Below are 288,358 nucleotides of genomic sequence, written 5' to 3' on the forward strand. Positions count from 1 at the left end.
CGTGCTGTAATTACTGTGCATTAATGAGCATGTAGACATGCCACCTCATGCCTTCTTACTTTGATTATCTCTATTGTAACTTTAAATGCTATATTGGGGGCTTGTTTTGCTGAAGCTCCTCTTGATGCCATGCAAAAAGAAAGAAGAAACCTCTCCAGAACTGAAGTGCTATTTGAGAATTTAATGCTGCCTCAGCTATTATGGAGGCAGACTAGATAAACAAAAAGGTATCCTCTTAATTTTAAATTGCAACAAGGGAGATTTAGGTTGGATATCAGGAAAAGTTTAATAGTTGTAAGGATAGCTAACAGCTGGAATAATGTACCTTAGGAGATTGTGGATTCTCCACTCTGCTGGAGGCTTTTAAGATCAGATTAACTGAATGTCGATGGGGTATAGTTGATTCCTTGGAGAAGGAAGATGGACTACATCGGGGTGTCAAACTTATCAGACCCTACAGTAGTAGCACAGAACTGGGTCACAGGCCAGATGAGTAGCACAGGGCCAGTCCATAGGCTGGATCCAGGCTGTAAGCAAGCCCCATGAGCCATATGCAGCATGCAGGGCTGGTCCAGCGTGGGCGCCATGTGTCACATGCAGCATACATTGGATTTGGCCCTGCATGCCGCATGCAGCATACATCAGATCCAGCCCCATATGCTGTGTGCAGTGAATGGAGCTGGTTCAGTATGTACCAAATATGGGATGCAAGTCCACGCTGAGACCCATGGGTAGCACTATGGGCCGCTGCTAGGATTCTGTGGGCCAGTTGTGGCCCAGGGGCTATGTCTTTGACACCCCTATACTAGATGACTTCTTGAGGTTCCTTCCAGTCCTTTCTATGATTGTGGACTTATAATCTATGAATCTATGGCTAATATGACATGACCTGATACATTATATGATACTGCTATTGCCATATTATAAAATATAAAAATATTAACTTTTCAGATTAAAGTTTTGTTTCAAAACAAATTTTCAGTTCACTGTTATTTTTCAGTAAGGCTGCACTTTCTGATGGAAAACATCCAGCAACAATTTTACAGACCAGACATAGCGCAAAGCTCTACCTGCTCTATCAGAATATGAAGTATCTACCATCAACCATAACACTGTTAGCTTGCTCAAAGAGTACTTGGTGGAATTTTCTGGTCCCTACATGGATTTTACCACACTGGTAGGCAGCCTGACACACTGAGCAACATTTCTATTCTGTGTAATTGGGTGATGGTGGGGGACCCCCAGAACAATTTCCCTGGCTCAGAGTTTTCTCATTTAGAACAAGAGTACCGGATGGTGTATACTTTTCTACAACATTCTCAGAAGCTCCGAAGAAGTGGTACAGAAGAACCCTTAGGGCACATCTATACATTGCTCTATGGTGATGTAGCGATGCACTACAGCACCGTACAGCGTGCTATGATGATGTAGTAATCATGCGGATCTACACATGATTGGCAGCTATGTTGCTGTAGCAGCACATTCCCCCATTTTAGTGCACTGCTACGGTAACATAGCAACAATATTCAACTCTGTGCCATGCACTGAGCAGTATGGGTGGTTACTGTACTTTCATACTTCCAAAAGGAAGTACTAAAGCAACGCACTGTATGGTGATGTGTAGACACGCCCTTAGATGCCTAAAATGGGACTACGGGGACTGAGATTACAGAAACCCTCCTTTTGATTAAAGGTTAGTGTCATTTAAAGCAACAAGGATTAGCTAGACACCCCTTTCTAAGCAAAGAAAAGAAGGAAATAAAGGTGTAAAAAAGAACACCAACACAAATGATCTTCTATCAGTAATATTAATGCAATTGTAACTGTGTGTTCGTTTAGTGCTGCCTTTTACTATTATCCAATATTATTTTGCCTTCATTTTATGATTTTTAGACATATCTAAAGAGCTTCTATATTTTTCTGTGCTTCTCTACCTATCTCAAACAGTCGCCCTGAGGCATAACTAACAGCTTCTTTTCAAGAACTTTTTTTTTGCACAAACTTCCTTCTATGCAACAGAGATAATCAGAAGTATGGAGTTATTGTCAGGACTAACGAGTGACTAAAAAGGCTAGGACTCTTCAGTCTGGACAAGAGAAGGTTGAGGGGGACTATGACAGAAGTCTATAAAATCATGAAGGGCATCAATAAACTAGATGAGGAACTGTAATTCACTAAATCATATACAAAAACTAAGGAGGCTCCCATTGAAATAACCAGGAGCCAAGTTTAAAACAAAGAAGTAGTACTTTTTTAATATAGCACATAGTCAGCTTTTGGAAATTGTTGTCATAGGAGGTTGAAGCAGCAGATAGCATAACCAAGTTCAAAAACGAATTTTATTAGACAAAGTTAAGAAGGACAGGTCCACTGGGAACTATTGTACAGAACTGAACCAAGGATATGTCAGGTAAATGTCCTCTGACATCCTTAAACCAATGATGGTTGATACGAGGCAGAGTATGACAGGGGTGGATTACTCTGGGGATGCCCTGTTCATATACTCTCTCTCCAAAGCATCTTCTCCTTGTCATTGTCAAAGATGGGAATTTGGAATAGATGGACCATTGATTTGACTTATGTTCTTACATAACTTACCTACACAAGGACTCATATTTTGGTTGCAAATGTTGTGTTTCTGTGAGAGAAATCCAGCTCTCAGTCACCCAGTGCTTTAGCACTATTCTTCATTCATCTCATGTCTGTCTGTTGCACCTTTTATACATGGAAAAATGGCAATAGTTTCAGTTATATTATTAGTTAAACTGGTGAAGTGTGTGTGTGTGGGTGTGTGTGTGTGTGGGGGGGGCCTTTCTTATATGGGTTTAAAACTGTCAATATCAATTTAGCTTCTGCATGTGAAGGTAGATTTGCAAAACTGAACTGAGACAAGCCAAGGTTATCCTGTTATGCATGGGACACACACAACTGCAGCAGTATATCCAAATTCAGAGGCCTATCAATGCAGCTGGGCACCCAGGGAAGTGGGATGCATAGTGGCAGCAGCAACTTCCAGCTGTTGCCATGCCACTAGTATGATCACATGGTCATGGTAGATTTTATTGTTATGCCCCTCCTTCCTCCCCCCTCCAATATCAGCACTTGGGGTTCCTACTCTGGTTGCCCTGCCCTGGTTATGCTACCATTTAAACTAGTTTAAATAATTAATTTAGTTACAATTTTCAGTGATAAGCATCTAGTTCAACAAATAAATAACTTGTTTTCCTTGTTTTTTTCATATATATATTATTTTTAAAAAGCAAAAGTAAGCAGATATAATCCTTGGTTATAAATTGTATTACAAAAGCTCATTCAGGCAATGTAACCAATCAAACAAGGTAGATATTTGGTGACCTCTAGTGGCCATGTGGAACTTCTCTTCCTGTTCAATTTGCTCAAGTGTCTCGCAGGTGGATTATTTGAGACAACCACTGCTAATGACTGTTTTATGCTTTTCTACTGAAAAGAGAATACTGAATAAGGTACATAAATCCTGAAACTTCTGTATTCCATTGGTACAGGTTAATCTGTGATATCAGACATGCTTTATATTAGAAGTGCAGGGCCAAGTATGTCTAACAAGTTTTTCACTCGAAAGTATTGGACCTGCCCTGCTATGTTCAATTAAACATTTCTTTGGTATAAGCTAAAAGATACCTATAGTGTTACTTGACTTCAAGAGAGGACAAGAATTTGTCCTATTTCCTCTGATTCTGGTAGTATCATCCCATATGCTCCACAGACCTTCAGAAATGGAAGTAGTTTATACCACTTCTGACTGATTATTATAGCTGCCAGTGGTGTAACTGAGAATGGGTGACCAAAGCAGCAGCCCTGGGTGCCACTTTCAGTAGGGGGCACAAAAGCAGCCATCGTTACAGTGGCAGCTAACTGCACCACCACAATCAGAATGGCTACCCTGCATGTGGAGCTGCCATACTACAGTGTGGGAATAAGCTGATTAGCTTTACTAGGAGGCAGAGGTAAGTAACTTGGGTGTCATGGCTTATGAATGCAGCTCCCTCTTGACCCCAATGCAATACAGCTGCTCTCCCACAGCACTAGGCTGCATCATACTGAGCAAAATGCAGGATGACCCAGTGGTGGGGTTTACCTAAAAGCCCCATGCAAAGATTCAGTGTCAAGCAGTATCTGCTTCAGGTTCTTTTTACTAGGCAACCATGTTAATACCAGCCACAAAATAAACAGTCAGTGCCATAGGTGTTATATGCAATCAGGCCCTGTGCAGCTGACTGTTTTGCAATGCCCTAACATTGGCCTTGAGGAGGATTCTGCCTAGCATTGATCAGGAACCAATTTTTCAAATTTGGGATGAAAATCCTGTTTTATGGAGTCTTTGGGGGACCTGGGACACCCCCTTGAAATTTGGGTCTGCCCCAAAAATCCAGGCCTTAGGACAGGGGCACTGTGGGACAGTTGCTGGTGCACAGTGGTTACTGATATAGGCAGTGCAGCATCCACAAAGACATTTTGCTAGTTGAACAGGGCTGCTGCAAGAGCAGTGGTTCTCAACCTTTTTTGTACCAGGGCCCATTTGTAAACCTTGATAGCCAGTCCCGACACAGTAAATAGTTTATGTAGAAAACAGCTGCCTGGCTCTGCTGGTGCTGCTCACACCCAGTCCACCGCCTCCCACACCCTGCAGGTGCCCCTCACTCCCGACCTGCTGCCCCCGACCCCCATTTCCCAGCACACCCAGAAGGCACCCTGCCAGCCTGCAGGGCAAAACCCACAGTTTTCTCTTTTACAAGAGAATCCATTTTAGAAGTTTGTTGATCCATTTTTTTTAAAAGTTTGTTCGTGACCCTTTCATATATTCTTGAGACCCACTTTTGGGTTGTGACACATGTGTTAACAAATGCTGCAAGAGAAGACTTCTATAATTTCCAGGGACAGCTTACCTTGACTGACAGAAAGTCAGGGTTTTACTGGCAGAACTCAAACAAGTGTGGATGCACGCATGGCTGTGCTGACAAAAGGCAAAACGTGTTGATCTAGACCAGGCTTCCTGTTTCCTGAAGCAGAGCTTAAAAGACCAGCAGAAGCAACCATATGATCATGACTTAACATTGGTGGAGCTAAACTCCCATTAGCAACAATGGAGAAGTGTTTTTTAAAATGCCCATAGCTTAGACTGGAGAAAAAACAAATGTGTAACACGCACTTCTTTGCCAGGGAAACCCAGCTTGGAGGAAAATGAATGCGCAACGTGCACTTTGCCAGGAAATCCCAGTTTTGCTGCACTGGAGACGTAATTTGGTCATCGGTAGAAAGACTGAAAATTATAATATTGGCATCATTCGAACACGCTCCATCCGCTTTTGTTCTTGCTGCACTAGTTGTTTTCTTTTTCCCCTGCCTAGCCTGGGGAAGTTCGAACACATGCAGATGAGCCAACAGGAGCACAAACAGCAAACTAAATAAATATATCCATCAAAATGAAGTACTGTGGTGCATGACTGCCGCTTTTAATAATGCCTGGCAACTCGAATTCTGGCTTCCTTTTTTTTTTTTTAAACCTCATGCACACCGGTAGTATTCCAGTCTCCAACTTCGTTACCTATGTGGTAGATAAAATGGACAAATGGGACCGGTCTACGCAGCACACGTTAAAACAATGACCAACTCAGAACACTAGCGCAGGGCACAGTAGCCAGGTCGGGGCACGGGCACGTGTAGAGGTGCCCAGAGGGTCCTTGAAGACGACGGGGCAGACTCGGGTGTCCCTGCGCAGGCACCAGGGCGGCTCTCCGGGGGAATTCCAAGGCCTTCCCCAGCGCCGCCTGCGAGCGCCGGAGGACGCCTCACACGCCACCACCCTAGCGGGGCCGCGGGAACTTTACGGCGCTAACCGCGTGGGCCACGCCGCTGACAGGGGCTGCAAGGCGGCGCCAAATAGCAGGCGGGGATTGGCCGCGGCGGGGAGGGGCGAGGCAGGGATTGGCCTAAGTGAGGCAGGGCGGGGCTCGCCGACCATTGGCCGGGGGCTCGGCGGCGATTGGCCACGGCGGGGCGGGGCTCGGCGACGATTGGCCACGGCGGGGCTGCGATAGGCCGCGGCGGGGAGGGACTCGATGGTGATTGGCTGCGACGGGGCGGGACTCGCCAGCGATTGGCCGCGGCGACAGTCTGGCCCCCGGCTCGGCGCAGGCGGGGAAGCCATCGGGCCCCGGCGCTGGTGCCGCCGCTGCCGTATCCTGCCCGGGGCCGCTGGCAGTGCAGGCCTCGCGGCCCAGCTTGGCGCGGTGAGGCGGGGCTGGGCGGGGCGCGCAGGACTGGGAGGGGAGGCGGCGGCAGGCGGGGCCGGTGCATCCTCCACTCCACCGGGACCTGCTGCGGGTTGCGGAGAGTCCGGGAAAACGCGGGTGGGAATTGAGCGGGGGCCGCTGGGCAGGTGGCGGCACAAGCAGCGGGGTCTCAGGTTGCAGCAAGGGAGGGCTAGGCTGGATACTAGGAAAGGTTTCTCAGGAGGAGGGTGGGGAAGCAGTGGAGGGGACCATGGCATCGCCATCCTTGGAGGGCGTTAAGACCCGGCGAGAGGAAGCCTTGGCCAGGATGGCGTAGCTGGGGACGGCCCTGCTTTGGCTAGATAGAGTGTTTTTCACCCCATCGGTCACAACCCAAAAGTGCGTTGCAAGGAGATAACGAAAGGATGGAGGATTAATGCATTAGTTTAAAAAATGGATTAATAGACTTTAAAAATGGATTTTCCTTTAAAGGAGAAAAAGGTAGGAAGCTGTGGGGCTCCCCCTGGGGCTGGCAGAGCTCCAGCCTGCGAGGGGCTCCCTCTGCCCCATGCCCTGCAGGCAGGGGAAAGCTGGTCAGGACCTGCTGCCAATGTTTAGAAATGGGTTCTGGTATAAAAAGGTTGGGAACTGCTGCCCTAGGTGACCTGCTGAGGCCCCTGCCAACCCTCGTTTTCTGTGATTCTGCAAAACCCAGGCAGGTTGTTAGGAACAGATGCTGACTTGTTCCCTCACGTGAGAAGCGGCCCTCTGGAACGGGTAAGACAAGTAGCGTCCTTGAGGTTTTCATGTTGCTGTCGGCACATCACGCAGGTGCTAGGATTCAAGCACTTGCCGACGTGTTTTGCGACTATGTCAGCTATCCTTGGAGGGGGATCCCTGTTTGCATCCATTGTTGGCCTGGGTGGAGCTGCAGTTGTTCTGTGGGGATCTTCATGTTTCGCAGCACAACAAAAGTCTGTTGGTTCCTCTGATGGGGAAATAGGCTGTGCTTCTGCTGAGAAACCATGAAACTGACTCACTCCTGTCAATTTCTAGACAGATATTAGAGGAATAAGTTGTTCACAGAGGGGGAAAAAAAAAAGTAGTAGTAGTACAAAGCATCAATGACATATGAACAGCTGGGCCCAGGTGGTTCTGGATGAATTAGTAGGCATGCTTAAATCAGTTTAAGACATAACTGCTCTACAGGACTATGAATGAGCATATTACATGAAGCGGAGGATACATTACATTAGACTTGTCAGGCTGATCATTTTCATGATTGCAAAACTTGCACCAATCTCCCCTCCCCCCCAAAAATCTTACTGGTGTCTTGTGTTTGTGTTGTGCCAGGGTTGATCGCACCACAGCTGCCAGCAGCTGGACCAGCATGGGACCGGGTGCGATATAGCACGCTGAGTAGCTGTCCCACCTGCCTGCCACAGTGAGCCGTTGCCACTGTGCTGCATTAGGAAAGTCAGGGGCAGCTCCCCTGGGCCAAGCGCCGTCCCCCACCTGTGCGACCGGCATAGACACCTCCTAGCGGCAACGTGGCAACAGCACCTCATTGTGGCAGGCAGGTGAGACAGCTACTCAGTGCACTGCATCATGCTCTGTCCTGTGTGGGCCTGATGTCTGTGGTGCCAGGACTGTGCAGCACCAACAAAAAGTAGGGTGAAGGGGTGGGAAATGGTTACTGGGGGAGTCAGTGGGTGGCGGAGGAGTCTCCTCTGCTGCATGGCCTAGCCCAGCCCCAGCTGTGGCAGAGCAGAGCAGCGTGGGGCCGGCAGGCTGGATAGGATCAATTGGCGGACCAGATATTGTCTGCAGACTGTGTTTGCACACCCCTGTTTTAGATTTTGGTTTATAGGGGATGGTGTGGGGTAGGAATAATCCTGCCTTGGACAGAGGGTGGGACTAGATGACCTTTGGAGGTTCCTTCCAGCCCTATTCCTCTATGGTTCTATGAATTATAGGACAGTGCTTCCTATGAGCCTGGTGGATGGTGATCTGGAGACTGGTGTTCCTGTTGTGTACTTCCTTTTTAAGTGTGACCTTGTACTGGGAAAATATTCTGGCTTGTCAGTTGTGAAAGCTGAATCTCTTAGCCACAGGAAGGATCAGTGGGAAGAGAATGTGGGTATGTGATGTCTTGGCCTTCAGGATCATGACCTGCTAGCCTTTGTAGTCACATGACATAGTCACTATATGCATACACTTTGAGCATATAGGAATAACTTAATAAGAGTTGTAGCTTGTTTTCCATTGCAATTATTTTCTATTTATCCTCCTACCTGTGCCGTCTACAATTTCCTCTGCATGTGCATGTGTGTGTGAGACTGTCATAATCTTCTGCTTGAAATTTCTGCTTTACTTCTTGTTGACTGGGGGAGACATTTTTTTAGATATGCCACGAGGTAGCTAGTGTGCTCTTTGGTTTAAACAATGACAGCAAATGACCTTTGAGCTTAACAACTCTGAGAGTCTTTCTTTACAAAGAAGCTATGTCTGTGTAGCATTTGCATGCTCAGTAGGAAAGCTGCTTAGATCTGGGCCTTTACTTTTAATCTGTTGGTAGAAAGAGCTAAGCCTATCTTCCCTCTAATTTTGGAGTCTCCATTACTATTTTAACAACTTGCACCCCTAAGTACTTTAATCAGGCTCTTAGCTTAGGACATTTTAATGAACTATATGGTCAAATAATGACTATAGAGACTGTTATTTTGAATTAGTCTAGGTGACTGTCTGGTTTAATATCCTCTCTTTGAACTGCTTAATCTATTTTAAGGTTCCCTAATAATTCATTCAGAGCTGCTATGGCCCAGCTGTTTACACCTCATTAATGCTTCTTACTTTTTTTTACTGTGAATAATTTATTCTGCTAATATCAGCCTTGAAATTAACAGGCCCGAAGCAGTTTCACAGTTTCCAACAGAACAGCACTGACAGCAGCTGAGATGGGTTGGAAGGATTAACTGCCCACTGCACACATTGGGGAACTTTCTGATTGTTGGACGACTCTACTGTATGCGGGTTAGGTTGTGTTCATTCAAATGAATCATCCTTTTTAGCTCTCACCAAATTCTAGGCCTTGATGTCATGTGGTTAAATAAGGCATTTAAAAATCGGTAAACCTATTTTTTATATAATGGCATTAAGTTTGGAGTATTTTCTGTTCTATCCTTCATCCATCCTAACCTTTTGTTGTCTTTTAATATTGTTAGCATTGGCTTTTAATCCATCATCCATCCACAGGGCCACCAGTGTCTTCCCCGAGTGTGTGCAGTTAACTTAGGAAGCAAGCAGTGTAAACGACACTGTGTTATAAATACAAAGATTTGTGACCAGAAAGGAATAATAAAAAAAAAGTTATGCCTAACTTAATATAAGCAATGGTCATGAAGTACATAGCACTGTCAGTGCCATAGTATTGACTGCCTTCACAAGAGTTCCTCAGTTTAAAGGCTTGTAGTAGTCAGCTTGTTTCAGGACTGCTATTAGGAGTCTTGAAGATGTGGGAGGAGAGCAACCCCAAAGTGGCCAGTTTCTGTCATTTTTCAAGGCTTCTAATAGCGGTTTTGTGACGGCTGCTTCCTCTTTGCCATTTCTGGTGTTGGTTAGTGTGCAGCTACTAAGAGAACAAATACATCACAAAGTAGGGAGTGAAACTCTAAAGTCCTCTGCATTGAAGTGAGTTATGCATGTAACTGATAGCATATGTTTGTTTTTAGTGACAACAGTAGACAAAAGAATAGGCATTGGCATTGTATTATGCAGCTAAGTGAACAATATATTTAAATAGTATGCATGTGAGAGGAGTATGTTATAGTTCAAATTATTCTTTCTAACTATTCAGCTATCCAAGGACCCTTCCATCCTATAAAGAAAAATATCTAAAACAATATGTAGTGGAATTTCTCATGATCAAAGTCTGGGAATTCAAGGTTTTTCTTCTCTTCTCTACATAAGCAGTTGACAGTGCTTTTGTAGGAGCAGGCCAGAATAGCCCAGGTTGGATCCTAGACAGATTGGCTCTGGGACTTGGCTGTTGCCACTACTTCCTCCTGCTATCTGGCATGGGAAAGTTCCCTGCTACCTAACTTCAGTGCAGTACAGCGTAGCTGAATAGCCTGCCACTGAGGCCCCTTGCTACTGAATGCCACCAAAGCCCCAGGTCTACTAGCCGATCCAGTGGCCAGATCTGGCCCATGGGCCACAGGTTGCTGATCCTGGTCTACATAAGTGTGTCATAATCCGTTAAGAAAGATAAGCAAGATAAATATGATAGGTACCCACAGACCTGAAGAAGTACACTTTGAACCCAAAATCTTGTTTAAAAACTCTCTCCACTTTATAGTTGGTACAATATCACCAGAAAAACTTTCTTGCATGTTTCCTGGACCATCACAGCTACAACAGCACTAACCATACCACATTAAATAAGTTTACAAGTAACACTGTATTATAAAGTCAGTAATTGAAACAGTAGAATTAAAAGGGTGGTGGGAGTTGTATCTAAAGCAGGGATTCAGCCATCTTTTCATAAGAGGATACTCATCTCTACGGTTGTGTTAGGATCCTGAATTGTTGTTGTCTCATGCTTAATCTTAGGTATGTACTACTACGCGTATTAATAGAAAGGATTACTGTGCTCTAGTTGGGCCTTCAAATCAGTGTTGCTGTTTTTCATTTAATTTGCCCTGCCATTAATCCATCTATTTCTCATGTAACACATGGAGTGAGGGTAGAAAGTTGCAAAGAAACTTCTTATGTAACCATTTTTTACTCATTTTGTCACTTTTTTTTTTCCTTTTCTAGCACGAACAAATTATTTTGCATCATGGCGACAGATTCTATGGAGATTGATGATGCTTTATATAGGTAAGAATATTATGAAAGCTATTTCCTGTAGATGGACACCCTCTAGGTTGAGACATGTTTGTGTACACATTGCTGAAGTGTTAATACCAGCATCTGAAAAAGGCATTTGCTCTCTACCAGCTGGAGTGAAGAGAACTTTGCTATTGTGTTCTTCCACTTCACCATTTAAAGGAATAAAACATTTCAGAAGTACTGTACACATTGTGATTCCACTTTCCATTAAAACAGTCTGAAAATTTCTGACTTTTATATTGGAAGTGGCTGAACTATATAAATAGGGGGTCAACAGCATACAGCTCATGGACTGCATCTGGCCTGCAGAGCCTTTGGATCTGCCAGGTGCAGCTGTGACTCCAGGGGCACTTGGCGGAAAGGGGTCTGCCTGTGCTGTGCTGTGGTACAGTTGGCAGCCAAAGGCTTCGGTGGAGGGGGAGCTCTTCCTGCACTGTTGCAGTCAGGCACTGGGGTCTTTGGCCCAGAGGGAGCTCTCTTTGCACTATGCTGAAGTCGCATGGCAGGAAGAAGTGGGGGAGGCAGCTGAGTCTCACCTACCCTCCTGCCTCAGGCCCAAAGCTGGGACTTCCTGGTCCTCCACCAAAAAACATTGCCAACCTTTGGTATAAATAAATATCTGTGTGCAGATGATCATTTAGTTCATAAGTACTTGTGAAATCAATAAACAGTATTTGACCAGATAAAGAATTGGCCATATACTGAAAAGTGCCAAACTAACTAAACAGTGCTTGGGAAAGTCATTATATTACATGTTATGTTTGGCCAACCAGTTTAATTGCATCCTTCAGTTCTGGTGTTCTTACACTTTCTTTTCTTTCCTGATTTTGATTTGTTGTTGCTTTTGCATTTCCTCTTTAACTTTTTCTTCCGTTTCATCTTTCCTCATTTTTCTTTCTTTACTATGTTGTACAAACTACCTCCTTCGTTAGGTCTCTCTCTAATTCTTCCCCTCTAAATCCCTCTATACAATGGCTTTTGTTCAGCCTTTTTTCTTATTAATATTTTCTTCTCCATGATTTTACAAGATTCCTTATAACCATAACCATTAAATATAGCCACCTTAACTTGAAACTGAAGATTTTGAAAGTGGAAGGTGACATCCAGATGAGAATCTGTTCTTAACACCCTCCCACCCATGTCTACCCCTATAGTCACTATGCCCTTTCTAGAATGCTATCCCAGGATTGTTTGTGGACTTCATGTGGTGAGAATTTGAAGCTTCCCAACCCACTGAGGCTTCTCTGCCTCTAGTAAAAGTGTTTCTTCAGTCTTCAGGGTTACAGGGTGTGCTCCTCTGTAACAGAGATGAGGTTCTGCCTTGAGAGGGTCAGACCCTCAGCATGATCCTGCGGGTATCTTTTGAATGTTATGCCCACAAAAATTTAGCCAAGCCTGTTTGTCATCACGAAAGGTAAGTCTTCCTTATTCACAGCATGGAAAGACAAAGATTCACTTTGAACTCATTTCAGATTTGCTGATAGCACCATCACAAAACTATAGAAATTATCAGCTTCCTGCTTTGTGATTGCACACTTTATTATAATTGAATTTAAATATCTTTCTTTTGTGTTAAATTTCCTTTCATAGTATTTGTCGGCAATGTGGTGAGATTTTTATACTCATGCAGAGTTTGATCTTGAGACTTGAATTTTCACTGTGTTATCTGTAACTGATTTTCTGTCCAGCAATACAAGATGCGTCCCATGTTGAAACATAGTACTTCTGGAAACAGTGAAACGGGTAGAAAAGTTCCTTATTAATTAAAAACTTTTTTTCCACAATGTCATATGAACCAAAATCAGTATTTTAAATTATTTTCAATTTTAGAGGCATATACTGTATGCATTTGATACACTTACACTTAATTTTTTCTTGTGATTTGTGTGTGTGTGTTTGTTTATTTATTTATTTATTTATTTTTGCAGGCATTCCAAATAGTCCAGTATTGGGGGACATTTTAATCCCTATAAAACTGATATTCTTAGAAGTATATCAAGCAACCAGGCTTGTTTCTCTCAATTACTGAATTTTTTAAAAAGTCCTCAGTTGAATGGAATTCCAAATGGCTTACATACGTGTACTTCGAGGTGAAATCAGATGACAAGAAACTCTAGAGAACAGAGTATCTTTCAAAGTTCTGCACTTGAATATACTGAGGTGCTTTGACTTTTGATCTGAGTATTTCTGGTAAAGAAGAAATTCCTGGTTTGGAGCATGTTGTGCCCCAAAGGTTGAGTTCGTAAAATCCTGGGTGTATCTACACGTTCATTAATGTGCCATAATAACAGGTACAAAATACACCATAATCAGTGCCACTGAGCATTAGTGCAAGTGAATGCTTTTTTTGTGACGCTTAATGCTTATTAGGCTAATCTACTGCGCATTAGCACAGTTTTTGTCAGCCACGCTAATGCTCAGTAGAATTAGTCTAATGGGCATTAAGTGTCTCATGTATACATGCCCTAAGTAGGTCTTGAAATTGTAACATAAGAGAAATGAGTGGTGATCTACCCTAAAAATTATGGAGGTCCATAATCTTTGTGTATCACAGATTTGTTTTCCATTAAAAATTTTCTGAGTTTGCAAATAAAAGATGTCCATTGGGGTTAGTTTCACGAACTTGCCTCAGTTTCTGAAATTAAAATGGGCTTTTTTCCCCATCTTGCATTTATTGCTGTCATCGAGTTCTGAAAGCCCATTTATATACCAAATTACTTTACAGTCATGGTTTTTCAAAATGTCTTCATTGCCCTGGGCAAACCCTTCAATGGCTAATGGAATTGCAAGTGCATCAACAATGATATAACTTAGTTTTGCAGAACTTATTATTGCTGATGATTGGAGACAGAAAGGAAATGGCTTGGCTGTCAGAACCCAGGCTGTGTGGGGGTTGAAAATTTATTAGGGAAAATCGATTTATGTTTTAGAACCTTTGGGTGTACCTCACTTTAATATAGGAATTCTATTTATTCATTGTTTTTAATATACATTTTTCTTGTATATAGTCGACAGAGATACGTCCTTGGAGACTCTGCAATGCAGAAGATGGCCCGATCTAATGTGTTCCTGAGTGGTATGGGTGGCCTTGGTGTGGAGATTGGTAAGTTTAGGTAACTTTTATTTAAACAAAAAGCATCAATTATTTGTGTGTACCCTTCAGGAGTACTTTTACAGATATATCCTAAAATCTACTACACTTAAAATTTCATGTACCTCCTGAACAGTTATGTGTACAGCTGAATCATACTGTTAAATCAGAGTAAATAGGTTTGCGGCTCTCATTTTTTCTAGGTGTGTGTGGTTTAAAATGTCTTACAAATGTATCTTTGTCTTTGTCATTAAATAAATTGTTCAAAATTATTGGGTGATATTTCTTTTGAACTTGCTGTGCAGGAGGTCCAGCTAAATTATCATAACAGACCCTTCTAATGTTATCCTTGTGCAGTTAAATGAACTGAAAACTATAAGCTTGTATCTTTACCCTATAAGTGACACAAAGTAGCTGGAATTTGGCCATAACTGGCCAACTGAGAATTCATTAGAGGATCTGTTAATTGGTTAAAAAGCTCCTGTTGCATTGAAATATCTATAGGAGAGCTGAATTGTCTTTTTCTTTAAAGTTATCAAGAAAATGTAATTGATGTGAACTGTGAATCTTTTATGAACATAAAATGAACAATCAATTTCATTATTGTCCAAATTACTTTACTTTAGTTACTTATTACTGTAGAAGAATATTATAAACATTGTTCTCTCTCTCTTTCTTGCAGCTAAGAATGTAGTTCTAGCTGGTATAAAGGTATGTAAATGATTGTGAAAGAAATCTATAGTAATTTCTAATAAAAGGGTCTTTTGAAAAGTACTCTGGAATGTGCCATTTAATTGTTTTATTACCAAAGGATCAGGTATCCATGTTTTTTGCCATGGTGACATTTGATAAAGTAAATTATATGCTGATCTTAGGGTTTCTGATTTTTATTCTGATCAGTGTATCCTCTGTCTATGCTGTGATTGAAATAGGTACCTTGTTCTAATCTTGTTTAAAGTGAATTATTCTTTGTTCATGCTTTTTCATTAAAAAAAGAAAAAAAAGAAGATACCTTTGCCTTTTTGTAAAAGCCAGTTTCTTGACAGCAATACCAGTCACACTTAAGGGCAACACAACAAAACCAGCTTTAGTTTTTCTGAATGTTGTCTTAATTATGCAGAATAACAGTGAAGGGAGCACATTTCTTGGCCTGGTAACTCTCAGGGAACCCGTAAGAAGTTTCTTGTGGGTTAGAGAGGGAATATATTTTTCAGTCAAAAATATTGCTGTTATCCTTTTTTAAGCCTCTAAAGAGTAACTAAGAATAAGGCTATACTCCCAGGAAGCATTATTATGTTATATGCTGAGCAAAATACCTATTGTTTCTCTAACTGTTTTTTTTTTCCAGCAACAGTGGGAAACAGTAAAGTTGAATGCAGTAGATTACTACTGTACATTTTGCATCTTTATGTAGTGCCTTCAGGTTTGCTGCAGTAGTAGTGCTTCAGAATCTCAGGATTAAACTTGATATGTACACTTGAATGTGCTATGCATGTATGCACTAATTTCAAATAATACTTTAACTTTTTTTTTTTTTTTTTTTAACTGACCTTTCCCTCTTGATCTCATCTGAAGGCTCTTACGGTTCATGACACCAAGCAGTGCAAAATATGGGATTTGGGAAGCAATTTTTTCATTCATGAAGATGATATTCTCAATCTAAGGAACAGGTTAATACATTTTTTTTAGACATATCCAAGCAATGACCCATCCTTAACTAATGCATAACTATGTTGACTTTGTCATTTGGCTATGAAGCATCTTATGCAGTTTCGTTCTGTGGACATCACTGCCTTTAAATGCAGTGCCCATTTGTCAAGGAGGAGTGCATTAAAGTGACTGAAATGTGTTTGGGCTGTCTGTCTAATTTGTGTGTGTGTGGATACGTGGAAACATATTGCTAGTTATAGGTAGTGAATGTTTTTTTCCAAAATCTGCTAGTTATGGAAACAGGGAAATGCATTTCTTTTCCAACTGCAAGTCTGGCTAAATAAAGCCAGTGGACAGCTTAGTTGTGGTCTCCTAACTCTGAAACGTATTTAGGAGAGCAATAGTCATGCTGTAAATCTTGCTGTCAGGTTAATGGCATGCGAATCTTCAGGGTATGTATTGTAGAACACTTTTAAGTATGAAAAAGCACAGGAAGTTGATTGGCTGTGATCATTGTAAAAGAAAGTGTAAGAAACAAAGGGCCCTGGTAATTAGTGCACACTGTAATTAGCTATATAAATAATATATATTAAAGGATGCAAATCTGAAAATCATTTCAGAGCTGAGGCGGCACTTCCTCACATCGCAGAACTCAACCCATATGTCCATGTTGTGTCATCAACTGCAACACTTGATGAGACCACAGACCTATCTTTCTTAAAACAGTATCAGGTATGTAATACTTATTTAATGTGGCTGTGTAACTTTCTACTTTCCCAGAGTAAGCAACATTTTGGGGGAAGGACTTTTTTTGACTAGATGATAACATTAGAAGGTTTTATGAACTTTAAAACCAGACAAATGGATCTAATTCCTGAACTAAAACATTTTAATGGGCATCTTGCAATGTTGAAAGTCCATGTCCTTATTTTTGTGCTCCTTTCATTGAAATGAAAGGTATCAGTAAATCATTAAATGGCAGATTGTCTCGTGATTTAAATTCAGAGACAGAAAATGAACTGGCCCTTGCTGTGTTATAAATCTTTTCTAACAGGCTGGAAAAACAGGAATGAAAAACTATACCTATATGCTGCATGGCCAAATTAATGTTGCAGTAGAAACAGTACCCTAAATTTTTTAGCATATGTTTGCATACTGATAGCGTACTTGCAGTTTAGATATGCCCAGCACTCGAAGTGTCTACAAGTCTTTTGCGTACAAGCATTCCAATGTATACATACCTTATTAAAGGTGCTAGGCCAAAATCACTTTCATTTCTCAATGTTGGGACTTTCTTTAACTTACTGATTGTGCTAATGTACCTTCGTGCCTCTAATGTTTTCTCTTTTAGAAAGACAGTAACTACGACTAATAGCTTTTTAAATAGTCTGAGGCAGGATTTGAACTTTATCAGGCTTGTGAGTAATGGGTCATGTAAATAGAATGACTCCTCACTTATAGCTGTTGTTCTCCTGGAATGATTTTGTAAGACAGTTAAAATGAGAGAAGCAAATCTCTTCAGATTGGGTGCGGCTGCATGAGACACTTAATGTGCAGTAGACTAATTCTACTGCACATTAGCACATCACTTCAAAAACCATGCTTATGCGCAATAGAATTAATTTGCTCTGCATTAAACATCACAAAAAAGTTTGCCTTTGCTACTGTGAATTAGCATAGCTATTGAGCCTTGATTATAGTATCTCATATTAGAAGTACTAAACTTAATGTGCAGTAGCGAAGGTATATTAATGAGTGAGTAGACATACCCATTGATTGCTAAATCTGCACAACAGAGACGTGCTTTTCTGGTCAGTGTGTGAAAAACCTTAGAATTTATCAATGCTGAATTTAGCTAATGTTGATAGCTTCTGACATCAACATCTAGACCTCATTGCTTGCACCTTTCTGTCAACAGTGCATCATACTGACTGAGATGAGGCTGTCACTGCAAAGGAAGATTAATGATTTTTGCCATAGTCAACACCCACCTATTAAGGTAATTTCAAATAGTGACCATTGAATTAATCGGGCCAGATCATCTTGTATTGATCCACATGTAGAGGATTCTTTCAGTGCCTCTTGCACTATCTCTGCAGCAACTTGCCTTTCCCAGTCATCACTCTACTGTTATACTGTTGGCTCTTGGGGGGGGGATGCTGCTTTTTATAGTACCATTTCCTGGCCTGCTCTTGGATTTCTGTGCAAATTTATATAAAAGGGAATTAGAACACTTCTTGGTACCTTCCATAGCTCAATGAAAAATTGCTTCTAAAGAAGACAGGCCAGATTCATAACGTATGTGATGGGGTGAGTTTAATTCAAAGAGAATATGGGGAGAGCATATTCAAGGGATGAAAAGCACTCTTTCTATTGTTTCTCCATTGGGTTAATACCGTCCCTAGTTCTATTTATAGATGTTACGTTAGACAAATTGATGGAGGGCCAGATTCTATCACTATATAAATGGATACAATGTCTGGTTGCTTCACTTCAAGCTGCAAATCTACATCAAAGAACAAAATTTGCACCTTAATTAGCTGTGTAGGTAGTATTTTGGAATGCTAAGAGATTACTTCTGTTTGGTTACCTGGTAATCCTGTTCATTTGTACTTTCTTTTGTAGTTTGTCAGTGCGGATGTCTATGGAATATGTTCACGTTTGTTTTGCGATTTTGGTGATGAATTTGAAGTGCTGGATACAACGGGAGAGGAACCAAAGGAAATTTTCATTTCAAACATAACACAGGTAAGGGGTGCATATTATTACACTGTTATGAGACAATTTATTTTGTGTTATTGGGAGAGTGAACCAGAGCTTGGTGTTCTACGGTGTCAGTGTTAGTGTCTCAGCTGATAACTCCAAAATTGCAAGAAATGTTCCTTGAACATCAGGGGTAGGACCTTTTGATATTTGTAAGGAGAAAACTGAAGGCAAATTGAGGCCTATACCTTTATTCATAGACCAAGAAAGATCCACCTCTTCTTTTAATTATCTGTCATCAGTGCTTGTAAACTGAAAAACCTGTTGCTAACTTCCAACATAGCCATACCCTCAGTTCAGTTTTGCTCCTCTCATTGTAGTTTAATATTTTGACACCCAGCATGAGTTATCTCCCAGACTGACAGAAGTGAGACTTTATTTGCAGTGAGGTATGCAAGGCTCTTGGCATGTGGAACTGTGGGAGGGAGTTTGCTGGGAGTCTCAGAAATACAAGAGCATAGGGGGTGGTATATAGAATAAGGCATGGGTTCCCAAAGTTTTTATGCCATAGCCTGGCAAACCACAGCCCAGCAGTCACAGGTGACAGCAACCTGTATTTCTGGCCAGAAGATGGGTAAGGATACCCTCACCCCCTGGGTGGGGGGCAAACCCTGCACTGCTTTGGGCCCTGCACAAGGAGCTGCAGCCTCTCTGCCTGCCTTTGGGGGGGCTGTGGTTTGCAGTCCGCAGCCACTTCCGGTCTGGCAGCCGACTGTGCTGCAGACTGGCAGCTGACCCGTTGTGGTCTGGCACCAGGCCGTGGCCTGGGGATTGAGAACCCCTGGAATAGGGGAAAAGAAAGGAGCATCTGGCATAAGAACTGTGCCAGTGGAAGTTAGGAAGTAGGATGGTATGCAGTACACTGGAGGCACAAATTGGAAAAATGTACCTTGAACAGTCATCTCTCACCCTTCCTTCCCTGCCCCTCCCCATGCAGCCTTCTTGAGTGTAGGCACAGGAAGAGCAGAGGGCCAGGCAGTGTCATGGAGCACAAGGCTTCCTGGGAACCTTAGTTCTCTAGACAGCCAGTGGAGTTTCCTGCTGCTGGAGAGAGGTTTTTACCCCATTTTGTTGTTGCCAAAGTCCATGTCCAACGGGCAAAAAAAATGCTAACTTTAGCAGCAAAAAGTGGGGGTCAGTTCAGCCCCCAGCAGTAGGAAACTCCACTGCTGCTCTAAAAAAGTTTCCCAGAATGCTTTGCACTGTATGACACCCATTGCCTATGCTGGCTGCTTCCTGCAGATGGAAGGTAGTAGCAGAAGAAGGCAAGGCAGCAGTGATGTAGACTGTAGTGAGTAGCTCTGGGGTGAGGGTCTCCTTTCCCTCTGTCCTTCTGGCGTTTCTCCCCTTAGGCGTTACTTGGGCCACATGCTCTGCTTGCCCACCCCACTTTATACTAGTGTTAAACTACATGCAATTACAGCAGTTCCCCAGAACAATATAGATATATAACATGATGGATCCAGCTTTCCAGAAGCTTACAAGCTAAACTGAACTTGAGGAAAGAGTTTTAATATATAAGCAGAATGATAATTTGGCAGCATCAGGTTCACAATTCCTTTTCCTTTTTTTATGGGTTTTTTTTCCCCTAACCATCTTGGATTGATATTTTGTTTTAATTTGATCTGACTTCTCAAATTCTAACTAGACTTAAGCTAGGAGGAGATATGCTTTCAGTTTTCATATAAACTTCATATGGGAAATCAGTCATGTGTAGGATAATATAAAGGGTTGGGATTTGGGAGGGTGTATATCCATGTACCACATGAATCTCTCTTGTGGATATACCCCTCTAAACATCATAAGCCTGGGAATATGGATGGGAGGAAAAGGAGAGTGACAAGGAGCTTAGTCTAGACTAATGGTTCTCAAATGAGTTGCTGCAAGACAGGCAGCCAAGTGAAACTGCCCAACAAGTAATGCAGTTGCACATGTGTACTCCTCCTGCTGTTCTCTGATAGCCCTAAAGCAGGCAAGAGAGTAAGCCTGTGTTGTAGCCCTTCCAGGTCCATACCCCCTACCACTCCCAACTTCTCCCAGAGACCTGTCCTGCACACTTCTTTTGGGGAGACATTATGCAGGGTTGGACTGGGAAGAGCTGCACCATGAGTCAGCTCTCCTGCCTACTCCAGGGTTATTGGAGAACACCAACGCCAGAGAAGCATGGGAGCATGCCACAGCATGTCATGGGCTGGCTGTGCAGCAGGCACAAAGTTATACGTGATGGCAGTGGCACCTGGTTGAGAGCTACTGAGGTGAGTTGAGGCAAGTAGTGATTCGCAACTGGGAGTGCTGCCACATTAATAAAAATTAATAAGGATGCCCTTACTGTAAAGGTTGAGAACCACTGGTCTAAACAAAGCTATGTGCATGTGAATAGCACATTTTATTTCATCTGGATAGAGGGCTCTGATACTTACTGAGGGTGGAACTAGATCTTCATTTCTCCTTAATACCGTATCTACAAACATTTATTTAAACAATTTATGTAGTTTAACATACTCCTTGAAAATGTATTGTGTTAGAAAATGATGAATGGTACAATTTGCTGACTAGATAACTTTACCTGAAATTTCCATCCAAATGCAGTTTAACACAAACAGCAATTCAGTCAATGCAAAAGAAAAACAATATAAAGCATCTTCAGATTATTTACATAGGAGCAAAGGGCTCATCTTGGGTCATGAAGTTCCATCTTCTTCTCTTCCATAAGGTGGCATCATCTTTCACAAACTTGCCAAGTTATAGCTTAAACCTACTGCTCCTGCTCCTATTGGGAGGCTGTTTCAGAACATCATATTTCTCATGATTAGAAACTTGCTTCTAATTTTAAGTCTGTCGCTAATGAAAATATTAAACAGGATACGTCCCCAGATTCTTAAGGAACTCCAATAATGACCTCCCAATACTACACCTTTTAGCACTACCTGTTTCTTTTACCTTTAGCCAGTTCTTTACCTGCCTTAGAGTCCATCTTCCCACGTGATAATACATCAGCTGCTTTACTGAAGTCCAGATAACTATATTGCATTCCCTTCATCTAGAAATTCAGTTATTGTCAAAGATGGATACCAGAATAGTCTGACAAGATCTACTTTTAGTAAATCCACGCTGAATTTTGTCCCATTTTCATTTACGTCCACATCTCTAAGCATTCTTTCAAATTTTATCTGAAGTGTTCTTACTATTGAAGTCAGACTAACTGTCCAACAGTTGCCTGGGTAACTGTTTCACCATAAATATAGGAACACTACATTTGCTGTTTCTCCAATCGTATGATGCCAGCTTGATAGATTAATTACAATTCCTTGCTGTCATACTGTGATTTCATATGTCAACTCTTTCTGAATTCCAGGATAGACATTATCTAATCTCCTGACCTGAGTGCTTCAAGCTCTCAACTTTCAACATTCTCATCCTTATTGAAAAATGAGGCCAAGTATTCATTTAATTTTTTGATGCACCTAGGGTACAGACAGAAGTAACAGTTGAACTGTTTTAGATGGCCAGTGATATAACCATACATGCCCTTTGAAAGGTGCCAAACACCACTGAAGTGCTCCAATATAGTGTCTCAGAGGTACTATTTTGAAAGGTTTCATTTTTTGTTATTTGTGCATTGATACAGGGTACCCATAGATCTTCTATTATCCCCAGGTGGTTTCCCCCCACATACACCCCTTCTCCATGGGGGATAGAGGGTGGACAACTTGCCAGGTATCAGGCTACTCGATCACTGCTGGATTCCCTGCCATGCCTAGATCATTTCTTACGTCTGCTGCCAGATCCAGGCTTACCCTCTCTGAAGTCCTAGAGGCTCCCATTGCTAGTAGAGCAGGGCTGTCCAACCCGAAACCCCTCTTTATGTCCCCTCCACTGAAAGGGGGAGAGGAGAGTTTTGGAGCTGGAGAGTTGGGATTCTAGTAGACCCTTGCTTACTTCTTCCCTCTACCTTCCTCTCCCTGTGGGGATAGTAGAGCTGCAGGAAGGTCCAACACAGCTTGATTTCTGGCAGTTTTTTACTTTAGCCTTATGCTTTATGATCCCAAATACATGGTTTCTTTGCTGATTGACCTCTTTTGTGTTCCTTGAAGACTTTGTTGCTTATCTGCAGTACCCTTTTTGAGGTAGTTATTCTTACCTCTTTAGCATTGTTGTGAGAGTGTTGTGCCGGCAGTGCTTGAACTTTTGCTCACAGTTTGTTATAGCTGTTAGTGTTGATACTTTTAAGGGTTGCGCTCTACTGGGAAACGCCCATACACATTCATTGTGTCTGTGATAAACTTTGCCTTTTTTTGGCACTTAAGTGTATATTACAGAATCATTTTGTACATTGCTCCATCATTCACTGCTCAGGTTAATACTTTGACTTTCAAACTGTATTGTCTACTGTTTTGTTTCATTTGTACATGCATATCTTGCAACTATCCAGCAGTGTCTTCTCTGGGTGAAGTGTAAGCATTTTTGTGAACATGTTAAAAGGGAAAAAAATGTATGTGTATGACCTAATAACCTTTTTTAACTACAGAATCTCTGAAACTTGCTGCTTGTGACTACAAGGCCACCCAAAGCTGCTTTTTTTTTTTTTTGAATTTGGTACTATGTGCTGTTACCAGCTGATAACTCGGGTTGTTAGCTAGTCAACGGCCATTGCCTGCACTAGGAGTAGCCAACCCATGACACAGTGTCACTAGTGGTATGAAGAGCTGCTATGTGGCATACAAGCTCTTGGTGCTTAGTAGAGGGAGATACTGGAATTGAGGCAGGAGGTACCAGCCTTAAGTTGCATGGAGTGGTACTGAAATGGGCTGGATGGTGCTGGGAGTGCAGGTGTTGGGTGTCACTGCCAAGAGCCAGGTAAACCCTTCCCTGGCCCTGTAGCCAATGCTGGATTCAAGGCTTTGGATCGTTGCTCACCATATAAAACCGTGACGGCTGTGGGATCAGGAAAAGGTTAACTTGGCTCTTAGCAGTAACACCTCTCTTGCAGCAGCCTCCTGGCCCCACTCTGTTCTGCACAGCCAAAGGCTTGAGCCCCACTGTCTCCTTTCTGGCATCCCTAGCTGTAAACTTGGTCAGGTATGGTGCTTTCAATGGGCACAACAGCCAAAAAGGTTGGGGGACGAGACTTATGCCACCTCCCAAGAGAGACTAAATTAGCTGTCATGAAAAGGTGTATTTAATACTCTAAACTAACATATCAATTATCTTTTAAACACAGAGGTTTTTTTTTAAATTTATGACTCAAAATACAAATTTATGACATTTCATTTCAAGACAGTTATCATTTAATAGTATATTTTATATGAATGTATTTAATTGACGGCCAAGTAAAATAATGAAGTTATTCTAAAGAATAGAGTATTAGTTATGGATTATAATAATCTAAATTTTTATCGCCTGGGGATGATTCTTCTGATTGTTATTATTTTTATTTTACTAATTACTGATTCTCTTTGCATTTTGATAGTGAGTGTTTATTTACCCAGAAATACCAGAATTTATTGTAAATATTCCCAAATAGGATGTTTTTATAGACTGTTTCAGTAATGCTGATCTACACTATAGGGGATTATATTCTAAAATGCTAAAAGACTGGAAAGAGTAGTCTGGAAAGGTGTAGCTGTGGGGTAAGAGAAACTGAAAGTAATACCAGCGTTCACTCCATTGTAAAAAGACTAAAGTGGATTTGTAAATAACGTAACACATGACAAAATATCGTCACGTGTATATACACTTATAAAGTTTGAATTAACTTAAGAATTAAGGGTGGGTTTTTCTCCCTGATGTTGCATATAATTAAAACATAGTTGAACCTAAGTTTAAACAGAGCTTATTTGCTAAAGCAATACTGTATTTGCATATATCGTAGCTTGTCCTTCACATGTTTATCACTTTGAACTTAAAACACTTTAAAAATATGTTTGGATTTCAAAAGTCTTGATTTCCCTGCCCCCAATTTAAAAAATAGTGTGCTGGGAACTGACTTAATGGAATATTTTATGGGGAGGAGGGTGAGAATGGAGGGGGATGAAGAATTATAAGCTTCATAAGGACGTGGCAGGAAAAGGAGACAGTGCCCAAGAATTTTCTTCAAATGAAGAATTGATTGAATCCCGTTTGTTGGAAATGAATTTTCTGATAGTACTTTCATTCTGTCTGGTGCTTTAGAATTTTCTGTTTGTTAGTGTCTTTTAGAGAAGTGTCTTACTTCAGAGAGGTAGCAGTAAAATAGTTGGCATCTCTCTGGGTGACATATAGTGACATCCAGAACATGCAAACATGCTTCCCAGGACCTACATCATGCTGAGGAGTTGTGAGCATGTAGGACAGGATGCTCAGGGCTGCTTCAAGATCTGTACTGCAAATGTGCAGCCCCTGAATGTGTAGGACTGACATGGGTGTGTGAGGTTCCTTCGTCAGCAGCATGTCTAGTCTCTCTTGGGAGGTGGCATAAGTCTCGCCCTCCACCAAATTACTGAGAGACTTAAGCTGCATAAACATATTCAAATAATCTGGAAGAATTCTCCCAGGTTTGCTCTCCTGGTAGAAAAACTAACCCAGAGCTGTGTGCACCGACATTTGAATGCTGAGGCCCTGTGCAGCAGTGAGGGGGATAGGAGTGCTTGCACAGGTATATAGAGCAGTGAGGGAAGGGGACAGTATCCACACATCAAGCAGCTCTGTGGTTCATGGCTCACCTGCTGTGACCCATGCAAAATGCAGCCCCCGCTTGTATGGCTCCTGGGATGAGTGGCCCCCAGGGACTTAAATGTTGAACAGTCCTGCTTTAGGACTTTCTCCCTTATCTTTTGCATGAAGCAACAAACTACCTTGCTCTGAGTCAACAGAAACTACTTAACTCTTTCTACAGTAGTACCAGCATCTGTTAACTTAGGAATCGTGGTATGGGCATTTGAGGCCCATCACCTAACAGAATCACACACCAAACCAGGAGTCAAACTCAGAGATCTAATAAGAGGAAACAAAACAGAAGCAAATGGGAGGGAGAGGGAGCCAGGAGCCAAGTACTTCAGTCTTTACTGTCTGGACAGAGTACTTCAGACTAGGCCTAGCCTTTTAAGGCTGGAGTGGGCAGGGCTTATCTGTGGCTTCAGGGATTGGCCCCCACTAGAACTAGCTGGGGCCAGGGCACTGATCCGGGCTTGTTGCAGGTGACATCTGTTTCCGTGCAGCCTCAGTGCATGAATTGCCCTGATCCTCTGATTTAGATTGTCTATGCTCAGAGCTCTGATCTGGCCACATTGCACTTAGAAACAAGATGATTTTCTAGTATCTGCTGACACAGTCTTAACTTTAGCAAAGGATTCAGTTATTGTACTAAGGACAGTGCTTAAGGAATAATCTTGTGATTTGTTTTAAAACTCTGGTGAATTTAAGGATAACAGTCCAAATATACCAGACAGCAAAGTGTTAGACTAGTCTATCAGACCCATATTAAAATCCAATCTTTTTAATACACATAAGCCCCTTGTTTTTAATTTTGGCATGCTTGTTGAATGAAGTGCTCCTTTTTGACCTCACTGTATCTAACCGTAGTAAGCCATTCTTGTATAGATGTGCTAGGATGGTTGTAGTTACAACAAGCAAGAAGCACGCAAATCTGATTTAAAGGAAATTTCTTCCTTGCTAACTCTGTTGTTAATATTGATCTTTAGTCAAATCCTGGTATAGTTACCTGCCTTGAAAACCATCCTCACAAGCTTGAAACTGGACAGTTCTTAACTTTCCGGGAAGTTAATGGAATGTCATGTTTAAATGGATCCACACGTCAAATAACAGGTAAGCCTTGTGTCTTTTGGTTTACTTGTTTATATATAAACTAATAAAACATGTTCTTTTGGCCCTTTTGCTCATTTCAATACTGCTGTGATCATAGCAGAAAGAACTTTGGTATGTGAATTCAGTACTGATTTGCAGCAGTGGTTTTGCTTGCAGAGGTCTGAGGCATGAGGTGAAGCATGGGAGGATTTCTGATGAGGAAAGTTTGAACACTGTGGAAACCACTTGGTATGGGACCATTCACACTATTTGGGCATATAGTGTTTTTAGAACTGAGCTTTTGATATCACTCAAGCACTTGTATCTCTGCTGAATTTATCTGTCACAGCATATTTGGCAAGGTTGCCAAGTGTCAGTAAATTTTACTGACTGTCAGGGGGAAAAAACCAGGCTAAAAATGGCCCAGGAAGCACAAAAGGAGGAGATGTTCCAGATAAGAGTTTTCCTAAGGGGGTGGCATTGCATTATATCATCTATCCCAGTTTTCTCAGTTTCTGCAAAATCCACATAATCACAGCTTGGGTGTGTCCCTAGTGACAGGGTGAGGCAGGCTATCCCTGTGAGTCTCCCCAAGGGCAGGGATCTTGACTGCACAATTTTATAGCAGTAGGGGACTGCTTTTGTGCTTTCCTCCTAGCTTTAAAGTTGTTGGGGGTGGGAGGGGAAGCAGAGAGAAAAGAGGTAGCTGATCTCCCAGATATATTTTCCCTGCTATAGCAGTGGGAGAGGGACAAATGTCAGGGAAACCTCCAATAATTAGATTATAAATATGTATAAATTTGTTATAATTTTCTATTTTCCATATAGAGAATCTAATCCATAGGGGGTGGTCTTATAATCAGGGTATAACTATGATATGGTATGTCAATAAAAAATGTCAGTAAAGAAGTTTGCTGTTGGTGAATAAAAGAAAAAATTGTAGAAAATAGATTTTTCATTTAAAAAAAAATGTTGTGTCAGCATCCCTAATACGCGGTCACATTACCCCATAAGAATATTAAAGGAATTATCAAGGTCAATCTTAAATTCTACAGAGAAATGTAAGGTTGATGACTTCAGTTTGGTGCCCCCATTGTGTCAAATGATTTCAAGTCTGTGCTTTAGATCTTTTTTTTATGGGACCTCCAAATGATAGTGCTTCACTTATGGTGACATCTGCCTGTGTTTAATCTCATCATATAAACATTTTCTATGAGATATTTTATTCAAATCTTAGGGGGCATCTACACATTTAATTAATGTGCTTTAGGTAATGCGCATTAAATCTGGTGTCTCAGGGCACCTATACACAACTGCAGAGGCTGCTCCAATGTGCTGGAATTCTAGTGCATCATAGCAGACCTGATTAATCGAGTCTGCTGAAGCATGGCAATTACCGAGCTCAGCAGCCTCCTGCATCTCCCTGTGCTTAAAAATGGTGGCAGGGGTGCTTGATAAAATGCATTGAACGAGATGTAGTTCAAGTGCCCCCCGCCACCATTTTTAATCATGGGGATGCTGATACAGGATTACTTTAATTAGTGTCACTTTAATTAGAGCTGCTCTAATTAAAGCACTGCACTCCACCCCCTCACCCCTAGAGCACATGTAAAAGTGCCCTCCATTGTGAGATACTAGAAAAATATGCATTAGCCTATTTTATTGTACATTAGCTAAAGAGCATGGAATTTTGTAATGCTTTAATTCGCATTAAAAAAACTAAAGCGCATTAAAATGTACATGTAGACGTGCCCTTACTGTACAGTCTGTAAGGTAAGGTCTGTGGATCCAGAGCATTGACTTCTGGTTTCTCTTTCCCCAACTTCCACTTATGTTCAAGTCTCACCTGATGCTCAGCCTTTTGGTTTTCAGTTTATGCCCCAATGCTTATCCCTAACAATAGTACTTGATTAAATGATGATATAACGACTGGGGGGAGGACATGCCTTAAAATGTTCCTGCTTGTTTCGTCAAGTCATTCTCCTGTGATGCTGAGCCTCTGTGATTGTATAAAAATCCATGGATATTGATTGTGCTTGATTGTATTACTCTCTAGCTGGTTAGGATACCTCGTACATTCATATTATGCAAAACCTAAGTAAAGCTAAGGGTATAAATTTCCTTTTCATTATAAAAAGATATGACAATGCAGAACTGACAATGCAAGTGCATATACACATGCTACACTTCGCCTGCAAAGTGGTAGTGTATTTCTGGGTAGTAGCATAAAGCAGGGGTGGTTCAACCCCTGGCCCGAAGGCCATATCCAGCTTCCAGAGCCATGCCACCTGGCCCACTGGGAGCTCTACAGGCTGGGAAATGGCAGGGAGGCAGTGGAAGCTGGATCCAGCCCCACCTGAACCACTGCTGCATAGCAAGATCAGGGCCAGGCCCATCCCCTGCCTGTCTGGATTGCTGGGCTGATCCCTGTCTCCATCCTGCCCCCACCCGGCACATCATGCTGCTACCTGCCACCCCTCCCCCTGTGCCTGGATTGGTACTGTGCTGCCCCTGCCCCACCCCACCTGGGCAACCAGCTCAAGCCCCCACTGTGCCAGCCCCAGTTCCAGCCACTGGGCAAAAGGTTGTGCACTACTACCTAAAGTATTAGTTTTAAAACAATCTGATACCTGTGGAAATGGGTAAACTACACTTATTATTGTAGTAGGACTGAATTACAGAAATTATACTTTTAAAAGCAGCAGTGAGGGTACACTATTTGTAGAAGATAAGTACCTTTCAGAGAAATAGAATTGCATCGGAGCTTAAGCTGTTTATTATGTCATTGTCACTCAGATAACATATATCTCTTTCTCTCTTCAGTGGTCTCACCTTATTCTTTCAGCATTGGGAATACTTCAGATATGGAGCCTTACTTACATGGAGGCATAGCTGTTCAAGTAAAGACGCCCAAAACTTTTTACTTTGTAAGTGTTCACATGATACAATATACTTCTTTTCAGTTTAAAATGTTTTTAAGAGGCAGAATTATTTCATAGTTTGTAGGGTCAGAAGGGACCTGAGCAGATCATCAAGTCCGACCCCCTGCCATGGCAGGAAAGAGTACTGGGGTCAAACAGCCCCAGCGAGGTGTTCTCCTGGAAGTTGGTTCCAGATCCTAGCCGCCCTGACCGTGAAGTAGCGCCTCCTGATATCTAGCCTAAATCTAACCTCTGCCAGCTCATGACTATTATTTCTTGTCACTCCTGGGAGTGCTCGGGGGAACAGGGACTCCCCCAACGCCTGCTGGTCCCCTCTGACTAGTTTGTAAATGGCCAGTAGATTCCCCCTCAGCCTTCTCTTGTGGGGGCTGAACAGGTTCAGGTCCCTTAACCTCTCCTCACAGGGCCTGCCCTTCTGTCACTGATCATGCGAGTGGCCCTCCTCTGGACCCTCTCCATGTTATCCACATCCCTCTTGAAGTGCAGCGCCCAGAACTGGACACAGTACTCCAGCTGTGGCCTGACCAGTGCCGCATAGAGGGGGAGGATCACCTCCTTGGACCTGTTTGAGATGCATCTGTGGATGCATGACAAGGTGCGGCTGGCCTTCCTGACTGCGTCCCCACACTTCCGACCCATGTTCATTTTGGCATCAATAATGACTCCAAGTTCCTTTTCTGCCTCTGTACTGATGAGAAGGGAGTTCCCCAGCCTGTAGGTATGGTGCTGGTTCTTCCTCCTCAGGTGCATCACCTTGCACTTGTCAGTGTTGAATCTCATCCTGTTCTCATCTGCCAACCCCTGTAACCTGTCTAGGTCTGACTGCAGCCTATTCCTTCTTTCTAGCATGCCCACTTTCCCCCACATCTTAGTGTTGTCTGCGAATTTGAACAAGGTGCATTTTACCCCCTCATCCAAGTCACTGATGAAGATTTTTGAACAGTGGAGGACCGAGCCTTGGGGGACCCCACTACCTACATCCCTCCAGGTCGAATAAGACCCGTCCACCACCACTTTCTGGGTGTGGCCCTCCAGCCAGTTAGTAACCCATTTGACTGTGTAGGTGTCGACACCACAGTCCCCTAGTTTTTTAATGAGAATGGGGTGAGAGACAATGACAATGAGAGCTCGAGCAGTTAAGTATAGGGATGTATAAGTAGTGTGGATAGACTGACTCTACTATTTTTCTGAGTTTACAGAATTAACAATTGCAGTAGATTTAATTGTGGGGATTACTGCCCTCTTAAACATGCAGCCTTGGTCCATCAGACTAGTATGTCTGAATGTTTGATAGACTTCCTTTGAAGTCTGCTTCAAGGGAATATTGTAGAAATATCTTGGTTAGGAAGCCTGAAAATTATATTGTGCTTTTAATGTCATATAGAGGAGGAACAAGATGGTGGTATCAAATCTGTACATGTGAACAGGTATAGCAGATCTACAGTGAGGCACTATTTGAATCATTTTAGGACCAAATTATTAACCTACATCTTTAGACCTCTTTAGAGGTGAAAGCACGCTATCCCACCGTACCTTCCAGTTTTCTTTTACATTATTTCTGTAGTCTACAGCAGAATATAGATACATGGTCTTAATTGCTGTTACTGTTGTAACTGACTCCTTCGGTAGTTGGGATCTTGCAGCTAGATAGTGTGGTAGGGTAGTGTGGTTTCTTGTCTCTGAAGACCTGCTCTTGTCTTACTTTTTTTAAAAGTATTGTTCCCATAGGATTCCAAAAGATCTAACAAAAATCTGCAAAATCTAATTTCTTATGGACAACTAGAAATGGCATCTGGTTTGGTAGGAGAAGAATACAACTGTACTCAGTGATAAAAGAAGCCTTGTGTTTGTAATCGTTTTGTAAGTGCACAAATGGCTGTTTGTAAAATATTTAGTAACTGCAATCATTTGGTTGTTGCTGAAATTGTTTTAGCTAGTTGACTATGAAACTGGTAAAAAATTCAGGTCTTAAGAAAAAAAACTTTGAGAAGAACCTTTACCTCCAACTAGAAAATAGTAATACAGTGTCATTTCTATAACAAGGTAATAGAAAAAGGTTGGCGGGGGAAAAAAAGGGAATCTGCAGTTTTTAATCCCTCAGTTGTGGGGTAATAACATTAGTTACCACTGTTAGCTATGAATGAGGTGGGAGAAAATTACATGATAGAGCAGGCTGTGTTCATAACTTGATGTATTATATTTTGATCAGATCTTTCTTTCAGGATCGGTTGGAGAAGCAGTTAACAAATCCAACTTGCCTTGTTGCAGACTTTAGCAAACCTGAGGTAAATGGCACACTGCTCCTTTTGGTTTCTTTAGAAACTAGATTTCTCATAATTTGAGGGTGGAAAGCTTCATAGATCATAACTTTTTTTTTTTTCCTAAATGGCATATAGTAAGTATGCTTTGAAGTATACAGTTGGGGAGGGAGGTTCAGACCACTAGAAAAAGGAGTGAACGAGTAGGAATGGAATTGAAACTAAATAGGAAAGTGTCAAGCTTTTCAAGTTTTTTTTTGATTACACATAACAGATCAGTGCCTCTTTTTTTTTTTTTTAACCTCCTTAACAGGCACCTTTGCAGATACATGCTGCCATGCTTGCCTTGAACCAGTTCCGGGAAAATTTTGGACGCATACCAAACACTGGGTAATGCTATTTTAGTGGTATTGTGTTTAACAAACTCTTGACAGTCTTTAATAAACCTAGTTAATCCTCTGATGCTTAACATATTTAATATTCAGTGTGAAATAATTACTGAATTGGTTTGTTGTTGGTTAGGCACCTCATGTTTTTCACCTCTAGGTCATTTCAGATCTCAGCTAATTTAGTAATGATAAAAAATAATTATCTACTGGCTGTTCACAAGCATTTATTTTGGTATGTTGTTTGGTTTTGGCACATGGTGCATTCTCCAAAGCCACCCCAGTCATGACTGTCTCACTTCCTAGCAGAGAATGTATCAAATGACTTCTCCCCAGAAGCATTCCCTTCCCATCTTGATGGTTTGACATTGAGGCTCTTGTGTGGATAAATCAAGGATGTCCATCTACAAATTTGACTAACAGTAAAATCACACAGGGTTATGAATAGCTTTCAGCAGCTTAAAGTCTGATATGCCTGTGTTGTTTCAGAATAGTTAAAGCATTATTTGTGCCTTGAATGCATAAATACCAGTATTAACCTTCTGTGTTAGTGTGGCCAATAGACACCAGTTTCCAAACTAAAACTTAAATCCTAACAGTAAAAGCATTGAAAACACACTATTAAATGGGAGACATTTCAAGTTCTCTTAGGTTTTTTTTTTTCTTCAAGTGGGTTACAGCAGTGGTTCTCAAACTTTTTTGTACCAGGACCTATTTGTAAACACCATCCAGTGTTCCTCATTCCTGACCCACTGCCCTCTACTCCCAGCCTCACTGTGTGGGGCAGGGGGTGGGTGTGTGGGGCATGGGGGGGGCCCCCAAACAGCCCCTTTCAGGCTGGAACTCTGACAGCCTGCAAGGGAAAAGCCACAGTTTCTCAAGTTTAAAGCTTGTTTGTGACCCTTTCATATATTCTTGCAACCCACTTTTGGGTCATGACCCTCAGGTTGAGAAATGCTGTGTTACAGAGTTGTCCTGTGGCATTTAATATTTTAGAAATTCATGCTATGAATGCAAAATGATCTTGATTTTTGTCTTGGGCTCTAGATGCCTGCAAGATGCTGAAGAGATGTTGAAAATAGCAGCATCCATAAGTGAAACGCTGGAAAGCAAAGTGAGTAGTTCTCAAGTAGCTAATGGTTGCTCTGCACTGTTGCATTGGCAGTTACAACGTAAATACAGTTAATCCAGTAGGCATTATTATAGTGTGTGATACATTTTTACACTTTGTCCCTGTTCTAGTTGTTGACCCTTTCTTTTACCCTTTGGGTTGTTTTGATGTATCAGTTGCTAGTATAAAAGCGATGTGCATAGGTTACTTCTGGAGCTGTTCTCTGAAGCTCATTACACAGCTGCAGTTTTAGTAATTTAATCATACGTGTAAGGCAGTAATGGCTGTGAGGAATTGTTATCCAATCATTTTGGTGTAATTTTCATCTTAAAACACTGGGCCAGATTCTTAGCTGCTGAACATGGGTGTAGCTCAGGGATTGGTAGTTATTTGGGCTGGAGGGCCACTTAAGGAGTTTTGGTGAGTTGTAGGGGCGTAGGGGGTGCTGATCTGGCCTCCACCCCCTGTCATGGATGTTTACATTGCCTACTGGGGTGGTGCAAGTTGATCGTATCCAGCCTCGTCTGCCCTGCACCCATTGCTGGGGGTCCTGGACAGAATGGGCAGGCTTCTGGATGGAGTGGACAGACATACCCACATATCACTATAAGTGTAGCACTATTTAGGTGTTCCATAACAAAGATCTGAAAAATAGACTTGAAATCATTTAGGGCAGTGGGGGCACCCAATCGAAGTAATTAACTTCATGTTTCTCCATAGAATTTAAGATTACCCTGTAAGTTTGTTAAAGGAATTTCCTAGGTCAATGCGACCATGTATCAGGGTTGCCAACCCAAGACATTTTTCTCAAATGATAAATCTATAAACTTTTATTTTTTCTTTTTTGTCTTTTATTTATTTTACGAACAGCAAACTTCTGTACTGACATGTTTTTACTGACATACCATATTTACTTGACTAGAAAACAACCCTGATTTATAAGATGACCCCTCCTGTAATTGGATTCTCTTTATAGAACATTTATAAATTTGTTATAATTTTCCAGCCATAGAATGTACCTGTTGCAGGTTTGCTTTGAATTTGTCCCCTTCCCACTGCTACAGCAGGGAAAATATATCTGGGGGGTCAGGTAGCTCTTTGGTCTCTGCTTCCCCCAACTTCAAAGCTAGGAGGAAAGCACAAAAGCAGTCCCCCACTGCCATAAAATTGTGCAGTTGAAATCCCAGCTCTTGGGGTGGCTCACAGGTTTCCATGGAGACCATGCTGGGACCCCCAGGCGCAGGCAGGGAGCAGCATCTGGGAGTGGATCACAGCTCTGCTCTGCTCTGCACAGCTCCGCAATCCCAGCCCTGCCTGTCCCACTCCTGGATGCTGCTCCCTACCTGCCTGCTGCCCCCTCCCATCCACCCAGCTGAGCACACTCAGCCTGCAGCAGTTCAGGGCTCATCTCCATGGAGACCCTGCCCACCAACTCCATCTGCCTGCCCCTGCACTGGGTGCGGTACCTGGGCAGTGGGACTGGGACCAGTGCGGCGGCAGAGATGCTGGCAATGGCAGTTGGAGTGTGAGGGAGAGAGTTGCTGCCTTAGGGGCGCTGCCATGGAAAGTCAAGTCTGGCTGCCATGCTACCGACGCACCACTCAGCCCCGTGGACTACACATCCCAGCATACCCAAGAGCTATGTACGGGGATATGGCATATGGGGTGGGCTGCGCTCCACACCAGGTACCACCTCCGTACCTGGGGCAGTGGGACTGGCTGCATGCGCCATGGCCCAGGTTGCCCCCTGCATCTGGGTTGGAGCAAAAGATGAAAAAAACCCAGAGACCCAAAGTTAACATATCCCCTTCTTGTTGTCTATCTGTGTCTTTGTCTCTCCATTTTTATACTTCTCAGTTTAATAGAAGTGTTGTAGCCACACTTACACTAACCTCCTAAAACAAGGAAAAACACAACTTCTAGTTAAAGCATTGCTGCTTTTTTAGTCTCTGAACATACGAGCTAAATATGCTGGACTCTTAATGGTAAGAAGTCTTTGTTTTAGAGGACTGGAGGGTTGCCAATGTGACTCCTATATTTATAAACAGTTCTAGAGGGGAGACAGGGAATTAACGGGCCATTAAGCCTGACTTCTGCTCCCGGAAGGCTAGGAAAAATGATAATAAAATAATTGGTCAGCTCATGAATGAACATGACTTGTTGGGGAGGAATCAACATAGCTTTGTCAAAGGGAAATCGGGTTCCTTGAGGGTGTGAATAAGCAGGTGGATCAGGGTGATCAAGTTGACATAATGTATTTGGACTTCCAAAAAGCCTTTGTCCAGGTTTCCCATCAGAGGCTTTTAATGAAGTTAGGTAGTCATGGGATTACAGGGAATATTCACTCGTGGATTAGAAATCGGTTCCAAGATAGAAAGAAAAGAGTGAGTATAAATGGTCAGTTTTCAGGATGGAAAGAAATAAACTGGCACAGTCTCCCAAGCTCTTTTTAAGTTTGACTTCGGATTAATTTATAAAGCTTTTCTTTTTCATTGTGGCTTGTTTTTCAGCCTCAGGTGAATGAGAACCTAGTGCAGTGGCTCTCTAGGACTGCTCAGGGACTCCTTGCTCCCCTTGCTGCAACAGTGGGCGGCATTGCTAGCCAAGAAGTCTTGAAAGCAGTAACAGGAAAGTTTTCTCCTTTGCAGCAGTGGGTAGGTCATTCCTTATCATAATATTAATTTTATAAATGTGTGGCAGTGGGTACAGTGGAGAGCATCTGCATGAGCAGGGAAGCCAAACCATATTTTTAAGGCTGTAAATGTCTTTTGTTAGGCTGTGGTGATCTCCTTGTCTCTGTTAAATGGTACAGTTAAATTGGTCTTAATTAAATTGGCAGTAGTTATGAACTTGGAGTCACTTAGGAGGTTAAACTTGTCAGTTTCCATACTCCAAAACAGAAGACAAGCATAGATCATTGTGTCTAGATGCAAAGGTATAACATGTTATCTATGTCAGAGCTTTCCAGTTCATGGCCAGTGTGCTGCATGTGACACCAAGGGGTTAACCTGCAGTCCTCAGGCTCCCAGCCCAGGCACTGCTTCCCTCATAATTCACCTGCTGCCACTGCTGGTCTCCACACTTCCCCCTACCTTCACCAGCTTCTGCGCGCCCCAGCCGCTGGGGGTGTGGTGGTCTAGCATGGCCCACAGGGCTACAGGAATCTGTGGCTAGGGTGCTTGGGAGACCCAGGGCTGCTAGCATGGTGCAACTGGGGGAGTGCCACATGGTGCGGCATGTAGCTTGGGATGCATTCAGGCCCTGCGGTTTTGTGCCTAAAGGGGTTGCAGACACTGGCCACTCAGAAGTTAGGTATCCTTGCTGTATATTATCACATTTATAATAGGGCTCAGCGTCTTTCAGATTTACTTGTCCTAGTTCTTGATTTATGTGCAGTATATTAAAAATGTGAGTTCATAATTGTCTTTCTTTAACAAAAATTATATTTTGATGAATGTGAAATCTTTAAACTTGCATGCCTTTTTGGCTTTCCCCTATAGCTGTACATTGATGCATTAGATATTGTAACATCTCTAGACAAGATCAGCAGATGTGAAGAATTCATCCCAAGGTAAAGCTGAAATACTTGAATGGCCTAGACATACCGCATGTTATATACTGGTGTCAACAAGGAGCAGATACAGGATGTATAGCCCTATACCAGTATAACTTACATAGTAAAATTGAAGTGAAAACAGTATTAAACTACACTGGTGTAACTTGTGTGTCTGCAGTTATCCTAGGATAACAGTTTATTTAATGAAAGTGAACTATTACCTGATCTACCCCCATCTATAAGGCTGTTTGCTGCATAGCAACTCTGGGACACAAAGTCATTTGTCTCCTGGGGTACTTCACATATTGATGTATGTTTATATCAGTTTTTGTAATGTCATATGCCAAGGCACTAATTTCATTCAGCGCAGTCATCTGTGAATCACATGCAGGCATTCAATCCCAGTTAAAGATTTTGACTCTGTAATAATTCAAAATAACCTGTTTTAAAAAAAAGTGCATTTTATCTGTTAGTGGAAATATTTCTGAGGTGAGAATGCTATTAACTTGGGAAAGGAATGCGTTTCTGGGGACTTTAAAGTGAGACATCTTTTAGCTGATGTGAAAGCTCAAGACATTCTGCTTATCTTATATATTTAGTGTCATGGTTGCCAATTATAGCTGCACTTCCTTTATTTTTGTTTTCAAATGCCTGGACAGGGGTGATAGGTATGATGCCTTGAGGGCTTGCATTGGAGACTCCCTGTGCAAAAAGCTGCATAATTTGAACATTTTCTTGGTAAGTATAGCCTCTGAAAAGTTTTATGTCCTCAGATGAGCCAGATTGCATTTACTCACATTAACAGTGAGCAGGGAACAGAGCATATTTCCCACATTGTAGTTGGACCCCATTATAGCACACCAATAACTGAAGCACTTTTTGCAAACTGCTTGATATAAGCTGTTCTCTGAACCTGCAAGTAGCTCTGTACAGTGGGTCTTGCCCATACAGGGTTCCCTGAGGACCAGAATCTGAACAAAGATTAAAAAAAATAAATAAATGTTTTGTCTTTTATGGCTTTGTTTAAGTTCTGTCTTATTGTGTTTCATAACATGCCATATTTTCTTGAATTGAAGATGAGGTTTATTTCCTCATTTAACATGGTGGGGGGTGGTCCATCTTGGATTTGCATATGAGGTGGGGGAGGCAGGCAGTTGTTATTCACTCTAGCTGTGTATCACTTGCCTGCCCCCTGCTCCCCTGCAGCCTCTACTCCTGGACCCTGCTCCCTGCCACCTGTCTGCCTCAACTTCTATCCCTGCCACTTAGATACCATGCTTTGGGCTGGAACTGTATACAGAGTAGCTCTGGTATGGCCACATAGCAACAGAGGGGATGCAGAAGCTGCAGGTGGAACGATTGCCATGAGGCAAAAGATTGCAGTGAGAGGCAGAGAGTCTATGGGGGACCAGCCAGGTAGTGTGTGGGGAGGGGCAGAAGCTGCAGAGGGCAGGCAGGGCAGTGGCTATAGGGGAGATACAGAGACTAAGGGGAGTGGGGGAGGGCAGAAGCTGTGGCAGGGGTGCAGGCACCATGGAAGGGGCAGGTGCCAACGGGCACAGAGGTTGCATACTTTTCTGTGCCTCACTCCTTGTGATCACACTTGAGGAAGAATGCCTTGCATTTGGAAGCTTGTCTAACTCTATCCCAGCAGCGTAATTGGTCCAATAAAAGATATTAACCTAAGAAATCCTTGCCACTCACAAAGAGATCTTCGTAAATTAGACCTTGTTATATTCCCTCCCAAAGTTTTGATAGAATATTTTTGAGTACAGATTTTGATTAACTTAGTCTATAGTTACTCCAGAAAGTTATCTAACCAGACTTAAATGGACAAACCATTTTAATAGAATCTGTACAATGTCCACAGTGTAGAACAGCTTCAAACATAATTTTCTCTGCTTTGTAGTTTGGCAAAGCATCCAACCCTCTGAGTACCCAGAGTAGCCGGTAGAAACTAGTTTACAGGATGTCATTTAATTCCATGATCTGTAATTAGATAAGTCTAATCAAAAAGGATGTCTGGCATCCCACTCAGTGGCTAGGTTTGGCTTCACTTGTATATTTTGCAGGATTAAGTGCCTGCAATGTCAGTGGCCTTCTGCTGGAAACATCCTCCCTTTGGTACCTGAGAATTTCATCCTTTGTGTGCCTGATCAGGGCATTCTTTCTGAATGATATTTACTGTGCTGGGAAATGTAATGGACTATTTAAGGGGAAAAGAAATCTGAATGTTTGAAGCTTGTCTGGCAGTTCCTGTAGCTAACAATCCTTTTATCCAAAATCCCTGCTTATTTAAAATAATCACCAATTTCTGTTGCTTAAATCGCTTTCAATTTTCCTTAGGTTGGCTGTGGAGCAATTGGTTGCGAAATGTTAAAAAATTTTGCACTTCTTGGTGTTGGCACTGGGCAAGAGAAAGGCATGGTAAGTCTTATGCACTCAGTGACTAGCCATTGCTTATTTAAACAATAACGTAAGACAGTGCTACGGTATATTGTCAATATGATGTGTTTTGAAAGTGGTGAGATGAATATGGTGAAGCATTTTTTTTTCCTGAAAAGGGGATTGTTGACTTCAAAAAGTATTTAAGTACCTGCTTCCATATACAAAGTTATTTCACTGCATAGTTTTAGTCTTACTAGTCTATAAAAAGCATTATCTTATTTTTGTATCAGTTTTTTGGAAGAGGGAGAGAAACTGAGAAATGTGCTTTGTCATCCAGACTGCATACACATGTGCAGTATTCTTAAAATACTCTGCAGAATACAAGATCTGTCTATGCCAATGTAGATCATTGGCAATAGTCATAACCCTGACAGATGGCAACAGGGTGGGGTTATTTTAATACCGTACTGGAAGATCTCTCATAGCATTTACAAAGAGAGTAGAGCTGTACAGCACATTTAATGTATAACTTCAGCTGTGCTTCTGCTCTTCTTTCTCTAGGTCACAATTACAGATCCAGACTTAATAGAAAAGTCCAACCTGAACAGGCAGTTTCTTTTCCGACCCCACCACATACAGGTAAGCATTCTCTGTGTCATAGTGTCTCTTGAGCAGCATGTGTTGCTGCATTTATTCACTGTGAGAATTTATCGTGGGATGTAGGTAGCTCTGTGCAGAGCCTTTTGGTATGTCTGTTTGATGCAAAGCAGCATTGCTGGTGCACCCTGCCCTCTTCCAGGCTGGGAGTGATGTAGCTGTGTAAGGATAAGGCGCACATGCTCCAGTACAGAGCTCTATTCTTGTTAAAATTTAAGCTGAGCTTCTTGCTGTGTGTACAGTGCCCCGTGGTCACAGTAGTAGTGATGCTACTAACTCAAGAGCTAGGAGGGTGGAAGGATGGATTCTACCAACCATTTTAAGTTAGAATTAACTTTTATTTATACCTAAGTTATAGCCAGCTTTACATTTGTATCGATATCAAATAATACTGATATAACTTATAATCTATATGCTTTTGTAGTGATTATACTAGTTGTAAAACAGTTGCAACTAACTCTTTTTCACTGAGGGTCAAAGTTAGAAAGCTACAAGAACATGCAGCTGTACCACTTGCTTTATGATAGCTGATGTACTCATCAGCCATCTCCCCATCTTCTTGGATGGGTGGGAGGGCAGAAAGGGATATGGTCTGGCTCTAAACCAGCTGTGCAGTGCAGTGAGGAAGAGCCATGGCTTGGCCCTGCAGGAAGAGCAGGGCATGGCCTAGTTCTGGGTGGGGGGGGGCAGGGCAGCACAGCCTGGCTTCAACCTGCCCACATGGAAGGAAGGGTGCATGTCTTGGCTCCTATCTGGCCATGCAGGAGGAGGGTTATGGCCCAGCTCCGACCAGTCCCACATGCAGGACTTTGAAATTTTGGTAGGGGGGAGGGGTGGCTGTACTGCCACTGCTTCCCTGATGCCAGATTTCCCAAAAAACTCGTGGGGAGCCTTGTGAGCTGAATTCCAAGGATCTGTGGGCTGCACATGGCCCATGGGCCAAAAATTTGAGCACCCCTGTCCAAGGGTCAAAAAATGGGCAAACTCCATTCCTGTCATACTTTACAAATGCTTCCCCAGCCTACTGATACTAAACCAAGCCAGGTACTAAAAGGAAATCTGGCAAGACCTAAGCTGAATGAATAAGATGAAGGTGAAAGGCCCTTAACTTTTAAGTAGATAAAAGGAAATTTAAAACCCCAGTCCTTCACTTTCAGTCTTATCATATTTGTACATTTTTACATGCGAATCTTTTTTTCACCCAAAGAAAGCATTATCTTATTAATGCTGGAGATACTCCTGTAACCCAGATCCATGTACCTTGTTCATATCTCATTTTCACAATGAATATTGGACTAATTATCTGCTCTTTTAACTTGATTAGAAACCTAAAAGCTCTACCGCAGCAGCAGCAACATTGAACATCAACCCCCAGGTGAAAATAGATCCTCAGCTTAACAAAGTATGTCCAGCCACTGAGACTGTTTACGGTGATGAATTCTATACCAAGCAAGATATAATTGTCACAGCACTGGACAATGTTGAGGCAAGGAGATATATTGACAGGTAAGTTTTTGGAAGGGGAATTAGATGTAATTTGATAGGAGTATCCTAGATACTCTTTCATACCTTGAAGCTATAACCTGCATTATGATCTCTCCCTTAGTTTAAAAAAACAAACCCAAAAAACCCTCCAGGCTGGTTAAACTGCATTGACAATACATAACAGGGCAGTCCTAAAACAGTGTTTCTGGCAGGGATAAGAGTCACCATCTAGAAGGAAAAAGGTACCACAGAGAATGAGCAAATAGTGAGGGTCTTTAAGAGGAGGCTGGATGAACACCTCTCCAGGGTTGTTTGACCCCAGTACTCTTTCCTGCCATGGCAGGGGGTCGGAATTGATGATCTGCTCAGGTCCCTTCCGACCCTACCAACTATAAAACCAACTATGAAACTATGAATTAGTAAAGTATTTTGTAATACCATGGCTTGTCGGCACAGGGGACTTAATTGTAAAGTGTTAGTTTAAGTGAAAGATCTATTTCAGAAGAATATCTTTTGATGCTCTTATTCCAGAGTATAACTGCCTTAAGCTTAAGGCACTCTCTATTTCAGCAGAAGTAAGTAGTACACTTTAAACTCACTGGCTGTGTCCCCACAAGCAAGAATGTGTGCTTTGCGGTGCCTTTGAGGCACCACAGAACACACAAGGCTCATGTGAATAGGTTCTCTGTACTGTATACTTGCAGTGTAGAGGCAAAATTAGATACCAAGAACTCCTGGTATCAAAAAAGTGGGGAGTGTGTGGGCAGGGTGGCACACATGGCTGTAGCGTGTGCTGCCCAAAACCAGATTGCTGCTGCTCCAGCCCCAGGAGGACCCCAGGTAAAGCTGCTGGGACCATCCCAGAGTGTGTGTGCAGGGGCATGTGCATATATGCCCCTGCTAATTGTCCCCAGTGAAATGAATGAGTGTGCTCTTGGGGACTCACCCACTCTGTCTATATACAAATTAAGTTCCCCATGTGGGGAACCTGTTTGCAGTTATTAAATCTGACTAGAGACCAGTCAAGTTGGGACAGTTTCAGCCACTTCATTCATAATGTTATATAAACATAGGAGTTGTATATAAGTTTACTACAATTCCCTTTGATTCCCTGCCCCCTCCCTTTTTTCTTGAAAACTGCCTAGAAAATACGTATTCAAAGCATTGTAGGCACAGGGGGACTAGGTGTTGTAAGAATTGCAAGCACCGGGGACTTGCTGGTGTAACGTGAGGCCAGGTGACAGTCTAGCTGTACTGACACAAACTCCTAGCATAAAAAGCAATAAGCTGTGACCTGTATTAGTGTAATTTATATTCATTTTGAAGCAGGGGTAAGCTTACTCTTGTGTGAATAACAATAGATTGTATCTTTGCACCAAGAACTAAAATCCTAGATGTAGGCTAGGTCCAGGTCAAGATGGGAGCTTATTTAAGTGGCATTGCTTATAATGGTAAACCTAAGCAAGGCTTTCTGGATATCTGTGACGTAACTGGAATGTAATGGAAACAGTCAGACAGGATGATTTGAAGTGAACATACATTTTCGAGATTGATTGCAGTGGGGTTTTGTTTTGGTTTTTTTATAGCACACTTCTGGTCAAAAAATGGCATTGAGAAGCGTTACCTCTGTCATGACTTAGCATAAAACTTGTCTGTTTATACCTGGTTTATAGCCACTCACACTTCAGCAACGTATTTAAGGCAGTGTTGCAATCAATTCAATCTAAGAACTTTCAGAAGCAATGCCTTCTTAAAGTTCAAATCCTTTTAAAGTTCAAGGGAGTCCATAAAGATTGCCAAAAAGATAAGTAAGAGCTAAAAGTGTAAAATGCCTTTGTGGAAAAAAAGAGACATGAAGACACTGTTAAAGTGTACACACATTTTTGGGGGGAATGGGCTCTACTCTGGAGGATCCAACCCAAAACAGCCTGTTAACTTAAGCTACTGGAGGAAAGCCAAAGTGGCAAGATGTGCATGAATGCAAAACCATTTGGAGAGTTGCTCAAAGAAGAGATCTAGAAAAGATCAAAGGTTTTAACACTGTTAGAGGTGTGACAGTGAACCATGTGATTATATTATAATGCAGTCCTCCAGGTACTGACTAGGTGAAATAAGGTTCTTATCTGCCAGCTCTCCTCATTTGATCTTTTGAGCTTCTGCATATTATTGTAAACCCTCCAGCTGCTTCCTACGTCATTTATATTGATTTTCAGCTTCTCCTTTTGAGTTCTGAACATTGGAGAGGGCCTCGCTGACAACAGACTTCTCAAATATCTTTCATGTTTTTCCTCTCTAGTCGTTGTGTAGCAAACCTGCGCCCTCTGTTAGACTCTGGAACTATGGGAACTAAAGGACACACAGAAGTTATTTTGCCTCATCTGACAGAGTCCTACAACAGCCACGTAAGTTGTCCATTTATAAATATTACTTTCATTTAGTGGTTGAGCTCTTGTCCTTCATTTATAATGCAGTGTATCTATTTAAAATAGAAATTATCTGTTTGACTCTGTCCTGTTGCTGGGAAAATAGACTGTATTAGAGGTCCAGAGGAATCAGATCTTTTAGTAGTCCAGATAAATATAAAAAAAAGCTGGTATATTTTTGTGAGGGATTATTTTGGAATTGCCTTCCATTATTTATATCATTTACGCAGGAGAAACAAATTGTTGGCAGCTGCTCAATTGAAAGGGGAAAAGTGATGTTTCTGTTAAATTTGGTTTGCTCTAATGGTACTGTCTGGGGTTCAGTTTTACTCTGTGACTCCCATTGTCTTGCCTTTTGAGTTCCAAGTTGCAGTTAAGGCTGTGTTGAAATGCTGTATCATTTGTGCTTTGAGGAAATAAATCCAGGGTCATGAATTACATTTTGTTCTTTGTCAATCTAATTTTTTTTTTAAGTGACCTGTCAGAACTTAAAATAGTACAGTAATCTTCGATCCTATTGCAGTAATAATTAAATGTACCTGTCCTTACATATAGCTTTTTTTTTTTCTAATTTAGCGAGATCCACCAGAAGAAGAAATACCTTTTTGCACTTTAAAATCTTTCCCAGCTGCCATTGAGCACACAATACAGTGGGCAAGAGACAAGGTAAGTGCACTGGCTGCCTGCATACAAATACATTTTACATTTAGAAGGAGAAATTAAACCTTGCAAAACAGTCTTTTGCTCAGCTTCTTATTTGTTGTCTTGTTTTTCAGTTTGAAAGTGCATTTTCCCATAAGCCTTCCTTGTTTAACAAATTTTGGCAAACTTATCCATCTGCAGAAAATGTCTTACAGGTAAGAATAAATGCCATAATAAAATAAGGAGTTTAAACTAGTCTGTGGCTTAACAGAATTTAATTCAAACTTTGGGATAATGTAACCTTCTTCCAGGGGAGTCTAGCTATTTACTGGTTGATTTATATTGGCTACAAAGTAAGTTTTGTTATTGTCTGTTTTCCTAATGAGCGGTAACATCAAAAACATCTCTGTCATTTCTTAACTTGACATTGGAACTGAACTAACTATCCAAATTTAAGTTAGTCTTTTTGTGTGGAATGCTTTTTTGGGCTGTTAGGCACCTCTGTATATGTGAGCGGGAACCTTGAGTCTCTGTTAGCCGTTTGCTGAAGTGCAAGACAGCAGAAGATGAGCTGTACTAATAGCCAGTAGACTATGGGAAGGAGGAAGAAAGGAAGGAATAAGGATCCACATGTTCTCTTCTGTGTATTAAGTACATGTTGTTCATGACCACTAAAACTGATGAAGCTTGAAATTAGAAAAAAAAATAGACCCTGGGCAAACAAATATCTTCCAAATTAACCTGGTAATGAAAGGTAAATAATATTTCATCAGGTGGATCTGCATCTATCCTTTCTTAGTAATATTACCTAAGTTGAATTTGCTGTCTGATAAAAGAGTTAGAAAGAATGCTAACAAATTGCTCGTCAAGAATGATGGGGAAAGATGGGCCGGCGGGGACGGAGCTGTGCATGTGACCCCACCCCACCTCTTGGTTCAGGTCTGCCCATGCCTCCTCTTTTGGTTTGGGTCCGACCCCACTCCCCCCTCCCACCCCATTCAGGTTCAGCCTTGCTATGATGGAGGGATTCCTGCCTTTCATCAGCTGGCCCCGCCGCTTGTGAAGCTTTTTCCCTATTTATTTATTTATTATTGAATTTCATTTTAATTTTTTTGCCACTGGAGGTGGGCCAAGGGAACCGACACACCAAAGGTTTGCGGAAGACGTGGGCCCGACAGAGTGGCTCCCACCTTTCCTCAGCTGGCCCTACCACTTTTCAAGCATTCATGCCATTTAAAAAAAAAACTATTTTATTGGTTTTTTCCCCTCTGTAGAGGTGGGGTAGAGGGAGCCGCCTCACTGTGGGCTGCAGGAAGAGGCGGCGCTAGTGGAGGAGCTCCTATTTTTTTAACTCTGCTGGCCCTGGCGCACAGCCAATCAGCACGTGCAGATGCACAGACTAAGCCTTTTATTATGTTAAAATTGTCCATTCTATTAATTATATTAAGAATATTTTCTTAATCCTCTTTTGTGTTTAGAGAATAAAGTCGGGGGAGAGTTTAGAAGGCTGTTTTCAAGTTATTAAATACCTCAGTCGTAGACCCCGAAATTGGTCTCAATGTGTGGAGCTAGCAAGAATAAAATTTGAGAAATATTTTAACCATAAGGTGAGTATGTAAAACCTGTTTATAGGATGGTTAAAAGTATATTTTTGTGAGATAATAAAACTGCAAAACATGTCACCTTTGGCTGCCTGTCACTTGCTCCAGAAATACTAAACATTTTGTTTTATTGCCACAAATGGTTTCCCCCCAAACACCCCATGATCTCTTCACAAGCTTCAATTTTAAATTAATCTTGCATTAAATGAGGTGTTATAATCTGCTTGTGGGAACTGAGAGTTGGAATAAACTGCTACATTTATTGTATCGAGAGAACAGCCAGGGACAGGATTTTATGTAATATTATTTTTGCGCCTTTTTTTCCTAGATGGATACTATGATTGCACAGAGACAAGCTTGCCATTATCCAAGATTTAATTTTGGTGAAGAGTTTTGTCTCAAGAGACTTGTTTTTAAGCCAAGTTTGCTATTTTCTAACTTGTGTTGATATGCTTTTTTCCTCAAATGTATGGCAGAAGCCATGGCTAAAACACAGCTGCTGAGTTTTCAACTTTGAAAGTGTGTCCCACAGTGTTGTTAAATTGTATACACAACTTATTTTTGTATTTTTTTTTAAAGGAAAAAGATGTCTAACGTAAAAATCTTATGCAGGAAATTCTTTGCTAGGAATGTCTCTTATTGAACGACATGTCTTTCTTATGTACAACCTGGGAGATGACATACAAAGTTGACACCTGTGTGTTTTTGTTTTGAATGAATGTGTGTCATTCTGTTGCTGGAAAGAGCACTTTGACTGCTTTAGCCCTACTGAGCAGCTGAGGTGGAGCTCCCCGCACAACTATGGATATATTTTCATAACTGTTGGGAGAGTTTCAGACCAAGACTCCAGAGCACTAAAATAACATTTGTTTTTGTTTCATTAATATATTAGTGCTGACTTGTGTATAGTGAAGCATTAATGATACTATGATGTTCCTCTTTAGGCTCTTCAGCTACTACATTCTTTTCCCCTTGATACACGATTAAAAGATGGAAGTAAGTATAAAGAGTTGTTGCATTATTTTGTGAGTTTATGGAGTAAGTCATGGAGAAAAACAGGAAGATGTTTTTCTTGCTGGGGTCACTTGATCCCAGCTGACTTCCTGCCAGAGGGGGTGGGGTGTGGCTGGACTCAATGATCTTGTGAAGTCCCTTCCAGGCCCTAATGTCTATGAAATCTATGAAAGTCGTTGTATTACTGTGTTTATTAATTGCTTAGATTTTTACTTAAAATCTTTTTACTTAACAGGTTTATTTTGGCAGTCACCGAAAAGGCCACCATTTCCAACAAAGTTTGAATTTAATGATCCTCTGTAAGTACTGTATCCGATTCTTTGTACACACATTGAAGGACAAACCCTGAATGATGAATTTGTGTGGATAGAGAACTTGTCCAACGGTAGTAAAATGCCTAGGAGACTTCCTTCTACCTCAGATCGAAGCATTAGGTTTTGTAGAAGGCCCCACTCTTCTTTTCCTTCACAGAAAATTCAGTATAATTGTGGCTTAATCTAAATTTTGCAAATGATTGAACGGAAGGACTTAATGCATAAGCAGTATTTTAAAACACTGACCGTGCATCTACACAAGTTGTTTACTATGGAGTAGAGTAATTCCACAGTAAACGTCTCGCATCTACATGTGCAGCCCTCTTAGGCTTCAGGGAGCTAAGTAACTCCGCAGCAGGGTAGTGCTTGTAAATACAGTTACTATCCTACTGCAAAGTTTTTTGGTTTTGTTTTTTTTTACTACACAGCAGTGCACATATAGATGCTGGAGGGGTTGGCTGGGGCATGAGGGTGCTTCAGTGCAGGGGCTGCCTGCTGGCTAGCTCCATGCTGAAGCAACCTCGTGCACCAGCAGCTCCTGCGCAGCATGTTGAGCCAGGTCAGAGCAACCCCAGGCTGGCAGTCTGACCCTCCCCCAGATCTGTACTCTTGGGATAAGTCCTCCCTAGTCTTTGAAAACTCAATCTATTAGTAATATAAGGCATTACCTTGAATGTTATTTTTAATTGTGAAGAAAAGATTAAATCTGGTATTGTAAAGATGTGAATATTTCAGGCTATCTCAGGTTTTTCATGAGTCCTCTGTGGGCTATCACTTAAGAGAAAAAGAGAATTCTAAAATTTAAAAGGCTCGTCAATAGCATGCATCTTACAGGCCACAGACAGAAACTTTATTTTCATGTAGCCTGTCCCAGTGGGTCCCTGTCTTGACTTGTGTTACAGTGTATAGTAGAAATACAATGTTTTTTACACAATAATTTATATTTTCTGCTACAAAGCCAATTATTTTCTTTTCAACAGACACTACACTTTCATAATAAGTGCAGCAAAACTCTTTGCAACAATATACTGTATCCCTTTCACAGAAAAGGTAAGCCATGCCATGGGGGGATGCTTTCTACCAATTAGAGCTATAAAGAGAATTTTAGATGCACTTCAGTACTTGCCATGTATTCAAGTGCCACTGCTTCCATTCAGTATTCAGTGATAAAATGTTGTGAAAAAACAGAATTTTAAAATTATTTTTAGCCTTCACTGTGATTGTCCAGTACTATAATCCCTGCTCTTCCTCAGCATTTATTTTTAAGAAACTGTTTTGTTTTAATTCCTCAGACTTACCCTTATTCATTCTTGAAGAGGAGAAAGAAAATAACCAGAAACCTTTCAGAAATATTCAGCCAGTTCTCTAGCCCCCCTTCTCTCTTCTTAACCTAATTTCTCCATAGTATTGAATCCTTTTGATTTCATATCTAAAGCCCTAGTTTACTATGCTTGTCCTTTCTGGCCAACACACTGCCTGTACTATCCGGCTTATCTGCTGTCTGTACCAAAATACCTGTGCTTCTGGTTTTTTTGGTGCCTTGCCTGCTTCTTTCCATTTCCAGTTCATTTTTATTCTCAGATCTTCTGACAGTAGCTACCGTGGCTGCTTCTTGAATCTAGGTGGAATATACTCTGGGCACGTCTACATGAGATGTATACTGCAGAGCTGCCTAATTAGCTCAGCAGTAAAGTCTCAGCATCTACACGTGTAGCCCTATTTGCTGTAAGAAACTTATAAACACTGCCAGATGTTTGTACTTGTAAATAGAAGTTGTATCCTACGGCGGCATTATTTAGTGTGCTGTAATGCACATGTCGACACTACTGGGCTGGCTGGAGCATGAGGGTGCTTCAGTGTACGGGCTGCCTGCTGGCTAGGCGCACACTAGAGCATTCTTGTGCCCAACCAGCCCCTCCACAACATGTTGAGCCAGGTCGGAGCAGGCCTGAGTTGGCAGGCTGACCCCCTGGGTCCTCTGCCAGCTGAGGCTGCTCCGACCCAGTTCAACAGAATGCCAGTCCTAGGTGCGCATTGAAAAGAGGCACCCAGGAGCAACAAACTCTGGTGTGAACTGCACTGGAGTTTGTTGCATTGTACTCATACTGTGTGTAGATATGCCCACTGTTGTGTCAATTTCTCTGTTCATGTGGTGCTTAGAAAAAAGAGGTAGCAGGGATTTTAACATGAATGATTAATGTTTTTGGTTTAACTGCATATCTCCAGCTGCAAGAAAATGTCACAGAGAAGATAATTTATGCTTACTACCATTGCCTGTTTGTAACTTGTATAGATGGTGATCTGTATATATAGTTCTTGCATTTTATACTATAAATTAAATAATTTTACATTTTTATTTGTAAGATTGCCAGTGTGAAATCTCACTGCATCCCCCAGCCTGATGGGTTTCTTGAAATCTAAGATTGCTTAGTGCCTCCCATAATATTAATGATGCTGTCAGTGAAATGTTAAATAAAAGTATGTGGGTATTTTCAGTTCATTTTTTTCCTTTACTTGATTTGTTTGTATTGGTAGTAGATATAGGACTGTCTGCTTTTTATTGCAAAAATAACCTGAAGTTACTTTTTCTTTTGCTTTTCTTTAAAAAAAAAAAAAACAAACCAAATCAAGGACCTGTCAGAAGAAAGTATTTTGAACATAACTTCAGAAGTAAAGATACCAGAGTTCAGGCCTTCAAACAAAGTAGGTAGAATATTTAAATGTGCTCTTAAGTTTAGAGAAATAATCCGTTTTCAGATCTTGTTTTACTCGGTACCCCACTCCACTTCTTCCTGACCTGTTGGTTACTGATCAGCCACTGTATGACCTCCTAGTCAGTGTGTGGTTTGTGTACCATGTTTCCCATCCCCCTCACCCCCCGCCCAGGGTTCTATTTTTGAGATCTTGCATTTAAACATCTGAGCATTGTCAAGTCAAAATAAAGCTGACAGTGTTCTGAACTCATACAAATTAATGGTTTCTTTTTTAAATGATAAACAAAAAATTGATCTTTAAACTTGCAAGGATTTTTACAGCTATACAGCCAAGTTTATTTTAATACTCATAAGTAGTGATTAATAAAGCTGTTACCTTCTTATATAGTTTTCCTTTAATATTAAACTTTCCGAAACCATCTGTATCCATAGTAACTACTAGGGCATTTTAATAAATAAGTCAGAGATTGAATAGTATAGTAAATGCTCTGAGTCAGATTATTTTCAAATTGGGCAAGAAAATGAATATATACTATATCTCTCTTAAATACCTTCCCTCCCCTCACCACAAAAAAACAATAGATCTTTTTTTTAAATATGAAGCAGTAAACTATCTTAGTTATAACTTTTTTTAACTGTTGAGATTTTTTTTAAATCCTTGACATACGTAGTATTGTTGCATTGTTAAAGTACTTGGTAATGTTTGACACAGATGCATGTAAGTCTCTATGTTCTCCTTCATTGGCTGAGCAGACCAGATGAGTGAAATGGAGGCTGGATCAGACCTTGGGGTCCTGTGCTGCTCCCTCCCTACTATGCGTGCTGGGATTGGGCCTTGGGGGCCTGGTACTGCCCCTTCTCACCCTCTGCACACTGGAATTGGGTCCCTGGGGGCAGTACAGCTCCCTTCCTCTCCCCTCACACTGGAATTGTGTCAAAGGATCCTGGCACCGTCCCTCCCCATCAGTCTCCCACACCCGGATTGGACCCTGGGGCTTGCCTCACCACTGCCTATCCTGGCTTGCTGGGATCAGGTGCCAGATCCAGTGTGCAGGGCCTAGGGCTCCCTGCGGTTTTGGAGACTTGGCAGCAGGGGAGTGGTACCAGAGCTTCCCTACCACCAAATATCTGGACCCATGGGAGTCCTATAGGCTGGATGACAGCGTCATGGCCTGTATCTAGCCCACAGGCTGGAGGTTGAACACACCTGGCCTACACAGTTTCATTGTTAGGATTTGGTCTCCAGTGCTATGGACTCATGAACAATTTACTAGGAGGCAAGCTAGGGTGTAAGCTTACAATGTGAGAGCTCCTGTGCAAAAACTTCCAGCATAAACACTCTCTTACCTTGTAATGGAGGCAACTTACTCCTCAGTGAAAGTGAATACAACAGAGTAGCTGATGTTGAGTTCCTGCCCTAACTTAATTCATGATAACTTGTCTGCATTGTCCGTATCCCTGCTTACTGCAGGGTTGTCAGTTTATCCTTAACGGTGAAAAAAGTAGCTGCTTTTTATATGATGTGGTCATAATGCAAGGCAAATGCTAAATCCAGTATATTTGGGTAAATCTCATTCTTGTGCTGAAGAAAATAAAACATGATTTATATGTTCAATTACTGCATATATTTACAGGTTGTGGAGACAGATGAAACTGCACGGAAACCAGATCATAATCCAGTAAGCAGTGAGGATGAAAGGAATGCTATTTTCCAGCTGGAAAATGCCATACTAGCTAACGAAGCTTTGAAAAGTGAGTAATGTCCTTTATAATTTACTTCACCATTTGTGTCGCCTTACCTCGGGGCGGGGGGGGGGGGGGCGCGGCAGGAAATTTGGGCAGTTTTGCTGAGCTGTTGCAGGCCAGAATCACAGGCCAGGGTCATGGGGCAGAGACATCATGGGACCAGGGCCCAGGGCAGAGCCACAATCTGCTACCTGCACACCCCTGCATTGGGCACCAGTTCCACAGGGAGGGGCGTGCAGGGAGCATATCATGCCTCTTCCCTGGCCCCGCACTGCAACCAACTAAGATGTTGGACCTAGCCCCGGATGCAGCTCCCTGCCCGCAGGGCCATGCAGACGGGATCATGGCTCTCCTCTGGTTCTGCACTGTCACTGCCCCAAGATCCCAGGGTCTCCTCAGTCACAGCTGCCTGTCACTCCTGGATGCCACTCACCTGCAGCCCCATCCCAGTCCCATGCAGCCAGGTACCCTGCATGCATGGATCCTACCCCTGATGGTGGAAGTGGGCCGAACAAGCCAGGGTGCCCAGCCAGCAGGGCCAGGCCCAGCTGTGGGAGCCAGAAGGATCTGCTATTGCTGGGGCTGCTGGGAAATGGAGTCTGACTGCCATACTGCCCTAGCCCCACTGCATACCTGGGGTCAGTGAGACCAGCCACTCTACTCGCCTTGCACCTGGACCGGGCGAGACCAAGAGCTGCTTTGCAGGCCAGACAAAATGCCTTGGCAGGCCATATACCTTAACTGGTGCTGTAGCACAGCATAATACAATGTAAGATCTTGTTTGCAGAAAGTACTCTGGTGCTTCACCAGCTATTTGCATCTGCATAGAGTCCTGAAACTTATTTTTTATGTATAACATTAATTAAAATGGGTGTCTATCCCTAAATGGCTTTTAAAATATAAAAATCCCAGAATTATTTTAAAGAATTCCCTAAGAAGCAAACAAATAAGTCTGTGGATTTTCCATTGCAGCTAATGAATAAGTTCTTTAAAGCAAGGGTTCTCAACCTGGGGATGGGGAGAGGCAGAGTAGGGAACAGAAATGTTAGGGCCTTTACATTTTCCTGTAGGGCCTGGCTAGAACCCAGCTGCATTAAAGGCAGTCCTGGTATTTAGAAAGCTGAGAATCACTTCTGTAAATTTCTTAATGGGAGCTCTGTTATAGTAATTGCTCTCATAGTAAAATGCCACATAATTCCTCTTTAATGTATTTCAAATGTCCTTATAATTTTTATTCTTAAAAAGAAAGTGTAAATCTAGGCTCAGTGAATTATTACAAATATTTTTGCAAGGTGGATCCATGAAGGGTGGATTTGCAGGGTGGAGAAGAATGCTCAGAAAATTCTTTTTTTGATGAAGGGCAATAAAATGCTTAATCTCGTTAATAATAAGTAAGTAACCCAGGTTAGTAAACCTAGTTACTAACTCTGCTGGCTGGTTCTCTTTAGCTCAGAAAGACAAATTTAAAAAAAAAAAATTTGCACCAGGACCTAGTACTCCCTAAAGTGAAATATTTTAAACAAAATGGACCAGAACATCAGTAAATGAATTGGGTCTTCCTTGTCTTATTGATAAACAATAAGTGGTTCATATCATGGACAGATGACTTGCAAATGAAGCCACTTTCCTTTGAAAAAGATGATGATGATAATGGGCATATAGACTTCATAACAGCAGCATCTAACCTACGAGCCAAGATGTACAACATCGAACCAGCAGATCGGCTCAAAACAAAGCGCATTGCTGGAAAGATTATTCCTGCCATTGCAACTGCTACAGCTGCAGTGTCTGGCTTGGTGAGTAAGTTTGCATATTGAGGAGACCTTTATTTTACAAGACCACATGTGACTTGAGAAATGCATATTCCATTTTGGGCCTGTTTCGGCCTAAACATGGTATTATTTGAGGAGTGGTTAATTAAGTGCAGCCCTGACTAGTATCATTAACCCCTAAACTGGGTTAAATCTACAGTAACATCTTGAGTCTGTGGTACTCATTACCAGAATATTTTTGTTTTGGAAAATGTTTTCATGGTCTAACTTTATAATTGGAAGAGATGCTAGACAATCTTTTGGGCATGCATTTCTCTTTCTTGGGCTTGAGAATTTGGAACATGATACAGTATTTGATGTTTAGCAGTATGGGAATCCAGAATTGTAATCTGTAACCCAGTTTGTCTTGCTATTAAAATTGGATTAGCAAGTAGGAAAAAATATTAAACATAGTTTATGCTTTTTAAAAAGTTGTAATTTGTTGTTAAATATTAAAGTTAAGTTGCACTGTTTGGTATGCTAGTGAGAGTCATTAGTGTTTTCCCTTATTTTCACATTAACTCCTCACTCTTTTTAATCTGGGTGAAGCATTCCCTTCCTAAGCAGGGGGGCAGGCTCTGCTGTATTATTCGTTATTCTGTGCACAGATACCTGTAGTAATATTTTTCTCAACGTAATGTCTTTTTCGCTGCTGTTGTTTAGCTGGCATGCCATTAACAGGAACAGAAATGTGATAAGCTAGTAGTAGTAACAGCAACAAGCTGGACTGATATAAATCATTGATCTTAATTGGCTTTTTTTTTTTGTAATTCAATGAATTTCTAAAGAAAGATGTATTCTCGTTGGTTAATATAACCATTAAAACACACAGCTTTACAGCCCAACAGAGTCTTTTGATTAGATCTGGTACATATTTTTACAATGTAGGAAGAATCGCTATAGCAGTATATATTTACTTAAGCAATTAGCTCAGTATTTCAGGTTCTTTAGTTTTATGTATTCACCATGTTAGAAAATGGTAATGTCTATTTTATGAGTCCCTTTCAGTTCAAGCCATTAATATTCCTGGGTAGGATTGGGGGCCTTAAAACCTCGGGGGTGCCTGCCTGGCTTCCCCTACTTACTCAGATGTGTCCCCAGAGATTCCTAGTTGTCCTACTGACTGAGCTATGCAGCTCCCTAATGCTGACCTAAGCCTAATGGAAATTCTATAATTGAGTTGGTACTACTGACTGTGCCAAATATTATGTGCCAGCTTTGTTATAAGTAATACTTTACACTCTGTCAAGTAACCTAGTCATCTTGTGTACCCTAGGTTGCACTGGAATTGATCAAAATTGTGGGTGGTCATCCATTTGAAGCATACAAGAATTGCTTTTTTAACTTAGCCATTCCAATAATAGTGTTCACAGAAACTGCTGAAGTAAGAAAAACAGAAATAAGGTAAGGAACACAACGATGAAAGCCTGTGTTCTAAAACAAGGGGAAGCAACCTATGGCCCATGGGTTGGACCTGGCCACAGAACCTTTGGAACCATCAGCAAATGCTCTTCTCGTGCTGCGGCAGGGGACAAGGGCAGTAGTGGGTGGGTCAGTCCGGCTTGCAGCTGGAAAAAATTGCTTACCCTTGTTCTAGAAAGTTGTTGATTAGTGTTGGGGTATTTGGTATAATGTTACATCAAGAGCTAAAGACATACAGTTAATGTGCATGGGTTCTATCTCGGTCCTGGGTCCACATATTATCTTCCTAGAACAACATAATGAAACCACATTGGTCCCTGTAGCGTTCCTAGCAATTAGGGCTGTATGAAGCTTCAGTCTCCGATTCGATTCAACATGTTTCCTGTTTTGGGCAGTCCTCAGCCAGCTCTGGGCTGCAAATGCAGACTTCCCTGCACAGCTGAAGGCTGGCTGTGAACTTTCATGGATCTGCACTTTTGCAGTATGAAATACATGCAGTTGCTGTTTCACTGTCCCTAAGTCTTACTTGCTTTATGATTTAGATTTAGGAGCCCTTATAGGACCAAGGAATCCCTGTGCAGGGTGCTGTATGCACACTGTGAGAGATGGTACATGAGACAAAGGTGGAAAGGGAAATTGAGACCAGGAGGGGGCAGTGATTTCGCTCAAGGCTAAGCAACAGGTTAATAGGAGAGCTGATGACATTTTCAGCATTGGGGTAGGAAGAAGTCATTGAATTCACACTTCCAGAATGGAAGGACAAACAAACTGTGATTGCTGGCTTTCTTTTAAAACAGAAATGAGATATCGTTTACAATCTGGGACCGGTGGACTATTTATGGGAAAGAAGACTTTACTCTCCTGGACTTCATAAATGCTGTCAGAGTAAGACTTTGCCTATTGTAATGGTTTAATACAGGGCATAGGTGTAGGGCGGACATGGCTTGTGTTTCTTCAAGTGTGTGTCAAATTCCTGTTGAAGCCAAAATAATCACAGGTTTTAAGTGCACAGTACTATCGTCATCTGATCATGTGCACAGAGTTCATTTGAAATTTGTCTTGCTATTTAAATTATAGAAAAAATCATATGAAATCTCCAGTAAAATGTTACGTGGGTTTCATGAAAATGATTTTTTCTCTGGGATCTGTTTCCTTTGAAGAAATAGTTGCTTCTAAGTAAAGGACCTGTGTTTGTGTAGAACATTTTGTTAAAATGCCTGTGTTTTGTAAACTATAGGAGAAATACGGAATTGAACCAACAATGGTTGTACAGGGCGTCAAAATGCTGTATGTTCCAGTGATGCCTGGTCACATCAAAAGACTAAAGCTGACGTAAGTATCAGTAAATAGTAAAACTAAACTTGGAATCCAGGGAATATGAATTGATACCATTAAGAATGCTCTTAGATATTTTGCTGATGAGCATGTTAGGAATACATAAGGCTTCGTTCTATAGTTCCATTCCCTTAAGGGACTTTCAGAAATGCACAATTTCTGTTTACAAGTGTGATTAATTTTGTAGAACTTTCATTGGAGTGGGGAAGGAGGGAGACCTGTGACGTTGTCTAAACAACAAGAATGAGAGAGAGAGATTCAGGGGATATCTGACGGGAAGTAATTGGGAACAGATGTGCTGTCCAGTTCCACTAGAAATGAAACTGGGTGACCCAATGCAAGCTGGAATTGCCCCAAAAAGAGTGGACATAATTAAAATATTAAGTTTGTCCATGTGAGAGAGCTTATGCGTCATTTCAGTAAAAAGTTAGGGATACTGGGGTTGAAACATGGGATTTTCAAAAGTACATGAGTAAACAAAGAGCCTAGCTGACTTGAGTTCCTTAGTGACTTGTTGAAAATCTTATCTCCTTCAGTAGTTGATGCTCTCTTTTGACAGCTTTTCATGTTGATTAGGAATGTAAAAAAAAAACAAACTATCTTTCTTTCTTACTGAAGAAAGTGGAAAGGAAGCTGAAAGTGGCAGTCAAGCTGCCTTTTTGATAAGCACTTGCCAATTTGTACACTGACACTCCAGTATGACCACTAGTTTGGTTTAGTTTGAATGTTACTTTGACAGCCAGTTCCATGCAACAAGCTTCTCCCTGATCTGACTTAATACTTGCCTCCATTATAAAGCATTTTGAAATCTTCAAATGAAAAGTGCCATTGAAGGTTTAGGTGCTCATATTAGTTGGTGTAGCTGATGTAACTTCATGAGCTGTAGTGAAGTTAAATATGTAGCAGGTTGTCTGACTCTACAGCTTCAAGAAAATGTAATAATTTTTTGCAACTCCAGCCAGTTGTGTGATAAAGGAATATGGCCTGCAACAGTGCGTTTGAAATAAGCATCCATTAAATGTGATGCAGTGGTGGCTGAATTTGACTGTGTAAGCCAAACTGTTCTACTATAAGGCAAAGAAGGTTTAGCACAGTCTGCCATGAAGTTGATTGCCGGCAAGACTGTTCAAGTTTGCCTTGTCACTGAGCTGCCACAATGGTTTTTTGCTCTGTACCACAATAAACCATCCAAAATTGCACTTACTTCAAGGTAATGAATAAATCCCAGCCTTCTTTTACCACCATTACCCAGTTTCCAAATCTGTGGACATGGTAGGCCCAAACTGTGACAGTATTATTTCCTGCAAGTGGACATTGTACACTTTTGTATGCATTGGAGCAGAGCTCCCATGACACCTAGGTGCAGAGAACTAGAGAAACAGACATTGTAAGTAGACTTTGAAGGCTCTGAGAATAGACTGTTGAATTTGCTTGCATGTGGCGGAGAGAAGCTGGCCAAAATCATGACTCCATGTGACCCTTGGGTGCTATTTTTACCCCTTTGGTATGGGTAGCATCTGTTGCATGAATTTCACATGTCCTTCTCAAAGATGGGGAGGGGAGAGAATTGTGTTTATCCTTAGTCTCCCAGCCCTGAACAAAACTGCTTGTATGAGGAAGGAGGGTTTGACCGTTATGACGAAGTACTTCCTCTGCTTTTTATCTTGTATGGTTGCTGTTAAGCAACATATAATAGCTTAAAGCCTGAGTGGTCTGACAACAAAAGCATTAACTGAAATGAGGCCTTCTGCAACTCCAGAACAACTTTGGTATACCTGATTAACAGAAGGCTCATTCTTTTCTAACCAAGTCACTGATGCATTGGACTTTGTGGTAATAATTTGCTTTAGTTCAGGATAGCTCAGCATTTGGCTCCTTGCTTTTCTTTCAGTATTTATTAAGCGGCTTTTCCTTCCTTTGTAGGATGCAAAAGCTTGTGAAACCATCAGCTGATAAAAAGTATGTGGATCTCACAGTATCATTTGCTCCAGAAACAGATGGTGATGAAGACTTACCAGGCCCACCAGTTAGATACTATTTTACCCATGAAAACAATTGATGATAGCTCTGCTAACATCACTCCAGGACCGTTTGCTTTGAAAGGAGTGTGCTAGGATCAGCTATTTTTTTTTTTTTTTTTTAACAAAATGGTACTACGTATTTCTTTTGGTGAAGCCTTAATTGAAACAGAAATAGTGGAAACCGGTGAACTGCACTGAAGAGCTCTAAGAAACTGGATTTATATTTCACTTGTCCCTGTTCCCCTCATATGTGTTCATTGCTAAGCAGGGTTGGTAGCTTTCTGAAATGGAATGTCATGTATAATCCTTACTGCAAAGAAGAGATTTGTGTTAATTTATGAGGGTGGAGGTATGTGAGGGGCTGCCCTAGTAAGCCTTATAGATTATGCTATATGCAAGGTAAGTATTAAAGAGGGGATGGTGCATGAATTGGGGAAATTGCCATCCTACAATACTTCACATTCAAAAGCATCTTAAAGTCCTTTTCTCTCGGGACTTTCTTCTGAAGTTGGGATTCCAGCCACATCGTTGAACCTCTAGGCCAAATTCATCCCAGGTGCAACTGCCATTAAAACAAAATGAACTTCCCCATTTATGCTGTTGTTGTTCTTGTGAAAACATAAGGGAACAACCAGTCAACTGCTATGAAATTGTCCTGGCTTTTTTTGAAGTCAAACAAGCTATGGCGACTGAGTGTCTACAATGCGATCATACTCTGCTATACTGCAGTATAAGCGAAGTTGAGCTTTACTGGAGAACGGTGCCATTAATCTCCAACAAAAAGCTCTTCTGCCTGAAGAAGGGGCAGGTGAAGCTGTGGCTACCTTTTTTTTTCCCCTAACACCTCCTCATTAGAGTGCACTGTAGCAAACCATGACTTTCTGAATGGGTTAGGGCAGGGAGGCACTATATGTACTTCACACCAAATGTCTTGGATTCTAAATTCTTTTTTTTTGGTGCCATGCCTCTGTAGGGAAACTTTGTCATACAACAGTCTACAACACAACTCTAACAGACTATTGAATTTATATTAGCTTCAGCCTTTGCATAGATATCTAAAGTATGGCAGACCCATCTAATTCAGTAGAAATAATTAGGGAAGTAGTTTTAGCTATGGCAGTAGCTAAGAGGTGAAATACAGAAACAGCCATGACATTCTTTCTCAGCATCTGCATACCAAATGTTGTATTTTAAGATTTTTTTCCAATTATGGAGAACTAATACAAGTGACGTGGGAACAAAAATGTAACCAACAGCTTTTTTAACAGCTTACATCTGCTACAAGTGATGTAAAACTTGTTCCCCACTCTCTAATCAAATGTCAATAAATGATTCCTTCTGGTAAGCATTAGAGATGCATAACCTGCCACCTGAAATACTGGAGAATAATCCTTGTTCTTTTTTCCTCTTCCCTGCAATTTGTATATTCTAGAAAAAAATCATCAGGACTTTGGGCATTTAAACACCAAAGATATGTTGAATCTAAAAGCTGGAATCCACACCATTTACTCCAATATTTGGGAATTCATCTTAAATGTAGTCTTTCTTTTGGAAGCTGTACATATTTTTTTACAATCAACATAGCTTAAAGATATAATTTTATAGTTTTGGTTTAACAACCGGCTGGATTATTTAATTTGTTTGGGGGTTTTTTGTTGTTTTTTTTTTTTACAACTTAAAATTGTGAAAGGCAAAAAAAAAAGATATAGAAATGGGAAGGTGTACAATTAACAGAAGGCATAAACAGACAGAATATTTGGTTCTAAATAATGAGTGAAATGTGTTTGCAGAGAAGTATGAATCCCAGATACAATATTTAATTGATATAGGGATAGTTTTTATTTAAATGTTTGGGACAAAATGCAAAGAGCTGTGATCTCTAAAAGTCAGGAGCTAGGAAACAATAACATGAGATTTGAGTGACAAACTCTTGTTTATGTACTTGGTGTGAAAGCAGTCTGGTATATTAGTTGAATGTGGATATTGCACAGATACTTTGAGAATATGTGGTATATAGGCTACTTTTCATTTGAGTGCTTTCTCATAATTAACAGCTTTCAGGGTTAAAAGTAAATATGCAGGTGAAGAGCTTTTTGTTGATGGCTTCACACTTCCTGATAGCATTTTGTAATGGGCAGTGTTAGCACTTGAAAACAGGACTTGCTCTTGCAAGCTGTCCTTATATGGAGGCCAAAAAAAGCAAAACAGAAATAATTGCACACAGGCCTAACCAGTTTGTGTCTGCTGTTTGTTTGTGTGTTTGTCCCAAGGAAGACTGCTTACTTGGACAGATGAATTTAAAGGCATGTGTCAGCTATGCATTTTAAGTTCATTGGTATCTTGGGATTTGTCTGAGCATAGGTGGGCTTTTTATACCTAGATATCCCAAGTACTTACTCGGAGTTTCAAACAGCTCACCTGACAAAAGAGAATTTATTTTTTCTGTATTAAAAACAATGCCAAGTACTGACAAAGGGATGAATGTCATTATGAATGAAAATGCGTAGTGTGCATGTTGGGGCAGTTATTCAGCACCCAGTTTAAGTCTGGAAGTTACCCATAATTCAAAACTACTAAAAGACAGGATTTCAGTAAAAGAGTACATTCAAAGCTGGGCTAAAAAACCTTGGTTTTTAATATGCATGGCTGTAAATTGATAGATCTTGAGATCTTTAAACATCATAGTGGCTTCACACACAATTCAAGTATAGTACAAGTCAAAAAAATGCTCTTCTTAAATGAAACTTTGGTTTATAACATACTTATTGTGTCTGATAGAGCAATGGTTCTCAACCTTTTTTTGTACTGGGACCCATTTGTAAACACTGATGGTCCGTCCTGCCCCGGCCCCACAGTGTGTGGGGCAGGGGGTGAGTGGGTGGCCCAGGGGAGCCTCAAGCAGCTCCTTTCAGGCTGGAACCCTGCCAGCCTGCGAGGGAAAAGTCACGGTTTCCCATGCTTTTCTCCTTTTTAAAGGAGACTCCATTTTTAAAGTTTGCTTGTGACCCTTTCATATATTGTTGTGACCCACTTTTGGATCACGACCCATGGGTTGAGAAACACTGTGATAGAGGAATCATTTACTATAAATGCTTAGGGCACAGTGTAACATTAGAGCCTTCCCCACAGCCAATTCTATAGCAAGCCTTTTCTCTGTAAGAGTGAGTTAACTACTTTTTGCTAGAACACTTGCTCTGAATGATTTTTCTCTAAACTGTTATTCCTTGGAAATAAATGAGTGTTGGCATAAAGACAGAATTTTAAATAGTCTGACTGAAAACCCTATCTCTTCTTCAGCTAAGTCTCTCTACTGTTATGTTGAATACTCATTAGTTCTTCTGTCACTGTGGACCCTGGCACATTTGCACTAATGTGTTGTTTTTTCTACTAATTATGGGAACATAATGTACGTAAAATGTCTACACCTCACCTATACTCTGTGTAGGTCCCAACAACTGGGTGGCTCAAGTGCTATGCACAGGGCAAGTGCCTTGTCTGTGATCCCACTGTTTCTCCTTACTGGTGGAGTAGTAATGGGGAATTTTTGGGCAGGGATGATAGTAGCATAGACTAAGAGGAAAAGTACAAGGTTGGTTTTTTTTTGTGTGTGTTTGTTTTACACATTTGCATGCTAAAACTTAAGCTTTTTTTATTTTAAACAGAGTTAAACTATTTATATAAAGCTTCAAAAGCATGTTCTGTAACCATAGATGCAGTCTCTCCCTGTACCTGCAGGAAAGATTAAATAAGAGCCAATGTGGGCACTGGTCCATTTCTCACCTGATACCTTTAATCCTGCACCCTAACTACAGTAAGGGCACTGACAGAAAGCACTCTACAGCCGTGTGCTGGCAGAAGTGCATGGATGCAAAGCACTTTTAAAAAGTGTCCGATCACATGACAAATGAACCCTCACTACATGCGGGTTCAGATGAAGGCGCTCCAAAGCAGAGTGCCTTCATTAACTTCCGTTAGTGCATGCCAGGCGCCAGGCTAGACTGAAGCTCTCTTCAGAATGGGAGGGGGGATGGGAGGGAGGTAGTTCTGTCTAGGGTTTGCCTGGCCTATGCTGGAAGGGGGGAGGAGGGTGGACTGGATCCCGCCTCAAGGTGGAGGGCTCCAGTCCACCCGCCAAAACCCCAGAATGGACCCTGTCATTTCCCCCTCCTATCCTGAGACAGCACTAAAGCTGGGAGAGGAGAGGCAGGGCTATGGGAAGAGGCTGCAAACCTGCAGCTTCTCTTGCTGGATCGGCCCAAAGTGGAGTTTGATCCTCTACCCTCCAGATCCAACAGCAAACATCTGTTCGGTCAGGAGGATTGGTCTAACTCATGATGTTTTCTGGGAAGCACCATGAGTTAGACTGGGGAGCTGCATGTCTGTCAGCACCCTAAGTGACAACATGGACTATGCCACTGCTATTCACTTTAGCTTACAAACAAAATTATTGTTTTCTTAAGCAATTTGCACATTGGAAGTTACACAAACAGTAAAGAATAATAGAAGTTCTCACTTCTTTCAAGTCACAGCAACGTGCAGATAGCAATTTCAAATATTAAACTGCCTCTCTGATTTATTTCAATGGACTGGTGTTCCTCTCTGTTCTGAAATGATTAACCTTGAATGTCTTCTGTATATGCAAAGTTACTGTAATCCTATGGAAAATCAGTGTACATTTCTGTGTCCTTTGAACAGTGTTCAAAGCAGTGCCTCCATCTCTCTCTCTCTCTCTCTCTCTTCTCTGCTGAATAAGACTGACCTGGTTGCAAGGAGAAGGATGGGAATGTCTCTGATCCATTAAAGGGATACATCTACCATTCATTACTCCAGTTTCTAATCTAGAACTACTGTTGAGATTTGTTTAGACGTAGATGACGTAAAGCAGAAAGGCTGCTTTGTGGCTTTATCTCTACCTAGCTAGGAGGAATTGGCCCACTTACAGAGATGGATCTTGCTGTTGTTAAAGTGGCTTCAAGTTCCAAGCATTTACTTTGTAGCAGATACCTGAAGTAGGGAAATCTTTGCTGACTGCTTATCTTCTGGGTAGACATCAAAACATTTTGGTTCTAAGCTATCAAACTCTAAATTGACCTTAGCTGAAGACTCTTTGCTTTGCACCCTCCTGCCCCATATACTGTTGCAGCTGCTGAAGCTGAGAACCACCCCAGCCCCATTTACTAAAATTGGGAATCTAAGACTGGTAGGAAAAAACCCTTGGTGAGAGGGCCCTTTTGAGATTCACTTTGCCCACCTTGGTTTACAGTAGTCTGAACTTCTTATGCTTTTGGAGATTCTAAAGAGGTGGGGTGCTGAGAGGGGGTTCCTCCTTCCATCCTGCTTTTGAGGAAGCTGCTCCTGCTTGGGGCTGGACCCCTTGGAGATGGACTTTGCTCTGTACGAATGTGAAGGCATTCTATTTCAGATGCTGCAGTTTATTTCACCAGCTTCCAGGCTTTTATTTTTGGTGCACAGTAATCCTGGAATCAGGAGCCTGCAGCCATTTCTGAGGCTATAAAGACTTCTGTCAAATAGGTGCGTGCCACATAATGTTTTGTTCCCGACCTGCTTTTGCAGCTCTAAAAGAGCTGGCTCATGTGGTGTTTTCTGAACTCAGTCTTATTGTTTCTTTTGATCTTTCACCAAGAGGTTCTGAAAAATGAAGAAAATTGCATGTTAGCTCCAGAAAAGGGAAGGTTATCATATAAAAAGCATTCCAGTCTTAAGAGCCTCCTAGCAGAGCATTCACTTCTCCAAGCATGGCTTCTCAGGACAAACTCATCTTACTAGCCTTATTGTAGCACCTACCGACCCTGGTTGTCAGGAATCAGGGCCTCACTGAGCAAGCCACGGTTATTTCCATATTATTTTGCCATAACTTTGCCATTACTTCTGTGTTGGGCTGGTTCCAGGTCCTGTCTACTCATGGCAGTGGGAAAAGCTGGAAGAGGAGTTCAAATATTCAAGCTGCTTTGTGGGAAGAAGTGTGTCATAACTCCTAAGTGCTGCCTTTGGTTCCACTAGCAGAATTCCGAGACTAGTTTGTAATTGCCCACTTTTACTATACACCACTCTCAAAGGCACTTGCAAACCTTTGTAAATGACCTTGTTTCCTATGTCACCTCAGATGATGATTAAAGTAATTTCTAAAACTTGCATGCTTCTTGCTGTTCATTTCCTTGGAATTTCTCAAGTTTGGCTGATGAACATCACTTGAATCACTTGTTCAGCACTAATGTGTTTGTGTTCCTTGTGCTGTATGACAAGTTGCTAGATTATTTTTGTAAAATTCGGTGAGCCTGAGGTACAGGTCAAAGTTTTTTGTTTCCAATCTAGTCCAGAACTTTTTTTTTAATGTTATCATCAGCCATAAGGAGTATAAGTGCTTTATGGAGCACTTTTTAGCAAAATGTAACTATTATGGTAATTGCCCAACATCCTGAATTAGGAGTGAGGCCCTGATTTGCTAGGCCTTGTGTGAATAGGAGAATAATCCCTGTCCTGAACAACTTTATCTATCCTCTGATGGTATCTTTGAGTTACGCAGCTTTGTTAACTGCATGTGTGTTTTAACTAGAGTAGGTGGAGAAAGAATTGGGAAATTAGTTACAGTTCACTGAGTGCTTGGCCATAGTCAGGAGGCTACGTTTTAAACCATGTAGCCACTGTAAGACTTGCAGAGGGATGACAAGGAGGTTATGAGAAGGGGACTGTTCAAGTTCTTCAGGGAGCTTTCCCCAAGGATAAGGGGAGAAAGACCAAAGGTGTATTTAAGGGAAAAGTGTATTAAATGGGCACTGACAGCTGGGAATGTTGTCAGAATTACTTGATTGGTTAGGGTGGGTTGGACTAAATTATGAAGTACCTCACAAGGCAAAAACAGGAAGGTTGTATTTGAATGGAGAGCCAAGGAAGAGACTTGTAGGGGAGTATGTGGAAACTGGGCTTGTAGACAGTGAGGAAAGGTGAGATTTTAGAGAGAAGTGAAAAGAAAAGGCTTGGAAAATTAGAAATGACCTGTATGTGCAAGTCTGAGAAGGGTGAGTCAAACGTGATGCTCGCATTGCAGCTTCGCATGTAAGGAACACATTAGAGGCCTTGGTATAAGGCCTTGGAGGGCTGGACCTGATGATTTCATAAGATCCTTTCTAGCCCTAAACTTCTGTGAATCTGTGAAGTGCTCCATCCTGTACATATCCTCTACTATATAAAGAAAGGGACTATTGTTGTATAAGCCCCTTTGTCCTGATTTTAGATAGAGGGCTCCCTTTGCAGTATTAGAAAGAGCTGGGGAGAGGACTAAAAGTTTTGGGGAACAACATTCAAGAGCTTAGTTTTTGCCATGCTGAGATTAAGGGGACTGGCCCTCTATAAAGGGATTTGGAAAGATGGGGCCCAGATACTTGACTGGATGGCAGGAGATAGCTTAGTGGCATGGAGGACCAATGTTGACTTGGAGGCTGCCCTTTGCTAATCACTATGAGAATGAAAGTGGGAAAAAGTGCAATGTGGTAGCAGCTCTTGTCATACCAGAGTAACAGTCTTCAGTATTCCATCCTGTTCCTTTCCAGTAACACAGGGCTGAGCAAACCTTTGAGCCAATGTGCATTGGGTCTGAGGATGGTTCAACATCTACTGCGACTCTTACACAGGGAGCACTTGTTTGTTTCCCAAACAGGCTTTGTCTATTTGTGAATTTGCCCAGTTATAGCCATTGCTATAAACCACTTGTGCAGCTACTTGTGCTTGTATGAATCCAGCCTATATCAGCTCTGGTCCTATGAGAAGTTTTCAGAGGTGCAGCTATGATGAGTGACCAGGACAAAATCATACAGTAGATAAGGCTGCTACTAAGTCGCACCCAGATCCTGTAAAGGAATGCAACTCTTTGCGGTCATGTTGCTGTGCAGACCTAATTCAGGACAGGAAGGAAGTACTGTAGCTGGTTGAAGCTGCAACGATAAGTTTGGAGGGCAAAGATATTAATTAGAATTACACGTAGGTTATACCATAGAACGTTCTTTTGCTATAGGGTTTATAAAGACAGTAGAGAAGCAGGGGGTTATTGGAGACATGTTTGTTATGAAAAAATGGATCATATTACAATTAAAGCCAGCATCTGCTGTTCAGACTGGCTTCAGTGTTGTTGTAACCACAGCTTCCCATCATTGTGTTGGTGATCCTGTGTGCCAGACAGAGTCTGGATCACTGCAGGTCCCGTCCTTTAATACCCTGCTTTGACTCGTGAAGAAATCACTCAGACCTGTTTCAAATCATTGCACATTAAAATAGCTGCTACCTAATCTTATGAATATTTGCATCTATTTTAAAGCAATGTGCATGTAGGATTTAGTGCCTGCAGTTTCCTTTTGCTTCCCTATTACTTTAAATATACTAAAATAATGGATGTGTCCTAAATCCCTGTAGTGTTCTGGAAGACTAGGTGAGAACAATAGGACTGAAACGAAGGATGCAGACAGAAGTTATACTTTTCGTGCAATCGGCCCCCTGAAAATGCTTTACAGTCATTCCGTGATATGCACACAGCTGCAGAGCACTTTTAAAGTGTCTGATTGCATGGCAAATTAACCCTCATCAAATCAGAAGAAGGTGCTCCACTTTAGAGCACCTTAGGGAACTTGTGTTCCCTAGGGTTAATTTGTGGCATGATCAGGGCTCCTGCAGGTAGGCTCAATTTCCCCTCCCCCACCTCCCTTGTTGCTCCTAACAGGCAAACACTTGTTGGATCAGGGCAGCACTAACTGCCTAGCATGAGTTAGCAGGGGCCTGCATGTCTGTCAATGCCCCAAGTTTCCTAGCTCAGCAAGCAGTAGCACAAAGAAGGTATGGGCAAGGTCAAAAAAACAACAAACCAGGATATTATTTGCATGGACTTTAATTGCCTTGGTCAAAAATTGTGATTCCACGACCCTGGAGATGCCTTCCCAGTCTAATAGCTCCTTAAGCACTTGCAGTTCTGCTTCCAGACATCTCTAGAAGCATCCTGAGCTGTGCTCCTCCCTAAGTGGATCTGCCCTCCCTGCATCCCACCTGCCATTGGGTTTTAGAAATAAGTCAGGGCAGTACCTAACTCTCCTGAGATACCTGACATGATGGGCAGGCTCAGAGCTATGCTTAACACATCATACTGGATTGGGTACCTCAGCAAATGCAGTTGTAGCTGCTCTCTTGAAAATATGGCTAACAGAAGGGAAAGTTGCTGTTGCCTTATAACAACTTAATGGTTTGACCACATGCTTAGGAAGTGAGAGACATGGGTGAAAATCTCTCCTCGCTCTGTGGGGATACAAAAACTTGTTCCTCACCTCTGAGGAGAAGGTCCTATTCACCAAGCCAAAGGCAAGGCTGAGCGGGAGCAAACTACTTCCTCCAAAAGTTGTGCAGAAAGGAATGCAAAATTTGTGGGGCCAGAAAATGAGCAAGGAGCAGCCTGACCGTAGCCTGCTGGTTCGAGCATCTGGGTGAGAGAGAGAAGTCCTGCATTTTCGTCACTGTTTCCAGCACTGGTTTTGTGTGCATGTTACATTTAAAGGTAGTAAATAAGAAGCAGACATAATCTTTGGAGCCCAGGTCTCCCTTTCCCACGTGAGTGCCCTGACCATAAGGGCAGAAGCATGCTCCTTATTTTCTGTATGCTACCTCAATTGTGCCATTTTTGATCCAAGAGAGCAGCTCAGCTTGCTAGGCCTATGCAGTTCTTCATGTCTTTGAAGTGTGATGGAAAGAGTCAGTGACATTCATACTGGTTTCTCACTCATCACAAATGGACAGATATTACATAGGCCACCTGACGTGCTAGTCCCTTCACATGCCTAGGTCTAAACAAGAAAGCTAGAGGCAGACTATTGTGTTTCCTTCCTGACCCTGAGAGTCACTTCCCTCTCTTAACGATAGCAACTGCACTCTTGCCTCAAAATCAGTAACTAGTAAAATCTTCACAAGCATGTTTGACAATGAGAACGAATCTGTAAGGCGCGGTGCTGCCTCTACCAGCCATCCTGAGAGATCCTCTTCAGAGAACAACATAATGTTGCTTTTGAGAGAAGATTGTGCAACCTGATCAATAGAGAGAGATATTTCCTGTCATGCTACATTTGTACTGCCCCCTTATGTAATGCTTTCTTTACCAAAAGTCTTACTGGTGCTGGTCCTCAAATAAAACTTTCATGCTAAAAGAAGGCATTGTTTCCTCACCATTTGCAGATATGGATATTCCTGCAGTAAATCCAAGATGCTTCAAAGTGGTTCTGTGAATTTCACAGGATCAGGGCTTATATGCAACTTCTCTTTTTCCTTACAGACAATAGCCTGGTACATCGCTGATGGAGTGTACTTTGAAGCTAGTGCTTCTGTAGGGGGGAAGGGGGGATGGAAAAAAGAGACAAGATTTTGTATTCTTCCTTTGCCTCAAACTCGCTTTCTTTGGAACAGCCTAGTCCCACTTTTCTTTCATTTGGGTCAACTCATCAGATACAAGATTTAAGTGGGGTGAGCAAAAACAAATCTTGCTGGGTGTGGGTGTTGCTTAATGTGGTATTTAAAATCAGACAGCTTCATGGAAGACAAATATGTTAAATGCCCAGCACTAACTCTCTAGTGGGTTTTGCAGCTGCAATGCTGACATGGCTGGGCAAAGATGAAGTACATGTGCAGAAAATCAATGGTCACTTTAAGTATGCCCACATTCAACTTCACATGTTATTTTTAAACACATGCGACACACCTGCAGTGTTAGAGGCTGGGAGAGAATTGAGCTCAGGAGGCCTCTTCTCTGTCTACTGCAACCACTCACTGCAACATACTGCTTCGGTCATGGTTTTCTCTCATCAGACTTTTCTTTGCTACCCTTGCATATATGCAATTTATTATTGTAAAAGACTTCTGACGCATGGAATTTTTCTCCTTGAAACTAGCTGCTCAGCTACCATAAGACTGCTCCAAAAGAAGCAGTAGTTTATAATTAGGAATGGTCATTGGTACTAGAAATGTAATGGGTAGTCAAAAAACCAGAGCCTCTGGACAGCCCCTTACCACAAGTGTACTGTGCTGATAAAACTGAATGCTGTTCTGTAACACAGTTGCTGACCACCTCTCAGTAAGATGGTTCCAGCAGAAGCAGTCCTTATGCTCAGCAATGAATGACCTACCCGATTTGTTGTCATAGGTGTGCATGACCAATGGCTTCAGGTTCCATCGTGTTTCCTTGACAAAGTAATTAATGACATCGTGCAGGTTCTGGAACATCACCTAGGTAATTAAAAAGGCATGACGAGATTATGGCAAGCTAAGTTTTCTGAAAGAGGGCTGCAGGTAGGTACCTCAAGATGTTGCCAAGTTCCTAGAACTGCATCTACCCCAAATGCAGCAGGCTGCAGCACTTCCCATCAAAGAAATGAAAATGAGAACAATCAGGAGCACCCAAATACCTGAAGAAGCACTTTGTGGTCTTTCAGAGTGGTAGGGGTGGCATGCTGTAGGCAGAAGCTCCCACAGTGCCCAGGGAGAGTGGAGACCTCTACCCTGTGCTGCAGCCCAGTTCTGCATCTCTGAACAAGCTAGCAAGATGGGATTGCTTCCCAAATCCCTACTGCCTTTCTACAACTGCTCACTCTCTGCCTATGCAAAGTAAGACTGCTTGTAGCTCAGCCGGAAACAGGCCTGTGGTGTTCTTCAGCATCCTCACAAATTAATTAAGGCTTGTAGCTGCAATGCCAGTAAAGCAGTCTTTCTTGGGGCCCTCTGCTCCCCCACAGTCGAGCAAGGTTTACCCACAACACACAGATTTTCTAGGGAGGTTATAACAGAAGAAGCAAAATGTCTGAACCTCTCTAAGCTGGCCTGCAGCATGGTATGAATGTGGCTATGCTGCTGTGACATTAGAGGTTGTGTGTACAGAGCATCACAGTGTGTTTCAGCACAGGGCTACCTGGTACAGTGAATGAGAGGGACAGCTATACATCAGTAACACTTCTCCTGTGAGGAACAAACATTTCACCAGCCTGCTCCCAGTTAATACTGAGAAGAGGAAGTATGAGTCAATGCTCAAATCTGGTATGGTACTGGGAAGAGGAAGGAAAAGTAGAGGGTCCAATTTTATGAAGTTAGGCTATTGAAGAGCTGTGTTCTGTAGGTTGGGGTGGGATGACTAACCTCCTGGGACTTCCTCCTTTCCCATGAGCTGCTTCTGCTCGGGGTTAAACCAACTGCCACATCTGGGATCCAAAAGGAATTTTACCCCACCGTCAGATTGGTGTGGGCTGCAGGGGTGTTTGCCTTCCTATGTAGCAGAGAGGAATGGCCCCTTGGATCTCTCAAGTGTATTTCAACCATCCTTGCAATGGTGGAACACTGACAGCCTTGGGCCCCTGCTTTACCTGTGAAAATCTTGGTGTTCTTGGACAATGTGCTATGCAGTTGTGTGACAAGGTTGATTGTGTAGTTTTAGAAATGGGTTAGACAAGCAGGCAGTTGGATTAGATGACCTTCTGAGGTCCCTCCCAGTTCTACTTTTCTATCGTTCTATGATTGATTCTGTAATGGTGACATCCATGGGACCAAGGGTGGATTTTTAGCCGTGGCAACTGTGGGGATCCATTTAATGTAAGGGGGTCAAATATAGGGGCCCACGGTTGGATCTGGCCTGAAGAACTGGTTCATTCAGCTTCCCAGTAGTCTGAGGGGCTAGTGGAAGTTGACCACAGTCCTTGTGGGGTGTGGCCTGCCACAGGATTTGGGGTCCCTGGACCCAGTGCGCATGGCTCTTAGCAGTGGGGGAAGGGAGTGGGGGAGCAAGGGCTGTGTACAGCCCTCGTTTGCCCTGTTGCCCAGCCCCTGCTGTTGGCCTCAGATTACTACTGCTGCCTATTCATGCTGCTGCCTGGATGCAAACCGGCACCACTGACCACAGATCCCTGGACTCAGTACAGCTTCCATACAGCCAGCCCAGGAGGGGCCCCAGGAGTTCAGATCCAGCCTGGGGTGAGTTTGACATCCATGACTTAAACTAATCCTGACAGCCAAAAAACTAGGGCAGTGCTGCATACGAATTCCCTCCAAAGGAGTCAACTCACGCCCTTCACCCCCTGTTATTCTTTCAAAATACCTGAGGTTGAAAGGCCTAACACCCTACAGCAGGCAACCTCTTCTGCCTGTGGGCTGGAATGACTCACCTCAGCTCACAGGCAGATGAGTGAGTGCTGGGACCTGTCTGCAGGTGGCATTTCTTCCTGTGATCACAAAGGGAGAGTGGCTGCAGCCAAAGCCCCTCACCACCGAATGCTGCCAGAACCCTACATCTGGCGGCCTGTTGAATGGCTACATGGGCTGTAGGTTGCCAACCCTTGCCCTACAGTAGAAACCTGGTTTGAATGGCCACTTCGGGATCTAGCCTTTCCCTTGTAGCAAAATGGTGGGGAACTTAACTGACAAGTTCTTAAGATGGACTTTATTGTAACACAGATTAAAAAAAAAAGAGTAAAGTTGATATTAAGGCTGACAATTCTTTTACAGGAGAACTGAAGTGCTTCAGAGGTTTTAGATTTTATATGTACAGTACTAAAGTGATATTACAGCCATGATTGTCCAGGATTATGTAAGTGGCAAAGATACTTCTGGGGTGAGATTTTTACTGGACTAACCGCATGGTTGGAACAGCCAGCCAAGCTTTCAAATGCCATGAATTCTTCACCTGGTCAGACCTGATGTAGAATGCATGGCATTTGAAAGCTTGTATAACTTTATTCCAACCATGCAGTTGGTCCAATAAGAGAGATCACCTCCACCCCATCAATCCTTGCTTCTCACATTTTATATACATGGCAGTTTGTTTTGAAAATAACTTTTGGGTCATACTTTTTAATTTAATGTTAACCATCTCTGGTAGTTTTTTCCTGTTTTCAACTGTCCTTGTAAGGTATAGTAAGAAGTGAAAGTTGAAGATCTCTGGCCACATCGCTTCTTATTCTGGTACAAAGTAGTAGCTTTTTTAATTATTTTTTTTATTCTTACATTTTCATTTTTTTCCTGTTCACTGGGTCTTCAGGATTCCTGTTTTTTCTCCTGGCCTGCTTCAATTCTATTATTAAATCTTGACTCACCACTTCTACCCATGCCACTGATTTAGCAGCAGCTGCATCCCTTGCTCTCCCTCCATTTTAAAAAAAATAAAACAGATATAACTGGGCAGCTCTCCTCCTCACTGCAGTGGATGACTAACAGAGGCAGTGTTATGGCGGGTCCTGGGCAGCCACATCTGGGGGTCACCCAGGATCAAAAGAAGCAACCAACATCGGGGAGAGTGCAGAATCTAAGTATAGGGGGTCAGGAAACCAGAAGCCAAATCTGAGAACCTGAGTCACAGATCCAGAGGGTTGAGCAGTGCACAGTCAGGAGGGTAGCTTGGTCTGGTAATCAAGAGTTCAAACCAGAGTTGGATTAGGGAGCTAAAGGATCAGGCGAAACTCAGGGTTTGTGGGCAAGACAGGTCAGCTAGCTAGAGAATCTATCGAAGAGCCAGTAGAGGCACAAGTTGTGGGCAAGGCAGCATGGGTACAAAATTGAGCCTTGTTGCCCAGACACTTCCTCTTCCTGGTCATGAGTTTTTATAGGAAGGGGTAAAGGGTCAGCTGACCCAGGCTGGTCGCTCTGGTTGCAAGAAATGGGTGGGTAGCTAAGCTTAGATAGTGAGTTCTGACTACCTACATCTACCCTGGTTTTCTACCCTGGTTCTCAGCTGAAAAGGTGGCAGGCTGGGATGAGTGGCTATGCTAGATAAGTAGAGACCCCAAATTCAAGGCTGTGGCCTGATAGGCAGTAGTTTGAATGGTGTCTTCTGCTGATGACAGGGTTTCGCTTCCAGGACTGTCTTCACCATGCCCTAAATGAACACAACCCCTTTCCCCTTCTGAGGACTCTGCACAGCTGGGCCACCCTGGGGACCCTGTTATATTTCAGTTACCTCCATTGTCACCTGCCTGGAAACCTCTATAGGTTTGCTATTTATGCTTGGGGTGTAGCTTTTAAAACAAAATTGTGAATCTAAAATCTGGGCCCTGTTTCAGGCCACTTGTCAAAGGGGCATATCAAACTAGTACTGTTTAGTTTAACTGCCTTTCATATAACCTTCCTCTCTCCTTTCTGTTCTAAGTATCTATCTAAGGTTAACAGTTCCCACATCCTATTCCAGTTAATCTGGCAATACTTCATGTTGGACACCTCAGGAAAATGTAGCGTGGATTTCATAAGAGAATGAATCTGGAGGAGGTGGGTAACAAGGTGGAGTACCCTTTTAAGGTTTCTCTGGAACTCAGGATCAAACAGCCTAGGTGTAATAAAGGAGCTTCCTGCCCTGCCTTAGGCTGGGGATCTATATAAAGAGAAAAGAAGCTGGAGGGGGAATGTTTGGAAGTTCTTCTGGGTATGGCTAGTAGTAGAACTCTGCCTAATGTGGGCCCTAGAGTCTACAGTTTTGATTACTTGGATTCAAGGTCGTAAGGTAAGGGCATTATGATCTTGGATAGCTGTGCCTTCAGAAGAGTGAGGTCCCTGCTGGCTGGGATTGGTTTGGAGGAGCTCTCCAATTGGGCAGGGCTTTTTGTTTGGTTTGGTTTCCTCCTTCATCAGATGCTTTACAGGATAGCACCTTGAGCATACAGGCAGGGCTAACAGGAGTGGTGATTTTCTGCTCTGAGCAAGGAAAGATGACGAGAGCCTATCCAGACAACTAATTAACCTGCAATTGTTGTTGAAAGCCAGAAGTAATTTCTTGAGTGGTTTGTTACCTATATCCTGCAAATCTAATAGCAGCATCTAAACATTATCTTGTAATACCATTAGAATTTTGGCAGTATACCCAGCCTCATTTTGTTTGCTAATTAAAGTTGCTAAGGAGTAATGAAGAAACAGACATTTCAGAACTAGAAAGAAGAGAAGTCTGTGATGGACATAAAGTTGGATTGATTTAATTTAAGGTGTTGATTTTAGCAGATATTATTAGATTGGTACCAAGGGCTACATGGACACAACCCCTTCAGTTTTCACTGGGTTTATTTCCATTTAGTTCATGCTTATTCCTAATTGACTTAACTGAAACCAGATAAAATCAATGCCCATACATTTTTTGCCCTAAGTTAACTGAACTGGTTTTAATTCACACTTGGGTAGTTTCTAAAAGGGATTGGGCAAATTCTTGGAGAAAAGGAGCATCAGTAGCTATTGAACATGAGTTAGGAGTACAGCTTCTGAATCAGAACTTCCTGGACCTTAAATACTGAAGGCTGCAAGTGGGAGACAAACAAGGGGAAAACCCTGGTCATAGCCTTTTCATTCACAGAATCATAGAAAATGAGGGTTGGAAGGGATCTCAGGAGGTCATCTAGTCCAACCCCTTGCTCAAAGCAGACCATCCCTAACTAGATCATCTGAGCCAAACTTTGTCTGCCCAGGTCTTAAAAACCTGCAAAGACAAAGAATCCACAACCTCTCTGGATAATCTGTTCCAGTGTTTTACTACCGTCCTAGGGAAAAAGTTTTTCCTAATATCTAACCTAAACTTCCCTTGCTGCAACTTAAGACAGTTATAGTAGAGCTCTGTCATCTGCAACCACTGAGAACAGTCTAGTTCCATTATTGCTTTCTACACCCACTTTCTGCCACTGTGTGACCGAGGCCTAATTGCCACTTTATGGGGCCATTGGGCCAAAAGCCCACCAAGTGAAACTAGAACCTCCCCTCAGGAAGGGAAGCTACTGGGAAAGTGGCAACTGATTCCTTGGGGCAACTAAAAACATAACAGGGGTAGGAGTGGAGCTCAATGGTTCAAAACAAGTGCCCTGCGTGGGAGCACCAAGCAGAGTACATTGGACAATGCCCACTGGCCCTCAAATCAGTCCAAGGAGACGGTGGATACTGCCCAGTAAAACTCTGTCCAGAGGTGTGAGTGAGGGACAGGAAAGCAGCTCTGCAGTCCTTGGGAGTCCTCCTAGCCAGAGCATCCTTTCTGGTGAGATAGATGACTAATGTGGCTAGGCCCACTGGGTTTGATGTCATAGGCCTGGTGGAGCACTGTCTGAACTACCTGGTCTGCTACTTCCCCGACACCAGCAAAGGAAGCACTGCAGCCCCTTGGGTAGGGGCAGGGGTGGCTCAGGGCATGGCAAGGCGGAATGCAGGGTCTGTGCAGGGTCCCTCTTATGGTTGTTCAGGGTGTTGGGGGATGCTGCTTCAACCTCCTCTATGTCAGGACCACAGAGTGAGTCTGAGATTGTTTTTGGGAGGCACTGTAGTGGCATTGGTGCCTCCTTAGAGCCCTGGAGAAGGGGCTCTTTCCCATCAGAGCTCACCAGAGTGAGCCCCAGGGCTCCATCCTCCCCCAGATGGTCAGATGGGGATGGCTGTGCTGCCAGACCCACCCCAGGGGTGGCTGAGGCCTGTGCTTCAGCACTTGCAGTGTTGGGGGGCAGGTCAAAGTCAGTAGAATGGTGGGAGGTCTCCTCTATGGACTCCTCTCTGGGATGGCCTGGCTGTCCCGGATCTCTCTCCATGGAGTAGACCATTTATTTTCCCCAGGGGTGGGGTGTGTGGCACAGCTCAAGGGGTGACAAGGATGGTTTTCTGGTTGGCCCCCTTCTTGGGAACTGAGGTCCCCTCAGCTCGCAGAGGGCCTGAGTGCAGGAGCTGGAGTACCAAGGGTGCCATTGGTGGGGGTGCCCATCTCTTTAGTGGGGGCCTGCATTGCCCCCTATTGTTGGCGTATTCCCGGTGCAGGTGCCCTGGTGCACAGCACCAGAAGCACCTCAGGTCCCCTACTGTATGGCATATCCTGATTAGATAGAGACCCTTGGATGGGGACCCAAAGGGCCCCTTTGGTCTCTGCCCTGGCCCTGGCTGCCAGCTGGATCATTATTTGCTTGCAGAAGGAGCACACATGGAAGAGGCCCAGCACACCAGTGGGAGGGGAGTAACCAAGGAGATGAATCCTAGAAAGTTAGGGTTAAAAGAGAACTTAGGAGGTCACATCTAGTCCAACCCCCTGCTCAAAGCAGGACCATCCCCAACTAGATCATGAGCCAAGGCTTTATCTAGCTGGGTCTTAAAAACCTCCAAGGATGGAGAGTCCACAACCTCTCTGGATAATCTGTTCCAGTGTTTTACTACCCTCCTAGGGAGAAAGGTTTTTCTGATATCTAACTTGAACTTCCCTTGCCGAAACTTGAAACCATTGCTTTTTGCTCTGTCATCTGCCACCACTGAGAACAGTCTAGCTCCATCCTCTTTGGAACCACTTTTCAGGTAATTGAAGGCTGCTATTAAATCCCCTCTGTCTCAGATTCTCTAGATTAAATAAACCCACTTGCCTCAGTCTTTCCTCATAAACCGTGTCTCCCACTCATCATTTTTGTCACTCTCTGCTGTACTCTCTCCAATTTGTCCCCAGGGTCTGGAGCTGGGGCAGGACGGCCGAGACGGGAAGGTATAGGGAGACAGAGTGTAGGACTACTCTAGTCCCCAGCTCCTCCAGAGGCTCAAGGGGCTTACTCCCTACAGCAGGTCCCTTCTCCACTGCCTCCTGCATGGCAGCTTCAGTGGCAAGGAAGAAAACTCACTTGCTGTGGAATCTAGAGGCTGCCACAATCTTGGGGGCCACCAGTACCCAAGCTAGTGTGAGTCCTCTTTCTCAGGCAGCCAGCACCTCACCCTAAGCTTGCAGTTGAGGGCAGCGAAGCCTGAGATGGAAGTGTCAGCAGTGGTGCAGAGCCCAGGCTCAGGAGCTGTGGGTTTCCCTAAAGCAGCCTGGGCATAGCTGTGGCTCCCTGGCTTGGAAGCCATGTTGACAGGACAAAGGATGGACTGAGCAAGTATAATGCTCCCTAATGCAGAGCACCTGGTCCCCTCAGTGCTGGTGATTTGGCCTTGGTGGACAGACCTTTGCCCTTTTCAGCTCCAGGTGTGGAAGAGGTTCCTAAGACCTTGCCCTTGGCCTGGGTCCCTTTGTGAGGGCCTGTGATCCCATCCCAGTGGGGTTAAGCCAGGGGGAGCCCCCTTAACTTGCTGGCTCTCCCGTGGTTCATTGCCATCCCTATGTTGGGGCCTGCTGGGGTTCCATCGCCCCCCAAGGGGACTCCTACTGTGCCATGGGAGAAGGTGGGAGGGGGAGCTGTGGGCCCTCCCTCCTCTCGGCAGGGAGACTGAGGGGATCAGGAAGGCTTGGGCAGGCAACTATGGCTGCACTATGGGGTGGGGTGTGTTGTAATGGTGGGGGCTGGGGTTGGCATGTGCTGTGGCTGACCAGGGAGCTGGCATGGGTGGTAGCAGTGGAGAGACCCCACTGGTGCTGTGGGGTCCCTTTGGGTTGCATATGGCAACTCGAGAACAAGGGCAGTAGGAGCCCTCTCCAGGAGGAGGGGGACAGAGCAGCAGGCTCCATGGAGGAGGGAGCTCAGCATGCAGCTCCCGCCCAGCAGTGGGAGCCAGGGGAAGTGCTGGTGCCTATGTGACCACAGGTAACTGGGCATGATGAACCTATGGTCTGACCCAGTAAGCGGCAGTTCTTGTTTTTAAGTTCTAAATGAAACTGCTGCAATTTAAGTAGATGTTCAGGGAAGGCCAGAAAGTTCAGTTTTCAGGGTTGTCAGAGATGTTGATGTCCCTTCTTAGACAAATTCCCACCTCTTTTTTCTTCTTTTCTGTATTTTTTTAGAGAATGAACTGAAATGGGTGATGGTCCCAGTTGCTTTAAAATCACCAACAAAAAATACCCACTAACCGGTCTTTCCAGTTGAATTTTGTAACCTGTTTCCAGCTTCACCACTTTGTAGTGCTTGATGCAAGGAACCCTGAAACAAGAAGAGAGTCCATTATTAATATGCAGTCACTGAAATAAGTTGTGACTAGCTGCAGATCCCTCAATGAGAAGGCTAGCCTGAAATCTAGTGAAGACATTCATATGCTGCTGAGTTTCGACAGTACAATAGGTGTTTTCAGACTTTTTAAAGACTAGCTTCCTCTACATGTGAACAGGAAATGGCTAAAAAGGTTTTCTTGTAATTTTATTGCTATTACAGCAAAGGCTAGAAAAGCGTTCAGAAGGTAGGGTTTTCATGCACGTGTCCTACTTTTAGGAATATCAAGAATACCATCTTCTGTCTTTCTCAATTGGTGGTGGATGCTATTGATGAGAGGTTATTGATTGAAAGTACCCTTGATTGACTCAGAATCCCTGAGATTCCAGGCATTAGAAAGAGATTCCCCTTCAGTTCCCTCCTGTAAGTCACTTAATAATAATAATAATAATAATAATAAAGGTTATTATTGTTGTTATTATTATTATTATGCTCCTCTTGATTTTAGTGGGAGTTCTGAGTAGCAAGGACTGATAATAACTTAGGTCTTGGGCCTTGGTCCAACAAACCTGCTTCTTGCTTTGATATTTCATAATGAATAAAAACTATGTAGTTTTGTGTTATGGGAATGAGATTGTTTCTATTTGTCCTGGCAAAATGTCACATGCAGACCAGGATCTGAAATGTTACACCACCCATTAACAAATACAGAGTGTCGCAGTTCAGCAATCATGCTTTGTAGCTAATGCCTTGCCAGATGCAGGCTTAGCCTTGCCTTGTCAAGCGCAAGCATCTATTTGTTTGATCAAGTGATGAACACATTAGAAAGCTGCAAACAGTAAGCAGGAATCCCAGGGCTGCTTGGACACAAAGTTGAAGCACAGCCCCAAAGCCTTGCCTTTGTTGGAGGATCTGACCCTGTTAAGAATCATGAGATCTCTTCAGCTGGTTCATTAGCGCCCAAAACCAGAAGTGATTCAAATGATTTACATAGGTCTAGGGGGGCTTTTAGCATGGTTAACCATTGGGTCATTTTGAATTGTTTTAGTACTAGCATGAGTGATACTAAAATAGGTCAGGCAGCCCTCAGAATTGAACAGCATTGTTCTTCCACAAGTTTCCAGAATCAACAATTAATCAGGGTCTTGGGATAGGCAGTCAGATGGCAGTGCAACTCAAACCATTTGTAGAATCGACCGGGTATTCCAACAATTCACCACTAATTCAGAACAAGTCTTGCTATGGCCAGCTAGTGATGGCCTAAAGTATCTGCTTGAGTGGGTTCCTGATTCACTTAGGAATAGTGTCATTCTCTAGTGCAATAGTGTCCAAATTTCTGGCCCACAGGGAGTGGCACAGGGTCAGTCTGTGGGCCAGATCCCACACAGGGATGGTGCATGGTCCATGGGTGTGGCGGCACGCATTAGCTTGCCCCATGCACCGGATCCAGCTGCACAGCAGCTCAACTCCACGCACCAGATCCAGCCATACACCACCCTGACCTGTGCACAGGATGCAGTTGTGTGCCAGCCTGACACTGTGTGTTGAATGCAGTCATGTGCTGGCCCAACCCCATGTGCAAGCCTAACCTCACCCTGGCACGATCTAGAGTGCAGGGCCATGTAATCTGGCCTTCAGAGCTCCCTATTGTCCAGAAATTTGGAAGCAGGGAAGTGGCAACACTGCCACTGCTTTTCTATTGCCGAATTTCTGGACCCACAGGAAGCCGCATGAGCTTGCTGATACAGCTTTGTGGGTTCCATTTGGCCCATGGATCAGAGGTTGAGCCCCACGAGTGCAGACCCTGCTGGAAGCACAGAGTGCTTGGTAGGTAGGCCAGTGATACCTGAGATGGACATGAAGGAGTGCTCATGGGCTTCTTGGTGCAGGTGGAAAAAGAAAACTCTACAAAGAGCAACAGGACCCATTGGGAATGGTGCCTATTGGAGTCTTTTCCTTTGACTATTGGCCAAAATACTATATCTTACAAAGTGCTCCAGAATACTATTGGCCAAAATACTATACCCTACAAAGAGGGCCATTAGACACTGGACCCAAAGCCTTACTTTACTACTAATTATCATTGGTAGGGAGTCCCAAGGCTGTTCTGAACCAGACCAAAGAAGGGGTCACAGATAACTTTTCTCCACTCCTAGCTCTGTCAGGGACTTTTCCAAGCACTAGCCAGTGCCTTCCCCATGGCTCTTCTTGGATTCATGGTCTTCATGCATGGCTGCTCATCCTGGTCTGTCACCTCCTTAGTAGCACATTGGGGCAGACACAGGTGGCCAGAACCCTCCATCTGGGCCTAAGCACATGCCCATTTTCTGCCACCAATTGTCAGCCAGGGTCAGCTGATCCTTCACCCTTTCTAATATAAGCCCCTTGGGCAACAAGGCTCAACCTTGTACCTAGGCTTCTGCACCCTTGTCTTGTGGTGCTACTGGCTCTCTGACAGGTTCTCCTGATACCTGACCTGGCTTGCCCAGAGACCCTGAGTCTGGCTTGACCCTTTGGCTCTCTGACCTGACTCTTGTTTGATCTCCTGCATATCTGACCTGAAGCCTTCTGACCCCACATTCTGCCCAGACCTCTGGCTCGGTTTCATGGACTGATCTCCTGGCTTATGGATTCCTGGCTTTCCTACACTGACACTCTGCACACTCCAGACCTGGCTGCCCACAGCCCAGCATGACACCTGAAGGCCCAAGACTTTACGCTGTGGGTTTTTGTTGCTTCCTGTTTTGAAACTTGTTGAAAAGTAGCAATGGGGGGGGGAGGAAGGAAGGGAAAAGGCAGGTGTCAATTTGGGTTGTTTTTTTTTAATTGTAGCCTTGATCTCTTCTAGCTCTTTATCTTCTCTAATTTATTTTAATTTTTACATATGGATCCATATTGTGTTCTATTTTAAGGTAATTGCCTATAGCTTAAAATGTCTCAAGTTGCCATGAAAATAATGTAGGACATGTTAGGGACAAGCCAAAAGTACTTTGCCCCAGCAGCTCAGCTGTTTGATTCTTCTTTCATCCTTTCATCCCATTGATTCTCTCCTCCTCCTCCTAAAAGATAATCAAGGTGTGTCAAACCCATGTTTGTTGCTAAAACTGTTACTCCCAAGTTAGTCTGCCAGGCAGGGATGAGCTCAACATGCGATTTCCCAGGAATTCCAAATGAAGCTGTATCATGCAGCACGTGCCAGCTCAGAACTATGTAATCTTTTGTAGAGTGAACTTACTCTGTTAAATATCTGATGGAGATTGAGTAATTCTTGCTGTCACTACCAGGCCTCAGGATCAAATTCCCCAAAGAAGGATTCTTCTCTAATAATTCAATGGCTTCTTGCCGGGATACTTCATAGTAACACCTGCAGAAAAGGAGGATAGGAGACCATCATCCTGCACTGTGCAGAGCAGGGCTCCATGAGGGCTACCCTGACTCACGGGATTGTCCCTCTGTCTGTTGGCTAGGCCTGAATAACTTGTGTTAGTTGTTCAAGGCTGCTGTTTTCCTTTGTCACCACAGGACATGTTGCAAGTGAAAGCAGCATTTTTTACGGAGAAGTAGTGGTGACTGCATAACTTGCAGTACCAGTGCTTTGTTCCTTCTAGACAGTGACAAAGTAAACAGTGCTCAGGCACAATTCAGATAGGTGGCTGGATAATGAATAAGCCCATCCTACTCCCATCTGGAAAATAGTCACATACTCAAAGTGGGAAAAACAGTAAACTGAGACAACTTGAAGCATTAGAGCATCCATTGCCAGTGAATGTATTATAATTTGGCAAAATGGATGATGAACAAATGTGTGGCTTGCGGGGTGGAGGGAGTGAGGGACTCTCCCAGAAAAGCAGCTTAGGGTGAATGTATGCTTTTTCCAAAAAAATACACTGAAACAGTAATTGCAAAAATCTCTGGGTACAGCAGAGGAATCAGACTATTGCCGTACCCATCATAAGGTAAGTACAGGCTGCAATACCAGAACTCTGTATGGCAGGGCCCAAGTAATTACTGATTTGCGGGGGAAAGGAAGGGGGAGAGAGAGACCAAAATTGAAGCCCAATATTCAAACTCTGGTGACTGGAACCCAAGCATGATTCCAGAGCAGGACTTTGCAAATGATCCTATCTTTAGTGGACTAAATCTCAGACCTAATTAACCTCATGCAAAATCTGGTTTCAGACATTTGCCCATGGCCATGAAAGATCCTCTCCAACACAATACCCACATCTTATCAATAGTTGCTCTTTGGAACAGGACAAATTAGTTCCTGAAATCACAAGAGTGTGAAATTTGTATTTTCTAATATTGGCTCTACCAACCAAAGGAGACATGGACCCAACAGTCTTTGGAAGAACAAATAATACATAAAGTCCCATAATGGTCATGTTAATGTGAAATTTGGGCCACTGAATATACGATGATTATGTGATTATTTTTTGCTGACAACTATTTTTATAGGAAAATTATAGTGCTCTTTTTTTGAAAAAAGGGCTGGGGGAACTCTGAGATTCAGATTATTATAGTTTAGTTTGGACTTACTCAGGTACAGAGTTCATCATGTTAGTATAGTTTCCATTATGTGGTTTCTCGTTGCTTAGAAATGCACTAGGTAACTGTTCACTTGCTGTCCTTCTTTTCTTTTCTTTCTCCAGTACTTCATTCATCCTGGTTTGTTGGCCAGGCAGCAATGACGTGCACACTGGGACTGACAGCTATGATTTGACACAAAATAAGGTTGTAGAAGAAATGCTGTGAGTGGAACAAAGGTGCGAGTACCAACAACACCCTTTAAAGAAATACCACTGCTTTACAGAAGTCTTTTTTTCATTTGTTGGATTTAGCAGGCGAGCTCTAGCTGGCCATCTGAAATGTCTAGGGTCCAGTCCTGGCTTTGTGGTGGGGAAGGAGTGGGGAGGGTTAATCCAAGTGATTTTTGATAAGCAAATATAAATGTTTGTGCCCTGACATCCTGAGAGTGCTGAACCCTTGGGGTTCCATTCATAGACTGCCTTCACTGGGACCTGTGAAGTATGAAAGTTCACCTCTTATTCAGTCTAGGAAAGAAGCAGGTACTGCCTAAGCTAAACACTAGACAAGATAATGGCTTGTGTTTGGTTTAGGCTGTTCATGCTTCTTTCCCAGCTGTACAGTTGAGCCTATAAAAATAGTACAAAGACAGCTTTGCTTCTTGCACTTTTAATGGCTACTATACCCACAACTTTACACCCTTCTATCTAAAATCAACTTTTAAATCAGTTTTCTTACATATATTCACACAGGCATTTGTATTGGCTTAAGTTTACAACCGTCTTACATCAACATACCTTAATGCACTAGGTTGGTCACTTAACTACATTCTGCTATAAGCCAATTGTGAACACACAAACTGGTCCAAATCTGACATTAAAAAAGCAGATTTCTTCAGCAGTTTGAGGTAGGTTTCTAAGGCAGCCAGGTTTCCTTCAGACAGTGGACCAAGATAGGAACGTAAGCTCACTCTCTAACTTAATGCAAAGGTGTAGAGATGCTTCAGGCAGATAGGCAGAGGCCTTCATTGCTTATGTAGGTTGCATTCTTCCCTAGTAAGACAGACTCCATATTTGTTACAACCATCTATGCTGGCTCGGTTTGAATTGTGTTTAGCATAGACAGAAATCTTGAGGGCAGGGCTTTGTCAGTCACTCAGAAAAGTCTGATACAGTGCACTCAAAGAAAATATTGTATGGATAAATAACTTTTTTGGCATGCAGTTGGTGAATAGCTGAATAAGCTTAGAACAAAGGAACTATCAGATGCTCTTGAACTTTTATTGACACAAAGAGGGCAACAGGCATGCTGTAATGGTGCCAGAGACAACTGAGAAGCAGAAACAACCAACTGCCCTACCTTTGTGGCTGTGAGAATAAAGCCTTTCCACTCCTCCCCATTTTCATAGTCTTCTACCTGAGAAGGGGGAAAAAAAGTGACAATGTAAAAGTGCAGATCAAAACTTACTTCCAATTTCTCCAGGTCCTTCTCCATCAATCCCTTATGAAGTATGTACTTGCCAGTAGGCCTAAACAAAACCTCTCAAATGAAACCAAGTAAAACCTATCCATTGCAGGCTTCTGTACTGCAGACACTCTTATATACTGCCTTTCTGCACTGAATGTCCACAATCTGCCCTCTCTGACATCCTTCCCTGAACTCACTTCGTAACTCAAGTACAAGATACAGGATGCCATAGTGTCTACTTTCTTTTGGAATGAAGATGAAGGGAACTGCATGCAATCACTCAAATAATGTGAAGAAGGAGCCTACAGGAAAAGCAGAAACCACTGATGCCCCTTCCCTGCTGCATACCAGTGAGGCACATGGCTTCACCTGCCCCACACCCTGGGAGATGCACCAGAAGAAGAGGCAATTCATGCCATGTTATGCATACTGCAGCAGGTCTGTGCCCTGGGAACAGTGAAGCCAGCATTGATGCTGCTGTCCAACAGGTCCCTGTAGGACAGGAGAGCCTGGTTGTCCACATGGTTACAAATACAATGAAGACTTTGCTTTAGCTGTGCTCCTTTTAATTATTATGATGTGAAACTACAACCTGTTTTCCCTGGGAGAATGTGTATTTGGACACAAAGGAGAAAGAGATGGGTAGTGCTTCATTCTTGTGTTTTTCTTTAAACATCAGGCAGATTCTAAACCACCTTTCATGAAGGAAGAATTAATGCAGCCCAGTGACCAACTCTTCCCCTGGGCTACAAAAGTATTCTCCATGCTTACAAAAATCCAGGACACACAGAGTCTGAGTTCTGCACATCCAGCTCCTTAACTGGCAAACCATAAGTGCAAGAGAAAGATGAGTGTAGGTTTGGTTACAGACATGAAAGGAATGTTGTATGTACTGCTCTCCTGTACCCTTCAGAGGATGAGCAAAAGCAATTTAGACCCTGTTTTCCATCTCCCTTCTTCCCCAACCCAGCCCACCACAAGGCACCCACTGCCCTCTCCTTATTGCTTATTCCTATTTTAAAAGCAAACACCTGCAAAACCTGATTTGTTGACACCTTTTTCAGGCCCAGGACTCTGGGCATGGAGAGAGCACTGCATTCATTGCTGCACCTTGCAGCTGTTCTGAGCCTGGATAAGCAATGACACATCGAGAGCTGCAGGGTCATGTCAAGGGAGTTGATGTAGACATGTTGTTTGGCTTCAGTCCCAGTTAGTCCTCCTGATGCCCCCTCCCATTCTTCTACCTTTTACAAAATAACCAAAGGCCCATGACAAAATTTAAGCCCTTCTGGGATGATGGGGATTGGGGAAATGGAAGGGGGTGTCTACATGGCACACATTTGTGCAGAGATACCCTGTATTACCTGTGAACATGCTAGGTGTTATATGGGCAATGCAGTGCTGTGCAGGCACTCCAAACCAATGTGGCATGCACTAGATCTGAAAGCAGAATAGCTGTGTGAGTTTCTCAGCAAAGCTAGTCAGCCTGGGTGTACCACTACCCACTTGCCATGCCACTCACTCTCACCAGTTCACTGCCACTTCCCTTCTCTTGTATGCCTGTCCTTCTGATCTTCTTCACTTTAAGTGTGTGGGGGAGAGAAAGGACAGGAACGTGAGCAGTGGAGGGGGAGCAGAGTGAAGTTCCCAAGGTGGTTCTGTGTCACCCACTTGCTGTGTGATTGTAGGGCAAGTTACTTCCCTGCTCTCCCTCTGTTTCACCTACCACCATCCTCCACTTGTGGAGTGCAGGACAGGAACTGCCTCTCCATATGCATGTGTATACTGTGCTGATTACAACAGGGCCTGCTCTCAGGAGAGGCCTCTAGATGCTACTGGAATGCTAGGAAGTGAGGGAAAGGAAGGGTAGCACAAGGAAGAAGAGTCCACTGACCTGTTGTCACTGGCCAGGGATGCAGTAAGGGATAAAATGGAAGCCCATGTGTGAAAAGAGCCCCTGCACCTTCTTCTTCCATATGCCTGGGAGTCGGAAGGGAGGCCTGTAAGCCCTGCTCTCTAAAGAGGGATGAACAGCACATGAGGATGCCTTTCTAGACCAGCAGGAGGGAAGGTTTTAGTTTCTTCTCCAGACTGGGAGGCAGATTTTTTCCAGTGAAGGAGTCAGTTTTACCGAGCATCATTCAGTTTGCAGTCATAAAACCCTTCATTTTTCCATTGTTCTAACATAAACCTCTAAACTGGCTTCAGCTTGTTTGAAACAAAGCATGGGCTCTCTCAAGTGCTTCAAACAGTGTACTCAACCTTTAGACATGTCTGGCTGAGCTCTGAGTTTTGTGTAGTTCGGACCATGACTAGGAATCCTCCATATTTGTTCAGCCTGAGTAAGAGAAAACTGAAGGGTGACCTACAAATATATCAGGGGGGAACACCAAGATCTAGGGGAGAAACTCCTCAGAGAGGCACCCCTTGGGAGAATGAGGTCCTGTGGACACAAGCTAGTTGGAGGAAAATTTAGGCTAGACATAAGGAAAAACTTTTTTTCTGTAAGGGTATCTAGAACCTGGAACACACTCCCAGCAGAAGTGGTGCAGCCATCATCCTGGAGGTGTTCAGGAGGAGGCTGGACAGGCACTTCATTGAGCTTTTTTGAATCCAATCACCTCCTGCTCATGGCAAGGGACCAGACTTGATGATCTTACAGGTCCCTTCCGGTCTTTCTATTCTATGATTCCATGTTCTCATTTGTCTGCTGAAATAAAGCTACAGCACTACTTTAGGGACCAGTCAAGACACTTCCTAAAAATAGGTCCTGAATGAAGAATGGAGATATACCAATGCTTGGTATGTAGAAACAGACTTTACTCATTGTAGTAGAGCAGTGGAGCAATGAAAATAAATATTATGAAGTGAAGCAACAGCCTTAGTACTGGAGAGAATAGTACAACCTTACACTTCTCCTATGACGTTTCTCTCAGGGAAAGAGGCTCAAGGCAGGATCATCCCTGCCCAAGCCATCTCATTCAAGTGTTTGAAGCTCAGGCTAAAGTCTTGAAAACTTTCAAGGAAGGAGATTCCACAACATGCCCCAAGTAATCTGGGACTAGTCTGTTGTCTTCCTCATAGCCACTCTTCAGGTATTTGAAGACTGTTATCAAATCTCTCCATCTTCTCTTCTCCAGATGAAATAATCACAGTTCTTCAACCCTTTTCCTGTAAGTCATATTTTCTAGATTTCTAATAATTTTTTTTACCTTCTGTCAAACTTTTTCTAATTGGTTCATATCTTTCTTGAAATGTGGTGCCCTAAATGAGACAAAATACTCCAGGTGAAGTGTCACCATTGCCAAATAGAACAGGTGAATCACTTCTCAAATTGCAAGTGAAGCTCCTGTTAATAGAGCCCAAGATGCTATTGGCTTTTTTTTTTTGTCCCAAGAGCATCCTTATGGTCCACTAGAAACCCCAGGTCCTTTTCTGCAGTACTGCAGCTTAGCCTTTCATTTTTGTGCATATAATTGTTCCATTCTAAGTGCATTGTACCTATCCTTACTGATTTTTCTTTGATTAATAATAATTGACCTTATTCTCCTACTGAAGAAGGTTTTAATATGCTACATCTTTGTGGGTGTCAGTAGAGATGTTAAAGTGTGAGATCATGATCCAGTTCAGCATCTCGTTTACCTTTCATTTTATGCACTTCTGTTATATCCAAGAAAAAACAAAAATCTTCACTTCTGGTTTGTTTTTCAATTGCCTTTCCATGCAAGAAAATAAGACACACCATGTAAAATGTAGCCAGATGGAAGCTTCCACTCTTATTGGAACACAGTTTAGGTTCCGTTCTGCAGGCCTGAGTTCCTTCACACAAATTAGAATGCTTCCAAAATTCCCCTCTTGGTCCCCAAAGGGCAGTGGATAGCACTTACTTTGGAAAATATTAGCAGAAAGCAGCGGCCGGGTGATGGTGGGGTGATTGGAGCAGTCTGTCAAACACTGAAAAGGTGCACACATAACAACTTTACAATTTGACTCTGTTGACTCACCTTCATCTCTATTTCCTCATTTGACAGCGTCAAGATGAATTGGGCATAACATCTGTTTTCTGGACTAATGTTAGTTACTGAAGCCAAATTCCTTAGATCTAGTTTTTCAAAATACTAAGGGGGGGAAAAAGAATTAACACATAATTATGACATCCACTGTAAAAAACAAAACAAAACTGTAACATCAGCTGTTCCCCAAAGAAGTGACTTGACACAGAAAGGAAAAACATAGTGACAAAACAGTCTCATTTCTTAGAGAGGGCTTCTTTCAGCTTTAGGAAGCATTGTATGCAAACTGCACTTTTCCACTGTTTACTCTGTTTGCTTTAGTTTACATCACTGGAAATTTCCTACGTAAAGTGTCACAGTCTGTACATGTGCATTACTTACAGCACATTAAATTAGTCTAAGATGTCATTTGCTAGTACCAATACACATAGATACTAGAAAAACAGTGCATTAACTAATGTGCAGGAGTGCAAGTGTAGACATTGATTGGAAGCAATTTGCTCCCACTCAGCCCAGGCAGCAGGGGGTCACTGCTGCCCAGCTATGCCCCAGACTCCACAGGTGGAGGGAGATGTCCCAGCGGCAGGGCAGCTACCTCCTAGCCACATTAGGGACTGAGACCTGTCCTGATCTCTGAGAGGTGGGGAAAGCTGTCCCGGCTCAGGGAAACTGCCTCCCAGCCATGTGGAGATTGGGGCTGGCTTACCCCAGAGCCAGGACAGCTTCCCTACTTCCATGAAGATTGGGACCAACCCCTGTGGCCCCTGCCAGCCAAGGGTTGGCACCTGGGGGAGCCTGGAGCTTCCCCTGGCTGCTGCAGGGGGCAGAGCGGGGTGAGTAGCTCTGGACTGAACTGTTCCTGATGGGCACGCGTTCAGATGCATGTCTGGGAGTGCTTTAATGAGCCAGAATTTTCTGCACAGAAAGTTCAGGTCTTTAATTGTATGTGAAGATGCACCCAGAGTGTAGCAGATAAATCTACTGCATACCTATCACTCAAAGGTCATTATGCTCAAGAAGAAAATCAAGCTGGTTGCTGACCCAATGCTAGAATTCAGAACTGGTGCATTTGGCTGTGCTATTTTACTGACTCACCTTGGCAGCCAGATCAAATAGGTCCCGCTAGCTCTAGGACAGTCAAAACCTGAAAGGCGTTGTGAGGAAGGGGGAAGGGAAAAGGACAGGTGGAGAGGTGCTACAATGGAGAAACCTGAGGAACAGCTGATGCAAAAGAGAGCTCAGGTTATAATGTATGGTCTGGTCTTACAAATAAATGCATATTGTAAGCATGTTTGAGATTGCCTAATACAAAGTAATAAGCGTTTTCAGTATTGTCTAGGAATTATTACTTTCAGGACAGGGTCCAAGAACTTTAGCCTGAGGTCCCCTTACCAGATTCCCCCTACCCCTCAGGTGCTATTGCTGATGGAAGAGTTTTCCAGAAAGGCATCTAGCTGCCTGGAGGCCATTACATTACCAGTATATTAGCCACAGTGCAGAGATAATATTCTCCCCTCACCTTGCCTGTCCCCAGGTTCCCTCTACATACTTACAAGAATATTAAAGTCACAATTGAAAAAACAAAGTAAATATTAGACAGCCAGGAAATATGGGATTAAGGTGAATATACTTCCTGTATAGAGACCTAAGCAACTTCAGTTACAACCTCTATATGCAAAACAGATTACTTAATTAAATATGCCCTCTGGAATTTAAATATGAAGTTTACTTATTATGGTTGGCTTTTGAGTCCTAAGAAGATGTCTATGAAGATTCATGCATGGGCTTGCAGGGGAAAACTATGAAGGGTGAAAATTATCACTGTCATAGTCCCTCTTTTTACACATCCTGTACAGTGAAACATGTGGGAGATGTTGCAAAAATGTACAGCTGGAGGGTTTTGATTCTTCCAAGTATTTATCTGGGAACTGCTGGCTTGATACAGACTCTTGGTGGTTGTAAAACAGAGTCTTTACTGTCATGTTCATTGAACAAAGTTGTTGCTGGCAAGACTGCAGTAGTTTTGCTAACCACTGCAGTTTGAAATTTTTGATTTAAGAGCTAAGTTGTGATGTTGTTGTAAACTATGCTCTTAGGATTACCTAGAGCAATAAGCCTTTTACATCTTTCACTGAAATGAGCATAAATCAAGCATTACTTTAGTGAAGTCAAGGAGCCACAACAATATATTCTAGTCACATGGGAGAGAATAATCAGGCCCTTTAGAAAATGGTTTTAAGGAAAAAAATACATCCCTATGCACACTGCTCTGAAAAACTGTGGTGGGGCCTTCAACTGTGATTGTGAGCTTGGTTTCAAATACAGTTCAAGCAAGATAAGCTGTGTTCGTTCAGGGTATGAAATAATTATTGTTTACTGGTATTCATTTTTGATCTGCAGATATTTTGTGTTAGGAAGGCATAAACTTGGCACTGGAGTAGAATTTCTTGCTTTTCTGTCAAAGAGCCTGTACAGAAGATAAAGAGGATATACATGCTGTATGTATCATAATAATAGCATCTTTCAACCAGCATTTTCCCCCACTATTTTGAAAACCATATATTAGATTAACAGCTGTTCTCAACTGTACAGTGAAGGAGGGAATGTTTGATGTCCAGAAGGATATCTGGATAACCCCTCTGCTTTTAAGTGCTGTGAACAAGATGATCTTTAATGTCCATTAAAAATGCCCAGTGGGTCCTAATGGATTGACTACTAGATGGGCTCAGGAGATCTGGGTTCTATTCTTGCTTCTGGGCTTCGTGGGTGACCTTGAAGAAGATACTCCACCTACCTGTGCTGCAGCTCCAGATAGATCTCATCCCTAGAGCAAATGCTTAGTGTAGCCTGAATGACTGTGGTGAGGAAGAACTTTCTGTATCATTATTTTACTTCCCATGACTTCACCAGGCATTTTGGTTTCTGGGCTTGCTTCCTGCTCTCTGGGTTTCCAAAGTGTGGGAGGATGGGACTGAGAGATGCAGTTGTCACACATGTGCTTTCTTGCTTGATGAGAAATACTAACAAAATTGCTCAAACATCTTCACATTAGCCCATAGTGCTACTCACCATTGTGGTTTTCTTATCATTATAGAAGAAAAGTGTGGTTCCTCTGAGTTCTGTCCAGTGATGTTTAAATTCCTGTTGGGTATGAAGAGAGAATGTCAGTTCTGTGGAAGCTGACAAGATTATCCAGTCAAAAAGTGCCAGTGAATGAAGGACTTAAGAAAAATATCAAAACCTGGACAGTTTTATTTCAGCACAGGATAGCTCTGGAGCAGTCCAGGATCTTCTGCTGACAACGCCTCACAAGTGGAAAAGGTCTATGAAATTAGTCCTTATTCAAAGTCAGGACTTCATGTCAGCAGACCCATGGCCCCTTGCTTTATTTTTGGACAGTGTAGCTCTGCTGGCTTCAGTAGAGCTCTGCCAGTTTAAAACTGGCATAACAAAGCCATGAGCCATGTCCATTATCTTGATTTTGGTACCTGATACTGTTGATACTGGTAATCACAACACTAACAACACCTCCAGACTGCTTAGTAATTTGCTAGTATTTTCTAATGTTTTTGTTTCATAGTTAAAACAAGTGAATTCCACAAAATAAAGAAGAAACTATTAAAATATTTCATATTTTATATTGCTCACTCTAAATTATATAATGGTAGGACTCCATACTAAGGACAGAGGAGAAAAACAGGAGGTTTTGGCCCTGTAGGGCAAAGGTACATCAACAAACATGCAGAATTTCCTCTCTTGTCATCTGAAGAAAGGTTCTTTGTGCCTGAACGTTTGTTCAACATCTCTCCCAACTGCTCCAGTAAAAGATATCAACAATCCCCCTCTCCCCCCGTTTCTTGTATATTTCCTGGACTGTTATGGCTACAACAATATTTTCTCATCGAGTCAGTCTGATTTTTGTTTTTAACCAGTTAGGGAGCTGCCCCAAAATAATAATTTATTGTTTATCACATAGAAAGTATATGGGTACGTTTCTGCATTTATGCCATTATTTTCATTATAAAATTAGAACCCTTGTGTCTTCCACTATCGACTGGGACAGTGAATGATGATGAGTTGCTTTTTCTCAGATAAAACCATAACAACTAATTTCATTCAGTGTTTTAGGTAGCAAATGTCTGTCTAGACATGCTCTGAAGGCACAAACAGGCCAATGTTGTATTAAAATGTTTGTTTAAACACAGGTGGTAGTTTTGTTTCTAAGCACCTAGGTGAGGTCTGATTTATAGACAGTGTGGAGCACCCACAGGTACTTCTTGATATCAGTGGAAGATCTGGATCAAGAACTCAGGTGGCTGAACAGACGTTAAACATTGATATCCCTGCTGACATGGGCCAAAACAAAGTTAGCTGAGGGCAAACAAATGTGGAGATGGAACCCTCCGCTTCCAGTCATCCTTTTTTTTTTAACTGTCTAATCCTGAAAAGATTTATTTTGACCCTGATAGTTTGTTCACATGGGGAACATGCTGATATTAATTCCATGTCCTGACACTAAGGATATTCTGACCTTATTCTACACTCTTTCATTTAGAATGACAGTTTATGTACTTAGTATTTAGATAATGTATGATAAAGATGAGATGAGTTTTCTTGAAGTGATTGATACCTTCCTGTACATCATGATACAATTGGGGGTGATTTAGTGCTCACATCTCCCAACTACTGATAGTAATGTCACATTTTTTCAGATTGGCCTTCACAGTATCCTTGACTGTCTTTTGCTCACATCTACAGTGGTCAGCATCAGTCATTTGGGAGTATAGGACCGGTTTTAGGGGCCAGTTGTCAGGCACCCATGTAACATGTCTTGTCCATGGAGTTGGCGGTCATATAAATATAGCTTCAATGCCGGTAGAGTTTACTTGAACCAGAATACTAGTATTTGTTTTCAGAAAATCCTCTATTTCAATTGGAAGAACATCACTGATGGTAACTTTCAAACCTTTCAGGTGTTTCTGGTATGTTGTCTGGGTTTTCTACCCATACAACATCATAGGAACAATGGCAGCATTGTAAACAAGAAGTTTGGTATGGGTCCTGATGTCATAATCATTTAACATGATTTTGGAGATGTCCAAAGGTGGTACTGGTAGATTTTATCTGATGTTAAATATCATCATCTATATTTACTTTTTGGAAGAGGCAGCTACCCAGGTATGGGAAATGCTCAACATTCTCCAAAGATTCTCCTTAATTGTAAGCAGCTTCTTGGGTTGGGGTTGGTAAGGTATTTTGGTTTTCTTGAAGCAATCAGGAGTGACCTGGAGCTCTTCATTTGAGTGGGCATACACAACACAATGACTAGTATATTGAAGATCAGTAATGGAAGCGTTGGTTATTTTGGATTGGGAACATAACTAGTTAATATTAAAGAGATCCCTGTCTGTCAGTACTGGATGCTGACTTCAGATAGAAGCTTATCAGCAATGATATACAGAATAGCTGCAATAAAGAAGAAAAAAAAATGTTGATGCAATTACAAATCCTTGCTTGACTCCAGTTCTAATAATACACGACTCTGTTTCTGAGCCATTGCTTAGGACAGCTGCTGTCATGTCATCATAAAGAAATCTGGTGATGGTAACAAATTTTAACAGGCATCTTTTTGTACATCCACTGACATGCATGCTGAAGAAGGGCATAATTTGTTTAACTTTGGGACCAGCATTGTGTTACAATTTGTTGCCCATTGCTTCCATTAAAATGAACATCAGTTATCTTCATGCCACCTAAATGCAGAAACCACAGTACACAGCATCTTTCAGCCCCAATATCTACTTTAAAACATAATTGTACTCTGGATAAATGCACAAAAATGATGAAGGTGAAGCAGCTGTTAAAAAGATCCTATTAGAAACCCTGAAAATGAGAGCAGTTAGTCTATTTTAAAACCACTAATACCACAGCACTGACCATGCTGTGTATTTAATGAGTACTATTTGGATAACTTATGCATAGGCTTGTTTTTCTAAACTTAATCTGAGTGCATTGCATAGTCTTTGGGGCAAGGGCTCTATAGCAGGGAGTTTGGTGCTCCTACTATTTTAAAGGAAGGCAGGCTGCAGGAAAACCAGGCTGTATGGATCTCAGAGGCAAAACCAGCAACAGCTAAGAAGGAGGAACAGTAAGCAAGGGGGAGGAGACAGGAAAAACAAGAGAGTTAGAGAGGCTGGGGGAAAACAGTATGCCATGTAACAGCTCTACAAGAAACTGATACAATAAAGACACTGTTTATATTAAGTAGGGAGCTGTTCCTTGATTACTCATACAGGGTCACATGAAACAGCAGATAAAGCAGAGGGCAATCAGGGGAGCCACATGACCCCAAAAAAGGTGGCTTGCAGGATATAAAACCAGGGCTTGAGCTGGACAGGCAATCTAGCCCTGGAAGCCATGGAAGGAAGAGTTCCTGAGCAGGTTGCAGGGGGAATCCCCAATAAAGTATCTAAGCTGCTTGGGGAAAGACAGCTTTAGGGCTGGGGAAGCACCAGTGGTTTAGGAATTGAGACTATAGGGTGGTAGGGGTTACAGCTGTGCGAAGCTTCAGTCCCTGATTCAATTCAGCAGAGTGTCAGCCCAATTCAGTGGCCAAATTTCCGAATCCAGATCAAATCAGAGGACCCTTTAATCCCTCCAAATCAAACTGGAACCCTCCACCTTTGTGCATGGTGAGGCCACAGCTGGAGTACTGTGTCCAGTTTTGGGCTCCACAAGTTGAGGCCACAGCTGGAGTACTGTGTCCAGTTTTGGGCTCCACAAGTAAAAAAGGGTGTGGAGAAGCTTGAGAGAGTCCAGAGAAGAGCCATGCGCATGATCAGAGGTCAGGAAAACAGACCTTATGACAACAGGCTGAGAGCCATGGGGCTCTTTAGCCTGGAAAAGTATAGGCTCGGGGTGATCTGATGGCCACCTATAAGTTTATCAGGGGTGACCACCAGTATCTGGGGGAATGTTTGTTCACCAGAGCGCCCCAAGGGATGATGAGGTCAAACAGTCATAAACTACTGCGAGACCATTTCAGGCTGGACATAAGGAAGAATTTCTTTACTGTCCGAGCCCCCAAGGTCTGGAACAGCCTGCCATCAGAGGTGGTTCAAGCACCTACACTGAACACCTTCAAGAGTAAATTGGATGCTTATCTTGCTGGGATCCTATGACCCCAGCTGACTTCCTGCCCTTCGGGTGAGGGGCTGGACTCGATGATCTTTTGAGGTCCCTTCCAGCCCTAATGTCTATGAAATTTATTAAACTGATTCGGAAAGATTCAGTGATTCAGACATAGACCCAGCTTTAAATGTTTTTTCTACATACCTCTAGGTACCAGGTGGCTCATAAATGCTGTGATGCTGGGGTGCACGGAGCATCCCACAGGAGCGCGGTGCTTCCTGGGTCTGGCGGGGGGGTGCACCTGGGGTTCCCCTGCAGATGATTGCCGAGCCAGGGAAATGCACACTCCATGGCGGATCTGGAAGTGGACCGGAAATAGTTCCGGTCCACTTCTGGGTTCACTGCCGAGCACAAAGGGCTCCTGTGGTACACTCCATCCGCCCCAGCATAGCAGCATTCACGAGCTGTGCCTGCTACCTCAAGGTATGTAGAAAAAAACATTTAAAGCTGTGTTTATGTCTGAATTGCTGATTCTCTGAATCAACATCGAATCTTCAGATTTGGATTTGGCCAAATTGAATCAGGGACAGTGATCCAGATCAACCAGTAGAATCACTGCCCCCAATTTGGGCCAAATCCAAATTGAATAGGGCCTGTTACACACCCCTAGTAGAGGTCTCAACTGGCTTGGGAGGGAGTGGGGCCTAGGCCAAGGAGCAGGGCCACAGCTGAAGAGGGATGAAAGCAGGTAGGATCAGGGACCCATAGTTTGCAAGGGGTGAGAATCAGGGCCAGGGGGCCCATAGCTCATAAGGGGCAAGGTCTGTCAGAGGTAATGAGGCCTGAGCCCAGGGAGAGGTTGAGATTGTTCAAAGTACAGACGCCCAAGCCCAGGTGGGAATGGGACAGTTAAAAGCACCAGGGCTGGAGGTCCCAATATTGGTAGAGATTGTTCCATGGTTAGAGGCCCACATTGACAAGAGTTGACATGGAGAATGCAGGCCCATGCATGAGAGATTGACTTGATTGGGACTTGATTGACTTGAGTGGGGGTTACAGCTGTGAGGCTTCAGCATGGCTACAGGGGGAGATGAAGAGGCCATATAATTAGTCCTTAAGGCAATAAGCAGTAATACCTGTATTCTTGAGTATGAGCTCTTGTGAGGCAGCTTCCCTTTCTTCTAGAAGCAAAAGGACCTCAAGGCACGATAGGTGAGTTGGAGGGGAGATTGCCCAAAGAAATTTAAAGTGACAGATAGGGGTTTAGGAGGGGCTCCAGGTGCATCACAGCCACCCCTGGGATGGAACCCTGTTCAGGCTCTTTATTTTGTGTTTGCACAGCATCTCACACAATGAAGTCTTGAGACATAACTAAGGTTTTTAGGCACCACACTCTTTCAAATTAGAATTAATAGTCAACAGTGAAAGTAATAGACTCAGGCACTTCTGCAGGCTTCTTAACCTACAGTTAGCTATAGGACTGAAGAACTGACTAGACATGCTACTTCAATTGCATGCAATATTAATTTTCCTTTTTCAGATTTGGGGCATGAAGTTATTCTGACCTGAGTAATAGTTGCCACATTCCACTATAGCAGAGGTTTCATTTTAGAAATATTTAGAATCATAGAATCAATGAATCAATGAGTCAGAAGGGACCTAGACAGATCATCGAGTCCGACCCCCTGCCATGGGCAGGAAGGAGCACTGGGGGTGGCAGAGGTCATAAGACCCCAGCCAGGTGCCTTTCCAGTCTCCTCTTGAAGATCTCCAGGGAAGGTGAGAGCACCACCTCTCTGGGAAGCCTATTCCAGGCTCTGGCCACCCTTACAGTGAAGTAGTTTTTCCTAATATCTAACTTAAACCTATCCTCCCTCAGCTTGTGGCTGTTGTTCCTGGTGACTCCAAGGGGGGCCCTGGTGAACAGACTTTCCCCAAGTCCCTGCTGCTGGCCCCTGATAAAGTTGTAGACAGCCACAAGATCCCCCTCAGTCTCCTCTTGCAGAGACTGAAGAGATTCAGGTCCCTCAGCCTCTGGCCACATAGGCTATAGGGCTGGCCACATAGGCCCCCAACCATACGACTGGCCCTCCTCTGGACCTTCTCCAGGTTCTCCACGTCCCTCTTGAAGTGTGGTGCCCAGAACTGGACACAGTACTCCAGCTGCAGCCTGACCAGCACCGCATAGAGCGGGAGCAAGACCTCTCTGGACCTGTTAGTCTGATGCCCCTGTTGATGCATGACTGTGTGCGGTTGGCTCTGCCTACTGCTTCGTCACATTGGCGACTCATATTCATCCCGGAGTCAATCCTGACTCCAAGATCTCTCTCTGCCTTTGTGCTGCTGAAAGGTCAGCCCCTAACCTATAACCATAATGCTGGTTCCCTCTCCCCAGATGCAGCACCCTGCACTTGTTCTTGTTGAACTGCATCCTGTTCAGATCCGTCCACTTCTCCAACCTATCCAGGTCTGCTTGGATGTGGTCCCTGCCTGCTGGTGTATTCACTTTACCCCACAGCTTGGTGTCATCAGCGAACTTGAACAGGGTGCTCTCCACACCCTCGTCCTGGTCGCTAATGAAGATGTTGAACAGCACCGGCCCAAGGACCGAGCCCTGGGGGACTCCGCTGCCCACACCCTCCCAGGTCGACATCGACCCATCCACCACCACCCTCTGGATGCGCCCCTGGATCCAGTTTGTCATTCATGTGACCGTGCATTTGTCAATGCCGCAGTCCCTCAGCTTGCCCACCAGAATTGGGTAGGACACTGTGTCGAAGGCCTTCTGGAAGTCCAAGAAGATGACATCGACTTCCTCCTTCCCATCTAAGCTCTTTGTTACCTGGTCATAGAAAGAGACCAGGTTAGTCAGGCAGGATCGGCCGTAATGGTGTTGGTTGCGTTGAGGTGTAACTGTGTTGGTTACACCTCAACTTCACTTTCAGTGAGTGGACGAAGCAGACGGCATGAAACGTGCATCGCGGAGACCAACTGGCGGCTGCAGGAATGGTGCTTCGAGGAGAGCTTTGGCTTCCCCAGCCATGACCGGCACATCACGACAAGAGACATGCTGGGATGCGATGGGCTCCACCTTTCCCCTAAAGGTAAGCGTGTGTTCTTTTCTAGGTTGGCGGACCTCCTCCGGCGGTCTTTAAACTAGGCTTGTCGGGGGAAGGGGAAGATGAGGGCGGAGGAAACATCAGACTGCCAGACCAAACAGCACCCACAACTACTGCCCAGCCCAGACCAACAAGCGAAGCGAATAAACAGGTAAGAGATAGGGGCCAGGGTAACGCTGGGACTAGGGGGTCAGTACACACATCTACAGGAGGCCTCAGATGCCTCTACACAAATGCTCGTAGTATGGGTAACAAGCAGGAGGAACTCACCCTCCTGCTGGCTGACACCAGCCCGGACATAGTGGGGATTACGGAAACATGGTGGGACGCAATGCATGATTGGGCGGTGAATGTCAAGGGCTATAGGCTGTACAGGAGGGACAGGATAGGAAAGAGAGGTGGGGGCGTGGCACTCTATATTAAGGAGGAATACACATCCTCATCAATTAGCAAGGAGTCAGGGGAGAGGCACTCTGAAGTGCTTTGGGTTAGAGTACAAGGCAATTGAAGGGAAAGAGACTTAATGGTGGGGGTCTACTACAGACCTCCCAACCAGGGAGAAGAGCTTGACCAGGAATTCTTGGGTCAGCTCACAGAGGTAGTGAAGGCTGAAGATGTGGTAGTCATGGGGGACCTGAACTTCCCAGACATCTGCTGGGAAGAACAGTCAGCCAGGTATGAACGCGCACGTAGGTTCTTGGCCAGAGAGCAGGACCTCTATCTAACCCAGGAGGTGCACAGCCCCACCAGGGGAGACGCCTTGATGGACCTAGTGCTGGCCACAGGTGATGACCTGGTGAGGGGGCTGCGGGTGCTTGACCACCTGGGCAACAGCGATCATCGCCTGCTGGAATTCACCATCCAGCGCAAGGTGGCAAAGGCATGCAGTAAGGCAGCGGCCCTAGATTTTAGGAGGGAAAACTTAAACAAGCTAAGGAGGATAGCTGGAGAAGCGCTGAGGTCCTGGAGGGGAGGGGAGCCAGGTGTCCAAGGAGAGTGGTCGCTTCTTAAGGAGACGATCCTCCAAGCCCAAAGGAAGGTAATCCCAATGAGGATCAAAGGGAGCAGGAGAGCACACAAGCCTCTGTGGCTCACCAAAAGCATCCGGGAATGTCTCCTTGCTAAAAAGGAGGCTTACACCCAATGGAAAGAAGGGGTCATCACCAGGGAGGACTATTCTGTAGTTGCTCGGGGATGTAGGGGTGTAGTTAGGAAGGCCAAGGCAGAGATGGAACTGGGACTAGCTTCCCAGATTAAGGACAATAAGAAGTCCTTTTTTAAATACATAGGGGGTAAAAAGAAGGTCCCGGGTAATGTGGGGCCCTTGCAGGACACGTTGGGAAACTTGGTTGTCACACCAGATGGCAAAGCTAACATGTTTAACGATTTCTTTGCCTCCATCTTCCTAAGTAGGGACCAGAACAGCCACCTCCCTGCTGGGCCTGCCTGGGCCCCAGGGGAGGCACACCTGGGCCACGGGTTAGTGAGGATTTAGTTAGGGAGCGTCTGGAGGGGTTGCACGTATTCAAGTCAGCCAGTCTGGATGATCTCCACCCTAGAGTTCTAAAGGAACTGGCCGAGGTCATTGCAAGTCCCCTGGCACGGCTTTATGAGCACTCGTGGTGCTCTGGTGAGGTACCGGAGGACTGGAAGAGGGCCAACGTGGTCCTCATCTTCAAAAAAGGCAGGAAGGAAGACCCGGGAAACTATAGGCCGGTTAGTCTTACCTTGATCCTAGGCAAGCTGTTTGAGAAAATTATGCTGGCACACATCCAGGAGGGGCCAGCAGGGGACTGCATGCTTAGGGGCAACCAACACGGGTTCATCAGTGGCAGGTCCTGTCAGACCAACCTGGTGGCCTTTTACGATCAGGTCAACAGATCATTAGATGCAGGGGTAGCAGTGGATATAGTCTTCATGGACTTCCGGAAGGCTTTTGACACTGTCTCTCACCCTGTTCTCATTAAGAAACTGGGGGGCTGTGGTGTAGACACCCACACAGTCAAATGGGTCGCCAACTGGCTGGAGGGCCGCACCCAGAGGGTGGTAGTGGATGGGTTCTTCTCGACCTGGAAGGACGTGGGCAGTGGGGTTCCGCAGAGCTCGGTCCTCGGGCCCGCACTGTACAACATCTTCATCAGTGATTTCGGCGAGGGGGTAAAAAGCACCCTGTTCAAATTTGCTGATAACACCAAGATGTGGGGGGACGTGGGCACACTGGAAGGGTGCAACAGGCTACAATCAGACCTGGACAGGTTACAAGGGTGGGCAGATGAGAATAGGATGGGATTCAACACAGACAAGTGCAAAGTGATGCACCTGGGGAGGAATAACCGGCACCATACCTATAGGTTGGGGAACTCCCCTCTTGTCAGCACGGAGGTGGAAAAGGATCTTGGGGTCATCATTGACTCCAAGATGAACATGGGCCAGCAGTGTGGAGAGGCAGTTAGGAAGGCCAACCGCACCTTGTCATACATCCACAGATGCATCTCGAGCAGGTCCAAAGAGGTGATCCTCCCCCTCTATGCGGCACTGGTCAGGCCGCAGTTGGAGTACTGCGTCCAGTTCTGGGCGCCACACTTCAAGAGGGATGTTGACAGCATGGAGAGGGTCCAGAGGAGGGCCACTCGTATGATCAGGGGACAACAGGGCAGGCCCTATGAGGACAGGCTGCGGGACCTGAACCTGTTCAGCCTCCAAAAGAGAAGGCTGAGGGGGGATCTTGTGGCCGGTTATAAACTAGTCAGGGGGGATCAGCAGGCATTGGGGGAGTCACTGTTCCCCCAAGCACCGCCAGGAGTGACCAGGAATAACGGTCACAAGCTGGCAGAGGGTAGGTTTAGGTTAGATATCAGGAGGCGCTACTTCACAGTCAGGGTGGCTAGGGTCTGGAACCGGCTTCCAAGAGAGGTGGTGCAGGCTCCTACCCTGGGGTGTTTAAGAGGAGGTTAGATGAACATCTTGCTGGGGTCGTTTGACCCCAGTACTCTTTCCTGCCGTGGCAGGGGGTCAGACTAGATGATCTGCTCAGGTCCCTTCCGACCCTAGAAACTATGAAACTTCCCCTGCAGGGCTCTCACAAATGTGGCCCTTGATAATTTTTTCAAAGACAAAGGATAGAAGTGAGGCTGACTCACCTGTAGTTGCCAGGCTCTTCCTTCCTCCTCTTCTTGAAAATAGGGACCACATTGGCCCTTTTCCAGTCCTCAGGGACTTGGCCTAAGCACCAGGAGTCCTCAAACAGCCATGCCAATGGCTCCACAATGACACCAGCCAATTCCCTCAGCACCTGCGGATGAAGGTCATCCGGGCCCGCTTACTTGGACACATCTAAACCCTCCAGGTAGTCCTTAACTAGGTCTGAACTAACAGTGGGAGACTCACATCCTTCCCGGGCCTCTCTACGCTATCACCCAAGAGCGCCCCATTGTCAGCAGACAGGAACATGGAGGTAAAGAACTTGTTGAAGAGCTCTGCCTTCTCCCACACGTCCGTCACCAACTGCCCTGCCCTGCCTCATAGGGGTCCAATGTTACCCTGAGACTTCTTCTTGCTACCTATATACTTGAAGAAGGACTTTTTGTTATCCTTAATCCCAGAAGCTAATCTAAGCTCCAGTGCTGCTTTAGCCTTCCTCACCAAATCCCTACAAGCTTGGGTCAGGGAGGTATACTCCTCCTTTGTCCCTGCCCCCTGCTTCCACTGCCAGTACGCTTTTTTCTTTGCCTTCAGGCCAGCCTGGATATCCACGCTCAGCCATGAAGTTTCTTGGACCCTTTTCCCGCCTTCCTGAGCAGAGGAATTGCACCCTGCTGCACCCCAAAGATAGCCTCCTTGAGGAAGGACCACCTTTCCTGGACCCCCATACTAGCTACCCCCTGGGCCCTGAGTGCCTCCCTGACTACTGCCCTGAGCATATCGAAGTTGGCTTTCCTAAAGTCAAGCATTTGCACTCTGCTAGTTACCCTCCCCACCTTTCTCTGAATAGCAACCTGGATCATTTCATGATCACTGTCCCCTAGCCTCCCTTATGCTAGCACCTCCCCACCAGGTTGTCCTCAGAGGCTAACACCAGATCCAGTATGGCGTTTTCCCTAGTGGGGACGAGTACCTCCTGCACGAGGTGTAGGTCCTGTATGCACGTCAGGAACCTTCGTGAGTGGCTAGACCTGGCTGACTGCTCCTCCCAACTGATGTCAGGGTAATTCATATCCCCCATGACCACAACATCTTTTGCATGCAAGGCCTCCCCCAGCTGCCTAGAGAATTCCAGATCCAGCTCTTCCTCCTGATGTGGTGGCCTGTAGTAAACCCCTACCATTTAGCATTTCTTTAAGATGAAAGGTATACATATATTCCTTATATATTACTATTAAAGGTATTGAGAGAAATGCACTACTAAATATTTGGCTATTCCCATCAGGCTAGATGAAACAAGGCCATGTTTATAATACGTTTGACTGTTGCTAGCAATATACAAGCAAGATTCATAGTCTATTTTTGGTTTCTTGGAGTTCCTGTTTTCTGTAGTACCTGTTTGCTGCTGTTTACATGAATCAATGTGCTATTTTGGTCTTTTCTCGTCCACCCTAGATCTTGCTGAACCACCTACGCTATGGTTTCTCTGCATGATAACGAACTTTGTTTGAACAAATTTTTATCTGACTAAATTCTGCTGGCCACAGCCATCAGTTTGTTTAAATCTTATTTTAAAATAGTAATGAAAAAGTAGCTTTGACAAACCTGTTCACACCAGGTAGTACAACTGTTAATTGTGTTAACCAAAGCCATTTAAAAAATGGGTTTAAGATGTAGTATAGAAGGGGTAAAAGTTTATGTTGTCTCTCCTCTCCATTGTGTATACTTGTGTAAACAAATAATCTGTTGAGGCCTTTAAATATTCAAAATTTAAGTGCAAGAACTGAATGTACAACAAACTTTTTTTTAGAAACAGCTCTTAAGCAGCACCCCTGGTCCAAATCACAGATCAGCTTTAAGGAAATTTGGGGCTAAGTTAAATGGCAAACTTCCTAGCTTGACCCTGACTTTATGCACATTGGATCTGATGCTTAAAATGGTAAAGTCCTGTCTTCTCTCCTGGAGCAGAAAAAATAGCATGTTTAGGCCTGTTAACAGACAAGCAGCGCCCAAGCTCCCTGGTCGGTGTTTCACCTTCTCTGTCATGTAGAAGCACCAGTGCTTCTGTTATGTAGCATGCTATAAGTTCACTTTTTCATTGCTAAGGCTTGTTGTAATTCATGTTGTAATGTTCTGGTAATATTTTAATATGAAAGGTTTACATTTTATATATCTCATATATTATGAATTCATTTATGTGTATGTATGTCTAATGAAATGATGTTATTCAGAGAAGGGAAAAATATACTTCATACACAACCCAAACATAGTTATTAATAATTATCTTCAATCTATGATGTATCTATCCAGAGGCCTCAGAAACACACTGGTTCTTAAGTGCCAAGATTTTCAAAAACAAGGGCTTGAAATTAGCCTTCTAAGTCAGTGGCCAGCTTTCAAGAGGAGCAGAGCAAGTCATAGGGAGTAGCTGCGTTTCCCTTTGACTTCAGCAGTGCATGACATTTGTACTTCTGGCTGTCATGGATTCTGAGGTATCACATCTTCAGTAAATGTAAGTCTGGTTCCTGGAATAGCAGTAAGTTTTTCCTTTGGTCTAGGGCCATCTACAACAAAACCCAGATCTTAGTATGCTTTTTTTCTTTTTAGATTTTTTCCTTCTTTAATCCTTTCCATAGCTGTGCACTTTACATTCCAGCAGCAACCAGCAATCCCTGTCACATCTGCCAGCTACCCTACATCATTTCAATTTGGGGAAGATCAGCCAGTTGTTTTAACCAAGGCTGAAATGATACTGTGGGCAAAACCGTTGTTTCCTATGAGAAATAAAACAAATATATAGGATGAAAATGGGTAGCAGGATCTTTATGTCATCTCACTTACATATGGAAGATGGCTTCAAATATTATAAAGACCTTGGTATTGTGATATATCCCATAAATGTGCCTGCTTTAAAGGTAAAGACCTAATTCATACCCCAGAGAACATAGTCTAAAATGGTTCTATCACTGCTCCCAAAGAGGGATCAAGCTAGGTACAAGGGTGCACTAATGTGACTCTGTTTGCAGGACTGAGGTTTAAATTAAGGCGGGAATAAAGAAGGTAGAGAGGAACACAGGTGGTGCTTAATCATCTGCAGAAGCTGCATTTTTCCTAACATATACAGTCATGTCCCTGCACCTGTATACTTTGACCTGACTGTGTTAACAGCTTGTGACAGTGCTCTCTCCCCACCCCCATTATTAATCTGTCCTAAGGAAATAAAATTTTATAGGAGGCTATTCTTTAAAGGGCTATTAAGTTTACATTCTTGTCCATTTTTATTGGCAGCAAATCCTAATTCTTAAAATTTATGGACCTATCGGAGACTTCTATGGCCTTCTCTGACAGCCAAGAAAATCACATTGCAGCACTGAAAACATCAAAAAGCACAGGGAAGTCACAGGAGTTGTGCACTGAATGTCCAGAATATGAGCTACCGACTTAAGAGAGCTGCCTATAAAAAGAGACCAAATACTGAGGACCTTTGAAAAAGATCCTGTCTTTATTTCTTTAGACTAGGCAACTGAACTGATTTGTCATGTTGGAATACATTAGGATTAGCAATATTGAGAATGTACCAAGGCCATGAATTTCTTCTGACTGTAGTTTAGTAAAAAAAAATTGTAGTCTTTCCATTTTTTCTTTTATTATAGCAAAATATTTTTCTCTCATTCTCTTGAAGGGAATGATAGGGGAAACAAACAAGTTTGCTATCAGTTTGCCTTCAAAATTAAGAGAAAAATGGTTATGAAAAATGGCAGTGAAAAAGTACAAAAAAATTAAATTCTTTTACAGTCTTTTTTTTAAATGTCTCTGAAAACATTAATATTTTGTGGGGAGAGGGGGAAAAGAAAGGTTCCAGTGAAAATTAAGTTGTAACCTAAGCTACAGTGACCACTACCTTCAAATACTGAAATAGAAAAAAAAATGTGATATAAAGTAATTAGCTTGTTTAAAGACAGGGTCCTGTCAATATTTATTAATAATATGCACACACACCTACATATGTCTCTACAGGTTCATGGCCTAATTGATTATCCTGTATCCAAAAGTATTTCACTGATTTATTCTGAATTAGTCCAAAAATAAATGAGTTAACAAATATATATATTTTTAATTACTATTAAAAATACTGGCAACATATTTTACACGCTAGATTGCTGAGAACTTCAGGATTAAGATTAATATTCAGGAAAATACAGGATAAATTAGAATCATATAACCGGGTCAGATACTGTTTTTAAACCAAAAGAGCAAAATATGAACTTCTTGCCATGACCATACCTGTGAAACCAATTGATCCCCATCAACTTCCCTGGAGATGATAATCAAATGTAATGGGATGGTGCATGGAACTATTATTATGTTATGTATTGTTTGATTGGATAAATTTAAAGAATAACAATGAAGCATAAATGGAAACCCAAAATAAGCTACAGCTTGAGAAATCAACATATTTTTGTGCTCAAATTTGTTATATTGATAAAGGAGAGGAAATTCATGCCTATAAATATGGAGAATATCATGGAATATTTAACATATTAGTATCACTAAACATTCCCTAGAGTTTATGGAAGTGAGATGAAAATAAAAAAGTGTTTCAAGTATGGGAATGGAAAGTATGACATTCTGATCAATGGCAAGAGCCATTTCTGAAAATAGCAAGAGCTACTCAGGCCCCATCAGCACATGATTTTGTACTGGAGATAATGAAATCAACTGTAAACCACACTTACTTATTTCAAGGAAAGTCTGTGTGTACACATACTTATAGCCGAATAAGACTATCCTATTTTGATTTTGCTTACATTGGTGAACCACTGACTTGCATTACACTGAAATAGGATGTCCATATTCAGAAAGGGTCAACAAGAAATTTGCCATGGAAAAATTGAACATATAAATTAAAATAGCTCATGTTGTCTCAAGACAAGTTTGATTGTAGACCAGAGCTAAAGCAGAGGATTGCCTACTGTCTTCCAATACCTGTACCTAGTGACAACACACTTCTGAGGAAAAGTTTAACTGTATTTACTGCTGGACTTTTATGCCTTACCTGATGCCATGCACGCCTAATCGATAAAAACCCTTCGAAGTACAGGGGCAGAGCTGTGATCCTCTGTCTTTCATGGAAGATTCTCCGTGGGGCTGGCTTAGGGATTTCTTCAAAATCCCCCATTCTGCTTTCTGTCCCCTGAGGTGTGGATGTATTTTGTTTTTTTCTCCGTCTATTCTTGTCTGCTTGTTCTCAGTCTTGGGCAGAAGAGATCTTGCTCTGGTGTGAGTTAAAAAAGGCAGCGGTATAAAGAGGAAGTCTCAGCAGTTACTGTTAAACACATACCACAAATGCGTTTTGCACTGTAGCATATAAGTAGGAGTAAGGTTAATTGGATTAGTAGGGACTCTCCTAGAGTGTAATTTATGGCTATGCACCTTGACTTGCAAGGAAAAAACATGAAAATAATGATGATCCTGATAAGATGTGGCATCATTATTATTCTTGGGGAGTTGGCAAAGAAAGCTAACAGGTTCTGCACTTCTTACTGGTGACCTGCAAAGGAAAGGATATTATTTTACTCTTATTTCCTTTTGACTTCAAAATAAAATTCTGCTTATGGTTTCTTACAGTAAGATTATCTGTTCACTATTGTTTTTGTAGAAGATTCCCAGGAGTTAGGAAATTAGGTGGGGTTTTGGTATTATAAAAGTAATTGATAGAGGAAGGGGGTTTTTGGGTTGTTTTTTTTTGGAACTGTGTTTTGTTGTTATACACAAGTGTGAGTGAGATTTCTGGTAGAAAAGAAGTCTTTGTGGAAGATCTAAAACTTTCAAGTGACGACTGAGTGAAATACCTTTCCAAGGGTGAAATCCTGGCCTTTAGAAGTTAATGGAAAATCTGTACTAACTTCAACAGAAATATGATTTAATTCTAAATCTCTTCCCTTTCCAGGAATATTTTAGCTAAATCAAGAATAGCTAGACCCAATATTGTGATTTTTCTAAGGTAAGAAACACCAAGAAAAGTGAACTTGAAAAATCTTTTCAGGTCTTCTCCAGAGAAAAAGGGAAAATATTTTTTCTTTCATGTTATGGCTCATATCCAAGGGTATTTGGCTGCAACTTGCACACAAGTTCAACAAGACTTTACTGTATGTAAATAGGCAATTACTGTATCTCTAGCCCCTGGCAATGGGCTAATATTGTTACTGTGCATTTAGCATTCTTACTGTATATCAACAGGTTACAATGTGACCTAGCAAAGGTTTCAACCACAAATGGTGTTCTAGGTTAGCTCAAATGAGGACCCCGGTCTGCATCTAGGTGAGTGCAGCCATGTAGTGTGTGGCACCACACACCTCACATTCAGGCGTTTCCTGCACTCCTACGTTGCAGTACAGGAGGTTTCTCTGACCCAGGAAGATCACAGAGTCAAAAAAACCTCATGTAGAAAAAAAGCATGGTGGTGCACATGGCTGGAGCATGCGCTTCCCAAAACCAGAGCATGGCCTGCTAGAACCATGGTCTGGCTGCCAGCCAGGCTCCAAGCTGCAGGAGCACCATGGCTGCAGCTTCCCTGGCCCCCAGGTAAGGCTGCTGGGGCCAGCATAGTTGCTGGCCCCAGCCTCCCCTTCCCTACCTGGGGTAAGCTGCCCCGTGCTAGAGGGTATGTGGCACAGGCATTCCCTGGGGACAAGTAGCAGCTGCACAAGGTGTGCTGCTGCTGCTTGTCCCTGGGGAACCTAATGTCTATGCTTGTCTAGATGCAGCCTTGGAGTTTAAAGCATAATTTGCTAAATAATACTAGACTTGATTTACTACTGCCCTTCAGTGTATGCAGTTGTACATATCTGTACAAAACGAAGGCAAATAAGAATAGTAGCATTATAGTTACTCTGTAAGGGTGGGAATGGGTTTGCAAAGTGGAGGTCAGTGGGGAATTGGATCCCCCAATTATTACTTGCTATAAGAAAAATTCTGTGTTTAATTACTTCATAGCGCATTTTGAAATGTTAGTCTGTTCTCTCTAACTTATCTTTGCAACATTCCCATTTTGATTTTTATACTAGGGATTTAAGAAAAAACACATACCAACTCTAGCTGGTCTGCACTGTACTTCTAAAGAGCTGATAGTTAACCTTCTTCAAAATATTACCCCAATTACTCTGCCTAGTGAAAATGTAATTTTCCCTGTTTCCAAACTGAACCCCATTACTAAAAAAACTCTCATGGATTCTGGTGTTTTTATAAAATCATAAGTATGATGAAATCAAGCCAAAGCCACAATTTTTTGTTTTCCAGAAAAATATCTTTCCATTAGATGGATTTGCCTTAAAGAGATCCTTCTGTACTTTCTGGTTAGATGCTAATGTAATCTACAGGAAACCTGCCTAGGTATTGTTTATGTTCCCTGTACTGCCCTCTGCTGCTGCAGAGTGCTTGCAGATGTGAAAGGGATACAGTTTGTAGCTGTATTAGTTTACGGGCAAAAGGAATTGGGGCTCATGACAGAGGTCATATCTTTTATTAGACTAACTAGATATTTGCAAAAAAAGTCTTTATTTGCAAGCTTTCAGGCATAATCACCTTTGCTCAGGGATAGGAGAATGTAGAGATTGTAAAATTGTTCCTAGGTGGAAATGAAAATTCATACTTCATAGGAAAGCAGGTGGTGTTGGAAGATCTCCTGGTTTGTTTAGTTCATTTTGTGCAAATTAGGCTCAGACATTGGCAACGTGCACTCCCTGGTGGCAGTGCACCCCCTGCAAAAAGGTGCTGCCAACACTGCTGGTGGTGCCTGGGGGCAGTCACTGGTCACCCCCCACCTCGCCGACGACAGTAGTGTCTGCAGATGGTCTATGATTGCTGCTGCCTGCCTCCAGCCGTGTCTGCGGGTGGTCGCCAACCACGGGCCAGCACCCACCACCACCCCAACCACCGCTGCTGTGGTCACCTGTGGGAGCTTCCCACTTGCCTCCACCATGCTCCCACTGCTGACAGTGCCACCGCTGCCTGCAGGAGCTTGGTGTGCCCCGGGGCACGAGGTGTTCATGGGCTTAGAGAAAGCAGTCTATTTAGCTTGATGTTGGCTGGTGTCAAGTAGGATGTTGAATTATGTTTCCTTCTGGTTATGATATTTCATATTTCACAGGAACCTGGGGTGATGGAAACTTCTCCTGGGCAGGAAATTATCTTATGCTGAGGCAGCTTGAGCTCTGTAAATATGTAGATTTTGCTGGAACAATGGGCAGGAGCCAGGGTGTCAGCTTTCAGGTTCAGGTGGTGAATTTGCTTCCTTCTTGTAAAATTATGAAGTTTTCATTTCAAAAGAAATTATGTTTCATTCGAATACTGGACAGGAATCTGTGAGGGTGACGCTAAAGACAAGAGCTGGTAGGCATTGGTCGACAAGCAAAACTGATGACGTGATGTTACCCCAGAGGCGGCAGAGTTGGCCCCAACAGCCTTACCTGGCACTGTGCTGGGCGCACTTACCTGGGCTCCTAGGAGCCTCCCAGGGCTGCAGCAGCGGTGATCCTGCCAGGCAGAGCCTGGCTGGCAGTCTGAGTGCAGTTCCAAAAGCCTTGGTTCTGCTTTTCAGTGGTGTGTGCTGCCTGTGTGTGCACTGCTTTGTTTTGGTTTTCTTCCCATTAATTTTTTTTGACCCCTGGATATCTAGGGGTCAAAACCCCCCCAGAGAAACAAACCAAAATATGGAGTAGCACATACACACGCAGTGTGCCCTTGCAGTGCAAAGGACACCTGACTGTGAGATATGTGGTTCTGCAGACGTGTTTGTGGTGCCATATACCACACGGTTTTGTTCGACTGGATTGTGAGCATCAGGGCCAGCTACAGATGTTACACTTTTAACGGTATAAGTGATCAGAAACTGGGCTATACCCATTACAGAACGGAAGTTCAGCGCACAAAACCGGTCAATACCCGTAATACAGGGGTGGGCAATTATTTAGGGTGGAGGGCAAGCCATTGAGGGCCACATGACAGGCAGCCAGGGGCAGATAAATATTAATTTTCTACATTTTTTAGGGGCCCCGCAGGCTGGATAGAGTGGCCTGGCGGGCCACATCCAGCCTGCAGGTCACATTTTGCCCAACCCTGCCGTAACAGAAGTTCAGCACACAAAACTGGTCTATACTTGTAACAGAACAGAAGTTCAGCACGTGTAGACTGGTTTAAAAATGGCGGAACCCAGTTTAAGATTTGTCTTCCCCACTGAAAGGGCGAAATGTGTGTTCTGTTCGTGGTGTATCTAAACTACACCGCTTACAGAAAACTGTGTAACTTAGATGGATTCTGCCTCAGGCTTTCTGAATGTCTGTACCTAGCCATGGTGTCCAACTTGGCTAGAAATTAGGCTATAGTGCCCAGATCTGGGCACCTAAAAACTGAGGCCAAAGGTTTCCAGCACTACAAAAGCCTGGCTGGGTAGTAGCTCTTCATGCCCAGCGGGAGCTTTACGCGCTTTGTGGACTGGCGCTTCCTCCACCGCGCCCGCCTCAACTGCCTGCCTCTGAACAGGGCTGTGTGCTTTGGCCACTGGGACAAGAGGTGCCGAAGGTGTGGCTACGCGGCGGAGACCCTGCCCCACGTGCTGTGCAGCTTCAAGCCGCACGCCAGAGCCTGGCAGCTCCGCCAGAATGCTGTCCAGGACCGCCTGGTGAGGGCCATCCCAGCCGCGGCAGGTAAGATCTCTGTGAACCACACCGTCCCAGGCTGCGAGAGCCAGCTGTGCCCCGACGTTGTCATCACTGACCAAGAAGCCAAGAAGATCGTGATCGTGGACATCACCATCCCCTTCGAGAACCGGTGCCAAGCCTTCACCGACGCCCAGGCTCGGAAGCGGAAGAAGTACGCCCCACTGGCCGACACCCTGAGGGGCTGCGGCTTCGACGTGATGGTGGATGCGCTCATCGTGGGGATGCTCGGAGCCTGGGACCCCAGCAACGAGAGCGTCCTCCGCACCTGCCGCATCTCCCGCTGCTACGCCAAGCTGATGCGCTGCCTCGTGGTGTCTGACACCATCTGTTAGTCCCGCGACATCTACGTGGAGCACATCACGGGCCACCACCAGTACACCAACCCCACCAGATGAGCTGCCACCGGACTGGACCTGGAGGGCACCACCTGAACCCCCCCCTCCCCCCGCTTCGCTTCACTTCGAGAGGATTCTTCTGCCACGGACGACCCTGCTCCACCCGAAGAGGACCCCCACGATTGAGCCACTTCCTCCACCACTGTGGACCATTGTAACGGATTTGTATGTATCTATCTCCTTTCTCTCAGCGTGAACCCCCTCCCTCCCCTTCCCACATCCCCCCACCCCCCCTGGGGTTAGTTGGCTAACATTGTATCGCCTGTAACCCAGTCACATTCCCCTCCTCTCCCCCATCCCTCTATTGTTAGTCGCTCGCTCGGGCGTTTTATATTTCCATATCAGCTTTGTCATCTTTTTTCTGGATTCCCCGTCCAAAACATCTACTAATAAAAATGCTGAACAAAACAATTAAAAAAAAACATAGGTTGCTGAGCTGAAATACTAGTTGTTCAATCACACAAGTAAGAATCTTACACAGGGGGGTGCACTAGCTTTTTTGCTTGTTTACCCATCTGTGGGTCCTACAAACCATGGGAATGATTAGTTTAGGAGTGAGGGGGTGGCTCAGACACAGTGCTGGTCAACAACTGCTCTCTAAGAGGCCATCACTGAAATGATCTGGCACTGGCTGTAGGTCCAGGAAGCTTGGGCCTAACTTGCGGCTTCCTGCCAGTTTCCCTTTGGCGTATCTTCAAAGCAAAGGCCTGATAGATGCATGATCATGACTCAGCAGCCCAGTGCTTGGGCAGTGATACACAACGCAACACAGATGTGGGCAGACAAGCACACACAAGGGACTCACGTGGGAGCATGAGGCAATTGGCAGGCACAAACAGAACTGGTCTGCCCTCAAAACTGCCTGAGCCCCCAGCCATGGGGGCAAGCATGCCAGAGGGCAGCGTGTGAATGGGCAGGAGCAGGGGGCACTTGGCTCTAGAGGAGAGGGCTGTGTGGTGCAAGAATGCCCGTGGGGGGAGGGAGGACTGCATGTTCATTTCACAGAGGAACCCTGTGTTGGGTATTTGGGCATGGGCATGAGCAGGCCAAGGAGGTGCGAAGGGCTGGTGTGAGGGCTCAGGAGTGCAAGGGGGGGTAGGCTGGGTGCGAGCAGGCAGGCGTGCAAAAGAACATGGGGTGCACATCTCTGCAGCGGGAGCCCAAGAGCCCCTCAGGCCAAACCCCGCCTAGCTCCACAGACAATACGCGACTCTTCCTTCCTCCCCTCAGTCAGGGGGAGGGGTGGAAGAGGGACAATTCCGCGCATGCGCACCCTCCTCCTTTCTACCCTGGCGGGCAGCTAGGGAAACAGCTCTGGTGACAGGCCATTCCGTCCCCGCGCTCAGCCAATAGGTTTCCGCGCACAGTCCCCTGGCGGAGGGGCGCATGCGCAGCGGGAAAGCGCTGGGTTTTCGAACAAGCGGCGGGGCGCGGCGGTTGGGCTGTCGGCGACATGGCAGAGGCGCTGGTGAGAGCGGGAGCCGGGGCGGAGGACCCTGAGGTGGTGCCCCATTTCAACCGCCGTGGACTACGGTGGGGGCTGGGGCTTGCGGGCCCTCGCGCCTCTGAGGGGCAGTGGAACGTTGTGCTCGGGGGCCGTGACTGCAGTTGCTCGAGGGCGGCTCCGTTGGCCCTTGCGCGATGCGCCTGCTTGGGTTAAGGCCCTGAAGCGCCGCCCTGCTCCCCCTTGTCGGCCCGCTCTTACCCCTCGTGCTTCCGTGACTCCGCCCCCCCAGCCGCCTTTGCCTTCTGCCTTGCTGTGTCTGACTCCTACTGAGCATGCTGAGGCCCCGCACCCTCTGTCCCCTCTATGCTGCTGTTCCAGCCCCTCTTTAATTGTGCTCCGTGTTGCCAGGTGTACGACAACGATCGTATTTGTACGATAGTTTCAAGCCTTGTCTGATCAATGAGGAAAAGTGTTCACAATGTACAGTTATTGGTGAGGCAGCTCGTTGATGCAGCCGGTGCAAAACCCCAGTCACTCTCAGGGACCTTAACTGACTTTTGGGTTTGCTGTCAGCTGTTTCTTATGATGGCTTGCCTCAAAATACAGAAATGCTTCACCTTTGATGACCCATTTCTCACTCACTGGTGACTTAGAGTGGGTAATATAAAGGAAAAAATAAGATGAATTTGAATAATCATTTCATACTTATTTGGATATTCTTTTGGTGCACGATAGTTTTTCAGTAAATACGAAAACTGAGCTTCCAGTATGCTAACTTTATATTTAAGATCTGGCAACACTGGTTATGCTTCTGACTGCTCTCCAAGGCATTGCACCTTGCACTTGTCTGTGCTGAATGTCCTCTTGAGAGCTTCCGTCCAGTTTTCTGACCCATTGAGATTCTTTGTGATTTGAAGGCTGTCACAAAAACTTGACGCTTTGTCCTTTTCCAGCCTTCTGGGATCTTGCCTGTCTTCCATGTCTTTGCAAACATTATTTATGACAGGGCTGAGATTTCTCTGAGACAGTTTCTTCAGCAGCTTGGGAGGAATTTTGTTAGTAAGTTAATTTAAATTTATGAAAAGCTCTTTGACATGATCTTTAGTAATTGTAAGCCTCAACCCTCCTTTGTCTGTATTCATTTTGTTACCTGTCTAGTTGCTGGATGCTTGACACCCCTGTTCTAGAGGAAAGCTGGCTTACTGGATATGATTGTGCAGATGGGCACACCTACTAGTACCGCAGAAATACTGAGCTAGGAGAGTTCTATCTGTTTCAGATGAGCCTGGAAATCTTATGGACTGATATACACAGGATACAGAAGTCTAAGTTTTCTTTTTCTTTTCAAATGGTGATGTGTTTGGTAAAACAGTCTCCCTATTTTTTTTTTTTTAACAGAATCATTTAAAAAAAGATTACAGAGCAAGATTCTGCAATGGAGAAAGGTAATGTTTTTAGATTTAAAATTTTAGTGTTTAGGAACTGAATGTTTTGGAGAGTAACTTTGGTTAATATAACAGCTTCTAACTGTAACCCTTTAAATTGGTTATGGCATATGGTGCATAATGAGGTCAGATCTGGGGAGGGTTTCTGTGGTGCAGCTGCACCCTGTATCTACTGTACAGTTCACATGCTGGTGGCTCTGGTTTCCTGCGGCACTGAGTGCCTGAGACCCTGCGGAATCTGGGTGGGAATATAGCTCAGACTGGGAGGGATTGTGGTGAGGCATAGCTCAAGCTCCAAGGGAGAGAGCAGGTGTAGGAAGAGGGGATGTGCCTGCTGCTGCTGCGGTTTCTATAATGGGGACAAGGGGAGTCCAAGGGCTATTCCTGCTGCATCCCAACTGGGAGCTGTGGGGAGCAGCAGGGAGCAGCAGCTGTGTAAGAGGCTGGGCTTGGCCTGGGACAGTGGTGTTGGCAGGCAGGTCTCCTTTTTCTGTGCTGGATGGGGTGGGAGGTGCTGCTGAGTTCTGTAGGGGAAGGGGTCCTGAGATATGGGTAGAGTCTTACCTGGCTGCTGCTGATTCGGTGTGGTCTGCCCACCCTGGGAGGGCTGGGTGACGGGAGATGGGAAGCAGAGTGAGGCACTAAGAGATGGGGGCGGGGTTTCATCCATCCCTATAATGCTAGTTGTATCTTTTGTACTTTCCACCCCTCCCCAGTCCCCTTTAAAAAGCCTTAAATCTGCCCATTTAAACTCTTTAACAGAAAAATCCCACCTGACATTTTAAAACCTTTTTTCCCCCAGTGACATTCTTTGGCAGTTAACAAAGCAACTGCTTAATGTTATGTTGCTGCTGCTTCTACTGTTTAGTGTATAGACTGTATAACAATAATGGGTTAATTAAATAAAATATCAGATAATAACAATTGAAGAGTGATTGCATTAGTTACTCAAGAAAGGATTGCCAAGTTGTACAAGCAACCCTAAACTTACATTTGCTGGTTAGCTGCCAGTATCTTCTCTGCACTAACCATGACTCAAGGGTCCTGCTGATAGTCTCTCCCTTGCTCCCAGGATCTTGGAATATGTATTGCATCTGTTGGAAAGATGTGGGTGAGGGCTACATGAAGTTTTGTTGCTGGGAAATCAATGCTCAGTTCAGTAACAAATCTGCTGTAACTAAAGAGTAAGGTAGCATTGTTGCCATTTTTGCAAGATGATGAAGGTTTCTTTATTCCTTAGTCTGTGCTAGGGTCTACAGTAGAGCTGTTCAACTGGGTAATATACAGCTCGCAGGCTCATCCTGGCCACCCACACAGTGACTGGGAGCTTGTACTTTGGGGAATTGTGGGCAGTGCTGTGGCTTCTGTGATGTGTGGTCCCTGCTGGTATGGTTGCTGGACCCTGAGAGCTTAGACAGCCCTGGCCCAGAGTAACAGGCTTTCCAGTTTGTACTTTTTCATCTCCCCTTGTGCCCCTCCCATTCCGGAAAGTTGTTTCTGTCAACACCTGCTGCTTTCTTTCTTGTGGGTTGGGGGGGGAGGGGAGGAGGAAGAGGAAGGAAGGAAAGAAAGGAATGGTCTGTCTTGAAGCTGAACTCAGCATGCATGGGTCAGATGGAAATAGGAAGTAAAATACACTCCTTTTCCCATTCTCTCCTGCTTTTACTGTGGTTCATCATGTTTAGTTAGTTGTTGCTGCCTCAGGTGACTCCTCCCTTACAAATGCAGGGGTTTACCTGGATTTGTGAACAATAGTCAACCTACTGAAAAGGAAGAAAAGTTTTAGTTTAAGGTTCTTAACTGTGAATGTCAGTGAGTAGAACTGTGCTGTAGGATTATTCTTATACTCTAAATTTTGGCTTTTCAACTTTTAAATACCTGTACTAGTTAGTATTCTTTTTAAACCACAGGGTCATTAGCTCCATAATTGGAATTGTCTGTCTAGGCAGTGGAGAGATGTGCTGTCTCTCTTGCTGCAGTAAAGAGACGATGCTCTTTTGTCTGCCAAAGGTTTTCCACAGATTAGAGCACCTTACAGGTTTTTCAGGTGTCCTTTGGCTATTGTAAACCTTTACGGCATGCAGGAGCTCTCCCTCAGTCCCCTTGCTCATTGGAAGCTTTGCAGGCATGTTATTCAGCTCCTTCATATTTGCTTGTAAATTGTGCAGGAACCATTTCTTCACGTCTGGGCATTCTTTCCAATTTTCAGAAATACATTCTATTTTGTTCTGCTAAGCATCAATCTGTGTGTTTTTGCTAGATAGCAGATGTAAATGTGCATAAGCTGTCTTGGCTACCAGAAGTAGTTTAGTCTGAGTTTTGCATGAGGTGATAATTTATTTTGCTAGGAAAGGTAAATTAGATTGTTTCATTTTGTTATGTCTAGGTTGTTCCTGGTACCCAAGGTAGGCTTGGGTATCCAATGTAGATGTATCCAAAATTAATTAGGCACACAGTTGCTTGAAACTGCAAGATGGGTTTGGGAACCGTTGCTCTTGGCATTATCCAGTGAGGATTGTTATCATGCCAGAGTTCACCTTTTTACCACAAGCTATTTTATCTGTAAAGTGTAAACAAAAATGAACAACTTTCATAGAAATTTCTTTACTTCTCTTATACTCAATAATATATGGATGATTTTCTTTTGAATTTTCAACAAAATCTCATCTCCATGCAGATGACAAAGCATAGTAAGTAAAAGGTGAAAATTACAGTGTCGTGTACTTAATTTAAGTGCATAGCCTTGGGACTGAAAAAGATTATTCATTTACCTGGAACATGCACTTAATCAAACTTGATGTAAACTATGCTTATTATGTATATAGTTCTGTTGGTGCTCTGGTATAAGTACCCCAATCCTGAATTACTCCCATTATTTCTGAGGCTTGTAATAGCAGCCCTTTGAGAGCTGTTTCCTCTTCAATATGTCTGGTGTGGTTAGAGGTGGTACAAAGTGTACAAAATATACAGTTAAAGATAGTTTGCTGGAAATGGGAGTAGAGGTGGGTTACGAAGTAGACAGTGGGGCTGGAAAATACTATGCACTTGGTTTGTACAGATAACCAATATTTGCTGCAATGTAATCAATAGGTAACAAATTGGGACTGGCATTGTGTTTATACTGGGGTGGGCAAAATGGTTTATACCACCTGCAGCTGGACTCCATTTCCCAGCAGTGCAGTGGCAATGGATCTTGGGGCCGGAGTGGAGCTGTGATCTGTTGCTCACCTGCCCCTGTGACAGGTGCCAGTCCTGCAGGCAGGGGTGTACAGGCAGTTGATCTCGGCTCAGTCACGGCCCTGACCCCACAATGTCACTGCTCCAAGATCCTGGCCCTGGCTCTGGACACCTGCCCATGCAGCTCCTGGCTGGTTATAGAAATAGACTTTTTGCCTGTTGCTTTTAATCTTATGTATTTTCTTGAGTTTTGCATTGCCTTAAGGAACTTAATTTTGTAAGGCTCTGCAAGCTTGATGTAAGTGCTCAACCTTTGTGTGCTGTATGGGTGAGAGTGCATTTGTGGAAAAGGAAAACATCAGCTGGCAACTGGCTGAAGAATGCAGACAGATAAAAGACAAAAACAAGAAGAATCTGCCCCAGAACAGTGAGGGAACAACAACAGTTGGCCTTTCAGGAAATGATAACACAGCAAAAGCCCAGAGGATTGGGTGAATTGACAAGGCCATAAAAGATGGGGTGAGACACACTAATTTTGGGTCTTGTTCTGCATGTCATCCTGGAGCATCCGTTTATCTGATGAGATGAGCTAGCAGGAGCTGGGCTCCTACTTGTGATTAACTTGGCTGGGCTCTATGTTGATCCAAGTACTGATAAGACTGGTAATGTAGACCAGTGCAGAACAGAAATTCAGGTATGAAGGTGGTGTGTGTGCGCGTATGTATTAAGCACTTAATCATTAAATGCGGCACCTTGCCTTATCCTCCCTTATAAAATCTCGCTCGTGATTTGAGCAATTGGCAATTTGTGTAACACATGGAGACCCTAGGATCTTGGGGCGGTGACAGTGCAGGGCCAGGGCAGAACTGTGATGCGCTCCCTGCATGCCCCTGCCTGTGGAACCCACTCAGGGTTTATTTGAATGCTGGGCAAGAATCTGCAAGAGTGATGCCAATGACGAGCTGGTAAGATTTGATAGGTAGAGCTGATGATTTGGTGATGTTTATGGACAGAGTAGATGTGCTGAGCTACATGCTGTGATATTAAAAATAGTCCTGTCCATAAAGAGTGTCTAGTTGTAAAGTAGGTACAGCCAGCACAATGAAGATGAAATGCAGGTCTTGGACAGATGTTGAAAATACGCAGCTAACTCTTCGTTTACAGCGGCCAGAATAAAGGACTCACTACAAGCCTGTAAGTGCAGCTCTTTCTAACCTCAGTTGTGAGCACAAGGGCCAGCTACAGATGTTACACTTTTACTGGTATAAGTGATCGGAAACCAGTCTATACTTGTAATAGCACAGAAGTTTAGCACGTGTAGACTGGTTTAAAAATGGCAGAACCCAGTCTAAGATTTGTGCCTCCCACCAAAAGGGCAAATGTGTGTTCTGGTTGCTACTGATTTAAACAACATCGCTTACACAAAGCTGCGTAACTTAGATGGATTCTGCCTCGGGTTCTTTAAATGTCTGTACCAAGCCATGGTGTCCAACTTGGCTGGAAATTAGGCTCTAGTACCCAGGTCTGGGCATCTAGAAAACGAGGCCAAAGGTTTCTAGCACCACACAAACCTGGCTTTGTAGGTGCTCTTGTAGTATAAATGCTGAAGAAAAAATAATAAATACATAGGCTGCTGAGCTGAAATACCAGTTGTTCAGTCACATAAATAAGAATCTTACACAGGGGTTGCACTAGCTTTTTTACACATCCGTGGGTCCTACAAACCATGGGAATGAGTAGTTCAGGAGTGAGGGGGTGGCTCAGACACAATGTTGGTCAACAACTGCTCTGTAAGAGGTCATCACCTGAAATGATTTGGCACTGGCTGCAGGTCCAGGAAGCCTGGGCCTGATGCACGGCTTCTTGGACAGTTGCCCAGGTGGTTCCTGGCTGGTCTCCATGCAGACCCTGGGATCTTGGGGTGATGATGACAGCATGGGGCCAGAGCAGAGCCGCAATGCATTCCCTGCTTGCCCCTGCCTATGGAACCCGTGTTTGTTTCAGGGGTGTGTTGGCAGTGGATCGTGGCTTGGCTCTGGCCCAAGCCCCGCGCTGTCACTGCCCCAAGATCCTGAGGTCTACCCAGCTCTGCGCACCTGTCTTGCTTTTGGCTGTGGTCCCATCCCAGCTGCCTGGCTGCACACCTGGCTTGCCTGGGTCCTGCCCCTCTGATTGTAGGTATGGGGTAGGCGGGCTGGGATGTTTGGCAGTTGCAGTGGATTTGGTACTGGCAGCCAGAAGGAGCTGCCATTGCGGGGGCTACTGTGAAATGGGAGATGGACAGACAAAATGGGAGTCTGGTTCACTGGTTGTATTTTGCTCATCCCTGAATTATACCATTCTAGAAAACTACCACTTATGCACAGTGTGAATCAATGGAACGTATTGTGTGGAAACAGTGATGATGATATAAAATATCATGCAACAGCAGTAATACATAATTCTGATATAATAAAAGCCTTAGTCTGTCTGTCTGTAATGCACTGAGCCAACTGTGCATGCTCTGCTGAGAGGGAACATGCTGATTGGCTATGAGGGCTTGGAGCATTACAGACAGAGGGGGTGAGGGAGCCTCTGCAGGCCCTCCCACCAACAGCAGCCGGCAGGGAGGGGAGGCAGTGGGGAAGAGGGGCGGGAGGGGAGTGGGAGAGGGAATGGGAAGGGGGAGTGTCTGGTGGCAGCGCCCACCACCACTGCACCCCCCTCTCCTCCCCCCCTGCTGCCACTGCTGTCCTTGCTGCCCAGCCTTGACAACAGGTGGTAGGGAGGGGGGGCATGCTGGGTGCCACTGGCTACTGCTGCATGCAAGATTCCCCCCACTCCCCACCCTCCCCCCCATTCCTGAGAGCCAGCAGTGGCTTGGGGTGGGAGGGACACACAGGGCCAGACATGGGACAGGGCCACACGGAGCCAGATGCCGTGAGTAGGTGTGTATGGGGCCAGAGGCAGAGCAGCAGCACTGCGGGGTGCTGGGTGGCAGTGCCCCATCCCCGCTCACCTGCTCCCCCCACCAGTCATGATGGCTAATTTGCTAGTAGCTTATATAAATATATTACATATAAAACAGTCATCTTACTTGTAAATAACACTAATAGAGATATAGCATTATACTATAATAATAACAACCATAACAACTACTAATTGTAGTGGTGTGTGGTACATGCTGGATACAGATATTGAATACCTTTAGTTAATGCAGTTCTTTAAATGCATTTTTTCTTTGTTCTTTCTTGTAGTAAGCAACAGATCGACATTCTCCCAGGCCAAAATGTACTGAAAATTATACAAGATCGTTTTGAAAGTAAGCCCCTAACTCTTGTCTTTCGGTCTCTTTGAGTTGTTATTTGAAGAATAAATTATAACCCTCTCACCAGTTGCACCTAATGAAATGAGTAGTTGTATGATTATTTGGGGTTTTTTTCTGGCACTGTGTCTACATAGCGCAGACAACACAATGACTTGTTTCAAGCATGGTTCTCAACCTTTTTCAGCTTGAGGCACACCCCTTGATAGACTTCAGGCGTTTGAGGAAAATGCCAGCTCTTTGTTTTCACTTGCTTTTTGGCTTGAAAGGATCTTAAGGCACCGCAGGGTCTGGTTGGGATTCACTGGTTTAAAGCGTCTGAAAACTGCACAAATTGTTCTCTTATGCTTTATTTAATGCAGCTCTACTCTTAAGTTTAATACAGTAATTTGTAACACTTACAGTATAGCAAACTCTTTTCTGCAGCTTTTGTTTTGTGTAGTGTATGGTTTTATATTATACATCATGCAGTGGCAAGTATAATTCCTCATGAGATGCTGTAGTGTCACATATCCAAATGAATTCAGCTGTCTGAATGGCTTTCAAAGGATGCTTTGCAAAGGATTTTGGGTAACTGAAAATGTACTGTACTTAAAAGATGAAAATTATGTACTATTTATCTTGTTATATTTATAACTTTTTCTTTTTAGGTTGTGTTGATGACATTACAACATATTCTCCAAGCCTAACACATTGCTCAACCCCCATTGATATAAGCCAAAAAGAGAGTGAGGTAAGTTACAGCACAATAAGTATGCAGAAGCTCTTAATCATGTATTGAAAGTGTGTAAATGACTGCAAATAGAAGTGTTGAATTGTGATAAAATCTACTTTAAGTAACTTCAGATGAGATTAAGAGCAGAAAATACAGCTATGTGCTATAAGGATTTATATTTTAAGTCAAAATGCTTTTATTGTTGTTGTATGAAACCATTTCCTTTTCTACTTCTGTTGTTCACTAGAAAATATTGCAGAAAAGTTCAGGTTTATTGGACTTGGTGACTAAGGGCTTTACTGAAAGTCCATCTTTAGCTCCATCTCCAGTAAAAACAACTGACAGCACAGGTTAGTGCTACTACCTTTGAACTATTACACTTTTGGGGGGCAACTGTTTTGTGGGTTTCTTTGTTTGAAGCTAATTCCATTTCATACTTATGGCAGAAGAGTCACTTGCAACACTTCAGAAATCTGCAATACTTAAAGACGCTGATTCTAATGAAACAAAGGAGCGTGTGGTAGAAGAAAAAAGCTCACAGGACAATGACATTGTGGACACTAAGGATCTCGTTGCTTCTAGCAAGCAAGGTGATGTCTCAGAAGATATTGAAACCACAAGTCAAAATCCTGCTGACACTTCTGAAGATGAGGATATTGATGTGACCATGGGGTTGCCTCTTCTTTTGGAAGAAGCAAAAATGTCTCCTGTACGCTTGTAAGTAGAGCTGTTCTTTTTGGTAATTTTTATATTTGGAGAGAGAACAGTTTGTCATCCTGTATCAGATCTGACCTGAATTCCCAACTTGATTAATGTTGGCTAGTAAAATGTTTCAGGCTAGTTTAACAAAACTACTGGAGGTGGAAGGAAGTAACAATGCTTTACTTTATCCAGTAGTCTAGTGTTTTAGGTACTCTTCCCAGGATGTGGGCATGCAAGTTAAATTCTTCCTCTTCCCAAAGGGTTTAATCTTTAACTGCCATACTACAGGGGAATTTTAAGGGGTGTGCGTGTGTGTGTGTGTGTGTGTTTGCAACCCTCTCAGTAAGTTGTTTGTTTCATTTTGTAGAACTAACTAACCTTATACCCAGGGATGCAGGTTTTCCATTTTGTGTGGAAAAACACAGATTTTCCCCTTTAATGGAGAAAATAACAGACTTTCCCCTTTCAAGGAGAAACACCCAGGTTTTCCTCCTTCCACTTGCTCCTCAAGGCCAAGAGGCAAAAATAAGCTGTGATTTTTGCATCTTACTACCTGCTGCTGATTGGACAGGATGCAAAAACAGTGGCATATTTAAAACTGTAAAACTGGCCATCAGGAGTGAGCTGCGTGTGGTGGGGCTGGCAGCCCCAAGCAGCAGTAGTGGAGCGTGCGGGGAACTCCAAGACTAAAGGAGCCACGTCTCTGTGAGCTGCACCGTGTTTTAAAGCAGGCCCTACGGGGTATAGGTAAGTTCCTGGGGTGCAGGGGAAGCAGGGTTGGAGGGCCAGGGTTTGGGGGTAGAGCTCTGGCAAGCTTGAACCGGTTCTGCGCCACTGGCGGGACCCCAATGGTGCTGTATTGGCCTATCACCAGTCCCCCTCCTGTAGGGCAGGGCCCCCCAAATCCCGGGCAGGGCCCTCCCGGCCTGAGAAACCGGCGTTCCCTGACGGCAGGCCCACTGCGCATGCACGCAGTTTAAAAGGGCCCGCCAAACAGGGACAGAAAAAAAAAAAAAAAAAGGCTCAGTTAGCTTCCGGAGCAGTGAGAGACGCGCGGGTGAAGCCCGCTGCGCCCCTGCTCCCCCAAAGCCCGCCAGACACCCCCTCAACAGCCGCGGAGCCCCCTGCCGACCCCCAGCACAGCCGGAGGTAAGTGGGCTCGTGGTGGGAAGGGGTTAACTCCTTGCTCCCTGGGAGGAGGCCGCTGCCTGGAGCCGGGCCGGGTCAAGCCCCCGCCCAGGCCCCTACTTGGCCCAGCCCCCCAGGGAGCCCCGCAACCGGAGCCACGCGAACAGGCTGCGTAAACAGGCACTCGAGTTACCATGGAGTTTGCGCAGGAGAGGGCGTGGGAGGGCACGAGACCCTGCCTGCGACCCCCCAGAGTAGTCAGCCCCAGCCGCAGCCAGCCTACCAGAGGCATGACGCAGATGGGCACGTGCCGCACCCCGAGGGTCCCCTCGGGCTCTGCGGCCCCCCCATCAGGCACCTCAGAGACGGCCACCTAGACGGAGCCCAGGGTTCCGGGCTCCACGCAGACGGAGCCCCTGGCTCTTGGCTGCGGGGGCTGCCTGTCCCTTTTTCAGGCTCTGGGGCCCGGGAGCATGGCCACCTCCCCTTGCGGGGTCTGCTCCCTACTGGGGTCTCTGGCGCGCCAGCTGGAGGAGCTCCAGGCCACAGTCCAGAGACTGCGTGCCATCAGGGACTGCGAGCAGGAGATAGACTCCTACTGCCAGGCCCTTCTCCCCCAGGAGCCGCAGGGTAGAGCACCGTCTACCTCCAGGACTAAGGAGGACTCTGAGACCTCCCGCTCTGCCCAGTCAGGGGCATGGACCAAGGTGGTCAAGGGCCCTAAGGCCCGCCGCACCAAGGCCCCTCCCTTGCCGGAGCTTAGCAACAGGTTCACACCTCTTGCAGCCCCAGCAGAGCCTGCTCAGTTGCCGGCTCCCGCAGGCAGCCCAGGCTCAACCACAGCTACTGGCCCCGCTCTCCTCAAGTCAAAGCGAAAGGTGTTTGTTGTGGGGGACTCCATCCTGCGGGGCACTGAGGGGGCAATCTGCCGCCCCGACCCCTTAGCCTGGGAAGTCTGCTGCTTCCCAGGGACCCGCATCCAAGACATTGTGGAGAGGATCCCACAGCTCCTCCGGCCCACAGACCACTACCCCATGCTCCTTATTCACGTGGGCACCAATGCCACGGCTCGGAGCACCCCCAGCCAGGTCATGAGGCGCTACAGGGAGTTGGGAGCGGGGCTTAGGGGTCTGGGAGCTCAGGTGGTGTTTTCATCGATCCTCCCAGTCTCGGGCTATGGGCTGAGGAGGGAGAAGAGGATCCACGCGGTGAACCAAAGACTGCGGAGCTGGTGTCATCGGGAAGGCTTTGGCTTCCATGACCACAGCCCGCTCTTTGGCGAGAGAGGCAGCGAGCTGCTGGGAAGAGATGGCCTCCACCTCTCTCCCCTGGGGAGGAGGCTCTTCTCAGCCAGGCTGGCTGACCTGCTCCACCGGGCTTTAAACTAAGCCCGCTGGGGGATGGGGAGACTACTGTCACTGCTGGCCTGCTGAGCAACCCTTGCAAAGCCAGCAGACCAAGGCACTTAAGGGAGCCCAGCCCTGCCCCAGCCCTGGCACAATCTGTGGGCAAGGCAAGAGCCCCCAAGGGCACACTTGCCTGCCTGTACACTAATGCCAGGAACCTGGGCAACAAGCAGGAGGAGAATTATGACGTCATTGGGATAATGGAGACCTGGTGGGACTCCACCCATGACTGGACTTCGGGTATAGAGGGCTATACCCTGTACAGGAGGGATGGTGTTGACAAAAGGGGCGGGGGTGTAGCTCTCTATGTGAAGGAAAGCTACATGTCTCTGCAAGCTGATGTTGGCGACCGGCATGGACAGCTAGAGACCCTCTGGGTAAAAATTTGTGGGGAAAACGGCACAGGGGACACAACGGTGGGAGTCTACTACAGACCTCCCACTCAAAGTCCCGAGCTTGACCAGCAGTTCACCTGGGAACTGACTGAGGCTGCTTGCTCCAGGACCTTGGTTGTCATGGGTGACTTCAATTACCCGAACATCTCGTGGGAAGATCACTCAGGAAAATCTGAGCGGGCGCAAAGCTTTCTCTCGTGCGTGGATGACCTCTACCTGACTTAAGAAGTCTATGGGCCAATGAGAGGCAAAGCGCTGCTCAACCTGGTACTGGCTACGGGGGATGACCTAATCGGCGACCTAGTGATTGATGGGAAGCTGGGTGACAGCGACCACGAGCTGATCACCTTCACCATCTGCCGTAAAGCTGGCAAGTCAGTCAGCACAGAAGTCCTTGACTTCAGAAAAGCCGACTTTGACAAGCTCAAGAGGCTTGTCGGTCAGGCCCTCAGGGACCGTGACCCCAGGGAGATGGGAGTTCAAGAAGAGTGGTTGCTTCTCAAGGAAGCGATCCTCAATGCACAAGCTAAATCTATTCCAACATGGAGGAAAGGCAGCAAGAAGGCACAGCAGCCCTCCTGGCTCTCTAGGGACCTAGCGGACCTCCTGCAGCTAAAAAGGAAAGCCTACAAAGGATGGAGGATGGGATTCACCTCCAAGGAGGATTATTTTGCGCTGGTCCGGTCCTGCAGGGAGCAAACCAGGAAAGCCAAAGCTGCAACTGAACTCCAACTAGCTTCAAGCATCAAGGACAACAAAAAGTCCTTTTTCAGATATGTGGGGAGCCGGAGGAAGAGCAAGGGCAACATTGGACCCCTGCTAAACCAGATGGGGCAACTGACGCCCAGGAAAAAGCCAACCTATTAAATAGGTACTTTGCGTCAGTCTTTCATCAGTCCCATGGGATGCCCATGCCTGCTATGGGACAGGGAGATCCAGGTGATGGGGATCCCCTACCCTCCATAAATGCTGACCTCGTGAAGGAACACCTTGAGAAGCTGGATACCTTCAAGTCAGCCGGCCCTGACAATCTGCACCCCAGGGTACTCAAGGAGCTGGCGAGCGTCATAGCCCAGCCCCTGGCACGGATCTTTGAAAACTCCTGGCGCTCTGGTGTAGTGCCCGAAGACTGGAAGAAGGCCAATGTGGTGCCGATCTTCAAGAAAGGGAGGAGAGTGGATCCGGCTAACTACAGGCCCATTAGCCTGACTTCTATCCTGGGGAGGATCTTAGAAAAGTTTATTAAGGAGGCCATCTTTGATGGACTGGCCCAGGCTAACATCCTAAGGGATAGCCAGCATGGGTTTGTTGCGGGTAGGTCTTGTTTGACCAGTCTCATTTCCTTCTATGACCAGGTGACCTATCACCTGGACAAGGGAGAAGAGGTAGATGTCATATATCTTGACTTCAAAAAAGCCTTTGATCTGGTATCCCACAATCACCTCTTGGCCAAACTGCCCAGTATTGGCCTTGGCTCCACCACGATCCGCTGGCTGGGAAACTGGCTCCGTGGTCAGACCCAGAGGGTTGTAATTGATGGCAGTCACTCATCGTGGTGCCCTGTGACCAGTGGGGTCCCTCAGGGCTCTGTCCTGGGACCCATCCTGTTCAACATCTTCATTAATGATGTGGGCATTGGAGTCAGGAGTGGACTGGCCAAGTTCGCCGATGACACCAAACTTTGGGGCAAAGCATCCACGCCAGAAAATAGGCAGGTGATCCAGGCTGACCTGGACAAGCCCAGCAAATGGGCAGACGAGAACCTGAGCAACCTGTTTAACACCGAAAAGTGCAAGGTTCTCCACCTTGGGAGGAAAAACCTGCAGCGTCCTTATAGGCTCGGCAGTGCTACGTTGGATAGCACTACAGAAGAAAGAGACTTGGGGGTCATCATTGACCACAAGATGAACATGAGCCTGCAATGCGATGCTGCGGCTAGTAAAGCGACCAAAACGCTGGCTTGCATCCATAGATGCTTCTCGAGCAAATCCCGGGATGTCATTCTCCCCTTGTACTCGGCCTTGGTGAGGCTGCAGCTGGAGTACTGCATCCAGTTTTGGGCTCCACAATTCAAAAAGGATGTGGAGAAGCTTGAGAGAGTCCAGAGGAGAGCCACGCACATGATCAGAGGTCAGGAAAAAAGATCTTACGATGACAGGCTGAGAGCCACGGGACACTTTAGCCTGGAAAAGCGTAGGCTCAGGGGTGATCTGATGGCCACCTATAAGTTTATCAGGGGTGACCACCAGGATCTGGGGGAACGTCTGTTCACCAGAGTGCCCCAAGGGATGATGAGGTCGAACGGTCACAAACTCCTGCAAGACCGTTTCAGGCTGGACATAAGGAAGAATTTCTTTACTGTCCGAGCCCCCAAGGTCTGGAACAGTCTGCCATCAGAGGTGGTTCAAGCACCTACATTGAACACCTTCAAGAGTAAATTGGATGCTTATCTTGCTGGGATCCTATGACCCCAGCTGACTTCCTGCCCTTTGGGCAGGGGGCTGGACTCGATGATCTCCCAAGGTCCCTTCCAGCCCTAATGTCTATGAAATCTGCCTGGTTAATAATTGGCTATTGGTATTGGCCAAGAATATATTTATTAATGCACCCGTAGTAACAACCGTTTTGCTTCAGCTTCACTGAAGAGAGCTGGGGGGGATCCAAGCTAAGTCTCCTCCAAGATGTGCCGTGGAATTTAGGGTTGACTGTTTTGAGCTTCTCATTAAGAACTGGCTTATTCTGATGACCATTTGGTGAGGAAAATTGTGACAAAACTGACAAAAGTATCACAGCTAGAGTAGTCACATTGGACTAAAGAGAAATTTTGAAGTTGTGCTGAATACACTAATAACTATTTCTGTAGCCTTGGACAAACTATCACAAGATTGCTGGAAGTAAAGGAATGGCCTGTCTTGAACCTGAACTTGGCACGCATGTGTCAGATGGAAATAGGAAGTAAAATACACTCCTTTTCCCCTCCTCTCCTCCTTTTACTGTGGTTCATCATGTTTAGTTAGTTGCTGCTGCCTCAGGTGACTCCTCCCTTACTAATGCAGGGGCTTACCTGGATTTTTGAACAATAGTCAACCTACCGAAAAGGAAGAAAAGCTTTAGTTTAAGGTTCTTAACAGTGAATGTCAGTGAGTAGAACTGTGCTGTAGGATTATTTTTATACTCTAAATTTTGGCTTTTCAACTTTTAAGTATGTATACTAGTTAATATTCTTTTTAAACCACAGGGTCATTAGCTCCATAATTGGAATTGTCTGTCTAGGCAGTGGAGAGATGTGCTGTCTCTCTTGCTGCAGTAAAGAGACGATGCTTTTTTGTCTGCCTAATGTTTTCCACAGATTAGAGCACCTTACAGGTTTTTCAGGTGTCCTTTGGCTATTGTGTACCTTTATGGCATGCAGGAGCTCTCCCTCAGTTCCTTTGCTCACTGGAAGCTTTGTAGGCATGTTATTCATCTCCTTCATACCTCTTAAGATCATGGTGGGGGATTATAAAATATGTGATTATTAATGGCTGGTAACTTATTTGTATCAGATATATATTGTAATTCTCTAGGCTGACAGATTACCAAACTCTGACACATTATGCCCTACCAATTCAAAACGGTACAACCTGAAGTGCCACCAGCAAGTTTTTGTTACATAAAATAATTATATTAAATCTGTTAATGTGTACCACTGACAGCTTGTGTGTGTACCACAGTTTGGGAACTGTTGCTCTTGGCATTATCCAGTGAGGGTTGTTATCATGCCAGAGTTCACCTTTTTACCACAAGCTATTTTATCTGTAAAGTGTAAACAAAAATGAACACCTTTTATAGAAATTTCTTTACTTCTCTTATACTCAATAATATATGGATGATTTTCTTTTGAATTTTCAACAAAATCTCATCTCCATGCAGATGACAAAGCATAGTAAGTAAAAGGTGAAAATTACAGTGTCGTGTACTTAATTTTAAGTGTATAGCCTTGGGACTGAAAAAGATTATTCATTTACCTGGAACATGCACTTAATCAAACTTAATGTAAACTATGCTTATTATGTATATAGTTCTGTTGGTGCTCTGGTGTAAGTACCCCAATCCTGAATTACTCCCATTATTTCCGAGGCTTGTAATAGCAGCCCTTTGAGAGCTGTTCCCTCTTCAATATGTCTGGTGTGGTTAGAGGTGGTACAAAGTGTACAAAATACACAGTTAAAGATAGTTTGCTGGAAATGGGAGTAGAGGTGGGTTACGAAGTAGACAGTGGGGCTGGAAAATACTATGCACTTGGTTTGTACAGATAACCAAAATTTGCTGCAATGTAATCAATAGGTAACAAATTGTGACTGGCATTATGTTATACCAGGGGTGGGCAAAATGGTTCATATCACCTGCAGCTGGGCTCCGTTTCCCAGCAGCGCAGTGGCAGTGGATCTTGGGGCCGGAGTGGAGCTGTGATCCGTTGCTCACCTGCCCCTGTGATGGGTGCCAGTTCTGCAGGCAGTTGATCTTGGCTCAGTGGAATCAATGGAACATATTTTGTGAAAACAGTGATGATGTTATAAAATATCATGCAACAGCAGTAATACCTAATTCTGATATAATAAAAGCCTTAGTCTGTCTGTCTTTAACGCTCTGGGCCAACTGAGCATGCTCCACTGAGAGTGCACGTGCTGATTGGCTTTGAGGGCTTAGAGCATTATGGACAGAGGGGGTAAGGAAGCCTCCATGGGCCTCCCCAGCAACAGCCGGCAGGGAGCGGTAGGCAGCGGGGAAGAGGGGCAGGAAGGGAATGGGAGAGGTAATGGAAAGGGGGAGTGTCTGGTGGCAGTGCCCACCATCACCGCATCACCCTCTGCTCCCCCCCCACTGCCACCTCTGGTGCTGGCCACCCCTGCGTGCCAGCTTCCCCCTCCCCCCCTTCCCCCCTTCCTGAGAGCCAGCAGTGGCATGGTGTGCGGGGTCAGACAAGGTGGGGTGGGACGGGGCCGCATGGGGCTGGATGCAGGGAGTGGATGTGCACGGGGCCAGAGGCAGAGCAGCAGCACTGCGGGGTGCTGGGTGGCGGTGCTCCGTCTCCGCTCAGCTGCCCCCCCACCAGTCATGATGGCCAATTTGGTAGTAGTTTATATAAATATATTACATATAAAACAGTCATCTTGCTTGTAAATAACACTAATAGTGGTATAGCATTATACTATATTAATAACAACCATAACAGCTACTAATTGTAGCGGTGTGTGGTACATACTGGATACAAATATTAGTTAACCTTTAGTTAATGCAGTTCTTTAAATGCATTTTTTTTCTTGTTCTTTCTTGTAGTAAGCAACAGATCGACATTCTCCCAGGCCAAAATGTACTGAAAATTATACAAGATCGTTTTGAAAGTAAGCCCCTAACTTTTGTCTTTCAGTCTCTTTGAGTTGTTATTTGAAGAATAAATTATAACCCTCTCACCAGTTGCACCTAACGAAATGAGTAGTTGTATGATTATTTGGGGGTTTTTTTGGCACTGTGTCTACATAGCGCAGACAACACAATGATTTGTTTCAAGCATGGTTCTCAACCTTTTTCAGCTTGAGGCACACCCCTTGATAGATTTCAGGCATTTGAGGAAAATGCCAGCTCTTTGTTTTCACTTGCTTTTTGGCATGAAAGGATCTTAAGGCACCACAGGGTCTGGTTGGGATTCATTGGTTTAAAACATCTGAAAACTACACAGATTGTTCTCTTCTTATGCTTTATTTAATGCAGCTCTACTCTTAAGTTTAATACAGTAATTTGTAACTATTACAGTACAGCAAACTCTTTTCTGCAGCTTTTGTTTTGTGTGTAGTGTTATGGCTGGTATGATTTTACATTATGCATTGTGCAGTGGCAGGTATAATTCCTCATAAGATGCCGTAGTGTCACATATCCAAATGAATTCAGCTAGTCTGAATGGCCTTCAGAGAGTGCTTTGCAAAGGATTTTGGGTAACTGAAAATGTACTGTACTTAAAAGATGAAAATTATGTACTATTTATCTTGTTATATTTATAACTTTTTCTTTTTAGGTTGTGTTGATGACATTACAACATATTCTCCAAGCCTAACACATTGCTCAACCCCCATTGATATAAGCCAAAAAGAGAGTGAGGTAAGTTACAACAAAATAAGTATGCAGAAACTCTTAATCATGTATTGAAAGTGTGTAAATGACTGAAAAAAGAAGTGTTGTTGAATTGTGATAAAATCAACTTTAAGTAACTTCAGATGAGATTAGGAGCAAACTTTCAGTTGTTTTTCTACTTGTTTTCTGCTTTCCTACCAATCAGGTATATGGTTATGTTTTCCTAAGCAGATGGAGGCAGTATAATTAAGTCTTTGAAAGACGGCCCTTTGTATATAAAAGTAATTTGTCACCTCCCAGTCTTCAATTTTTTCTCTGTAGAAGGTAGAATAGTTGCATTTCTAGTTGGCTTAAAAAAAGAAAAAAAAAGCTGTGTTTAAAATCATGGAAATTGTTCCCTTTGTGATTGGTACCTATTGAGTACTCTCTGTACCAAAGGGGAAGCTGCAGTTTCTTGCTTTGTTACTGAGATTCTGTTTTTGTTTTCGTTTTCTGCTCAGAGCTTATTCTTGTGGTCACTGTATACATCTTAGCAAGCGCTTCCCTTTTTGCAGTTTACCTAGATATCTATGGTCTCTGTTGCAATCATCTCTGAATTCCACATATGTAATTAATTAGTACTTATAACACCACTGTTAAGTAGGGAAGTATTATCCCCACTAACCCCAGAGAACTGGTTGGATAGAGCAGAGTTGATAGAAAATTAAAGGGACCATTTTTTCTGTTTAAAATTTCATACCAAAGAAGGATTAATAGGGCTGGAGCCTTAGTTTTCAATACTTTGATTAAGCATAGGATGCTTTATCAGTAATGACTTTATGGTGAACTATATTTTGAATTCTGTTTTAGATGTGTACTCTGAGGGGCAATATTGCAAGTTTTGAAATCTAGCTTTGCAAATCCTGAAGTAGATTTCAGTTATTCAAAAATAAAATATTTGAATCAATTCAACCTGGTGTAGAGAAATAGGAACTTGCTCTTGGTATCCCAGAAAGTTATTGCCAGAGCTGGGACTTGAATTGTCAAACAACACAATAAATATGCAGAAACTCTTAATCATGTATTGAAAGTGTGTAAATGACTGCAAATAGAAGTGTTGAATTGTGATAAAATCTACTTTAAGTAACTTCAGATGAGATTAAGAGCAGAAAATACAGCTATGTGCTATAAGGATTTATATTTTAAGTCAAAATGCTTTTATTGTTGTTGTATGAAACCATTTCCTTTTCTACTTCTGTTGTTCACTAGAAAATATTGCAGAAAAGTTCAGGTTTATTGGACTTGGTGACTAAGGGCTTTACTGAAAGTCCATCTTTAGCTCCATCTCCAGTAAAAACAACTGACAGCACAGGTTAGTGCTACTACCTTTGAACTATTACACTTTTGGGGGGCAACTGTTTTGTGGGTTTCTTTGTTTGAAGCTAATTCCATTTCATACTTATGGCAGAAGAGTCACTTGCAACACTTCAGAAATCTGCAATACTTAAAGACGCTGATTCTAATGAAACAAAGGAGCGTGTGGTAGAAGAAAAAAGCTCACAGGACAATGACATTGTGGACACTAAGGATCTCGTTGCTTCTAGCAAGCAAGGTGATGTCTCAGAAGATATTGAAACCACAAGTCAAAATCCTGCTGACACTTCTGAAGATGAGGATATTGATGTGACCATGGGGTTGCCTCTTCTTTTGGAAGAAGCAAAAATGTCTCCTGTACGCTTGTAAGTAGAGCTGTTCTTTTTGGTAATTTTTATATTTGGAGAGAGAACAGTTTGTCATCCTGTATCAGATCTGACCTGAATTCCCAACTTGATTAATGTTGGCTAGTAAAATGTTTCAGGCTAGTTTAACAAAACTACTGGAGGTGGAAGGAAGTAACAATGCTTTACTTTATCCAGTAGTCTAGTGTTTTAGGTACTCTTCCCAGGATGTGGGCATGCAAGTTAAATTCTTCCTCTTCCCAAAGGGTTTAATCTTTAACTGCCATACTACAGGGGAATTTTAAGGGGTGTGTGTGTGTGTGTTTGCAACCCTCTCAGTAAGTTGTTTGTTTCATTTTGTAGAACTAACTAACCTTATACCCAGGGATGCAGGTTTTCCATTTTGTGTGGAAAAACTCAGATTTTTAATGGAGAAAGTAGGTTGCAGAAGGAGGTTGCAGGCTCCCCACTGTGGGTTTGGGGTCTTGCCAGCGGCAAAGTGGGGGATATGTTAGAAAGTTTCTGGTTGGCTCTTAGGTGGGTTATGGAGCAGTAGAGGCAGGGGTGGTGTGGAGTTGTTCCCCCTTCTTTGTGTTTTCAACCCCATTCCCTCCCCAGACATCACCCTAGGGCCTCCTTTAAATCATGGCACAACTTGTGGCATGGCGGTTCCTTTAATCTTGGAGTTCCCCCTGCGCACCACCCCTTCACTGATTGGTGGAGGGGCCTGCCAGCCCTGCCACCTGCCACTTGCTCCTGAAGGCCAGGAGGCCAAAATAAGCTGTGGTTTTTGCGTCCTACTATATGCTGCTGATTGAACGGGATGCAAAAACTGCAGGATATTTAAAACTGCAAAACTGACCATCAGGAGTGAGCTACATGTGGTGGGGGTGACAGCCCCAAGCAGCAGTAGTGGTGTGTGCGGGGAACTCCAAGACTAAAGGAGCCATGTCTCTCTGAGCTGCGCCATGTTTTAAAGCAGGCCTTACGGGGTATAGGTAAGTTCCTGGGGTGCAGGGGAAGCAGGGTTGGAGGGCCAGGGTTTGGGGACCATCCCTGCATCATTGGGTCCGGGGGTTGAGCTGTGGAAGCTCGAACCGGCCCTGCGGTATTGGCCTCTCTATCTGGTTAATAATTGGATATTGGTATCAGCCAAGAAAATATTTATTGGTGCTCCCCTAGTAACAACCATTTTGCTTCAGCTTCACTGAAGAGAGCTGGGGGGATCCAAGCTAAGTCTCTTCCATGATGTGTAGTGGAATTCAGTGGTTGACTGTTTTGAGCTTCTCATTAAGAACTGGCTTATTCTGATGACCATTTGGTGAGGAAAATTGTGACAAAACTGACAAAAGTATCACAGATAGAGTAGTCGACATTGGACTAAAGGGAAATTTTGAAGTTATGCTGAATACACTAAAAACTATATTTCCATAGCTTTGGACAAACTACTGCCAGATTGCCTACATATTGCCTATGCGGTTGGAATTTGGTGAGAACTTGAAGAAACTAAGCAAGTAATACCCAACAACAAAGTTAAACTGTAGGCTGTAAAGAAGAGGATGAATCAGGCGCTTACTCCACCTCATTTTTTGGCTATGTCCTTAACACAAAGTACCAAGTTATATGCCTAACTGGTGAAGAGGACAATGCTATGATAAGACATCTACTAATCACCCATCAGTCATAATAAATTTCAGTGCTAGACATGAATCATTCAACCAGGATGTGTCCTGAGGATGTTTTAAAGAAAATCACAGCTCTGCGCTGGTGGAAGTCTCTTAATAAAGCACCAGGAGCTAGAATTTGTTGAAGTGGTAAACCAGCTTTTTCCAGCAGTGGCCCATTCTGCAAGTGCAGAAAGAATATTTTCTTCATTTGGACAAGGTTCATTGAAAGCTGAGAATTAAATTTTTGGGAGTTGAAAAAGTAGGAAATCTTGTTTTTTCTTTTTCAGTCTGAATAAAGAGGAGGAGAAGGAGGATGAAATTTAGGAGCTCTAAAAATGTGAAATAAGGGGCATGAAAATTTTACTGTATCACAGCTGGTACTATTTTTTAATAAATTAGTTGTAAATGTGTACCATGTTTTGATTTAAAAAAAAAAAAAGTTTTGGCATCCAAAACATCAGAGTAGATACAAATCAATGAGTTAAAAAAATAAAAATAGATTTTTAAAATTTAAATCAGTTTATTTTGATTTAATCACATTTTTGATGTTAAGATGCTTTAAAAAACCCTATATAAAGATAATTTTAATTTAAGATTTGCTAATGCTCAGAGATATCATCATGGAATAGGGATTATAACTTCTAATTATATATTGTTTGAGATAATATATTCAAGTAACCTTTTTGAAAAGTTTTATAAATAGGTCGCAACAGGCCATGGACTATATTAGGAGCCCAATCTTGTGGGGTTCCCAGAGGCTCCTCTATAGATTAGTAAAGATTAAAGAAAACCACTCTACTCAATGCAACTCAGTCCTCAGTCTTCAAGATTCCATTAAGCATCTCCGTGATGCTTTGTTTAAGATTTCAAACTGGATTTGTGTCTCTAGAGATAACATCCTTGTTAACAGCAGTGTATGGAGATGAGAGAGAACAGATCTGATTACCTACCCTCAGTCCTATTGTCTCTCTCTACAAGTTTGTGTGCACAGAGTCAAGCCCTTACCTCTCTTTAAAAGAGCAGAGTTTCAAAAAGTTAAATGAATAGAGGTTTATTGGGGTGTGTGGTGAAATGCTGGGCTAGCGGTTCCGGCACCGCTTAGGGGAGCCGCGGGCTTTGCGGAGTTGTGTGAGCGCGCGGCTTGTGGGGCGGAATTGAGGTAGCTTTTTAGCCGCCCTCAAGGTTCGCCGAGTTGGCACAAGCAGACGACTTAGAGTAAGTTGTTAGTGTCTCTTAATCTATAGGGTGTCCGTTGGTTCACGAGGTTCCAGAGCCAGCCCTTGCGTTCCAGCAGTGGAGCTAGTCCAAAGCTAGGTGCGGCTGCCGGCTCTTTAAGTCCCAGAACTGGTCAACGGCTCATTGAGATGGAATGTTAGTAATAAAAGTTATTACAGAGTAGATATAGAGTAAAACAAAAAGATTTTATTCACTCACCTGGCCTCACCCTCTTACGAGTAAGAGGGGAGGCCGGTTGGAACGAAGATGCAGTAGATGCAAATATAGCGAGCGTAGGTATGCTGTCTAAGCTACGATGAGGGGCAGTCGAAAAGTAAGTGGAGTCTCCGATGTTTCTTCAGTTACAGTATGCTGGGTATAAAGGGGGTCTGTTGGTTCACGGGGTTCCAGAACCAGCAGCTGCTGGCTCTGTAGGCCCAGAACTGGTCAACAGCTCATGAATGGGGTCGCCTAAGGGGGTCTGTTGGTTCACGGGGTTCCAGAACCAGCCCTTGCTCTCCAGCAATGGAACTAGTCCAAAGCTAGGTGCGGCTGCCGGCTCCGTAGTCCCAGAACTGGTCAACAGCTCATGAATGGGATACACAGCGCAAAACTGTAACACGGTGAACCGTTGTCAGCTGTTAAATTTCCGAGGCCTTTGTCTTCGCTGGGGTACGCCCAGACGGGGAGGCTGAGAACCGGTCTGTGGGGTGATCGGGCCCACAGAGTTTTCCAGTTGTCTTCTCTGCTGCTTCCTGCTTCTTTGCCTCTTTTATAGATGTTCGTTGGACTGCCTCTATGACACTAACTATAATATAGGCTAAACATACAGAGATAGGATAATTTTCTTTTACATAATAGTTACTAGGCAGATTTTCTACACAAGTTTCGTTTCTGCAATACTGACACTTTTTAGATAAGAGGTAAAATTTATAGAGTACAGGTGTGGGGCCTACTGCCAGCAGAGCATAGTACCTGGCACTTGTTTAGACTAACAGTAAAACTGCAAGGCAGCAAAAAGCGGTACCAGGCACTTGCTTTGGTTAACAGCACAGGCCTCAAGGTTACATAAATGTGAAAGTGCCACACGGCAGTTATACAAAAAAGAGAAAATAATATAAAATATATGCTTTATACAAAGATACTATAAAACGGTTATATGCTAAATAATATAAAATAGTTACAGGGTGGAGTAGATCTGGGCAAGGAGAAGGAGTCTGGAGATGAATGCAAGGAGGGAGGGGCAGTAGAAACAGAAACATTTTGAGCAGAATTTTGTTGAAATTGCAAAATACTTCTGTAACAACCACTTTACTTCCTTCAGAGCAGCTGCTCTGAAGGAAGTAGAGTGAATCAAACTAAGTCTCCCACAAAACATGCGATAGAACTCAGTAGCGGACTGTTTTGAGCGATATATTGTGAACTGGCCTAATATGATGCCAATTTCTGAACAAAATTGTGACAAAATAGATGGAACTGTCATAGCCAGAGTTCTTAACATTGGGCTAAGGAGAAATGTAGAAAAATGTATATGATGACTATCCTGAAACCTACTTCCATACCCTTGAACCGAGGTTATCTCAAACAACAAGAATGCATTTTTTGTAGAAAACAATGATTAAATTGAGGCTTCCTGACCACTGATTTAAATCATGATCCATATCGATTTTATTTAAATCAAATCCACCCCTGCAAAAACATTAGTGTTTTTGTTTAATGAATCTGAAGTGCTGGTGTTATGTGTTTGTTTAATTTCAGGTTGCTATCTTAATGCAGCTTAATACAAATCTAAGCAAAATATTAATCATCTAGTGACTAAGAAATATATATTTCATCATATAACAGCATACTAAAATGTAGGCTTTCCAAAAAGGATTTTTACTGTGAAAACTATTTAGTTGTAAATCAACATATTTTAACTTAGATCAACTAATGAAAATACACCTTTCTTTACAAAGGAAAAAATACAATGAGAAAGTTGATAAAAACCAAGTTTTTAAACTGGGCTTTGGCTTGCTGATTTAATTCTTGCTTTAAATCAATTTGATTTAAATGAATCCACCCCAATCTCATCCTGGAAGGGGAGTGGGCAGTGAGAGAGAAGATGGGTTGTTCTTAGTGACTGCCCCCCACTTCCCTTCCCTTCCCTTCCCCTTTGCAATAGGAAAGAGAACTGTGGAATGCTAGAAGACTGAGACCTGTAGCATGGCTGTGCACTGAGCAGACACTTATAAGACAAGTAGACATACCAAATTTGTAATTTTACTGATTCTGTGAAATCTGGCATTGGCCATGAAATCTGGGCGATGCCTGCAAAACTTGTGGAAAAAAAGAAAAACTTGTGGAAAAGAAAATGCTGGCTGCTCAAAAGGCTGCGGGCAGTATGGCTGCTATTCCTACCCCTTACCACTGATTGGCTGTGAGGCCTGCCTGTCATGTGATCTGTCTTCAATCAGTGGTAAGGGGTAGGAGTAGCAGCCATACCCCTTAAAACTACCTTAACTTAATAGGTTAGGTTAAGCAGCCATACCCCTTAATACCTACCTAACCATACCCCTTAATTATCTACCTTAATGGTTAGGTAGGTATTAAGCAACCATACCCCTTAATACCTACCTAACTATACCCCTTAATACCTAACTTAACCTAATAGTTATGACAGTTGCCTGAGGAGTATCAGACCTGAGTTCCACACAATTGACTTACACAAAGTGAAACAGAATCAACTAAAGAATAAAAGCTTTCATCTTGGGGTATTTCTTACTGAGACAGAGAAGGGAATTAAACCTTGATTTCCAGTATCCTAAGCAAGTGCCCTGATGACTAGGCTATTGCCATTTCTTCTACTTGTAGTTTTGTGAGTTACATTTCAGTTTGTGAGAAACCTAAATGAATAATTTCAGTTCCCGTTTAACAGGGTTTTTTTTGCCAGACTTAAGAAAATCAATTATTTACACAGCCCTGTGTGTGTGCGTTTTATATGTAGTTATTTGTCAAAATATTTTTTCTTATAAAAGTATGCTATTTTGCTAACTTGTAAGTTGCGGTTCCTCCTTGTAATGGATCTGATCACTTTTTTTTAAAAGTGTGCTTCTGTTCACAGTGCATGATTTTAAATGCTTTTTTTTTTGTTTTACAGACATACAGAAATTAAAAGCTCGGAAGTATCTCAGGCAATGGAAGAAGATCAAGTTGCTCCGATGGAAAGAGTAAAATGTCTTAGTGTGCCTTCTGAACAGAAAGTAGAGAAACATTTTTCTTCAGTACTCTTAGCATCCATGCTAACAGAAACAGTTGAAAAAAGGTGTGTTAATCAAAGAATAAATAAAACAGTTTTTTAGTAGGTTAACACAAATCAAAGGGTTGTATTAACAAAAATTTAAACCTTACATTATAAATGTGTTATAAATTGGGGTGGGAATGTTGAGGCTTTCAGACCCGAATCTTTTGCATGGAGCCCTGTGATCTAAGCTATGGGTCTCAGCCCGACTGCGCGCTGCATGCAGTATATGACCATCATGTGTCACGTGGGGCTGGACCCAGAACTGTTGGTGTTATGTGAAGCTTGGGGCTAGTCTGGAGTGTGTACTGCACGTAGTGCCTGCTCTGGATCAGCTGTATGCACTGGCTCTGGGCCTGGTCCAGATCAGGCCCATGGACTGTCCCTGTGTGCCAGAGCCAGTGAGCAGGGTCCAGCACAGGCGTCACAGTCTGTGTGCAGGCAGCATGAGCCCCTGACCAGGGCTGGCACATGTGGCATGTGGTAAATGCAGCAGGATGGTGGGTTGTGCAGCCTATAGCACAGGGGGCTGATCTGGGGTGTGTAGTGCATGTGAAGCGCTGCCTGCAGGGCCGGTTTGGTGCAGGCATCCCATGCAGTATGTGGCCCTGGCTGTCTCTTCGTGAGCCCACACTGGGGGTGATGCCCACTGCATGAACTGTACGGGGCTGGTCCAGGGCATATACTGTTTGAGGCTGGCTGTGCTGAGTTGGCCCTGTGCCCTGGCTGTGGTGCTTGGGGCTGATCCATGAATAAGGTCTGGCCCACAAACTGGTTCCTCACCCCTTATCTGGCTCATGGGGTCAGATGAGTTTGACACCCCTGAATTATTCCTTTCAGTAATACAGTAGAATGCCTTAATTCTGGCAAAGGTGCTTAAACAATTAGTTAATTATTTACTTTTTTTGTAGAGTTATATTTTGACAATTATTGTTCCTCCTTGAATGTGCTAATAAAAGTAGTGCATGATAAAGCTGTAAAAGAGAAGTGTGAATAATTTTTGAGCTAGCGAATTCATATGATGTGAATTGGGATTAGGAGCTTGAAATCATCTATGAAATTTACGAGGGTCTTTTAAGAGGTAAGATGGACTGGAGCAATGAGGAAGACAAGTGGGAAGGTAGGGGACAGTTCTTGGGGTAGAATTGCTTATCAGAAAAGTTGACTTAAAGGGAAAAGAGGTTGGTTTGAGTCAGATGGGAGGTGTGCTGATGGCTTCCCAAAATGTCTGGGAAATGAGAAGACATGAATTTTGGGATACACCTAGGAAACATAGAGTATGGGCTGATATTTGAAAGGGACTGTTGGGATGGAATGATAAATATTTTAGTCACTTTTCTGAGCAGTATGCATAACATGTTTTGATACTATGAAGTCACAGGTTTCCGAGCCTAAAATTTAAGGAGTACTTCAGATTTAGTTCTAAAACTTTCATCTATGCAGGTACTTTTGTCTCTTAGTTGGGAAGAATATCAGAAGTTTAATGGATGTAAGAATATACAAGAAATGTTTACAAGTGGTAAAATATCTTGTTGCACACTTCAGTGACCTTCTTATGTAGAGTAAAATTTTGTGTAGCGGATAGTGTAAAAGATTCTGGGAAAGGCTTGTTAAAATCTTTTTTCTAGCTATATTGCCATAATATCCATAACAATACAGGTTGCAAGTTACTGTTTTTTTTTCCAGATATGATACTGTAGGTGAATAATTTAAAAAATTCTACTTTTCTTTTTCTTTTAATACTCTTTTTTTTTTTTTGTATTTTGATCCTTAGCTATTCAGTCCCGGTATTGCCACTAGCTGCTACTCCTGTGAAAGAGCTAGAGCTAGAACATGATTGTGAGTTTTTAATTGATGAATCGGGAGAAGATTCTCTTATATCCTGGTTTTCAGTACAAAGAAAGAAGAAACAAACAGGTAAATGGGATTTAGCAACTGTTGTTTCAAAAAATCAGTCCCCTGAAACAAAAAAGGTGGTTGCAAGGGACAGCAAGGAAGTCAAAGAGGTGCAGAATGAAATGAAAATGTGTGATGTTGCTGATGGAGTACAAGACCAATTACAAAATGTTTCATATACAAATGCAGACTTCTCTGTCAAAGAGGGAGATGCTCTTAAATCTGAAAGGCAAAAAAGGTTTCATGTTGGTAAGTAATTTAGAAAAACAGGTTGGGATGGAGTGCCTAACACCTAACACCCCATGCCGCTGCTGTTCTGCCTCTTGCAGCAAGTGGGGTGAGGGAGCCGCGCTGGCCTCGGCTCTCTCACCCTGTGTCCAGTCCTCAGCATGGCTTCAGAATCATGGCGGCACTCCTCCATGCTTGGAGCACTGTGATGGGCTGTTTTTATCAGCCGTTCAGAGTGCGAAAAAAGTGTTACGGCCATACAGACAGACTTAGGCATTTATGATAGAACATACACACACATACATGCATGCCCCCCCCCCAAGGTTAATGTGTAAAATTGAATTATGAAAGAAAAAATTGTCCTTCATATTTCTTTCTTGTCAGGGACCCTTCTGCCATTTCATTTGTTTCAATTCACTGTGTTGGCAAATAATTTTCCTTGAATTTAGAATGGTGGTGTTCCTGCTGCTCTTCTTAGCAAGGTTTTGACTGATTTTAGGCAGTGGGGAAATTTGAAAGGAAATTAGGAAAGTAAACCCCTCTTTTCCTCAATTTCTCAAAATAATTTTTATAGTAGGGTCAAAAGTTGTAGGCAGGTTTGGAGAGATCTGATTGAGTCTTGGAGGCAGAGTACAATGTGGTGTGGCAATGAGGGAAGTGACCGTGGCTCTTTTTCCCACTGCACCTTCTATGGGGTTTGTTGTTAAGGTATGTGTGATAACCTGCTCTCCCTTTCTTATGGGAAGAGTTGCAGTGTTCCATTCACATTTTGGGGTAAAGCAGCTAGTGCCCAGTGGAGGCAATCAGCATTTCAGGAGTAATAGAAAGTAGCCCTGCAAGATTGTGGCAAATCTATCTAGGTAGGGACTTTGGTAGGTGAACAGCTGGTTGTATACTGGCTGATAATGATCCTTTGCAAGCCTTAGGTGAAAATTGCCTGCTAAGAAAAATGTTTTATATTTATGATATTTTAATTAATGATAGAAATAACAACTATACAAATAAAACTATCTTCTTATAAAGAAAAAAGGGGTAATATGTTTGTTTTTGTACATTGACAGAAGAGACTAAAAATGATGAAAACAGAAAGAAATCTGCAAAGACCCCAAATCAGAAAAATACCACAGCTTTGAAACGGAAAGACCAAACATTTGTTGTGTCACTTGTTGAACCAAGCACAAATACAAACTACAGAACTAGAGAAGATTCATCTGGGTCTTCAGATACAGCTTCACATTCATCAGAGCAGGCTCTTTTTTCAAAAGAGAATCGTCATTTTCAAAATTATTACCAATCCATTTCAAAAAATGCTCCCCACTCATCCCACAAGAAACAAACTGATAAGCAGAAACTTTCAGAAGTTAAATCATCTAAAAAACTGGGAGATAAAAAAAACAAAGTTAGAAAGCCTGCTCAGAAACCTACTGGTAGAAGACTGACAGTGCAAGTCTCAGAGGAGAGTTCTGTAAATCAGTCTGAAGAGGAAATGAATGAAAGTGAACTTTTACAATCAGACGAGGTGGTCATTCCGTCATTGCAACAGGAATCACTTATGTCTGCATCACAAAAGTCCTTGAAGTTAAACCCTAAAAATGGGTTAAATTCATTAGGATCATTTGATGGTGTCTGTATCAAAAGCCCTGCCAAATTTCAGGAATCTCTACAGAATCTCATAGACAGTACTCCAAATGCTGGTGGTGGGAAAAGAGAATCAGCCAAGTCTCCAAGGAAGGCATCTCGTAAGAGGACTCGGAAAACAAATCAAATCGTGTGCTCAGGTCCTGAAGATACAGAAACTAGCTATGCAGCAGGCCCTGAGGACTCTTCTCTTCAAAGCATGGCACAGCAAAAATGCAGGAAGGTGGATGCATCTGTAAAAACAAAAAAAGACCAAAAAAAGAGGAATGTGCATAGGTCACAGTAAGCACTTTTTGTGTGGGGGTTTTAAAAAAAATAAGGTATGCAGCTTAATTTTCCCGGAAAAGTACGAGGCAGTATTCAAACAATTTAAAATGCACATGGCAACCTAGAACTAAATATAATATAGGTAATAAATAGCTAAGGTTAGAGGCCTAATGAAACATGAACTAAATCTGTTTTTTTCTGCAACAGGAACCTATTGCAATCTCTTGTGAAGAATTCTGTTAGTATTACAGTAGCTGATTCAGTCCAAAAGGCTTACCTTGAAGGAGATGGTTTTTAATTTTAAACTCTTCTGTCAAATTAAGCTATAGAAAAATCCCATAACTTTTATGCAGAGTATTGTCGAGAGGGAGCTCAGATTTCAGGTTATATTTGGCTGCCTCCTCTCCGCTGCTAGGTATGTTCAAAGCTTAGTGCCTGCCACCTGGTGTGGTTTTGAACTTGCTGAGTGGAAGGGAGACAGTTAACTCCACGTGTCTGGCACTGGCATACCTAAATGCCTGCCAGCCCTGCATGTGGGGCTGCACATGCTGTTTTTAAAGATCTGAGGGCACCGAGACCTTGGGATTGAGGAGAGGCTCTTCAGTTTTGGGCTCCCAGCACCCTGGGACTTCTGAAAACTGCAGTTTTCAAAAGCTTTGGGATTCCAGAAGCTTGAGATTTGGGGAACCTCTCCCCAATCCTGGGGTCCCAAGACTCTGGTGCCTTTTAAAACCAAATGTGCAGCTGCAGCCCTTTCAACTTGCATGCCTCACGTGCATTACATTTTTAAAGAGGAAATATAACTAGTTAATAATCGTCTATAATATAGCTGATGTAATGTTTGTAATTATATTTATTTTTATAGGCAATAACATTGAGAATCTTTTAGTTTGATTCTGCCAAGCTAAGTACTGTACACTTATTTGGTATTAGTATTTTTTTAAAAAACATCTAAATACTCTCTCTTTACAGGAGAGATGTATTTACTTTCAGTAAACTTTCTAACAAGTTGCATTTTTTTTTAGAAACTCTTCAGTATCTGAAGAAACAGTGCATCATCACAGGTAATTACCACTGTTGTATACAGGAATTTTAATACTTTTTGTAGCCCTAAGACCCAACAGCTGTGTTAGACGAGAACAATTTTTTTTGTTTTGTATTTGTAACAGCACTTAGCGCAATGACCATTATGGCCATGACTGGGACCCCTAAATGCTGTACTGTTACAAACAGTAATGTGGCAGATGTTTCACACTAAGATGAATGAGCTGTTATGAAGATTTTGCTTTATTTTTCTCTGAAGCTTGCTGCTCTAACCCCAGTTAAGATTTGCTCCTTTTAAATTCTGCTTGGTAAATTCCATATTTACTTAAATCCAAGATGGGGTTTTCTTCCCTGCCCCCTGCAGTCACTGGAGTGGGAGGGGGAGAGCAGACACCTTAAGTTGAGTATCAGCCTGGAGCAGGGTGTGGATCAGCTCTGGCATTTGCCTCTCAGGGAAGGGTAGAGGAAGGGGCAAGCAGGGGAGACCTGCGGTAGTTTATTTTGCCTGAATTGCAAAAAGGTTGGACTAAAACTGGGATGGACTTCAAAGGGTCATGTACAAGCACATTATAGAACTAGTATTTAACAGAGTTTACTCAAGATGTAGCAGTCTGGGATAACAAGTTCTGTGCTCCTTGGTGCAGAAATTTGCATGTCTCTTAATGTTTTTTTCTGTTTTAGATTATCTCAATGTGTTATATCAATCCATCCTAGCTCTTTCAGTCCAACATTATTACTATTACAGTTCAGGCAAAAGAGTCTACCAGGTTCATTGAGTTATCTGGAACATGCAAGGAATTCATAAAGTTCAGTGTCCTTTCTTTTTTCAAGCTTAGATGCATTCATATTCTACATCTGATTTTTTTTTTTTTTTTTTTTTCCTGCTTTTAATTCTAAGGACAGAAGTACTATTTGTTTTCTAGTTTTCCTGTCTAAGACCACAAATGTGCAACATAATGTCCACATTGTTTTGTCGCTTATGGTTTTCTTATTTTATTGACAAATATTTTAACACGTTTAGGAGGAAAAAGTGATAATATGTTACGAAATAAAACTTAGAAATTTGGTTATTAGTGGCTTTGTAAAAAAGTTATTCTTTTATGTTAATACAATTTCTGTTTTCTTTTTTTGAGTGGGCCTGTTCAGACACAGTATGTTAAATGTACTTCAAAAAATGTCAAGCCCATTGCTTGTGAATTGGACAGTTCATCTTCAGGTATGTTTTGGTAGCATTTTTCTTACGTGCATAAGAACGGAGCACAGAAAATAATAATTGTGGTACTTCTTGGTGTTTTTGCCAGCTATAGATTATATAATTTTTGGAAATACAGTAGCTTTGGGTTGGATTTGGATGTGAAGATAATGAATCTGGATGAAGCCGGGGCTTTGTGGAAAATGATGTCATGTGATCCTATAATAAATTCTCAACTGTACATGCAGAATTAAAGTTAAACTTTCTAACTTTTGAGTGTATGATGTTTATAGCATGGTTATGGTTACACAGCTTTTATGTACTTTTAAAAGTTTACTCTGACCACAGTCCAACTGTCTCTGCTTGTTTTCTTGGCTGAAATTTCAAATGTATTGAAAGGAATTATAAGTGCACATTTCAGTGAGTTTCACTGGGGCCTTTGTCTCTAAATTCAGTCAGTACTTTGAAAGTCTTTGTTTTGTTCAGGCATGTCCAAGTGGAGTTCCCCAGGCCACACGCAGGATATAAAGAGTGACTTTTCAGCCCATGGGCTCCCATCTGGTTGCTGCTTCTTCCCATCTAGTCTTTGGGATCCCCCTCCCTCTTTTAGCTACTACTTCCTGCCCCTGCCCCAGGGGTAGCATGGCAAAGCCTGTGGTGCCAAGGAAGCTGGCTGCCTTGGAATGCCAATGGTGAAGCATGGAAGCCCATTGCTAGGCAGCTGAAGATGAGGGCTTGGGTGTGTGTGCAGTGCAGCTGGAGGGTGAGGGCAATATGTACAGTGCAGTTTAGGGGGTTAGGACTTGCACTGGTATAGCCTGTGTGATCCCTTGCTGCTTACACGTTGTACAGCTCTGGTTTAGTTTGATATATTTTACAAAGAGAAGGAAGCCCCAATTGTTATATTTTTGTATTGTCTTTTTAGCTACTTTTGTGGAAAGTGACCTGACTATCAGGCGTTCATTAAGGCATAAAATAGGTAAGACAATTTAAAGAACTATATAAAATATGAATAGGTTTTCAGGCTTTCATAAATTATGGTGTTTATTTATCAGAGCTCTTGATGAAAAAAACCCACCTATTAATTTATTTATTTTATTCTATGACAGTCTTCACGTTCTCAGTGAAGCCTAAGATTTTGTTTTGCAACCATATAGAAATCCCTTAAAGAGCTTATATTTTTTTTTAAATGAAAATGTTCCACAAAATTCTAATATTATAAAAGCCGTAGTCTGTCTGTCAATAATGCTTTATTTGCACTCTGATTGGCTGATGGAAACAATCAATCAGAGTGCAGATACAGCATTAGGACAGGAGGTAGCATGGCGAAGCACCGCCATGATGGTGGGGACATAGGGGACAAAGCAGCAGGGGTGGGAGATGAGACCAGCACAGCTAGCCTTGCCTCCCCTGCCCTGCGCCCTGGAGGTGACAGCAATGGAGCAGATGGAACAGGGCCCCTCCACCTTGTTCCTTGCTCGCTCCTTGAAGGTGCCAGCAGGGGTGGGGGGCATACTGGACCTGGCCTGGCCCCCAAAATGAAGGGTATGGGGGGCCGTGTCAGGCCCCACAATGGCAGTGAGGTGAGCCCAGCGCTGGTCCCACAATGGCACTGGGGTGGGTGGGGGCCAGGTCTGGCTTTGCAGTGGAGTGGGTGAAAGGGGGAGGAGGTGACAGTGGTGGCTTGAGAAGTGGGGAACAGGGTTGGGGCCACCACGTCAAGGAGGGTGTGCCCCCGAACTCTGGGGCGAACAGGGTCAGGCCCGAAGTGATGTGGAGGGAGGGGGAACAGAGTCTGGCTCGAATTGGGGGAGGCGGGGCTGGATGCTGGGCTCTCCCTGCTGGCCTGTTGCGTGGGGGTGGGGGAAGCAGCCCTGGCCCTGAGGTGGTGGGGGGAATGAGCCTGGCCCCAGGCCTCTGTCCCACCCCTACCCCCCAGGCAGATGACAGTGGACAGGCCAGTGGCATTGCCCCCCGCCGCAGCAAGGGCAGTGCTGCTGCTCCCAGTCCCGCAACCCTGCAGGCAGTGGGCGGATGCAGTGCTGCCCTGGCTCCCCTGCTCCTTGCAGGCTATGAAAATAGAGAGGATGGGGGGTTGGGGCAAGGCCAGCACCGCTGGCTAACCGCCCCCCCCCCCCGCCAACCCTGCCAGCAGTGGAGTTGATGGGGAGGCAGTGCCACCGGATGGAGTGGGGGGGTGGCCCCAGCCCTGAAGCGGAAGTGGGGGAGAACGGTAGTGGTGGGCCTGGCCCCAAAGGTGGGGGGGGAGTGGGGCCAGATGCAGGCTGCTGGTCCTGGCTGCCCCCCACCTCCGTCATTTTTGACGGGCAGTTGGCTAGTAGAATGATTAAGATGTAAGTGGGCAGTCTATTTTTTAACCCTTGCCTTTCTGTGTTTTTAAATAATGTTTAGTTCTGGTATGTTCCAGTTGTTTTAGTTCCCTCACTTTAGTTTCGTTATTTAGAAATCTATTCTATTTTAAAACTGTTTCAAATGCCTGATGATTTGTGTTAAACAGTGCCACTTTATATTAAACTTCTCCATGCTTAAAGCTCTTATGAATCTTGCCCTCGTACCCTGCAGCCTCCGCCTTCCAGTCCCCCAGCCATGCTCTTAAGGTCCTCTATGCTAATTTTATCTCCTTTGGTGTTATAGTCCAAGGTGAATGCTAGGGTCCCAGTATATGCCCATGTCTAGTACACCATAAAAATTAAAGTTCAGTTTAGCATAGAATACATGTTTTTGGTGGTGCATGGAATTCTGTTTATGCATGGAGAGCTCTCTGTATTCTGTTGGAAGATATGTTGGATCCATGTGGGTAGGAGTGAGAGGAGCTTTAAGCCAGGGGGTGTCAACCATGGTTATGTCTACCCCTGGGGGTACTTGAGAAAGCTTTAGTGGGTACATGTGGGTGGGCGGGGATGGAACATTGCCATGCACCATCCCGTGCTGCCTCACAGGCCTGGCTGGACATGGGGGGGTGGGGCAAGCTTGCATGTGTGCGTTTGGCTGTGCACTATCCCCCCTCCCCCCACTCCGTGCCCAGCATTGTGTACTGGGACTGGGGGCCGCCAGCACAGTGCATTCCTACCAGGGATCGGTGCCACCCCCGCACTCTGCATGCTGCTGCTTGCCAACCCCTTCCTGGGGAACACTTTATTAAAAAGGGGGCTGCCGGGACTGTACTCATTAAAACAGGTTAAAAACCCCTGCTCTAAGCAAATAAGGTCTCTGTTGGTAAGGTCCCTGCTATTGAGTCTGAAGGCAGGAAAAGCCTTGGCCAGGCTCTTTATGCCAACACAAATGGTACTTTTTCACTGGTGTAGAGACTGTTGTTGGACAGATAGGATGGGATAACTGTATCTGAAAGAATGTTATTGGCAATATTTGTTTTATTTTTCTGTTTAACAAAAAGAGATGTATTTTAAGTACTAATATAGATAGGATGAATATTTTGTGTTAGAAGCAAAGCAAATTTATTAACTAAGCTATTTTCTGTTAAATGCTTCTGGTAAAAGATTGAATAATACATAAATGGTACTGAATTTGATACTCTCTAGCACTTGCTGGTGAAAACACTTGGTATGTTATTCAAATGCCTCCTTTGGTCTTGGAGTACTTGTCAGCAGGTCTCCATTTTAAATTTTAGCCAGAAAGCTGGTTGGATTAAATTTAAGGTTTAAAAAACATCCTCGTTTTGAAAGGTGAACCTTGTGTAACAATTTGGCAAAAGAGCACCTAGTTTACAAAGCAGTTGTTACTTATTCCAGTTCAACCATGGAGAAAAATATGTGTAATTCAAATGATACCCTGTAGAAATTTATAGGATGGCTTGTGGTATGAAGAATGACAGTTTTCTTGTATGCTCTTGAGTAGAACTCAAGGTTTAGAGGAGCTGATAAGAGTATCTTAAATCTTCCACTGATAACTTCTCAGTGTCTTTCCTATAAATTACAAAATATTTTAATTATTTTCAATATTTTCATATAGTAAAGCCTTCCAACACGCCCAATGTTCGCCGAACAAAAAGAACACGACTAAAACCTCTGGAATATTGGCGAGGAGAGCGTGTCAACTATATGAGTAGACCTTCAGGTATTGCCTCTTAACTCCTATGTTTGCTTGCCTTTGATTCTATACAAAAACAAATGGTTTCTAACTGAGTCATGGTTATTTTATAATTATTAAGTGTTATAAAGCAAAATATTAGTTGGTGCCAGCCCACTCAAGGCCTCAGGCAGTGACTGTCTTCTTTACCTTATTTCACTCTACTCCCCATAACCTTCACACCCATGGCAGTGTCAGAAGAAAACATTAAAGCTTTTTTATGAGGAAAAAAAAGCTGTCCTTTCTTTAGGTCTGCATGCTGTGTTCCTACCTAAAGAACAGATGAAGAACAGATGGTTTCTTTAAATCTGTATTCCTTTACACCTGCCTGGCCTTGTATAGGTGTTCTCTAGTGGCTTTATAGCACACACCCGGCACCAGTTCCAGGTGTGCCCCTGGGGCCTAGGCGCTGGGCCTCATTTGCCCCAAAGGATGCCCTGACACTCATCTGCCACGACTTGATCTTCTTTTCTTCAGTGGTGGGGTTCCTTCTCATGGGTTCCCGTGAACCAGGTGCTGTCCTTAGCGGGCATTCTTGTGGCTGTACCTCCCCTATACCCCAGCCATGCACCAGCCCTTAGCATGGCTGGATGATGGGTTGCAGGCCTGTCCCTTGATGTTGTCGCTTGTTCCCTCTCCCTGTCCATTTCTTGTCATCTCTTCACCCAGGAAGGCTGCGGGCGTGAGACCCCCCCCCCCCCGTCACGGTGCCAACTGTTCTCTCAAGGCCTAGAGGTCCACTGAGTTGCCTTGCTTCTTTCCTTTTTGACCTGAGGGGTCACCCAAAGCCTCCCTCTCTGATTTTGGGCTCTTGTGGACTCTCCAAAACAACAGCACAAAAAAAAGGGGAAAAGAAAGGAATAGTTGGGCCATGGAGGTTCAGCCTGCCCCACTCACAAGTCCAGCATCTGGTCCTCAGGATCCCTCAACACTGTCCTCCTAGGCCTGGCTACCCGGCTGAGCTGGGGAGATGCCTCTTTTAATGGAGCTGGGACCCCTCCTGTGGGTCTCCATCTGGCTTCTTGTTGGGCTGCCAACACAGCCCGTGTACAGCTCGGGGAGCAGCCTCACCTCCTGGCTCCGGCATTACTGCTCTCCCCTCCAATCCCTCTTCACCGGCTTTTAAATTAGCCGGTCGGCAGTTTTTGATTGTCATCGGCTGGCACTGCTCCCAGCCAGCAATAAAAGCAGCTGACAAACCGCATGGGCTCCATTCTTTTCTGAAAATAGTAAGTAGATAAGTAAATGTTCAGGGCTTTTTGTTTCTTTCTTCAAGCAGGTTAGCCCTGTCTCAGGTCCTGCTGCAGGAGGGTGCCCCTAGGGCCTCTGCTTGTGTCCCCCGGGACACCGTCTTTTAACTGAATGATTCTCTACTGTATGAGATATAAAAGACTAAATGGGACATTAATCGATCTGTGGTCCAATGCAAGGCTGTGTTCCTCACTACATATTATAATCATTCAGTCCCAAATTTTAAATGCTAAGGTGATGGAATTTATCTTGTCAAGGATCATTCCTGGTACTTACTAAATAACAATATGTAAGTCTCATTCTTTGAGAATTGCTATAAATTCTTTACCATTCTTGATTATTACACATTTCACAATTTTTACATTTGTATGTTGTCTTCTTTTAAGTACTACATATTTTATACAAGACCATTTATTCAAAACTTGGTTCCCTTTATTTTAATGAGGGGCAGAGCTTTTTGAAAACTTGGCTATGTGATTTAGGTGCCTAACTTTTCAAAATTCAGTCATAGTAAAGTTTGCTGGGTTGATTTGAAAGTTTTGGCTCACATGTCTTCTTTTTAATCTTACCATATGAAGCTGTCTGCCATTCTTGATTATTTTACTTGGTGTTGTCTTGAACTACTTTTGTGTTGTCTACATTTTGGGTAATAAGACACTCAGACTTGAAGAGCATCTTTCTTGGTTTGTTTTAGCAAACGTATATGGCTAGCAGAATGAGATGAAATGGATTTACACATGCTTACCAAAATTGCACTGCCCTTTTTGTCACTGTGTGAAGTTAACTTCTGTCAAATTTGGATTCTGAAATTACTCATGCAGCAGGTCACTTGCAGCCGTGGTGTTGCCCAGGTTTTCTCTGAGTTGTATGTTTTAGTTAGGGTACTGTGTATTACTTTTAATTCTTTTATCTTCAATCCATGTGAGCATTCCAAAATTAATTTTAAGTTAAAGGTTTGTGAATAAGGAAAGGGTTTACTCACATTTTAAATGATACATTTGCTTGGCTGTCCATTACCATTCATATTGCAATTATAGTCTTAAAAATGCAATCAAGTTTGTTAGTCTCTTTATAATTGCATTTTCAAGAAAGCCAGAACAGCTTTTTTGATGATTTTCGTGTCATGTACAGGGAATACTCAGAATACTTCGTTGAAATTAAGTAGGTAAAAGTGAAAGATTTATTGATGACAATTGTGTTCAGATTCTCAGCTGTGGTTAACATGGCTGTAGTAACTCATTCCAGTAAATCCTTCATGCTCTATACCAAAACATTCTCTATATTATATAGAGATATTTTTAAATCATATATCCAGGAATTCCTACTGTTAACATTCTAATTTTAAATTCTGCATGGTATGAAAAAACTATTGCATTTTTTTTTTAGCTGCTGCAAGACTACTTATTTTCTCAGCTCTTGTTCTTTATCTTTGGACCAGATAAGGGAAGCTAAATTTTAAGTGGTTTTGTTTCACTGTAAACAGAGGCTTCCAAGCGTGTTACGGAGTGGTGCAAAGTTGGTCCTACCAAACAATCCAGTGGTACACTGCACAGTGTGAAAGGGAATTTTTTGATGTCTAATCCCAAACTAAGAAATAGAAATGATTTTACTTTTGAATGGTATTTCCAGATGCACCTGTAGCTTTACAAAGGGTTGTGATTATGCTAAATTTTCTTATAAACTGCTGATTCTAAACCAGAATGCTCTGAAAACATGAATAAGTTTTTCCCCTTGATAGATATTTTAAAAATTATCTTTACATAGTAATTATCTTTATTTGATTTTTTTTCTCTTTTAGGAGGCTTTGTCATTGCTGGAGTAGTGCGTCCAGTATCACCCGAAAAAGTCAAAAGGAAGAGAAATCACCATATTCAGAAAACAAGTACAAACACCCATATGTATTCTGTTTTTTATGTCAACAATTTAAAGAATACAGTATTCAGCAGGGGTTTAAAACATGCACTGAGTTAGCTTGATATCCCTGTCAGTGTCCAAGTAGGGTGGAAACATGTAAGAAAAATGTGCTAATCAAACTCTTAACTAACATGAAAAACACAACTTTTACCTTTAGTTTGGATTGTGTCATATATATGTTGATGTTAAATTTAGTCTTTTAAAAAATGTACTAGATTATCATGGCCAATACTCAGTGTACAGAAAACTTGAACTTCATATGGTTTGAAAGGAAGGGGTAGAAGGAGGAATGCATAACGGTTTGGGAGGTCCTTAGTGCAGTTGTCAACAAAAATGAAGCATGGGTTTTTTTTCCCCCTTTACTAGCCCATCAGTTGACGTACTTTAAAGTCACCTATTAAAGTAGTTTACTTGTAGATAATGCTGCCAAGCATTTCATTAACATATACTCTAAAGGTCAGCCCAAAACATGGTGGGCAATATTTTGAAAAGCTGTATACTAGGAAAACACGTTAACATTTTTAACTAGCAGTGTTAGACACAGTTTTGTTCATAATACAGAGAAGGCCATTTCTGATTTTGCTAAATATTCTGATTTTGCTTGATATTCTTCTGAAATATTTTAGGAGGTCCATCTGCTGAAAACGTTGAGCTTAGAAAACATCTATACACATGCTCGTGGTGGGGGAGGGCACTTTAATTACAGCAGCTCTGAGGGCATGTATACACGTGATCCAGGGTGGAGTGGTGAGGGGCACTTTAGAGTGGATGAGAGCCTCTCTAATTAAAGCCCCTGCAATGCTATGTTTATTCAGAGTCCTACGCTTTAAAATGGCAGCAGGGGCGCTTTACAGCTTGTTCAAAGAACTTTACTTAAAGCCTACCCCCTGTCACCATTTTGAAACATGAATTTTGAAACATGACACTGAATGCACATGACATAGTGGCTGCTGGAGCACACTAATTAGCATGCTTCAGTGGACTTGATTAATCAAGTCTGCTCTGTCATGTATAGATGTTCAGAGTATTGATGGTCCTGGGTGGGATCTGGCACTTCTGGTGTGGAAGGAGTAGTTACCAGTTTTATGGAGAATCCAATTAAGTGTTTAGGGAGCCATTTATCCCTTAATGCATAAGGACAAGTCCAATGAGAAATGGTGTCTTCAAAGTACTGTTATTAAAGGTAATTCCCTTTTATTAGGGGAATATGTCTTTCCATATTTCTGTATATTTAAAGTCAGTGAAAAGAAGTATTTATACATTTATATTATAAAATGTCTGAGATCTAGTGATGCCGTTACAATGTCTAAACTTGGTTTAAAAATGTACTGGACGAGAATCAATTTTTTACACTTTCCTTTTTCAGAACATGATAGAGTTGAAGATTTGGATATTTCCTTGGGAGATGCTTCTAAGCCAACTGCTGTATGGGACCCAGCGGTTAATGGAGAGGTTCTTTTGGGTAGGTTGCTAAATGGAGCTGGCAAGAGTGCAGAAAATACATTATTGGGAAGGAAACTCCAATGACTTGGAGAGAGGCTGAGAAGTCAGTCTTCCTTTTTCAGGGAACAGTCTGGGGGGAGCCACAAAGACGAAGAGAAATACACGACCTATAGAATTTCTCAATAGGCCACCCAATCTAACATTTTGTAGCATGTTGCACTGAGTTGTGTGTGTGGTTTTAAGAAATATGAGAATTTACTGAATGTTAAAGTCATTACATGTGGATATTAATGTTTATCTTCTGGCAATTTTTTTTTTTCTACAGAGTGTATTAGCACTGGACATAATCATTCCTACTTCTTTAAAGATGAGTCAGTGGAAATATATAAACACCTGAATACATCTGTTTTTGCTACTGGTAAACTGATCTTGAAACCACTTAAAGAAAAGGGGTACCAGTTTATCCACATGGATAAGATAGTAAGTATGCCTGTTTGTTTAGTAGAATTGCATACTGAAAGGATTTTGTGCCTTAATTTTAACTGTTCTAAATAATATTTAATATTGGAATTTGGTCTTTATTTTGATTTTTTTCCCCCCTTATATTGTGTAAACATGCACTTGAGTAAGGAAGCTGCTTATTGGGTACTGGGATTTTAGTGTACACATACTGTATTTATTCGAATACAAGACTCAGGTTTTTTTCTTGAATCAGCATGTGGGGAGGGGAAAGCCCCTTCTCTTGCATGCAAGGAAACATCATTAAATACAGCGTCTCTTATTTAAATTGCTGCCAAAAGCAACATGTGGTCAGTAATGGAAACCAGCTATGGAGTTGTTTAAATGTGCTTCTGTATTTCATTTCAACACTTGAGCATGACCATAAAACACAAAACCCACAATGAACAAACATGCTGATGGGACCCTGCCATAAGGAGAGTTTAGTGCAGTGAATCTGAATAAAATATATGGTAGTTGCGATTGTTCTCAGTCCCCCTCAGTACCAACTCTTTTTCAAGTCTTGAAAACATTTTGACTTCCTCTTTACTCCCACAGCTGAGCTGTGCCTTTCTTTTCTATTTCCAATGATTCCTGTTTCTTCAGCAGCCTTAAAAGTCTGGCAAACATCACCAAATGGAGCCCCAAACAGTTCACCTAGAATCCCTCTTTCACCACTCTCTCTTAGCCATATGATAAATGTTGCCCTGCCCTCTGAGGTGGGATCTGGACCAGGTTGCTCTGCCTTTTCTGCATATAAATTTTTGGAGGATCCTGGAACTCGTGACAAACACCTGGTTCCAGTCATAAATGAGAGCCTAATTAGCACATGGATCCTTTGTGGGGTGTGCAGTGCTGAGCTGTGGGGTCATCATGGCTTGAAATGCTGTTGACTCTGCTGGGGCTCCACCCAGTGAATAAGCATCGTGGCTTTTGACTAATATCATGCATGCAAATTGGACAAGAAGTTGGCAAATACAGACCCTTACTCAAAATCGTAAGAAGAAGAAAGATGCAGTGGTTTGGACATGTAACAAGAAGGCCCGGCACCCTTACCAACACCATTCTGCAGGATGCTGTGGATAGATGAAGAGGAGGTGGAAGACCTAGAACAAGCTGGATCACCTGTTGGATCAAAGACTGGACAGGATTAAAACTGACTGATTGTACAAGGATTGTAAAAACAAACAAACAAACAAACAAAACACAAAAAAATCTGGGAAGAATGGAGGAAAGTTATTGCTACATCAAAGGTTTCCCAACACTTGATGCAGCCTTGGGACTGACTTGACTTAATATCATGCATAGTTTATACTATGGAGAAATAAGTTAAAAAATGATGCTCAAAAATATGTTTATACGTGTTAAAACTTGAAGCAGTTTAAAAAAAGAAAATGCATCAGTGCCTGATGAACTAAGTCTATGGTACTAGATGCAAATTACAACAGCTATGTTTATTTCAAGGTCGGTATTTTTTAAATTTGCCTCACCTTTCATGTGCTTGGGGAGAACAGGCTGTGACAGTAGGCTGGGGGGAGGAAGGGGAAGAATTTGTGGGTGCAAAGGGCAAGGAGGCCACCTGACCCTCCCCCAGATGGATTTTCCCTGTTGTAGCAGTGGGAGGGGGATAAATTCAAGGCATACCTCCAATAATTAGATTCTATACCTGGAAAGTTATAAGAGTTATAAATTTTCTATATATAGAATCTAGTTATTGGGGATGTCTTTGTATATTCAGGTCATCTTATATTCGAGTAAATACAGTAATACCAAAGACTTTGGTCTGCATTGGTATTGATGGGGGAGGAGGGAGAAGTGTGCATCCACAGGATCCAGAGCAGTTTCCCCCCATCCCCCTTGCCATTGCACTTGGGGCAGCCAAGCATCTGGGGCCTGGCCTAGCTGCCATCCCAGCCTGCGGGTGTGTGTAGGGGGCAGCTTGGCCCTCCCATGAGTCCAGGCTGCATGGGTGGGCAGCTGGGATTGAACTATTGCTCCTCCTCCCCCCTTCCTGCACAACCCAGCTGTTAGAGAGCTTCTGAAGGGTGCCCCCAGGGCTGAAAGCACCTCAGCCCAAGGTTATCCCTGTCCCCCACAGTCTTGCAGCCCCTCTAGAAGGAGGTTGGCAGCATAATGGATCTGAAATGGGGTGCCCCTCAGTTGGATGATGTTAGAGAGAGGTGCCCTGACTGGAAAAAAAAAAGTCATGAACTGTTGCACCAGTGGCTTGGAGTTGAAGCAGTAAATATGCAAGAAGCTTCATTAGGGTTTAGATTCTGGGAGGCTTTGGGTAGGGAGGATCCTTGCTCAGAACAACGGGGCTGGACCTGATCTCATGAGGTCTCTTCCAGCCCTAAACTTCTGTGAATCTGTGAAGTGCAAGGATGTACTTTGTGTACAAATGATCACTACTGCTCTGAAAGAAAAAGTATTTTGCTAACAGACTCTATGGCTTTAACTTGTAAAGGCTTTCCATGTGGTTCATGGGAGAGTTATTTTTACTTTGCACGAGACATCATATCATCTGTCTACAGGAGATTTCTTCTATGTTCCAGCAGGTAAGTACATCTTAAAAATAATTTATTGCCAAGGGACCAGGCTGAAGGGGAAATGCAAGGAACTGCATTAGAGGTGAAGGAGTAAGTGGGGGTGGGGGTGAAGAATTAGGGTAATGATTCTTTTTAATATTTTAGGTGAGGGGCCAAAACACCTTATGCCCAGGAAGTTTTAGACAAATGCTGGCTCCCATACCCTGGGTTAAGCACTTGTCCTTATCTGGGCAATTTTATTTTTCTATAGAATTTGTGAAGATCAAATATTGTGTATATAATCTGCCCCTTTAATAGACCGGAGGAATATTTTACATCTTGTCACACAAAGATTACTAGTCAAATCTTCCAGTTCCAATTGATGCTATGTGGGGAGAAGATTATTTCCCTTAAAAAACAGTTCCCCTGCCTTGGTTAGGCCTTGGCACCTGCACCTCACCTCAGCATCCAGTATGCATAGCTGTCTAAATTTTCAGTGTTTACTGCTCCCAACCATTTGTGATCCTTTAGATGTGAATAGCCTTTGTTCTTTCCTGTGGTATCATTTACCTTCTTTGCCTGGTTTCTATACAAGGGTATAGAAATATATCCATATCAAACATCATAACTTCATGCAAATATTCAAATAACAAGACTAGGCAGCCTATCTTTAGTTGCTTAGAGTCACAAAACACTGTAGCTGTGAACTTAATTCAGGGACATGTGCATTACATTCCATGAACACTTCAAATATAGTGGGTTCATTACACTTGGTCTGCACATTAACTGTTTTTTAGATAGTTCTTAATTTCTGTTCCTGCTAGCTCAAAGGTTCTCAACCACCAGGCTGCAGCCTGGTAGCAGGCCACGAAGGCTTGGCTGCTAGTCTGCAATATGCTGGTCCACAGTTGCTTCTGATCCATAGTTTGCTGGTCTGCAGTATACAAAAGGTTGGGAACTGCTGTGCTAGCTGGCAGGTCCCAAGTGGACACCTGCAGACTACTCTGATAGGTTGAGTACAGGTTTTAACCCCTTGATGTCTTAATTTTTCTTTGTGTGAAAATCACAGTTATAGTAATGCTTTTTTATGGCTGTTGAAGTATGGGATTCAACCTCTTTGCTTTCACTAAGATAAAACACCCTTCATTGCACATCTTTTTCGAGTTATTCTAAATTGATGTCAAAATAAGTAATTGCAGATACAGTTTTTTTCCTTCCAACTGCTAGTAAACATGAAACAAATTGAGACTATTTGAAGACTTGTGAGATCTGTCTAAAATTATGGATAAAATGCCACATAAATTGTCATTCTGAGAGTTCAGAATGCACATAGGACAAGTTAAATTATACTTGACAGTTTTGTTATAATATTCTAAAACAGCAAATAGTTTCAGATGAGATCTTTTTGTGCTTATAGGAAATGCATACAACATACGCAACCTCCTGAATGAAGATAGTATTCTTATTTTTACGCAGCTGAAAGGAGAAAGGTGAGCAAAATACATTTGTATATTAGCTTAGATATGTATATCTAAAATTTGTGTAGTGTCATTTTTTTACATTGAAGAACTAGGGAATAGAAGACATTTTATTGTGTCCTGCTAAACATTTACATTGGGGAAATATATTCTAGCTGAAATACCAAAAGGGGGTGCAGGAGTGGTTGCTGATAACCTCTGCTGAGTAGCTTGTTTCAGTGTTGGCCCATTTTCAAATAGGAAGAATATACCAAGTGGTGTGTCCTAGGTGTCTTGTCATGGATCTAGTTCTATTCAATATTTTCATTAGTTACTTAGATCAGGGCTATCCTGCTTTGAAGCTCCTTGGGGTTACATTTGCAGGACCTTCACGCTGCCTGGGCTGCACCAGTTACAGCTTGTGGACACCGGCTTCTCCCTCCCCAGTGCAATGTGCACTTGTGTGAATGTTGCCCCCATCTCCTGTGGCCCCAAAACCCTTCCCTAGGCATGGCCCTGGATTCACCCTCAGCTCCCTGTGCTGCCACACTGTTTTATCCCCTGGGACAAAGGCAGGAAGTGGCAGCCTGAGGAGGTGAGAGCCTGGAGAACTGTGGCTGCTGTTGTTGTTGGAGTGAGGGGAGCAGCAGCCAAGGAGCTGTGCGTTAATCCCTTGTGGGTTGTATGCAGCGCTGAGCTGCCAGTTGGATAACCCTGACTTAGATGATGGAGAGAAATGCGTAGAATTTACGGATAGCACAAAACTATATTGTACTATAATTATATACACCTATAATGTAAATTCAATTGCACTATAATTGTATGTAATGATCTGTACAAACATACAGTACAATTTCATAACAACTGTTTTTAACTATGAACAGCAGGATTTTTTTTTCTCCATTACAGTGTAGCAAATTGACTAAGTCTGTTGGACCAACCACTGTTTTTTCATGAACTTGTCCCTTGGTTCATTTTACTGAGATTGTACTGTAGGTATGTTCCTAATCCAAAAGGGGAGGCTAAGATTCACCAAAAAACCCCCAAAAGAAGACTGATCTGGCTCCCAAGTATTTTGATCCTTGAAACTGTTGAGCACCAATAACTCCTTTTGACTTCAGTTGCCATGCTCTCTATTAGTCAAGTATACATTTGAATGACTTCCACAAGATGTAAATTGAGAGCTTTAAACTCAAGTTGAAACACTGGGATTCTGAAGTAAAAGGGTAGAGATCCTGTGTATGATTTTGCATACACACAGGATTGTTGAAAAAAGATTATGACCAGGGATCCTGTTTTCTCTGTTTAAAATTGCAAGTTCTCTGATTAAAAATGCAAATTTATGATTAAAAAAATCCCAAAACCCACGTTTGTTCATGATTATATACAGTGGCATTTCATTTTATAGGTATCAATTGAATAGTGTTTTATTGACATATTTACAATTTTAGAGCACTTTGGAAGCCTACCAGTGCCTCAATCACTATAATGAAATAACTTTGAAATACCTATACATTTTGGTATGTGATTTGGGGCTTTTTAGCAGGGAAAAATCAGAGCTCCCTATACCCTCTTTGCTCACCAGGATATGAGTCCTGCTGCGTCTGTCCATCCATCCCTCTCCTTTCCCACTGCTTTGCGCCACTGAGCACCCCTGACGTGCCAGTGACCTGCCCATGCCATTGCCCTTCGCTCTCCACCCACAGCCCCCTGGGCCCTGCTGGTGCTTTTCACTCCCTACCCACAGCCCCTCACCCTCAAGGCCTTCCAGAGGGGGCCCTCAGCTGCCAGGGCTGTGGGGCCAGGGATCTAGGTCCACAGCCCCCTGTCCCCTGCAACAGCGCCTGAGCCCCAGCTGCCACATGTGGGAGGCAGCAGCTGCTGTGGTGCAGCTGAGTGCAGAGCCTGGTTCTCTCTTTCCACAGGGCAGCCCAGCAGGTGGGACCTGGCACAGCAGGGTCGCTGGTGGCTACAGCACCAAGCTTCCCCAGCCCACTCTGCCCTGCCACATTGAGCCTTGCCCGCTGGGCTGCTATGACCCCGGGGTGGGGTGGGGTGGGCAGCAGGGCTCTCCTGCTCTCCCCAGCCCCTTGCTGGCTGGAACTCTGCTAGCCTACAAGTGAAAACCTACTGTTTCTTGTGTTTTTCTCCTTTAAAGGAGAAAATCTGGGTTTTACTGTGTTTTTCTGTGGCGAATGGAAAACCCGAATCCCTGCTTATGACAATTCAGTGCATGAATACTGTATTAATTTTTAAAATCCTATCTTGAATAAGAACTCCAAAGGTTTGAAGTGTAGCATATGGCTTATGCCAGATTGTCTGTGCCTACTCCATCTCTTCCTAGAATCGTGCATGTTGTATTGTTACTAGAGGATACAGAGAATTCTCTGATTTTTTTTTTTTTTCCATGCTCTTTCAAGTTTAAAATACATTGCTTCAACAAACTAGATAATAGTAATTGGTTATGTTTGTTGGACAGTGCTTTTATATAGTAGACTTTCTGAAAAAAAGAGCATTTTACTTGTCATAGCAGATATATTAGTCCTTTTGTTATCCCAGTGTCATTGGTAATAGCGATCACAATTGTCCGCCTAACTTCCATGTCAATGCACTGTAATACATCCCAGGGGAGAGTATGTTAGCGGAGATAAAAGTTGTCAGCTCAGGCTGCCTCTGAATGTGTCTGTCTGCTGTAACAACTATATTTTCTTCTGGCAGTTCAGTTCTAGCTTTCACCGTTCCTTTTTTGAAACAGGGAAATTAGGTCTAGGTAATCCTACCTGACACATCCTATGCTGCTTGACAAATTACCTGCATTATAATTAATGAACCTTCACTTTACTGGTCACCTCTGTAGCCCTTCTCCATTCAGTAACTTTCTAACAGCTGGACTTTTTCTAAGTGTTGGAATAGAGATTTCTGAATGTGTTGGAATAGAGATTTCATTTTAATTGTTTAGAAATGTGGTCATGCTGCATGCTGAGGCCCCTCATGTTCTTATCGGCTTTTTCTTTTTTAAATCTCAGAAAAATTAGAATTTATTTGTCAGGTTGACAGAATTGAAAGTAAAATAAACCATTAAAATAAAAAAAAAAAAGGTACAGATGAAAACACAAATGCTTAGGTTAGCTCTTATCATGAACCTTTAAATATACTTGAGGGACCTCTTGTTACTGTCCCTTGTTAGGATTCCTGTCTAACACTGAAAGTTGAAATGGTCAAATACAAGCATACTTTCACAGGTATCAGTGTCCTATGGACCTTAACCAAGCATGTTGACTTTCAAGCAAAGAGTATCTCTATTAATTTTATTTAATGGGATTTACATTCCAGCAATACATTTACATGTCAGCAATCTTGGATCTGTTTTATTAACCTTAGAGGCAGTGTTCTGCCTGAATATAAAGATGTGAATGGGATGCAAGTCATTGAATTACTGGGCACGCTCTTGTCTTGTATAAGATACATTCTTATCCATTTGCCATAGATTTAAATACTAGTGTATTTTAGTTATCTGATGACATATTTAGACTCTTTCTGTATGGGTTTGATCCATTTAGTATTAGTCCTGCTTCACTGTCGTTAAGCAATTTAACTACTGTATTTACCCAAAACCAAGTTTATTCTGAATTTAAGACAGCCCATCAATTATTAGATTCTATACATGGAGACTATACATTTGTTATTTTCCCTTCATAGAATCTAATTTTTGCAGGGTTTTTTCAAATTCATGTGTAATTATCACCACTACCACCCCCGCCTCCACTGCTGCAGGGAGCAGGCAGCTGAGGAGGCAATGGACAGACAGGTGGTGAGGGAGTTGTGGAGAAGCAGAGGGTGGAGGTATCAAGCAGCCTGTCTCATGTCCCACAAACGCCTGCCCCTCAGTGCCTGCTTCCCTCTGTGCCCCTGCAACTTGCCAGGCTGGAGCAGGGACAAAACAGTGCTGGAGCTGGTGGGGGAGATGGGGAGGACAGGACAGGCAGAGCTGTGGAGAGGGGAAGATGGATGAGCGTAGAGGTTGCTGGGTTTGGCCTGGAGTTGGACCCTCACCTCCTCCCCCCATACTTGAATCCAAGATGAGCCCCCCCACCCCCACCCCATGTTAAATTAATAATTGAAAAACAAAATGCCTTGGATTCAATTAAATTCATATACCAAATTAAATGTCAGTTAGTTGTGAAAATGACTAGTTATAATTTTAGTGAAAGTGTTTGGGTATTACTTTATTACTTCATTTGGGTGGAGTTTCATTACTATGACTTTACTAGATACTTTACTATTACTATGTACTTTATTAACTATCACGATCAACATTTATTTCCAACTCATCTGAAAAATTTACAGGTAGAGGGAATAGGTGTTGCTTGTAGTATTAGTTGCTTAACACATTCTATTATTAGACTGTTTATAGTTGCTCTTTGGCAGATTTTAACAGTTTGAGTTTTTTCCCTGCCTTGCGTTGAACTACTTTTTTGAAAGTCTCAGCAAAAACATGGCTGATCTATTGCTGGGAATACAATGGTGGGGTGGGGGAGAAGTTCTATAATCTGCTTTTTGGAGCAGGAGGGTGAATTTTATGAAGGGTATTGTTCTGAGGTTAGAGGGATATCATTTTCTGTCTTGAGGAAAGGTCATCCAGTTTGTAAGTCTCAAGCCGTTATTTGATTATGTTTAGTAAGCTTGTTGTGGGCCCTATCTGAAACTCTGAATATTGGATATAGTCTCTGCCCTGTAGGGAGTTTCTTGTCAGGTTTTGCATTGTAAATTGGTAAGGCAGCACTTGCAGAATGCCTTTTGGCTTGGAGGCAGAGTTCTAGACAAAGCAAAACAGAGTTTACTAGTTGTTTCAGTTTTTCCACTAACTGTTCATAATTCCATGAATATTTTTACCTTTTTTGAATGTGTTCATGCTCACATCTTTTACATGTGAAGTACCTTTAGATCTTAAATACTTTTCCTTCCATTTTGTAGACAAACTGATAAGTTGCAGGTGGATACAATCAACTATTAATAAACTGCAGATACCTAATGTGATGCATCCTAATTCTTCACTTAGCTATACTACACCAGCTTTCAGAAAGAACATTAGTATAGTAAAATCCCTGTTTTCTGACATTCTACTAGCTGGCATACTATATTAACCAGCACTGCCACCATCCACACCCCATGCTGCTACCTGCAAGCCTCTGCACGGCTACTGCCACCCATTGCTGCCACCATCCACACCCCACGCTGCTACCTGCAAGCCTCTGGCTCTGGTATTGTTATATAACCAGCATTTTTACATCACCGGCACCTGGTATTCCCTGCTCATGCTGGATAATGGAGATTTTACAGTACGTTTGTATAGTTTTGTAATCACTAGACCTTCTTCCATCTCTACCCTACCCCTGAACCAAATGTAGATCTACTGTGGATTCTCAACATCTTTCTTCTAGGTCAGTGGCTCCTAACCTTTTTAGGCTCAAGGCATCTGTAATAGGGGGCCTTCTTGGGACTGATTTTCCTTTGGCCCGCCCACCTGTTCTGGGCTAACCACCTGCCTTCTCTCCTGCCATGCCTTGTTGTTAATTAATTAATTCATGTTAATTAAGTGGGAGGCTGCCCATGCCAGGGGGTGCTATCTTGCCCTGATGCCAGGGGTTGCTATCTGCAGCTCCGTTCCTCCCCTACACCGCAGCCCAAGCCTCACAGATGGCATTGAGATGTTACCAACATCACCGGCCCCACACTGGGCTCCAGAATCCTGCTATTTGAACCCCACCTGGATCCTTCTATTAAGGTGGCCCATTCCACCTTCATTCCAGGCTACATAGCTCCCTGAGCTGCTTCCCCCTTATGAGTGTGGTCCCCCCGGGGACCTTTGACTCTACTGGCCCTGGCCCATCTCCAGGCCAGTTGGAGCCCTAGGCCCTCAGCTTTTGGGTGTTCCTTGCAGTGGGCCACTGGCCCTTCCGGTCCCAGCCCCAGCCCCAGCTTGGACCAGTCGGGGGAATGTCAAGACAGGTTTGAATCTATGGCCCCACTCTCTCACTGGGGTCCACCTTCCAGACCCTACAAGGGGGTAACCCACCCGGTTGTGGGAGCTGGGATTAAGGTGCCCAGACCCGCCTTTCAGTAGGGTGGTACCTGGCCTGGCATTTCCTGGGGGCTCCTGCGCCACTGAGAGCCCCACCAGGCCACCCACTCCCGGCAGGGTGCAGTTTTAGGTCATGCCCAGGACCAGGAGCCTTCTGACCATCCCCTACAGCTCCTCCTTTACCTCTAGATGATACCAGCAGCCCTACAGCCAGGCGATGTTGTTGCCTTGCCTTCCAGCTCAAAATGCCCTGTTTATATGGGCAGCCCTGAATCCAGAATGGCTGCCCTCATTAGGCACCTGCCGGCTGCTGTCTTCAGGCCCTTAAAGTGGCAGGCACAAACAGTGCCCTGCCACAGCATCTCTCCATAACTTTTGTGAACTGAGTGGCACCCAGTCTCAGAAGCTAACTTGGTTATTACAGTGCTTATTTTCTTGCAGAGCGGCTGGACGAATGGCCGGGCAAGGACTCACCCTGAATCTGTGCTTGTCTCCTCACACCTGGCTTATTTCCTTACATCTCAGGGCACTCTTCATATACTCTTGTGGTGCCCCTGGGTATCCCAGCCCCCTGGATGAGAAGCTGTCCTAGGTAGCGTAGTTGTGCAAACAGTGTTGCGTCTTCCTTTAGGTGAGAGGCAGACAACAGGGTGAACATACAATGACATAAATTCATAGATTGTAAGGTTGGAAGGGACCTCGGAAGTACGTCGGGTCCAGCCCCCTCTATCAAGCAGACAAGACAACTGGGGTCAAGTGATCCCAGCAAGGTGACTGTCCAGTCTCCTTTTGAAGATGTCCAGGGTAGGCAATTGCACCACCCGTAGAGGGAACTTGTACCACAGTCTTGACACCTTAGCTGTGAAGACACTTTTCCTAATGTTGAGCCTAAAACTGTCTTCAAGGAGTCTGTGACTATGGAGTTTGTGACATGGGAGCAGGCAGGGCACAGGGAGCAAGGGACAGGGGTCTGGCCTCCTGCCCCCACTGCTGCTTTGGGGGATAAATTTAAGATACCTTCCCTCAAAAATTAAATTATTGGTTTAATGTAATTTCAGTAATGATTAGATTAGTTAAGTTCAAGTAAGATTAATGGAAAAATAAGTGCTTATAAAATCATATTTTGGAATGGTGAGATTGTTCAGGAAGGCAGGTAGAAAAAGGCTGCTTGGCTCTGTGGTACAATTCAAAGAGGCCCTTTGGAGTGACTGAACCAAACCACTATCACTTGACCTAAAGGCATGACTTGTAGCAGTAGCAGCTGCCTCTCACCTCTTTTACTCCCTCTCCTGTTGCTTATCTTCTAGGTAGCAGTTTTGGCCCTGGGGCAGTTAGGGTCAGGACCACTGCCTCTGCTGGCCTCAGCCCAGGTACGAAGAAGCAGTGGCAGGAGCTCTGGGTCCTGAGAGGCCAGAGTTGGAGGTAACAAGGGTGGGATGACAAGTGGCTGGGGGAGAGGCTGCATCGTCTCCCAGATGCTTTTCCCTAAGCCACACATTGTGAGTCTCCCTTGTGCCTTCTCCACCCACTGCACAATCTCCCCTGTGTTCCCTTTGTTGTGTGAGCCACTTTGGCCTGGGTTACGTGGCAGTGGCTCAGCTCCAACTTTGGCCCTGAGCATGGAGCCAAAACTGGAACTAAGCTGCTACCTGCTCCAGGCTGGTCCTCAAATCTAAGGTCCTGATGGTGATTGGGAGGAGGGGGGGAACTCATCTTGGATTCAAGTAAATATGGTAAGTGACAGATGTGATTTGTTTCAGTAGTGTTACCTTGTTGATCGGTAAAGGAAGGTCACACTTTTCAGCATGAGCGTTCAGCCTGTCTGCTTACAGGAACATCAGATTACTGCATTGATGTGGAAAAGCAAGCCAAATTTTAAATGGTGCAAGAGCTGAACCTGCCTTTTGTTCATCGCTGTAGCTGAAGGAAGTGAGTGAAGACACATGACAAGGTGTATCATGTAGTTAAACTAGGCCTGATTTGGGATGGGGATGCAGGAAGAAAGGGTAAGAACCGTTTGTCAGAGCGCATTAAGCATAGAGCAACTTTTTGTAAAGTAGACCTGGATTTTTGTGTCCCATAAAGGGGTGGGAAGATAAGCAGGAAGTTTTTATAAGGTGTTGGAAAGGGGAGGCGCAGATTGAGGTTATGGGACAAAAAGCTCAGTTTAGGGTGCCAGGGATTGGGAACCTATAGTCAAACTGCATAGTGTTACATATCATCTGTATTGCCACATATCATGGTGATGAAGTGACCTCTGCAACCACTCTCTCATTTGTGTGAACTTTGCTCTTGGAGGCATGGATTCATGTTGATCAGAAGACAGCCACCTCAGCATCCAAATGATGCTGAAGGTTGAGAGAGCCATACAAGGATGTACTGAGAAAAGGTTTGTCATAATTACTTTTGCAGAAAAGCTTTAGCAAAAAGGTGAGTTTTGCATTTGATTTTTGATGCTGTACGGTTCAGTTATTTCTTTTGCTGGCGAGTTCCATAATCTAGGAGCTCAGTCTAGGAACAGACACTGAAGTATGTTCAAGCTGTCCATAATTTTTTAATCAAAAGTTGTAACTCTTTGACTATTCTTCTTGCTCTTCAAATTACTGGTATATTTTTCTTTGGGCTAATACAGTTTCCTAATACTGTCAGCTGAAGCCTGTCAGCAGACATTCTTTCAAACTTTGGTTCTCTGATCATTTCTGTAAGCACTTCATTCTGTTTGTCAAGGATATATCTCAACAGTTTCTTGAGGAGAAACTTCATATATTCTGCACAGGATTTATTTTCCAAGTATAATATAGTAGGGGATTTTGCTTAGTGATTGGAGGTGACTAGGATTTATAGTTGGTTCTGCAGTTTACCAAGTCATTTAACTTATATGAATAGATCTTACACACAAAATAGGTATAATTAAGTTTCACGAGAGTATTGTGGTATTTGTTAACTCGGTGCAAACTTCTCAAAGCCATTTATTTAGTTGTGTAGTCCCTCTGTACTTCAGAGAGAGTGCTGTCATCTTAAATGGAAGATAACTGGACTGCTGGAATGTTGTCAGTATCTTCAGTGTCTTAATGGCAGAAATTTTGATTAGCTGTGTAGCGGGTTTAGTACTATTAACATCAGAATTCAGTTTTAGGTTTATTTTTATCTATATAAATGAAAACTAGAAGAGTGTATGGTTAGTCCTGAACGTTTGACTGCTTTTATTTTGCTGTATACCTTCATGTGGCACCTCCTAAGCTCCTCATTTTAACATTTACATGTATGCTCCCTGACTTCATGGATAATAATGAGAACCTCTAGGAAATTCATGAATTTGCTGTATACTCCAGAAGCCAAGAGTCTAGACAGCAGATGGTGTGGAGAATATTAGTCTTCCAGGCTAGTCAAATTTCTTTATTGCCTAAGATAAGGATGAACCACAGCTGAATAATGACTGCTATTCCATGTGAAAAGGAGGTGGCTAAGAAAACTGAATTGAAATTGAAACCTGTTTGAAGACCTAGTACCTCTGAATCACCTTATAAAGCATTTTGACAGCAATTATTGTACAATGTTTGTGGCACACCCGAAAAAAGTGAAGATGAATTGACTTTATTGTTACCCTTAAACAGCTTCATCATCTGCCAGCTAACTTCAGCTGCCTGCAAAGCACTTGGATCTTAAGTTTATCATTCCATTGGAAGAGATGGTTTGGACTGGAGACCTTGAAAGAATGAGAAGATGTAGATACTTCATTACCTGTTGGAAAAATCTTACATTTATAAACTCTATATCCAAAATGGCCTCCTCAGGATTACCTGAGTTCACATACTGCTTCTCTTGTAGAAAAGCTTTGCCAGCTGCAGATGAACATTTAGGGTGTTAGTTGCTGGAAAGAATATAATATCCCAGGAAAGAAGCTCAGTCCATGTGTCTGCTACTTCTTGGACTTGCAAAGACACGAAGGCAAGGCTGGAGATTTATCTACTACCTGGGCAAATTTATGGGGCTGGCACTGAACCCAGGACACTGCTCCAGATATTTCATGAGAGTCAGACCTAGGAGCACAGGTGCTCTACCCTGAAGTGCTCCTGCTCCAGCCAAGCAGTCAGAATATCCATAAGCAAGATAAAGAGCAGAGGAGTTCCAAAGACAGACCCCATGAGGAGCTCCTCTAGAAGAGTGTCTCCTTGACATCATCCTCTCACCTAGATTTTATGGCTCCCTGCGTTTCCTGATAAATCTCATGAGCTCCAGAGTGCTGACAGTTTTGTCGCTTAAATGGCATTCTGGAAACTGAAGACCTGCTGTGACATGGAACACCGTCTTTGCATTGTTGGACTTTGCCCTGCTAAGTAAATGACAAAACCAAGTTCCAATCTATGGATGTCAGAGTACTTTCCCCAATTTCTCCCTCCTTCTTGGATGAACAATACTGGGAAAACTTCAGGGGTTTCCACGACCACCTGAAAAGAATGGTTGTGGCCATGTGCATCTCAGTGGACGAGGAGGAGGAACTGAGCCACAAACTAATGAATATCTTGCAGACTGTTTTTGTGCACAAGGTAATGCTGCACATAAATAAGGTATTCATGGGCTGTGCTAGACTGATCTGACAAACATTTGCAGCAGCAGTTGCTGCCATAGATAAGGTTGTTTTGTTTTTGTTTTGCTTTGTTTATATTATTTATGTCCCATTCCACCAGGAAGGGCGGAGTACAGGTGGTACCGTTGTCCCCTGTGGTGACATAGGTAAATGGGAAACATCTTCCCAAGTCAGAAATACACTAAAGGATGGTCAAATAGTTTTGATTTACTGGGCTGTAAAGCATACTCTTTGTGAGCTGGCAGTTTGGCATAGCTAATTACTAAGCTTTCATCCACATACAGCTTTTGGGTCTATGACAACTGGCCTGCTTTGCACAGAAGCTATCACCAGATGTCAGTGTAGTGTTTGCTTCCCTGGTTATGGAAGGTCAGATGGATACAAGCTGATTTTTAACAAACAGCCTTAAATGCAGTGGATATTGACATTGAGTGGGAAGATGCAGTAATGCAGCATGCATCTTGGCCTCAGGGATCTGATTTTCCCACCGCAAATAGTAACTGCTGCATTTGAGGTAGTGGAATTGTTTCAAGATAGATGACATGCTTCACACTTCGAAGGACTCAAGTGACTCTCTGCTTCTTTAGGATATATTCCCACAGGCAGTATTCTAACCTTGCAAAAATGATCATACAGTTGTCCTTCCAGCAGAGATCTCCAGAGCCATTCAAAAGAGATGACCGTGGTTTCTGAAGGAAAGACAACTGACTTTGACATCCCAATCATTCCAATGCTCTTTGAGATTGTCTAGAACTAGCCCTCTGGACCTGGGCCCATTGGCACGCAGTGTTTTCCAGGAACTGCCTGGCTCAGTTCAGGCATGCAGCCTTGCATTGCCACCAGTCAGTGGATCTGGACATTATCAAGGCTGAGTACTGTAACCATGGTGTCCTCAGCTTCACACTTTGGCATACTTCAGGGGTTCTTCTCCTGAGGTCCTTCAGCAAGAAGTTCTCTCACTTGTCTTACATCTTTTCACTATCAAGGAAGAGGATTTTACATCCATTACTGGTGAATTTTGAAAAGGAAGGTGAGTTGAAAAACCTGTCTTGGACTTCAGAAAGTTCAATGCTGTTATGTGCCACTGAAATTCATGGTGGTTGTGCTTTGATGAATCCTCTTAGAAAGATGGCCAAGTGCCATGAATCCATCTATAGGATGTGTATTTCCTCTTAACCATCATACAGTTGAATAGTAAGTACTTGAGACTTGTGGTAGGTCAGAATCATTATACAACCAGTATGAGGCCTTACCTTTCCGGATCTTGACTGTCCTGAAATATTCCCCTAAGTGCATGCAGCGGCAGCAGCATATTTAAGGAGAAGCAGTGTTTGGTGTAGTCCTTCCTGGATGAATAGAAGCCTTTTCCTCAAGTCTTTGTTTTACAAATGACATCCAATAACTTGTCCTAGAATCTGGGCCTAAAAGTAAGGTTAAAAAAAAGACTCCCATGTAATTCTTGAACATTTTTGGTTTTCTTATTTCTAGAATCTAAACAACATAATCCTGCAGCTAAAATCTGTACTTCTATCACAGTGAGCATTTGTCTCATCTTGCTAGGTCATATAGCTTTGTGTACCTTTGTGGTACTTCAGATCAGACCTCATCTTTGTTGTATGATAAAGTGACTACAAGTAGTGTACACACCAAGCAAGGTCATGTTCCTACCAGTCCAAGAAAGATCCTGAGAGTACTTGCGCTTTAGCCCCTGGGTGGCAAAGAAGGGGCAGTGACAAAAGGCTTGTTACAGAGGGATAACACATAAGGATGGACTCCAAGCATACGAGTGTGGCCCTAGTATGAAGGGTAGAGGCATAACATCAATTTACAAGGCTTATTGATCTTTCTGGTAATAATTCTGGTTTGAGGCTGGTCTGGGAAAATAATGGCAGACAGCATAACAGCTGTATTTTAATTCAACGAACAAGGTGAGCCAAATCTTTACTCATGTCAGGAAGCAAACAGCTTCTGAAACTGGATTATCAGGCACCAGATATTCCTCACTGCAGGACACTCGTTCTTTCAGCAGGTAGTACAGCTTGATCAACAACTTAAGCAGTTGCTTCAAGTCATGAATAGATTAAAAATTCCAACTTTTGCAGATGTTTTCATGGAGTAGAGCTAGTCCTAAGTGGATGTCTGTAACACAGAACAACAGCTGTCCATTTCCTTGTTTTCAGGGGAAGCCCATGCTTGTAATCCTTGTCTAGTACCTTCCTCATCCAGTGGGTAGGAGCTAGAGGATTTGTTTCATGTCTCTGATCTCTCATGCCTATAGTGCTCTCTGCAAGACCAAACAACTTGGTCAAACTGATCTGAATAGCTCTACCATGGCCAAGACATTCTGGTTCTTCGGTGTCTTGTGCCTCATTCATTCAACCAAAGATTTTACCTTTTCTTATGGATCTGAAGTTGCTGTACCTCAAGCCACGTTGATTGTTGTTGAGTATAGGGTGTTCCTGGTCTTAACCTGCTTGAGGCAGTCTTAATTGACGGTAAAAGAACTGTTGAGACATAATTGCCTCACTTGTCAATTACAATGGGTAATACTGTCTGTCTTCTTGATCTGGAATATACAGCAGGACGTAGGTACTCAGACCCTAGAATAGTTTATGAGTTAAAATAGTGATCTAGCCTCAGATTTAGTCAAGTTTTACCTAATGCAGTTTTGGCATACTAGCCATTGATGCAGGACCAGGCCATGTGTTTTTCCACTCCATTATGTTAATGTTCTTGATTGGCCTAACTAAAGGGTTTCAACATGTGAAAGACCCAATTTTGCCATAGGACCGTAACCAAGATCGCCACAATCTCACTGGGTTTTTGTTCAAACCAGCAGCATCAGACTTAGAATCATAGAAATTTAGGGTTGGAAGGGACCTCAGGAGGTCATCTAGTCTAACCCACTTCTCAAAGCAGGACCATTATCAACTAGATCATTCCAGCCAGGGCTTTGTCGAGGTGGGCCTTAAAAGCCTCAAAGGATGGAGATTCCACCACTTCATGTAATCTGTTCCAGTGCTTCACCACACTCCTAGTAAGAGAGGTTTTTCCTAATATGCAACCTAAACTTCCCTTGCTTCAACTTGAGATGATTGCTCCTTGTTCTGTCATCTGCCATCACTGAGAACAGTCTAGCGCCATCTTTGTAACCACCATTCAGGTAGTTGAAGACTGCTATCAAATCCTTCCTCAGTCTTGTCTTCTCCAGACAAGAGCCCAGTTCCCTCACACACTTCTCAGAAGTTATGTGCCCCAGCCCTGTAACCATTTTGGTTCCTCTCCACCGGACTGTCTCCAATTTTTCCACATCCTTTCTGCAGTAAGGGCCCAAAACTGGATACAGTACTCCAGATGTGACCTCACCAGTGCTAAATAGAAGGGAAGAATCACTTCCCTTGACTGGTTGGCAGCACTTCTACCAATGCAGCCCAGTATGCCATCAGCCTTCTTGGCAACAAGGGCGCACTGTTGACTTGCATCCTGCTTATTGTCCACTGAAACCCCAGGTCCTTTTCTGCAGTTGGTCCCAAACCTGCAGCAGTGCATGGGTTTCTTCCATCCTAAGTGCAGGACTTTGCACTTGTCCTTGTTGAATCTCATAAAGTTTCCTTTGGCCCAATCTTCCAATTTGTGTAGGCTACTCTGAATCCTAACCCTACCCTCCAGTGTATCTAACTACTTCCCCCAGCTTGGTGTCATCCACAAACTTGCTGAGGGTGCACTCCTTCCCGTCTTTGAGATTGGTAATGAAGATATTGAACAAAACCAGCCCCAGGACTGACTCCTAGGGCACTCTACTTGATACTGGCTGCCAGCTAGATATTGAACCATTGATTTACTACCCTCTAAGCCCAAACCTCCAGCCAGCTTTCTATCCACCTTGCAGTCCATTCATCCAACCAGCCCATTCTTCCTTAACTTGTTTGCAAGAAAGTTGTGGTAGACTGTTTCAAGAGCCTTGCTAAAGTCAAGGTCTATAATGTCCACTGCTTTCTCTGCATACACAGAGCTAATCGTTTTATCATAGAAGGCAATCAGGTTGGTCGGGCATGATTTGCCTTGGTGAATTTATGCTGACTGTTCCTGATCGCTTTCTTCTCCAAGTGCTTAGAAATGGATTACTTGAGGACCTACCCCGGTGTGTAAACCACCCACCACTGTGCCCAGGTTCTCTCCTTTCCCGGCTTCCTGGGTATTGCTTAGTAACAGGGCTTCATCTCGAGCCTCTGTTACAAGCACTTTAGCCTCTTCCTTGTCATCTGTCACTAGGTTGCCTCCCCCACTCAGTAAGGGACCTAACGTTTCCCTGACCTTCCTCTTGTTGCTAATATACTTGTACCTTTTGTTTTCTTTCATGCCCTTTGCTAGCTGCAGATCCAATTGCACTTTTGCCTTTCTGATTTCATCTCCACATGCCCAAGCAATATCCTTATACTCCTCTCTAGTTATTTCTCTAAACTTCCACTTGTAAGATTTACTTTTTGTGTTTAAGCTAACTGCAGAGTTCTCTGCAAAGCCAAGCTGATCACCTGCCATATTTTTATTCTTCCTGCAGGTTGGGATGGTTTATTCCTGTGTCCTTAGTAAGGTTTCTTTAAAATACAACCAGCTGTCCTGGATTCCTTTCCCTGTCAGATTGGCCTCCCAGGGGATCCTGCCCATCAATTCTCTGCAGGAGTCAAAGTTTGCTTTTCTGAAATCCAGCATCCATACTCTGCTGCTTTCCTTTTCTCCCTTTTATCAGGATCCTGAATTTAATCATCCTGTGGTCACTGCTGCCCAAATTGCCATCCACTTTCACACTCCCCACCCTTTCTTACATGTTGCAGTCTAGTTCCTGCTGCACTTATCAATGAAGATACTTGTCCCAAATCTTTCTGAAAAGTGTTTGTGGAGTTCCACTTGAATCATCAGATTCATCTTCCCGTATTCTTACCAAAATCACACGTCTACAAGACTGAATTGTCTCTCCATGTGTTGAATGCTATAGTGGCCATGGCTTTTTAATTGCAAATGGAGAAGAGGGAGTCATGCAGCTAGCTAGGTTGTCTCCCAGACTTGGGATGTGTAGAGAGAATGAAGCCGCCTCTCTCTGGAGGCTCTTAGGTGGGTCTTCATCTGCATGAGGACATCTACTAGAGCAGTGGGGGCCAACCTTTTTTTGGCATGCATGATATATATTTCCTCAGTACCATTCCTACGTACCACTCTGATCCTCTTTGCCTGACTAATTGCTGCTCTGCTTTCTGCGTCTAGCCCTGCCCTCCTTTCCGATTTGCTGATTTGCTTTCTGTGCCCTGCCTTATCTGCTGCTGTGCTGCCTGTTCTCCGTGATTTGCCACATGCCACAAACAGAGGCTGCCTGTGCCATTTGTGGCACACATGCTGCAGGTTGGCCACCCTTGTATTAGAGTATACTCCACCAAAGCTGCTATATTAGCAGTCTTTCTACCCCAGATGTCTGCATAGTAGCCACCTAGAGTTCTCTTAGGTTTACTAGAAATCATTCTGTATCTGAAACTTCCAAGCTTTTAATATGGTCTCCTACAACATCCTTGCAGGCAAGCTAAGGAAGTATGGACTGGATGAATGGAATGTAAGGTGGATAGAAAACTGGCTGGAGCATCAGGCTCAGTGGGTAGTAATCAGTGGCTCAGTGTCTAGTTGGCAGCCAGTATCAAGTGGAGTGCCCCAGGGGTCTGACCTGGGGCCAGTTTTGTTCAGCATTTTTGTCAGTGACCTGGAAGATGGCATTGAGTGCACCCTCACTAAGGTCATGCATGACACCAAGATAGGGGAGAAGTAGATGCACTAGGGGGTAGGGCTAGGATTCAGAGTGACCTAGACAAATTGGAGGATTGAGCCAAAAGAAATTTATGAGATTCAACAAGGACAAGTGCAAAGTCCTATACTTAGGACAGAACAATGCCATGCAGGTTGTGGGCTGACTTGCTGGGCAGCAGCTTTTCAGGAAAGGACCTGGGGGGTATAGTGGATGATAAGGTGAATATGAGCCAGCAGTGTCCCCTTGTTGCTAAAAAGGCTAACAGCATTGGTAAGTGTGTTGTCAGCAGGTCAAGGGAAGTGATTATTCCCCTCTATTCAGCACCGGTGAGGCCGCATCTGGAGTACTATGCTCAGTTTTGGGCCCTTCACTACAGAAAGGATGCGGACAAATTGGAGAGAGTTCAGCAGATGTCAGCCAAAATGGTGAAGGGGCTGGGGGTTGTGACTTATGAGGATAGGCTGAGGGAACTGGGCTTATTTAGTCTGGAGAAGAGAAGACTGAGAGGGGATTTAATAACAGTCTTCAACTACCTGAGGTGGGGTTCAAAAGAGGATGGAGCTGGGCTGTTTTCAGTGATGGCAAATGACAGCAAGGAGCAACTGTCTCAAGTTGCAGCAAGGGAAGTTTAGATTAGATATTAGGAAGAATTTTCTCACCAGGAGGGTAGTAAAACACCAGATCAGGTTACCTAGAGAGGTGGTGGAATCTCCATCCTTGGAGTTTTTCAAGACCTGGCTAGACAAAGCCTTGGCTGTGATGATCTAGTTGGGGATGGTTCTGCTTTGAGCAGGGGGTTAGACTAGATGACCACCTGGGGTCCCTTCCAACCCTAATTTTCTATGATTCTGTGATTATCTTGAGAGTTAATATTAATGCCCAGTATTTTACTAATTATACTGGAAAAAGTTTTTTCTTTAGCCTCTGGTTTATGCCAAGGAAAAGGAGTCTTATTTACTAAAAAATGGAGTGTAATCTATTCTAAGCTTATAAAAATTCTCTCTATTGGATGAGAAAGGGCTGAAGGGAGAAAAATAGATGTACGTATCAAACACTTCTTGAAATTTCAGATACTTGATCTTTTTCACTGTTAGAAATATTTCTAATATATGCCAGTAGATGGAACTGTAAGCACAGATATTTGTTTAGACTAGTATCTGTATTTAAATAACAGGGTCTGTTTTTTTTTAAACTAAGAAAATTAGAATAAAAATTAAGATTAAAATCTGAGCTGAAACATGTGAACTCTAGACTTTTTGCGGGTACAACCTCAGATGGAGAAGGTTGGGCAGTACAGTCTATACTCTATACTGTTCATCTTGTTGTGCTTGTATATTACTACAGTTGCTCTGAAGATTGTCCACTCAAAGCCCTTTTTCTACACTAAGGCATAATAAAGGTAGCCAAGCTGAAACCTTTCCTGTACTTTACCTGAGTTTGCATGGGTTTGGATGATGTGCTCATGAAAAATCAGTGGCCCTGTCCTAAAATTGAGTATTCCTTACTTGTGTGTAATGTAGATGCCCAAATGCAGTTTTGCTTGTGAGGCTTAGTTCTGAACCACTACCATCTTTCTCCCTTAGTTCCAGGCCTCTTCTTAGCTATGTATGGTGAATCCAGTTGTGGTATGGAATGCAAAAATAGGGTTGTGTGGTGACTAGTTAGAATATACCTTAAGATATTCATTATTGCAGTAATGGGGCCCCTATTCCCTTGGTTTTGTGAATGTCAGTCTCTTCATATTGTTTGTACATGATATTTGGTAGTTTTATTTCTATTGTTTAAAAAGTGGTAATAAATATTAAAGAAACTAGGCAAAAGTTTCTCTAATATGAATAAAATCATAGAACTTAATGTTTAAAGACCTGTTAGAAATCCATTTCCTGTCCCTGACATTATATAACTGTTCTCGTCAGCATTCTTTGAAGTACTTTCCATAACATAGTCTAACTGTCTGTAGTTACGGTTTCTGATTATGCTGTGGAAAAAATTATCTTGAGTATTCTGAAATACTAACTTGATGGCCCATGCACAACTCATTGCAGACTGTAGCATAAGCTCATGTTTTAAAGGCTATATATAATGCTTGTCACTTGCACGATTCAACAACTTTATCTGATGTCATAATGTTTAAAACTGCCTTTTATATTTACTTGATAGTTGATAATGGTGCCTATTGAATAATGCTATATTCAGGTGATATTGGGCAAGTCTGCAGGTAGCCTTTTTTGCTTACCCATATGTCACTGGTTCAAATATACACCAGGCTAGTATTGAGCAGAATCAGTGGGTTATTTATTTATTTATTTATTTATTGTTAGTGATTTGCCCAGTGCAAGAGGGAATGATGATAGTGGCTTGCTTCTTGCCATGCACATCCATATCAAAATTCCATAACTTTGACTAACTCAGTAGAAGAATCGAGGATTGAATGTACCTGGAGACTAAAATACTCTGTTCCTGGTCGAGGTGGTGCCTCCAGACCACCAGGTTCCAATGCGGTGCCTGCAGGCACCATGGCACCCCCCTGAAGTTTATTCAGGTGCCTGTGCACGTTTTCATGATCAGTAAAAATCATTATTCCAACAAAAAAAAATATCATATTGGTGCCTGCTGCTTTTTCTTTTAAATTCAAATGTGCCTTTGGGCGTACAAATGTTGGGACCCCCTGCTCCAGACCATGAGCATGAATAAGACTGTGGCTGGACATTGTTGTGTTCTATTGTTCTGTCATAAGTTGTGCCCAGTTTTTTGCTAGAACAATGCTTTGAAGCTGTCAGATCAGCCCTTTTTAAGAAAGCTAATTGAGGGCGCTGAAAGCAAAATCCTAGTATGGTCTAATACAGGGGTCAGCAACCTATGGCCTGCCCATGTAGCTGTTGGATCCAGCCTGGGGAGCTGAAAGGATTTGGCAGCATTTTGGTGGCAGAGGGCTTTTCACATGCTGTGCAGCCAGATGGCATGGCAGCAGTAGGTCCCATCGCTGGCCCACCTCAGACCCAAGTTGGGTCATTTCAGCCCACAACTAAAAAATGTTGCTGAGCACTGATCTAACATAACTAATATGTAAAACCAACCTGATATTAATAGATGCAAATCACAGAAAACAGAAGTTCTCCAGATTACCCCCCTCCCCCTCTGCCCAAAGTTTTTTCTTAAATACATATCTGTGACTGCAGCTGAAGTTAGGTTTTTAACATTCCAGCTCACATTAAAGCACATAAAACGTCAATTTTTCAAGAAGCCTTGGCTCCTGTTGGGGACAATATTAATTGCCAGGCACTGAGCTCTTTTGAAAATGTAGTCCAAACATAATATGCATTTTGACTTGCAACTTCTAATAAGGCTATTCTTATTTGGTAAACAAAGTATTTTGAGTCTTAAATAAAATGAAAACATTCCAGAATAAGCAAGTTTCCATTCATTTGCTTATACATTCTTGTAACTTTTAAAGAAGCCGAAAACAGGAGTTGACCAAATGTGGCAAAGCACACGGTGTCAATAAGACAACATAATGCTTTAAGAGATGCCAATACAATTCCTTGTATTTTTCAAGTATACAATTGCATTAGAACAATCTGCACACAGCTTGAAATGGGCACTGTGGAAGCTGATAAGGAAAAATAGAATTAGGAGCTGTTTGCTTTCCTCATTTTCATAAGTGAGACCAGAAGAAGGCACTTTAGCACAAAGAAAATACTATTTCTTTTAGTCAAACTGTAAAGGATGTTCTGTCCATTATATACTGAATGCTGCTGTAATAAAGGCTGGTTGGTAGCAATTTTCAAAGTGGTGATTGAATGCAGTTAATAAATCTAATTATGTGTAGAATGTCACTTTTCCAATGCAGATACAGCTGTCATAATTGAATATACTCTAGTTTCTGTCTTCCTAGACTGGCACACATTCTTCAAAGCCACTCCCTCCTCCTAAATGTCAGAGTACTTTTACAGGTGTTCAGGAAATCAGCCTAAAATGCCAGGAGCTAAGTGATTCCAAATTTCAGTGAGAAATTTCTCTAGGATTTGAAAAACAAATTGATCCTTAGAGTCTGATTCTACTAAATAGAACTAAGATTTCATCATCAGTTAAGATACTTGCTGAATATACTAAATGTTAGACTTCCTGGGGCTTTATAGAAATTTCTTGCTTCCTGATGGTGGTATATTCTTTCTTATCTTATTTCTTTTTCTGCCATTAAATATTTCAAGGTATTTTCACATGATTTGGGTGGGAGGGTAGAATTAGTTTCCTTTCTTAAAAGAATGCCTAGACTAGAAAATTAGCTAGAAATAACATATTAAAAGTAAGTAAAGTTTAAAGTTAAGTACCTGAAAACTAGGAAACGTTGATTAAGCTTGGCCATGGTTTTCTGTTTCAGTTCCCTTGTGTGTTATGATACAGTCTTTAATTGCATATGACAGGTTAGTGTGTATCTATACATGTGTCTATCAAACTGCAGATTCTGTTTTGATTTGTGAATGCCATTTTAAAAAGAAACTGCTCTGTGCTTCCACTGTTGCCTTTTTGCTTTCATTTCAGGCTAGTTTGAATGGTATTAATAGAGTGCCAATCAGTCAAGGATTCTTAACTTAAAATTCACGTGTTGGCTCTCTGGCTTAGACAGAGATTATCTTGCTTCAAGCCAAGGGGTTGGACTAAATCAGTTGAGTCTGACCTTTTTGGCAGGTGTGCCATAATATGAGCAAGTCCTGCACCCTCCCTGGGTGCCATCCAGATCTGTTTCTCCTGCCTGATCTGTTACTCTGCTTTCTGTTCCATGCCCTGTGCTCCCTGCTTGATCTGCTGGTCTACTTTCCAATCCCTGCCCTATTTGCAGGTGTATTCCTTACTCCCTTTTCCAATCTGCTGCATGCAAAGTCGGCAACCCCTGAACTAGATGAACTCTTGAAGGTACTGTCTAGTCCTAGCCATCCTAGATCTGTGCAAGGACAGTAGGAAAGTGATCTAGCTGCTGTCCTAGGAAACCAATTCATTTTGGTGGATCCCTTGGCAAAGGACTGGAAGCCACTGAAAGTATGGACGCAACTACACTTGATCCGAGCCCACAAGAGGCCGATCACCTGTTTCAGAAGGGGAGATGCTCAACAGGAGCGTGCAGCACCTGTTCTGTTCTACCAGTTACCTCTGGACAAGTTGGAAATGATACAAATGTAGCATATATACCCTAACTCTAACCTTGCTTTATCCAATGCTGAAGTTGGACTAGTTTTGCTACTTGTGCATGTTTCTTGTCCACATGTAACTGTTAGAATGTAACAGCTGCTGTCTAGTTACGAGCCAGGATTCTCCCCTTCCATGGCTGTTTTGAAATGGCCCCATATGTATGTGTGTCCAAATGTAAGCGTGTCCATATCCTGAGGAGACCTGCTTCCAGGGGAGGACTAAAATCAAAGAAGGTGCTTTTACCAGCCATTTCAATTGGTGAAGACCAGAATCTGAAGGTAGGTCTACAGGAAGAGGATTCTGGATTCTGTAGAAAGATATTGATCAAGTCCACCAGACTCTTGGATTTTAGTGGGCTCTGGAGGGACGATTCTATATGCAGTGTTACTCTTTGCTTAAACTGATTTGTTTAGAAATGCTTTGCAAAATATGTGCGCCCTGGCTTCCACCGTCATACAATTCCTAAAGAAGCATACAGCAATCCAGAGGGACCATAACTTTGGGACTGTAGAAATGCACAGGAACCTACTAGGAAGCATAAGGGAGTCACCACCACTCACAGGTGTATTGTGAGGGACTTGGACTGGCTGATGGACAGTCCATCTGTATCTGACAGTAGGCTTAGACACCTAAAGCAAAGGCAGTGCCTCAAACTCTTTGAGACCCAGCAAGCCAAGAATATATATGATCTGGTTTGGTGACCCAGAGGGGTAGCCAAGAGGAGCTTTTGTAACAGCACAATCATATTCTGTTTGTTCTATGAGACTCCTGTTTTGTTCCATTTACAAAAGAGCAGTGAACCAAAGGTATCAAATGTTGTAAGAAGGTGTCTAAGGCATTGATCTTGGATCCAAGGTTCAATCCCTGTTTTTGACACAGGCCTTCTATGTGATATTGAGCAAAACTGTTGCATGTTTACACAAAAATGACCCAATTTAAAATTTCATAGCAAAGCGATTTAGTCATTTTCTAACTTGAATGCTGGAGTCTGCAACCTTAATGCTTTCTAGCATAATTTTCATATGCTATAATTAGTGTAGATTATATGCATAGATTGACTAAACAGTTATGGATCATTTTGTTTGTTTATTCAGAGTATGCAAGGAAAATCTATGTTGAAATTGCAATCTTAGTAGAGAAGGATTTAAGCAAAAATACTGTTTCAAAAGCATGTAAAATTTGTTTTGTAATAAAAGGTCAGAAACTTAAAGGATCTTAGAAAGAGTAGTCTGATGAAATACTTCTCACCAGTCAAATGATTCTCTTTTTTGGAACTGAGTAGTTAGGATTTAGAAATCATCCAAATCAGAATGGTTCATTGCTTTCAATAACTGGCAGAAAATTGAACAAGAGAAAAAGAAATTATTCTTGTGCAATATGTTTAGGCCAGTCTGGCTAGGGGTTACTTGACCCTACAAGGTATGGGGAATCCTTTATTCCTAGTGATGTTTGGTACTCAGTGCATTGCATGATCGGCCATTAAGAGGAGAGAGACTGTTTTGGGATTCAGGGAAGTTAACCTCATTCGTTGCCTTCATTGACAATCACCATCATACACCTTTGGTTCATTTTGACTTCCTGATACTTTGAAGGATCTGCTGAAATATAACACACTTGAACACTTGATGCCTAAAATGTTAGGTTTTCACTTTGAATGGAACAACAACTTTAAGACATAAAGGGGAAAGGTTAAGTTTATTCTGCCTATTATAAATGAGAATTACCTTGAAAATGTTGGGCTAGAGTCTGGTGATTGGAGAAAAAGATTTGTTTACTAAGTGGAATGAACTGCCATTGATGGTTGAAAAGGAGTTTGAACTATTCAAAAGTTTGCTTTATTATGTGGGCAGAATATCTGGTAATGCAGATTATATAAGCTGTCTCTTCTCATTTATTTCATGCTGTTGAACTCACTGGTTGATGGTTTCTTGTGCAAGCAGTAGGAAAAGTATAAACTGCCGTTCAAGACTTCAAATGTATTTAAAAAATGTAGTGATTACCAGCCATCAATGCATGACTTTACTTGAGCCAAAATGCCTTAAGTTGAACATGCCTGAAGTGGTAGGAAACAAGAAACTGAATTGGCTAAGATATTTTTCGAACCTAAGGTGCAAACATTGTCAGGAATTGTCAACTAGTTGTACAGTAAGAAGTTGTGCTAACTTCTAAAGAATGCAGAAAATGGTTTCCTTTGAGTCTTCAAATGTGTCATCAAATTAAACTTTATCCACAGAAGTGAAAGAGAAGAACACAGTCTGATTGTTCAAGTAAAATGTTTCAGTGCTATTGACATCAGAACACAGTGCTGGTGATACTTTTATATCTGTTTTGGCCTTTCTATTCCAGCTTTTTAGTAGCTTAACATCAGATTTGTTTTAAGAGCAGTGAATCCTCATATTATTAATGCCAAGTTTTTTGGGGGGGAGATTTTGCTGTAAAAGTGATGAAAAGAAAGGCCCTGAGCTTGATAAATTCATGTGCTCCCTTTATGCTAATACCTTTGCTGTAGCACAAAATGGACAATTTAAAGAAACAAAAGCTAATTACAGAAAAGTTTTGATTTGAACTTCAAATTTTATTGCTGACACGAAGGGGTTCCTCTTGGGCATAGTAGTCTGTACAGTGAAGAAACCAAGATCCCTTTCGTATATCCCAATAAGTGCCAAGTCAGCTCTGGGGCTAATTAATCAAAACAAATTTACAATTAAGCCCATGAAGAAGAAATAATTACGCAGCCTGGTAGGGAAAAGTGCTGAAGGAAGGACAAACCTGAAGAGGAAAGTATGAGGCTCTTGGTACTGGCCCATGTAGGACAATTAAGGGATAATTGCAGAGGTCATGCTGCACCCAGCAAATGCACCCTCAGTATTATTATAGCTGATTTTTTTTAATATTAGTAAATGCAAACATTTGCTTTTTGAGTAACTAAGGGTTTTGTCATGCACTTATGAAAATTCATAGCTAAGGCACAGTGGTGTTTGTGGGAATAAATTAATACCCATCTGTCATAGCTGAACAATATTTTAGCTTGTAAGTGAGGCACAGTGTATTTTAAAGGGCAGAATAGCATTGCAATTGAATGCTTGCTTTACTCTTATAATTTACTACTTGTCTTTCTCTTGCTTCGGTTTTGACTCTGAATCTCCTTGAAATTCATACCTACATCCTGGTGATGCCTTAAATAAAATAAATTAAGTGGATTATCTAATCAGAATTTAGACTAGCAATTGTATTATTCTCTCTGATTTAGTCCTCTTTCCCAATAAAATAATCAACTTGGTCATTAAATGGCCTCAGCTGCCCACACACTCCAAATACAAAATGAAGGACATGGTAAACCTGACAGAAAATGAAAAATACAACTTAATTAAATTTGTTCTAAACAATAATGTAATTTGCCCTTCTCTTTTCCTCAAAATAATAATCCAATTCTGGCCCTGTAAATTATCCACTAGAGGATCTGATTTATTGCCTCAAAATATGGAAGGGGAAGTGTTATTATTTAAATAAATGCAATGCCACAGTGCGAGGCTTAATTGTAAATCTCTTGGATTTGATCAGTCTAATTTATGTGTTGTATTCTGCTTTGCAATAATAAACGGAGGTCCTGATCCTGCAAACACTAAATAACATATCCACAGTATTATGAACATAAATAAAATAGCTCCACTGACCGAAGTGGAAGCGCTAAAGGTAACTTTGTTCGTAAACGTTCAAGGGCTTCAGATCCAGCCCAGCTCCTAGGTCATATATGGGCACTAAAAAAAAAAGAGAGACAACCAGCTCAAATACCACCACTCTTAATATATTAGTAATAATTTAGTTTTCAGAATATATTCCCAAATGATAACACCATCCCAGCGTGCCCCTTAAATATATTTATAAATACCAACACATAAAAATTTGATTAGGTGCTTGATAGAGTCCACCAGTGCTTTGCATCTTTCCACAGCATGAATTATTCCCAACTGGAACCTGCAAAGTTAATGCATCTTTACACTGTACAGAACATCAGCATCCTGTCCACCCCAGCAGAAGAATGTTAATACTCATTGTTAAGGAGGCAGCTCCCACACCCCCCATAACTAGGGGTCTTCTGAACTCGAGGCAGCTCCTGGCTGATTTTGTAGGCAGACTGCAGGCTGGGCAGCCAAATGGCAGAGTGTGTTGGGACCCCCATGTCTGTGGCTGATGGGCCCCAGTGGTGCCACCCCTTGCTGCTGATTGGCTGCAAGTGCTGTTCATCATGCCCCATCTTCCTTCATCACTGATTGGCTCTGAGGGCTGCCTGTTATGTGGCCCCACCCCTTACTGCCAATAGGTGCTGATGGGCGGGGCCTTACAACAGCCCACTAGTCAGTGGTGAGGGGCTGGGTGGCAAATACCTTGCTGTGCCAGCATCCCCACCACTCCCTCCCTCCTGCCAGAGGAAGCCAGCATTTTATATTCACTGAGTTTTCCAGGGAGCCCACCAAAAACACAGACCCCACACTTCTTTGCAGGGCCTGCCTGAAATTGCAGTTTCCATGAAAATTGCAAAATTGCAATTTTGGTAGGTCTCTACCCATAACCTGTCCTCTTTAATATTGTCTCTGAGGCAAAATTCTGTGCATAGTTAACATAGCATTTCTTATCTCTGCCTCAAGATTTGTGTCTAGTACTTTGAGAGTTGGTCAAATGGCTAAAAGAATTCCCTGATTTGGAGTTACACATAGTGGTAAAAGCATCCCGTGGTACTCCCAGTTCCTCACTGAATTCCTGGAGGAACAGAACATTTGCTTCCTAGTTCCATAGGTGTTTCAATGAAACTTCTCATATCTTGGAAGTGCACTTTGAGCCAAGGCCATTGTTTATTCGTTTTTTTTCTCCTGAAACCTTTATTGCCGGTGCAAGTGAATTTATCTCTCCTCTCTTCTGAGGTTGTGAAGATAGGATGTAGTTAAGGGTATCTGGTGGGGGACAACCACCAGCTTTGTATTTCTCTTGGCACCTCAACACACATCCCCTTCCAGCTCCTTCATACCCCTGCTGGAAGTGGCATGGCTGAGAGGATGAGGAAACTCATAATAGGAGGGCTGGATGCAGCCTTCTGAGGGCAGAAGGAGAGCTTTGGAGTTCCTGCTTTCCATGAGGAAAGCTGACTTCGCTGATATAAGGAAGTGAGGTTTTGCAAGAATGGCAGGAAAGAGAAGCCTTGTGAGTGCCTTCTCATCTGGGCGCTCACAGCTTCCTGCCCAGGGGGTTCTTTTTAGGGTGGAAAATATTATGGCTCTTGCCTTTTTTTCTTGCTCCTGTTGAAAATAAAAGTCCTAAGCCTCTTTCTGCTGTTCCCTACTTTGTTTCATAATTGGAATAGGAGCTGGTAAACAATAAACTTCAAGAGGGTATGGGAGGAGAAGGGTTACGCTGGGGAGGAGAATTGGAAATGGGCTGCATTTCGAAAGTGGGGAGGGAAGACAGCAAAACATCTGGCTGTGGAATTTTGAGAGGTTCTAGAATCAGCTTTATCCAGAAGCCATGATGAGGAGAGAGTCTGCACAAGGTAATGATCTTCTAAGAATTCCCACTCAGTTAAAGGAAGGAGCCCGAACCTTCTTGACATCTAAATCATTATTGACAAGTAAAGCATTTGACTGGTTCCCAGGCCATTGTGTCCTCTCTATATCCTCCAGGGCCCTCCCCTTGGAGCACTGTATGTTAGAGGGCTGGAACATTCTTTACAGTCTTCAAAATGGTTGTCACCTCAGAAGTTAAATTTGGGTAATGTAATTTGTTGAAGGAGTCTTAATATAACATGTTCATGTGTGTCCCACTCCTTTGTCTTAGCCTCAAGGATATGGATCATACGTAACTTTTTTCATACTTCGTTGGTTTGTACACAATCATTATACAGAATTCTATTGTTACCATTTTTTAGAAGAGCTGTTTGAAAACTTTATAAAAATAAAGAATTCCTTCATTCCAATTTAAACTCCTTTTGAAACAAAATCCTGTTTCAGGAGGAATTTAAATTGACCCTTTGTTAGCTTTTTGCAATACTTTGAATCAGTAATAGTTAGTGAAAATTTATGGTTTTCAAAATTGTATATTAAAGGAAAATGATTTTGGCCAATGAGAAATATTGCAATAACATTTTAAATGTAAAAACTTTTTTGTGAAAAATGAATTTTCACTTTTTTTTCCAAGTTTTCCTTTTATAAAAACCTTTTACAAATATTACATAGGAAAAATGACAAGCAGTTATAAACTTCTCTGAGCTATATAGTCCAAGGAAAACCTAACAGAAATTAAAGAAAAGGAGAGTTAAATTCATCTTCCTGCCCTAGGATATACCATATTATTGGAGGAAGCTTTCTGAGTTTCTTTGGGGGTCTGCACACATGGCTTCTATTTTGTATGGTACATTGCAACCCAGTGCACTGATTTGAAGAACCAAAATATCTATTACATTTTGAATTCTTATAGTTTGGTGTTAGTTCTCCTGTTGGATTCTAGATCTCAGCAGACAAAGTCCAGTAATTTTCCCCCCTCTGAGCAAAAAAGGACCTTTAAAGCATCAGCATGTTACATTAGTTGTTTTGTTGGACTCACAAATTTAATTCCCACAGACTCCTTCCAATTGTCAACTTGCTCTTTCCTACTAATTTTCAGAGCAACCTGTCTACTCAAGCAGACATTAGACTAGCTTTAAAGTTTTGTATTCTCACAACTGAGATTTACAGTTTGCCTGCCTATCCCCACTTAATTGGCTATTCTTCTAGAACTATGTGTATTAAAATATGCTTTTAGTATTGTTATAAAGATATGTATGTCTCTTAAACTGTGTTCATTTTTCAGTGCACAATGTATCCTTTTTTCAAACTTCCTATAATTTCACATCAGCAGAATAAAGTATCAAAAAAGTAACATTTACAGATAAAATACAGTATCAAGACCAGGAGTCATTTTTGTACCGCTAACTGATAGTGGGAAGTATGTAGTCTTATAGCTGTCAAAACAATGGGTTTGGTGGATTCCGTATTTCATTAGACTGATACACTCTTACTTTGCTTTTTTTTTTTTTTTTATATATAGAAGTACTGACTGTCTCACCTAAACTGAATTTCACTGTGGTATTGGGACAATACTTGCTAGTTGCCATGAATAAACTTTGTGGCAGATCTGCTTTGCTATCTAGTCACTTCAGGTTGTGGTAAGATCAGGTGGATGAGCAATAAACTTTTACTAAGTATAATCTTAGTAACTAACTTCTGCTTTTTTTTTTTTTTTTTTTTGTATTTTAGGCCAATCATAGGAGATTCCTTTTAGCCTTACCAGCAAATTGCAGATCATCTTGCACTGGATATTGTAAATAGTTCCATTATTACGTTAAAAGTGAAATTTCCTTCAGTCTTGGATATCTTGTTTCATGGATATTGGAACAGACCTGTTCACCTGTAAATTGTTAATTTGTGGAATATATAAATGGATACAATTTTTCTGGTTTTATATTAATAAATGTTAAAATTTGTGTAAATCAGTCTTAGTTTTTGTTTTTTAAGCACACTGAAAGAACGTACTTTCTGGCATTTTAAGAAAATCTAGATACTTAATGAAAACGGTCAACATCCTGCTTGTCATGGTAAAAATCTGGGTCACTTTGGTGAAACCAGTATTCTAGACTGGTTTAAAACTATTGAAATCAGTGGTAATTTGATCAATGTGGGTGCATCTACACGAGCACATCTACTGCACAGGAATTCAGGTTATTGCTCACTAACCGAAAATTACGATGCACGTCTACATGCGCATGCCCTTATTGCGCAGTAAATATGGTGACTTAAGCTGACTCGGGCATAAATTTGATACCTGCATGATGCGATTAGTTACTGCGCGGTAACACTGTAAGTGTGGACTGACTTGGGGCTAACTTTACTAGTTAGTAAGGCATTACTGTGCTTTAGCAGCTGCACATGTAGATGTCAACCTAAAAAATGCTTGCTGCGGAGTAACTGCATGTGTAAATGTGCCCTGTCTCAGTTTCTGCACAGTAAATGCACGTGTAAACATACCCTGTGTGAGCAGAATTAGGCCAGTAGTGGGCAATTTGAGAATCCTATCTTTTAGTCTTCCGGTAATTTTTGGTCTTGAGTTGAGTTATTGGAATGCAACTAGTCTTATATGCTTCATATAAAACACGCACGAGGTCCATGCTGAAATTTGAATTTGCAAACATTTTCTTGCATTTTGGAGCGAGACTGCAAATTATAGTTAAATTCCACAGCATAATCCAGAGCCTTTACTCCTGTCTCAAACTATGAAGTATCTGACTTGCATCACCTTCAGCATGCTTTCTGAAATCTAGAAGATGTTTCCTATTAGTTGGAGCTAGTGATCTCTAAGCATTACCCATTATGGCAGGTCTAAGATAGTCATCAGAATAAAATAAAATGAAAGCACCTCCCATCCCCTCAGGAAAATATGGCCCATTAGTTTTTCATTTGCTTGAAGCGTCAGTTTTTAATAATTTTCCTTTCCTTTTATCTCCTGGGAATATCAATCTGCATAGATCTATTATTAATTCTACAGCAACGAGCTCATCTTCACAGAAATCTTTACTATTGGTAGTAAAAGTCAATTCACCCCAGAAATATTTAAAATCTGAACTGGGTTGAGGTAAGCTGTGAATACTTTTTGAAACTAAAACATCTTTACAGCATTTAGTTTATACCCTGTGGGCTGGATTGAGACAGTGCTGTCTAGTGTTTAGAGACTAGGAATCTAGAGCAAAACAGACAGGAACCTTAGAGCTTTGGGAGAAAAAAAAATTGTTCCCTGAATAGGGGTAAATTCTGCTAAAAACTTATATAAAACTCACTGAGAAGGTGGAGAGGACGAAGTTTTGGAGATTGCTTTCAAACTGGTTTCCAGTTTCCTGCCATCCAAACTGCTGGGGAAAATTCCTTTTTGCATCCTATCTGTAAGAACATTGTTTAAACCCACAGTTTCAGTGCTGTAGCTGCTCAATCTCACTCCCCAAACTTCCACTGTCTTCAATGGTCAGTTGTTTAATCAATCAGGCTGTGTGTGTGTGTGTGTGGGGGGGGGGGGGCATGTTTTCTTACCTTTACTGCATCTTGCAACATGGATCACACATACATGGAGTACTGGCTCCTGGCTACAAGTATCACTGTATTTATTCACATCACATACTCCGTAGGCACTGACTTTGGTTTTTGCCCATGGGTGCTTGCAGGTGTAAAAACAAACAAGCAAGCAACCCCCCCCAACCCCCAAGAACGTTACTTAAAACTCAGCCGGCATGTCCAGACAAGCGTGGATGTACCTCCGGCCCTGTCTCAAACTCCTTTGAGACGGGGCAAGCGGCACATGCGGGAACAAAAAAATGTTGCAGCGCAGGGAGAAAATTAGGCTCCTGGGGTCTAAGAAAAAGGAAGGTTAAAAAAGCAGGGCAGGGCATGCCCTGAGGTAACCAGAGGCTGGGTCCTCCACGCAGACACTCTGGCTGCCAGAGTGTCTCTGTGGTTGGCCCCTCACCCTGATGCTGAACTGAACCTGTGGCCTACCATACAGTGCAGCATCAGGGCTCCAGTGCTGTAAGTTTGGGGTTGAGGGGGGCTGGAGGAGGGGGGAGGGGACTATATGGGGGACCCTTGCTGTCCCTGCTCTGCCCAGCCCCACCCCTCACCTACCCCCCAAGCTCCCCTGACCCCTACTCTGCCCAGCCCCCCAAGCACCCTGGATGCCACTCCAGCATCCCCATACCAACCCCCTCCTCCCCTGCGGCACTTACCAACTGCCATCTCCATCACTGCAGTCCCACCTGCACAGTACAGGGCAGAGGGACAGCCCCAGCACCCCCAGCCCAGGCCCCCCTGCCTCCCACTGCCCTGGGCTGCCTGGGGGTGCTCTGCCAGGAGACTTCAGAGCGCCCCCAGCCCCTGCTTCTAGGGTAAGTAGATGATTTTTTTTCTTTAACATGATGGTGCCTGTGGTTGGGGAGGCAGCCTTGGGAGCCTGAGGGTACAAGTGGGGGATGGGGCCTGGCAGGGCAGCCATTGGGAGGGAGTGGGGGTTGGGGCTAAATAGGGCAGTCATTGAGGGGGCTACAGCAGCTGGCGGGGATGGGGCCAGGTGGGGCAGCAATTGGGGGGCTGGGGTGGGTCATGTGGGCCTTGCGGGGGGGGGTGATATTCAGGGGCCAAAAAAACGTACAGAAAGAAGAAGCTATCATAGTGGGTTTTGAGCTGTCCCTCATGTGCACCGCTCAAAACTGGATCTTAGCCCGCTGGAGCAGGATCACTGCTGCTGCAGCCCCAGGAGGCCCCCAGGACACAAAGTAAGGCTGCTAGGCCAGCTCAGTGCTGGCCCCAGCCTCCCCTACTTCACCTGGGGTAACCCGCTACATCAGAGGGCACATAGCACAGGCATTTCCTGGGGAGAACTAGTGACAGTGCAAGGTGCACCGCTGCTAGTTGTCCCTGGGGAACCAAACACCCACATATGTGTGGACATGGCCCATGTGATTTATTTTCGCCCAATCCTCCAATTTGTCTAGGTCACTGAATCCTAGCCCTGCTCTCCATTGCATCTACTACACCCCGCGCTTGGTGTCATCCACAAACTTGCTGAGGGTGCCCTCCATCCCATCTTCCAGATCTATAATGAAGATATTGAACAAAAACGGCCCCAGGACTGACCCCTGGGGCACTCCACTTGATACCAGCTGCCAGCTAGACATTGAGCCATTGATTACCTGTTGAACCCAACAATCCAGCCAGCTTTCTATTCACCTTTATAATCTATTCATCCAACCTGTACTTCCTTAGTTTGCTTGCAAGAATACTGTGAAAGATGGTATCAAAAGCCTTGCTAAAGTCAAGATATATTCATCCAACTCATCCTCCTGGTCTGATGCTTTATAGCAGACCCCCCACCACAACATCACCCTTGTTGCTGTCCCCTCTAACCTTAACCCATAGACTTTCAACAGGCCTATCTCCAGTTTCATACTGGAGCTCTGAGCAATCATAGAACTGTTTTATATACAGCTCAACTCTGCCACCTCTTCTCCCCTCCCTGTCCTTCCTGAACAGTTTGTACCCTCCATGATAGCGCTCCAGTCATGCACACGCTTCTGCGTGTGAGAATACAGAGACTCAAAAGTTGAAATAATTTTAATTAACCTACTAATGGTACTGTGTTCTGATGAATGCGCTGAATTGCAGTTGGCTTTGTTTGGGCATTTTACAATCCTTTTGACATGGAGACTAGAATTTAAGGGGCCTTTTCCTGTTCTGTCATGGCTGAGCTAGAGAACCATGCTCCCTTCTTCTGTGTTCTCTCTGGCCCAATTAATCTTTAGTCTTTTTTGGCATCATGGCATAACTTCAAGAAGAGGAGGGCCAGGGAGATCTTCCACTTTGCCTGCTTTTATTGCTTGGTGGTCAGGCCACTCTTTAGATCAGTGGTGCTCAACCTCTGGTTTATGGAGCTGTGTCATTCAGCCCATAGGGCTCCCCACAGATTTAGAAATGTGGCTGTGAAGGAAGTGGTGGCAATTAACACTGCCACTGCCCCCCTGCCCTGCAGCCTGGATGATGCAGACCTGCATGCAGGGTCGAGGCTTCAGGTGATCTGCCATGGGTCCCAAACTAGTGCACAGGGCTGGGGCCAGGGCCACAGGCCTAATCCAGCATATTGGGCCCTGTACTGAGTGAACCCCACAGACCAATCCCAGGTTACTCATCTGGCCCATGAAACCAAAAGGTTAGACTTCTGGAGTTGTAGGCAATGTCAGTTTGAACTCGCGAAGTGGAGGGATTTGTCTCTAGGGTAGCCTATCTCCTGGGCAAGTGCATCAACCCCTAGACCAGTGGTCTCCAAACTTTTTTGATCATGCACCCCTATCAGTAAAACATTTTTGAGCACACCCCCCCAATACATGTATATAATTTATAAATAAATAAATATACATGTACTACTGTACTAATATATTATGTACAATATATACATATATATAGATAAAAAATAAATATAAATGGAAGTTCTAATATTTTCTTCCCGCACCCCAATGGATTGTCTTGTGCACGCCGTGGGGTGCGCGCACCCCACTTTGGAGACCACTGCCCTAGACTACTGCACAAAGGGTGGGACATCTCACTACCTCTTTCTCCAGAAAAAGTAGCCTTTGCTTTTCCTTTGAAAGGGAGGGGGGACTGGAGACCTGTGGCCTGTGGGAAGAGGCCAGACTGCAAACTCTAGACTGCAAAAGGTTGCCACCCCTTGGCCCAGTGGAATGCTTTTCAACCTCTTCCATATTGGATGGCTCAGCATTTTCATAGGACTGCCTCTAGTTTTAACATTGTTAGAAAAACAGTTACATCCTTTGACATCAGTCTAATCATGAGGTCTAGGTTGAGAACATTTGATTTAGTCCCCCTTCCTGTGTTACATGTACTGTAAATTTTCATGCAATAATTTCTTCACTGAGCCCTGTACTAGAGCATGTTTTTGAGAGAGGGGCCCCATTTTGATGCACAGACTCCAAATGCTGGAAGAGCCTACCACATCTTTTGATGGTCTGTTATTCTAGTAAAAAATGGGCCTCTTCCAATTTAGGGAAGCAATCTGTTCTGTCTTCTCTCTCGGTTTTATTTTGCAGCAATTAATTGTGAAACATTTTAATGCTGTGAGTTGTATTGTTTTAAAATGTCATTTAATTGTTCTACATTTCCACAGTGAATGCTATGAGACTGGTTGGTTTCTTTGCCAGTCACCAACACTGCACTCAGAAGCTCATCTTTGCACAACGTGTGGTTCTTTTGATGCCTATCAAACTTGTATGGATTTAATGAGCTGGAGAAGGGTCAGTAGAATTTTTCCCTGGCACTGCATGTTTATTAATGGGATTCCTGTTCATTGCTATGTGATATTGTTATGCCTGTTGTATTACAGATAGCAATTAGTTTTTCTTCTTTTCAGATGGAAAGGAAATATTAACTGAGCAGCGGTCTGGAGACAGCTAGCATCCTTTCCTCAGTGTCTGAGTTTAGCAGCTAAATAGGGATCTCAGAACTACTGCAGAATGTTTACTTAATTGCTTTGAGAATGCGGAGGTTGTATTTATTGATCATCCTCTCTGATGGCAGATCCAAAGGAGCCAGCAGCAGGAATGCCCAGCTTCTGTTTGTCTTCATAACAACTGTGCTAGTACTAACTAAGCGAAGCAAACACCACCAGCTTCACAAAAAAATTAAAAAAAAAAAAATTAAGTGCCTTAGGGCACAAACAGACTACCAGGCACCCCAGAGTAATTTGCATTGGCTTTGCATGCTGATGTAAGATTCACTGGACTATTTAACAGACAAATGAACAACTTAACCTGGGGTAGCTGCTAGGGGTGTGCCAAATGGGCCGTATTTGATTTGGATTCAGCCTGCATCGGGGACAGTGATTCAATTAATTGATTTAGATCACTGTCCCCAATTCGATTTGGCTGAATCCAAATCTGAAGAGCCAATGCTGATTCAGAGAATTAGCAGTTCGGCCATAGACACAGCTTTAAATGTTTTTTCTACATACCTTGAGGTGTGTGGCTCATGATTGCTGCAATGCTGGGGTACATGGAGCATCCCACGGGAGTCAGGGGGGCCCCCACGTGCTTGGCGGCAAACCTACAAGTGGGCTGGAAGTACTTCTGGTCCACTTCCAGATCCACCAGGGAGTGCACTGGGGGAGCCTCACTGCGCTCCCCCAGCTCAGCAATTGGCGCGTGCTCCCCAGTGGACTGGAAGTGGACTGGAAGTGCTTCTGGTCCACTTCTGGGTCTGCTACCGAGCACACTGGGGAGCCCCCCCTGTGCTCCTGTGGGATGTTCCATATGCCCCAGGATCTTGGCATTCACAAGCCGCCTGCTACCTTGAGGTATGTAGAAAAAACATTTAAAGCTGTGTCTATGTCTGAATCGCCGAATCTTTCCAAATCTCTCCAAATAACTTTGGAGGCCTCCAATTTGATTTGGTGAGATTAAAGGGTATCCTGATTCGATTCAGAGATTAGGCCACTAAATTGGGCTGAATCTCTGCCAAATCGAATTGGGGACTGAAGCTTTGCATAGCCCTAATAGCTGCATCCAGTGGATGATTACTTCAGAAGACTTTGCATAAGTCTGCATAAATTTGCATCTTATGGACTGATTAAATGAGAGGTATATAGAATCAGCTTTCAAGAGTCTCAGATCACTTTGTCAGATGGTGAAGAAGGACACGCGCAGAGCAGCGTATAAAATGGAGGGAGTGATCTGAATACAAATATAGGAAAGAAAGGGAGGAGGAGAATGGGGGGCAGTGTTGACAGAGGCAAACAAGCAATAAATCTATAAGGACAGAGTATTCACAAAAGCTAGTCCAGATAACAGGATAAGAATGCATTATCCCAGTTGAGACTAAACTTAATGTAATCCAGTTTGTGGATGAATTCTTGTTCTGCCATTTCCTATTCAAGCTGTTTTTTAAAGTTCTGCTACCTAAGAACAGCCACAGGGATCGTGTTCTGCCCTTTCTGGGACCAGTGTCACTTCAGCATTCATTCATTCTTACACGTAGAGATCCAATGTAGACAGCTGATGGACACTATGATGGACACTAGCAGGTGATGACGTGTACAGTGTTGCTAGAGTTGCAGGTGAACAAACCTTGGATATTATAATCCATGTTATTTGGCTCAGTCCTAATGTGATATGTGTCGATAGGGCGGCACAGCTGGCGTCTGCATCTATTGCAAGATTTTTAATAAGAGCTAAACACCAAGTGGGATTTGTTACCTTAAAACCATTAGGCATTGGAAATCAATGGGACTTGTCCTTCTCAACCAGCTCAGCCCTTTTGAAAACCTCTTAGAAAAACAGCTCTTAGGGTGGAAACAGATGTTGCCTTTCGTTGCCTTTGTGCTGCCATCCAAATTTTTCTGGCAGTGCACAGGCCCAGCAAATGGACATCCCTGCCCTTCTTGCACAACAAGTACCGATAATTTGTGGTCGAAATGAAGGCGGTATCAATTTACGCTGCTATTTTTTGGTGGACATCCATTTGCTCCAGGAGCTTGAGGGGCCCAATCTTATGCATGATTCCCAGGGGTGCAAAAGCAAACAAAGCTCTCAGGGCTTGCGGGGAGAAATCCTGTGCAGAAATTCCTGGAGTGTGTAAGACCAGACTCCTCAGGTACCAGGAGAACATGTTACCTATTGCCTTGCAGCATCAATGGTCAGACATGGGCAATGTGCATTTCATCCCATGAAGTGGATCAGCTATGCCAGGACATTGATGGTCAGGGAGGCAGGAAAAAGCTGCATAGCAGCAGACAGGACAGGAAGCAAAAGGCAGAGCAGGAGCTCAGGCAGAGTAAAGGGATCTGAGTTGGCAACGCTGTTTGAGCTCAAGCAGAGGAAAGTTGTAGTATACTTTGCAACTAGGCAACATTGATTAGGAAGCAGAGAACCTTGCCATATCCTAACCCACTTTTCAGCATGCAGAGCCATGGTTTTTCATATGTTCACACTCTTGTTTCACATCTGTCTTGTCACCCTTTGGAAGGTCTTGATTCATGGGGAAGTGGGGGGAAAGAGGGATCAAAAGGTGCTTTTGCAGGTCATAAACACTGGTAGGCTGCATGCATTTCAAATATAAAAGCTCTCAATTTATTTTTTAAAGGGTCATGAGTGACATTATTGAATGATGTGAATAGGAAGGTGGTTAAATGCAGTTTAGATGCTTCCATGACGGAAAGCCTTTGCCTTTTAACAAGCATTGCAGGTCTTCTTGAGTGACAGGCTTATTTCCCGTGTCAGATGAGCTGGATTTTCATTTGCATAAAGACTTCCTTCCACTGCTAGAGGAAAGGGGATTTAGTTTACTACAACTAATGTGCTTTGAGCAGCAGGTGCACACAGGAGAATTAATTACAGTCTAGGGATATCGTGGCTACTCCATGTCCCTGGAGAAGCCACCAGCACATGTTTATCAGGGGACCTGCAGCTCTCTGAGACAGGCTGTGGGATGATAGATAAACACAGCCAGGCTCCTTAGGCCTCTAGACAAGATTCTGGTGCTGCTCTGTGGTGTTTGGTGTTAAATGATAGAGAAGGCTTATCAAGGAGTTTTACTACCAAAGATCATGTTTACACCAAGCACCTGGCAATTCAGGATCAGTGCTTACAGCCTAATCCATCCAATACTTCTGCCTAATCCAGACTAAGAAACTCTTCAGAGAGTTCTGCCCCTTCCTCTAGGAAGCTGAGTTGTGCCCTGGGGACTGTATTATACTACAGCAGTCACATGATTGCTTTCTCTTGGGTCTCAACTCTTGCAAAAACAAGATTCAGATTTCCTTGGTAATAAACGGTTTTAACTAAATAGTTAGTAGGTATCAGCTGACATCCCTTCTCAAACTATTCAAGCTGGATATTGTAACCTCCCTGTTTCGGTGAGATCCAACTAGAATATATCGAATGCCAGGCCCAAAAGCCTGGTAGTTGGAAGAATTAAGAGCATGGCTTATTGTCCTGTATAAGCAGAGTAAAATGACTAGGTGGACACAATTATAGCTTTCCTATGGTCTCTTTCAATACTGACTCAGTCTTTTCCCTCATCCCCATTCTGATTATTGGGTAGAGCTGTGTGAAGCTTCAGTTGGTGATTTGATTTGGAGGAGATTCGGCCTAATTCGGTCCGATTTGGTGGCTGAATCTCCAAATCCGAATCGAATCAGGGGACCAATCTTTTCAGAAAAGTTTTGGAGAGCTTTGATGATTCGGGAAGTCCCCGGTGGTTGCAGCAGGGAGCTTCAGCTAACTTCGATCTGGTAAGTACTAGGGGAGGGGACCATGGGGGGACCCCTGCCAGCCCCCCCAACCCCTCCTGCTCCTCCAGCCCCACCCCACGGCTGCCCCGCCTGCTCCAGCTTCCGGTACTTAAAAAAAAAAAATGCCCAGTGCTCATTGGGTGCTTCCAGGCAAGGGGGCAATCCCTGCTGCCCCCCACACTCCATGGGCTCAGCATGAGCCCTCCAGCTCCCCCCTCACTCCCCAAGCCCTGCCACTGGTGCCCCACCCAGGCCAGCTCTAGCCCTTTAAGAAAAAAAAAGCCAAGAAAAGCCCTGGGACTCATTGCTTTTGGTGCGGCTTTGGGGGCTTGTGCAGAGTCCCCCAGATGGTGCAGGGCAGTGGGGATTTCTCCCTGCCGGCAGGAACAGTGAGTCCCAGGGTTTTTTTTTTTTTGTGAAAGGGCCAGAGTTTGCCTGGGCAGGGCACCTATGGGGGGCTCATGCAGAGCCCCCCATGCAGTGTAGGGCAGTGGGGAGCAGCGGGGATTGCCCCTCCCCCCACCTGGCAGCCCCCTGCCCCTGCTTCAGATGACTGGCTTCCCTGACTGCCTCACTCAGCCCAGGGGCGGGGTGCTGCTCCAGGCTTGCTGCGGTGGCGCTTGTTCAGGAGACGACTTGCAGATGTTGAGGAGATGACTCAGATGATCTCTTGCTTCACTGAGGGCTTAGCATTTAAGTTGACTATGTATGGAAGTAGCAGGAAACAGGATACACCATGTAAAGTAGGTAATAAGAAATATCCTACTAGTTCCACAAAATGGTGCTTTCTGTGGTGCTTTACATTAGGTTTCACTCTTGGTGGTGCTACTTCCTCTGTGTTCTCATCACCAGACATCAGAGTCTCCCCAGTGCAATGTTTCTATGAAGGGTGTAGGGCACATCATCCTTGTAGCTGTTTCTGAGGGTTGCAGGAGAGGGCTTACCACTGCACAAAGATAATTCCACTGCATGTGGTCAGCATAGCAGAACAGTAGGTAAATCCATGTGTCCTCTCTTCCATTGCCTTGGGACTGTAAGAGGGTGTCTATGGTGTAAGGCAGTGTTATCCTGAAATGCACCATGCTCATTCCCTGCATACTAGCTTTCAGCCTGGAAGCAGTTGAGATATGTTTGTGCAGTGCAGGCGACGGTAATCAAACAGTTCAGATGCATCCTAAGCAATGACTTTTCTGTCACCTACTTTACGGGTAAGTAAGGCAAAACCCTCTGCACAGCTGGAGGCTTCTTGTTTTAACTTCCTATGCAAAGATTATAAGGAGGATCAAAGTTTTAGAACAGCTAGAAACACGCAAGCAAACTTACAGGCAGCTTAAAGAATCCTGCCTTCCCTGGTAACCAGTTCTTTATGACACAGGCCCTGTGTCATTCTCAATGCCACTTTGCCCTTTGGTACTGTGCCAGAGATTTTGTTCTATTGCAGATGGTGATTGCTTGAGCAAGAATCCATTTTAGAGAGATTTCTGTCCAATAAGGCTCATTTGGTGTCACCTAGCATTGCTCAGGTCCCCTGGAAATGCTGGGCCGATGGCCTCATTCTGATTTTTTTATCCTCTTGGGGATCAGCTTCTTGATTCCTCTTTAGTGCTGTTTCTTCCTCCCTCCCTTTATTCTAACTCTTTATTCGGCTGTATATACCCATCCAAATCGGAATCAGCTGCACTGTGTACCTGCACAGAACTGGTGTGACAGCCCTCAGGGCCCTCTCTGTTCTTCTTTTAAATGTATATGTATGTTTCATAATTCTAGATACTGACTGCTGATACCAGATAAACATAAGCGTCTTTTATTATGGTGTCCTCTGAGTAGTCAGGCTGCTGGGATACCAGCCGCGAATACATTAACATTTAGAGTGCACCATTACAACGACTTTGCAGTTTGCAATACAAATATAATCAAACTTAGCAAGTCTCTGTGCAGGGGAAGTTTATTTCTCTCCTTTATGGAGGGCAGTTAGGAAGACGATTTATATAGGAACAAAGGGATCTGTAGATAGAGAATAGCATTTGATTCAATGGCTGCTCCGAATGTCAGCTGCATATATGCCTTCTCGGAGCAGGTTGTGATTTAGTTTTGTTTTGTTTTTTTTTTTTTGAAGACATGCACATTGTCTTTCTTCCCCACTCCAGTGCCTCTGGATGTCAAGGGGACTGATGAAGATGTGGCATGCTCTGTTCAGTACCCACTGAGAGTAAAAATCTCTTAGATCAGAGCAGTAGGTCTCTGGCTATGCCTGTGGATTGTCCATTTACAGCAGTGGGCAAATTCGAGCTATTAGAGATGCTGAAGACCTTTTACTTGCACATAGTCCCAGCCTTCACATGTGTGTATTTTCTCTGGAGATCAGTATATATCGTCATCCACTGTGATTTGTCAGTGATGTTTTTGAATTTCAAGATCTATCTATCCCTAGAATACCACTAGAGGTCAGCAAAATGCAAGAGAACAAGAGGAAAGGCTTATCCACAGAAAGTGTAACCTTTCTTTCCTCTTAGACCTGTTGCTCAAATTTCCATCTTGACAGTGGAAGAGCTTTGTTCTTGTTTTGGAAAGGGCTCACACTCCAGTGAAGTGTAATTCAGTTGTCAGTCCTCTCAGCCAGGTTCTCCAAGGACACAAAGTTCTGCTGAAATAAAGAATTTGATCTCCAAATTCTCTGTGAGACAAAGAACACTCCCTTCAAAATATCCATTTAGGACATGTACTTATTGTGCTCTTACGGTAATCCTGACCCATGAAAGGGGAAGGCTGTAAGCTCAATAAAATCCAAGTGGTGTTTACATTGGTGCAGCTTTTATTAGATGGCCTAAAGGAGGCTGTGCATCCTCTGCTCTCAGGAGTACATATTCCCTTGTTATGAAGGGAGGGATGGTTACTGGAGTCATGCAAAGACGATCCATAGCCTTTCCTTCATCAGACTGCCTCTTTCTCCAAAGTTGTAAGGGAATATTGGGCTCAAGGGCTGATCTTGCTGCCCTTGACTGGGCATGATGTAGCCTGGTGCTGACTTAGTTTCCCCAGGGCTCCACTGACTTGTACCTAGCCTGTCAATTGCTCTGGTTTTTGTCTGCTCTGAGCTAGGCTTGTGCACAGACTATCTGCCATGCAGCAGCCAATAATTTTGCTTTCTTGAGTTACAAATAGTGGGGAAAATCAGGTTTGTGTGTGGATCTGGATTCTTCCCCAATAGGGGAAGTATTTCACAGCTCTCTGTATATCTCTCAGTGCTGAGAAAGGCAGGGAAGGCTTTGTAGACTGGAGAGGTTCATCCTGAAAGGAAGGATTAAGCCAGTGGTTAGGATGGTAGCTTGGGAATTGGAACAATTCTCTTCCCTGCCATGAACTTCCAATGTAACCTTGGGCAAATCATTTAATCTTTCTGTTCCTCAGGTTACTGTCTACACAGTGAGGGTGGGAAAAGTGGGGGCTGGCTCTCCTCAGGAAGGAATAAGTCTGATGAACATGAAAGGTTTGAAAGTTCGCTTGCTGGCCCCACTCCCTAGAGTTTCTGTGCAGGTGAAGCATAGAGCCTCATTGCGAGATGGTAGAGGGGAATTAGCTGCTGTCCACTGGGCCTCTCAGGTGAGCTGAAGGGCTGTGTAAATTCTCCCATTGTCTTGCCATTTCTGCTGCTTTTTAGAGTTTTCCCTCTGATTCTCCTAAATTCTGGAGATACTGCTCTGACAGCAGGAAACCTGCCTCAACAGCAGCCAGAAATCTCTGCAGAGAGTATATGGTGGTTGTGGGTGTGTCTACATGGCCGACAATGGCCAAGGTGGGCACAGGCGATTGGATAGGTTTGAAGTAGTGCTGCAGTCATGGGATGGCTTGGCTGGTTGCTGGTAGTCCATGTTGAAGCCTGGGCCAGAGTCTTTTCTGTGATTGATATAGCTGTATTAGCTAGATGAAAGGGTACTCTGATACGCCAGTCCTTGCTACAACCAAACCTTTGTTTTGCTGTGCAGACATATATCCTTTGTTAGGTTAGACAGGACTCGCAGGGATGTGTTGGACTGGTGAGGCTTACCACGTCTTTAAATCATTCCCCAGGGTGTTGCCTGGAAAGGATTTCATAACCTTGGCAACTGACGTGATGTGATGTGCTGCATCTTTAAGGTGCTGAACTGTACTACTTGAAATATGTAAGCTGCTGGATTGCAACATGTATGAGGTAGGCATCTGAAAGCCATCTAATCACAGTGCGTGTTTTTCTGTAAAGTGATGCAAATTTTTTTTGTATTTGCTTCTGATCTACACTGGTGAAATATTATGGAATCTGGCTCAAGGTAGGCAAATTCATAACCTCTCCCTGGCACTTGCATGGCACTGTTGAATGGCTGCTGGGGCCGACAGGCAACAATGCTCTGTTGAACCAGGCCCTTAACTGCAGGCGCGTTACAGATGCCAGCTGATTGTGATGCAGGAAAACAGAAAAAGGAAGGAATTGCAAGGTGGGGTATGAGAGGATACTTAATATAAAAACGGACAGGATAGACCACAAGTGTTGTGTATTTGTACAGTGCCGAGTACAGTGGGGGCTCCTGCCTCTAACCAAAATGAGTAAATAATAATCCATTCTTCGGAGGATCTGAGATGCAAAGATGTTGTGTTTACTCATTCACACAGGGAGTCTGAGACAGAGATGGGGTCAGGCATGTTTCCAAGAACAGTATCCTTTTTCCTTGTTTGCAATAGCTATGATAGTAGTGGTAGACAGAGGGGAGGGGCCTGGAAAATCTTTAGTATTTCAGACCATTTTTGCATAATTGGCTTCTGAAAAAAACCACCTTTCATATATATGTATGTACACACACACATAGGTATGTTTGTGCATGCGCATGTATAGTATATGATATTGCCTAATTGTAGGTGTTCCTAGAATGGAGAATGTACGGGGAAAAAGGACCTAGTTTTACTTCTAGTCCAGGCTCTGCCACAGAGCTCCTCTGTGACCATCACTTCCTCTCTCTGTCTGCACATCTCTAGAACATGGAGATATGGAGATAGAGATATAATGATACTTTACCATCAAAGCATGGGAAAAATTCTCTACAAGGACTGTTGTGACTTACAGACATGTGAAGAGAGGTGAATAGACATGACTGAGCATATTTTTTAAATGTTTAGTGAGAGAAATATAGTGGTGCTGCTTCTCAGGGGGCTGGAGAACCAGATCTTTCAAACACATTTTTTGATCTTGTGGATTTAAAAAATAGCTGGAAAATATACTGATGGGCAAGGACTCACTTCAATTGGAGAGGTTAGGGATATTACACAATTGAGGAAAAGGCTAGGAGCAGGGCTCCTCTCTGGCCTGCTGTGCTGCTTGGCTCATTTAACTTCTCTATCCATTTGTAAAATGTGGGGGGTATTTACTGTGGAAGGCTCTTTCGAGGCAGAATGATGCTTTGAGATCCTTGGAGGAGGCTGTGTTATTTTAGAAGTGTTAATAATAGCTGTCAGTCAAAAAGCAGCTGAACAGCAGTCTGCCACCAAGGGACAGGAATATAGACAAGAGCCTAGGAATGCACTAGGGATGTATTTGGTAGCCATGTTGGTCTGAGAGGAAAAGAAATGCAAAACTCTAGCACTCTTGGTTTGGAGAATGATATTTTTTTATTAGACCAACTAAGAAATCACAAAATAATTGTAAGAATGCACCTGTAATCTCTAGTCCAGTCAAACATGAGGCATCTCTTATGTTATGTGTTAAGATGTTTGCTGGATCCTTCTACTACATACCTCTGTGGAAATGGCTATTATCCTGGAGGAAAAATCCCATTATACAGAGCTAGTGTTGCCCCAGGAGTAACCTCCTAGCCATCTGAGTTTTGACACTAAAGATTCAGGTTCCTGAATGTGGTACACGTGCACATTTAGTCTCAGACAAGAAGGGGAGAGTGTGGTATTATTACGGCCCCACAGGGTTTTATATTTAAGATTCTTGGATAGGAGTTGGGGAGCCCAGTATAGGTTTTACTAACTAGGTGAACAGCTGTATCAATGAGCAGTGTTCATTTCAAGCTGCTCTGATGAGGGAAAAATGATTAGATTAGTGCATGTAATGTTTTATTCTGAGCTTTTTATGCTGTACACAGTATCATGGATCAGCAGGACACTGCAGCCTATCAGAAATGTTTGATCTGGTCTCTTAATTTTGTTAACTGTTTCTTTTTATATTAATTTACATTTGGGTGGCTCTGTAAGAAATTATTGCAGAATTTAATAATACTAATATTAAAAAACCAATATCAGCTCTGCATATTTCCATCTGATTAGTGGCTTTCTCTTGATTAAATTATGCATTTTTAATACAAGTCCTTCATTTGTCTGTGATAACATGTGGAGACGCATCCTTCTGTGTAAAACCAGGACAAGTGTCTGCCCCACTTTGCTGCTTATGGCAGTGTATACATATTCCCCCCACCCCCCTCCCCATTTTGCAGAAATACTTTCCCGTTCACAGCATACTGTTTGCTGTAGCTTGTCTGGGAAAAAGAAAAGATCGTTGAAAACCCAGCTCCCAGCTTGCTCTAGGAAATTGATTTCATATCTGTTTCCCAGACATGACACACTTGATCCTAGAGCACAGAAAAAATGGAGTTTCATCAAAAATTAAAATTTCCCATGGGAATATGCTTTTTTCACTGAGAATTCTTTTTTATTATAAGGAATCTTGTAATAAAAAAAGATTTAATTGATTTGTGTTTTTCATTCTTGTTTGGGTTTTGACAACTGATATGGAATACATTTTCAGTTATTTCATTTAGAAATTTCTCATGAAATTTTCGTGTTAAATTTTTCACAGGAGAAAACTCTTTTGGTCAGCTGTGCTTTTTCACATTCAGAAACCCATGGCAGAAAGCAGTGATAGCTTCTAACATGTATTACAGCTTGCAGAGAGAGTGCACTGTAATAATAACCTGGGGATAAACCCCTAGGCTCTACAATTTCCTTGAACTTGTGATTTTATCCTTGGTAGTTTACTATTCTTTCTAGGACGCCGTTTCTGAGATGCCCTGAGGTTTGTAACTCATGTGTTTGGCATGAAGCTAATTATTCAGTCTAGTTTTCCTACCATCAACAACAAGCATGTTAAATAGTTGACAGAGATGTTTTCATCCCATTCACTGATTTGTCCTTTCTCATGAGAGTTGTGTTAGATATTGGAAAGATGGGGACATGTTCCACTGTGCTGAAGAGGTGAAATCCAGGCTGAAGTTAGCTCTCTCCATACCTGCTCTCTTTTGCACGCCAGATATGATGCATGTTTATTTGGCACATGTATAGCTACCATTCAGCCTTAGGCAAGCAAACAGTAAAAATAGATCCGGGACTCTTACTGATAGTACGATAATACCTAGAGGTGCTGTATATATAGGTAGCAGGAGACAACTCTTTGGGGAAGAGAATTTATTTTTTCTATAGTGGAAATTTTTTTTTAGTGTTAGGTCTTTGATTGTTAGACAGGTTCAGACTGGTCTGGGCAAACATCTGTCCCAGAACACACACATCTGTGGTTTACCCTTAGGCTCATCCTGCAGCCTAGCCAGACTAAATGGACTTTGTCAACATCTCACACGGCTTGTCTACACTATGCTCACCATGAGCCCAGGAACACCTCCCAGTGGATATACACCAAGGCCCAGAAGTTAGGCAGCTTGTGGTGACTGCCCACAGATGCTGGCGGTGGCGTCAGTGATGGGGAGGGGGGATGGCGAGCAGTAAGCGGCGACTGTCTGCAGAAGCCAGTGGCAGCGGCCAATCTCGTGGGGGGGGAGACATGCCCCCTCTGTGCCCCCCATATGCAACACCTATGCTTCTATGCAAAATTGCTTTTTGCTTTCCAGGGTGGGTTGGCCATGCCTTCTGCCTCCTCTCCTGCTTTTCTCATGGGTTTATCAAGCACCATGACCAGCTGTAACTGCTGGGTTTCTTTGGAGTGCATGGGTGACCAATGTGGTTTACACATTTTTCAGGTTGTTGAACCAAACGGAAGCTTGTGGCTCAGGCTTTGGTTGCCTAATGTAATAACTGCGGCTACTGCCCAGTTCTCACTGGAATGGTCTCTGGCAGCTCTGTTTATGTGCGCTATTTCTGGCTTTGAAACAGAATTTTTTTGCTTGTGATCTGTTTGAGGTTTCCACAGAAGCAGCAGTCAAGTTTTTTGGGCCTTTGGCATAGAAAACTCTAATTTATGCCTGTTGTTTTAATAACTGGGCAGCTTTCCCTCCCCTTCCATCCCACAGTAAGGCCGCTAATGCCAGTCAGTTTGGAATGGATAAGGGACATTGGTTCCTGTCCTATTCTTTGCTGGCACATCGCCTGGTCTGCTCTAACAATGAATTGGTGCAAGATTGCATTCAGCCCCCTCAATTAAAAGGAAATGCATACCACATGTGGGTTCTGCTCCTGGCTCCACCATTGACTTGCTGTGTGACCTTCAGCAAGCCACTTCACCTTCCTGTGGCTCAACCTTGTCTTGTTTAATTAGGTTGTTTCCATCCTGAAGATCTGAAGGTCTTTACAATGTACAGTGCCTAGCACCAGGGGACTCCGATTTAAGCAGGGCTTGGATGCTACTGTATCCATAAGATTTAAATGGTCTAGGTACTTTTATTCTTTAAACTATAGGTGTCATTTGATTCTTATGAATTAGCAGTCAGCATCCTCTAATCAGAGCTGCCTTTGTATTTGTATAGCACTTCAGTTTGCCAGTCTCCGAGCAGTTGATAAATGCGGATAAAGCCTTGTGCCTAATTGGCCTGATAACATGTCCATGAAGGCAGCTGAGTATTGTTATCTGCATATGCAGATGATGTTGTAGTCCTGTGGTGATGGTATCAGGCACTTGCCCAAGGTCACAGCTTGAGAGTCAGTGGCTGAAGCAGGAAGGCAAGTCCTGGTCCCTTGATCTAATTACTGCACTGTGATTCCTCCCCAGAGGCTCCACCCAGAACACATTTCCTGGGAACAATGAACAGCAACTCCCTTTTATTGTGGGGTGGGTGGAGGTGCTAGACTTAAAAAGAAGAAAAAAGGTTACTCAGCCTCAGTCCTCACTCTGCTGTCACAATACCTCTCAGCTTTGGCTAACAGCTGTGGTAACCGTGGATTATCCCAGCTCTTCTAGGACATAAAGTTTCATAGTTTCATAGTTTCATAGTAGCTAGAGTCGGAAGGGACCTAGGTAGATCATCTAGTCCGACCCCCTGCCTTAGCAGGAAAGAGCACCGGGGTCAGATGACCCCGGCAAGGTGCTCATCTAACTTCCTTTTAAAAATCCCCAGGCTAGGAGCCTGCACCACTTCCCCTGGAAGCTGGTTCCAGGCCCTAGCCGCCCTGACTGTGAAGTAGCGCCTCCTAATATCTAATCTAAACTTACCCTCCGCCAGTTTGTGACCGTTATTCCTGGTCACTCCTGGCAGCGCACGGGGGAACAGGGACTCCCCCAATACCTGCTGATCCCCCCTGACCAGTTTGTAGCAGGCCACAAGGTCCCCCCTTAACCTTCTCTTGTGGAGGCTAAACAGGTTCAGGTCCCGTAGCCTCTCCTCATAAGGCCTGCCCTGCTGACCCCTGATCATACGAGTGGCCCTCCTCTGAACTCTTTCCATATTGTCCACGTCCCTCTTGAAGTGTGGCGCCCAGAACTGGACGCAGTACTCCAGCTGCGGCCTGACCAGTGCCGCATAGAGGGGGAGGATCACCTCCCTGGACCTGCTCGAGATGCATCTGTGGATGCATGACAGGGTACGGTTGGCCTTCTTGACTGCCTCCCCACACTGCCGGCCCATGTTCATCGTGGAGTCAATGACGACTCCAAGATCCTTTTCCGTCTCCGTGCTGGCAAGAGGGGAGTTCCCCAACCTGTAAGTGTGGTGCCGGTTCTTCCTCCCCATGTGCAACACCTTGCACTTATCAGTGTTAAACCCCATCCTATTCTCATCCGCCCACCGTTGCAACCTGTCAAGGTCAGCTTGTAGCCTATTGCACCCTTCTAGTGCACCCACATCCCCCCACATCTTAGTGTCATCAGCAAACTTGAACAGGGTGCTTTCTACCCCGTCATCCAAGTCACTGATGAAGATGTTGAACAGTGCGGGCCCGAGGACCGAGCCCTGCGGAACCCCACTGCCCACATCCTTCCAGGTCGAGAAGAACCCATCCACTACCACCCTCTGGGTGCGGCCCTCCAACCAGTTGGCGACCCATTTGACCGTGTGGGCATCGACACCACAGTCTCCCAGCTTTTTGATGAGGACAGGGTGAGAGACAGTGTCGAAAGCCTTCCGGAAGTCCAAAAAGACTACATCCACAGCAACCCCTGCGTCTAATGATTTGGTGACCTGATCGTAAAAGGCCACCAGGTTGGTCTGACAAGACCTGCCACTGATGAACCCATGTTGGTTGCCCCTAAGCATGCATTCCCCTGCAAGGCCCTCCTGGATGTGTGCCAGGATAATTTTTTCAAAGAGCTTACCCGGGATTGAGGTCAGACTAACTGGCCTGTAATTTCCCGGGTCCTCTTTTTTTCCCTTTTTGAAGATAGGGACCACATTGGCCCTCTTCCAGTCCTCCGGCACCTCGCCAGAGCACCACGAGTGCTCATAGAGCCGCGCCAGGGGTCCCGCAATGACCTCGGCCAGTTCCTGTAGAACCCTAGGGTGAAGATCGTCCGGACCAGCAGACTTGAACATGTCCAGCCTCTCCAGAAGTACCCTAACTAACTCCTCGCTAACCCCTGGCCCAGGCGTGTCTCTCTCGGGGCCCGAGGGGGGCCCAGCAGGGAGGTGGCTGAACTGGTCCCTACTTAGGAAGACAGAGGCAAAGAAATCGTTAAATATGTTAGCTTTGTCATCTGGCGTGATGACTAAGTTGCCTATCGTGTCCTGCAGGGGCCCCACATTACCCGGGACCCTCTTTTTACCCCCTATGTATTTGAAGAAGGACTTCTGATTGTCCTTAATCCGGGAAGCTAGTCCTATCTCCAACTCTGCCTTGGCCCTCCTGACTGCCCCCCTACATCCTCGGGCGACTGTAACATAGTCCTTCTTGGTGATGACCCCATCTCTCCATTGGGTATATGCCTCCCTTTTAGCAAGGAGACATTCCCGGATGCTCTTAGTGAGCCATGGGGGTTTATGTGCCCTCCTGCTCCCTTTGACCCTTGTTGGGATTACCTCCCTTTGGGCATGGAGGATCGTCTCCTTAAGGAGCAACCACTCCCCTTCGACATCTGATTCCCTTCCCCTCTGGGTCCTCAGCGCTTCCCCAACGATCCTCCTTAGCTTGTTGAAGTCAGCCCCCCTAAAGTCTAGGGCTGTTGCCTTGCTGCAGCCCTTTGCCACCTTACGCTGGATGGTGAATTCCAGCAAGCGATGATCACTGTCTCCCAGGTGGCCCATCACCCGCAGCCCCCTCACCAGGTCATCACCCGTGGCCAGCACCAGGTCCAACAAGACGTCTCCCCTGGTGGGACTGTGCACCTCCTGGGTTAGATGGAGGTCCTGCACTCTGGCTAAGAACCGACGTGAGTGATCAGACTTGGCTGACTGCTCCTCCCAGCAGATGTCTGGGAAGTTCAGGTCCCCCATGATGACCACATCCTTAGCCCTCACTGCCTCTGTGAGCTGACCTAAGAATTCCTGGTCGAGCTCTTCTCCCTGGTTGGGAGGTCTATAGTAGACTCCCACCGTTAAGTCTCTCTACTCTAACCCAGAGCACCTCAGAGTGCCCCCCCTCCACCCCCTTGCTAATTAACGAGGAAGTATATTCCTCCTTGATGTAGAGTGCTACTCCTCCACCTTTCCTTCCTATCCTGTCCTTCCTGTATAGCCTATAGCCCTTGACACTCACCGCCCAGTCATGCGATGAGTCCCACCACGTTTCTGTGATCCCTACTATGTCAGGGCTGGTGACAGCTAGGAGGAGGGCAAGTTCCTCCTGCTTCTTCCCCATACTTCGAGCATTCATGTAGAGGCATTTGAGGCCTCCAACGGTTGTGCCCACTGACCCCCTAGTCTCAGCAATGCCCCGTCCCCCATCGCTTACCTGTTTCTCCCTTTTGACCATTGGTCTGGGCTCGCTGGCTGTTGCTGGGCCTGGTAGTTCATCGTCTCCTCCGCCCTCACCTTCCCCCTCCCCCGACGAGCCTAGTTTAAAGCCCGCCGAAGGAGGTTCACCAACCTGGAAGAGAACACACGCTTACCTTTAGGGGAAAGGTGGAGCCCATCCCATCCCAGCATGTCTCTCATCACGATGTGCCGGTCATGGCTGAGGAAGCCAAAGCCCGCCTCGAAGCACCATTCCTGTAGCCTCCAGTTGGTCTCCGCTATGCACATCTCGTGCCGTCTGCCTCGACCGCTCACTGGCAGGATGGAAGAGAAGACCGCCTGTGCGCCCATCTCCCTCAGCACGCCTCCCAGAGCATGGTAGTCCTCCATCAGGCGATCAGGGGCTCTCCTGGCCGCATCGTTAGTACCCACATGGACAAGGACCATGGGGTAATAATCGGTGGGCTGGATGATGGACTGGAGCATCCCCTTCACATCCTGAATCTTCGCTCCGGGCAGGCAGTAGACCTCATGTGCTGAGGGATCCTGGCGACAGATGGGGCCCTCCGTACCTCTCAGGATGGAGTCACCAATCACGATGACGCGACGCTTCCTCCTCTTAGGCCTCTTGACTCCCGCCGCCCGCACAGGACATTGTGTGCACAAAGTCTCCTCCCTGGAATCTTCCACTGCTCCCTCCTCCTCCAGGGCTGCCAGGACCTCATATCTGTTCTCCAGATGGACAGGAGGAACTGGTGCCGCAACATGGTTAATAGCCCTGGCGCGGGAGACCGTCTGCCACTCAGCAGTGGAGGGCTCATCCCGAGCTGCCCTCTCCTCGGTCGTACCACCCTGCAGAGAAAGAAAATACCTATCAATTTCCTCCTCTGCCTCACGGATTCCCCTCAGCCTGCTAACCTCCTCCAGGAGCTCCTGCACCCGCTCCTCCAGGGTCCTAAGGCGGATACCTACAGGACAGGTGCAGGAGTCCCCAGTCCCTGCCCCCCCAGACCTTGCCGGGCAGTTCCCGCAGGCCAGGGGGTTGGAGGACGGCAGCCCCCCCGAGGGCTCTGTCTGGGTGGAGGCCTCGGACAAGCCCCGGGAAGGCCGCGCCCCCCGGGCAGGGGCCCTGGCAGAACTCCGTGTCGACACCATCGCAGGAGTTGCTGCCCTTACTAGCAGAGCAGGGGTCAGCCTCTGGGCCCCGCCTGCTCGCCCGCCGGCGCGAACGCCGCCGCAAACGCCGGCACGCTCTTACAGACCGCGCATGTTTGCGCGCTCTGTTCGCGCGGCTCGGGAGCGCGGCTCCCTACCGGCTCGGCTAAGAGGGACCCGGGGGGCTTCCCCTCCGGATCCGGCTCAGCTGCGCCGGCCCCTCAGTCCCTCAGCCCCACTTACCTTAGGGGGATCAGCTGCTGCTGCCCCCTCAGCTGCTCCGCTCGCCGCCGCCGCTGCTACTGCTGCACTCTCCTCCGCTCCGGGTCCAGAAAGGAGGCACACGTGTGGGAAGGACACACGTGCGCCTGTGTCCCTCTTCTCCCCCCTGCTCCTGAGTTCTCTGGTTAATTTTAGCCTATGTGCACCGAGTATGTCTGTTCCAGGTTACTTTTGTCAATGGTTTGAAAAATCCACCTGTGCAGCATTTCTGATTAATTAGCTGGTGCTAATGACTTTTAGATCAAGGGTGGTTTTGTTTAGTGCCACCCCAGTGGATATGTGGCCTGGTCTGGCAATGATATCCTGAGTTCCACATGCAATGAAAGACCTATTGGAGGAAGCTTGGTATTACTGTTTCAGAGCTGTCCAAGTTCTAAGTGGCTGAAGGCACTATGCCTCTTGGACCAATCTAGCAGGGGCTGCACCAGTGGGGGCTGTGGGCCTTATGGGCCATGCTGCACTGTGCACCTGGGTACTGCTGCTGTATTGTGGTCAGGGCACCTTCTTGCTGCACTGTGCCCCTCCTCTCCCACTGCTGCTTGCAATGTCTCCCTGCTCTTTCCAAACAATGTACTCGGGTGCCCTCCTGCTGCTCCCTGTGCCTTCCTGATGCATGTGCTATCCTCTCTGCTGCTCCCTACACCCTTTGTCCACTGCACTGCATACTTAGGACACCCAACTCACCCTTATTTTCCCGACCGTGAGCTCCCCTGATGCACCACATCACTCAAGCACCCCAGGCTAGCACTCCTCTGGCACTGAAGGCGGTGCTGTGGAATCCTGGAATTCCTAGCTGCTGCTGCAGCTGGAGCAATATGGGGAATGGCGGCCAGGTGAGAGCCCAGGGGCTGCAATTTGACCCCTCACGGGCTGTCAGTTGAACAGCTCTGCAGTACCTGACATAGAGCAGATGAATTTGGAAAATCATCCCAGTTTCACTAAGCTTCAGTTTTTGTTGCATGGAGAGCGCCGTCACATTGGAAATCGCATCACCAATATTACTAGCGAGAAGCAGCACCTTGAGAATTCAGCTTTGCCTTATTTCACTACTATGGCTGTATGTCCACAGTGGGCCAGTGGAAGGACACTGGTTTGTTCCCAAAAGCCCACCAAATCATCTGTGCCACTAACATCATGCAGTAGCACCTATTATATGCTGACTGTATACTTAGAGAGAGATGGTCCTTGCCCTAAATAGACCAAGGGTGGGAAAAGAGACAAAGACCCAATGTTCCAAGCTAGAATCCACATGTCCTGATTCCCAGCTTATTTGCCTGGTCTGCCAGACCATGTTCTTTCTCAGCCTGAAAAAAACATCATTGCCTCTTCACCAATTTCAGCTTGAGCTCTGTCTCATTCCAGATTTCTTCCAGGGTTGCATAGGGTGCATGTCCCCGCTTGTCTTTGAGAAAGAGCCCAAGCTTCCATTATGATGGTCAGTTTTATTCTCTTTGAGATACCGGATGATACCTTCCACCCCTCAACATGAGTCCTCACCTCCAGATATAGGCACCTTAAATTTAAAAAAAAACAAAAAAAGATCAACTGGTTCGATCTCAAGCAGCAAAGAAAGAAAAGGTGTAGATGAAATATCCATTGAGTAGCATATACAAGCAACTTGCTGTGTGAAGCTTAACTAAGTAAACCATGAGCTCACATGTGCAGATTGCTGTTTGTCTGACAGAAAGGCCTTGCTTATGGTCAGGAATGTTCTTTGTGTCGTCCTTTAACACTTGAGGGCTGCATGTGTGTCAGGCATGAGAGAGAATCACGCATCTCTGACTGCTTTCGTGACAGGAGGGGTGCAGGGAAAAGCAGAAGCATAGGGTAGGTGGAGAATGGGTATGACTTAAAAGGAATTGACTTATGAATAATCCTTGGCAAATCAATAAGACTCTTAGCTATGCAACACCACCTCTCTGACATACTTATCCTGCCAGACAACAGCATCGAGCTGGTTTCTCCATGCTGGCTGACAGTCCCCTGACATCCTTGCTCAATGTTCTTGTCCTAGTATTTTTAAGGTCAGCACTTCTGACCTGCACTGGGTGGTCATTTGTGGCCATTTGTGTCATGATGTTGTTTCCACCCCATTTGCAAAAAACATTCTTAGAACTATCATATACTAAAACAATACCCCTAACTCCTGGCTAATTTTAAATGCAACAGGTGCTCTAAGATGGTGGCTTGCCTCATTTCTTGTTCCAAGGTTGATCCAAATGCTGACCTGCTTTTAGGAAAAGTTTTGATTTTCATTGCTTAAATATAACTCTTGGGTATCGTGGATCAGATTTTCACAAGGGTTCTGGGCCCAGGGGTTGGGCCCTGATATTCAACAGAGCTCCACTTGTGCTGAGACATCCACATTAGATGGCCTGAGTTTTTAAAAGCTGAGGACCGGTTTGGGAGATCCAGCCACTGAGACAGGATGACTGGTGGGTTCTTTTGGAAATCTGGACCTTAGTCTGTTCTCTTTTAGTCTCTTTCAGTTCGTCCATAGGCTGCCTGTACATGTGTTTGGGGGTTCCTGGAGAGCTGCTGTAATTAAAACTCCTTATGAACATGTCTATTAAGCCCCCATGTGTTTAAAAATGGCCCCGGGATGCTTTAGCTAAACCTCATTTGACAAGGTTTAGCTAAAGCATCCCCACGGCCATTTTAAAAGGCATGGAGGATCAATGGATGTGGCGATGAGGTGATGCTAGAATGTTTTAAATAGAATGCGGAGCAGACTCAATTAATTGAGTCTGCTCCGACACATTCTAATGAAAATGCGAACGAACACATGTATAGGCAGCCTTAGAGAATAACTGGTTCAGAAAGGCAAGAGCTTTTGTAGGCAATAGTTTACTTCATCAGGTAAAGGGGATGGGAACAGAGTTCTGGGTCTCCAGAGTCCCTGTCTGCCCCAAGCCAGGGACTAATAGTATCATGCTTGAAGCCTAAATTAGGTCTCTGAAGATCTCCACTCTGGTACCCTGCTCACTATATCATAGATTTCATAGACATTTGGGCTGGAAGGGACCCCGGAGGATCATCGAGTCCGGCCCCTGCTCCAGGGGCAGGAAGACAGCAGGGATCATAGGATCCCAGGAAGATAAGTATCCAAATGTGTCTTGAAGGTGTTCAGAGTGGGTGTTTAAACTGCCTCTGGCGGCAGTCTATTCCAGACCTTGGGGGGCTCGGACAGTAAAGAAGTTCTTCCTTATGTCCAGCCTGAATTGGTCACGGTGGAGTTTGTGACCATTCGATCTTGTCATCCCTTGGGGTGCTCTGGTGAACAGAGGTTCCCCCAGATCCCGATGAGCACCCCAGTAAACTTGTATGTGGCCACCAGATCACCCCTCAGTCTGCGCTTTTCTAGGCTGAAGAGTCCCATGGCTCTCAGCCTCTTATATGGTTCCATGCCATGTTGAATGGTTTAGATCATGAGTATTGAATGAAATAAAACAGATGGAGGTGCCCCAAATCCTTGAGAAAAATCCTACCCTAAAATGAGAAAAAATCCATAAGAGATTCCTGATTTAGGCTAAAACACCCCATATGGACTCAGCACAAAATGCTGCCAGTAAAATGCTAAAAAATGTTAGTTGAACATTATTAACCTTGAAATTCTAATGTCAGTACTGTGAACTCCACAGAGGCTCTAGGGAAGGGCCTGCTAACCTGCTATCTTGTTAAGCTGTTTGAAAAACAAACATTTCTTTTTCGTGGTGGGACTCCAATCAAGTAGCTTGATTGGTGTGGACTTCTCTGAAAATTTTGATGGAACTGATTTCTACTGAAGCCCTTTCAAGTAATAGAAAGCTCTTCTGGGAGATTTTTTTCAACCACATCTACTATCTTTTTCTGATTTGGTGGGGACCTTCTTACACCAGGTGATGCAGTGACTTGTATTGTCATAGACAGATTATCTTGTGTTTTGTTGCAAAAGAATCCCACCCTTGTTGTTACAGCTACATGAACTCTACTATGGTGTAGGTGACTCCCTCTTTAAAGAGACATTTAAAGTAAGATGCTTGTATTTTATCCCATGTATGTTAAACCCCTGATCCCAAATACTTGACATGGTTACTTGAAAAGCTGGAATACATTCTCAGACTGTAGAAAGCACCAAGTGAAGATGAGTCCAAATAATTCAAAATGGTTTAGTAACTATAGCTCCTCTGGAATCATGTATCTATCTTCTCTGCACATGCTCTGCTGTGTACCTGATAAAATAGAGCATTAGGGAAAAACTAGCTCAGAAACCAGCCCAAAATATGAAAGAAACAGGGACTAATCTTCACCTGTCATATGTTGTTTATAGCTCCAGAGACTTCCACAGAGTTAGGTTGATTTACTTACTTGAGGATTTGTCCTATAACAGTTGAAAAGCCTGTGAAAGGTTACCCTTATGAAAGGACAGGTAGCTATTATCATCATCTTTTTGTATGATGATAATGTTCTCAATTTACATTATTTTAGCTTAGTGAAGGGGGAAGACTAGAGGGAAATGTGTTCCCCCTTTTTGTATGTGAAACTATTGTTGTAAGAAGGATGACAATCAATTGCTCTGTGTCAACTGGGGGTAAGGCGAGAAGGCATGGGCTGAAATGACAAAAAGGGAGATATAGGTTGGATGTTAGGATGAAATTTGTAACTGAAGGGGGCTCAGCACTGGCATGGATTTTCTAGAGAGGTTGTAGAAACTTTCTTTGTCATAGGAAATTTTTAAGAGCAGGTTAAACAAACACTTGGCTGAGATGGTTTAAAAGGGGATAAGCCTGGAGCTGGATGAGATGGCCTCTGGGAGCACATCCAGACTAGCGTGGATGTATGGTATGCAGCACCGCAGACCCATCTGCAGCACCACACACTGCATATGCTGCACATGCAGATGGTTCCCACACTGCTACTTTGTAGCATGTGGTTGTTTGTTTTTTACTCTGGGAGATCCTGGAGTCAAAAAACCCCCGTGCCTAAAAAAGCAGTGCATGTGGCAGCCTCACTCGCTTCCCAAAACCAGAGCCTGGCCAGCTGTAGTCTGGCTACTGGCCAGGCTTCTTCTTGCAGGATCACTATGGCTGGAGCTCTTGGAGACCCAGGTGAGGCTGCTGGAACCAGCACAGTTGCTTGCCCCAGCCACCCCTACCCCAACCAGGGCAATGTGTCATGCACCAGACTGTGCATGACACAGACGTTACCTGGGGACAAGTAGCAGCAGCAGCACATCTTTTACCACTGCTGTTTCTCCCTGGGGAAACACATCCCCACTCATGGGGACACACTCTGGAGCTCTTCCTCCAGCTCTATTTTTCCATGATTTTAAGGGCAAAGCCCTATGTAACAAGGCACTGATCATTGTCTTCCCTGAAGAGGTGACACCAGTCAATAGAAAAAGGAGAAAATGGATGGGACGGGATGGGAAACAGCTGCATGAGAGGGTGCAGTGACTTGACCTCACGTCACATTGCTGGAGGAGCTGAGAGGTGATTAGCCATGTTAGTCTGAAATCACTCAGTCAGGGCAGTGTAGCACCTTTAGAGACTGACTAGCTGAGAGAGAGGCAAGAGCTTTTGTAGGCAACAGCCTACTTCATTAGATAAAGGAGCTGGGAACAGAGTCCCAGATCTCCAGAATCCCTGTCTGCCTCAAGCCTCCCTGGACCATGTATACAATTACTAGTAGTATTGTGCTGGAGGCCTGAATTAGGTCTCTGTGAAGATCTTTGTACTTGTTTCTCCAATAAAGAACCAGTTATGATGAAAGTGTCTTAATAGCGTCTGGTGCTGAAGTGGGGCTGGCTCTGATTACTAGCACTTTGCCAAGCCAAAAAAAAAGAAGGCATAAATAAGAGCTTTGAAATCTTACAGTAGATGAAGTTAGCAATACAAATGTGGGAGCACAAAGCTCACAGTAAGTAATAATTTCACTGATTTTTATTAGAGAGTAGATACATGGGAGCAGCAATGCATGATAAATCAACATATCTGCCTCCTTACCAGCTTTTATGATAGGCATTAACGGTAGCAACTGTCACAGAGATTATAACTGCTTTATTTCAACTGTTTCGAAAAGGCATAGTGTAATACAAGCAGGGTTTTTTTTAAAGATTATAAACGCTCCTTTTCTGCACTGAATTGATGACAAGCAATTCCTGGCAAAGTTCATATTGGAAGAAAGAAAATGTTGTAGTATTTGGGGTTTTTTTGTAGGTTTGTAACCTTCCCCTCTGCCCTTTCCAACCCTTGCTGATAGTCATTGCGGTTGCTTGCAATCTTGTTCCAGTGAAGCCGATATCAGACTTGCTTTATTGATCAGCTCTCACAGAAGTGAAACGGGGTCGAGTGCCAGCGGCTGGCATTCCACAGAAAACCCATGCGTGGCCCCTATGTAATGCTGCTGCAGTCAGGATTTGGAAGCCAAAGCCCTTTCTCAATTATGAGCCTCTCACGGGACCACTCATTGGCAATTAGTCCCTCAATTGTGTTGAAAAAGTGAAAGTGCTTGGAGAAGAATATGTGCTCTGTGCATCGGTGTTGGTTGTCAGACATTCCTAGAATAAACTGAGTTAACATGCCCTCTTTCAAATTCTTCCTTAAATTCTCCTTTGCTGTGGTACATACCAAACCTTGACAATAAATAGGTAGAGGGAAAGATCCCATGCTCTCTGAGGCCACTACTGAGCAGTAGTTATCTATTTCCTTGTGTTCCCACTGTCTGGATCCACCTATTCATGCTTGTAGTATATTTAGAGTCTGTGCTCTTTAGGGCAGCGACCATAATTTTGTTCTGTGTTTTTACGGCACCTATAAGCCAGAACTGACAATTTTCTCCTGATCTGGCCACAGAAAGCAGCTTATAGCTATGACCAAACACAAGTGCATGGCTGCAGACAGCTTAAAAAATAGCCTATTGGGTGAAAATCTGACTCCTCATTGCATTAGGGGTCAGACAAAGACTTTCAAAACAGTGTCTTTTATAACTTGCATCTGCACTGCCCATAAGCCTCCAGCTGGTTTCAGAATGGGAGGGGGAAAAGGGAGCATAGTGAGTTCGGTCTGGGGGGCGTGGTTTCAGCCCCAGCTGGAGGGTGGGGAGAGTGGATTGGAGCCACTCCTGAGTTGGGAGGGCTCCAATTTGCCCACCCCACCTGCTAGTACTGGCTGGGGAACCCCTAGTAGCAGCTCCCTCTGCTTCCTTTCCCCTCTCTGACAACTTTGCAGACTCATAGTGGCCATTGCTAGGGGAAACAGGCTTCAGACTGCAGCTACCAGCTAGTTCCCTTCCCCCCTGGAACCAGCAGTGAACTTCTGGTTGTTCCAGGGGATTGTTGTAACTCAAAATGCTTCCTGCAAAGTGCTCTGTGTTACAGCAGGGAGCCGCACTTCTGTCTGCACTAGTATCATGCCTCCTGGTCCATAAAGGAAGCTCCTGAGTATTACTGCAGTACAAACTGTAACAGCAGTGTGCATTAGCCTGCAGGAAACAGAGTGTCCACTGATCAACACATCTGCTGGATCCTTGTGACACTGTAATTGGCATTATCATATTACCCAGGCTTTCAGCAGCAGGAATGCCTGTAATGACCTGAGTAATGCCTCCCCTATAACACAGAGTTTTGGAATCCTGGTCTAGGACAATGTTAACGTGAGAATGAGCGGCTTGCTTTTTCACAGCTCTGAATTGCTTATGCTCCTGTAACACTGATCTCATAGGCAAATAATTAAATCATTCTTTCTAAGATACTGGTAGTAAGTTGGATTGATATCAACTACAGAACACACTAGACTTCACAGCATATCAATAAGTGAGGTGAAAGAGACTCAGGGCATGGTAACCATTTCCTCTAGATCAGGGCTGTCCAACTTCAGTGTGGCCAGGGCCCCATATGGTGCTGGCGTGCATCTCCTGGGCCACATACCATGGAGGCCATATGCTGTGGGGACAGGTCCTCAGTGTCCTCTACCCACTACCACAAGGCCTCTCAGGATTCCCCCCTCCTCTGCTGTGCCTGGTGGTAATGTATGCCCCTCCTTCCCTCCACTCCCAAATTCTGCCCCCCTGCCATATAAGAACGCAGCAATGGATAGCCCTCACCCTGCCATGTGGGCTACGTGGGTGGCTTTTGACTTTTCCACTCTGCTCCTGCATGGGCGGTGCCAGCAGTGCATGCCTCTCCACCCTCCCACGCCCCTCTCTGCCACTTGGTAGGGAGTGAGGCAGCTGTAGGGGCCCTGAGGCCATATGCTGACCCCTCTCAGTCCTCATGTGACCTGTGGGCAGTTGGACAGCCCTGCCCTAAATAATACTGTGGTACAGAAAACAAACATGCTCAGATTGTGTAAGCATTTGGGCATGGGAAACTAGTGCCTCTTGAGTTTGGCTGGGCACCTGCAGAAGCTGCTGGCAGTATCAGTGGTGGAGCTGGTGAGCATCTGCAGATGCTGCCAGTGGTGTTGGCGGAACTGGTGAGCTCCTGCAGATGCTATTGGTGACGGGGCACGTGCTCCCCACTCTTCCCTCCCAAATGGGTTGCCTATGCATTTGGGGGTAGGCTGACTTCCTTTAATGATGTGTGTAAGTACGCAGGAAACATATACTTGATGAGACCCAGCACAGTAGTACAAATAAATACTGTTATCAACAAAATGAAGTGACATGGTGGACAATGAGGGTTTGTTTTTTGAAACTCAGTCTTTCATAGTAGCTGAAGGGACATGAAGCCAATGGGAGCTAGGTACCTAAATACCACTGAGGATCTAGGCCCTGACTCTGACTTGAATTTCAGTCAGACCTGAATATCCAACTCTCTCGGGTGTGTTTTGGAGAAGGAGTATTTTACATCTGTGCAAATGCAGCATACACATGCTCAAAATATTATGGATGGTGCAAAACCTATTGCATATAACTATAAAACAAAAAGGATATTCTTCTTTCAACCTGCTTTTGGGACCAAGGTTACAAAGGCTGTTGGAAACCAGTTACAAAATACAGTGATATTATACCAGAGGAGAAAAGTTTCTATCTCTCATGTGCATGCACATGGGCAGATCTAGGATTTTGCAAGTGGGGAAGGGGGTAGGGGCAGGGGGAGGGTGTGCAGGTTGTTTAATGTATCATCATATATATCACAAGACATATTTTTCTCCAGTTAAAGAGAAACTAGAAGATTCACTAATATGCTAGGGGCCCAGCATTATGTTATTCAGTTGACTATCTAAGTAAAAACAAATGTAACTTTATTGGGATGTGCATTGATTTGCTATCCTATATATGAAGTTTATAAAACATAGCAAACTAGGCAAAATGTCCAAAGATATTGCTTTATTAGTCCTATAGTCATTATAGTTAAATGCACATCTCTTATTCAGTTTCCTAAAGCAAAATCTAGTTTTCTTGAGCATCTTGACAGTGCATTCAATGCTTTATTAAGGTTTTTAGCTAAAACTAAAAATAGTCTGTAGGGCTGTGAAATAGAAGAGAAATATTAGTTTACCAGTAATAGCAAAATTACAGAAGAAAGAATAACTTGATTAATGGAACATCAAGACCATTAAAAGGGAGAGAGCATTGTTATATCTGTGGAGTGAAGAAAGAAGCAGGAATCAGGTATATTATAATGAATGATGAAGTCAATTGACTCTCTCAGCACTGCTTGAATAGAAATGCTGCTGCCTTTCTCAGACGGCTGGTTTTAAAGTTTGGATGGAGGAGGAATCAAAGGTGGGTGCAACTGTACAACTGGATCCACCCTGTGCATGCAGTAATGTGTAATGAATCAAAAGGTGGGAAGGGACCTCAAGGGTCATTTAGTCCATTCCTCTATATGAATGTAGGATACTTCATTCTTAAAACATCCCTGTCAAATTCTTCTCAAGCCTCTTCTTGAAACCCTCCACTGAAGGAGGTTCCATAATTTCACTGAACAACTTGTTCAGGGATGATGCTCAAAGGCAACCAGCACGGTTTCATTAGGGGCAGGTCATGTCAGACCAACCTGATTGCCTTTTATGATCAGGTCACAAAAGCATTGGATACAGGTGTTGCCGTGGATGTAGTCTTTCTGGACTTCAGCAAGGCCTTTGACACCGTCTCCCACCCCATCCTCATTAAAAAACTAGGCAACTGTGGCATTGATGTCTACACAGTCAGATGGATTGCAGATTGGTTGAAGGGTCGTACACAGAGGGTGGTGGTGGACAGGTCATGTTTGACCTGGGGGGAAGTGGGCAGCAGAGTCCCCCAAGGCTCGGTCCTTGGGCCCACGCTGTTCAATTTCTTTATCAGAGATTTGGACGACGGGGTGAAAAGCAACCTGTTTAAATTTGCTGATGATACCAAAATTTGGGGTGAGGTGAGCACACTAGTAGGGAGGGAAAGACTGCAGCAAGACTTGGATAGGTTACAGGGGTGGGCTAACAAGAACAGGATGCGTTTCAATACTGACAAGTGCAGGGTGCTGCACTTGGGCAGTAGAAACCAGCAGCACACTTATAAGATGAGAAATTCCCTTCTTGAGAGCACGGAGGCAGAAAGGGATCTTGGAGTCATTATTGACTCCAAGATGAACATGGGCTGACAATGTGAGGTTATGGTTGGCAGGGCTAACCGGACCTTGTCATGCACCCACAGGTGCATCTCTAGCAGGGGCAAGGAGGTGATCCTCCCCCTCTGCGCAACACTGGTCAGGCCACAGCTGGAGTACTGTGCGCCCCACTTCAGGACGGATGTGGACAACATTGAGAGGGTCCAGACGAGGGCCACCCGCATGATCCGGGGACAACAGGGCAGACCCTACAATGAGAGACTGCGGGACCTGAACCTGTTCAGCCTTCACAAGAGAAGGCTGAGGGGGGACCTGGTGACCGTCTATAAACTCATTAGGGGGGACCAGAAGGGTTTGGGAGAGACACTGTTTCCCCTAGCACCCCCTGGCATAACAAGGAATAGCAGCCATAAGTTGTTGGAATGCAGGTTTAGATTAGACATCCATAAGAACTACTTCACAGTTATGGCGGCTAGGATCTGGAACTAACTTCCAAGGGAAGTGGTGCTGGCTCCTACCCTGGGGGTCTTTAAGAAGAGGCTTGATGCCTACCTGGCTGGAGCCATTTGAGCCCAGTTTTTCTCCTGCCCAGGCAGGGGGTTGGACTTGAAGATCTACAAGGTCCCTTCCGACCCTGCTTCTATGATTGTATGATTCACTCTCCTACTGTTCTTACCATTAGGAAGTCTGTCCTGAGATTTAATCTAAGTCTGCTTTGCTGCAGTTTTGCTGCAGTTTAAATCCATTGTCTTGTGTCCTGTATGGCAATGAAGAATAGTTCTTCTCCCCTTTATTTATAGCAGCCTTTCAAATACTTGAAAGCTATCGTCATCATGTCCTTTTTAAATTTCCTTTTCTCCAAACTAAATATCCCCAGTTCTCTCAACCTCTTCCCCAAGCAGCTTGAATTCCAACCCCTTAACCATCTTAGCTGCTTACCTCTGGATCCTCTTCTGTTTTTCTACTTTATTTTTACCATGAAGGGCCTAAAACTGGACACAGAGGAGTGAAATACTAAGTGATACGATTTGCAATACATTTGCAAGGTACAAGAATTTCTGGGCCAAATACCTTTCCTAGATAGTTGAGAGGTAACTTTTTATTGAACTTCAGTTACACATCTCTATATGGCATTTATATAAAATAATGTCAAAATCTCCCCCTACCCACAAACTGTTTTCCAGTCAAATTTTCCAAGAAAAATCCCCCTTGCCTTTTCTTAACACAAAAAAGAAGCATTTTTGCAAGAATTTTCAAAAGGTCTAATTCATAAGAACATGCATTCTTCTAGTCAGTACCATGTTTGATATCTACTGATGGGCCTTCTTCCAAGAATCTGTCCAACCCCCTTTTAAACTGGGGTAAGTTACAAGCCTCCACAACATCTTGTGGTAATAAGTTCCACCAGTAAATTACGCAATGTATGAAAAAGAATTTACTCTTGGTAGTTTTGAACCGGATATCCAATTGTCTCATGTTGTGTGTATGGTATTTTGAGTGATCATAAATAATAAATCTCTATTTACTTTCTCTGCACCATTTAATATTTTGTAGACTTCAATAATTTCCTTCCCTAAAGCATTTCTTTTGTACGCCAGTTTTCTCCATGCCTCTGACCATTCTTGTTACCCTTCACTATAGCTTTTCCAGTTCTTCAATATCCTTTTCAGGTTATCCTATTCATTTTGATGGAAAATGAAATTTCAGATGAAAAAAGTCCCTTTTAGCTAAGGTTCTGCTGTGAGATTTTTCTTTTGATTTAATGTATCATTTTACTTCTGGCTTTCTGGAAACAGAAACATTTCAATATTCCATTTAGGTTTTTAATTTTTTTGGTTTTCCCCTTTTCCTTTTTAAGTTTTCCTTCTCTCACCTTTGTTCCACTGAGAGAAACTGAAAAATGAGAGAGAGGATGACAAAGTGTGGAAAAACTCATTTTTCTCCAATTGGGAAATGCTGGAAAATACGAAATAAACATGGAAAACTAAACTGAAATATGTTAAGATGAAAACAAATTAAATTTGGCATAGAAATATCTATTAGAGACAGTTTTCTAAAATATAATTTTCTGCTTGGCAAATTGCAAAAATATCGGAATCAACGTTTTCCCACAGGAAGGTCTGGATTTAGATCAAAACCATATTTTCCAACTGGCTATAAACTTTCAACCTGGTCTATACAACAGTAAACAATATAGATTCTCATGAATGATGCAGCACCCCTTCCTGGCACTAATCTATCTGGTTAAGTTTTTGGCAGGTAAATTCCTTGAATGTATGACTCTTGTGAAGGGCATGGTGTTGTTTTCAGAATGGATACTGTTGGTAACTACCACATTGTAATCAGTTCATGAGAATATGTCAAGGGAGAGTCTACAAAATAATACCTGGCAGGGAGGACTGGAGCAGACATGAGGCTGTGTTCAGTTTCTAGCCATCCTGACAAATAGAAATACACCACAGGCTGACATTTGTATTAAAAATGAGCAAACAGCAGCTATAACTTGATGCACAAGCAGCTGATGCCCTGGTAAAAAAACGTGTAAGTATTAAGTCAGATAACAGCATGTAAAAGAAAGAGGGAGATATTTCATGTTGTTTTGCCTTCCTTGCAAGTTAAAAAATGGTCACCGACTGTTCTCCAAGGCTATTTGGAGTGTTTGCCATGATTGCATCCTAGTTTTGCCCTTAATTAGTCTTTTTCTCAAAAATAAGTTCTTTTAGGGGAGAGCAGATTGCTTCTATTTACTTATCCTGCTTGAGCTTTGGGCAATCTGATCAAGGCAGGCAGGTCCATCTCTCATCATCCGTGTGGCAATGCTGTACAGGCACCATCCACCTGCATATCTTATACATGTGGACTACTCCTGGTATCTGTGTCCAGCACTAGGGATTTCATGGGAACATGCTACAGCTGTTCTATCACTGCAGAGAATGGAGCTCTTTTAGAAGCTGGCTTGCAGTGAATTATAGTAAAACTTGTCTTTCCACCATGGTCCAAAGGATGGAGGTGATTTTAGTTCACTGTTGCATTGAGGTTCCCCCAGCTCTGAAAGGTCCCTGCTACTATCTGTTCTATCCAACTGCACAAACCACAGATAGATTAGATAAACTACTCCTGCTTCCAAGGCAGTTGTTTATATTGTGGCATTGGATGCTTGGAAAGTCTTTGTGAAAAATGATAGTTTGCTGAACTTGCAAAGGAAGATGCATGCATGGAAACATCTCAAGGCACGGCAGTACTACTTACATCTGCCCAAAGCCTATGGGCATGCTAGCTCCTCTGGAGCAGTAGAACTAGCCCAGTGCAATATACTTTTATGTCTTGTTGACCTAGGATGACTCCAACTTTCATGAAGTTGTGTAAGGAGCTTGCCATGACCCTCTGGGGCCACAATATTTTACCAAGGGAGCCCATGTCAATGCAGCAGTGGGTTGGTTTTCTTGTCTGAGAAAGTAATATGTTTCAAAGTCCAACTGTCAGGTGGTTGTTGGCAGACTTGCACTATAATTCTTGAGCTGTCTTACTGACCGATAGTGGGCACAAGTATTTTTGCCTGAACTAATAGTTGGCTGACAGAGAATGCCAAAATGCTGTAGGGCTGCTGAGAGCACATGTGTGCCCATAGTTCACCCTCTTGATGAAACAAAGGAGTACGTCAGCCACAAGGGGTGCTGTTCCCTGGTTCTGGAGAACTTATTGGTGTTTAGTTCAGGTTCATATATGGGAAGAACAGGAAAGGGGTCAAATGTCTGGCATTTGCTTGCTGGGAGAAGCTGGGATCTCAATCTTTCCTAATGACATCACCATCACTGGAGTGTCATGGCCCACTTGTTTTGGGGGCACCTGGCCTATCCCTCCTGCAGTGGGTGATATAAGTGTACCCTGAACACACATGTACAGATGCTGGGAAATGAGAGGTTTATTACAGGAGGTGCAGAATGGTGTTGGAGCCTGTGTCTTTGGTAGACTGAAAGCCAGCTTGAGTTGCCTTAAAAAGACTTTGGAGTCTGATGCTGCAACTATACTCATCTGATCTTGGCCTGTCATACCCTGCACTGAAGGTAAGGATTTTTGTGAGTTGTGAACCCAGGACTCTGATGGGTTTACTGAATTTGGTTCATGCAGCCAGAAAGCGTACCAACAACACTAGTGCAGGTTTAAGGGAGATAAGCACATTCAGCATGATGCTGGATGTGCTGTTAGTGTTTATGAGCAATTGATTAGGAATGCGTGTGCTGCCTTCCTGATTACACTTGATTGGGAGACTTGCTGTGTTAATTTTTTTTAAAATCTACTTTGTATGTTGTTTAATTTTCAAATTGAGAAGGAGGCCTGTGAAGATGGGACTGCTGTAATCACTTATTGGACTGCATTGGCTAAAGGCTTTTATCTTGATTTTTAGATGTCTGCTGTTTTGCCTGTTGTAATCAATTTTAATTTAAATTTCTGTGTTTATGGGTTTTGAATCACAGGGTTCCATGCAATTTTGGTTTCCGAGTGATTGGTGTTTTCTGATACTTTAATGAAATCTTTTTGCATAAATGGAACATTTATTTTGTTGCAAATACCTTGGCAACCACCAAAACTGTACAGAAGGATGAAACAAACCTCTAAAGGGGAACAACTAGGCCATTATAGCCAGTTCAACTACCTGTCATTAATTTCCAAGCACACTCTTTGACAAGGAGTGCAGTGTAAATGTAATGCAATGCAAGACCACTTATCCTTAAATGAAACCCCCAAACTATTCACACTTAATACACCTACAAGCAGCATCAGTGGTAATATAGCCAGTCATTTCCAAGGTCAATGGCTGTGGTCTCAGACCTTTTGCTTTGGAAAGGGAAGATAGGACCTTTGCAGAAGCCCCCCTCTGTAGGGTGCCTTCTGCTTAACAGGCAAAGCAAGGAGGAAGCTGACAATTGGTGGCTGCAGCACTAAGAGTTGGAGTACATAAAATGGGACAATACAACTGTAATCCATGGTAGGTGTTTTTATGGCTTAGGTGTAAACGAATAGCAATCCATCAGCACAACCCTGTCAGAGAGCAAACTTTTGCAAACAAATAGCCACACTTGGCAGGCATGAGATCCTGCATCTGTGGTGAAAACTGCAGAGATAGTACTATGAAACAGCCAGTACCCATTTATTAACTTTTTTCTTCCTTTCTGGCAGCCATTTTGGAAAGCAAGTGACTGGTAACAGCCAAGGCATAGAGAAAGAGAAGTGAGCAATGGAAAGAAATTCAAGACTTTCTATCTTTAACTGAAGATGACCCCCCTTGGAATACATAAAAGTAAGTATATTAGACATGGATCAGGAAATCCCTTCTCTCCTGCCAATACTTTTCCCCCTCCATCACTAACACTATTAAATATGGCTGACAGCATTTACCACACTGGTATTTGCTTCCTGTCCTCCATGTATCTACTTCTTTATGACCAACCTCGGTTTCCTCTCCAAAAGGCTCTTTGGTGAATCCTTCCAAGAAAGGAGTGAGTAGTATGTAGAAGGGTTGGCAGACACAGGGATGGGGAATGATGGGAATAGCAACAGAGAGGGCTCTGCACCTGAGCCTGGTGTAGTTGTAGCATAGCCAAAAGTCACTTGAAAGTGGATGGGTAGAGGAGTGGGCTGCAGCTTAGCTTGGGCACACATCCATGCCACCCCTCAAGGCCAAGCTAACAAGTTGAGGCTGTTCTTGCCCACAGATGCATAAGGACTATAAATGGAAATGATGGGGTGAAAGGCCCTCTGTATGTCCAAAAACACAGGTATAGATAAACCAGTACACTGCCCTCTCTATTCCTCTCCCAACTTCCTTTTTTTTTTTTTTTTTAATCCAGGTCCAGTGACATTCTCTTGCCAACTGCTTGATTTCAGATCCTGTCTTGCAAGATGCTGGAGGTGAGTGTTTGCATGGGGAAATACAACAATGGAAGCAAGCTATTTAAGCCAAAGTTTTGTGACATCTTTTCCTCCTCCCTTTCCTGTTTCCATGTCCTTCTCCAGAACACTAGCTGTGCCCAAGAAACAGGCCCAATATGGGTAAAGGGAAGGCACCGTCTGTTGTGGGTGCTCTCACAAAGTGATCCTAATAGTCCCCTCTGGACTTACAATCTCTGCCACTACAAACAGTGCTATTTCTCCCTACGCGTTCCATACGTTTTTCTCCACTCAAACTGCAGCAGAGGAAATTTAGACTGGAGAACTTAGGAAGAACTTTCTTACTGGGTGGATGGTCAAGCTTTGTCGTAGGCTACCTTGACAAGTTATGGAATATGCATCCCTGGGAATTTTCAAGAGCAGGGTAGACAGGCACTTGACTAGGATGGGTTGGTCAGAGATGACCCTGTCTTGAGTAGGGGGCTGGATGGGATGACCTTATGAGGTCTCTTACAGCCCTACATTCCTGTGATCCTAGGACACGGAAGTGGTAATAAGGGTACAAAAGAACAAGGAGGCAGAAGCTGAGCTTCGCAATCTAAAGTCGGGAGTAAGCATACTGAACATGTGTACTGGGCAGCCTGCAGACTGAGGGCATGATGCCTTTGATAACCAGACCAGCCACAGGTATATGTGGATGAGTCATCACAAAATCTTCAGCTGGCATAAATCAGCAAGAGTTCTCTGAGTTAAATGATTTTGCCCAAGGTCACACAGGAAGCTCCAGGAAGTTCCTGTGGTGAAACCAGGAACTGAACTCTGCTCTACTGAGTCTTAATCCAGAGGCCATCTTTTCTGCATGAAAGGCTTTGGGCAGTAACAACATGACAACTTTAAAACTGATGGTTTCTTTTGCCAAATGCTTTCATACTGACTGAGTGTTGCAGTATTTGGGAATACCCTAGTCTCTGAGTATGACCATTCCATTCTCCTAACAATAAACTGAAGGTTCATGTTGGACAGAACATCCAGGTTCCCTTAGGTGGGCTGATGACATCTGCTAGATTCCTCCCTGTACCCACAATTCTTTTCACATTGACAAAATAACTTGTGATCCTTGGGAATAATTAGGTACATAATTGCAATTTTCATGGAGTACTTACTATCCTATAGTCCTTCAGAATGATAATTGGTTCATATGGTGCTGCTGACACTATAGAATGACATCATGGATTAATTACAGCTGGGGACATTAACAGACAGGCAGCTTTGTGGGCATTGCTCTCACATGAGGTGCACAATTGCAAAGAAGCCTGACACATCTGCCAGGGCTGTCTAAAGAAACTAGCTAGGAGCTAGCCAGTTGCTTCCTCCTGTGCTTAAGAACAATTTCACAGTAATAGTTTCTAGGTTTCCTTCTCACAGTTAATGATAGCCAATTAGGACCTAAAAATTAAACAAATACTTTCCCTCAGTTTTTAGTAAGGAGAATGATGCAGAATGTGAAGGCAGAGGCAGAGTGACTAATGGGACTACATGCATCTAAATGAAAATGTGTAGCTTTCAAGGTAGAATCAAAACTTAAAGATGTTAATGCCCTGACAATTGGGGTATTGCCATTCCAAGAACAATAAAAGAACTGGAATGTGAATAGGCAAGTCTGGCAACAAGGACTTTAATAAATCTTTCCTGTGGGGTGAAACCAGACAACTGGAGAATAGCAGGCAGTGGACCTGTGTTTAAGAAGGGACAAAACAGCGATCTGGACAAACTCAGGTCCATCATTCTGACTTCAATATTAGGCAAGGCTTTGAAACCAATTTTGAATAAAAGTCTACATATGTGGAGGTAAATGGAGAATGGAATAAAAGGCATTATGAGTTTATCATAGGGTAAGTCACGGCAGACTAAGCTGATATTTCTTTTTGATAAGATAAATAATTTTGTAGATAGAAGGAAATATGGTAGATCTGGGTATGTCTGGACTTCAGTAACATTTTTGATGTGGTGTCACATAGGAAATCATTGGTTAAGCTGGAGAAGACTGCCATTAGTAAAAAAAGAATTGTAAGTGGATAAGGAACTAGTTAAAGAGATGTCAATAAATTGTGTTAAAAGGTAACTGTTTAGTTGGAGGAGAAGTACTAGTGGAGTTCCTCAAAAAAAATGGGAGTGCGCTAAATAAATGAAATTCACTAATAATGCAAGTAAGAAGGTATCATCAATACAGAAGAGGATTGAAATATATTCCAGGAAGAGCTAGGTGACCTTGAGGACTCAGGCAATAGAAATGGAATGAAATTCAACAGTACAAGGTACAAAATCAAGCTCTTAGGGTCTATGTATAAAAATTTCTGCACGAGCTCAACAGCTGGAAATGACAGAGGAGGAGAAACATTTGTGTATTTGAATTGCTCAAAGCATGGCTATGAGTCACCATCATGATACAACTGTGAAGAAGGCAAATGAAATCCTAGGATAGATCAGTTTAGATTTCCAGTGGAGATGTGGAAGTCCTGAGGTCATTGTACAGACACTAGTGAGACCTCATCTGGGATATGGTGTACAATTCTGGTCACCCATGTTCAAGAAAGCTCACACAAGAAAAGGGACAGAGCAGGGCTCCTAGAATGATATGGCGAATAGAGAGCCCATTGTATGGAGCTTGGTTTGCTAAGCCTGGCAAGAGAAAGGCTGAGAGCGGGGTAGGTTTGAGAGAAAATAGGCGTTCGATCTAAAGGATTGTGTTGAAGCAAGAAAAAATGCATGTAAACCAGCCCTGAACATGTTTCCAATCATCAGACTAGTGAGGTTTTGGAACAGCTTCCAGTTGGGGCAAAACATCTAAGTAGTTTTAAAATGAAAGCCAATATATTTTGTGGACTAGATCCATATGATCTGTATTGCTACTAGCAATATCAAGGGGCTGGACTTGATGCCTTGTCCTACTTCCCCAGCCCTCACATACATGTGCCTGCCACTCATTGGAACTAGAGGGAACTCTGAATGAGTCTGAGTAGCTGGGCCTGCTGGGGGTGGCATGCCAGGTATGATAGGGTAGGATAATCACTCAAAGGAAGCAAGGTGTAACTCTTGTCCAGGGCACATAACGATCCTTTCCACCTCTCAACTGCCTTAAACCCCCTCTCATCCCTGGCTCATGTTTTAATTAGGATAGGCTGCTTTTTCTCCTGGTTCTTACTTCAACTCTTGGGCCAGGAACCTGCAGGGATGGGCAGTTTTTTTATTTGAAGGGATTGAGGAAGGAGCTAGCCTGGGGCTGAGAGTGCATGTTAGCAAGGAACAGAAGAGGATGCTCCAGCATGGCAATGGTTCTAGCAATGGTTCAGAGAAGACTCAGTTTAGAGAATAGATGCTGGAAGAAGAGGTTGTCCAGACACTTGATGACAGTAGGGTTTGAAAACCATGTCATCTGCCTCCAGTGGTCAAAAGGTTAAAACGACTAAGCAAGTAATTTAATTCTCTGAGTGGGGGCAAGTTCTGATCACAGTATGACCTGCCACATTAGACTGGTATTTGCTTCACTTACACCTTGGAAAATAAAGTGTCTGCGTGATGGGTGTGTGAATGCGGATACAGAATACACCGGACAGGTTTCCTCATTTTACACTGATCCCCATTAGCGGCATATTTACATTCTCTGCTGAGAGTTTTGCTGAGTGGGATGGAGGCAGAGGGAGAAGGGTTGCCTTGGCATTATTTTCTTGGTTGTCAAGTTTCAGTGATTCAGAACAAGCAGCAATTTCTCTCTCTATAGCTTTAATTATGTCTGCTGTCAGAGGCATAAGCCATAGGAAAGAACAGGACAGCAACTTTATTTTAAGCTAGATAGAAAGTGGCTAAATCTCCTGAATTCCTTTCAGCTTTTGAAATGGCTTTCTTCTATCTCAGTGCTGTACTTGGGTTCTTTAAATTGTTGGAGCTAAAAGGAAATGGTACTTTTAATCTCAAAATACCTGTAAAGCTTTGGAGTGGAACGCTTCAAAGTCAACAATGTTTAAAGCACGCTTAAAGCACGTTAACGGGGCATTAACCATATAACAGTTTTATTTTTGTGTGCATAAACAATAAATGTGAACATAAAAGCCTACAAGGGGAAAGATATGAGAAAATAATCCTGTTTGGAAAAGCAAATGGTTGATTCATAAACAAGAGTGTGTCTCACCTTTTATGTAGCACCACCATAGACGGGGGATTTTCCAGCACCATATTTTTCAGGTGGAAAATCCTAATTCACTGAATTAGAAGCATTCCATACGAACATCTCTAGTTCAGCAACGTTCTGTTGGTTGGTTACCAGGCAGGTTTCTGGGCAGATGTCCTACCACTTCTTCCACTGGACTCCCAGAACCCTGGTAGGAAGCCTAGACCCCAAACCTTCCAGGATCATTTCAGAGCCAAGGAACGCGGGGCTTTCAGGTTCCTCTTCACTGGGATAGCCTAGTAGGTGGGCTGCTTTGGGCAAGTGGGCTTCTTTGGAGTCAGTGTGTCTAGGGTCTTTAAGTGTGGGATAGCTGGGGAGCCCTGACACCCTTCTTCCTCAAGCTACAGGCAGCTGGGAAGCATCAGAAGTATTTGGGAAAGGGTTGACATGAATTGTTTTTTTTACTTTTGTTTTCTAAATAAAATGTTGGCATGCCTGTTCTACTGGAAGTTCAGAAATCCCAGGCTTTGTTCCATTTTACATCTGATTTCTTTTATCTGTGATTCTTCATGGGACTCTGCAGGCCCAGCGTTGCAGTTTCCAGCCAGCTCCTTGTAGCACCTTATTCAAAGGGGTCTCGATGTGTTTTGTAGACTTAAACTCTGTCTGTGTTTAACGGACCTACTTGTCCACACAGACTGGATTAGTGCCATGGTCAGATAGTGAGCACTAACCAGCTCCTTCAGAGTAATGTGCAAGAAACCTGGTAGTCATGAGTTACAGGATAAGCTGCCCCAAGGAAGTTTTCTCGTGACTCCGATTAGTTAGGATGGCTCATTCCCTGAATCATAAAGGTTTATATCCTTCCAAAGCTCTTATGTCCTCTTATCTCATTTCACAATATTTCTCCTTGTTCTGGTATTATGAGAACATTTATTATGTATCGATCAGAGCCTGGTTGAACCTACTATGACTAAGTGTCTGTTAGCACTGCTCTGGTGTAAAGTTTTGCCTGAGCTGTGGTAGACATCTTTCCTGGTGAGTATCCCAGAATTCCTAGGGTGCTGTATTCTGGCCAGTATGTCTGTGTTGGGCAACTCTGGGGCAGCATCAATGGCTGTACGTCAACAGTGGGATGCATCCATACTGGCAATGTATTGCTATACCTAACGTAGGGTCACATTGGTTATTTTGATCACAAGCTTCTTGGGGTGGGATGGGATCTTTGTTCTATGTGTGTACAGGCTCTAGCACAGTGTGGCCCTGAACTGGGACTGGAGCTTTGGTGTAGTATCATAATGCTGCAGAAGCAAATAATGATAATTGATGCTTATTTTTGCTGGAGTCAGAATAACTGCAAACCATTTGACAGTGGCCAGGCAGTTGGTGTGTTGTAACTGCTTTGTTTTGGCCATCATAATCATTTCAGTGGTTACCTCATGCTCCTCTGTCTGTCCTTTGTGCCTGCCTATTGGCTCTCACCTTAGCTCTGGTCCTGAAGAGCTTACAGTTTATCTTGTCATTATTCACTGACACCATCATTCATATCAGGAGTAATGACCACTCTCTCTGCCAGAATTATTTTCCACTGCAGCTGACCTTCTTGAGAACAGCATGTGCTTGGATCAGGCCATCTCTGGCAAGCAAAGCACTCACAACTAGTGGATGATGTGGAAAATGTAGGCCAACTCATTCCAGTTTCCACTCAGCTCATTCATTACTTCCAGAAACTGCAATACTGTATGTGACCCAAGAAGCTTCATGGAGAACTAATTATTATTATAGCTTGAGGGATAGAGCTAGTTATAATTAATGTTGCCTAAACATTCCAGTTTTAATCCCATTTTGGATTGCTAATACTTTTCAGAAACTCTTGTACAATAGACTGAAAACTGATATCTGATTTTTTTCCTTTTTTTCTGTAAAGTGTGTGCAAATATGGCTCATCTGTCTTAAAGAGGAAAACAACCATTTTCTCCATTGTAGAACATTACTGCGACTGAGACTAGAATACTGAAATTTGACAGGGAATTACCACTGCGCATTCTGGTGATGTCATAGGAATCTGATAACACTTTTAACAATGCCAGAAGTATTTTTAACAATCATAGAAAATGAGGATTGGAAGGGACCTCAGGAGGTCATCCAGCCCAACCTCCTGCTCAAAGCAGGACCATCCCCAACTAGATCATCGCAGCCAGGGCTTTGTCTAGCTGGGTCTTGAAAACCTAAAGAGATGGAGATTCTACCACCTCTTGGGGTAACCTGTTCCAGTGTTCTTCCTAATATCTAACCTAAACTTCCCTTACTGCAACTTGAAAGTGTTACTCCTTGTTCTGTCATTTGTCACCACTGAGAACAGTCTAGCTCCATCCTCTGTTGAAGGCTGCTATTAAATCCCTTCTCAATCTTCTCTTCTCCAGACTAAGTAAGCCCAGTTCCCTCAGCCTCCCCTCAGAAGTCTTGTGCCCCAGGCCACTGACCATTTGCATTCCCCTCTGCTGCACTTTCCCCAATTTGTCCATGTCCTTTCTGAAGTGGGGAGCCCAAAACTGGACATTAGTACTCCAGATGTGGCAGCATCAGTGTCAAATAAAGGGGAAGAATCACTTCCCTCAATCTGCTGGCACTACATCTACTAATGCAGCCCAGTATGCTTTTAGCCTTCTTCACTAAAGGGCACGCTGGTTGCTCATATTCAGCTTATTGTCCACTGTAACCCCAAGCCCTTTTCTATAGAGCTGCTGATTAGCTACCTGGTCCCCTGCTTATATCAGTGCATGGCATTGTTCTGTTCTAAGTACAGGATTTTGCACTTGTCCTTATTGAACCTCATGAGATTTCTTTTGGTCCAATCCTCCAATTTGTTGAAGTCTCTCTAAATCCAAGCCCTACCTCCAGCATATCTACTACTCCCCCCAGCTTGGTGTCATCTGCAGACTTGTTGAGGGTGCACTCCAGCCCATCTTCCAGTGCCATGTTGACAGCAAAATTTGTGCCTGTGAATCTGGCTAGTTTAAGGATCCATTAATTGGAGCTGCTTTTCCCTACAGGTCTAATTTGAACATTGTCAGTGGGCAATTACTGGAACTGAGCGTTTCCATCTTTTTAATGGCAATAACATAGCTCCAGACAGTCTAACCTGATCAAACAGGTTATTAACACTCTGAAACCATTTAGAATGAGCATTTAAAACTATTCTTTTCTGAAAAAAAAAAAAGGTGGTGGGAGGTGGTAGGGAGAAGGACACTTATCCATAAACACATGTGAACTTTACCTGTGTGATGAGTTCACAGCTCATGGGGCTGAAATAGAAGATGTTGAAGACAAACTGTGACTAACTTTCAAAGAGTGCTGGAGACATTTTCCGTAAGTCCTCAGCATTGGCTCGAGTCATCTGCCACTGAAATCAGAGACTCATCTTTTTTTCTCATAGATTTGTATGGGAGCACTGAATGCTTTCTTGGGAAAATCCCAATATGTTCCTCTTTTCACAGCTGTTCTGTGGTTTTCCTGATATATACTGGAAGATGCCTATAAGAACAACATCCCTGTTGCTTTCTGGGTAGGGCTGGGAGGTGGATTGCATATTGCTAGCACCCATGATTCTGTGCAGACCTCTCTTCCCAAACTAATTTGTCTTTTCTGGCAGCAGAGAGCACTTCCTGTTAGATGGGGGACGTCTATGGAACTAGTCATGGGTGGAAGTTGAACCACGCCTACCTAACACACTAAAGGCAGACGATCATGCTTCCCTGCAAGTCATCTAACAGGATAGATTAGAATGGGGTGAGGGTTAGAAACATGATGGCTTGATAGCTTCAGTACTGCTGCCATGACAGCCCGGCTGGCTTTCTGCATGTGTGACCATGCTGCGATAGCAGCAGGGAGCAGCTGCTGTCACAGTAGGTATCCCAGGTTATAATAGCTTTCAGTTTACTGAGAACTTTGAGCTTAATGGCTCCTAGTGTAGCTACTCGAGGGTTATTTAGGAGTTGGTAGATGATCACTGCCTGGCTTTGAGGGAACAGCAAACCTCAGACTTCAAAGCCTTCATTTCAGCTTCCAGGGAAAGCTGGGATTTTGTTTGCAGGGGCACTGTGTAAACCTCATCTTGGTGTCTGTTCACAATGGCTTGCACTCTCAGGGCTCAGCTTCACAGAGTTTTATCCTAAGTGCCAGCTCCAGCAGCAGAGCTTGATTATGCCAGGGTATACCCTGGTTCTTTTGAATTTCAGCTTTAAAAATCTTTAGGCAAATCTCTGTGTTTGAAACTTCTGAGTTTCCTCCGGCTTTTCTCAGAGACACTAAGAAACAATAAGGCTGGTATCATTTCCATGGAAACTAGAAACCAGCCTAGGTTTACTCCCAAGATGCATGAGCCACAGTGGCTTTCTGACAGAGTTAGGGGTAGGAGGGTGTCTTGTAAACTGAGGGAGTAACAAAGTCTGACAGCAGGCAAATGTGGGAACTTGCTTTCCCTGAACAAAATTGCAAGCTGCTTTGGCTTTTGCCAGCAGCTACACCCATCTCAGATTTATTCAGAAGGGAGGTGGGCATCCTTGTGCCTACAACTCTAAGGAGACCTGTGTTCCCTTTCTTGTTCTGCCACAGACTTCTTGTGTGACTGTAGGCAAATTGCTCATGTCAAGATTGAAGAAAGAATTAGGAGTCCAAATTTAGGGTATGCCTTCCCTGCAGTCCTGTCCTCTGTTCTTTCTTAGATGCTGGCCATGAACTCTTCTCCCTCCCACAAGTATAGAAATCCTTCACTCAAATGTGAATGTGTTTGAATTCTGGTCACCCCATTGTGTATAGGTCCAAGCTCACTGTTGCTTTGGCTCAAGTTGATATCCTGCCTTCTTTGCAGCAAGGACATAGGTTGTATCACTGAAGACCCATTAGTCTACCCAAGCTTTCCCCTTCTACTCCATGCTCAGCAGGAGAAACAAATTTTCCCACAGCTCTGGGGGAAAGGGCCTTAGGACAGCTTGGCTCATTGCACAAAGACCCATGGAACATGTGCCCAAGATGTTTTAACAGGACCCACAAACAAGTGCATGCCACCCCCATCCTGCCCCCCGCAGGAGAATACAGGAACTCAGGTGGAGCATTGCCACTTGTTTTTTCACACCCAGCCTTGGTGAACATGGCTGCTTAGACCCAAGTGTTGAGCTCTTGGGCTAACTGTAGTGAAGACATTCTCTAAATCCACTCAAGCACAGTTCCTGGGTGCTCAGCCCACTAAAGAACTGTGGGTGGGACTTTAAAACATACCTAATGGTATTAGGTATTAGGTACCCACCTCCCATCAAAATCCCATGAATTAAGCACCTTGCTACCATTCAGCTTCTAAAATCCCTAACATCAGTTATATATTTGATGGGCCCAGCTCTAACCCATTTTGCATGAGTAAAGGAGAGATGGCTGAAGCTTGCGTGGGTCCCTCTGCTGTCAGCATGGATGGTCTTGTTTCACCAAACTGGGTTGGAAGAGATGTACTGAAAAGAGAAGATAGCAACACAGATGGAGATGGGTGCTGGTTTAGATGTTTTCCTGAATCTACTAGTTGTTTTGCACAGTCAGCTACCACCTTGGCTGTAAAGCAAGAGCTGTTAGTTAAGTCTTTGGAGACAATTGGCTACACTCACAGAAAACAACATGGTGGACTCCTGTGAAGACTTGATAGCTTGCTTAGCACTTGCTGTCCATACATGATGCTGTGTGTATGATTGTTGGTATTATGCAATTTTAGTTCAGGAATTGTTGGATGCTTTTCGTTCTTTGCCACCTTCAGGATGTCTCCCTTTTGGGGTAGCAGTATTCTACCTAAATCTGGAGTTGGGAGCCTAAATTTAGGCCCCTGCTTTTTATAAAAATGTACACATTTTGTAAAATACTTCTGGGGGGGGGAAGGGGGGCAATGTCTTTATGGGCTGTGAGCTGTTCAGCTATGAGCTTGGTGGGACCCTGAAAGTTTTTTATACACAGGCCTCAATTTGAAAAATGAGCTAGGCTTTAGTGTCCTCAGTGTGGCAGGACTTACTTAGGCCCATATAAGCCTCTATTAAATTTACTCTGCCTCTGACTTAGGTTTCACACATGCCAGCTGCTGAAGTCACCTTTGAAATGGGACTGCGCTATCTAACGCCTTGTCTACATACGGCTGCTTCCACCTCCAGAACTTCTGGGGGCAGACTGAGGCTGTTACTGCAGTGCCACCAGAGCATAGGCACACCTGTCTTACTTCTGGCAGCTCTATGCAGCCAAATCCTGCTGGATTCATACTGTGTTAAGCCAGCTGTTCGGGCAGTGTACAGAGTGCCCATACTGGGGCTCCAGTACCTGGCAGAAGGCATGGATTTATCAACTAAGTAGCGTAGAACATACAAGAGTCAGGCCTTGCAATACTGAGTGGCCACTGCAATACTTTCAGAAATATGAGTGATTGATCCTTTCTTCGACCACTTCAGTCCCTTTCCCTGAATCATTCCAGGTTACCTGGCTCTCCATGGTGGCAACCGGATCCTTGACATAATCATCTGCTCATAGCATTTACTGTTGCTTCCTGGTGCAAGGGAATTTCTGTGAAGTCCTGTCTGCACATGGGTACTGTACACAACATGGTAGTGCACAGTAGATGTGAGACCTTATCCTGTTTCCAAGGGTTACAAGGTGTAATTTGTAGCCTATTTGATCCTCCTACACATTGTAATAAAGATGATGTATGCTCCTCTGTAGACCAAACATTAGCAAGCAAAGCTGTAATCATGCCTGACTGGTGGGTAGGCCTGCTGTCCTTGTCTTCAGTCTCTCCCATTGTAATGCAGTGTTCCCCTGTCACACTGACTGATAGAGGAGTTGGGATCATAATATCAAATGCCTGTATTAAGCTATACATGCAGAACTGTTGTTTTTCTGTAGCTGGGTCTGTGCTGTGAGCAGAGAACTTCGCTACTTCAGTTCTGAATCAGGGTTATTTTGCTCAGCACAGTGAGCAGCTGGGGATAATCCTGTGACACATTCATTTTTTTTCTCTCTCAAGCTCTCCTTGAGTGTGAAGAACAATGTTTTAGTTTTTGTTGGGGGATGGGGGGAGGAAGGAAGGGAGACAAACAGCTGGTTCATTAAGCTGGTTCACTGCACAGTAGTGTCTCATATAGACGTGCTCCCTGACAAGGAAACAGTGATTTCTCCTAGTCTTTGTGGCCAGCTCCACACCAACAGTATATCGAGCAGCTAGCAATATTAAGTTAAATCAACCAGTGTAGGGTGTGCACAGTCCTGGCTGGGGCAGAGACAGTGTTGCATAGCTCAGGCATGACCTCGCCTTACTTCTCAACTGTCCCCTGGGTTAGGAATCTGGAAGCCTAGATCTGATACAGCTGCCCTCAGCAGAGTACCCCTATACCAGGACAATTCTGCATTCACCTTATAGCCCCTCTGTACTGGATAGCATAGTCCTAAAACACCGAGGATGTTGGGCCTGCATTTGTTAGCAGTGATAAACATACCTAATACCAAAATGAATTTTAAGTATTCTGGGTGGTCACTCGTTTGGCATCCAAAGAGGTACAATATGATTATAAACTAATCAATAAGCTTTCAGACATTCTGAATGTCATTGCAAATGATTAGATTACAAAGCCTGGTCTAGATTTGCCCTAGCTGTGACTCCATTGAAGATAACAGTGTTGTGCTGGGACTGGGTTTGGGCTGGTCTGCTCAGAAATCAGGTCTTTTCGGTCAATGTTTTCCTTTCTTTCCATTCCAAAGGAAGTTCATTAGCAAGAAAAGGAGTAGAATAGGAATATAATGCAAGAGTTTTAAATAGAAAGTGTGACTTGCAGTGAGGGGTGTGATCCATAACACAGTGAGGCTGATGCAGTGTCTTGCAATGTGGTTAGAAATCAGTTTATAATAGGGCTGTCCAACAGGGGGTCCATGGGCATGCTGGGCTCTCCTTGTGAAAGGGGAGAGCCCAGTGGGGGACACCCATGCAGTGACTGGACCTTGGTCTATGGCCCATGCTTTGTACAGCCCTGGAGACTATGGCACATGTAATGTGGGGGCCCCCCACTTACCAGAAGTTTGGTAGCCTGGAATTATATGTACGTTTTAGCATCTTCATTTTTAAATGCATTTTATAAAACAGTTCACTATCCTGTTTGTTCAGCCATCAATACTCTTATGTTCCTCAGCTGGGATTTTTTCAAAGGCGTCTCGGAGATTTAGGCACTCATTTCCTATTAAAAGACAATGTGATTTGTGCCTCGAAATTCCTTAAGCTAAAAAAATACCAAGCTTGTTCCACAGGCCACATCACAGGGATGGGCACTGGCTTCCACAAATCATTCCTTCTGGCATGTTCATGCCTTGGGGCAAGGGTGTCAAAGATGCAGCAAGTGGGCAAGATCTGGCCTGTAGAGCCACATCATCCAGCCTCTGGTACTGGACCAGACCCACACACAGGGCCTGGGACATGTGCTGCCTGTGGCCCCCACTCTGGGACTCATGCTGCATGTGACACCTGTGTGGGTACTCCTCTCCTCCTCTACCCCCCACCCTCCGCTGGATCCACCACTACAGTGCCTGCTCCAGCTGGTCACTCATTTGGCCTAAGGAGTTTACAGTCATTACATACAAATGCAATCAAATAATCTCAAACAGCATTGAGGGGTATCTGGTCATATCTGCAACTCATTTTGAAAGCCCATTGGGACCTGGTGAATGCTGAGTTTTCTGAAAACCTGCCCCTTAGCACCCATCTCTCACCTTGCCCTCACGGTTATTTACACCTGTGCGTTGTGCAAAGGTGCTTACATCATTTGAAAAGGAAAGCAAATAATTCATGTGGCAGTATGGTGATATTAGCATAGCACTACAGTCTCCACAGTAGTCTCAGAGAGACTGTGCTGCATTTGAATGATGGTATATGTATATATTTTTACATTAACATTGTAATCTTGGTATATAAAGTAAATTGTGTCACAGTTGCTATAGGAACCATAATTCGGTGCTTCCTAACGGTGGGCTTAAAACCTTAAATTGAATCTTGTGTTTCTGTAGATTTTTGCATCCTATTGCCCTGATTTGTGAGTTGGTGTTTTTGTTTTTCCATTCTTTTTTAGACAGAAACATTGTCCTGACACGTTGATTTAAGATACAAACATGATGCCTGCTTGTGGCTCAAAATGTTAGGATAAGATCTGCCAGCAGGGAGGACAGGTGAGGTGTTCAAAAATACTCAATAAGGAACATGATAGTAAATGGTTCTGCAATCCATTATGTGATTTTACAGTTTGTTGCATGATCCTCACCTCATTTGTAGGAGGTGAAGAGCTTTACAAATATGTTTGTGACGCTACTGAATGTGTGTTATAGTTTTCCCTTGGTGCCCTATCCCCAAGAATATAAGTCTCATAGCCCAGGGACAGAAGTTGCACATAAACCAGTTTAAGTGATCAGAAATTGGTTTAAACATGTAACAAAACGGAAGTTCACTGCACATAAACCATTTCCAAAATGGCTGAAACTTGTTTAAGATAAACCTGGTTGAATGTAGTATCAGACTTAACTGATTTACTGGGGATGGGGGCGGGGCCCTCGCCCGGGGGTGCTCCATGGGGCACGAGCTGGCAGTGCTGGGGTGGCGGAGGGTCCGAGGGGTCACCTCGCCCCGCGTTGGGCTTTCTAGTTAAGCCTAGCCAGTTAGGGAGCAGAGGGGCAGGGCCCACCCCTTTGTTGGCAAACCCTGGGGACTGCAGCTGGTAGACTTCAGCTAGTTACTTCAAGGTAAAAACTACCAGTGCCCTGTCTTCACTAGAATTTTACATCAAAATAGCCAACTTAGCATAAAAACACTCCTTTTCTTGGAGCGATGTGATAGAGTGAGTTCAAATGAGATATGTGATGATGTTTCGAGAGTTCTAAACATTATTAACAATTCACTGATGTGTGATGGGTGGAGAAAGCTTTACGTGGACCATTGTCCTGATTCCCATGTCTTGTATGGAAATGGCTAGCTAAGCTCTAACAGTGAGTCAGAGAAATGGTACACTGGAAAATATTAAACTGATTAATGTAGTTTTAGTTGCCAAAATTTCCAGTCTGGATCCCACATTGCTTCTTTGTGCGACTAGGGATTAAATGTATCAGGCTAAACTGTAGTAACTCTGATACTTAAAAGAACCATTTTAGCCATTATAAGCACAGGTCCCCACTACATTCATTGCAACTTCAATGGTGATGAATAAGGACTTCAATATATAAAGCAAACCATATAGCTCTCTTAAAATGAAGCTTTTTCTTAAACTTTTACATTAGCATCACCTGTGTTTTTATTTGGGCAGGTTTCTTAAGGAGCTTAGCTCCCACAAAGCCACGTAAGGTAAGTGTCTACATTTTCAAAAGCTCAGCACCCAGCTATCTCCTCCCCCATTGTCTTTAATGGGGATGGCTGGAAGCTGAACTTCATTGAAAATCTGGGCCTTGCTGTTGATTAATTCGCTCTATTAGCAGTCATGCCAGGAAAGCTCCTTAATAAACGTGTAATTGTACCCTTCCTTTGAAAGAGAAATCCCCATTCACTGTCCCCTTCATTACATTAATCTACCACCCCCCTGCCATCTCTGGATGACTTCAAGAAGATTATACGAGTTATTCATTTTTTGTCTGCACTTTGATAGGATTGTGAAACAGCCTTGCATTTTTTTCCCCTGTATCTGCTTTACCTTTTCTCTCTTTCATAGATCTCTTATTGAAGTGAGACAGACTTAGTAGTTTTAAGACCAAATGAGGAAAATGTTACCTGGCAGGGAACATAAATAAGAAAACAGCCCATAATCCCTGAAATCAAGATTTTTAAATCAATTCATCACTTCATTCACAGCAGGGGCCAGTTTCTGCCCCCACCACCTTTTCCCCCACTCAATTAAATTGTTCTTCATCTTTTTTTAAAGGTTCCTCTTACTGGGACAGATCCATCTAACGACTCAGGAAAGGCATCCATCATTAATGAGATATAGCACATTATTCAGTGAAAAGAGAAAGCTTGAATCTGAAAGCAAAACATCTGAGGCTCTGAGCAGGAAAGTAAGGTGCATGTCACTCTACCAGTAGGAGGTTGGGATGAGGTACTTCTGCCCAGAGCTGGAAAAGTTTTTTTCGACAAATAATTTTGTTTGCTGTAAAAATGCAGTTTCAGTTTTTCCAAAACTAGTTGCAAATTCCTACTGAATGGGGCAGAGAGTTTAGCTGAAAAGATGTGTGTGTGGCGGGGGGGGAGGTGTCAAAATTAATGTTTTAAAAAGGAAACATTTCAGTTTTTAAATTTGAAAACAACCTTTTTGATACCAAATTTGCTCTGTTTTTTGAAAAAGGGAACCAAGACCTAACATGGAATGGGGTGGAGGGAAAAAACAAAACTAGGCTTCTTGTCAGAGTGACCAAATTGTTTGGGTAACATGACATGAGAGGGAGTTTGTATCACTGAGGAAACTGATTTTTTTAAAATTTTGGGTCAACCTGCAACAGTTTTATTTTGGTGGTGGTGGTGGTGGGGAATCAATTATCTGTATGGTTTACTTCTACTCTATAATAATTCCATGCTTTCTAGCCTGTGTAGGAACAAAAAATCCCCCTGAAACTGATAGAAGATATGTGTAAACATGGACAGTAAATCTGGCTTTTAAATTGTCTGCTGCAGTGGAGGTAAGAATTGTAGTTCTTGTGTTGGGAAAGTTTCCTTTTCTTACCCATCCCTTGCACCTCTTATCCCATCTATAAAATTAAAGCCCATAGTTGGTGTGTACTTGAGTACTGGTGCCTGATTTGATACATTATAAGGCCTTTAATTGGGTGGAGAAGGTTGAAGGGTTATTTTACAACAATTATTCAATATTTGTACAATATTTGTACAACTTTGCGAACATTTTTGGGCACTGGGAATACCAGTGGCACTATACAGCCACTTTCTATCCTGAATGTTTAAGAGCCTACATAGGCAATGAGCAAGAGGGTTAAACAAGCACAGAAAGGAAGTGATGTACCCAAGGTCAAACAGCTGATCAGTGGTAGATCTAGTGCCCTATCCACTTAATTATATTTCTTGCCCTATTGAGAAGCCATAGATATGCTGGGTAGCAAAGTTGGAACTCCTGCTTCAGTTCATAGGAAAAAAATAAAAAAAAAAATCATGAAATGTTGATGCCCCAAATACCACCAAATTTCCGTTAAGGATGCTGTGGTACATTACGTCAAAATCCAAGTTCATTGGAAGTTTCCAGTTGGACTGTAACTTCATTGAGCAAAAAGTATACCATTTCCCATATGAGCATATTAATGTTCCTTAGTCTATACCTTGCTTATTTTGACTTATGAAATAATGTAAACAATTTGACTTAAGAGCTGGTTCTGAAACCAGCTTTTAAATGTAAGGCCATTGGTCCCAATCCATCAAAACAGTACAGGAGGTGAATAACTCTGTTGAGTTCAGTGAGAGTACTTGGTTGTTTAAGACTGCTGGATCAGGGACTCTGTTGGCTAATAAGAATCTTCATTCTTATTAGCTGAAATATTTTGAGGCAGAGTGTCATATGGTCCCACCCCAAGGGGGGCAATAATCCTCCCTATCAGCCTCTACTTTCTTTAGGCAATCTCCCCTTCAGCTCACCCTCACCCCCTGGGTCCCTGACCCTGGTTACTTTCATCCCTCTTCAGTTGTGGCCCTCTTCCTCAGCCTTGTCCCTTATCCCTTGGGTCCTGGCCCCACCCTGGGGATAGTTGAGACCTCCGCTGTCCCTACATTCTTAATCCCTAAACCACCAGTGCTTCCCCAGCCCTAAGGCTGATTTACCTCAAGCAGCTTAGATGCTTTATCAGAGGGTCCTCTTGTAGTTTGCTCAGGAGCTCTTCCCTCCATGGCTCCCAAGGTTAGATTGCCTGTCCATCTCAAACCCCTGGTCTTTTCTGCTGTAAGCTCAGCCCTTTTTGGGTCATGTGGATTCCTTGATTGTACTCTGTCTCACCTGCAGCCTGCCTTCCCTTAAAGTAGCAGGATCACCAAGCTCCCCGCTACACAGGGATTGCTACTATCTGTCCTGTGAAACCCCTAGAATGCAACTGAATCTGTAATATAATGGGTATTAAAATCTTGTGAAATGAAGGTTGATATCACTCCAGTTATTCTTATCTTACATTTACAAACTGTCTGCAAATACTGTTATGCTGAAAGGTGCTAACGGCTGCCATCAGCAAAGTCTGGATCTGAAGATAATTACAGACCCTGTTAAAATCAATGGATGTGCCAACCACTCTGTCAAGCTCAACAGAAAGAGCAATCAAGCCTCATTATGTAGGAAAGACAGCTGCAAACAGTGTAGGGTACTGCTGAAGGACTAGACTGTCTAGCGTATTAGCCCTGAGTCATGGCAATTCAGGGATTTCCTTGTTGCAAATGTGAGGATATTGTTTGGGGGGTGGGGAGAGAAAGAGAGTTGGGATCAGGGAGCCAGCCAAAGCCCTTGTGACCACAGCTGTGAGGGGATGGAGGGAGACAGGGCTTCTTGGGTTCAGAGTTCACTGGAGTAGCAGTTACGGGGATTTCTGAGCAAAAAAATTGCCTGCTCTTATTTGTTTGCACTATAAAACAGAACTTTGCGAACATTTTTGGGCACACAGAATATTATTGACACATCTTGCTGACTTCTCTGAATAAAGGCTAACTGCTAGGGCCAAGAAGCAGCAACACTTTAAGAATAACAATTAGAGGTAGCCCTCTTTGAGAATTTCCTAACATTGTGAATAAGCCCATCCCCATGCAGTGGTGCTGTACAATGTCCATTCAGTAGTTTAGCCAATGTGCTCCACTGTGCATGGGAGAAGGAAGACCAGATGAAGGGCAAATAAAGAAGCAGAAAGAAAAGGTCATAGAAAGAAGCATTACCCAAAAGTATTGTGTGGTAAGCACTGGTCTGATTTCTTTGGGCATGTTCTGCAGAAGTGAATCTAGGTTTAGAGGACAAAAAGAAACAGATAAGAGGACTGAAGATAGTATGGCTTTGTTTAAGAACACATGCTGGGTGTCCTTTATACAATAGAGCTCTAGATTATGTAGGCTGACAGTGTGCCTGTAATGGGGTCCCTACCCCATTATTAGAATGGGAAAGGGATCAAGCACCCTTTTCCCCTCCTGCACCCTCTTCCCTCCACCTTTTACTTTATTGCCTTTTGTGTGTTTGCTGGTGCATCCTTTCCCTGGTTGAGGTCCCTTCCCATTGGTTATGTGGTTCCCTGCTTCTCTCTTGCTTCCTTCCACTTCTTCTCTTTGTCTCTTCTGCCTGGTCCCCAGAGGCAAACTCACAGGCAGGGGAACCTGAAGCAAAAAGGCTGCTGTGTCCAGGTGCAGGGAGAACCTGATGCCCCAGGAGGAGGAATTAGAGGGGTCATATGACCCAGGGAGCCCTGTATAAGCCCAAGCCTCAGGCCAGGGCAGACAGTCTGGCTGTGGAAGCCATTGGGGATGGAACCTTTTCTAAGGGGTGTAGAGGCAGAGAGAGGGGACTCAGGAGGCAGTTCCAAGTGAAGAGCAGCTGGGAGCCTGCATAAGAAGCAAGCTAAGTACCCCAGGTGTTTTCTGTTTTGCTTTTTTTTCTGCATGGAACCCACCACCAAAGAGTGTGTGGAACCCCAGGTGAGACATTCCTTTGAATTTGGACTGGTGCTAACATTTTTGTGGCTTTCATTTTCCCATGGAGGACTGGTTGTGCTTGTAGGGGAGGTGAAGGCCACTAAAAGGGGGTGACTCGGGACACCCAGAACTTGAAATTGTGCTGAGTGGACAGTAGTTCTCAATCTGTGCTACATGTACTACCAGTGGTACACAGACAACCTGTCAGTGATATGTATTAACAGATTTATTATAATTACTTTATATGACAAAAAATTGCTGGTGGTACTTAAGGTTGTGTTGTTTTAAATTGGTGGTGCACAATCTGTCAGTTTGGGAACTGCTGGGCTAGACTATGTTCTGTGACCGAATGAAGCTGAACTTCCCTGTACTGTAAAGCTGGAGGGTTAAAAAATATTCTGTTCCCACAGGAGGTTGAGCTTGCCTGGACTGTAAGGTAGAAGGTGGCAGGGGAAAAACAGGACTCAAAGCCCCTAGCTGCCTATGTAGCAGGTATAGCGGGTGCTGGAACCTAAGGTCACAGGATGTGGTTGGAGTTTAGCTAGGAGCCTGTGGCCCTGAATAGTGGCTGCTGAGTTAGAGAGCTCAGCAAAAGTAAAATTGGGATGGGGCTGAGGAGCCTCAAACCAAATAGGGTCCACCTCTTCAAAAGCACGCCTTGCCATTTGTGCAGCCTCCTCTATTAATTTTAGCATCAAGGCATAGCAGGCAAGACCTACTGAACAGAGGAGAGACCAGACAGTGTAAGTGCTAGTAGGCCTTCAGAGGCAGGTACTTTGTAGTGGCACTCGTAAGTGGTCTACAGTGGGATAGACACCTGTGGAGATGGAAGCAGGCACTTAAGTGCTAAACAAGATGCCAGAAGAACCAGCAGATGCCCAATTTGGGATAGTATTTAATTTAAAGGAAAAATATCTCTGGTCAGAGTAAGACCCTTCCTCCCCCTGTGGCCATGATTGGATGGTGGTGTCGGATAACACTTAAGAGGGGTGGGGATAAAAGCCATCTGTAGACATAGATATATGACCCAGTGGTTAAGTAATGGACTGACATACCAGTACTGCTGGTTGTTCCCTAAATGTGAAGTTGAAAAGTGTTGATTCCATTTTTGAATTGCTTTGTGGGTGTTAAGTGGACAGTATTGTATTACTAGCAATTAGGAAACTCTTCCCCTAGAGAGGCTGCTAAAGTGTTACCTTTGCTTAATATTTGAAAAATGTAGTTGAATCAATCCAGTCCTACGTATACTACATGGTAACAAGCATCAGAAGAGGGCAGAGAGGAAGGCAGTAGAGGGCAGTGCCTTGCAATAGTAGCAGAGAATGACTGAGTCATTTTCTTCCAGCACTGCAAAAAGGAAGAGCTACTCCTTGCACTTGAGGCCTGAGCCCTCTGTTTTTAAGATAAGTTACTTTGGTGAAAGAAATGAAACTAAGGAGCTGGGATGAGCATAGGGTGACACTTCCTCCTTCCTCCTTTCCCTGTCTGTCAGTGTGACACAGTTAAATAAAATCTTGTTGCTTCTTTAGTACAGCATTCACCAAAGTGGTTGGCCTCAACTCCTAGGCTTGTATCTGCAGCACCTTGGATTCTGAGGGACTCTCCTGTTCAAGAACAAGCCAGGCCTGGATTTACTTAACTTCTAAGGTTTGACCAGATCAGGTATGTTCAGTCTAGTGTGAACTCAGTAAACCGATTACTGTAGTAACCTCAGGGGTTTTGTTCTCCTGCTATCCATGCCAGCTCATCTACCCTGGCCATGAATTGAGTGGAGGGTGAAGCAAAAGGTGTGACTAGCACCCAAAACATCTATGCTCATCAGTTTTAAGGAGGTGATAAGTAGGCAAGTATATATGCTTTCTCCAAAGTGTCAGGGACTCAAGTCCATGTAGTCAGGGCTGGGAGAAGATGTTTTCTGGTTTCACGTGGGCATCAAGTCAAAGGTCAAAGGTAGCTTAATTGTGAATTTTCTAGCTTTTGGCAATTGCCAACATCCCCATAAAAATTAATCGTGTCTGCTTTTTATTATTTATAGGTTTCCCTCACTTTATGCTGTACATGCATTCCTGAAAAATGGTGCATAACTCGAATTTGCATAAAGGGAACCCACTTTACAAGACCTTGACTGTACTGACCCCCCAGATCCATTTCTACCACTTTTACAAGACAATTTTGGTACTCGTCAACAGCTCATACAAGCACAGGGTGGTGGTGAATGTTTTCTTGATGTGAAGAGAGGGTAGTGAGGGGTTTTCAATATCAGACTCCACATCACTGGTAGGAGGTAGAGGCAGGGTAACATCCATAGGAGAATCAACAGGAACAGGGCTCTCATCGCCCTCTGACACCAGTGAGGTGGGGCTGGGGTAGCTGAGTGAGGCTTCAAGAACTGGAACATGGTGCACTGCCTTGCCAATTGTTGGGTCTGGGCATACACCTCCTTGCAGGGACCAAGGAGGGAGTTAAAACCACACCTGAACTGCAGGCTCCTGTCCAGACTAGGATCCATATCCAGGGCAAACTGAGCAAGTCTCTCAGCCTATGCAAAAAACTCTGCCATCTTCTTCATAGTCATTTCCTTGACCTCAAGGACCACCTCTTGCTCCTGCTCCTCTTCCTCATTAGTAGCTGCAATCTCTTTCAGTTTGTCAACACTTATTCCTCATTGTAAGAACTGATGATCTCCATGACGTCTGCCTCCTCAAGGTCTGAAAAGCCATCTCCTCCCATCTCCTGTCCAAGATTAATAATCTCTTGAGCAGTTGTGCACAGTTTGGGGGAGCCGTTGGAGTCCATAACACATTCCTTTCAGACTGGCTTCTAAGCACTATTTATGGTGGTGGATTTCACTTAATCCTATGAAGCCTTAATGTTGTCAGTGGCAGCCAAACATTGTATGCCTTCCACCATTCACAGATTGTTGGCTTGTTGGATCCGTCAGTATCCTCCAGCAGCTGGGAGATGCTCCTTCTTGTGTAGTAGGCCTTTAATGTTGATATCATGCCATAATCAAGAGGCTGAATTGGTGAAGTCATGTTAGGGGGAGGAAAATGATTCTCACATTGGGGTTGATAGTTTCCAGGTGTTTAGGGGGCCCAGGAGCATTGTCAAGGACAAGCAACACCTTCAACACAAGGTTAGCTTCCCTGCAGTAGTGTTCTGCCTCCATGATAAAATGTTGAGTGAACCAGTCCTAAAAAACTTAGCCTGTTACCCATGCCTTCTTGTTTGCAGCCTTGTGTACAGGCAACATGCTCCTACTCAGTCCTTTTAATGTACATGGGTTTAGGGAGTGGTAGATTATCAGTGGCTTACACTTAAAATCTCCAGCAGCATTGCTGCACAACAGAACAATCAGCCTGTCCTTTGCTGCCTTGACCCACTTGCAACCGTCTCTGCCTTGGGGATGTATGTCCTAGATAGCATCCGCTTCCAAAACAGCCCTGTCTCATCTGCATTGAAAACTTGCTTAGGATTGTATCCCTCAGTAGCTATGATTGCTTGAAGCCCCTCAGGAAACTTTGCGGCAGCTTCATGATCAGCACTTGCAGATTCCCCATCATCTTAACATTGTACCAGTTCATCCACTGAAGGAACTTGTCAAACCAGCTCTTACTAGCCATGTAGGGCTGTGTGAAATGGCACCATTTTGTTTCGACTTCCATTTTGACCTTTCAACAGGACAGTGTTTTGTTTCATGTTTTATTTTGTTTCATTTCGAAGCGCTGTTCCATTTCATTTAGTTGAAACTGTTTCGACATTTTGCCCGTAGGCTATAATGGAGAAGCACAAAACTGCCTATAACCTTGTCATTGCTTGGCAGATTTGGACAAAAACAGCCGGCATGGTAGCCCCTGCTGAGGCCACAAAGCCTGCAAAATATCAAGGAGATAGGTGCAGGGGTTTCTGGGGGAATGCACCTCAAGCTGCTGACAAGCAAAATGTGTGTCATGTGTGACTGTTAAGGCACAGCAGAGTGAAAACAGCAGGCATGGTAGCCCCTTCTGAGGCCATGAAGCCTGCCAGGTTTCAAGGAGATAGGTGCAGGGGGTTTCTGAGAAACTGTACCTCAAGCTGCTGGCAAGCAAAGTTCATGATATGTGTGACTGTGTGTTAAGGTGCAGCTGTTTTTTCCATCCCTCCCCCAGAGCACTCAGGGAAGGATCACAGTCACTGACCAGCTACACAGTTAATGCCAGAGCAGTCCTTCTCCCCTCTTCCCCCTCCCTCTCTTTAGTTTCTCTTTAGTTGCAAGCAAGCCAAGCTTCAAAACTTAAAATGTTTTGAAACTTTTGAAATGTTTTGACTGCCCCCATTTTATTTCAAGGCTGTTTTGAAGCCTTTCATTTCATTTTGATTTCGCTGTTTTGAGCTCAAAACCAGTTGAAACGAAACGCCTGGTGAAATTTTGCACAGCCCTACCATGAAGAGCTTTTCAGAGCCATCGTTGTTTTGAAGCAGGCAGCCATAAATCTGCAGGGCCTTACTCCTTATCTCAGTGGAGGAAAGATTCATCTTCCTCTGGGTTTGATCTTCCACCACACCCCCAGCATATTCTTCATCTTCTCCAACTGCGAGTTCCTTGGTCTTGTTGCTACCTGGGCACTAAGTGGTGTAGAATGGATCACAGAACCCTTTATGTTGTCAGAATTCTTTTTGATGGCACGTATGGTTGACTCACCCAGGTTGAATGCACGACCAAGTGCAGAGGGCCCCTCACCAACTTCTGCATGGTTCAGAATCTCCAGTTTTGTCTCCAGTGTTAGTGAAATTGTCTTGCACTTCATTGATGGACCAGGGAGAGGGGTAGGAGATAAGCTAGTGGGATGCTTAGAAGCCATCATGGGGATGGCAACTACAGAAACATGTGTCATAGGCAATGAGCGAGGAGCACAGATCCAGATCCATGCAGGAGACTATTTGGTGTGTGTCACTCCCACAATGCACCGCACAAAGCAGCTGACTGCAGGCTTCCACCACACCAATAACATAAGAGTGATTTTACCTTGCATATAATGAATTTTTGGTATAAAAAGGGTCATTGCATGAGAGCAAATACACACATACACAACCCCCATAAAGCGAGGGAAACCTGCATGTTTTTTTTTCTCTCTGTCTCGCTCTCACAGAAAAGGCACCCACCTTCCTTTAACAAAAGGTTACAGTGGTAATGAAAATCTCTTGGGTACATAGATACTGAGTCTGATTTTTAATGTGCATCTTATAGGCTTTTTTTTTCCTCCCTGACTTAGCTTGGGTGTAAGCGACTTTTTAAAATGCATATTCATGTGGCAAAATGAATCGTTCTGGTCCATTGGGTAGATATGCATTAAAGTAATTTTGTAATACTTTTGTAGTCAATGGACTGGAAGGGGTCAGTGCAATCATGCATTATTTCTAAATGCATATGCATGTTGATGAGATGGAAGGAAGAGACCCAGGACTTCCTCTTGCAACTAAACGAAGGGGAATCAGTTCAGTTACTGGTGGTCCATCAACATCCTGCTTACTCTTGACTAACCTCTTTGGGAGTAGTGCTAGTTGGAAAATTAACAAAGAAAGTCTACTTAAGGCAGGCACTCATGAAAAAAGATCTATGCAGAATTAGCCAGAGCACGGTAGCACTCTCTCTCATTTTCCCCACTATCTGTATGTACATCTTGTTCCTTCATCCTTGAGAGAATTCCAGCAGAAGGTAATCACGCGTCCCTCAGAAATCAAATTCAAGCAATCATAGCCTCTGCTGCAGATAATGTGGTCATCATGCATGCTTTTCCTGGGACTACTCAGAGAGCTCAACACTTTGACCATGATTGCAGAAAATCTTTGTAAACCTGGATAAAAATAAATCATGGGAGACCCCCTCCAGCCCAGAGAAATCTATTGAACAAGAAAGAGTATTTTATACATAGTACTAGCAACAGGAGTCATGTGATCGGTCATAAGAGAAAATCCTCTGACTTTTTGACATGACTGAGTTCTGGAAGAGAACTGAGCTCAGTTTAGGTTGTTCCTAAGGCTGATATGAGAACAATGGCCTTTGGCCACTCAGCTACCTCTAAGCAACAGTAACTGTGGTATAAAACTATATGGCACTGTATACGGAGAGATGTCACTTGGTTACTTTTGTAGTGAATAAGTAATATCTGACTATTTACTCAGCTGCCACCTTTCAGCTAGGACCCTTGGAGTCTTTGTCATGGCAACAATCCAGGCCTTAGCTGCTTAGTGTCACAGCACATTCGTCTACCATGTATTGGCATGTGTGTGGGTATGACTACCCACCTCCTTCTGGCAACATGGGAGTGCACTTATTTCCCTGCTATGTTTCCATTTCTGCCTGCAACTAAATTTCTGGCGTGTGAACAGCATGAACCCTTATGAAAATCCACCCATTATATCTCCATATTCAGGAGCACACAAAGGATCTGTCCTGTAGCTCCCTTTGCTTGGCTTTTCTGGTTGTCTCATTGACAAAGTCTGCCAGACCTATGCTCTTGGCCAGAGCCAAGTGACATCTTTCCATTCTGGTGTCCTCTGGGATAATGAAGAATCCAAACTGTGTGTCGTCATGAGCTTCCTTCGATTTCCAAATGCTGGCAGTCAAGGCTTTCAGGGAAACTGCTTTTGGCAGAAACGGACAGACAGGAAAACACTGGTGCCAGGGAGTTAAATGCCCATAGCTGTGCTCAATGAACAGGTGGCTGATGTCAATTATAGGCAATTAACAGTGCTTAGCGAAAGATTGCATAGTGGGTGGCCTAATGAGATTCCTCTGCTGAGGGAGAATTGCTTGCAAGCAAAGAAAAAACTTGTTCCTTGAGTCAGATGCAGCTCCTGCTGCTTTTATTACAGCTGTACCAGGTGGCTTCAGTCAAGATCAGAGTCCCATTGTGCTTGGTACCATATTGTAAGAGAGATCTCCTGCCCCCCAAATTGATTTTTGGACTAAATAGGTGAGAGGTGAAGGTGGAAAACAAGCGCACAGAGCTGAAGTGTCTGTCCAAGGTCACATGGCAGGTCAGTGGTAAAGCTGGGAAGAGGATTCAGGCCTCTTGAATCCCTATGTAATGCAGACTTGTCTGGACCAGGATTGTTCACATCTGTCTCTTCCCTCCTATAACACCCACCCTCCATGGAGACATGTGCAGCAGAGCAGTAACTCTAGCTCTCATGTTAAATGTCAGGGGATCAGGCCTTGAGGACAAGAACCAATGCCTTACTTGCAAACTAAATGTGTCCCCTCCACGCTCTTATGGATGTCCCAAAGAATAGTTGTCGCTCAAACAAAAACAGGTTCAGATGATTCTGATGTTTCCCCACAAGGCTGTTAACTGGAGCCTTCCTCAGACTTTAGCACTCAAGGACCACCATTGCAGGAACCTTTCCTTTTCATTTCTAAATAATTTCTGTCCCAGGCTTTTCCATTGAAAGAAGGGAGAGGGGAGGAAAGGAGGTTGTTCTGTAGCATTGCTTGAAAGTTAAACATTAGGTAATTTTCAGGGTAGCAGAAATCCATAGCAGGCATATTCCCTAGTGACTGAAGGTTGGAGATAATGTCCACAAATGCCAAGTTCCCCAAAGAGTGCAGCATGTTTATTATCTTAGCGATCTGTATGGTACAGAGCAGGTAGTAAATGAAGCTAATAGAGACAGAGAAGACCTATCATCATCATTTATGTTGTGTGAGCCTTAGGACTCAGCCATAGATACCAACATACTAAAACAGGCCCTCAAGCAGACTGTAACTCCAGACTGTAGTTAGGGCTCACTGTTGAACATTTGCTGTTTTGCCATGTTCACTGTGAAGCTGGAGAATGATGGAATGGAGGCCTCCATTGAGGAGGCTCAGAGATCTAACCAAGAGCTTTCCAAAGTCAAACAATGAACAGTATCCTTGAAAAAACCCTGGAAGGGCTTCGGTTTCTATGCCAGTTCTTACTGAGTTTCACTAATTTCAGATTTGAGAGGCTTCATGTGATATCAGATGGTATACTAATAATCCATATTCTATCCTTAATGCACAAATGCTCTCAAGCCAGAAAATTTCTCCTGTTTGTGGTCATTCACTGCGTACAGAGCAAATATATGCTAAATCTAGCACCTCCTTTCTCAGGTGTGCATCATAACCACTAGGCTACCTAGTCTTGTTCTTTTTTTTCTCTTTACTCCTCCAATTAATCTGGAATTATTTTCCAATCTTCAGCAGGAGACAACTGGCACTCCCCCTTTTCCCTTTTCTAACCACTGAGCTGTCATTTAAAAGTGGAGCACCACATTACATCCTTTCTAGGTCCTAACAAGGTGTCAGAATGCGGCTGTCCAACCCTGCCAAGATTGAGGCACTTCTGAGCATAGACAAAGCAGAACTGGGGCAAGTAAGGTTGAAAGTGGAGATGCCTATGGAGTTTAGGGCCCTCCCCATTTAAATGACAGCTGTGGTGTTTAGGACCCTCTCCATTTTAGATGGCAGCTAAGCTGTGCTTTTCAAGGTGGTAATTTTGGACTGAGGCTCTTTAGTTCTTTCTAAGTCCCATGTTAGGGACCCAAGTCCTTTTATGGCCCTACCCAATAAAAGCTAAAAGCGATGCAGGATGACCTCGGGTTTCCTAGGAGGGGCCCAAGTCCTACCTGTTAGACCCTGACTCCATGCAGCACCCAATGATTAGGGAGATGACGGTCCAATTGCTCATGGATCCTGGTACTCATTAGCTAGAGCAAGCAGGGAGGAAACACCAGCACACATTGCTCACAACAGCTTTATTCAGAATTGAGACAGCTTTGGGTAAGCTCCCTGCCGCGGTGCACTCAGGTGCCCTGTGCCTGAGAGCGGAGACTGCACTGGGGAGACCCCTAGTGGCAGAAAGGGGGAGGCTCGGCTGCCAGTCACCAGGGCTGCACAGGTGTTGGTTGCCAGGGCAACTGGTAAAACCAGCTGACAGGAAGAGGCAGGGCTTATCCCTTCTTAAGCCCAGGTAGGAGGCCAGGAGGGCAGTCCCTCTCCAGCAGCCATGGGAGTAGGGACTCCACTCTGACAGACAGAGGGGAGGACTCTGGTAGTGAGAGCATCCCCTGGTCGTTGCTGGGGTTGGGGAGCCCTCCTTTTCCCCCCCGCTCCCTCACTCTCTAGGAGGGGGTAGATTTTGTTTGACCGGACGGTCTAGTTTTATGTTGTAGCCTGGGGGCTTTGTTTTATGTTTACTGTTTTGACCGGAGGACCGGGTGAGGCTGTTAGGGGTTGGAAAAGGCCTCATAGGGACTCCCCAGTAGCGTGGAGGTTGCTGGTGCCTGAGAGGGTGCAGCATTTGTGGGGTGCAGTGGCCCTAACCCCAGAGCAAGGGGTGGGCAGCGAGGAGCCCCAGGGCGTGAGAAAGGGGGCAGTGAGGAGCCCTGGGAGTAAAGAGGAGGGCCAGAACATAACAGGGCCCAGGTCAAACCACATCAACTCCATCTGCGAGGCTTGGCTGCGGTGTAGAGGAGGAAAAGGAGCCGCAGGTAGCACTCCCTGTCACCGGGGTGTGGAAAAATGGGCAGCCTCCCACTGATTCTAATCAAGTAAGATCAAGGCATGGCAGGAAAGTAAGCAGGCGGTTGGCCCATTACAGGGGGGCGGAGCCACCCTGGAAAAGCTCTGATAGTGATACTCCTGTCACACTCCCTCAGACACACAGCCCATGAAACCAGGGGAGCAGCCCTGAACAATAGTTCTTTCCAACATTTATACACCTTGGTTCATATTTATTAATATTCACCCCGCCTATGTCCCTCCTTCGATTCCACCCATTTCTCCTCCCATCTCAAGCTCCGCCTCTGTTTACTTCTTGGTTCCTTAGCATGGTATTGCATATGCATTTAATTCATTTACATGCCTCTCTGCTAAAAGCGCATGCATAAGACTTTGGCCTTTATCTTCTTCCAGTCACTTGTGGTTTTTCACTGATTCTTTGTAGTTTTCTTGCTGAATTCAGCACCATTTCCAAGGCCATATTTCTGCTTTGTCTCCCGACGATAGCTGGTGGGCTGCATCCTATTTTTACCCAACACATCATGGACTTTGCACCCTATCCTTTTGTTAAGAATCTGCTTACTTAAGCATTAGTGAAGTTAATTGCTTTTAATATATCATCCAGCCTTGTGACCAGTGGCTTTTGCTGAGACACAGAAAAAAACTTTTATTCAGCTGCACATCCCACACTCCCCAAAATCCATATCATTACCCCAACGCCCCAAATCCATATAGTTACCCTAACACCACTACCCAATAAAGGCTAAAAGCGATGAAGAATCTATGCCCACTTGGCTTCCCTAGGATGTGCCCTAAGTTAGTGGTTGAAACAAGAGAAACTTTTTTTTTTCTTTTCTTTAAAGCAACCCAACTCTGTTCTCCTTGAGTTCAGTGCATATTATCAGCAGGGGATGTTTTCTGTTATCGGTGTGGTGCATGGACTTACAGAGTATATTTATCATTTTGGCGCATTGTTTTATTAATCACAGAGGGTTTGGAACAATTTGTTCCATAGCTGAAGCAGCAGCTATTACTGGAACTGGTGATGTTATGTGCAACAGCCTGCCCTTCTATGATACAGGCACAGCAATGCATCTGTGCTCCACTCTTAGCACCTACCACTGTGCTGGCAGTGCCAGGAGAATTCAGCTCCTCTCTGGGCCTGGCTTTGTCTTCATTGGGAGTGGCTGGTTGCTGATCCCTTTTACAAAATTCTGTTCCCTCTAAATAATATACTTCAAGCATGAATTGTGTGTGTGCAAGATTTCATCACTGATGCTTTTCCAACTATAATGCTTTATACATAGGTACAGATGGTCTGTGTTCTTATTTAAGAATTATGGTTCAACTATTTTTATTTTTAAATACAACCTCAAAGAGCTATATAAAGAAAATGTCAAAATTATTAACAATGGGGAAAAGTACAATTCAAAGGCATAATTGTGGGAGTGAATACAGAAGAATGTCTTCGCCATGAAAAGCTGAAATTTCATACACTGAAATAGTATTTTTATATATTTTTGAGGGGGAAGGTTCATGGACCAGATATGGTATGATAGCTCTGCCTGCTACACTTGGGGCTAGAAGGGCAAGAATAGAAGCTGCTCTTTTGACTTTACATCATCCATTGTTAGCCACTGTTTGTAGTTGTATTACAGAACAACAGGCCCCACTTGTACCAGCTGTTGCACAGACAAAGAGTTAAGAGGGCATCCCTGCTTGGAAGAGGCAGTCCAAAGTGGTGATTCTCAACCAGGGTACCATGACATTGTGTGTGGACATGATTCACAAGATAAACTTAATAGGGTTCCCCACTGTCAAAAACATTATGACCTGTTATGGTCTCTCTGAGTTCTTTGAAACAGAATACTTTCTCTTTTTTTTTTCTGTAGTCAGAAAAGCAATTGAAAACTAAGATCTGACATTTTCCAAGGGGTTCCTTGAATCTAATGAGGGGTGCCTTCAGAATGACTGGTCGAAGGGCTGGCCTCATTGTATTGCTAGGTTGAGGTATAATGCATGGCTAACTTGAGATTGCCTGTACCCTGACTCCCATCCACACATGCAAACCACTAACTTGAGTAAACTAGAGCTTTAAACTTAAGCCAGGTGACCTGTCTGTGTTTAGGAGGGTGGGTTGAAGATTGAAGGCTTCTGACAATCAAGTTGGCAATGTAGTGAGGATGCAGCAGTAACTTGGTTGTAACAGTTTATCGACTCCTAATCCATGCACCCTTCTGATGCAGTTCCTTTAGGTGCCCTGCATTTGTTTTGTAGAGTTTGCTCTCACCCCAGTTACCCTAGGTATGCAGTTTGCGTGACCTTGCTGGTGCAAGGAAGGGAAGCTTTAAATCAGGGGTGGGCAAAATGATCAATCTGGCTAGCAGCCAGACTTCATTTCCTAGCAGCCCCTACCTGTGTGGGTGGGGCCAGTTTCCATGGAGACCCCAGCAGCAGTTGTGATAGTGTGAGGCTGGGGTTTCCATAAAGACCAGCCCTAGCAGTACTGGCAGGTCCGTGGCAGGACATAGAGATGCTTTGGAGCTTGGCTGAGATGTTTCGGTATTGACAGCATGGTCCAGACCCAGGGCAGAGCAGTTGTCTGCAGCTTGCACACCCCAGGCAGCGATGTGTAGGCAGTGGATCATGGCTCTGCCCTGGCTCCTTGTAGTGGTAACAGTGTGGTCTGGAGCTGGGGCAGAGCTGCAATCTGCTCCCTGCGTGCCCCTGCCTGGGGTGTGCAGGCTGCAGATAGTGGCTCTGCCCTGGTTTTGGACCATGTGGCCCCCGCTGCAAGATGCCAGCCTGGCTCTGGAGCAGCTCCACACTCTGCCAGCAGGTGAGGTTTGGGAGGGCCATTGCCACCCCCCCCAGCAGCACCACCTCCACTGCTGCTGCCTGCCTTCCACAGGCAGAGGCAGTTGAGCCTGCTCCACTCCTGCCCACAGCACAATCCCCCACCAGGAAGAGGCTGGTGCTGCTGCTGCCTGCCAGCACTGCTGGGGCCTGTTTCCATAGAAACTGCAGCCTCATGCTATCACAGAGTGGCTGCTGCTGGGGTCTCTATGGAAACTCTTCCCAGCTGTGCAGGCAGGGTCTGTTGGCAAATGGAGTCCACTGGCAGCTGGATCTAGCCTACCAGCCGGACTTTGCTTACCCCTGCTCTAAATAGCGAAAACAGGTGAAGGATGATGCTGCCATTTCAGAGGTATGAAGCTGAGGCTAAGAGACAACCTGATCAGTCAAAGGAGCCAAATGTTTAGGATCTTCCACTAACTGTAGGACTGGAAGGTGCCTCATAGGCCATTGAGTCCAGTTCTTCATGGTTGCAGACAACCATTTTCTGAACAGTCACTGCTGGGTGCTCTGCACGTTTGAAGAGTGAGTCTTTTGGGTTGCCTAAAAGAGGATTTAACAGCCTAACTTAAGAGTTTATGCTTGAAAATCTCAGTGTAGGCAGTTTGTTGGGGATCAAAGGTCATGGGCATGCTGCAGTGATGGCAGGGTAGAAATGCCTTCCGTAGCTCAGGTACTGGTAGCCTCCAAGCAGTGACAGTATAGAGATCAGCATGAGCTAACCTCTGGAGTATTTATGCATTTTCTTTGGTGGGTTTTGCAGCCCGGGCTGAGCTCCAGTCAAACTGCTTTTGGTAGCCAAGCTACTGTAGTTAGTTTAAGGCGAGCAAGGGTTTGTCCACACCCCAGGTACAACAAAATCAGAGCAAATTCAGGGGATTGAAGCCAGATCTCCTAAGCCCTGATGCTAAGCAGCATGCATAAATCTGTCTCTTTCTCCCTAATAATTTTGTTAAGCAGGGCAAGACCCCAAGTAGCCAAATCAAGCAGTTTCATGCCATCACTTATCTGGTCCAGTAATTACACATACTAGTCACAGTATCTCAGATAAAGGCAGAGAAGGAAATAGAAAATGATTGACTAAGATCACCCAACTGTGGCAGAACCAGGGCTCAAAGCCATGGGAAGGGCACTGTTCTCTTCATTCAGCCTCACCCCTCATCAGTTCATTTGCTTCTTTGATTCCAAATTTCTGCAAGTGTTCCTTTCCCCATCTCTCAATTCCTCTTGCTGTCCATTATTGTTCACTGCTGAAGTTGGCAGCTGTGTTACTCAACATAGTGCAGGTTTTCAGCAAAACATATGTATGAAAAATGATACCCAAAACAAAGCTGCTTTGCATTAAGGACTTGCTCCATGTCACCTTACCTCTCTACACAGTAAGATTCCTGGAATCCCTCCCAAGATTGATGGCAAAACAGCTGCAGATCTGAGTTCTAAGAAATCACACAGTCGGTTCTTATTTGAAACAGGTGTGTGTGGGACATGGCAACCTTGCCTATTATCAGTTCTGGTCAGTTGGTAAGGGGCAGGGGAAAAAAGATTGTCAAGCAGTATAGGAAGACTGCAGCCGTTGTTTAGGAGAGGAATGCTGGGGTCCATTTTACGGCAGACATTACCCCAACATGGAAAGGGTTACATAGTCTGCATATAAATTGATGAGTACTCTTTCCTTCTTTATTCTCAGTTCACCCTCATTCTGGAAGGGAGAAATGAAGCTGAACAGAGGTACCAGGCACTTTGAGACAGGTTCTACATTCAGGACATGAGAATGAATTAGACATACAGTTTACCTACCTCCCACTTCAGAAGAAAGTTGAGAAAACCCTACAGTAGGCAGTGTTTTAATCAGCTGTACCCAGGGAAATTTACTTCTTAGCTCCCATTACTCAAAGACCTGTGCCATGAGGCCAGAGGATTTCTATCCCTGTCATGTCCCTAATCATTCCCAGTGCCCTGTTCTAAGCCTATATGCTTCTGCTGAGTCCTTTGATGTGGAATAACCAGATCTGTCCAGGATGTACCATTTCTGGAGCCTATTTCAATATTGTTCTCTGTCTGAGCCTTTACAAAGGCTGTGGTTAACACCCCCCCCCAATGTTGTGGGAGCTTGGTTGGGTCATTTCACTGCTCTACATTCAGTTCCCTTTCCTGCATTTTTGCCTGTCTTGCCCATTTAGACTGCAAGCTCTTCAGTGCAGAGAATCTCTCTCATCATGTGTTGGCACAACACTTGTTACAGTGGTGCCCCAATCTCACCTGGAGCATCTGAGCCATGCTGTGATATGGATGATAATAGTTATGTATCTTGCAGTCTCGTTCACAGGTCTTATTCATGGCTTCACTCAAATCCTCACCTCAAGTTAGGAAAGGGTCCCAAGTTTTCAGCCGTTCTTTGAGGGAAAATATTCAAAAGCATTATTTTAAAAGAGGCCATCAAAGCTGGTAACCCAAATGATGTACTGCTTTGTACTGAAAGGAGCCTTTTGTGTCCTGTATTTTTTTAAAGTTGTATCCAAGGCTAAATTAGCCAAAACTAATTCCAAATCCAAGAGTCCAGAACTATAAGTGTCTCTGCTACTGGCAAACTTCCTCCACCCACACCTCAGGCTTCAGATGTTTCCAAATCCTATGGCGAGCATCCTATTTGCAAGCTGTAGCCCAGAGGCTTGGGGTTCAGATGCTCCGAAGTTTTGCTTTCCCTTAGAGCCATAAGGCCCTCAGAGCAAGCAAGGGAGGAGACTCCCATTTCCATAAACTGGGCTTAAAGCTGCTACACCTTGGCATGTACTGAACCATACCAGAAGAGCAGTATTCCTGTGATGCAGTTCAGGAAAACTGCCTTCATGGACACAGGTGCATAGTATTTCCCCCACCAGGTTAAGAAGCCACTAAGCTTGTCCTGAGCTTTCAAGATGCCAAGATAAGAGCAGGGACTACACATGATCTTAGCCCATAAACAATCCTGTATTTAAACTTTGCTTTTGTTTTTATTTCATCTCTTTTTTCCAGTACCAGTCTCCTGCCTATCTGAATAGCATACACAAAGCAGGGAAGATAGATGGAGCATATAGAGTGAAAGGAAGTCATCTCCTGAGTCGCCAAAAATAAAAGCACACTGGAGCCTTCAGAAGGTCCTGCTTTTCTAATTCTTTGAGAATTCTGCTTTCTGTAGATAATAAAATTCAAAACACATGAAGCATGCTGTTAGAGTCTGCCCTGCCAGCATGGCAAATGCCACACAATCCTTGCCTCATGCTAATGAGTTCCCTGGTGTCATGGACCAGCTGAATTCTTTATCCATGTGTTGTTATTTGTTTATGGTGGCAAAGAAACTCTGGGCGGTATTGTAGGAGGGGATGTACAAATGTACAGAGACATTCAGGTTATGGTCTGATGCGCAATGGTGGGGAGGGGAAATGGGGAATGAAGAGCCTTGCCCAAGGTGACCAGCAGAATTAGCAACAGGGCTCACATTTCCTGAGTCCCAGCCCAGGGCCCCCTCCACTGGGTTATAGGGTCTCTTGTTTTTTAATTTCAACTCTGTGATTGAGCTCTCTAGACCAAGGGTCAGCACTGTTTTTGGGCAGAGTGCCAAAAACATCTGCAACCTCAGTTTGTAAGAAGTAGGTGTGCCAGGGGTAGATGGCAGGGCAGCCACAAGAGGCCTACTCCTTGTTGTGGCATCATAGCCTCAGCCTCTTTCCCGCTGTCCACCCTAAGGTGCATATGCCAAGCAAAATGTCTCCGTGTTCCACACACTAGCACCTGTGCTGGGGGCTGCCTACCCCTGCTCTAGAGAAGATGAGCTCTGCCAGTGAACTAGAGGAAGCTACAGAATGACCAGATCTTATTTGCGTGGCTGGTACCAGGGCGAACAATTTTGGCTGCTTTGGTTAAAATGCATAAATCTTGGAGGGAGGGGTAATGGGATTTTTCTCATCTGTGTTGTTTGACTAACAGGCAGCAAATCTAGGTTTAATATGCTGTTGAGTGGTTACCCTAACCTGTACCTTCATTTTGAATTACAAAGTAGTGAGATGGAAGCCAAGGAGGACAGCAGGGATTACACAAGAACAGGGAGATGAGGACTCTGTTGAAGTGCCTTGTTTCAAACCTTTTCTTATATGGTCCCTTACTAGGGTTGTGCAGCCAAAGAGACTATGGAGAGTCTTCCCTGTCCAGAAGTCCCTATAACTGAAGCTGCTTACAGCTGGCTGAGATGGCAGAGCCTCAGGGCTGTGGGTGATGCAGTAGAAGCAGTAATGAGGCACTCACTCCCTTACAGTAGTGAGGTGGCAGTAGTGAGGTGGTGGTTGTGATGTATGGGCAGACCGAACTACAGCAACACAGGCATTATAGGCAACACAGGCTTAAAATAGTGGTGCAGAGATGGCACCGCATCTAGAGGCAGCGGCATGGTGAGAAACGGAGTTGTGGCTGAAGTCAACGGCAATGAGGCATTTCTTGTGGAAGTGAGGCAGCACTCCTGGTGAGAGTCTGGAGACAGACCTGCTTGCATGCAGTCCATGGCACTGGGACTTTGCTAGGTGCAGACGACAAACTGGGAGTGCTATCACCAGAAGGCAAGAGGCGGTGGGGGTGGAGTGAGAAATCATGGAAACCTTTGCACACTGAATATTCACATGAGGATGTTAGAAAAATTATTAGAAATGCATAATGAATAGAGTGTCGTTAAAGCTGCACAGTTTGTATCTCGTACCTGATAAGAAGAAACACCACCAAGGACATCTCGCTAATTTACTATCTCTCTGTAACACTAAATCACACATACCTTCAAACTCCTCTGCCTCTACTCTTGTAAACTACGAAGGCTGTGATTTAATTGACTGTGTCCTTGGGAAAGGTGGGGGTTTGAACTTTTGGTAACCTGGAGAGCTTTCTAAGCATGCGTAATTAGCTAATGCATATATGCCTATCCGCCCCGCATACTTAAGTAGTTAATTATAATGCACATGCGACGGATGACGTGACGTCATTTCATATATGTTTGTATGAACCGGAAATGAGTTGTAAGAGTTCCTGCTTCTGCACACGTGCCCAGGAGGGAAGGGATAAAACCCAGCTGAGAGTTTTCCTCACGGGCAGAGTGTGGTCTTTTGTCTTCACTCTGACCCTATTTGCAAATATACCTTTTGTATTGCTAATAGTGTGTGTCTGAGAGTTCTTCGCCTCCCGAGAAACGAACCGCAACATTTTTGCAACAAGGAGACGGAGAAACTGAAGTAAAAAATCACTGTCCAAGATACTGTGGGGACAGGTGTTTATTCTCTCTTTGCATAAGCATCCACTTGATTTGTTGGATGCATTTTCTCAAATTCATGCTATGTTCCTTTTCCCCTCATTAGTTTTCTGTTTTGTATGCAGTTCCAGTGTTTAGGAGGGGGCAGGTATTGGTCATTGAAGGTATTTCCTATGTTTCTACCTCAAGATGGTGGAGTTGTTCATTCCAAGAGGAGCCCCTAGTTGTTTGAACCCAGCCGACACAAAAAGGCTGAAATCAGTCCAGTGCTATAGACCTGATTCACTTCCATCTCTTGCATCTTTGATGCAGGAGCAATGTACATTCAGTTTTCAAAACACAGGGTGCAAAGCAGTGGAAAATTGGGCCTGTGCATATGGGAAGGAGACTGCCTGTACAAAATACATTACCAAAGGGTTTCTGCTATAGAAATAAGACCGTCTGCCTTAAGATAAGAGGGTCAGTGGCCTGAGCTCTATATGCAGCCTCAGTGAAAGTATCACAGGAATACTGTGTCTCAGCTTTGATGTCCACTCTTCATAATGAATCATTCAAGGACTGGAAAGAGTTTTTTCTAGTGGAAACTTTCACAGCTCAGTCTGTTTAGTTTAGCAAAGGGAAGACTGAAAGGTGATTTGATCATGGTTTAAATGTGCCTGCATTTTTTTTTCTAGGAAAGGGCTCCTCACTCCAGGAGACAGTTATAACAAGACCCAGTGGCTGGAAGGTTGAAGCCAGATAAGTTCAAAGCTAAAAATAAGTGGCAGATTTTTAATAGCAAGAGAATGAACTGTTCAAACTGTTTACCCGGTAGAGGTAGGAGGGTTCTGCTGTCACCTGTCATTTTTCAATCAAAATGGGATGCTTCTTAAAAAAATAGATATGCTCTAGTTCAACTAAAAATGACTTGGCTTGATGCAGGAATGACTGGGTGAAATTCCCTAGCTGGTATTAAGATGATTAGACCTCATAATCTAGAAAGAAGCTGAGTAGTACTTTTTGGGATACACATCTGGGGAAAGTTCAAAGTTACTTTAAAATAAGTCCTCCCAACCAAAACAAAAATCCTGCATCCTGCAGCTGTCATTATCCTTACACAGCTTCTGATGGCTTGTGCTAATGATCTTAATAGTACTCATCTGATTGGAGTCCAGAGCAGCTGCCCCCTTTGTTACAGGTGCCAGAACCAAAGCCAAACTTGAGCTGGATTTAGCAAATCCAATTACCTCTGGATTATGCTCCCTTCTACTTATCATAATAACTGGTTGATAGCAGACACCCTGTTAAAGAGCTACTGGACAGCCAGAGCATTCTTATTATATGCGCTTTTAAAAAAAAATCTGTGGTTTAATTTATGTAATAGTGCTTATCAGACATGTTTTACATGTAAAGTGAAGTTCAGCTTTGATAGTGATAATGCTGAACAACTAATTTCACTGTCACTTAGATTTATTCACCCTGACAGGAATTGTATTTTAATTGTTTCCTATTTCTCAAAGATATTTCTTGATTAATTTGAGGGAGGGGCTTTGTCAGAGGCAGCAGGAAGGGAATACAGAGTACATTCTAATTAAAAAAAAAAAAAAAAGATTGGATTATCTCCCACGAAGCTATTATTAAACACAAAACCCTGTGGAAAAAAGGGGGATTCTGTCTTCTGCGGTATAACAATGTGTGTGCATATGTGTACCTTAAAATAGCGGGTCTGGATCTCAAAACCCAACTGCAGTGAGAGATTTAAGGTTGAAATGACCTTGTAATAAGGAAGAATTCTTTCATGGCAGAAAGATGCCTGAATGAGCAGACTTTTGAAATTGGAAAGCCTTCCCAATCAGTCCAAAGCAAGCATCTCATACATTTGTACAAGGACTGAAATGGCTTTGACAACCGGGAGCTCTCAGCCGGCAGGGACACAAAGTGGAGGACATCCAGGGGCAGATATTCAGGAAGGGTCCTTTTTACACCATACGTTTCATCATTGATGGCAAAGGGTATAGCGTTGGATGACGGGAAAATCCAGCTTCAGTGTGATTACTCAGATGCTTTAAGTATGCACTGGATCAAATCTTTAGGGGCAAAAATGCCCGTTTTTCATTTCTTAGACAAGCACAGCCACTTCAGCTGAGAGCAGGTACTTTGTGAGTGTTGTCAACAGAACTGCTTGCTGCGTCTGATCACTTGGGTTCCTCTGGGAGGTGTGAGGTAGAGAAGGGAACTAAAATCAGGGTGGCACCAATGTCATTGCAAACCTACTTTGGCTCTGGTACTTTGTTGTTGGTGCAGGGACACACAGGAAGGGAAGGGGCCACCTTGGCACTGAGCTTGAATTACCTTTGGTAAGATAGCAGCGAGGAAGAGCAAATCCCTGGCTCTCTACTCCAGAATTTACACAAAATTCTGTCCCTAAGATGTCTGATCCCCTGAACTCTTTTCTATTGTAGAAATTATTTTCTTGGCTATGAAAATCTTTTGAGAGACAAGGCAATGCCATTTTTCAGGGTATTTTTATTTATTTATTTTTAGGGGTAGAACTGTGCTAAGGTGAGGCTGCTAGTGAAATTTGGGGGGGGAGGGGGACAGATTTTTAAAGGTATTTAGGCACCTGAGGACACAGATCGTCATCTAAATATATTTTGAAAATCTGGGCCAATTTGCTTTGTTAAGGGTCTGTATTATTGCAAGGGGCTTGCCTGTGCAGCTGCCTCTCCAACAGCAATAAAACGCTCTCCTAATTGATGTGGGGATTTAGGAACATTCTTCAAAGTGTCTTGCATACAAAAACGCACTTTTTTAAAAACCACTAAGAGTTGAAATAAGTCTATGAGGAGTCTATGTGGAGGTATAGTGAATCTCTAGAGACCTTGGTCCTCCGGTTCTCTGACAGACCTGGAATATACTGTTTGAGGAACTTAACAGAGCAAAGGGGTCCCATGTGGGAGGTTATTCTTTAACATAGGAGTCCCTCTGTCCACATGGTGTAATGAAATCAGTGAAAGTGCTTTTGGACTAAGGTGGGGGAACAGAATTTGGCATGTGGAAACCCTTTTCCCTAACGTTTGAGTGTTTTGCAATGGATCCTTTGTATCTAGGAGACATTTCCACAGCGCTTCATCACACCCCTGGACTGTGGAACTCTGGGAAATCCCTGTCTCTTCCAAATTTGTGCCTCCATAGCTTTCCATTTTTTGTAGCCAGGCCAAGTATCCTCCCCTGTGCCTTCCAATCTAACCATTTTCTTTCATTTTCTCTATATATTCTTCTGCTCTGCAGTATCATTTATTAATTATACTATGACCCACTCTTGACCTTGGCTTGCAGGTTCAAGACCTTTCCATCCTTGAGCAGGGATTCACAATTAAATCACTGCAGTAGTTGTCCAGGCTTTCCCACTCTCTCTGCTGAGGGTGGGACATCCATTTGTATCCTGTCAGCAGTGGCTTTGCACTGAGTATTCTGGAGTTCTCATTCCCCTTCCTGGTCCTGACTTCTCAGTGCCTTTGTAAACTATGGTGCCCCATGGTGGATTTAGGATTTGGCTATTGCTTTTGAGCTGACAGCCGTGGTACCTTACTCTTGCCAGTAAAGGCCCATGCTCTTTGATCCAGGTTTAGTCCTCCAGAAGCCATCATGCAACATACATTCACACTGTATTGTCACTTGCTCTTGTGCAGGGGCAGATCCAGTACGAGGGAGGCAGCACTGTCATACCCCCATTTGGCTGTGCTGTGTATGAGCTCTCAGCATGGTGTCTGGCTGGAGCTCCTGCTGTTGCACAGCTCTGGAGCCCAGCATATGAGTGTTGCTGCTGCTCACCCCTCCTTTTCCCTGCTGCTAAATTCTGTGGGAAGGGGAAGGGAGGGAAGAGGCAAACAGTACCAACACTAACCTCTTAGGCTCTGGAGCCACACAAGTAGTGGTTCTGGCCAGACCCCACTTTAATAATCTGGTGAGCTCAGAGCTCACATAGGGCTCTGGCAGGAGCCTGTGTTTACCAGGCAGTGAGCTTGGAGCTCACCATGCCTCTGAAATATTCTTTGTCATCTGGGCTATTCATTATCTTTATAAATCATTTTAGTGGGGTAACAGTAATTTGATAGAGCAAGTCTCCAGTTTCCTTGACTGCCTAGGACTTGTAGTCCAAATGAGGTTGCTGTCCTGACCCCAGTCTGCTTTAATCAGCCTTAGTGAGGCTGCAGCTGCAGTACTGCTTCCAGTTTTGGGCCCCCCACTTCAGAAGGGATGTGAATAAGCTTGAGAGAGTTCAAAGGAGAGCCACCCACATGATTAAAGGCCAAGAAAGCAAGCCTTATGAGGAGAGGCTGAGGGAAATGGGACTCTTCAGCCTGGAGAAGAGAAGGCTTGGGGGGACTTGGTGGCAGTCTATAAGTATATAAGGGGGTGCACCAGGATCTGGAAGAACATCTGTTTACCAGGGCACCCCAAGGCACTAACAGCCACAAACTTCTGAAAGGCCGGTTTAGACTGGACATAAGGAAAAATTATTTACAATCTGAGTGTCCAGGGTCTGGAACAGACTCGCCCCAGAGGTGGTGCAAGCACCTACTCTAGATTCATTTAGAAAGCATTTGGATGCTTATCTTGCTGGGATCATTTGATCCCTGCAGACTTCCTGCCTATGGCAGGGGGGCTGGATTTGATGATCTTGCAAGGTCCCTTCCAGCCCCTAATGTCTATGAAATCTATGGTGGAGCAAAACAAAAGGGGTTTAGTGCCACCCTTTCTTTACAGGGCACTGCAGATCTGGGGTTAGACATCTCCTGGACTGCTGACTGAAGTTGTGATGGGTGTAATGGCTGCCATCTAGTATCACAGAATGGAAACTGGAGATGTCTAACTGAAATTGATCAGCATTGGTCCATTGATTTTTGGTGGAGTTACCCCTGTTTATATCAGCTGAGGGTTTGGCTCTGTCTTCTACTTCATTCTCTTCTCAGCACACGGATGAAAAATTTACTGGACTTGCATAATGCTCATATAAGCTGGCTTTATGCAGGTGAAGTGTGGAGAAGGCAAGATCTTCTCCCCACCCTGGGATGCAAATCCCTCATGGCTGCTACCCCAGCTGTAAGGCCAGCTCCTTCACATCATTTTGGAGGGGCACTGGATATCATGAAGTATGGGATGATATAGCCTTCCTCCCCCATCAAACTGGTTCCCCTGTATGCAGCAGGTGAAGAGATCCACTTTGTTCCAGGTAGAATGTACAGAGGTCTGGGTGTCTGTGGTCTCCACCTCATCAAAGGTGGGGGATTTCAATGTGTGCTGTGTTTTGCATTCATCCTTCAGGATGAATTTCACCCCATCACTAGTGTATGTTCTCCACCATTTTATCCTGACTAGGGTCAAATAACAAGCAGTGAGGTTTCCATTGGGAACCTGGTTCATATTCCTGTAGGAAATGTCAAGGAATGTTCTATGATATTTGAGCCTCCTTTTTCCCCTGTTACTCTGATGTATGCCCCCTTACATTGGACAAAAGCCAGGTTTTCCAAACCGGGAAGCATGAAGCTGGCATCTTAGTCCACAGTCAGCATAGATTCATAGAAAGTTAGGGTTGGAAGGGACCTTAGGAGGTCATCTAGTCCAACCCCCTGCTCAAAGCAGGACTATCCCCAACTAGCATGTAAATAACTAGCCTTTTTTTTTTTCAGGAGCAGGGAGCCCTTGTAGCTCCCCCTGAGGTCAAGCAACAGAAAGCCAGGCATGCTTGGTAATATGTGTGTACAAACATTCCATTTGTGGGTAAAATATATAATATATATGCATCTGGGGCCAGATCTTTACTAGCATAAATTGGCATAGTTCAATGAGAATCTCTAAAATTGCACTGATTTAGCCCCTGGCTTTTTTCTGAGTTCCTTTTGCTGGGTTTCAGCTGTCATTCAGTCAGCTCCTAGAAACATCATTATAAAGAGAAGCATGCCATTGGCTGTTTGTTTCTTATGCCTTAGATCTCTCTTCATGCCCTTGTGGCGATTTGATATTTCTGTAATTCCACTCCCTGAGACCAGGTGTTGAAACCAAGTGGAGAGATGTATGGAGACTGAGAAACAGTGTTTTTAGCAAGGGAGAGGAGAGATGTTTCAAAGGCACAAAGGGCAGGTAGGTGTCTAATTCTCTCTGAAAGTTATTGGGAGTGGGCACTCCTTTCTCCTTTGTGAAGCTGGAAGGTTTCTTCCAGAGATAATTCTATTTTTTTTTCTTTGCACCTATGTTTCAAAAAGCATTTACATACTGACAGGTGCTAGGACAAATTTTCAGAATCATTGAAATAATTCTAACCCATGAAATCATTTACTCAGATGTCTTTAACGATATAAAAAAAAGAATTAAAATACCCCTGCTAGTTTGACTGATGGAGTTAAGAGAAAACTGCCTTTAGGCACATTCAGTAAACTATCAGATCTGAGACATGCTCACAGATTTCAGAATATCTATCTGAAAAAATCCCAGTAATTGTCTAACCCAGCGTCCTTTTTATCCAGTGAATGAGCAGCAGCCACTGAAACAGCTATTCAATAGGAGCACTCTGGGTGACTTTGTCATTTCTCTGATCCATGTTCTGGGGCCTGAGAATTGAAAATTTTGCTGGAAGCAAAATGAACAAAAGTCTGATTTCCTCCCACCCCCCATTCCCTCCCCCAAGCCTGAAGCAAGTTGTGAAGAAATAGGCCAGCTTGTGCCATTGTTCCCTTTGTATTAAAACAGTAACATTGTTTGTGCTATGGTTAGAAGAAGGGCCTCACCCTTCCACTGTGCAAAGGGTATGGGTGTGAGGGGAGGCTGTAGGTATCCCACTGAAGCACAGTGTACTAAGAGTTATTCTCTTTGGGACAAATCCTGCCCCTTTGGGGTATTCTGGTGCAGTGGTCTCCAAAATGGGGTGCACGCACCCCAGGGGGTGTGCAAGACGATCCATTGGGGTGCGGGAAGAAAATATTAGAACTTCTATTTCTATTTCTGTTTATATAAATATACATATATTGGGGGTGTGTGCTCAAAATTTTTTTACTGATAGGGGTGTGCGATCAAAAAAGTTTGGAGACCACTGTTCTAGTGGATCCTGCTGAATTCACCTCTCTATTTATAGAGCTGGGATTGTTGCCCTGTGAAGCTAAATGATGGATTTCAGTTCCCCGCAGGGAACTTTTGGTATTACTCTGTCCAATCTATTTATCTCCAGAGCACTCTAACAATATAAGGGCCTTGTTACACGTTGCACACTGAGCTGCATCAAATGGTGATCAGTATTAGTGCTAGTACGAGTTTGGAGCAGTTGCACCTAAAGGCTAAAACCCTTCTCTGGCTGTCTCCCACCTGCACAGCTGTGACTTGCTACTAGAGGGCTGGTGAGAGGGGGGCCTGACTAGCAGCTACAGCTTTGAGTTGCCACTAAAAGGCTGGTGAGCCAGGACAGGTTTCTATTCCTGCTCTAGGTGGGAGGGTGCGGGGAGAGAGATTGCAGAGGGTGGTGCAGGAACATGAAGCTGGGAAGTGGAGAGTTAATGGGATAGGGGTGGGTAATGAAATGGGAGGTAGAAAGGAAATTGCTGTGTGGGAAGGGTGGTAAAATGAGGAATGTCAGCCATTGAAGGATAAAATAAAAAGCATAATTTAAAAAAAAAAGTAAACAAAGAAGAAATGAATTAAAGAAGGTCTTATATTTTAATAAATTGGAATTTGGGATTGGGTTGGGAGCAGGCCAATCATGCTTCCCAGGGTGGCTGGGAGGTGGGAGTAGTGAGAGGAGGGGCATTTCAGGGAGGTCCTCTCTGGGAAGGAGGCTTCAGTGCATGGGAACCCAATCTTTTTCTCCCCTGCACCCTCCAGACCCCACTCCTGGTTCCATCCCAGCCCTGCAACCGGGCTAGCTGGCAAGTGGTTTGCAGCTTGTTTGCACCCTGGGAGTGGAAAGTTCACACCCCAAGGGGCAGGAGAAGCAGTTGGCTTGGTAGCCCCCCAGGCAGCAGAGTTCAGAAGAAATGTGAAGAAATGTGGAACGTTTCTTCACATAAAACAGGAGGATGGGAGAGGGGACACTGCATCCTGGGATGCTGGAGGATTGCAATCTGAGTGGCTTATCTGTGGGGAGTGGCCACACATTAATGGAACACGAGATGGGTAACATGGAGCAGAGATATACCTGCCCTGCAGTGGCAGAACTATAAGTTGCCTAAAGAGTATTTAAAACTAGTTTCAGGTGGTAATGTGTGGACAATCTAGGGGTTAAGAGCTCTAGGAGCTGCCTAAAATAAATGTGCAAGGGCCTTGTTACACATTAATTACTCTGCATGCAGTAAATAGAGAGCAGAAGAACATGGAGCAAACTGGAATCCCTAGCTGCTGCTGCTCAGTTACTTACTGCAAGGAGGGTGCATCTATATGAGATGCTTTACTGCACTTTAGACTAATCTAATAGAGTAAAGCATCACTGTCTACATGCGTGCAGCAATTACTGCACAGTATATTAGTCTAACGCGCCATTTTCTAGTACTTGTAGATATAGATACTAGAAAAACAGCGCACTAACTAACGTGCTGTACTGTCCACGTAGATGCTGGCTGGAAGCAAATTGCTGCTGGTCAGCCTAGGCAGCAGGGGCCAGAGGGGGTGGGGAGAACTGTTCTGGTTCTGCTGGGCAGTTGCCTACCAGGCACGTGGAGATTGGGACCTGCCCTGATATCTATGTGGCTGGGAGGCACTTGCCCACCCAGCCAGGACAGCTTCCCCACTCCTTATCCCTCTCTTAGGACCAAGACAGTCTCCTCCGTTCAGCTGGGACAGCTCCCCCCTGTCCTCTGGAGCTCAGGGCTAAACCCCTGTGCCAGCCTGGAGCTCCCTCTGGCTGCTGCAGGAGGGCAGAGTAGGGCAGGAGCAGCCCTGGATTGGATTGTTCCTGTAGGGGTCAGTTTGTGTCTTATGGGGGCACATGTGTAGACGTGCATCAGGGAGTGCTTTAATGAGCCTGAACTTTCTGTGCAGAAAATTCAGGCACATTAATTGCATGTGTAGAGGTGCCCGGAAATATTTTTTTTTCTTCATTCTGCCTTTTGAAGCAAGTTGCATCTCTTATTCTGGGTTACGTTGGGTGTGAGAAAATGTTAGGACTCTTGCATCAGGAGGCCTTGTTGCACTGTAATTTTGGGCAGCTGCTGGAGCTCTTAACCCCTGGATTTGTCTGTACATTAACACCTGAGACTAGTTTTAAGCCCTTGTTAGGTGGCTCAAGGTTATGCCACTCCAGGGCAGGATTATCTGATCCAGGTTACTTGGTTCATGTTACATGAAGGTGTAGCCACTCTAAGCTACACTTTAGTGCAAACCCTTCACCTGCCCCTTCCTGCTGGCCTGGGTTGGGCTCACTGCCCCTCCCCCCTCCTCCATGTCCCCAGCAGCTTGTACCTGCACTGTCTGTCCCAAGGAGCATGCAGGGAAGGGTTAACCTGCCCAGCTGCAGCTGCTGCTGCTCTCTGGGTATTTTTAGTGGTGGCTGGGCATGCAGGGGGGAACCCCAGAATGTGGGAGGAGGATTCTTACTTTTCAGTCCTCCAGGTCTCTGCTGGCCTAAAGTGTGGCTGCTTCATACTGGACCTCGCACTAACACCTCCACCCATCAACATTTGTGCAGGTCACAGTGTAAAGTGTAACAAGGTCCAGGCTGTTAAAGCTGCATATGATTGCCTGTCTCCTTTCCCATAAACATTCCTGGTTTCTAGGTTTAGAATGCCCCATGAGGTAAAGAAGGAAATTTTACCGCTGGAAATACAAAATTTGGTGACTTTGTCCAAACTCACACAGGGCATCAGTGGCTGAGCTAGGGTAAGAACTTAGCTCTCTTGGGTGTGTCTATATGTCATAGAAGTAGGGTTGGAAGGGACCTTGTAGTCCGACCCCCCACCTAGGCGAGAGAAAAAAAAAAAAACTGGACTCAAATGAGTCCAGCCAGGTAGGCATCAAGCCTCTTCTTAAAGATCCCCAGGGTAGGAGCCAGCACCACTTCCCTTGGAAGTTGGTTCCAGCTCCTAGCTGTCCTAACTGTGAAGTAGTTTTTGCAGATGTCTAATCTAAACCTACTGTCTAGTAATTTGTGTCCATTGTTCCTTGTCATGCCAGGGGGTGCTAGGGGAAACAGTGTCTCCCCCAAACCCTTCTGGTCCCCCCTAGTGAGTTTATAGACAGTCACCAGGTCCCCCCTCAGCCTTCTCTTGTGAAGGCTGAACAGGTTTAGGTCCCGCAGTCTTTCAGTGTAGGGTCTGCCCTGTTGTCCCTGGATCATGCGGGTGGCCCTCCTCTGGACCCTTTCAATGTTGTCCACATCCCTCCTGAAGTGGGGCACACAGAACTGGACACAGTACTCCAGCTGTGGCCTGACCAGTGTTGCATAGAGGGGGAGGATCACCTCCCTGGCTCTACTTGAGATGCACCTGTGGATGCACGACAAGGTCCGGTTAGCCCTGCCAACCGTGACCTCGTATTGTCGGCCCATGTTCATCTTGGAGTCAATAATGACTCCAAGATCCCTTCCTGCCTCCGTGCTCTCAAGAAAGGAGTTTCCCATTCTATAAGTGTGCTGCTGGTTTCTACTGCCCAAGTGCAGCACCCTGCACTTGTCAGTATTGAAACGCATCCTGTTTATGTTAGCCCACTCCTGTAACCTATCCAGATCTTGCTGCAATCTTTTCCTCCCTACTAGCATGCTCACCTCCCCCCAAATTTTGGTATCATCAGTGAATTTAAACAGGTTGCATTTCACCCCATCGTCCAAATCGCTGATGAAGAAATTGAACAGTGCAGGCCCAAGGACCAAGCCCTGGGGGAGTCCGCTGCCCACTTCCCCCCAGGTTGAATATGACCCATCCACCATCACCCTGCTCAGACTGCTTAGTTGTTATTGCTCAGTCATTTGGTACTTGTATCTAAATGAGTGTGCAGTAACCAGCGTTACTGGGTGGTCGCGATGCCACATTGGTTTCCCACCATGCTACTGCACAGTAGCATTAGTATCACGGTTCATGCCTGCCAATGCTATGTTGCCGTAGCAATGACAGTAGCTTTTGCCTACGTGACAGTCTTGTGTAGACACACCTCCTGACTCTCAACTCTCAGTCCCTTAGAACCTAGAAAAATAGGGCTGGAAGGTCCTTCAAGAGGTCACCTAGTCCAACCCCTTGCTCAAGGCAGGACCATCCTTTTCTGAACGTTTCCAGACAAGTGTTAGTCTAACCTGCTCTTAAAAATGTCCAGGGACAGAAACTCCACAACTTCTCTAGCTAATATGTTCCAGCGCTTAACTGTTCCCATCATGAAGAGGTTCTTTCTAACAGCCAACTTAAATTCCCCTTGCTGCAATTTAAGACCATTACTTCTTGTCCTGTCCCCTGTGGCCATAAAGAATAGCTTACCACCATCCTCTTTAAAACCACCCTTCAGGTATTTGAAGACTGTTATCAAATCCCCCTCAGCCTCCCAGGCTCAGATGAGGCCTAAATTCCTTGTTTTACATGAGTGGTCAATTTTTCAAAAGGGCCAAGTATCTGACTACTCCCTGTGCTCTTAGCCAGCTGTGCTGCAGGCTCCACATTTTTAAGCGTCAGGCCTTTTGTGATTTAAGAGGCTAAATTTAGACTTCTTTTTCTGAAAATCTCAGCCTGTTAGCTGGAAGCCAGAAAAAACAGTCAGTGAAAGGATTAAATTTGTAGAACATCTACCTACTATTCCTCTTGGGAAAGGTGAGGTTTTGGCAGGCTTATATGCAGGGGTACAGGGGAAGTGCATATGGAATTGCCCCAGCACCGGGGCTGTCACAGTGCTGGTCTGTGTTTGGGGAAGACCAGCATCCACATGAGATGGGGTGTGCATTTGCAGCAACACAAATAGTAGTGGCACAAATTGTGCTGCTATTTTGCGCCACAGCGCATGCCCTTGCTTGTGTGCTTTGCAGTGAGACTGTACTGCATGTACTGCGGGGGGGGGCACTGGCTGGGATACAGGGTGCATCAGCGCAGGGCTAGCTAACAGGCAGCCTCAATGCTGAGGCACCCTGGTACCCCAGCCAGTCAGGGAGCAGCACATGGAGATGGGGGAGAAGGCAGCCCAGGGCTCCGTCTACACACACTGCAAAGCCCTGGCGCTGAGACACCCTGCACCCCAGCCAGCCACTCCCCAGCTGGGTGGGCACAGTATTCCTCAAGATGGCGGAGCAGCCATGGGCTGGCTGCTTCACCATCTCAAGGCACACTGCACTCTGCAGCTGGCTGGGGCCGAGGGTACCTCAGTGCAGGTGCTCTGCAGCAGAGCCCCCATGCTGAGGCACGCAGAGACAGGACAGCAGGCAGCCTGTTTCCTTGTCTTAAGGCATGCTGTGCCCCAGCCAGCTGGCTGGGGTGCAGGGTGCCTTGAGATGTGGGGTGGGGCGTAGCTACAGCATGTGGAGGAGGGGAGCCAGCAGCCCAAGGCTGCCTGCTCCCCTTGTCTTTGCATTTGTCCCAGAGCATAGCACTTCAGTGTGCTTTGTGCCACTTCTTTTCTTTGCAGGTGTTTTTTGGGCGGTTTTTTTTTGCTACAAGGAAATCCCAGTAGCAAATTTTGCTCCAGTGTTGCAAATTATCAGTGCCAGGCATGGTTTAATGTGCAACAGGTGTAGTTTGTGGTACCACTGTGGCCGGCCAGTTGCGGGCGCTCCTGCGTTGAGCCACCCACCTCACTGCGGCCGATCACCTTCCAGGCTCTGAGTGCCTCTCTAGGGGTGCCTTGTATCCGGCTGACAGGAGCACACCCGCTATCCTGGGGGTAACGTAAGCTGCCACCACCCTGAGAAGGGACTGTCTCGGCCCAGTGTCCTCAGGGAAACACAGGCCTAATAGTCCTATGGGTACTTGACCCAGTACAGGCACTTGGGGCACTTCCTCAAGTTGGGGGCAAAAAAGGAAAGTCTCCCTTAGTCCGCAGACCTAAGGGGCCTCTTAGGCATAATTTAGACCCACCCCTCAATAATTCTCCTACACCAGTCACAAAGGAGAACTTTATTGATTACAGGGGTAGGGTGAAAATAGGGTACAAGATAGAGCAATATCATAGAGATCCCATAGAATAACACAGTCTGGCTGAGTTAGCTTTTTGATCACGCATCTGAGTTATTGCCAGCTATATATCTAACCAGATCTCGAGTAGCTTACTCACAAGCATCATCCCAAGGCAGTTGGGAGATTTCCTCTGGAGGCAGGCTGTTCCTAGCTCAAGAGTTATGGGGGACAGAGCCAGTTTCAGATGGTAGAGCTCCTCTCTGAGTCCCCCGCATGGCTGCTGCCCCCTCCTCCTGGGCAGTCTTAACTTATATAGCCCCTGTGACCTCATTCACCTGGTCCAGTGGAGGCCAGCACCTGCTGGCTGTCAGCCAACCAATTTGAAATACATCAGTAGTTGACAGGCAGACTCTAGCTCACCAGGTAGAAGCCCCTCAGCCAGGTAGCTGATACCAGTCACATAGGCAGAGGGAGCAGGTTTCCCCCCTCCCTCAGGAATGTAGCCAGCTCAGGTTACCTAAAGAGATAGGGTAAAGGTGTGTCTCCTCTGCTGGGCCCATCCTAATTAAATTGTCACAGCACAGAGATTTTGGGGAGAAACAAAGGTGGCTTCCTGCTACACCACAAACTGCAAGTGCTTGCACAGCTGGATCCAGCCACAGAGGGCAGTAGAGCGGCTCAGACACCAAGAAGTCTGAGGAAGGGTTGTCCAAGTTTCCTGTTAAAGCCTGGATGCTAATGAAGGCTGTGACTTAAAGATACAAAGTAGCTTAACCTAAGGACCAGATAACTGCTAGGGGGTGTATGTGTAGGGAAAAATCATAGGAAACCTCCCTTTCCCCACTGCTTTTCCCATTCAGGATCTGGCTGCAATTGCTGTCTGCATGGTGCTGAGTACAAAGTAGCTGGGTAGCATTGGTTGGGTACTAGGCACACCCAGGAACAGGCTTCTGGGACTCTGGCCTGGTTCATCATTCTATTGTAAGGGAGGGAAGTGGCAGAACATAGCAACTTGTACTCCAGCAGAAGGAGCCTGGGAGCCCCTAACAACATTATTAGTACTGATGAATGAATGAATGACAACCACCACTATCTATCTATCTATCTATCTATCTGTCTGTCTGTCTGTCTGTCTGTCTGTCTAGATATACATATCTATAGATAGCTATATCTAGATGGATAGATAGATATAAATTCAAACAAGATAGAATCTTATGTATTTTGTCAGCTTTTTGGGACAGGACCTGTCTTTTTCCCTCTTGTCTGTACAGTTCTGGCACAATGGGTGTTCCTGCTCAGGACTGGGGCACTGAGATGCTGCTGCAATATATACGGGAAACCCTCACTATTCGCAGGTTCGGCATGCATGGTTTCAAATATTTGCAAATGGTGAACCTGTGTCTTACACTTGGAGGAGCTCCTTGGGAGCTCCGCGCTTGCCGCCATTGGGCTCCCACCACTGCCAGTGCAGCCATGCCCTACCCCAGCCACTGGGGGGCAGACTGCATTCATGAACGCAGTGCCTTATTTGCAGATTTCGCCATTTGTGGGGATCTCAAGAATGTATCCCCCGTGAATTGTGAGGGTCACCTGTATATACATTTTGTGTGTGTGTGTGTGTGTGTGTGATATATATGCAGTAATACATTTCTTAAATACATTTCTTAAGTGGAGGAGCTGGTTAGCTAAAGAGTTTCTTTTGGCAAATGATGACAAATATTTTTGTGATCAATTTTTCCCATGTCTGTGTTTTCTTAATAGAAGTGTGTTATTGGCCAAATTTGAAGCCCTAAAGTTTAAGGTTCTCATTTAAGATTTTCAACACAAGGAATTTAATGATAGCTCCTAGATAATTGCCTTAATTTGCAGGCACCCAATAGCTCCCATTGAAACACTGGTTTCGCAGCGCTTTTGAAAATCAGGCCAATTACTTAGGTGCCTGAATATAAATGTAGGAGTTTAGCATTAAGCACTGAGTTTTGAAGGTGCTGGCTCTAATCATGGAGAATACCAGACTGCGTGCACAGCTAATTGCTTAATAAATCAGTGAAAATTGCAGGGCATTCTAGTTTTCAGGAGCAGTCTTTGAATGTGTTCTTTGTCTGAATCGAGAGCAGCAGCAGCAGTGGTCACACTAGCTGAATGTCCTGCTGCTGCCATGCAGATCAGATGTAGTCAAGAAACAAATTTATTGGCCGTAGTGCCATTGTTGTGCACTCCACTGCAGATTGAGATCTTGCTTTATTTAGATCTTTGACTGGCTCTCTTTCCCAGCTGGAATAAGGATAAGGGTTAAGGCATTGATCAGTACAGCTTATAATTATGTGGTTAGCAGCAACCCAGCTGCCCAGACTTTGCTTCAGTAGCCTCAATCAGAAGCATGTGTAACAAAGAGAGCTGGTCTGGATGCTTCTCATTTAGCTGGCAAATATTTTTACCCCTTAGCATCTTTTGAAATTAATGTGAGTGTGGCTGGAGGGCACGCAAGATAGTCCTTATCTCAGGGGAACTAGAGAAATTCTCAGTGCTGATAGCACCAAGGGTCTGCCAGCAGCTGATTATTATCAAGCATTCATGACTGTCATCTGTGTTTAACACAATGTGGTGGATAGTATGTGGGGCTTTTATCCGGCCATCCTGTACGTAATAGTTCTAACAGTGGGTCTCCGATCAAGGAAAAATACTGAATGTGGATACTATATCAAAATGTTTTCATGCCAGAAATAAGTTTGAGGCAGCTGACATAATTTTCAGGATCTCTCAATGTTTGGATTTATGCATTTACCAACCACCAATTTGTTGTTGTTGGTGTATGATTTAAGTTTCATTAGCATACAGAGGCACTGCATAAGATTACAGCTCTATTGAGCTGGACCCTGCGCAGGCACACAGTAAGAGCCAATACCTTCCCTGAAGCATTTATAAGCTAAATACTCCAGAGAGGCAATAGCCTGTATCATAGCAAACTGACAAAGTAGTAAAACTGCCTATGCTCAGGGGCATGGAAGCCCCATGCTATGATTGTATGTATTTGTGCTTGTGTATTTGAGTAGGTAGAGAGGAGATATATGATAGACAATGATTTAGCATTGGTGAGGTAATGAACTAAGGAGTCAGGTATTCAATCCCTCCCACCCAAAGGGATTTAGGAGTATAAGTCCTGTTGATTTCAACAGACTAAAACTCCTAAATTCCTTACATGCTTTGAAAAATCTCCCGCTTAATGAGCTAATGGGTTTTTTTCAACTCCAGTGTCTCCGACTGAGCAATGGATACAGCTGGTGACAGCCAGGGTAGGGATTGGAGCTGACTTGAAGCCAAATAGCTGTGATTAGGTCCTGAATGTAACACTGATGCCTTTGCCCTTTGTTGTTGGGGGAAACCTCTGGCAAGGGATGAAATACGTTCATTCTGAATGAGGCTGGAACTCACTGAACCTTGGCCGCTTCACGGTAATCTGCTTCCAACCTAATTCTACAAATAACTAGCTTCTGGGATGGGAGCAATGGTGTGTGCTGCTGCAGCAATAGATATCAGGGTATTTACGGTGTGGTTCCATTTACCAAGGGCTCATTTAGTCCCCTTCACTACTTTTTTTTCTCCAAAGGGAAGGTCATTTCTTCCCTGAGCTGGTAGGATGACAGCTATCCCAGGACATTGGACAGTGTTTCCCATGACTAATCACTGATTCTGGAACAAAAATTTAAGAGGGGAAGCCCAGGAACCTCCCTCTGTTCTTGCTTACAATATTCCTCCTGTAGTGGTGCATCTGAACAGCATCATACTTGGCCTGGGTAGCACAGTGCCCATAGTACTACAGGGGCTGGTCCAATACCTAGCTGGACATCTAATACTGCAAAGGGCAGATTTTGGACATTATTATTACATGCATAATGCTGGACAATTCATTCACTGTTCCCATTCTACAATAGCAGTAGCTGCTGGGTGACTAGAAATTTGGGTCCACATGTACAAACATTTTGACGTTATAGATTTTTATAAGTCTTCAGGTATGCTGCTAGGATGGGAGGCAGTTAAACAAAGTTCAAGGATGGTTGTTTATCCACTTGTCTGTCTCTCTCTAATCCTTCATCATTGCATACAGCATTCATCTTGTTAAAACTTGCATTAAGACTTGATCCTTCAAGTGCTACAGCTATGATCTGGCCAAGCAGCTATTACTATCTATTATGTGTATTGCTGTAGTATGACTGAAAATGGACCCAGACCCCTCTAACAGTGCTAGCCATTAGGGTTGGCCCAAAAACTTTTTGGAGCTTTCAAAATATTTTTCTTTTCCAAATTGGGAGGAAAAAGCAAAATCCGGAAAACTTTCACAAGAAAAATTTTGGATCACATCAGTTGAAACATTTGTTGATCATTTAAAATACTCAGTTTGGCTTTTGCTCTTTTAATTTTAACTCCCCCCCCCCTTTTTTTTGAGTTTACACACAAAAAAGGATACATGTAGACATATACTATACATAGATAGATATAGATATATATTATATTATATATTGTCTATTATAGATATATATTATAGATAATATATACTATTATTGATATATAGATATATTATATATATATATATATATTTTTCCCCCTCAAAATGCAAGGCACTGACCTGGAAAATGAAACATTTTCTTTTGAAAATGTCAGAATGGGCAGGCTTGACAACTCATTGGAAGCTTTCCAGCCAACTCTTTACCCAGTGAAAAAGAAAGCATTTTTATAGTGCGCATACTTTCCAGTTCGTTAGGCCTGGATCCACCAAAGCCTTGAAGCTCCATTAACAGATGTAAGTTGGTAGCCTGAAGTTATGCACACGCTTATGGGATTCACTGGGTCAGGGCTATGAAGATCTGGAAGGTGTGAACACGATCTAGATCCTTTGTGCTGCTGCTTTGTATAACTCTTCTCAGCGTATCCCTCTGTGAGTGGAGCTGCCCACCTTGAGAGGGTGTTTTTGGACATATATTTTAGAAGGTAAGCTGTAAACAGACACACCACAGGTATCTTGATTCTCCTGGAGTTCAGCACCAAAACATGACCTGATTTATTAGTTTTCCCTCACTTGTAAAGAATGTTTTCTATTGCTCCTATTAGTTGGTGACACCGTTTCTGTGGTAAACGAACTGACATAGGAAGGTAATGATGACAAGAGGCTGGTAATTGATTGTGATGAGGGGAGGGTGGCTTAGTGCAACAGTATGCCCTAACTGAGGTTGATCCAAGGACACCTATCAATCAAAATGGTGACAGCAGCCAGGGCGATTTAATTGGGGATTCATTGAACCTGTAATGATGTGACAGAGAAAAATAAAGAGGCTAAAAAAGGCTTCTGGGCTTTTCTTTTCCTTTCGTTCTGACAATTCTCAGAAGGAGAAAGGAAAAGTGGGATAGCCACAGGGCCCTATTGTCATTGTTTCTCTCAGAGGCAATCGTGACACTTTGAAAATGAGCATGGTGTTTGGAGAAATTTATATATCACTGCTTCAACATGGAAAGAAAATTGTCAAAGGCCTTTTTAATTCATGCCTTCCACCTATCTGCTGCCTGTTAGCGATCAGAGGTGCTGAAAGACATGCTAAAGTGACACATGTGCTGTGCATGAAAATGGAGCAATGTGGATGTTTGTTCTACTGATATTCTCCATAGAAAGCTTGATTTACCTCCATCTGACATCTCTCTATGTCCTTTCTTCAAACTCTTCTAAGAAAAGTTGTATTGCATCTAATGTCATTTCATGTGTAACAAACAATAGATTAAATCTGGAAAGGGATATTGTTCCTATATGCGTTTCAGTTGCATGGCTTGGAGCTGGCATGCTACGTTAATTGGGACTGATGTGTTTTTAAATGATCAAGGGTGTCTATGGCTAGGATTCCCTTTTTTGCATTTGCATAAATTAAAATAAATAATTGATATAATTTATTATGGCAGCATCTACAGTGTGGAGGATGCTCTCCACACAAGCAGGGGATCTTCATTTTTTATCTAGGCTTTATCTTTTTTTGAAAACTCTTTGGGCCAGGGAGGCTGTTTTCCACTGTGTTTGGAAAGTGCTTAGGACGCTTGCAATCTTGAATTATAATTTCTTGTGTTGGGAAGATTGTTTACATTGATAGTACAGGTTTTTTGCACTCTTATGACCATTTTTGTCTATGTGGTGCCTGTCAGAGCCCCATTACACTGTGTGACTGGAGAGAAATGGCAACCACTGTGTTTATAATGCAGAACCAAGAAAGGCATATTATTTTCTGTACTTGGTGACACAATTTTTATTTCATTTCATTCTAATGCCAAAGAAACGAGAACTTGCCACTTGCTGCACCCTTTGTAACTCACTCTGTGCAGTTCTAAGCCTCATCTCCCAAGATAGAGGATGATTTCTGAGCTCTTTACTTAATGCTTCACAGTGTTGCCAGTTCCAATCATTTAAAAATCATGAGTCAGGCCTCATGAGAGAGGCTGAAGAACCTTGGGACGGAAATATATTTATTTGGGGCTCTTCCATTTTTCCCTTCCATTTTTAAAAACTGTTTAGAGTTCATATTTTCAGACTTCTTTCTGCACATGAGACTGATGACTTTCTTTAAAAATATGAAAACTGAGATGATTCCATATTTGCATGACTACAGGAGATGGAGCTTTAAGAAACATACATGATGTTAGAAGAGTTGGCATAGCCATTATTGGCAGGTTCTAACTGATGATGATGTAGACTCAGATTGGTGCTGACATACACAAATTCATAAAATAGTAGCAGGAGTCATTTGGCATGCTCAATAATATCTTTGTGCATCTGTGGGATTTTGTAGGGACCCCAACATTATAAACCACATAATCACTGGATCTAATGACAAGGAGTACAACATCCAGGGTTCATTAACTTGCAACTCTGCCAGCGTCATATATACCATTACCTGTTTACAATGCCTCTCTGTGGTCTACATCAGACAGATGGCAGTTTCCACGTGTAAGAGTGAATAAACACTGATCTGCACAAAGACACAAAAGCCTGTGGCAGATCACTTCAACCTCCTTGAATGCTTGATTGCTGCCTTCAAGATAGCTGTTCTCAGGCCAAAAAAAATTTAAAACCACTTTGGGCAATTGTAGAACAAAGAATCATCCACAAACGGGACTTTTAAGTATGGTTTAAACTATGGATTCTTATCTTATTACCTGGATTAGTTTTTGTGACCTCCCCTCTATGGGTTTACTGGTTGTTTGCTTTTCTCTTCTGGCACCCCACTTCTCCCTTCACCCCCCCCCTCCCACCCACTTCCATTGTTTTTGGTATTCTAATTTCTCTCTCATTATACTTGGCTTTCTGTCATTCCTTTCACAGCATCTGATTAAGTGAATCTGGGTTCACAAAAGCTTGTGCCCCCCCCCCTTCTCTCTCTCTTTCTGTGTGTGTGTGTGTGTGTGTGTGTGTATATAGTGTATATATAAGTGTGTGTGTGTGTGTGTATATAGTGTGTGTATATATATATATATATATATAGCTGCATATCTATCCTGCCTTGCCTTGGGACATCAGTGCCACCTGGTGCTCCACCACACCCCATTGGTACTGCTGCCACTTTGTCTATTATGACTGTTTTAATTGGTAGGTTTACTCAGACTGCAGCTAGACTCCAAAGTTCAGGTCCTTTCTAGTATCTGCAATCTGTGGGTGAACTTGGTGGCAGGTGATCTGCCCTTGGGAAGGTTACCAGAATTGAAAACTTCTGATTGTATAATTATTTTAAGTACACTCAGTCTTTGCTTATGTACTTCAATAGGGAGTGGGCCTAAAACTGGAATTTGGCTAGTCATCTACCACTCATGTTGGTGCCCTAATTGCCAAATTAAGGGATAGATTTTTTGATTGCTCTTGTTTAGATGCAGTGATTCATATTGGTTGTTTGAAATAGCTGGTCAATTGGCAGTAGGAGGGAGGTGAGTGCAAAAATCTGTTGTATTGGTCATAGATGGGCATTTCTTAAAAAAATACTAGCACGGCTTCAAAGCTTAGTACAGAGAGGGTGAAAAGGTTTAAACAGTCTTTGGGCTGTCCAGGAAAGACTCTTGTTCCCAAGAAAAATCTTGAAGAAAATAAAGATGCTATTAATTTTCATCCACATTTTTTTCTTTTTAAAGCATTTGGCTGAAAGCCAAAAAAACCCCCCCAAAACCAAAAAACTTGAATTTTTAGCCAAATCCATTTGTTTTTCAGTTTTGTGTGTTCATTTTTGTAAATGAAAATAAGAAAAATAGTAAAAATGGTAATTTGTCATGGAACAGCTTTTCGTTTTCTGTAGCCTGAGTACACCCAGGGATGTGCCCTGTCCACCAGTGTAAGGGATGGGGTGGTCACGCAGGGTGCCAGGAGAGGAGCCTGCCACCTGGCTGCAGTTCCCTCTGCCCTCTACAGAGCCAGGCTGAGACCAAAGGCCAACTATATACAAATGTATTGCTATAATAAATAGATATGAATAGGAAACATTAAATATTTACAGTAAAATTAGTATGTGACACCACAAACAATAACCTGCAATCAACATATTATACCACTCTGAGGGATTGCAGAAACATAAACCGGGTGTTTCACAGCATATGCAACAATTAACCCCCCTCCACAAAATAAGCATTAACATTTTGGAACAGCTAAGTCAAGGCATCAACACAATAAACACATATGAGCATCAGCTTAGATAGCCCAGGTAAGTTGAGGTAGCAATACTGTAGACATACACAGGCAATAATACAGGTATGTTCTGATAATAGGCAATAAACACATATAGGCCATGATAATAGGCAATAAATCCATATAAACTCCCTTAAGGAGTACCAATAACTATATTAACCTCTACAATACAAAACAACAACAAGCACAAAATAAGGGGATGCATTCAGCACCTCATGGGGTGTTCCCTGGAGCCCCTCCCCTTTAGGGCCCTGGGATGTGGAAAAGCCCCCTCCCACAATGGAGGAGGGTGGAGGCAGCAGACCCTCCTCTCCCAAGCCCACCTCCCCTGCAGGATGCACTTCACCAGCAACTCCCACTCCCTCTCAGAAGCAGCCAAGGCTTGTCCCCTGGTGGCTTGTCCAGCGAGTGCCTCTCTCCAGTGGCACCTCTGGCTCCTCTCAATAGCCTGGTGCCCTGCACTGGGCACCCAGGGTGCTCCCATGGGAGCCAAGCCTTTACTGGCTCCCATTTCCCAGGCTCATACTGGGGTTTTTTCCCTTTTCCTGGCCCTGCTCTGGGCACCAGGGGTCTTTTAGTTTAATGTGGAGCCACACTGTGGGGCTCCGGTTACTTGGCTTAGAGCCAGGCTAACTTGAGCTTCCTCGAGCTGTTCCCAAAGCCAACTCTCCGTGTGCTGACCTGTGCACTGTGTGGGGCCCGATCAGCTTGAGCTGCTTCCAAGGCCGGCTCTCCGTGCGCTGATCCGAGCACTGTTGAGGCTCAGGCGGGGTCCCGATGATGGTCATCTCCAGAGCTCCTCCTCGCCATCCCTCACCACATCTCTACCTCCAGTGTGCTGAGCATGCTCTCCTTTTGTACGCTTCAGGGGCTCCACCCCTGATGTTCTCCGGACCTGGCAGGGCACAGTCTTGAATTAGGTTCAGACTGCTCCTTGCCCTCCTCCCTTTGCGGAAATGGCGTGGCCTTGCTTCACCTGGCTTGCTTCTGATTGGCAGATGGGCTTCACCAATTGGAATTGCAGATTCTTGAGCACAGGACTTATCTGGAGCTCAAGAGGTAAGTCTGTTACATTTCCATCAAAAAATGTATTAAAGAATTTAAGACAACTTTAAGTCCATCAAAAGTGAATCCTTGAACACTGTACAGTTTTATTTTGTAAAGTTGCCTTGAAACTGGAATTTTCATTCTGGGGAAACTGGAAAAAATGTCAACGTTGACCATATCAAATTGTTAAGGTCAGAGACAAATAATTTTATCTTAACAGTGTACATTTCTACTTTATTAAAAAAAAAAATCATTTTAACGTATCAGAGCAAAACAGCTGTTTGCAGCTGTGATAGACCAGGAAATATACTTCATAGTTCATAGGAAAGTACAGCTGGAAGGGACCTTATGAAATCATCTAGTTTCACCCCCTGCTCAAGGCAGGGTCATCCCTGATTAAACCATCCCAGCCAAGTGTCTGTCTAAATTCCTCTTGAAAATTTCTAAGAATGGAGATTCCACACTTTATTTAGGTAGCCAGAACTCCAGCCTAACACCTGGCCCTAGATCCCCTAAACAGGCGGAGAAAGCAGGGGTGTGGATATTTTATATATCAACTGGGGATCAAACCTATGTCAACAGCTTGGAAGGCCACTATGCTTACCTCAATACCACCAATGTGTTTTGTTTTGCTTACCACAGAGTAGTTGGTCCAATAAAAGATATTTGTCAAACAGAAAAACAGCAAACTCAAAGCAATTTATTTAGACTTTAACCCCTAAAAATTTAATCAAAATTGTTACCTTACTGTAAAACATTGTTTTCAGTAAAACTGGAGTTTTCAATGCCATATTCTGCTGATTTTTTTTTTTTAGCCAGTTCTAAATGCTTACAGTCCATATGCCACAGTGTGGGTGGGCACAGCAGCTACTTCATAAACTTCTTCCAAAGCTTGCCGATAGAAGCCTTTTCATCGACTTCACAAAGATTGGAACAGTCCCTATGTGACTTGGTCCTTGGTCTCGACTGTTGAATGGCCATGAATGGGATGACGTACCTGTCAGTTATGCTGCATGGGATACCAGTACCCTTTTGTTCCAGGTATTCTAGTGGATGACAGCAAATGGGATCCAAAGAAGCCAGAAAAGTGAGCTGTATTAGGTGCTGAGTAATAGGTACTGAGGAGAGGTAGTGGAGAGTAATAGGTGCTGAGGAAAGGGGTCAAAGCCCTGGTTCTTCTTTTGAGGTTAGGTGCTTAGGACAGATTGGCCTTGTCTCACAAACAAACATCAATGGCTGGTGGGGCTGCCAGTACCTTCCCTTGCATCCTAGATCTTATTTGTTTAGAGCACTCACTGGGGATACTGGGAAACAGGTTCAAATCTTCTCCTCTTTGCCTGATTTGGATCAGGATTTGAAGCCCACCTCCACAAGTCTTCCATCTGGTGTGTGTAGGGGATGGCACCCACTGCATAGCCCTATGGCATTCAAAGCCAAGTGACTCCTGGTATCTCTAGCTGAAGCTTTTCTACCAGTGGCAATGCATTGGGGGTGCATATGTGCACCCCCTGAGAGTGCTGGTGCACCCCCTGTCAGGCTGCTGTTTAACGATAGGCAAGGAGGCAGGCAGGAGCATCAGTGCCCTCCCTGTGAGCACCTTCCGGAGTTGGCCATGGGATGCCCCCCGCCTCTGCCCCCCGGGTAAGTGAGATTGGCCGCTGGAGACCTCCCCCCCAGGTCAGTATGATCAACCATAGGGGACACCCCCCCATTTGCTGACTGGTATCTCAAGAGGCACCAGTTGCCCATATGTTCAGTTTTGTAGAAAATATTAAAAATATTGCTGTTGATCAGACTAGGCCTCACAGGAGAGCTAGGTGAGGAAATGCTCCCTAGGGCTTAGCACCAAGTTGCTCTGAGCTGTGAGGAGGGCAGTAGTTGTGTGT

General features: G+C 43.9%; 3 protein-coding genes, 1 long non-coding RNA gene and 1 pseudogene across 11 annotated transcripts; 4 read left to right on the top strand and 1 right to left on the bottom strand.

The window, feature by feature from the left end:
- Positions 1 to 6,156: 6,156 nt before the first annotated feature.
- Positions 6,157 to 64,406, top strand: UBA6 (ubiquitin like modifier activating enzyme 6). 3 transcript variants are annotated; one of them, XM_090036825.1, is made up of 34 exons: positions 6,168 to 6,266; positions 7,602 to 7,828; positions 11,067 to 11,129; positions 14,150 to 14,244; positions 14,915 to 14,943; positions 15,808 to 15,902; positions 16,503 to 16,614; positions 17,801 to 17,881; positions 18,508 to 18,630; positions 26,325 to 26,448; positions 29,251 to 29,354; positions 31,592 to 31,654; positions 31,941 to 32,017; positions 33,061 to 33,127; positions 35,635 to 35,778; positions 36,625 to 36,695; positions 37,340 to 37,418; positions 39,027 to 39,107; positions 39,630 to 39,707; positions 41,050 to 41,231; positions 43,507 to 43,612; positions 44,210 to 44,299; positions 44,410 to 44,490; positions 45,754 to 45,882; positions 46,821 to 46,872; positions 47,126 to 47,189; positions 48,185 to 48,254; positions 49,836 to 49,907; positions 51,553 to 51,670; positions 53,267 to 53,460; positions 54,752 to 54,879; positions 55,695 to 55,782; positions 56,135 to 56,229; positions 58,156 to 64,406. In XM_090036825.1, exons 3-34 carry the CDS (start codon positions 11,089 to 11,091, stop codon positions 58,289 to 58,291), a joined length of 3,069 nt encoding a protein of 1,022 aa, XP_089892951.1. In that variant the 5' UTR covers positions 6,168 to 6,266; positions 7,602 to 7,828; positions 11,067 to 11,088; the 3' UTR covers positions 58,292 to 64,406. The 3 variants fall into 3 exon arrangements, with proteins under 3 accessions (XP_089892950.1, XP_089892951.1, XP_089892952.1); XM_090036826.1 differs by lacking the exon at positions 7,602 to 7,828 and adding an exon at positions 6,964 to 7,025 and having other exon boundaries at positions 6,185 to 6,266; XM_090036824.1 differs by lacking the exon at positions 7,602 to 7,828 and having other exon boundaries at positions 6,157 to 6,266.
- A 4,065-nt stretch (positions 64,407 to 68,471) lies between these two features.
- On the bottom strand, positions 68,472 to 113,402 carry STAP1 (signal transducing adaptor family member 1). The gene is made up of 10 exons (XM_090036830.1): positions 113,390 to 113,402; positions 106,564 to 106,670; positions 91,186 to 91,257; positions 88,108 to 88,221; positions 83,996 to 84,052; positions 82,649 to 82,821; positions 81,345 to 81,473; positions 78,034 to 78,103; positions 69,419 to 69,518; positions 68,472 to 68,620 (listed from the first exon to the last, which is right to left on the bottom strand). The coding sequence occupies exons 1-10, from the start codon at positions 113,400 to 113,402 to the stop codon at positions 68,508 to 68,510; spliced, it is 948 nt and encodes a 315-aa protein (XP_089892956.1). The 3' UTR covers positions 68,472 to 68,507.
- LOC149870773 (uncharacterized) lies at positions 110,968 to 111,621 on the top strand (annotated as a pseudogene).
- Positions 112,957 to 187,925, top strand: CENPC (centromere protein C). Of its 6 annotated transcripts, none has more exons than XR_016440825.1 (23): positions 112,957 to 113,089; positions 114,467 to 114,513; positions 120,927 to 120,991; positions 121,645 to 121,727; positions 121,957 to 122,059; positions 122,156 to 122,426; positions 130,660 to 130,724; positions 131,393 to 131,475; positions 132,697 to 132,799; positions 132,896 to 133,166; positions 139,167 to 139,331; positions 141,082 to 141,224; positions 142,493 to 143,351; positions 144,362 to 144,400; positions 145,514 to 145,596; positions 146,498 to 146,551; positions 149,563 to 149,667; positions 152,729 to 152,812; positions 154,211 to 154,306; positions 154,613 to 154,767; positions 155,344 to 156,249; positions 157,253 to 157,343; positions 158,731 to 158,754. XR_016440825.1 is itself a non-coding variant. In XM_090036828.1 (23 exons), the coding sequence occupies exons 1-23, from the start codon at positions 113,075 to 113,077 to the stop codon at positions 187,721 to 187,723; spliced, it is 3,078 nt and encodes a 1,025-aa protein (XP_089892954.1). In that variant the 5' UTR covers positions 112,957 to 113,074; the 3' UTR covers positions 187,724 to 187,925. The 6 variants fall into 6 exon arrangements, 2 of the variants coding, with proteins under 2 accessions (XP_089892954.1, XP_089892955.1); XM_090036828.1 differs by lacking the exon at positions 155,344 to 156,249 and adding an exon at positions 187,699 to 187,925 and having other exon boundaries at positions 158,731 to 158,803; XR_016440824.1 differs by having other exon boundaries at positions 155,344 to 157,343; positions 158,731 to 158,787.
- A 38,599-nt stretch (positions 187,926 to 226,524) lies between these two features.
- LOC149870775 (uncharacterized) lies at positions 226,525 to 243,240 on the top strand. Its single transcript, XR_016440490.1, has 5 exons — positions 226,525 to 226,616; positions 227,167 to 227,227; positions 240,503 to 240,599; positions 242,333 to 242,470; positions 242,989 to 243,240. It is a non-coding gene; the product is annotated as an uncharacterized LOC149870775 (long non-coding RNA).
- Positions 243,241 to 288,358: the final 45,118 nt, after the last annotated feature.

The sequence above is a fragment of the Crocodylus siamensis genome, chromosome 2, assembly GCF_052110815.1.
Source record: "Crocodylus siamensis isolate JL-2025a chromosome 2, ASM5211081v1, whole genome shotgun sequence".
Taxonomy (NCBI): Eukaryota; Metazoa; Chordata; order Crocodylia; family Crocodylidae; genus Crocodylus; species Crocodylus siamensis.

Coding starts and splice junctions, on each gene's coding strand:
- STAP1 (XM_090036830.1), bottom strand. Junction 81,474..82,648: donor ATGATGAACTCTGTACCTGA/GTAAGTCCAAAC, acceptor CCTTTTCTGCAG/GTGTTACTATGAAGTATCCC. Junction 78,104..81,344: donor TCCATCAGATATTTAACAGA/GTAAGTTCACTC, acceptor TTCTTGTTTCAG/GGTTCCTTGCATCAAGCACT.
- UBA6 (XM_090036824.1), top strand. CDS start 11,089: ATGGCGACAGATTCTATGGAGATTGATGATGCTTTATATAG. Junction 47,190..48,184: donor TTTGAATTTAATGATCCTCT/GTAAGTACTGTA, acceptor TCTTTTCAACAG/ACACTACACTTTCATAATAA. Junction 49,908..51,552: donor AGTTCAGGCCTTCAAACAAA/GTAGGTAGAATA, acceptor ATATATTTACAG/GTTGTGGAGACAGATGAAAC.
- CENPC (XM_090036828.1), top strand. Junction 114,514..120,926: donor AGATTCTGCAATGGAGAAAG/GTAATGTTTTTA, acceptor TCTTTCTTGTAG/TAAGCAACAGATCGACATTC. Junction 143,352..144,361: donor AGGAATGTGCATAGGTCACA/GTAAGCACTTTT, acceptor ATTTTTTTTTAG/AAACTCTTCAGTATCTGAAG.